We start from the raw sequence: 281,109 nt of genomic DNA on the forward strand, positions 1-281,109 counted from the left end.
ATTAAATCCATTCCATTCATGATGTTTATATTTAATGCTGTGAGAAGTTGCAACTTTATCAGCCCATTGAGCACTGAACCTCAATTTGAGTGTACCATCCATACTGTAAAACAAAATAATAACCTTCTAAATGTGTTGCTATGTACTATTAATGGCATGCTATTAAAATAACTTTGGGCACCACAGTAGATCTACTTTGGAGGTTAGAGTTTAAATTGTTTGTAAAATGTTTTATAAAAATGACTAATAATGAAATATAAATAATTATATTTTCTTTGTCCTTTTTTATACAGAAGGTACACAGGAGCCATGACGTAGATCAACTTAGATCAAGGCCATACAATGTGCATAGTATAATGGATATTATGACAATATATCCATATAAATGGATATACATATAAATGACTGACTGGCTTTTGATAGGGTGATTGCCACAGAAATATCTAGCATTTTGTCAATAATGGTCAACATATAAAAGCTTGCACATTTTTCAGTGGAGGTTTGGGGTAATATAAATATGAATTCAGGAGTATAACTTGATAGTCTGATAGGTTTAGATTGGGGAGGAGAGTATATCCAGACAGAGAACAGCATAACGAAATGCACAGACACATACTGAATCAAGAATCAAGAATTCAATAGTTCAGAATTCCTGGACATTGGCAAATAATGCGATGTAATATTAGAGTTCTGGGGTAATCTGGCTTTATAGTGATAATGGTAAGGATAATTATAAAGAGACAGCTATAAAGGCTGAAGCCTTTTAAATGTTAGGGAAGAGACAATGAAGTATGGTAAATGGAACTAGAGTGATTCACTTAGGAGTCATTGGTTTGTTTCTAATTTGACCAGATTGGACATCAGTGGAGCTGTTGCTCTTGAAAAGAAAAGAGACCTGATTCCTCCCATGACTAGCATCAAAACACAGGGACTGCAGCTATTACAAAGACAACTAGGCATCTTAGTAGGAAGGCATGAGGTGATGAGCACATAGCCTTCTTCACTTCCCTACTCTACCCTTTGCTGTCCCCATCAAAAGTGGGATTCGCGTACTCTGCATAATCCGCTGCCAAACTCCTACACTAAACATCAACTCAATCCAATTGAGCAAGAACACATCTATTTTGGATATGGTAGATTAAGAAAATGAACATGTTTTCAAGCCTGGCATACTGTTCCTAATTGCATATATTAAATGCTGATAAGTTTAGTCACAAATTGAGAATTTTTGTGTTTCATTCAGTTACATGAGCAGTGTTTCCTTTTCAGTGATACAAGAAAACATCAATTTTTTAAAAATTTAGTTAGTTAGTTAGTTATTTTTGGCTGTGTTGGGTCTTTGTTGCTGCACACGGGCTTTCTTTTTTTTCTAGTTGCGGCAAGCGGGGGCTACTCTTCCATGCAGTGCACAGGCCTCTCATTGCGGTGGCTTCTCTTGTTGCAGAGCACGGGCTCTAGGAGTGCAGGCTTCATTAGTTGTGGCACGTGGGCTCAGTAGTTGTGGCTCACGGACTCTAGAGCACAGGCTCAGTAGCTGTGGTGCACGGGCTTAGTTGCTCTGCGACATGTGGGATCTTCCCGGACCAGGGCTCAAACCCGTGTCCCCTGCATTGGCAGGCGGATTCTTAACCACTGTGCCACCAGGGAAGCCCCAAAACATCATTTCTTAATGCACTCTCTATGATGTTTAGGAACACATCCTATAGAACATCTTGTACATAAACCATAATGTTTCACTTTATTTTGCATAAGCTTGAAATCCAAAATGGCTTCCATAACCTCTTTATAGTAAGAGAATCTTTGCTCAACGAAAGAACAAAGGATTCCATAAATTCAACATTTCAGTATACAGATTAAATATTTTAAAATAAAATGTTTTATAGTAACATTAAAACCCTCTCATAGCTCTTCTATGTTTTAAAACAGATTGTAATAAACACTGCTCAGGAACTTGTGACATGTATCTAATGACTGTCTTCACAGAGAAGTTAAGAAATAGATCAGAATTAAGGAATAGATCAAACACTTGGAATAGAACAAATATAATTACTTCTCTCAAAGGCTTTTTGCTTAATATCAATTTTCTAGTAGTTGTACTTGTAAAGTTGTTTCTAAGTGCAATAATTTTGTTTTAAGATAGGAATGTATTTCAATAACATTGATTGCCACCTAACTGGACAAAGAGTAAAATATTTGCACTGAAGAATATTTTTATGTTTTGTAAAATCTAGATTTTAGATTTTTTTAAATCTTAAGGTTATAAAATATATTTTGTCTTACTGAATGTCTTCCTAGTATGTTGTGTCTTTACAGAGGAAAAGACAATATCTTGGGGCATCCAAAATATTGTAGACACTCAATGAAGGGTAAAAGCCAACACCTTAGAGGAAAAATTCTTGTTATTACCCATGAACTCTCAACATTAATAAAGGTGATCATTTTAAAAGGAGATGGGTGGAATGGGGAGAAGAAATGACTCAGTGACATAAGGATAACAACTAGTTTTTTATTCTTGTTTTGACTCCACTGTGCTTCTTTGCTATCTAGACTGTGCACTCTTTCACTGGACTCTAATGTTGTTATACATTTCCCCCCTCAAGGCCTTAACTTTGCTTTTAGGATAAGAATAAATAGGTGTTCTTGAAAGGAATGTGCAGGAAAGAGTAGTTCAACAAATGGTGCTAGATACTACCCAAGGCAATCTACAGATGCAAGGCAATCTCTATCAAAATATCAATGGCATTTTACACAGAACTAGAACAAATAATTTTAAAATTTGTATGGAAACACTAAAGACCCTGTATAGCCAAAACAATCTTGAGAAAGAACAACAGAGCTGGAGGAATGATGTTCCCTGGCTTCAGACTATACTACAAAGCTACAGTTATCAAAACAGTATGGTACTGTCACAAAAACAGACATGTAGATCAATGGAACAGAATAGAGAGCCCAGAACTAAACCCACACTATGATCAATTAATCTGTGACAAAGGAAGCAAGAATATACAATATAGATAGGGCAGTCTCTTCAATAAGTAGCACTGGGAAAACTGGACAGCTGCATGTAAAAGAATAAAGTTAGGGGGCAGAGTCAAGATGGTGGACTAAGAGGATGCAGAATTCGCATCTCTGCACAACTAGGGCACCAGACAGGCATCAGTGGGGGACCATGGACACCTAAGGGGAAGGGAGGAACCCCCAATGACCGGGTAGGATATGGGGTGTGGTGGGGAGTGAGAGGGGAGGAGAAGTGGAAGTGGGAAAGGACTGGTGCCCCTGAGGGGTGGCTGGGGGAAGGGAAGGGATCCCACTCCTGAAGGAGGAAATTGGGGGACCATCAGGAGAGCAGAGGATCAAAAGGGAGTGTGGCCAGGTTCCCCTGGCCACTTGGCCCCCAGGAGCCTGCTGAGATCCCAGGCCTGATCCTCTGCCCACTGAGGCCCCTTCCAGCCACACAGGTCCTGAGGGAGTGGGAGGGAGGGAAGGGGGAGCAAAAGTAGAGGTCAGACCTACAGGATTGGCACCCCTGAGGGGTGGCTGGGGGAGGGGAGGAGTTCCTACACCCAGAGGAACCCACCCACTGTTAGGGGTCCAGCAGCAAACAGGGAGTCCCTGGGAGGGGGCAGAGGAATGGAAAGGAATGAGGCCAGTGCTTTCCCTGTCCACTTAGGCACCAGGGAGCCTGTTGGGCTCCTGGGCCTAATCCTCTGCCCTTGGAGCTTCCCTCCTGCCATGCAGAGCCCAAACCCTGTCTCTACACCTCCATCCAGGGCCCGACCTCTACACTTAGAGACCCCATCTGAGACACCCTCCAACTGCACTGGGCCTAAACCCCACCCACACACCCTCACCCAGGGCCTTACCTCCAAACTCTGGAACTCCACACTCTGGAGGCCCCCCCTTGGACATGCTGCCTCTCCCCTTCCATGCAGATCCTAAGCAGAGGCCCCACCCCTGACTAAGTTCCACCCCTGCCTAAACTCTGCCCCCCATAGCCAAGGGTTTTTGTTTTTTGTTTTTTTCTTCTCTTAGGGTGGGGATCTGTTTTACCTTGTTGTTGTTGATTCATTTATATTTTTATTTTTTCTAATAAATCTTTTATTTTTCTAATTTTAATTCATTCTTTATACTTTGTTATTGTTCTGCTCCTTTTGGCTTGTTCCCCCCCCCTTTATTTTTCTTTTTTTCTTTTTTCTGTTGTGGTTTTGTTTTACCTTGTTGCAGTTGTTTCAATTATATTTTTATTTTTCCTAATATAATTTTTATCTTTCTAATATTATTTTTTTCTTTGTTATTGTACAGCTCCTTTTTTTCTTTTTTCTTTTTTTTTTGCCGTGCCATGCAGCTTGCAGTATCTTGGTTCCCAGGCCAGAGGTTGGGCCCGAGCTCCTGTGGTGGAAGCACTGAGTCCAAACCACTGGACTAACAGAGAACCTCGGACCCCAGGGAATATTAATTGGAGTGAAGCCTCCCAAAGGTCCTTATCTCAGCACCAAGACTCAGCTCTACCCAACTGCCTGTAAATTCTAGTGCTGGACGTCTCAAGCCAAACAACCAGTAAGACAGGAATACAGCCCCTACCCATTAAAAAAAAAAAAAAAGACAAGAAAATACGTTACAGATGAAGAAGCAAGGTAAAACCCTACAAGACCAAATAAATGAAGATGAAACAGGCAACCTACCTGAAAAAGAATTCAGAGTAATGATAGTAAAGATGATCCAAAATCTCAGAAACAGAGATTAACTGAAGATGGTGGAAGAATAAGATGAGGACATCACCTTCCTCCCCACAAATACATCAGAAATACATCTACATGTGGGACAACTCCTACAGAACACCTACTGAACGCTGGCAGAAGACCTCAGACTTCCCAAAATATATATATATATTTTTTCCTTTTTCTCTTTTTGTGAGTGTGTATGTGTATGCTTCTTTCTGTGACTTTGTCTGTATAGCTTTGCTTTTACCATTTGTCCTAGGGTTCTGTCTGTTTGGTTTTTTTTTTTTTTCTTTCTTTTTTTATTACTTTTTAATTTTTAATATTTTTTTATTTTAATAACTTTATTTTATTTTATTTCATTTTTTTCTTTCTTTCATTCTATTTTTCTCCCTTTTCTTCTGAGCCGTGTAGCTGACAGGGTCTTGGTGCTCTGGCTGGGTGTCAGCCCTGTGCCTCTGAGGTGGGAGAGCCGAGTTCAGGACATTGGTCCACCAGACACCTCGCAGCTCCACGTAATGTCAAACAGCAAAAGGTCTCCCAGAGATCTCCATCTCAACTCTAAGACCCAGCTCCACTCAACGACCAGCAAGCTACAGTGCTGGAGACCCTATGCCAAACAACTAGCAAGACAGGAACACAACCCCACCCATCAGGAGAGAGCCTGACTAAAATCATAATAAGGTCACAGGCACCCCAAAACACACCACCAGACACGGTCCTGTCCACCAGAAAGACAAGATCCATCCTCATCCACCAGAACACAGGCACCTGTCCCATCCACCAGGAAGCCTACACCACCCACTGAACCAACCTTAGCCACTGGGGGCAGACACCAAAAACAGCGGGAACTACGAACCTGCAGCCTGCAAAAAGGAGACCCCAAACACAGTAAGTTAAGCAAAGTGAGAAGACAGAGAAACACACAGCACATGAAGGAGGAAGGTAAAAACCCATTAGACCAATCAAATGAAGAGGAAATAGGCAGTCTACCTGAAAAAGAATTCGGAGTAATGATAGTAAAGATGATCCAAAATCTTGGAAGTAGAATGGAGAAAATACAAGAAACGTTTAACAAGGATTTAGAAAAACTAAAGGGCAAACAAACAGTGATGAACAACACAATAACTGAAATTAAAAATACTCTAGAAGGAATCAATAGCAGAATAACTGAGGCAGAAGAACGGATAAATGAGCTGGAAGATAAAATGGTGGAAATAACTGCTGGGGAGCAGAATAAAGAAAAAAGAATGAAAAGAATTGAGGACAGTCTCAGAGACACCTGGGACAACACTAACCACACCAGCATTCAAAGTATAGGGATCCCAGAAGATGAAGAGAAAAAGAAAGGGTCTGAGAAAATATATGAAGAGATTATAGTTGAAAACTTCCATAACATGAGAAACGAAATAGTCAATCAAATACAGGAAGTGCAGAGAGCCCCATACAGGATAAACCCAAAGAGAAACATGCTGAGACACATATTAATCAACTATCAAAAATTAAATACAAAGAAAAAATATTAAAAGCAGCAAGGGAAAACCAACAAATAACATACAAGGGAATCCCCATAAGGTTAACGGCTGATCTTTCAGCAGAAACTCTGCAAGCCAGAGGGAGTGGCAGGACATATTTAAAGTGATGAAAGGGGAAAACCTACAACCAAGATTACTCTACCCAGCAAGGATCCCATTCAGATTTGATGGAGAAATCAAAAGCTTTACAGACAGGAAAAAGCTATGAGAATTCAGCACCACCAAACCAGCTTTACAATGAAGCTAAAGGAACTTCTGTAAGCAGTAAACACAAGAGAAGAAAAAGACCCACAAACAAACCCAAATCAATTAAGAAAATGGTAATAGGAACGTACATATCGATAATCACTTTGAATGTAAATGGATTAAATGCTCCAACTAAAAGACACAGACTGGCTGAATGGATACAAAAACAAGACCCTTATATATGCTGTCTGTAGGAAACCCACTTCAGACCTAGGGACACATACAGACTGAAAGTGAGGGGATGGAAAAAGATATTCCATGCAAATGGGAATCACAAGAAAGCTGGAGTAGCAATACTCATATCATATAAAATAGACTTTAAAATAAACACTGTTATAAGAGATAAGAAAGGACACTACAAAATGATCAAGGGATCAATCCAAAAAGAAAACATGGCAATTATAAATATTTATGCACCCAACATAGGAGAACCTCAAGACGTAAGGCAAATGCCAACAGCCATAAAAGGAGAAATCGACAGTAACACAATAATAGTGGGGCACTTTCACACCTCACTTACACCAATAGACAGATCATCCAGACAGAAAATAAATAAGGAAACACAAGCTTTAAATGACACAACAGACCAGATAGACTTAATTGATATTTTTGAACATTCCACTCCAAAGTGGAAGAATACAATTTCTTCTCAAGTGCACATGGGATGTTCTCCAGAACAGATCACATCTTGGGTCACAAATCAAGCCTTGGAAAATTTAAGAAAATTGAAATCGTATGAAGCATCTTCTGCAACCACAATGCCATGAGATTAGAAATCAACTGCAGGAAAAAAAGCAGTAAAAAACACAAATACATGGAGGCTAAACAGTGCACTGCTAAATAATCAAGAGATCACTGAAGAAATCAAAGAAAAAATTTTAAAATACCTAGAAACAAATGACAATGAAAATACAATGGTCCAAAACCTAAGGGATGCAGTAAAAGCAGTTCTAAGAGGGAAGTTCATAGCAATTCAAGCTCACCTCAAGAAACAAGAAAAATCACGAATAAACAATCTAAACTTACACCTAAAGCAACCAGAAAAAGAAGAACAAAGAAAACCCAAAGTTAGTAGAAGGAAAGAAATCATAAAGTTCAGAGCAGAGGTAAATGAAACAGAAATGAAGAAAACAATAGCAAAGATCAGTAAAACGAAAAGTTGGTTCTTTGAGAAGATAAACAAAATTGATAAACTTTTAGCCAGACTCATCAACAAAAAAAGGGAGAGGACTCAAATCAATAAAATTAGAGTAAAACAGTTATACTCAAATAAAGATGTTAAAAAAATAAAATAAAAAAATAAAAAATAAATAAAATTAGAAATGAAAAAGGAGAGATTACAACTGACATTGCAGAAATACAAAAGATCATAAGAGACTACTACAAGCAACTATATGCCAATAAAATGGACAACCTCGAAGAAATGGACAAATTTTTGGAAAACTACAACTTTCCAAGACTGAACCTGGAAGAATCAGAAAATATACACAGATCAATTACAGGTAATGAAATTGAAACTGTAATTTAAAATATTCCAACAAACAAAAGTCCAGGACCAGATGGCTTCACAGGCAAATTCTATCAAACATTTAGAGAAGAGTTAACACCTATCCTTCTCAAACTCTTCCAAAAGCCTGCAGAGGGAGGAACACTCCCAAACATGTTCTACGAGGCCACTATCACCATGATACCAAAACCAGACAAAGATACTACAAAAAAAGAAAATTATAGACCAATATCACTGATGAACATTGATGCAAAAATCCTCAACAAAATACTAGCAAACAGAATCCAACAACACATTAAAAGGATCATACACCATGATCAAGTGGGATTTATTTCAGGGATGCAAGAATTCTTCAATATATGCAAAACAATCAATGTGATACATGATATTAACAAATTAAAGAATTAAAAACCATATGATCATCTTAATAGATGCAGAAAAAGCTTTTGATAAAATTCAACAACCATTTATGATAAAAAAAAACCTTGCCAGAAAGTGGGCATAGAGGGAACCTACCTGAACATAATAAAAGCCATATACGACAAACCCACAGCAAACCTCATTCTCAATGGTGAAAAACTGAAAGAATTTCCTCTAAGATCAAGAACAAGACAAGGATGTCCACTCTCACCACTATTATTCAACATAGTATTGGAAGTCCTAGCCACAGCAATCAGAGAAGAAAGAAAAGGAATACAAACTGGAAAAGAAGAAGTAAAACTCTCAGTGTTTGCCAATGACATACTATACATAGAAAATCCTAAAGATGCCACCAGAAAACTACTAGAACTAATCAATGAATTTGGTAAGGTTGCAAGATACAATATTAATGCACAGAAATCTGTTGCATTCCTGTACACCAACAACGAAAAACCAGAAAGAGAAATTAAGGAAACACTCCCATTTACCATCGCAACAAAAAGAATAAAATACCTAGGAATAAACCTACCTAAGGAGGTGAAAGACTTGTACTCAGAAAACTATAAAATAGTGATGAAAGAAATCAAAGATAACATAAACAGATGGAGAGATATACCATGCTCCTGGATTGGAAGAATCAATATTGTGAAAATGACTATACTACCCAAAGCAATCTACAGGTTCAATGCAATCCCTATCAAATTACCAAAGGCATTTTTCACAGAACTAGAACAAGAAATTTTACAATTTGTTTGGAAACACAAAAGACCCCGAATAGGCAAAGCAATCTTGAGAAAGAAAAACGGAGCTGGAGGAATCAGGCTCCCTGACTTCAGATTATACTACAAAGCTACAGTAAACAAGACAGCATGGTACTGGCACAAAAACAGAAATATAGATCAATGGGACAGGATAGAAAGCCCAGAGATAAACCCACGCACATAGGGTCACCTTACCTTTGACAAAGGAGGCAAGGATATACAATGGAGAAAAGACAGCCTCTTCAATAAGTGTTGTTGGGGAAAATGGATAGATACATGTAAAAGAATGAGATTAGAACACACCCTAACACCATACACAAAAATAAACTCAACATCGATTAAAGACCTAAATGTTAGGCCAGACACTATAAAATTCTTAGAGGAAAACATAGGCAGAACACTCTTTGACATAAATCACAGCAAGATCTTTTTTGACCCACCTCCTAGAGTAATGGAAATAAAAACAAAAATAAACAAATGGGACCTAATGAAACTTAAAAGATTTTGCACAGAAAAGGAAACCATAAACAAGACGAAAAGACAACCCTCAGAATGGGAGAAAACATTTGCAAATGAAGCAACTGACAAAGGATTAATCTCCATAATATACAAGCAGCTCATGCAGCTCAATATCACAAAAACAAACAACCCCATCCAAAAATGGGTGGAAGACCTAAATAGACATTTCTCTAACGAAGACATACAGATAGCCAACAAATACATGAAAAGATTCTCAACATCACTAATCATTAGAGAAATGCAAATCAAAAGCACAATGAGGTATCATCTCACACCAGTCAGAATGGCTATCATCAAAAAATCTAGAAACAATAAATGTTGGAGAGGGTGTGGAGAAAAGGGAACAGTCCTGCACTGTTGGTGGGAATGTAAATTGATACAGCCCCTATGGAGAATAGTATGGAGGTTCCTTAAACTAAAAATAGAACTACCGTATGAACCAGCAATCCCACTACTGGGGATATACCCTGAGAAAACCATAATTCAAAAAGACACATGCACCCCAATATTCATTGCAACACTATTTACAACAGCCAGGACATGGAAGCAACCTAAATGTCCATCAACAGATGAATGGATAAAGAAGATGTTGCACATATATACAATGGAATTTTACTTAACCATAAAAAGGAACAAAACTGAGTTATCTGTAGTGAGGTGGATGGACCTAGAGTCTGTCATACTGAGTGAAGTAAGTCAGAAAAAGAAAAACAAATGCTGTATGCTAACACATATATAGGGAATTTTTTAAAGTGGGACTGATGAACCTAGTGGCAGGGCAGGAATAAAGATGCAGATGTAGAGAACGGACTTGAGGGCACAGGGCAGGAAGGGGAAGCTGGGATGAAGTGAGAGAGTAGCATTGACATATATACACTACCAAATGTAAAATGGATGGCTAGTGGGAAGCTGCTGCATAGCACAAGGGGATCAACTCAATGCTTTGTGACGACTTAGAGGGGTAGGATAGGGAGGGTGGAAGGGAGGCTCAAGAGGGAGGGGATATCGGTATATATGTATACATACAGCTGATCCACTTTGTTGTACAGCAGAAACTAACACAACATTGTAAAGCACTTATACTCCAATAAAGATATGAGAAAATAAATTAAATAAAATTACCTATATCGAGTAAAAAAAAAAATGAAATTAGAACATTCTCTAACACCATACACAAAAATAAACTCAAAATGGATTATAGACGTAAATGTAAGACCAGAAACCATAAAACTCCTAGAGGAAAACAGGCAGAACACACTTTGACATAAATCATAGCAATAGTTTTGTCTCCTAAAGCAAAAATAAACAAATGGGACCTAATTAGACTTAAAAGCTTGTGCATAGCAAAGGAAACCATCACAAAAACAAAAAGACAATCTATTGAATGGGAGAAAATATTTGCAAATGATATGACCAATAAGGGGTTAATATCCAAAATATATAAACAGCTCATACATCTCAACATCAAAAAACAAACAACCTGATTAAAAAATAGTCAGAAAACATAAATAGACATTTTTCCAAAGAGGAAATGCAGATGGCCAACAAGCACATGAAAAGATGCTCAACGTCACTAACCATCATGGAAATGCAAATCAAAACCACAATATCACCTCACACCTGTCAGAATGGCCATCATCAAAAAGAACATAAATAACAAATGTTGGTGAGGATGTGGAGAAAAGGGAACCCTTGTACACTGTCAGTGAGAATGTACATTAGCACAGCCACTGGAGAAAACAGTATGGAGGTTTCTCAAAAAATTAAAAATAGAACTACTATATGACCCAGCAACTCCACTCCTGAGTATCTAACCAAAAAAACCCACAGAAACACTAATTTGAAAAGATATATTCACCCAAATATTCATAGCAGCATTATTTACAATTGCCAAGATATGGAAGCAACCTGAGTCTCTGTCAACAGATGAATGGATAAAGATGATGTGGTAGAGACTTCCCTTGTGGTCCAGTGGTTAAGACTCTGTGCTCCCAATATAGGGGGGCCAGGTTCGATCCCTGGTCAGGGGACTAGATTCCACATGTATACCACAACTAAGAGTTCCCATGCCACAACTAAAGATCCTGCACATGGCAATGAAGAACCTGCATGCCGCAACTAAGACCCAGTGCAGCCAAATATATTTATATGATGTGGTATAAATATATATAATTGAATACTAGTCAGCCATAAAAAAAGAATGACATTTTGCCATTTGCAGCAACGTGGATAGACTTCATACAAAGAAAGACAAACACTGTATGATATCACTTATATGAGGAATCTAAAAAATACAACAAAATAGTGAATACAACAAAAAAGAAGCAGACTCACAGATATAGAGAACAAACTAGTGGTTATCAGTGGGGAGAGGGAAGGGAGGAAGGGCAATATAGAAGTGGAGGATTAAGAGGTACAAACTATTATGTATAAAATAAGCTACAAGGATATATTGTATAACATAAGGAATATAGCCAATATTTTATAACTATAAATGGAGTATAACCTTTAAAAATTGTGAATCACTATATTATACACCCGTAACTTATATATTGGGTTGGCCAAAAGGTTCTTTCGTTTTTTTCCGTAAGATGGCTCTAGTAGCACTTAGTTGTCTTTAACTTCATTCGAAACAATTTTGTTAGATTGTATGTGACAGCTGTCATATCAGCATGCATTTTTAAAAAGACTTATCAAAATTGATGAATTTTTGTGTAGCCATTTTAATATGGAAGATGGAGGGAAAAAAAGCAACGTTTTCGGCATATTATGCTTTATTATTTCAAGAAAGTTTAAAACGCAACTGAAACGCAAAAAAAAATTTGTGCAGTGGATGAAGAAGGGGCTGTGACTGATCGAACATGTCAAAAGTGGTTTGCGAAGTTTCACGCTGGAGATTTCTTACTGGACAATGCTCCACGGTCGGTAGACCAGTTGAAGTTGACAGCAATCAAATCGAGACATTAACTGAGAACAAGCAATGTTATACCACGCGGGAGATAGCCGACCTACTCAAAATATCCAAATCAAGTGTTGAAAATCATTTGTACCAGCTTGGTTATGTTAAACGCTTTGATGTTTGGGTTCCACATAAGTTAAGCAAAAAAAAAAAAAAAAAAAAACCTTGACCGTATTTATGCATGCAATTGTCTACTTAAATGTAAAGAAAACGTTCCGTTTTTAAAACAAATTGTGATGGGCGATGAAAAGTGGATACTGTACAATAATGTGGAATAGAAGAGATCGTGGGGCAAGCGAAATGAACCACCACCAACCACACCAAAGTCCAGTCTTCATCCAAAGAAGGTGAGGTTATGTATATGGTGAGATTGAAAGGGAGTCCTCTATTATGAGCTCCTTCCCGAAAACCGAACGATTAATTTCAACAAGTACTGCTCCCAATTAGACCAGCTGAAAGCAGCACTCGACGAAAAGTGTCCAGAATTAGTCGACAGAAAACACATAATCATCCATCAGGGTAACGCCAGACCGCATGTTTCTTTGATGACCAGGCAAAAACTGTTACAGCTTGGCTGGGAAGTTCTGATTCATCCGCCGTATTCATGAGACATTATACCTTCGGGTTTCCATTTATTTTGGTCTTTACAAAATTCTCTTAATGGAAAAAATTTCAATTCCCTGGAAGACTGTAAAAGGCACCTGGAAGAGTTCTTTGCTCAAAAAGATAAAAAGTTTTGGGAAGACAGAATTATGAAGTTGCCTGAAAAATGGCAGAAGGTAGTGGAACAAAATGGTGAATATGTTGTTCAATAAAATTATTGGTGAAAATGAAAAATGTGTCTTTTATTTTTACTTAAAAACCAAAGGCACTTTTTGGCCAACCCAATAATATTGTATATCAACTATACTTCAACAAAAAAAGTGGTGCTAGAATAAATGAATATTCATATAGAAAATAAAGGAATCTCATGAGGGACAAAAATGAACCTCTACCTTTCCTCATATCATACATTAAAATTAACCTGAAACAGATCATATACATAAATGAAAATCTAAAACTGTTAAGACTTCTAGAAGAAAACTGTTGTGATCTCGGGTTGAGAAAGATTACTCAGTACACAGAAAATATTAAATAGAAAAGAAAAAATGATCAATTAAACTTCATTAACATTAAGAACTAAACACTTCTGCTCTTTGGAAGAAAAAAATTAAGAAATGGAAAGGCAAGCCAGAGACTGAGAGAAGATATTCTCAATACACATATCTAACAAAGGACTTTGCTCTCACAAAATTCAATAATACGAAACCAAACAACCTATTAAAAAATGTGAAATGACATAAACAGACAATTTACAAAAAGGATTTACAAATGTTCAATCAGCACACGAAAAGACGATTAATACCATTAGTCATCAGGGAAATACATGTTAAAACCATAATGAGGTACCACTACGTACCCAATGGAATGGCAAAATTGAACAGATTGACAAATGATGGAGATACATTGTTGGTGAGAATGTAAAATGGTACAACTGTTATGGAAAACAGATGGCAGTTAAAAATACACCTACCATACGACCCAGTAATTCCACTCCTAGGAATTTACTCAAAAGAAATTAAAATCTATATCCATAAAAAGACTTATGCATGATTGCTATTGGCAACTTTATTATGATAACTGGAAATGACCCAAATGTCCAACATGTGAAACAAACTGCAGTATATCCATAGAATGCAAAATAAGACAGCAGTAAAAAGGAGCAAATTACTGATACATGTATCAATATGGATGAACCTCAAAACATTCTGCAAAATGAAAGAAGCCAGATACAGAGGAGTATATATAGTATATAATTTCTTAAATAAATTTATTTTATTTATTTATTTTTGGCTGCATTGGGTCTTCGTTGCTATGTGTGGGCTTTCTCTAGTTGCAGCGAGCGGAGGCTACTCTTTGTGGCGGTGTGCAGGCTTCTCATTGCGGTGGTTTCTCCTGTTGCAGAGCACGGGCTCTAGGCACGCAGGCTTCAGTAGTTGTGGCTTGCGGGCTCTAGAGCGCAGGCTCAGTAGTTGTGGTGCACGGGCTTAGTTGCTCCGTGGCATGTGGGATCTTCCAGAACCAGGGCTCGAACCTGTGTCCCCTGCATTGGCAGGTGGATTCTTAACCACTGTGCCACCAGGGAAGCCCTATAGTATATAATTTATTACACCATTTATATAAAATCCTAGAACACACAAAATCAATTTACAATATGGCACTTTTTATGTTATATATATATATATACATATATTCTACCACAACAAAAATAATGAAAAAAATCTGCAGTGACAGAAGAAAACAAATGGTTTCTGGAACCTGAAGTTGACTGCAAAGGGGAATGAAAAAACTTTTTGGGGTGACGGAAATGTTCTATAGCTTCATTATGGAAGTGGTTACATGGATGCATATACTTGTCAAAATTCATCTAAAATGGGTATATTTTATTATATGTAAATCATACCTCAATAAAATTGATTTTAAAAGTAAAAACACATACACACAAAAAAAACTTTACTTACAAATGCAGGAGAAAAAAAGTCTGGGAAACAAAGTATATGAAGGCCCAGTTAAAAGCACTGAAAAAGAGTCATTTCAGTCTTTGTTTCAAAGGTCCTACTGTGATGTCAGGGCATTAATTTAATGTTGCTGTAATAAATTATCACCATCTCAGATGTTTAAAACAATAAAAACTTATTGTCTCACAGTGTTTTCTGTGTGTCAGGAGTCTGGGCTGAGTTTTTTGCTTACCTGGCATCAAGGTGTCTGCAGGGATGTGATCTCATGTGAGGTTTGGGGTCCCCTTCCAGGCTCAATCAGGTTCCTTAACAGAACTGGTTCCTTGTGGTTGGATGACTGGAGTTATTGTTTTCTTGCTGGCTCTCAGCTCTTAAAGGCTGCCCTCAGTTCCTAGACATGTGGCTCTCTCATAACTTGGACACTAATTCATCAAAGCCAGCAAAAAAATCTCTTTTAAGGGCTCACCTGATAAGTTCAGGCCCACCAAGGACAGTCTCCCTTTTGACTAACTCAAAGGGCATTAATCGCATCTGCAAAACTCTTTCATGTTTGCCATACAACATAATCTAACCACAGGACTGATATCCTATACATAGATTCTTCCACAATCAAGGGGAGGGGATTACATAAGATATGTACACCATGGGTGGGAATCTTAGAGGCCACCTGGAATTCTGCCTATAGCCCTCAACAATTCATGCCTCTCCCAAAGGAAAAAAAAAAAAAACTGTGTACTCCGTCCCAAGGTTCCCCTCTCATCACATTATAGCATCAGCTCAAAATCCAAGATCTCATCATCTAAATAATTTACATCTGAGCAAATGAGGCTCCTGGCTATAATTCATTAAGTACAGTTCCTCAAAGCACAATTCCCCTTAGTGACCTGTGAAACTAAAGAGACCAGTGCTCCCAACACTCCCATCATACAATGGTGGGACTGGCATAGGAGAACAGTTAGAGACATTCCAGTTCAACAGGGGGTAAATGGAAGGTACAAATGAGCCACTTCCATATAACAGTTCTGACATCCATCTGCACAAATGTTGGATTTTTACTGCTTAAGGTTTAAGATCTGGGAATAATCTTCCGTGGTGCTCAGATCCTCTGAGTCATCCTTGCTTTTTCTTGAACTGTAGCACATGTTTACAGGTGAGTATTTTTTTTTTTTTTTTTTGGCCACACCTCGCAGCTTGCAGGATCTTTATTTCCCCAACCAGGGATCAAACTCAGGCCCTGGCTGTGAAAGCGCCAAGTCCTAACCACTGGACCACCAGAGAATTCCCAACAGGTGAGTAATTTTATCAGCCTGCTTGCCACCAGCAGAATTTTGCTGGGTCTAATAGCCTCTACTATTTGTTAGAGTAGCACACCACTCCTGATACCAATCTCTGTCTTAGTTTTCTATTGCAACATATCACAAATGACCACAGCTTAAAACTACAGACATTTATTATCTCCCTGTTTCTGTAAATCAGAAGTCCAAGCATGACTTACCTGGGTTTTCTGCTTAGGGTCACAACCAGGCTTCAATCCAGATATTTCCTGGGGCTAAGGCCTCATCAGAAGTTTTCCCGGGGAAAGATCTGCTTCCAAGGTCATTCAGGTTGTTGGCAGATTTCAGCTCCTTGCACCTATAGGACGTGAGACCGCTGGCCCTAAAGGCGGCATCATAGCAGGTGGCTTCTTCAAGGCAAGCAGGAGAGTCTCTCTTGCTCCAGTCAGCTGAGATCCAGCCTTATATAACATAGTATAAACATAGGAATGATATCCCGTCACTTTTACATTCCATCATCTTTGCCATATTTTATTAGCTGGATGAAAGTCACAGGTTCTGCTCACATCCAAGGGGATGGGATCATACAAGGGCATGACTCAATGGGGGCCACTTTAGTCTGTGTCCACCACACGTTCCTTTGTCTTCATTACCTTCGTCAACCTGAGAAAAACTCCTCATGCCTTTCATATGAATATACCCAGAATTTGGCACAAAGCCTGACACACCGGAGTGCCAGATAATTTAAAGTGATCAAACTTTTGATCCCAGGACCCCTTTATACCCTTAAAAATATCATTGAGTATCTGAAAGAACTTTTGTTTATATGGGTTATAGCTATTGATATTTATTGAGATGTTTAAAAATTCACTTAATTCATTTAAAAGTAAAAATAACCTCATTATATGTTAATATATATTACATTTTTAAAATTATATTTTCAAATAATTGTGAGAAGAGTAACACTGTTTTACATTTTTGCAAATCTTTTTAACATCCAGCTTGATATTAAGACAGCTGTTTCTCATATCTCTTTCACATTCAATTTCACATCATGTGGCTTCTAAAAAACTCCTCTGTACACTCAAAGGGAGACTGAGAAGTAAAAAGACAAATAGTGTTATTACAAATACATTTGGACATTGTGGGCGCCCTGCAAGGATCTTGAGGACCTCCTGGAGTCCCCGGACCACATTCGGAACCATTGATTTAGAGAACTGTCATGAACCGAGGGAAGGACGGCACTTTGATACATTCGAAAAGTACTTACTGAATGCCTACTTTGTGCTCGCGTGGGTTCAAAGGGAACTCTGTCCTCAAGGTACTCACAGCAGAGCGAGAGAAGAAAGGTTAGGGACCGCTTTGGTTCACTTTTGAGCTGAGACTGAAGTGACAAAGGACGGGCCGGGTAGAGATCTGGAGAACCAGAGTTCCAGACAGAGAAAGGGGGCGCCCTCCAAAGGCGCTGAGCCCTGCCTGGCTGGAGAGCAACCAGAAGGCGAGAGGACTACATGAGGAGGGCTGGGCCGGAGGAGGCGCAGCCAGACGAGGAATTTCGAGTTTTAAGTCTACATTTCTCTCTTTCTTTTTTCAGACCGCACCACGCGGCTCGCGGGATCTTAGTTGGCCCACCAGGGATGGAACCAAGGCCACCAGTAGTGGAAGCGCGGAGTCCTAACCAGTGAACCGCCTGGGAAATCCCTGAGGCTAAATTTCCCGACAGTGTAGGGAGAGGAATGGAAGGGGGTGGGCGGGGAGGAACGGCTTAAGGAGGCGAGTCTGGAGGTGCGGAAGGTCACTCAGAAGTCAAGCACCCGCTCCTGCGCCGGGGCCAGTTCGGCTTCTCTGAGGCACGGAAACCTGCCTGGAGCCTCAAATCCGCTTAACTACACCACAGGGCCGGGAAAGCGCGCACACTACCTCGAGGAACTTTGGGTCTCGGCGCCCGCCGTAGACGTCGTACCAGAGGCGGTCCGTTGTCTTGGAGCCGGCGAGACGCCGTTAGGCCTCCCCCGCCGCGGTCACCATGTCGGTGCTGGATGCGCTTTGGGAGGACCGGGATGTCCGCTTCGACGTGTCCTCGCAGTGAGTCGCCAAGATTCCCCAGTGGCAGGGAGCCTGTAGAGGGCGCCGCGGCGCGATTTCCCCACCCGCGGGCTGAGCCTAAGATCCTCGCGAGGGTGGGAGGAGGTTGGCGCCTGCTGTCCTCACCTCAGGAGACCCCAGACTGTCCGGGGCCCAGCGGCCCTCCCAGGCGCCACAGCCAGAGCGCGTCTAGATTGTACGCAGTTTCGGTCCCTTAAGATCCCCGGTCCCGTCTTGACCCGGGGGACCTGTCGGAAGCTGAGCCCAAACACGGCAGGGACCACCTTGGGCTTGGGCGTCCAGTACATCCCCGTGAGCTTGCGGTGCCAGTTTCGTATGGTGGTAGTAACGTGGAGCAGGGACTCTGAAAACGAGGGTTCGGAAACTAGGTCTAGAATAAGGACACACATTGTGGGCCCTTAGAAAAATGACTTCACCGTTCTAAAGCTTGAGTCTCCCAGGGAAGTGAGAGTAAGCATTCTCCAAAATCCCTGACCATGCAGACTTTATTTCCGTGGTAAGCTTCGTTTCTAGTTATTCATCTAAATCACCAACAGGAAGAAGGAACCCTCTTTTGGAGCCTCTCAAACAGAAGCCCTGTTTTTGGAAATTTTCATGTTTTAAAGAGAATAGTTAGAAACCTCCTGCCGGCAGTCCAGAAAAAAAGTGCCCGTTGGGATAGTAAGTGTTGGAAAACAGTAAAGCTAAGGTTCTTGGGTTGATGGTTTGGAGCTGCTTAGCCAATTCGCATGATTCTTTATTATGAACAGAACTTTCTTAGGTGGAAAAAATGAAATATTAATTTCCCAGGCTTAGCTGTGGCTAGATATATAATACTAACATGGTCTTGGATCCTTTAAGGTGTTGTGAGGGAAGGGAATTTATAAAGTTATAAGCAACGGTTACGTATTGCACACATTCTTTGACTTTTCCTGTTATTCTTGGAGGGTTCTTAAGCAAAGATCCATTTCATGAACATTTTCAGTTGATTAAACATTTATCAGATGCTTACTACGTACTGGTGACTGTGCTGATAGCTAAAGATACAAAAATAATAGGAAATGACACCCTTCCCCCACCCCACCCCCATTCTACTGCAGGAGCTGGATGTAGACAACTAACTATAAAAAATGTGGTAAATACCATCATGGAAGAAATGAACAAAAAGCTGGAGGACCATAGAAACAGAAAAGTTCATTCTTCCTAGGGAAGGCCTCAAAGAAAAAATAATATTTGAATTGAGCCCTGATGAATGTTCAGGGCCTTGCTAGGGTATACAGGAGGAGAGTATTCCAGAAAAAAGAAAAGGAAGAAAAGAAAAAAAAATTAGATGCAGAGTCTTAGAGGTATAAATCTCATTGGCTAGAAGCAGGGTCTGGCAGGTAGAGAAAGGAGGTGCAAATAGAAAGGTAGATTAGCTAGATTGTGAAATATTCAGTTGAGGATTTTGGACTTCATCTTCTAGGTAGTGGGGTGATATGGCTTTTCAACAGTGAAGTGTATGATCATGTCTGTATTTCCAGTAGGTAATTGAGTTGGCTTTATTGAGAATGTGTTAGAAGGCTCTACCACATATTCTGCTAGGTTTTTCTTTCTTTTGGCACTCTAGATTGCATTCTATCAGTCAGCAACCTATTCTTCATTCTTTATTTCCTTTTGTCTCCTTTATCTGATTGTTTACCAAGTCCTAATGTTGCTTTGCTTTAATCTGTTCCTTCCATAACTGCATGACTCCTTTGCTTTACTCAGAAACCTCTGGGGCTTCTCCACTGTCCACAGGATAAAACCCATATCTCTCTGACTGACATTCTAGTTTATCCATAATCTGGTTCCTTCTTACCTATCCTACTATATTTTTCACTACCTCTCAACGTGTGCCTTCTTCCCCAGCCAGGCCAGTCTTCCCACTTTCTCTTATCATTTCTTATCTGGTCTTTAATCATAGATTTTCCTCTCTCTCTTTTATTTCTCCTAATCCTACCTCTCCTTTAGTTCTGACTTCTCTCCATGTCCCTGGTCACTCCAGGCCCCACTTGATCTCCAGGTTCTTTAAGTTCTTGAAAACCTTATTTTCAAATGCCTGAGCATTTGGTACTGTATTATTTATACTTTTGTCTGTTTTATATGCATATGCCTTTTCTCTCCCTCACTAGATGGTAAGCGGGTGTAGTTGTAGCTAAAAAATTAAAGCCTTTTATTTATTTTAGACAAATGAAAACAAGACCTGGAGAAGTCCTTATTGATTGTTTAGATTCAACTGAAGACACCAAAGGAAATAATGGGGATAGAGGTGAGTATATTTCTAATGTATTTTATATTTCTGGTTTAAATTACAAATGTTAAGTTATATTAGCTGGAGAATAAAATATGAAACAGCATTATCTGTCAATTATGGTTCCTGATGCCCCACCCCATACCATTGTAATAAGTCCTTCTGTAAATAAACCCCAGTTATCCTAATTTAAGTGAGCCATCTCTTTTCTATTTGACTCTGACTGATAGGTGCAGGTCTAGTCCTCTGTGATCTTGTGGGAACTTTACACTCTAGCCATGCTGGGTGACTTACTATTGGTCAAACATACCATGTAATGGTCCACAGTTTCTCTTGAGAACGCCTTCCTTTGTTTTTAGGACCTCCTATTCCATCTCACTCCAGCATTCACACAGGCTTAGTTTCTCTGTTTTTAGATATTCTAGGGGTTTTTTCAGGGAGCAAGGAGTATGACATGGCTATAGATTACTCATCAAAAGAATTCCATGGTTATAATTTGCTGTAGAAATGTGTTAAACAAAGTTAAGAAAGTTATCTTAGTTCAAGATATTTCAGAACTATCCTCATATGCTAATTGTATTACAAATTTCTAAGACACATAGTTTACCATGCACAGATTTACTTGACTTTTTTTTTTTCTTGGAGCATCTATGGGGACTACTATTTCATAGGACATACTTTGCGAAATGAAGTTTATCTAACTCGGTACATATTTCAGTGTAAGAACATCAGTTTGAGGCTAAGAATGAAAAGCATAATCCTTAAACAGACTTCAGCCTAGCTATAACTTCATATGAGGAAAAAGTTTGCTCACAGCAAAAAAAAAAAACTGGGTATATGAGTATATGGCTCATTTAAATGACAACTGCTAAGAGACTGCTGAAATGGCAGGGATTCATATATATATATATATGAGAGATCTTTGAGAAGTGTGATTTCACTGAATGGCTTAGTAATTACACTGTCCTGTACTCATACTCAGTTGGACGCATATAACCTACTGGGACCCCCAGAACAGCTTCTATTGAGGAAAAAAAAAAAACAGTACAAAGTTTTCTCCTCTGTCAGTTGAGTCAAACCAAGGTATTGGCAGTGAATACCTGTATTTTTTCTGTAACTATCAGATTTTGTTTCTCTGAGATTCTGAATCACACATTATATACCTTACCTAGAATGGATATGCACAATAAGTATTTTCAATTAATAAATGTATGAAAAACATCTGTGGGTGTTGCTGTTGGTACTGGGCCAGAAGTTTCATGTCCATCTCATTCTATACTACAAAAAAATGTGTCCTTATTTAAAGTAACTTATTTTTCTGTTTGTTTGCTTTTAGGTAGACTCTTAGTAACAAATTTAAGAATTATCTGGCACTCTTTGGCATTACCCAGAGTCAATCTTTGTAAGTATCTTTGTTAGCATTAAAGAAAAAAAAATAATTTGTCAAGTAAACTTGCACAGTGGCTCTTGACACCAAAAGAAGCTCTACTATAAAATATGTGAAAAACTTTAATTGATAAAAACTTAAGAAATCCTAGACTAACCACAGACTGCCTCATAATGCAAAAGGAATGTTTTTTTCAGTCTGTCCATTTTGTCTCTTGGACATATACAAGATTAGTGCTTTTACACTGAATGATTTTTGGTTTTGTTTTTTACTTTACTTTGAAACTTGCTGTAACCTGTTTCAAGTAATAACAAAGAAGGGAGATTAAATTCTAATAAAAGTACAACCTTTCATTGTGTTAAATTTTGTTTCATTTGTTTTTTAAAGGTATTGTAGATTTTCCAACTAGACTTCTTCTCTTGATGTTGTGGTGCTAAGATTTTTAGTAAATTTTACTGTATAGGTTTTAGAGAAGCAAACCTCCTTTATCCCCATGTTGAGAATATTTTTGTTCAAAAGAGGCAGAATTAACTTTCTAGTCCTTTTAATTATTTAACTTAAATTTGTAGATATTTCATAAAAAATTTTTAATTGTATTTTTATATATATTTAATTTTTAAACTTAAAAGTTCTGTACATTTAGTTTTTTCCCTCTATTGTATCATGTTCTTTAAATTCTTTGCTTTTAAATTTTAGCTATTGGTTACAACTGCATATTGAATATTACAACAAGGACTGCTAATTCTGTAAGTCTGAAAAATCTTATTGAAATATATATAGTGAAGAAAGAGTAGATATTTGAGGTTGACATTTGTTTTCACTATAAATGAGAAATTGCTCTAAAAATCTGAAATTTTAAATAAATTTGTCTTTACAGAAATTACGAGGCCAAACTGAAGCTCTTTATATACTAACAAAATGTAACAGTACTCGTTTTGAGTTTATATTTACAAATTTGGTTCCTGGAAGTCCTAGACTTTTTACTTCTGTGATTGCAGTACACAGGTATGGTAATACTTTATAGATTATTGAATATTTTTAAGGTAATTCTATGATATAAAGGTTTAGAGGGTAAAATTTCAACATGTGGTGTTGTCTTCCTCCAAGCTCTATTGCAAACATCCTGAAGATACATAGAACATGTTGCATTACCATTCAATAAACATTTGGAAGGTATTTATAAAACACATAAAACTGCTGAAGAGTCTATTAAATTAGCTACCAAGGTAGTTAAAAATGAAATAGAGAATTCGTTCAATGTAGGTAACCAAGTTGAATAATTCAATGAAGGAATTAAGGTTATTTTTCTAACAATAGAATGCATGATTGGGTAATTTCTCTAAAGAGAAATCTTTTGTTGTTGTTTTGATTTTTTGTTTTCTTAATTATTCTCTTTTTACTACCCCAGCTCTTTTTTTTTTTTTTAACCAGCCCTAAGTACTATGATTTTTTAAAAAGTTTGGCTAAGATGACAGGCCAAAAAAAAAAAAAAAACCACACACACAAAAATTTATACACACAGATATATATAGTATGTACATATACCATTGTTTTTTGTTTTGATTTTTTTGCGGTACGTGGGCCTCTCACTGTTGTGGCCTCTCCCGTTGCGGAGCACAGGCTCCGGACGCGCAGGCTCAGCGGCCATGGCTCACGGGCCCACCCGCTCCGCGGCATGTGGGATCCTCCCGGACCGGGGCACGAACCCACGTCCCCTGCATCGGCAGGCGGACTCTCAACCACTGCGCCACCAGGGAAGCCCCAAATTTACCATTTTTAAGTTTACAGTTTGGTAGTGTTAATATATTCACCACTACTCAATTCCAGAATATTTCCATCACTCCAGAAAAGAAACCCCCATAGTAGTCACCTCCCATTCCCTCATCCCCATGGTCCCCTGACAACCACTGATTTACTTTCTGTCTCTGGATTTGCCTATTCTGAGCATTTCATATAAATGAAATCATACAATATAGTGGCATTTTATGTCTGACTTCTTTCACTTATGTAATGTTTTCAAGCATGCTATATGTTGTAGCATATATCAGTATGTCATTCCTTTTTATAGCTGAATAAGATTCCATTGTATAGATACATATTTTGTTTATCCACTCATCTGTCTGATGGACATTTGGGTTGTTTCCACTTCTTAGCTGTTAGGAATAATGCTGCTGTGAGCATTTGTGTACAAGTTTTTGTGTGAAAACATTTTTTTAAGCTCTCTTAGGCATATACCTAATTCTTATCTTTTTATTTCAGTTTACTTAGAGAAGTAATATGAAATGGAATATGAAGAGAACAGGGAATCTACTTTTCTTTAATAGTATAAAAATGTTATGTGTTCCCTCCAAAACAATTTATAACATGAATAGTTTCCATTTTTTCCACTGGTTAAATATTGATGATTACCACCCTAAAGGAAATTAAGATTTATAGTCAAATGCTCGAATCCTGCTCTTTCATAATTTATATACTAGAAGATGAATTAATGTAAAAATCAGAAGTTTAACAATACATATTATAATTTATATAAATGATTTGTAAAGTTATTCAGGCGAAGAAAACCCTTTAGTTTTATTAAAAGGGTAAATTAGCCTGTGTTTTTGTGGAGTTAAAATTGGAATTAACCAAAAGTTAATCAGAGTTTTCTTCTGTGTTTATTATTTATCAATAGGGAGACATGGAAAGAAAACAAAGTTATAGGGATTTTATTACATACATACACACACACAGATACATACACTGTCCTAGGGTACCTTTTGGAGTTGGTACAGATTCATTCTAATTTTCTATATAAAGGTAGATGTGAGCATAATGTTTTCAGGTTTCAGTGAGAAAAGTAATTGCAGTCTTATTTATATCAAAAGAATAATGGTGCCTTTAAGTAAAACAGAGAAATGAAGGGAAGATTTTGGTAGAAAAAATAATTTCCATGTCTGTTTCTGCAAGCATTGTTCTTCAGCTTAAAGAAAAAAAATCTGCTTCCTCTCATTTGTGCCATACTATGTATACTGACTTAAAAATTAGACATCTAGGGACTTCCCTCTTAGTGCAGTGGTTAAGAATCCGCCTGCCAATGCAGGGGACACAGGTTTGATCCCGGGTCTGGGAAGATCCCACATGTCACGGAGCAACTAAGCCCGTGTGCTACAACTACTGAGCCTGCACTCTAGGGCCCGTGAGCCACAGCTACTGAGCCACATGCCATAACTACTGAAGCCCACATGCCTAGAGCCCATGCTCTGCAACAAGAGAAGCCACCGCACTGAGAAGCACGCGCACCGCAATGAAGAGTAGCCCCCGCTCACCTCAACTAGAGAAAACCCGCGTGCAACAACAAAGACCCAACACAGTCAAAAATAGATTAAATAAAATAAATTTTTAAAAAATTAGACATCTAAAATATAGGTACTGAGATAAAATGTGTAAATACTACACTGAAATGACAAATACAGTACAAAAGACTATAATCACCAAAACTTATTGAGAAGAAAAAAATTTTAATGTACCTTAGTAACTATTTGAGTATATAGCTGTGTATTTTTGTAGATAAGTAAACATAATCTAAGAAAATCACATTTTCAGTTTGGATTAGTCTTTTGTTCTTTTTTATAGAGCATATGAAACTTCTAAAATGTATCGTGATTTTAAATTGAGAAGTGCGCTAATTCAAAATAAGCAACTAAGATTACTACCACAAGAACATGTATATGATAAAATCAATGGAGTATGGAATTTATCCAGTGATCAGGTACCATGCAAAGAGCTAATGAACCTTTTGGGGCAGTGCTTTCTTTGGTAATCATTTTTCCATTTATGATTGGGTTTGTATATTTATTTAACTGTTAAAATAAGCATTAGAGCTCTTAATTAACATAGCTTGTGATATACATAATATTCTGATTTTCATATTTGTATGGTTTTATGCTCTTTTTATCAACATTTGTTATGTGTAGACTTAGAGCTGCAATGGGCCTTAAAGGTCATCTAGTCCAGTCTCTATTCACTTACAGATGAAAAACTCAGGCCCTAAAGAATTAAGTGACCTCCACATCTATCCTGTCCCACAGCCACGCTCTTCCCCCATACCACACTACCCTCCACATCATGATAACTTAGGCTGATTGAGGAGAGTCATAGGGTGGACAGTCATGGAAGCCTTTTAATCCAGTCTTTATGGAATTAAACATATAACTCATTTGGTGACTCCTACATCCATAATTGTAACTTTTCATTTCCTCTTGAAATTATGACCAGAGGAAACTTATAAGCACCTAATAGTTGGAATAAGAAACAAATCAATTTCTAGAGAATAATTTGTCTCTTACTAAGAATAGTTTCCAGCCTTTGTGGGTGTTACAACCTAGATTTGACTGATAACCAGTGTGGCAAAGCTGTAGCATTTGATTGAAGAGCTCTTGCTAAACATGGAATCATAAGCTTAAATTGTAAATAAACTTTGCACACTTGAAAAGTTCTAGTTTTAAACTATGATAAATATTCTATAGGCTATAGACAGCTCCCCATCTGAATAACTACTCCTCATAATACTCAATTCTGGTAGTTTATGCTGCTGTGAGAATCAGAATTATTCTCGTGTTTAGAAAATAAAGAGTAAGTATTCAGACATGATTGTTGATGCCTCTCTCATCACTCTCTTTTACAGGGAAATTTAGGAACCTTTTTTATTACCAATGTGAGAATCGTGTGGCATGCAAATATGAATGACAGTTTTAACGTCAGTATACCATATCTGCAAATTGTAAGTGCATGCACTTTGATGACCTTATTTTAATGTAGAACAAATAATTTCTGTTCAACAGTTAATAGGACTTTTGGGATTAGATGAGTTTTCTCTCTCCCTAGTGGCAACAGTTTAGCTGAGAGCATAATTTTTAAATGCTGATAATCAGAAAAGACCCAATTGTACTTCAATTCAAGGGAAACAGCACCATTATCAACTTGCTATTAAGAGAGAAATATACTGGATTCTAAAATATTAATAGTTATCATACAGATTAAGGTGATTTTTCTTAGATTTTATTCAAAGGGCTTTTAGCTACTAAAGTTTTTCATAACCTTTCCAGGAAGTAAGTATATAGTGGTTCTTTGGCATGGCTTCAGCTCACTGACCCACACACTTTATGGCTGTCTTGCTACTTTCTGCTCAAACTCTTTTCAAGCCAGAGCGAATTCATTAATTTTGTGAATGAACAGTTTTTATTGTATTCAGATACAGCATGTACTATAAGCTGGATTCATACTACAAGTTCAGTGAAAGGAATCAATATGGTTTTTAGTCATAATGGTTTTAGCTTAAATTAAAGCTGTTAAAATTTAGAATAAGAACTAATTACACCTGAGACCAGTTTGTTGGTGGGTAGATGAAGGTGGTTCTTTGTACTCTGCTGCTGCTTTCATGGTAAGTATGTGATTCAGTGAAACAAGTAGTAAACTCCAATAATCTGAAGAATTTCATCTTATATATTAAAAAAAACCCTACTTATTGGACCCTAGTGCAAATTAGATGGAACATGAGAATAATGAGAATCCTGTGAGGTTATCCTATGATAATCACCCTTATTATAGAATATAAGTAGTCTTAAGACTAAATAGTTTAATAATAAATATTGAGTATTAGATACAATGTATATGATATCTGGAAAATGTCTTTTTTTTTTTTTTCCTGGTACGTGAGCCTTTCACTGTCGTGGCCTCTCCCGTTGCGGAGCACAGGCTCCGGATGCACAGGCTCAGCGGCCATGGCTCACGGGCCCAGCCGCTCCGCGGCATGTGGGATCTTCCCGGACCGGGGCATGAACCCATGTTCCCTGCATCGGCAGGCGGACTCTCAACCACTGCGCCACCAGGGAAGCCCCGAAAATGTCATTTTTTAAAGAGACCTCTTAACCTATGAGAAAGATGATTATTTGCAAAATATTCCCAAGTCTATCTTTTGCTAAATTGTTTGATTCCTGAGTTACTTTAAAATATTTGATCAGGGCTTCCCTGGTGGCGCAGTGGTTGAGAGTCTACCTGCCGATGCAGGGGACACAGGTTCGTGCCCCGGCCCGGGAAGATCCCACATGCCGTGGAGTGGCTGGGCCCGTGAGCCATGGCCGCTGAGCCTGTGCATCCGGAGCCTGTGCTCCGCAACGGGAGAGGCCACAGCAGTGAGAGGCCCGCGTACCGCCAAAAATAAAAAATTGATCATTCATTTGCCAAATACTGAGCACCTACTCTGTGCTCAGTGATGAAACTCATGAACCAGTACGCAGTTTCTGCCTTTAAGGAGCTTTCAGTCTGGTGGAGGAAAGCAACACATTAAACAGAAAATCATAGGATCTGATAGGAAAAAAATTATTTCTGGCCATCTAAAGAAATATGAGAATTTATAAGCATAGCTGGAAATATGTGACAGAGTCTACATAGGTATTTGATAAATTGATGTTTGTATTGTTCGTTGCTGTTTTATATTGCATTTACATATCAACATCTATTATGCTGAATAATTACTGAGTAGTAAACAACCTTGTGACTTCTGTTCTTCAAGTAGGATACTTCTCGTTATTTAAGAATACCATTGCCAAATACAGATTCTGGAATGAATTCAGCCTGGCCCAAACAACTTGCAATCTGATATCATCACAATCTGTCACTGGGGCAGTCATGTTCTAACTTCAGCTCTGGGCCTCAGCCATTGTCCTGACTCCCTTCCTATAGATGTATATTTATATATGTATCTTCTTGCCAGTTTCTATCTTACTACTCTGTGTCATCCACGGTTACCTGGTTAGATTACCTGTTCATAAGCAGGATGCCAGTGTTCTATGGTTCTTAACCAGGACTGTGCATACTTCTGGCAGGGTGTGAAGTTGTCTAGATGGAAGCACAGATTTTCATAACAGTTACCATTTAGGCTGTCTGTCTGTCTGTCTCTCTCTTTTTCTCAACTTCCAATGCCCATCTGTCTGGAAGTATGATACACAGTCACCTACCACAGATTATTATCCTTCTTGGACTTAGGGTCTGCTGGTTATAATGTTAAATCCTCCATGGTTCTCTCTAACCCTGCCAGCAAGTACATTTTGTTTCACTTTCTACAGGTCCTGCATGTCATTATGCTTCTACCCCTCTACGCTTCTCCCAGGCCACTGGTATCACTGCTCATCCACTAGCCAAGCTTCACCCTCATGTCACACTTACCAGTTGAGTTAATTATATTTGACCTATCCTAGCCTTCTTTGATGCCCAGTGATGAATGCCCATACTTTTTTTTTTCAATAAATGCAGTGGAGGTTCTTTCAGAATTTAGTCATTTATTGTGTAAGAAACAGAAGGCACATGCAACATTTTTTAACATGTTTATTGGAGTATAATTGCTTTACATTGTTGTGTTAGTTTCTACTGTATAACAAAGTGAATCAGCTATACGTACACATATATCCCCATATCCCCTCCCTCTTGCGTCTCCCTCCCACCTTCCCTATCCCACCCTCCCTATCCCACCCCTCTAGGTGGACACAGAGCATCGAGCTGATCTCCCTGTGCTATGTGGCTGCTTCCCACTAGCTATCTATTTTACATTTGGTAGTGTATATATGTCCATGCCACTCTCTCACTTCATCCCAGCTTACCCTTCCCCCTTCCCATGTCCTCAAGTCCATTCTCTACGTCTGCATCTTTATTCCTGTCCTGCCCTTAGGTTCTTCAGAACCTTTTTTTTTTTTTTTAGATTCCATATATATGTGTTAGCATACGGTATTTGTCTTTCTCTTTCTAACTTACTTCACTCTGTATGACAGATTCTAGGTCCATCCACCTCACTAAAAATAACTCAATTTTGTTTCTTTTTATGGCTGAGTAATATTCCATTATATATAGGCACATGGGACTTTTAAAAACTAACCCAGCCTTAGGAGCCACAAAAGACACTGGCTCTCCATAACTAAAGGATTGCTGGCCTTTGGTTTAAAATATTCAGAAAAGTTGTGGACTCCCTGTTCACAGGGGACATTTAAGTCAGAATTTTGTACATATTTCAGAGATGTCATCTTTGTGTTGCCTTACAGATTTGCCACCTATTTCCAGTATGAAAATTTTCATTTACTTGATCTCTATAGGAGTGTAAGGAAAAAGGAAAGAGGAAGAGTTCTGTTCTTCGGACTATGAAAAGTAGTTACTGTGTAAAAGTTGAATAACATGTTAAAGTGTCACTACTATCAGATAATTAAAACAAGCATTTTTTTTCTTTTTCATTTTATATCTAGCGGTCAATAAAGATTAGAGATTCAAAATTTGGTTTAGCTCTTGTCATAGAAAGCTCTCAGCAGGTAAGATACTTTATATTTTTATTAATCTTTAATAGATTTTAAAAACTATGTGACAGTCTATATTTTTAGTTTTATTTTTATAGTAACCAGTTTATATCCAAGAAGAGTATTAGCTGTCACATGAGATTATATGAAGAGTTTGAGTTTGAAGTCATACAGTAATTGTCCCCATGGGAAGAATCCTGCTTATATTTCTCTTTTGGGCAGACATATTAATTATGATTACAGTCATGACATTATTTCAGTCTTTACACAACCCTATGATACAGTTACTATTTTTTCCCCATTTTATATTCAAGGAAACTGAGACTTGGAGAAGTTAGAAACCTTGCCCATGGTCTAATAACAGTAAGTGATAGGGCTAGGTTTTGATTCCAGGTCTGACTGATTCACAAGACTGTCTTTGAGCAACACAGGTCTATACAGATAAACATACCCTATTTGAGATTTCATACCATCAAACTCAGATTATACTGTATCTAATTATAAACTGCTATGCCCCACTATGCCTGGTTTTTGCATTTATTTGTTTTTATAAATTTTTTTAAAAAGCGATTTTTCTCTTCTAAATTCTAAATTTAAATACGAATGTCTACTCACTCCTTACCCCAGCATCATACAGCTAGTTGTATGATGTAAACCATACATCATATGTAGTGTTGTAAAACCAGGATTTAAACACAAAAGTGTATGCTCTCAACCATCACCATATGGGTACTGAATTTTTTAACACTTCTTCTCCAACAAACTGTCATGGGCAAGTTTCTTTCCTAATTCTTCAAGGAGATAGCCTCAGGTATGCCATTCCTTTTTTAATTTTAATATATAGTCTATTCCTTTTCAAGGTCTAGCTCAGGAAAAACTCAGTTCCCTTGGCCTTCACAATCTATGGCGTATTTTTTTAAATCTTGAAATATTAGCTTTGATACTTACAGATGAAATTATGTCATATATGGATATATTTCAAAATAATCCTGAGTGGGTGAGGGGAGGAGATTTAGGGGATGGGGAGGTTACATATGGAACAGAGTTGGCCATATGTTGTTACTTGTTGAAGCTGGATGATGGCTACATGGACATTTATTGTACTCTTCTATTTTTGTATATGCTGGAAGTTTTCATAATAAAAAATTTAATTTTAAAAAATCACCCTATATATTGTGCTCTGAAATAAGGACAGTTAGAGCTGTAGTTTATCATATACTGTAAATACTGTTCCTCAGGCTTTTCATTTTTTCATTATTTTCTCTTATAGAGTGGAGGGTATGTTCTTGGCTTTAAAATAGATCCTGTGGAAAAACTACAAGAATCAGTTAAGGAAATTAATTCACTTCACAAAGTCTATTCTGCCAGTCCTATATTTGGAGTGGCTTATGAGATGGAAGAAAAGGTAATTTGTTCAGTATGTGATATACAGAGTTTGCTCAATTGCCTTTATACAATCTATAAAATTCAGATATACACACATTGTGTACAATTTAATTTTAAACTATGTTTAAAATGATGAATATACAGGCTCTGCTCAGTGAGTATGGCCAATGCTAATTTGTGCCTACCACCTGTTTTCTCCCTGGCTGCTTCACCATTCATTCCTGCCCATCTAGGTAGCAGCCTATCCAAGATGTCCCCATATGCAAGGCTCTTCTGATGTAGAGACTTGAATCTCCCACTCTGACAGCTTTATTTTTATTTTACTTCAGCCAGCCATTAGCATTTGGTTAAACCTTACAGGCCTCAAAGACACCATCCTCTTCCCCCAGTGACCCACAATATAGCAACTCCAGGAGGCTGCTCCATTAGTATGGCCTGTGTCTGTTCCCATTCATCAGATCCTCTTCCATGTCAGTTGTCAAAAATTTTGAATATCATGCCCACATGTCTGCTCTTTGCCTTCCTCACAACTTCTGGTTTCTGCACCAATCCCACTCTCCAGGTACATCAGCTGTCTTTTGGCCTTACTCTTCTGCAGTTGGGCCCCTTGTCATCTGGTGTTTCACCATTGTCCTCACCAGACACTCCATTAGAGACTCCTCGCCGTCTGCTCTGACAGTGGTACCCTTGCCAGAGGCGCTCTGTCACACGTTCCCTTGCTGTCTGTTCTTGTGCTGGGGCCCTCACCGTACGCTCTATTGCTGGTGTCCCTGCCACCCACTCTTTCATCAGTGTCCCTGCCGATACTCAGCATGTTGAGCCATATCACATATCACATATATTATCTGTCTCTCTTCCTGCTGTTGGACTACAGCAGGTGACCAGGAAGATCAAGAAGTAGGACTGGACAGCTAAGTACAAATTCATACCCTCTGACTTCAACCTCGTTGTGCTCCATATACTTAATTTGTTTGTCTCCCTGTCAAATTCCATATATATCCCTTTCCCCTTCCAGCTGAAACTTGTCTCTGGATTGTTGACAGCATATTGTACATACACTCTAAGTATTTCATCTCCTTAACCATCATTTTCTGCTTTCTTCCCAACCTGCACTTCTTTCATCATTCTCCCTTTCACTCTACCTTCTCTGTATATTCCTCAGTAATATCACCTCCTCCTCCAGTTTCTTCAAGTTATACTTCTGTAGATGACTCCCAAATCTTTCTGATCTTGGCATACTCTCTAAGCTTACCAGGGTTCCAAATATTTCTTGAATATTTTCACATAGATGAGCATTCCAAATAACATGAATTGAATTTCTCATTTAAAAGTTTATCTTAGTAATTTAATTAATAATTTTCCAAGTCAGTAAGATACATTAGGACATGGTTGAGTATCTCAAACTTGGCATACCTAAAATCTTGTCATTTTTCTCAAAAGCAGTAGTATCTTACTGATTTATCTATTTATTTATTCACTGCTTATTTATTTTTTAACATTGTCAAAGTCAGATGTGCTCAAAACTCCGGGGTTTTCCTTTTTTATTTTTCCAATTATCTTACTTTATACATTCAGTCAGTTGTACCAGTTTCTCCCCTGTTCCTATCCCTTTCTTTCCATTCAAACTGCAGTTTTCTTTGCTACTTTTGCTTGTAGAATAATGTTGTAGAACAAGCATGGTCCTTGGAACCTGACAAACCTGACTTCAATCCCAATTTCACCATTTATTTGTGATCCTAGGCAAATTTGAGCTTCAGTTTTCACATTATAAAATGAAGGTAATCTCTCTTACAAAGTTATTGATCATGTCTGTAAAGTGGCTGGCACATTGGAGACAATATGTTAGTTCTCCTACCCATTCTGTCTCTACCTTTCATTTCTCTTCTTTTCCCCTTCTTTGGCCCTCAGTACATAATAATAACCAGCCATAGTAGCTTGCTTTGTCATCACATATAAGTCCTTACTCCAAAGCCACTTCTTCAGGGAGGTCTTTGGACTATCCATCTAAAACACCAACCCCCATCACTTTTTTATCCCTTATTCTGCTTGTTTGTTTGCTCACTTGCTTGCTTGCTTTATTTTTGGTAACACTAATCAGTCTTCTTCACTATAAATAATCTCCATGAAGTCAGGGATTTTTGTCTATTTTCTTTAATCATTATATCTCTAGCAATCAAAACTAGCACCTAATAGGCTTTTAGTGAATATTCATAGTTGTTGAATGGCTATGTTGAATGCCTACTCTTTGCTGTTCACTGCTCTAAGAACTTTATATGCCTCATCTCATTTAATCCTCCTAAAAACACTATAAAGTGTATCATCATCATTATTATTAGCCCTATCTCACAGTTAAGGAGACTGAGGCTTAGATAGGTTAATTTACTTGTACGCAGTCACACAGCTCTGAACATGGTTGAAACACCAGCTGTCCTCGGACTAGGGGATCAGGTCACTTCTTGCCAGCAGTACACTTCTACCATCAACTTTACCCCACCAATTACCTATAAGTAGTCCACATTCTCTGAGCTGGTATTAAAAATTTTCAGTAAACTTCAGTCTACCTTTCCTACCTTATCTGCACAGCCACAGTGTCTGGTTCTGTAGGCTGTGCACTGCCCAGAGAACATTGTTCACATAGACTGCAGTGGGAGTGATACTCCTTGGCATTGTTCAGTACAATATTCTGTGTAGCTCCTTCTGTCTTGTGGGACTCTCATATTTTGACCATATTGGATTATTCATCTTCTTCGGCCATATCCTGTGGTGTCTCACCTTTGCTGATACCGATCCCCTCTGTCAGGAATGCCCTTTCCCCTAATCCCACCTATGAAAATCATCCTCATCCTAAAAGCCCTAGATCACGTGCCAGCTTTTTCTTCATGAAAGTTTCTGGCATGCACAAGCCAGAAGTTGTGCTGTCTCCAAACTCTTCTATTATAATAGATATTGCAATAGATATTGTTACAGCTATTTTTTGTAGGTTGAACTATATGATATTATTAATATTTGACCATTTTTTACTAAAATGGCAATTTCATATAGTTTAACCTGATATTTAGTTATTTATAATTGTGTTTTGTCCTTCACTCCATTCCCACTAGATTAAACCTTTGGTAGTACCAGCATGGTACCTCATACACTAAAGATATTCAAATATTTGAAAAATGAATTAATAGATACCAGCACTATATTTATTCTGCTTTACCTTTAGAATATTCCATACAAATCTTAGTTCTTCTTTTTCACAAATTTCTTTTTTCACAAATTCTATTTAATGACTATTTTGAGGAAAATTTAAAACTTGCTATTATACAAAAGTTAGTTTTTTTTAAACTTAAACTATCAGATAGTATTTAACTATCAGAAAAGCAGATAAAATCCAATGAGAGTTTTTTCTTGATATTTCTAAGTATCATATTAAGTTTGTGTAAATTTGTCATTTTAAATCTTTTGATGGTATTGACTTCAGATTTAAAAGCTTGGGTTTAACTGACTCATTTTATTATTCATGTTAGTTTTAATAGAATATAAATTATGCAATGATTTTTGTAAGACATGAGTGGTTGGTAACTGTGATATCCTTTTACAGGTATTTACAATTCTCACAGCACATTTTACTAAAATTATTTATTTGATTAATATTGTCTCTTTGATACATTTTAACATCTGATTTAACTGATTTTCTTTTTCTCTTTCTTTTTCTTTTTTTAACATCTACTGATTTTCAGCCACAGTCCCTTGAAGCTCTGACAGTTGAACAAATTCAAGATGATGTAGAAATAGACTCTGATGATCACACGGATGCTTTTGTGGTGAGCACAGAGAAGAGCTACTAAATTTCTTGTGATTTTTTAAAAAATCTGAGTCATGTTTAAATAATGGTTTAAGTATGTAAAATAGTGTAGAACTTGAGACTTTTTAGAATGTCTTAAACATGAGTTGGAGAGTAGTTTTTTTTTCAGGTTAGGGATTTTTTTGTGTGTGTGAAAATACTTTTAAATTACCAAACTGGGAAATAGTTTGAGAACATACTTATTCAGAGGATTTCAGATATGTGAAAAGTTTTTTCACACTTTAAGATAACTGAATATATTAAATATAGTTAATTTAATTAATTTAAAGTCTATACTTTCCATAAGTAACCTTTATGAGATGGACCTCCCTCCTTTTCAGTTTATAGGTATATTATCTTAAAATGGATTTCTATTTGAACAGTAAACTTTCTTGTTTCCAAATTTGTATTATTTAATTAATAGCCAAAATAATAATAATACTTTCTATGTACTGTGGTCTATGAATCTGACTAGACTATCTCTCTGGGAATGAAAGTTTTTAAGCAAAGTGTGAAATAAGTATAAGATAGTTAATAATAAACTACTACTGCCTCAGTGTATGCATTTGCTGACACATTGAAGCACTGATTGCTTTGTTTTGTTTTGCCAGCATCTTCTTCTAAACCAAAAGTAGGGGTGAAATTTTATAGCAGCTTAGTCATTCTTTTTATCTCCTTTCAAGTTAACAATGCTAATTATACACCAATTACAAAGCACATTTTTAGCGCTTAAAGCTTAACTCTTGAAGACCTAAATAACGATTGACAGAAGTGAATTCTGCTACCAGCATTGTAAAGATAGGTGAGAAAACCATTAGACACACAGTAACAGAATATAAAATACAGTTAGTTACAGAATTGTTCTGTAAATTAATTACCTGTTCCTTGGCCTATTAACCTATTATACATCAAGTATGTGAAATATAATTTTCCTTGTCTTATAGGCTTATTTTGCTGATGGCAATAAGGTAAGGATATTTTAACTATAGTATATGAAAAAATTTTTCTATATTCCACTATTTAGTATTCACATACTTATGTGAAACCTATTTTTTGTTTTTTTTTCCTCTTCCTTGCCCACCTTCTCTATTCCCATCTCATCCTCTAATCTCCCAAAAAGCAACAAGATCGTGAACCTGTGTTTTCAGAAGAACTGGGGCTTGCAATAGAGAAATTGAAGGATGGATTCACCCTACAGGGACTTTGGGAAGTAATGAGTTGATCTTGAGTTGAGCTGGGTTTCTATTTAAAGATATCTCAAGATTAAAGATACTTACTAGTCACCTGCTATAAGGCATGGCATAGTTTTTACATTTACAGAAAAAGCTTTTCAGAGAGTTTTTTAATGATTAAGGAAAAACTCATTTGTCGAAGATTTTATTGCCAGTCTTTTAAAAATTATATTTGACATTGTAATCAAAATGTATCTGGTTTGTTGTAAATATGTTTATTTTGTAACTAATACTTGTAAATTATTAGTCTGTGGATATTAAAAGACTGTATCATGTTGAGTTTAATAAAGAATTTATGCAGCACCATTAAATGTTTTGAAAGTGTTATCTAGAAGCATAAGATGGGCTTCCCTGGTGGTGCAGTGGTTGAGAATCTGCCTGCCAATGCAGGGGACACGGGTTCGAGCCCTGGTCCAGGAAGATCCCATGTGCTGCAGAGCAGCTAAGTCCGTGTGCCACAACTATTGAGCCTGTGCTCCAGAGACCGTGAGCCACAACTACTGAGCCCTCAAGCCACAACGACAGAAGCCCATGCACTGCAATGAAGAGTAGCCCCCACTCACCGCAACTAGAGAAAGCCTGCATGCAGAAACGAAGACCCAACACAGCCAAAAATTTTAAAAAATAATAAATAAATTAAAAATTAAAAATAGAATTATTTAAAAAATAAGAATTTTTTAAAAAGCATAAGACTATTCTTATGGAGTAATCAAAATGCTGCTTTTTTAATTATAAAAATCTGGTTTAAATATATTTATCACATAGCTCCAAAGGTAAGCCAACTCTCATATAAATTATAAACCTTAAGCTTGTCATTTTTAGGTAACCATTTATGTAAAAACTAAAAATTTTAGCTAACTAGAGGATATCAACCCCTATGTAAAGTTTTGGGCACTATTTTGGAAAAAATTTCAATATCATTTTGGCAAGAATACATTTATTTTGTAAGGAAATAGTTTTAAATAGTTTGTAAATAGTTTATTTGTTGACTTGCTCTTTGTTTGCATTCACTGAAACTTCTTTGAAGTTTTCAAAAATATGATATTATTTTCTGATTTCTTGGTCAGGTAAGATTTGGTGACCTCTCTTGCATAAGTGTTTCTTGCCACTACTTCAGTATAAAGAAACTTTGTAAAGAACTTTCGTCAAAACATTAAAATTAGCCCTCTTTTTCTAGAGCGAAAAAAGTGTGTAAAATCATTTAAAATAAGATGCAACTGTATGTACAACCGTAGACACATAGTACAATCAAGGGCTAACCTGAGTTTAATAAAGATCAATGAACAAAAGCTATAAATTGGTTTCTTCATTTAAACAGGAAAGGATTTTTACATTTTTAAGGGATGGGGTTATAATAACCTATATTAGGGGGAAAATGTTGCTTGAAAAATGTGTACAGGTCAAAAAATGCAGCTAGGAATATTGTTTCAATAGTTTTTCAAGCAAAACACTATAAAATTGCCAATTATTAAGGAATAATCTCAAAATGTCAAAACAGTTTGCATCTGACTCATTAATCTTTTCAGATGTTAGGTGTTACGTGTAAAGAGAAATGAGTCATTTATTGTTTAAACAAGGGAGCAGCTGTTGGTTTTTTCTAGTGTGTTAAAACCTTTAGTGGCCTCTATAAATGGAAAGAGTCAATGAGCTCTTCTCTCAGCTGTTGTTTTAGCAGCTGACAGTACCATTGACTTCACCGTGATGTAAAATAAGGGAAAAAACTTTTACTGATGGATGGAAACCTTGAAGTTTAAAAATACATAATTCCCTGATCTGGGGGCATTCATTGATTCACTCAACAAATATTTATGGAGCACCCGTGAGACCCTGTGTCTATAGCATTGAGCAAAACAAACCTCCCCCAAATCCCTGTCTTTATGGAGCTTATGTTCTTTTGAGCATGTTTAAGAATACCAACCTTTGAAATTACAGTATCTTTACAGCCCCACTGAGTTTTTAAAAACATGAGAATATAATTTTGTAATAAAATATTTCATGAAGAAGTATATGATGCTATTTGTATGTAAACAGGATCAATTTTTTTTCAAGTCACGCTTTCTGCATCCCATAATTAATATGGTGTGTTCTATTATAATCAACTTAAATTATGATTCTAGTCATATACTTTTTTTGTGTGTGTGTAAAGCCTGTTTTTCAGATTATACCAGGGATGTAGCACTTTGTCCTGATTTTGCTATGTTCTATTGATTACATTGTTCTCATGGGTTACAATACATCTGTTCTATTTTTTTAATTTTTATTTAATGAAAGATCAACACAAAACCACAGAATATCTTTAGTGATCATACTGTATGTATGTAGATTTTTTCTTTCCCTAGGGCCAACTTTTAACTTTTTTTTTTCTTGTCTTACTGTTTGCCACATCAAATCCTTTGTAGAGCAAGGCAGGGTGTGAACAATTTAATTCATAATTTAATTCAATACTAATTATAGTTTTTCCACTTAAAAAATACCGATAATTTGGAATGTCTTAGAAAATAGCAGTTTCTCTGCATTTATTTTCAATCATGATGGGGGGATATTATTATTTTAAAAGTTTTTTTTCCAAAAAAAATCTATAATTATAGTACCTAAGTAGAAGTCTTTGTTTCCTACTTCTAAAAGAAGATTATCCCACTGTTTTAAGTAGAAAATAAAAATTTGTAGCAGTTACTGGAAAGGGGATCTTGCTTATGAGTATCCAAATGAACTCAGCTCATATTCTTGAACTTTGCATCATTAATTCAGATAGCCAAGTAGCTTGCCACTAGACCATTTTTAGCAGACTGACTTATTTTTATGATTCAGTTTTCTGTTTAATAAACATTTTCTTGCGGTAGCCTTTAGCATATCTTCTAACGCTTTATGTATTACAAAGCTTTCCACTTCATTTAAATCTCTTGTTTCTTAGCTGTTTCCTTAGTGATTAAAAGTTCCAGTTGTTCCTTTCAATCTGTAACAGCTGCAAGAACTCTTCTTTCCAAACTAGCTCTCCTAAATTCCCTTGTTAGAGTTGGTATCTATATTTAGCTGGTGGGATTAAATTGCAAAGGCTTCAAGCTGGGCAAAGCACACTGATCTGCCTTTTTACTGCTAGACCTGTGTGCTGTGAGGAGCTAAGGCCTTAGTGTCCCCTTCCTTACCCAGGTTACTCACAAAATGGATTCCCAGCGGGAACTTGCAGAGGAACTGCGGCTTTACCAATCCACCCTTCTTCAGGATGGTCTAAAAGATCTCCTGGATGAGAAAAAATTCATCGACTGCACACTAAAAGCAGGTGACAAAAGTCTTCCTTGCCACAGACTGATTTTGTCAGCTTGTAGTCCTTACTTCCGTGAGTATTTTTTATCTGAAATTGATGAGGCAAAAAAAAAGGAGGTAGTACTAGATAATGTGGATCCTGCTGTACTGGATTTAATCATTAAGTACCTGTACTCTGCCAGTATTGATCTCAACGACGGAAATGTGCAAGATATTTTTGCGTTGGCCAGCCGCTTTCAGATCCCCTCCGTGTTCACTGTCTGCGTTTCTTATCTTCAGAAAAGACTTGCTCCTGGTAACTGTCTAGCTATCCTAAGATTAGGACTTCTTCTTGACTGCCCGAGACTCGCCATCTCTGCCCGTGAATTTGTGTCTGATCGCTTTGTACAGATTTGCAAGGAAGAGGACTTCATACAACTGTCTCCACAGGAGCTGATCTCAGTTATTTCCAATGACGGCCTAAATGTAGAAAAGGAAGAAGCGGTATTTGAGGCAGTGATGAAATGGGTGCGAACAGACAAAGAAAACAGGGTTAAAAACCTTAGTGAAGTGTTTGACTGTATCCGTTTTCGCCTTATGACAGAAAAATATTTTAAAGATCATGTTGAGAAAGATGATATAATTAAAAGCAACCCAGAACTCCAGAAAAAAATCAAAGTTCTCAAAGATGCCTTTGCAGGCAAACTCCCAGAACCTAACAAAAACACAGAGAAGGCTGGGGCTAGTGAGGTGAATGGTGATGTTGGTGATGAAGATTTACTTCCTGGTTACCTGAACGATATTCCCAGGCATGGAATGTTTGTCAAAGACCTCATCCTCTTGGTTAATGACACAGCTGCAGTGGCTTATGATCCCACGGAAAATGAATGCTACCTTACTGCACTGGCTGAGCAGATCCCCAGAAATCATTCCAGCATCGTTACCCAGCAAAATCAGGTGTACGTGGTAGGAGGCCTCTATGTGGATGAAGAAAACAAAGATCAACCTCTGCAGTCGTACTTCTTCCAGGTAAGAAAGGATATTTTCATATATGTAGAGACATAAAGGAAAGGCTGTTAGTCACCATCTAGTTAGCTGACTTGTGAATTATTCAGGCTGCTTTTATTTTATTCTACTTGATGTGCTATTCCAGTCCCTTGAATTTTCATTACTTAGAGGACTGACAAATATTTGAATCAGTTAGCTGCTTGTTAATATTTAATAAACGTTTTGATAAAGAATGAGGTTCTAATTAATGTATACGTGATGGCTCATGATTTTCTTTATGCACTTTTACCAAAAATGTCATGTTTATAGTTGATTGTGACTGTAATCCTTTAAAGTCCAGTATTTTAGTAAAAACGATATTTAATCTTGTGTCCTCTTTCTGAAAAACAGGTTAGTGTATTTCCCAAAATCAAAGTACTTTACACATTACAAAATGTTATAATTGATCAGATTTTCTACCTTTTTCCAAGTTTCCTTGAACTGACTTGAAGTTCCTGGAGGCAGCATTTCATCTCTTATTTATGGTTACTGCCTAAAATATAGTTTTGTTGAAAATGAAAAGAACTTGTATACATATTTTACATGCTTTGGATTACCTTCTAGGAAACACTGTCTACACAAGTGTCACTAATTTGGATTAATTGTATTTAGAAATATTTATTTATGATAAATGATCAAATTTATTTGGATCAGAGTTGTACTTAGACGTATTGGCAACCTAATCTGTATTATGAAACCATAGAAGTTTCCAAGAAAACACATCCTCCTAAACTAACACTCTTTGTAGTTTGTTTGAAAGGAGTTTGTTTCATACTATCAACACATTATATTTACCAGTTTATGAAGGAATCAGTGGCTTACCCTTCATCTTTAATAATGTCAATACCAGTACTTTGTAGCTTACAGATAGTTCAGAAGAGTTTGTTTAGGTCATGGCTACTCATGGCCTGCGGTTTATGGGCACTTGAGTTGGAAAGGCCAAAGATAAGCATGTATAGAATGTCATACCACAGTCACTGAGTGCTTTCAAAGTGTGTGACATACGGTGGTGCATTTATAAAGCACACTCTTTAACCAGCTTTTTCTAATCTTGAAAAATGTAATAATACATGTTAATCACAGTTCCTAATTTTCCAAGTTCCATTAAAGAATGTTAAGTATGAAATATAAAAATAAAATAGAAGCTGTAATCGTAAGTATTTGAATGTGGGCCAGAAAATTTCCTAAGCCCTAATTTTAAATTCAGATAAATTTCAGGAAGGGTAAATTCAATTGAAAAGGCAATAATTTTATCTAGGAAGTAAAAATGACATCAAAATACAGACAGACAGATACCTGGAAATCATAGACCCAAAGAATACTTAATAGCCTTATCTTTATTCTCTTCCATCCTGTTACTGCCCTTGCTTTTATTGACACAGCCTCTCATTTCTGAAACCTGCTTGATGTTGTTCCTTTTCGCTACAAAAGGTTATACAAAGTTGAAAGGGTCGACTCCCTGTCATTTCCCATGCCTTGCTCCTTCTAAAAGGCACAAATAGTGGGACAAGATGCCAGGATAAAAACACCTGACTGTAAAAAAGGGTTATGACTCACAAGAAAATATATGTATGAGAATCTCAGGCTTTGTATTTTCTGCTTGGTCACCTCTGTTTAAAATGTATTAAGTTAGGATTCATATGACCTTTGATTGTATACTAGAATTAGATTGTGAGAATTTTTTTACCTAGTTGTAAAAGCCGGTTTTTTTCCATAGACTTAATGGTTTCGTCAAATCTTTGAACACCACATCTTAAAATAATCCAGGTCCAAACTCTAATTTTAAGGGTGAGAAAACTGAAGCCAGAGAGGTTAAATAGCTTGACAGCTCATCTGTAAAAAAGCCTGGCAGGCAGTCTACTGTCTCATGTGCTGTAGGAAGTGCCCTATCCAGGGTGGTATGGGAATGTAGACAGTATTGTGTAGTGTGGGCAGTAAACCCTCCGGTTTGGGATTATGATGGCTGCTGTTCCCATTTAAAAAGACAAACTATGAATTTGTATAGCTTGCATCAGTATCACTTAAAAGCTCTATGAGTTTGTGCAAATTATTTAACCTTTCTGTACCTCAGTTTCCTCATCTGTAAAATGGAGAAAATAAAAGTCCCTATCCTGGAGGACTAGATGAGATTACCTGTGTCAAGCATTTAGTATGAAGCCTATCACACAGTAACAACTCCATGAATGCTCATTATTACTGCTACTATACTACATACCACTTTCTTGATAAATAATTTTTTTTCAAAAAATGAAAACATTAGTGATCACAATCTGGATGTTGAAATTTGTGACTGCAAAACTAACAGTGTATGTGTGGGGATCAAACCACTCATCTCAGCTAGTTTTAATTAGTACTTTTCTTTAACCAAGGTTACTAAACCAGATAGAGATAGGCTTCCATAGGGACCCCTCCCTATACCACAGACTTTAATATCTGCATCTATCCTTGGTATCCAATTATTCTGGATTTTATTCCTTTTACTTCCACTGCATAGAAGTAGCACTAGAGAGGACAACAAATCTGTGAATGCACACCCTCAGAAAGCAGTTTTCTTGTGCTTTGGTGTCCTAAAATGCAAAGTGGAAAATCTTAAAATTACCAATAGTAAGTGCTAAAGCTGATGCCAGCCATATCAGAATCACCTATCCCAGAGCATGGGCTCTTGGAACACTGTCTTAGGCTTGCAGAATTGGCAGTAGCAAAAACAAGCAAAGTTACTTCCTAATATAAACGAGAGAGAGAGAGGAGGGTATTTTAAATGAGTCCCCCAAAAAGGCTAGGAAGTTATAGGCTATAACATCTGCCTATATCCGAAGTAATACAGTGAAGCATGGAGAACCTAAAAGTGTTGAAGGAAAGAAAAAAGATAATGCCTAGCGCCCCAGCTGTCTGTGAACTGAGCGACAGGTCCAGCTGCCCCGGGCACCAGCTTGGGAGCATGTTAAATATAGCATGCGGGGGTCACTCACGTACTGTGACCCTCTTTTTCCCCAGTGTCCTAAAAGTATTATGATTCCTTGTTCAAACCTGAACAAGGCAACATGGGAAGAAAATTTGACAAGAAATCTCACAGTTCTTACCTAATCTCCGGTGACTATTTTATTTTCTCTTTCCTTTCTTCAAGTTCTGCAGGTTTGAGTACTTTTAGCTATTTTGGTAGGCCAAGTAGCTTTTCTCATTTTTCTTGGTAATTCAAAGGTAAAGTATGATCCTTTTGGGGTTTTAGTTTTACTTGTGAGACCTTTGACTATCTCAATGAATTCTAAACAACAAAGTATAGCATATTTTTTGCTACACCTGTAACAAGCTCCACAATTCCTCATATATTCTTTCTTTCAGCTTGATAACGTAGCATCTGAGTGGGTTGGACTTCCACCTCTGCCTTCAGCCAGGTGTCTCTTCGGTCTGGGAGAAGTAGATGACAAAATCTATGTAGTTGCAGGCAAAGACCTTCAAACAGAGGCTTCGCTGGATTCAGTATTGTGCTATGATCCTGTGTAAGTTGGCATGACATTCTCGTTTCCTAAGCATTCAGGTATATGAGTGCCTATATCAAAGTCATAATTTTAGAACCTGAAATTCACTGAAAGCATATAAATTCTATCTTCTGATTTTAGGGCGGCCAAATGGAATGAAGTTAAAAAACTTCCTATCAAAGTCTATGGCCATAGTGTGATTTCACATAAGGGGATGATATATTGTCTTGGAGGAAAGACAGATGACAAGTAAGTACCCTGACATCTCCTTATGGTTTATATCCAAGTGATTTTTTAATTACAAGGGTTCCTTCCTGTTTTCACTTGAATCTACATGCTGAAATAGAACTTGGTTCTCACCCATAACATTTTGAAAGTAAAATTTCAAAATAAAATTTTGAAAAGTTATTGGAGAATATTTAAAATGATTGATGAAGGAAAACTGTATACAATTTTAAAGTTACTAAAGTGAATTTGTGTATGCCCAGCATATTGCTAAGAACAAACATAATATCTCCATCATAAGCATTCTTACAGTGGAAAAGCAGCATTTAGGAACATAATCAAGTCTTTTATTTGGCTAATTTATAATTATATTTTACTACATTAAAACCCAGTGGGCTTTTTATTCATTTAGCCGTAAGTAGATAAAAATTAAGTGTATCTCTTTAATGTAATATTTTAAATATAACTATTAAAACAAAAGTGCTTAAAAATCATGGATTTGGGAGGCTTCCCTGGTGGCGCAGTGGTTGAGAGTCCGCCTGCCGATGCAGGGGACACGGGTTCGTGCCCCGGTCCGGGAAGATCCCACATGCCACGGAGCGGCTGGGCCCGTGAGCCATGGCCGCTGAGCCTGCGTGTCCGGAGCCTGTGCTCCACAACGGGAGAGGCCACAACAGTGAGAGGCCCGCGTACCGCAAAAAAAAAAAAAAAAAAATCATGGATTTGTACTTTACATTCATCAGAGAGAATTTAGATAGTTGAGTTTGAAACTGGTGACTGGGGACTGAAAAGAGGGCAGTTCTTTCCTTAGCAATGTTTCACTTATTTACTCCTGGACATGTGATATTCAAAATATTTAACAACTGGTCACAACCAGGCACTGATCAAACAGAATAGATATACCTGATATACCCAGTAGCACCCAGTCTCTTATGAGAAAAAGAGGATGAAGTTTCATATAACTTGCTTTCTAGGTACTTCTCAAGGGATAGGTAATTAGGAAAGAGATCTTATACGCCCAAGGGAGAAGTGAGTTTAGAGTGCTCCAGAAGTCAGTCAGTTAAGCCAGTAGCCTGTCTGGTAAAATGAAGATTTTTAGCTTCAATAGTGAGAACAAATTTCCTGCCCCTGAAAACTCTGACTAATTTGGCTTGTATCATTTACCCAGTTTGTTCAAGAGATGCCCAATCCTGGAAAGGGAGTCAGAATTAAGAATTTAAGGGCAAAGCAGGAAAGGAGAGTAAAATATCGAAATGTGCTAGAATTAAAGAACTGTATATTGTGCAGTTAATAGTTAATGGCTATTACTCAATTAAAATGACATTACAGAAAATATGATTTCTAAAAGCAAAGGGTTTTTATACAGTCTGTCCATATTCAAAGATAATATATTCTGAAATTTTGATATCCTCCTTAATGCCAGATATTCCCATCAAACAAACATTTAAAGGAAAGCCGTATTACAAACACACTCAGAGCAAAATCTTGTCTAGAACATTTTTCCTGAGTAATAGAATGGAAAATCTGTATTAAGCAGTATTATGACTGGAAACATAGTGACTCCGCCAAATGATTTAAATTGTTTCCTTCAAGTAGTATTAGTAACTAGGAAATTGATGTGTCAGTAAGAAACATGCAGGTCTTGTCAGTAAGAATACATTAATCTTGAGAATATGATTAACCAAAACAACATTGCGGGCTTCCCTGTAGGTGCAGTGGTTAAGAGTCCACCTGCCAATGCAGGGGACACAGGTTCGAGCCCTGGTCCAGGAAGATCCCACATGCTGCAGAGCAACTAGGCCCATGCGCCACAACTACTGAGCCCATGTGCCACAAATACTGAAGCCTGCATGCCTGGAGCCCATGCTCCACAACAGGAGAAGCCACCACAGTGAGAAGCCCGTGCACCGCAATGAAGAGTAACTCCTGCTCGCTGCAACTAAAGAAAGCCCATGCAGCAACGAAGGCCCAATGCAGCCAAAAATAAATAAATAAGTAAAGTTCCCTTTAAAAAAAAAAAAAAAAAAAAAAACCCAGAACGTTGCTCGACAAATGCTAAAGTCAAGAACTTTGAAAAGAGTCACTACCTAAAATAAGCACTGAATTATACTAGTTATCGCCACTGCATTTGAAGAACATGATTTTGGATTGTGTTCTTATGGAGGAGTTTTAAGATAATACTTATCATTCAAAAAAGAAAGCTTCTAAAAGGACCATTTTGTTGTGTTTTATGTTTACAGAAAGTGTACAAACAGGGTGTTTACCTACAACCCCAAAAGAGGAGACTGGAAAGATCTGGCTCCAATGAAAACCCCTCGTTCCATGTTTGGAGTGGCAGTCCATAAAGGCAAAATTGTGATTGCTGGAGGCGTCACTGAAGATGGTCTTTCAGCTTCAGTTGAAGCTTTTGACCTCACCACCAATAAGTAAGCTGCCATCTCTTACTACAGAATATGAATCACTATACGTTTTAATTTCTAACTTTGGATAAAAATTAAGCTTTCCAGGGCTTCCCTGGTGGTGCAGTGGTTGAGAGTCCGCCTGCCGATGCAGGGGACACAGGTTCATGCCCCAATCCGGGAAGATCCCACATGCCGCGGAGCAGCTGGGCCCGTGAGCCATGACCGCTGAGCCTGCGTGTCCGGAGCCTGTGCTCCGCAATGGGAGAGGCCACAACAGTGAGAGGCCTGCGTACCACACACACACACACAAAATTAATCTTTCCAATTTGGACATGGGGAGAGGAGGGTAGGGAGGCAAGGATTGAAGAGGAAGTATCTTCATCTGTGTTTCTTTTGGTGTCATGGGTATGAAATGACTAACATTTTGATGCATTTTGTGTTTGTAATTTGGAATACATGACCCTCAAGTAAATGTTGGAGTGATCAATCTATTCTTACTTGTTATTAACTTGGTGAATTTAGTCATGCAAAGGTAATACTTCTGAATAATTATATATATATAAATGGATATATATCTCTCTATAAGGTTATTTGATTTGAAATATGTAGTTTCTTTAAGGACAAAAAGACCTCCACTTAGTTTGTGATATTTGTAATGCTTCAGATGTTTGATTCTTTTGTGTTCTTTATAATTTTCTTTATTTTTTTTCACTTTTAAGCTTATATTGGCTTAAAGTTAATGTAAAAGATATTTGACAGATATTCTTTATATAGAATTAGTCCTTTTCAAGTTTTTGAGCTCACACATCTAGATGAGTATATAGTTTTTATGCTCCTCGTTTAGCAATGAAGAAAAATTACAGCACTATTATTACTTTTTTTAAGGAACCATGTATGCCTGATTACAAAACAGACTTTAGTTAGTCTGAAAATTACAAGGACGTTTTATGGAATTAGATTTTTATGATCGTTAAAAATCATGTTTTTTGAAGACTATATAGTATGGGTAAAAACTCATGTTATAAGAAGTTAAAGAAGCAGCACACAAAACTGCAAATACTCTGTGTTCTTAGTTTTGTTCATATGCATAGATGGATGTTTAAATTTATATGCATTTTTTTAATGACAAAATTATAGCTAAAAAAATATTGCTTATGATTATGTCTGAAGGACATGATCATGGGTGATATTTGTTTTCTTCTATACCTTTCTGTTTCTCCAGATTTTGTACAATTTACATATATTTTTATAATTAGAGAAACAGATAATATGTTTAGAGAAAAACTATGAGATCCACCTTTATGCCAGAGTAATGGAAGAGAGCTACCAAAATGACTAACTCATTCTAGACTCTTGATACTTCCAATTAATTTGATTGATTTTATCTTTAGTGGTCCTATTTCATATAGCTATTAACATTAAAAGTTCCCTTAAATCCTTTACTTAAAAGGATGAAGTATAAACTATTTAAAAGAAAATTTCCAACCCTAGTTTGTAAACTATTCTTATCACATGCTTTATTAAAAAGGGTTTGGAGATTTCTTGAGACACTATGGAGATCTGAGTTTTTAAAAATTTGTATTAGCATTCAAATGAAATCCAACACAGTAGGGACTAGGAGCCCTAGAACTTCCCCCAAAAACTCCACTTTTTTTTTTTTTTTTTTTTTTGGCTACGCTGCACAGCATGTGGGATCTTAGTTCTCCAACCAGGGATTGAACCCGTGCCCCCTGCAGGGGAAGCACAGAGTACCGCAAGGGAAGTCCCTCAAAGCTCCACTATTTATGGCATACAGTTTGATAACCACTGCTGAAGGTGCTAACTAATGATGTATTCTTGGATTGACATACTGAGGGCTTTAAAATCTAATTTGGTTACATCTTTCAAATAAAGGAATATTTAGATATTTTCCAGTAGCAAATTTAATCTTGTAATTTTGGATGTTTATGCTACTTGAAGTTTTTAATGATAATTTCCTATAATTGTTCGGTAAATACATTTGGCATTTTTAAAAGTTTTACATTAACATTATCTTCAATAATTCCAGGTGGGAAGTAATGACTGAATTTCCCCAAGAAAGAAGTTCCATCAGTTTGGTCAGCCTGGCTGGATCCCTGTATGCCATTGGTGGTTTTGCCATGATTCAGCTGGAGTCTAAAGAATTTGCACCCACTGAAGTCAATGACATATGGAAGTAAGTTTTCTTCCCTCCAATTTTCTGAACCAAATATTAAATAAGATAAAACAATTTTGAATAGGAAGCCAGATTTTCCCAAAATGTATGCTACTTCTTGATAGTAAACTAAACACTCTTTGAACCTGTTGAACTTTTACACATTGCCATTTACTTAATCAAGTACTGCTTCTAGTTAGCTGTGAGCTTGGGAAAGAACTTATCGGGGCCTATTTCTTAAGCAGTAATTGAGAGTTGGACAACTGATCCTTTAAGCTCCCTTCCAGCTTTTTTTTTTTTTTTTTTTGGAGCAGGCTCAGCAGCCATGGCTCACGGGCCCAGCCGCTCTGCGGCATGTGGGATCTTCCCGGACCGGGGCACGAACCCGTGTCCCCTGCATCGGCAGGCGGAGTCCCAACCACTGCGCCACCAGGGAAGCCCTCCCTTCCAGCTTTAAAAGTGTAGAGCAGAGGGCTTCCCTGGTGGCGCAGTGGTTGAGACTCCGCCTGCCGATGCAGGAGACACGGGTTCGTGCCCTGGTCCGGGAAGATCCCACATGCCGCGGAGCAACTAAGCCCGTGAGCCATGGCCGCTAGGCCTGCGCGTCCAGAGCCTGTGCTCTGCAACGGGAGAGGCCACAAAAAAAAAAAGTGTAGAGCAGAGGCTTCCAAACCACTTACCTTTCTCCCAGAGAGTACTTTATTTCCTAAGAAAAGAGTCTGGAATAAACACTTAACCTCTTGAGTTTTCCATGATTCATTAACTCTATTTTGGATCTAATTTAAATATATTTCCAATTTTCTGAGGATTCAGTTATAAAAGCTTTTTAAAAAAGTGAAAAGTAGCAATCCACTTGACCTCCAAGATAGGTGCTGGGTAGGTCTCCCAAGTATAACACTTGCAGTTGTTACTCAATTGAACTATTTTACAGTTAAGCTTAAAATGAATGTATTTGAAAAGGGCTGTGTGTGTGTGTGTGTGTGTGTGTGTGTGTGTGTGTGTGTGTGTGTGTGTAAAGTCACATAGTAACATAGCTGGGACAGGGCATACAGTGTGCAGATGTCTGGTCACTATCAGATCACCACATGTGCTGTCTTCAGCCCAGGCACCATGCTTGCTGATCTAAGTTTACAGGAGGTAGACCTCAGTTGCCTGAGGTGAGCATGAGTTCATGCTGTATACTCATCCAGAAACTGCCAGACTTATGCTTTACCTGTCAGTTTAAAGGCCAGCCCCACTCCCAAGTCTGGATGCCCTTACCTGGCCTGTCACCAGATTGTCCAGAACCTTGGTACTCGAAGTATGGTCTGTGGACCAGCTGTGTTGGCATCTCCTGAGAGCTTCTTAGAAATGCAGAATCCCAAGCCCCAACGCAGACCTACTCAATCAGAATATTAATTTTAACAAGATTAGTGGGTGATTTGCTTGCACATTTAAGTTTGTAAGTACAGCTTTGGAAGAGTGATCAGTGAAGGCATAACACTGAGCCTGAGAATGAAAAGTAGGTAACATTTGTTCTATACCTGAACCAGTACATGCCTTATTCCCAGCTGGTAAACTGGAAGGCTGAAAGCCTGGCAGCTTAACCAAACAATTATTTTGTGCATCAGACATCATTTCCTTATGTTGTTGTAACAGTAACTAGCTGTGTAGAGGGCAAGAAGAAGTGGCTATAAAAGGAAGTTAACTGGCACTTCCCTAGTGGTGCAGTGGATAAGAATCCACCTGCCAATGCAGGGGACACGGGTTCGATCCCTGGTCCGGGAAAATCCCACATGCCATGGGGCAACTAAACCTGTGCGCCACAAGTACTGAAGCCCATGCACCTAGAGCCTGTGCTCTGCAACAAGAGAAGCCACCGCAATGAGAAGCCCCCGCACCGCAGCGAAGAGTAGCCCCTGCTCGCCACAACTAGAGAAAGCCTGCGCACAGCAACGAAGACCCAATGCAGCCAAAAATAAATACATAAAATAAATAAATTTATTTTAAAAATAAAGGAAGTTAACTATTACCTTTCTCCCTCCAAAAAAGAGGGGAGAAGATAAACAAACTGGAAATTTCCAGGGGAAGAGGTTAGACCTAGCAAGAGGATGAGATGGGGAAAGACTGGAAAGCAGCAGAAAAAAATATGAAATAATGGAGGGATGGGAAGGTTAGGGCTTTTGGAAAATGGGGATAGGTACCAAGAGTGAATAGGCAGTGATTCTTAACCCTGGCTGCTTTGACCTTTTTTTTGGCTGCACTGCACGGCATGTGGAATCTTAGTTCCCTGACCAGGGATTGAATCCACGCCCCCTGCATTGGGAGCGTGGTGTCTTAACCACTGGACCACCAGGGAAGTCCCCTGGCTGCTTTTAAAATATACCAGTGCCTGGGCCTTCATGCAGACCAATTAAATCAGTTTCTCCAGGCAGGGCCTGGGCATCACTAGTTCTTAAAACCTTCCAGGTGATTCTAATATGCAGCAAGCCTTGAGAAACGCTGATGTTAAGGAATGGTGCTATCAGCTGAATCCCACATGAGCCACTCTGGATCCTAATGGTGATCAAAAGCCAAGTTGCTTCAACAGAATACTGCAGGCAGCAAAGGAAAGTACAGCATCTCCTGGTAATTTTAGCAGGAGGGGTTCTGATTATGGTTTATTTTTGCGATTAAGGCAGTGCTTCTCAAAACTGCTTGCTCATTGGAATCACCTCAGGAACTTCAAAAAGCACTGATGCTGCCTCTGTTCCCCTCCATTGATTGTGACTTAATTGACCTTGGATTTGGTCTGGGCTTTGGAACTTTCAAAAGATCCCCAGATGATTCTAATGTGCAGACAAACTTGGGAACCACTGGATTTGGGAAAGGCAAGAGGAGGGGGCATTCATAATTATCTGCTTGGCTGTAAAATTTTAAATTTAGGTACTGGTATTTTCCATTTAGGTAATAAAATCTGGGGCAATAATTCTCAAACCTTGCTGCATATTAGAATCACTTTGGGAACTTTAAAAAAAATCCTCACACCAAGGCCACAGTCCATACCAATAAAGTCAATCTCTAGGGGTGGGACCCAGGCATCAACATTTTTAACGTCTCCAGGTAGTTCCAATTTGCGAGTCAAGTTTGAGAACCAATGATCTGCGGTGGTTCCCAAGGCAACATCAGCACCACCTGAGTACTTGGTAGATGTGCAAATCTTTAGTCCTCACCCTGTAGACCTACTGAACCTCTAGGGGTAGGGACCAGCAAACTGTGTTCTAACAAGCCCTCCAGGTGACTTTGATATGTGATATGTTGAAAGCCACTGACCTACAGAGAAGTGGCTACCCACTTGCCCTCAACTTCCTAGTGAATCTCTATTCACACATACAGAGATGAAAATAACAGTGTACTACATTCTAAATCTATAGACCCTCTTACTGTGATATGTAAAAAATAATTTCCTTCTCATATTTTTTCTTGAAGTCATTCCATTATGTAGGATTGACCAAGCTGAAAGTAAAAAATATAACTTGCCAGGAAGCAAATGCTTTTAGGCCTCATTTAACCTCAACCTCCTATTGCTTAAATGTGGTCACTTTTTCATTAGATCATTTAAAACTGTTCTTTATCTTTTAACTTGTTGCTCCAAATTTTATATAGATAATCAAGGTTCTTTTCCTTATTAGTGGTAAAATATTTTTTGTCTACTTTTCCCTACATAAAAATCACTCAGTGCACAGTACAGCTGTACAGCTGTTAAATTTGGACCACTGATGAAATTAAGTCAGATAGGCATCAGCTAATTTTAAAATTATTTTAAATCTCATTCACTCCTTGTAGAATGATTTGGGAGTATTTCCTATGTGCCAGGTATTGATAGCTTCTGGAGGAGGGAAGATAGTAATGTGAATAAGATATATGTACCTTTGAGCTTGTTGAGGACATAAATATAGGGGAAAAAATTTAAATAGAAGGATAATTGTTATAATGGATACCATACAAAGGACACTGTGAGAAATGAAAACAAACTGCTTGAGGAAGGTGAGAAAAGCTTCACAAAGAAGGCAGTGTTTAGGAGTTTCTCATGCAGAGATGGCATTCCAGGCATCAGGCAGAGGAAGAGCACACAGGTCTCAAAGGAACCCAAGTTGTCTGTATCTTTATAACCCTGAATACTCAGAGGGGACGACCAGTTCTTACCTAATGTCAAGTGCAAGAGTAGTACTCACACAGGACAATAAAGGGGAAAGAGAATGGCTTCTTACAGAGTGACCACTAGTGTCATGTACCATGCTGAGCACTAGTGTATGGGAACACTTGAAATTATAATCAAAGTGACTAACAGTCCCTGCTCTTCCCAGTTCTTACTCTTTGCTGACCTTGACTCATGGGGACCAGCCATCTTTCGCAGTCCAAAGATGAAAGATTAATTGCCTGTTAACCGTCATCTCTGGACGGTCTCTGATTCCCGGAGAAGGCTTAACTGCCTAAGCATCCAGATTAAATACCATGCCAGTAATGTGGGCATATGCTCAGAGAATGCGTATTTTTGGAGGAATTCAAGTGTTAGTCTACAAGTCAGATGCATCCTCCTCTGGGTAAGAGCCAGTAGGGTTTTCTCAGAGAACAACATTTGTATATTCAACACAGGGAAATCTATAGAACTATCTACTTAAAAACAACTTGCTGATTGCTTTCTTTTTCTCCATCAGGTATGAAGATGATAAAAAAGAATGGGCTGGAATGTTGAAAGAAATACGTTATGCTTCAGGAGCTAGTTGCCTAGCAACACGTTTAAATCTCTTCAAACTGTCTAAGCTATAAACAAGAAGGTGAAAAACCATAATAGATAGGGAGGTGGTCTGTTTGGATAATAGGGCTTTAATTTATTGTTTTAAAAAGGCTATATAGAGATTCATGTAGAAATTATTCACTATGTTATTGTCCAAGAGATTAGCAATGGGAATCAAAACCTTAAAGTTATTGAATCTTCAGTGTGATGATCAGAGCTTAAAACCATTTTCTAAGAAATTAAATCTTAAATTGAACAGATTATTCCTTTTGTTAATCTGTCTCAATCAATTGTAAAGAAGCTTCCTAAATCTGAGTTTACTAATCCTTTCATTTGCATTGTTGAGGTACCTTTACACTTGTTTTCTATTACAAATGAAATTGGAGAATGAAATATATACATCTGCATTTTCTAAAAATGTTTAAAATAGCAAAAACCTTTCCTCATGCTTCAAGATATAACAAGAATCCTGTGCATTAAAGATTATATGCTGTAAGAAAACTTTGGAAATGCTATTTAAGGAGTACAATAAATGGGTCTCAATTAAATTTTTAAAAATTTAAAAATAATATAGTTCCTGCCACATAGTATGCACTCAAAGAATGAACTACTTAAGTTTCTTAAAAGCTACATGTCTTTTATATTAAGAATTTTAAACAATTTCCCAACTAGATAGTAGAGAAAGTAGTCCATTGTAAAATGTCTGTTTATTTCAATAGGTATTAATTGACCTAGAAATCAATTCTACATTATTTTTTAATTGAATCAAGCCACTTAATTAAAATAAGTCCAAATATGACACACCATGATAACTAATTTTCAATAAAAACTATGATGATGATTTGCCTTCTCCAAATATCCGTTCTCTCAGGTAGTCCATTCGAGCATTCTTTGTTGACAATGCCATAGAGTTCCATTCAAAATGAGGGATCTGTAAAATAAGTAATGTAGTCTGAATGAAAGCTCAAAAGCAGCAACAAAAAACATCAGGGAAGACCTCTAAGAATACTGAGAAGAGCTATAGGAACCCTAAGACATTAGTTTACATAAGCATAGCCTTTGAACCCTATCTGGAAGATTGCCTTCTTCTTGACAACACCTGGAAGACCCTTTTCTACTTCACAGCTCCTTTCATCCTCCCATTCCTACAATACCAACAATGGACATTTTTCCCCATGTGCCTTTCTTATATTTATACACTAACCTTTTTCTCTTATAACTCCATCCATCTCAATAGTGCCTCTCTTTATTGTAAGATGAATATAAAAATCAAGAGATCTTCTAGAGACAATTTTAAAAATTATTTTTATTTATTATTCTTAAAAAAAAAAGCATGTTCTATTTCAGAGAGATTTTAATACAGCTTTTTTTAATATTAAAAAAAAGGTAATTCTACAACTTTCACCTTAAAAGGGGACACATGTAAAGCCAGTGCCTCTGGGATTTTTGTGGGGTTTTTTTTGGTGTTTTTTTTTTTTTAGCGGTATGCGGGCCTCTCACTGTTGTGGCCTCTCCCGTTGCGGAGCACAGGCTCCGAACACGCAGGCTCAGCGGCCATGGCTCACGGGCCCAGCCGCTCCGTGGCATGTGGGATCTTCTCGGACCGGGGCACGAACCCGTGTCCCCTGCATCGGCAGGCGGACTCCCAACCACTGCGCCACCAGGGAAGCCCTCTGGGTTTTTTTAAAGGCTGAATTACAGAAGTATTTCATACCTGAATTACATGATAGCCCAAAATTTCCAAGTGTCGTTTTTTCATAGCAGATTTTCCTTTTAAATGAGGGATGTTTCTACAAAATGCTCTCGAATCCAAAAATTCCAAAGCAATCCTACATAAGATGAAAATAAATATTTACTTCTGAAATTGAGAAACTGAATAATTATAAGTCTTTCAGGAACAAGGGTGCATCTTTATAAACTAAAAACTGCCAAATGAATAAATGAGTATATTGTTATTTTTCTACTTAAATTAGTAATTAATGACAAGTAATCCGATTCATTAGAATTAAACCAAATTATAGTAAGTATCTGCATGCTTTCATCTATTTGTTTCTTTGTCCAATACATATTTATTATGCACCTACCATATGTAAGGCACTGTGAGGGATACAAAAATAAAAGGACACACTTTATAGTCTAACAAAGAACATATGATACACAGTAAGTAACTGTAATGCAGTGTAGGAAGCAGCTATGTGCTATCCGAAAAGTAGAGAGGCATGGGAGGTCCAAAGAAGAAGATACTATTTATTTCCACTGAGGACAACTTGAAGGTTAGTGCTTTAGATATTGCTAGGCTTTGGACAATGAAGGATGGAGATTAAAGCAGAAAGCACAAGAAAAGCAAAGGTATGTGGGTAGCATGCATGAGATACATGAGGAGCAGATTCTACTATAAATAATCCTTGATCGCTGAGTTCATTAAATCGTGCCAAAATTAACATTTAGATAACAAAATCTGAAACTAAGAAAGGTACTTTTCAGCTCCTGGTGGCAGTCTGGATCCAGTTATTTGAGTATTTAATTCCGAGTGTATTTTTGGTAGTTTTCCCAAAGTTGTATTATGGCTTCCATAAGGAAGAGGTTTTTTCCTTTTATCCAAGATACACTCAAAATCTATAAGAAAGTACAGGAACCAACAATATGAATTAGGTAAATTCTTATAGGTAAAATTTTAAGATATATTTTAAATATTTATACATGTATATAAAGACACACACACACAAACATGAAGAATGAGGTACCTCCCTAATTATCCAACTTATTTCATTTATTTATTTATTTATTTTGGCCACACCATGCAGCATGCAGGATCTTAGTTCCCCGACCAGGGATTGAACCTGCGCCCCCTGCAGTGGAAGCTCGGAGTCTTAACCAATGGACCGCCAGGGAAGTCCCTATCCAACTCATTTTATATATATGATCTAGTCCAAGATCACCTCTCTTTGAAAATCAATGAATAAAAATCAACCAGCAAGTATTACTAAACGATTGTTTAGCATGGGGGCTATACTTAGCACTGCACTAAGCCAAATCACATTACAGTTTTATTTTAATCCCCTTAGATCTCTTGGTCACAATTGTTGGAAGCTAAACCAACTCATCTGAAAATTAGTAAAGACAAAGATTGAAGCATGTATCCTGTTTTTCCTGTATGAACTGTACATAGGGTAACTAAACAGTTGACATAGGAAAGTTCTTTTTAGACAAATTCCAAATAATAAATGCAGAATGACAGCTGTAAAATATCACTACTTTTCCACCCCTGATGAATAATGCATTTAGACAATAATTTATTTTATTTATTTATTTGCGGTACGCAGGCCTCTCACCGCTGTGGCCTCTCCCATTGCGGAGCACAGGCTCCGGACGCACAGGCCCAGCAGCCACGGCTCAGGGGCCCAGCCGCTCCGCGGCACACGGGATCCTCCCGGACCGGGGCACGAACTCGCGTCCCCTGCATCGGCAGGCGGACTCTCAACCACTGCGCCACCAGGGAAGCCCTAATTACCTATTCTTTACATATAAGGGAAACTGGGGCACTGAAGCATCTTCAAGTTAATTATCAAACATGAAATATACTTTTCTCATAAAGAAAATGAATTCTGGAGCTAGAATGCCTAGGTCATCCTGGCTTTGCCTTCTGCCAGCTATATAACCTTGGGCAAACAACAATGTCTCTGGGCCTCAGTTTCCTTATCTATAAAATAGAATAATTTGTAAAACTTACAGGGAGATAATAAGTTTATTATATATAAAACACATAATAATATCTAACACATAATTAATATGTAACATAAAAATATGTAACTATCAATTACTGTTGTTGTCATATGAAATTACATCATTGTTTGAAAGATGCACATACCAGCAAAAAACCTTAATAAATCACAGCACAGTCATTCAATGAAATATTATGCAGTCACTAAAAATAATATATAATTATATTTGTTGGCATAGAAAAATATTCACAACATGTAAACAAAGTTACAAACACTATAAAATAAGCCATTTTGGTTTTTTTAAAAAAGTCAGGACTTTTTTAAAATACATATTGCTTGCACACATGAACATGTATTGCTTGTAAAATTAGAAAGAAAACAAAAAATGTCATTAAAAATGAAAAAAAAAAAAGTCAGAAAGAGAAACATAGACACCAAAAGTAAAAAGTGTTTGTATCATGGGTGATTTTCCTCTTTTTGTTATCTTTCCTTTCTGGTTTTTCTATAAGCATGTATTATGTATCATATAAATGAGTGTTTCCTTCCAATCCTTAGTTCTTAATTATACTACTGTATTGTCTTTTTAATTATACCATATCCTTATATACAAATATTACCAATTAAATCTTATTTTTAATGATCTATATATATTTTCACATAAAAATAAGCCTCTTGACAACATGAGGTACAAATATGAGTTGGCAATGCAATGGGATTGGGATATAATAATCCTAGCTCCCCGACCAGGGATTGAAGCCAAACCCCCTTCAGTGGAAATGCACAGTCCTAACCACTGGATCACCAGGGAATTTCCTGAAAATTTCCAAGATAACGAAAAAATTCAAAAAACAGTTTTAAAATTCCAATTGATGAAATGATTCTGTTTAGTTTGGCTTTCTGAAAGTAGCTAATAACCTACCAAAGACTTACCTATTGTGTAGTAATAAGGTGTAAGAACAGAGGCTTTTACAAAATTGATTCCTCCTAGTACCTCTGCTAACATTATATAAATCTGCTGCTGTGCTCCATTCATACTGCCAAAATCTTCAGGAAAATAAAAATAATTAGTTCACTTAAAATAATCAGCTTTTGAATGAAAATCATCCAATATCTACAAACTGAAAAATAGATTAATATTTCCAACAAGAGCTTCCATGTATTATAATACCACCTGCAATATCACTAAATTCAGCACAAGTTCTTTGGCTCTCTACCAAAAGAGGTTTAGTGTCCTAAATATTAAGAAATTCTTACAACACAAATTTCATCTACAAAATGGTTTCATTAAACAAGTTATGGCACTCTTGGGAACTCTGGTGTCATGGTTAGGTTTAACAATAAAAACAGTGCACTACCTAATAACGTACTTTAGAATTAAGCTTTACTTTCTGACCCAAACAAAACTCAAACCTTTTTTATACTGCTGTTGACAGAAGCGGTCATGAAACCATGGAATCTGATATTCAGGACATTCCAGGCAGACTGCTCTATTTAATTCCATAAGACGATATTGGACCGTCATATTTAGAGATGAACATAAAACTGAAATTTAAAAAATACATTAATAGACTTTGATAGCTTGAACTTAGCAAAGACGATTCATTTTTCACATTCATTTATCCCCATAATGGTTGTAACTTTTATTCTCATATTATAAAATCATTTCATTTGCATACACATGCTTTATATTTTTAAATTATTACATTCAGTGGGATGATTAGGACAAACACCTATGTTTTTCACTAATTATGAATATTAAAACTACATTTTAGGGGCTCCCCTGGTGGCACAGTGGTTAAGAATCTGCCTGCCAATGAAGGGGACAAGGGTTCGAGCCCTGGTCCGGGAAGATCCCACATGCCGTAGAGCAACTCAGTCCATGCGCTAAAACAACTGAGCCTGCGCTCTAAAGCCCGCAAACCACAACTACTGAGCCCGAGCCCAGTGCCACAACTACTGAAGCCCGCGCACCTAGAGCCCGTGCCCCGCAACAACAGAAGCCCGCGCACTGCAATGAACAGTAGCCCTGCTCATCGCAACTAGAGAAAGCCGTGCACAGCAACGAAGAACCAAAGCAGACAAAAATAAATTAAAAAAAAAAAACTACATTTAAAAAAATACTACTAAAGAATATTCATTGACCTAATATTCCATATTTAGCAATCTATCCTAGGGAAACAAAGATGAGGGCAATGACTCATGTATAATAATCATTATTTATAGTAATGAAGAATTGGAAACAACCTACATGCTAACAAATTTTATTACTTCCTTATAATGGCAGATTCTATAGACTAAAAAATCATGACATCAAAAAATATTGAATGGCATAGAAAATTGTTCAAAATACAGTTCAATGACAAAAGCAACATGAAAGTGAACATATGTATAATTCAAATTTTGTTTTAAAATATATATAGGTATATAAACCTACACATAAGGACAGGAGACAGAAAAGAAATACTCCAAAACATTATAAGTGGTAGTTTCACTTGGTGGTAAGATTATGAATAATCTTTTATTTTCTATTTTATACTGTTCTATATTCTAAATTTTCTACAATAATCAGGAAATACTTTTATAAACAGAAAAAAACCCCAGTATTAACATTTAAATGCTTGAGTATGTAGGTAGAGCTGAAAACTTGGATATAAAATACAAGTGATAATTTATTAAATTAAAAAATATATACATACGTTCAAGTTGAGAATCTAATTTGGCTAAGAATCTGATGTTAAAAATTGCCTTCAGTAGATCTTCTGAAAAATATTCACGTGTGGCCAAAGAGTAACCAAGAAACACTAACATGAGAGGATCCAATATACCTAGAACAAAATTAAGATTAAAAAAAAATTAAAATGTACAGCTGCTTCACATATACGTAATATATACTTTATTCAGGTAAAACCAGGTTTTTAAAAAAAATAATACAAACACAACCTTGACAAAATTAATCTATACTGTCACAAGTCCAGATAGTGGTAAAGTGGTTACCTTTGGGTGGGTGAAGAATGGGAAAGAGGGCTGGGGAGAAGGGTACTATGCTAATATTCTATTTCTTGATCTGGTTACTGATTCCTTGGCTGATTCAATTTGTATAAATTCACATACTATATATATAGTAAGGATATGTACACATTTCTGTGTTATTATTATACTTCCATTAAAAGTCTTTAAAATTGCCTTGAAAATAGAAAGACTGAAAACAAAGGGTCAGTAGAGTATGTAAAAATAAGTGATCCCAGTCTCTGTTATACTGATAATATTGCTCAGAATGTGTGCAGAATCTTTCTAAGCACTTTACAAATATTAACTCATTTAAACCTCACTTCAGTGTAAAGTAGGAATGATTATTATCCCCGTTTTATAAACTGAGTGTACTGAAGCACAGAGAAGTTTAATGACTTGCCCCAAGTCACATGGTTAGCAAGTGGAGGGTGAGATTTAACTTGGAGAATCCAGCTCTGGAGTCTGAACCACGGTCCTATGCTGCTCTCTAGGGCTCTCAGACCCCCAGGCTGGGTACAGACATATATGAAGCTCAGGTCTCACCCAGTACCTCCTCCCTTACCTGTCAGCCAGCAACACGGTACGTGTCCCAGAGATAAGGCTTGAGGTTATTTACCAGATTTGCTTCATCCAAGAGATATTTCTTTTTTTCTTTTTTTAATTTTTATTGAAGTATAGTTGATTTACAATGTTGTGTTAGTTTCTGGTATATAGCCAAGTGATTCAGTTATACATATATATATATATTCTCTTTTTCATACTCCTTTCCATTATGGTTTATTACAGGACATTGAATATAGTTCCCTGTGGTATACAGTAGGAACTTGTTTATCTACTTTATATATAGTATCAATAGTTTGTATCTGCTAATCCTAAACTCCTAATTTATCCCTCCCCCACCCGCTTTCCCCTTTGGTAACCATAAATTTGTTTTCTATGTCGTGAGTCTGTTTCCATTTTGTCAATAAGTTCATTTTTATCATACTTTAGATTCCACATATAAGTGATATTATATGGTATTTGTCTTTCTCTCCCAAGAGACATTTCCGATGAGAGGGAAGGGGTCCTCTAAAATGTGCCATTAGCAGCAATGTTCTTACAAAGGACCAAAAAAGATGTTAAATCTTTTCAATGTTTTGCTGAGTTTATTTAATAAAGCAAGATCAAGTCACAAACAAGGTTAATAGCAATGATCTCTACCAGCAAAACTGATCCATCCGTCAAAACGAATGTTTATTCAAAATAAAGAAAAGTATTATTCCATTAGAATTTTGCTTATACAGGTCTCCAAGAATTTTCCAAACATTTTCCCAGTAAGTCTTAAAAAAAAAAATCAAAGCTGTACTTCTCAAACTCTCATCTCTCATATCCTTTATTTGAAGAGAAAAAAAAAGAATGTATTTTCATTTCCTTCTGATTGTTGACACACAACTGAACAACCAGGAGAGAACATTCAAAGTCTCATCTTTCTATATATAGTTGTATTACTAAAAGGGGGCATATATGAACGCCACACATGTATACACCCATACATGAATAAACACATACATATCAGTCCCATTTTGTCTATTAGAGACACACAAAAATAGACATGGTTAGACACTATCTAGCATATAGACCCCACAAAAATGTAGCAAAGTCCATGAGCATCATACTGACATAATTAATATATTTATGCTGGTCTCACACAGCCTAACTAGAGGTCTACAAGCCTAGACAAACATACCCTAATATAGAGCCTAACACCTTATGCGGGACGTGGAAGCTCCCAGTTAAGTATTTGTTGCTTGAATGACAGAATAGGAATTTCTTACTCTCCAGGCACAGCAGAAAGCTCTGTGGAAGCTGGTCTCTGGCTGTCTCTCCAACCTCTTCTACCAACTCAGTCTCCCGCATTCCACTCCTGCCACACTGAATCTGCTGTTCCCAAAAGAAACCAAACATGTTCTCACCTCAGGGCCTTTTGCACTTGCTTTTCTTTACCTTGGGATTCTCTTCCCCACCTATGGACATGAGTCACCCTCTTTTTTTTCACATCTTTACCAGAGTATAATTGCTTTACAATGTTGGTTAGTTTCTGCTGTACAACAAAGTGAATCAGCTATATGTATACATATATCCCCATATCCCCTTCCTCTTGTGTCTCCCTCCCTCCCACCCTCCCTATCCCACCCCTCTAGGTCATCACAAAGCACCAAGCTGATCTCCCTGCGTGATGCAGCAGCTTCCCACTAGCTATCTATTTTACATTTGGTAGTGTATATATGTCAATGCTGCCCTCTCACTATGTCCTAGCCTCCCCTATCCCCCCGTGCCCTGAAGTCCGTTCTCTACATCTGCGTCTTTATTCCTGCCCTGCCACTAGGTTCATCAGTACCGCTTTTAAAAATTCCACATATATGCATTAGCGTACGGTATTTGTTTTTCTCTTTCTGACTTACTTCAGTCTGTATGACAGACTCTAGGTCCATCCACCTCACTACAGATAACTCAGTTTCGTTCCTTTCTATGGCTGAGTAATATTCCATTGTATATATGTGTCACATCTTCTTTATCCATTCCTCTGTCGATGGACATTTAGGTTGCTTCCATGTCCTGGCTACTGTAAATAGTGCTGCAATGAACATTGTGATACATGACTCTTTTTGAATTATGGTTTTCTCAGAGTATATGCCCAGTAGTGGGATTGCTGGGTCATATGGTAGTTCTATGTTTAGTTTTTCAAGGAACCTCCATAGTGTTCTCCATAGTGGCTGTATCAATTTACACTCCCACCAATAGTGCAGGAGGGTTCCATTTTCTCCACACCCTCTCCAGCATTTATTGTTTCTAGATTTTTTGATGATGATTGTTTAGATTTTTTGAGACATCACCCTGACCAGTGTCTCACTTTATTCAATCCACGGTCAATGACATCTCCCTACTCCATCCAGCCCACCTCACTATCCTCCATCCTACACACTTACCCTGCTCTAGTGGTCTTAAGTACTTATCACCATTTCACCTTATGTATTTGTTTATTGTCTATGCCAGTTTCACCCCATCAGAAAGTAAAATCAACAATGGTAGAGTCTACCTGTTTTTATTCTCTCCTATATCTCCAGTGACTAAAGACTGCCTGACAATAAGTACTTGGTGAATGCTGACTGAAAAAGTAGTAACTACTGAGCCAGACATTTTACTTCTAAAACACACTATATTGACAAGTAAGACACGTGTGTCTGAGAAGAGAAGCAGCATAAAACCTTTCTCTTTAAGGCCAAACAGAAAGAAATACAATTCAGGACCAAAATAAAGAATGAAAAGAAAAAAATAATTTCCTGCTTCTGCTACCCTCACATACTGCTTCTACTAAGGCCAACAGTAGGAAGGAATATTTCTACTCCACTTTTTTCTGGTACTGAAACACTATTTAGACTTTTTAAAGAGACACATAATAATCAGCACCAGAGCAGCAACCTTTCTGACAATTAATAAACATCTACATAGGACCTTAAGAAATATTTATTTTCTATTTAAAAAATGAACAAACTTTTAAAATTGACAACAATCAAATGTGATATGTCTCCAGAAATGATACAAATATCAGGTATACAGCACCACATAAAGGCATTTTTTGCTGAAAAATGTTTAATCTGAATCTAATCAAACATCTATAAATAACTTCCAGTTTACTAGGAGCACAGGAGATGGAGGAGCAAGTTAAAAGAAAGCACTCAGGGCTTCCCTGGTAGCACAGTGGTTGAGAGTCCGCCTGCCGATGCAGGGGACATGGGTTCGTGCCCCGGTCCGGGAGGATCCCACATGCCGCAGAGCGGCTGGGCCCGTGAGCCATGGCCACCGAGCCTGTGCGTCCGGAGCCTGTGCTCCACAACGGGAGAGGCCACAGCGGTGAGAGGCCTGCGTACCACAAAAAAAAAAAAAAAAAAAAGTCTCAAAAGAAAGCACTCAGACAAATGCAGAATGTGGCACAACCCACAATAAATGGCTAATCTCTAACGCAAACAATAAATATCAAGAAAAAAAAAGATTAGGAGCAAGTGACATAACAACTCAATGTTGGTTTCTTTAAAAAATTTATCAAAGAAAATTTGGTGACAATTGGGAAATTTTTATTATGGACTGAGTAGGTAGAAGGTGGTACCTGTTCACTTTCTTAAGTGTGATACTGGTATTGTGCTTACACAGAAGAATGTCCTTATAACCTGAAGTATTTAGGGCTGACACTTCAAGTGGTTCATCGTACACACACATACACTCACACACACACACACACACACACACACACACACACACACACACAGCAAATGTGGCAAAATGTTAATCATTATTCAAAAGCTACATTGTGAGTATACAGTATACAGATGTTTGTTACATTGTTCTTTCAATTGTACTGTGTATTTGAAAATTTAGGGACGTCCCTGGTGAAACAGTGGTTAAGAATCTGCCTGACAGTGCAGGGGACACAGGTTCAAGCCCTGGTCCAGGATGATCCCACATGCTGCGAAGCAACTAAGCCCATGCACCACAACTACTGAGCCTGCGCTCTAGAGCCTATGAGCCACAACTACTGAGCCCACATGCCACAACTACTGAAGCCCACGAGTCACAACTACTGAGCCCACATACTGCAACTACTAAAGTCCCCGCACCTAGAGCCCGTGCTCCACAACAAGAGAAGCCACCGCAATGAGAAGCCCGCACACCACAACTAAGAGTAGCCCCTGCTTGCCACAACTAGAGAAAGCCCGCGCGCAGCAACAAAGACCCAACACAGCCAAAAATAAATAAATAAAAAATAAATTTATTTTAAAAAAAAGAAAACTTAGATAACAAAAAAATCTTTCTCTTAAGTCAATGCAGAGCAAAAAACAAACGACAAAAAACAAAAACCAGAGAATATTCTAGACCATAAGATACCAAAGAGATAACCTAACGGAATGAGTGAACCTTGATTGAATCCTGGGTCCAAAATAGCCACTCTAACTTTGGGAATGAGAGAGATTTAAAAATGGATTGTGTATTAGGTATTAGGGGACTATTAATATTCTTAGGTGTGGTAACAGTATTGTGGTGATTTATTTAGGAGATCATTATTCTTAGGAGGTGTATGCCTAAGCAATTAGGGATAAAGAGTCACAGTGCCTACAACTTACTTTGAAATGGCTTAGAAAAAAAACAAAAGAGCAAAAGAAACAAACAGTAAAGCAAATATGATAAAATGTGAACCACTGAATCTAACCAGTGAGTTTATAGGTGCTACTTGTTCAATTCTTTCACTTTTTTGTTTGTTTTTGTTTTTTGCGGTACGCGGGCCTCTCCCGTTGCGGAGCGCAGGCTCCGGACGCGCAGGCTCAGCGGCCATGGCTCACGGTCCTAGCCGCTCCGCGGCATGTGGGATCTTCCCGGACCAGGGCACGAACCCGCGTCCCCTGCAAAGGCAGGCGGACTATCAACCACCGCGCCACCAGGGAAGCCCCAATTCTTTCACTTTTTAATGTAAGTTTGACATTTTTCATAATAAAAAAGTTTTAAAAATGGATCCAAAATATTTTTTGAAGGTATAAAACTCATGGCTATTATCACTATACTTTAAAAAAGAAATATGTCTTAGAGTAGCAGCAATAGTATCCTCCAACCTCCTCATCAATGTAGTACCAAACAATATACCTACTTAAGTAAGAATTAAGGTGTTGAAGGCAAGTTCCAAAAAATTCATCCCTTTGAGGTGGATCATAGTTCAGGGTGCTGAATGGAAGAATAATAGCAAGGATTGCAAAAGGATGAATCTGTAAAAACAGAACAAAAAAATTATTGCTTCAACTTCAACAAAACAAAACAAAATTTAGCCTAATTATTATCTTAAGCAGAAGTCTTTATCTAACATGCCTATAGTTAAATGAACATGTCCACAGTTAAATGACACATGTATCATTCTGTTTATTAAGTTTTCTACCTTGCTATAATTTATTTAATTCCACCACTAATTTCTAGTAACTCTAAATATTAATGCAGAAAAAATAAATCAGATAAGCTACAGATTGATTTTGTTCGGTGTAAAATCCTGTTCCAGGATTCCTTAGTCATTAAAATGACGAGAAAATAGTGTCACTAATTTCCATGATATCAGCACATTTTATAGACTCATAATATAATGTAATTAAGGAAGTTTCTTAGTTTATAATAATAATCATAATTCATTTTTCTTTCCTTCCTTCTTTTTCTTTTTTATTCACTCATCCAATACTTAATAACTGGCAGGCACTACAGACTTTTATTTTCACTTATTAGAAATAATGTCTTCTAAGTAAAAGCCATATCCTGATCTATATAATAGATTTTGTAAGTGATTGTCTTCTCACATAATCCAAAAAGCAGCATTTTACGAGTTCCAGAAAGAAATCTGTAAGACACACTGACAATTCAAGAATATTGAAGTCAGTGGAGATCTTATAATTTTTCTCAGTTTTCACTTATCTCACTCTTTTGAATAGCTTTTAAATAGTAAAAGTAACTATCACAGGATTATAGAAAACAAGAAAAAGAAAACAAAAATCATTCATCTTCTTTATCCTTATACAACTATTATCATTTCAAGAATTTCCTTCTAGTCAATGAATTGTGACTGCTGATCTTAACAATATTTGTAATAAACCAAAAGAGGACAGCTGATCTCCCCAAATCTGCACTGCTGGAGGAAGGGGATTTAAGGGGAGGAACGACAAACTGCTGAACCAGAAACTAGAGCTTAATTTTTTTTTTTTGGCCACGCCCCTCGGCTTATGGGATCTTAGTTCGCTGCCCAGGGATTGAACCCAGGCCCTCAGCAGTGAAAGTGCAGAGTCCTAACCACTGGACTACCAGGGAATTCCCACTAGAGCTTAATATTTAAACTTCAAATTCCAATCAAGTTCTCAAAGTACTTATGATAAACATTTATGCTTCTAGAAGTTGACAACTATATAAAACTAATGTGTAACAAACATTTCAATTTCACCTTTTCATTCTGCTGAAGGACCACTGAGGCTATCCTATCAAGTAGTGAAGTACTGAGGTAGTTAGTTCTAGAAATAAAAGATGCAATCCCTGCAACATTTATGTAATTAATTTCATCCATCAAACGCTGTAAGGTAACAACAGTTTCTTCAAGAAGTGAATCAGCAAACCAGTCTCCTTTTAAAGATTTAACTTCTTCCCATAACAGGTTCAAACTGCTGCATTTTTGTAGTCTCTGACGACCGTAGTGATCTAATTTGTGAAGTAGTTTCAACTGTTTCCCAGGAGTATTATTCCGATACATGGGATCATACTGAATACATCTTAAAACAGATGTGGCAAAACTATTCAGGTCATTTAAGTCACACTGTGGTAAAACTGCTTCAATTTGAGATATCCTCGCTTCATCTAAGTGAGGAGAAGGAAGCATCGAAAGAGCACAAACCAGGAGGGAAATCTCACTAGGTATGACACTGACTTTCAAATAACTATAAAGAAAGAGGGAAAAATGAAAAGAACAAAATTAATACAACAGCAAAAAAACCAATACACATATAAGTATTAAAATATGAATATATAATTATTATTAAAATTAATAGGTGTGATAGGCTTAAAATGTAAGTTAATTTAAGAAGGGTTGGATAAATTCAAAGATGACAGCTTCTTTTCTTTTTTTTTTTTTCCTGTGGTACACGGGCCTCTCACTGCCGTGGCCTCTCCTGTTGCAGAGCACAGGCTCCGGACGCGCAGGCTCAGCGGCCATGGCTCACGGGCCCAGCCGCTCCGCGGCATGACAGCTTCTTAAAGGATTACTAAGGGAAGCCTTAAGATGTTCTACAGCACAGCCCCAATTTTTTATGGAAAAATAAAACCATAGTCCCTGACAAACGAAACGTCAGTGTCAGAACAATGTCTGCAGTGCTGCAGCTGGAGATGGAACTTGTACTGAATTTCTGATGTGACCTGTCAGGAGCTGGTATGACCTAGAACAGGCAAAGAGTGACCGACCACTCAGCATTAGTGATTCCCTTCTTTCTTCTGCTACATAAGAAGCCCAACTTTAAAAAAACAGAAACAGGATAACAGCGCATACAATTGACGCCATTCTTCACTCCTCCTTTCCCAAACCCCTATGGTAAAAGCCCGACCACCAGGACAGCAGTTGTTAAAACACAAATTAAAAACTGGGAGCTTTTAAAGATCTTTAGGGTTAGAAGTGTTGGAAGAGACTATCAAATATAAATTAAAACAAAACTGAGTTACTTTTAAAAATATTAAGTTAGCATATTAAAATAATGATAATATTCAATGCTAGCAGGGGTGCATTGATACAGGCTTTCTCATTCACTAATAGTACACTTAAAAAGTTGGTGCAAACTTTCTGGAAAGTAATTTAGTAGTATAACTTAAGAACTTTAAAAGTAATTATATCATTTGACATGATCAATCTCTGTCTAGTAAACTAGCCTAAGAAAATAATATAAAATGCAGGCAAAGATTTATGTTATGTTATTCATCATATTTTTTATGTGGCTAAAATTTGAAAACAGTCTACATACCCAATGATGGGGAATAGTTAAGAGAATTATGGTACAATCATACGATGGGTAATATCCAATCACTAAAAACATTTACAAATAGTTTTAAATGATGTAGGAAAATGCTGTTAAGGTTAAATGCGGGGGTTGGAGAAGGCAGAATACAAAGCTGCACGTTCATGACTCTCAACTATGTCAAAAGAAAGCATATAGATATAGATAGATATAAAATGTAAGTATATACCACAAGGAAATAAACCAGAATGTTGACCGTAGATGAAAGGGCTTACAAATGATTTTTATTTTCTTCTTTATACTTTTCTGTTTTCAAAATAATTTTTTTTTCACATCAGATGGGTCACATGTTGACATCATAACAGGTTTGAGGGAGGCACATCTCATGCAATAGTGTGAACACCCAATCATCATGCTTATGAAGTACAAAAGGATCTCAAAATGATTTTCATATAATATTTGGCCCATTGCCTGACACAAAGTAGGTACTCAATAAGTACTAAATGACTATTTTATTCTTATAACCACAATTAATATACTATTTTATATAAAGAAAAGAAAGTCCCCAAGAGCTATATCTGTTTGCAGAATTGACCCAAGGGATAGGAACTCTCAGTATTTGCCAATCTTGTGATACCTGTCTGAAAATAAACCCCCAACAGACACAAACTTGCCAACCTCCACTGATGTTTTTCCTTATGGTGGTTCCTCAAATTCCAAAACTTACATATACAATTGTGTTTACAATACTACCACAAATCCACCAGCATGGCTAAAATTAGAAAATAAAAAAATACCAAGTGTTGGTGGGGATATGGAGTAACAGGAATGCTCACATTTTGCTAGTGGTAATATAAATTGGCACAGTCACTTTAGAAAACTATTTAGAGTTCCCTGGTGGACTAGTGGTTCGGATTCCGGGCTTTCACTACCGTGGCCCGGGTTCAACCCCTAGTCGGAGAACTGTTAAAAAAAGAAAAGAAAAGAAGAAAACCAGAAAACTGTTTAGCAGGATCTACTGAAGATGAACATATGTATAACCTACAAACCAACAATCATACTCCTTGGTAAATATCCACAGAAATGCACACATATGTTCACTAAAAGATACATGTGAGGATACGTATCATAACAGGAATATATACAATAGCCAAAAAGTGGAAATAAATATCTATCAACATTAGAACAGACTAAAAAAAAAAAACTTACATTCTTACTAGAGTATACAGCAAAAACATGGGTAAACCTCATAAATAAAATATTAAACAAAAGAAGCCAGGCACTGAACAGGCAAAACTAATCTCTGCAGTAGAAGCAGGGATAGTAGCTAACCTGGGGAAGCGGGGGAAGGAGGAGGGAGTAGGGTAATGTGGAGGGGATATGTATATTTTATGTAGATTATATTTCAATATATTTTTTTAAAAAGAACATATTATTCCAGCACATGAACTCCCTGGGTTCACCAAATGGTTTCAGGAGATATTTATACAAATACTTATGTGAACTATTTTAATCAGATTGTGTTCTTTCACACAATCTACACTGAAGAGGGGGAAGGGTTAAAATTTTAAATTACAGAGTTATGTAAGGGCTCTTGCTACTCAGAATTACTAAACTTGGACTTCCCTAGTGGTGCAGTGGTTAAGAATCCTCCTGCCAATGCAGGGGACACGGGTTCAATCCCTGGTCCAGGAAGATCCCACATGCCACGGAGCAACTAAGCCCATGTGCCACAACTACCAAGCCTGTGCTGTAGAGCCCGTGAGCCACAACTACTGAAGCCCGCGTGCCTAGAGCCTGTGCTCCACAACAAAAGAAGCCACGGCAATGAGAAGTCCTATCTTATTTTTCTGGAAGCATACCTGTAGGCAAACAGTATTGTGTAATTTAATCTTGTAAAAAAGATCATGCTGACCAAGTAAATAATGTTGCTGGGCCAGTTTATGATATCTAATTCAGAACATAAAATTCTTAATAGAGGCTTTGTGAAAGTTGATGTTAAATATGGAAAGGGTGAAGACACAATAATCCTGTACTTAATCACCTTGATAAGAAGAAAGTTATTTCTTTAAGAAAACAGTGAATCTTCTTATAACATATCTAACATGCAAAATTCTCATCTGATAAAGTGCTACCTCTTATTCTTCAGTTCAAATCTTAACCATAATGGCTATCACCTTATTATAGTAAAAATCATTTTCAATTATATGTCACTCTTTTGATTACAGCATAGAGTCCCATGCCCGGTCTTTCAAAAATCACAGTAAGAAATCAAACTAGTATGGAAAAATGGAGGGGAAAAAGGTTAATCTGCTCTTAATTTCATTCATTATTCTTATCCTTAAAATAAAATTTTTTAATGGAAAACTCCATTTTAGCATAAGGCAAAGTCAATGGAAAACTCAATAACTCCTTAGTTGAAATATGAATGCTATATATATATCCATAAAAATGCAGAAATTTTTAAATTATAAAGGGAAAATCTGTATGAAAACACTTTTTCACTAACATTACCCCCAAATATTTTATTTTTAAAATTTCGAATTTAAAAACTTAATATGCCTTAAAACAGGCAACTAAGCAGACTAAAGGCCCCCAAATGTGAGCACTCCCAAATGGAGTTTTGCCTTCTTCAGCAGCTCCAATCTTTTCATGGTTATTCCATCCCAGCAGGAAAGGGGAATGGTTTGGCTTTGTGTATTCATGTCCTAGGGAACTCATCACCCTACTGACCTCATTTCCATTTCAAAATATATCAAGCACAAGCACTGGCAAAATGGGCATGGCAGGGAGACAAGTGTCTTTAACATTTTTAATAACCTACCCATTTCTGCTTTCAAAACTTCCAACAACTCTGTACATAATTAAAGAAAACAAACAGTGAAATAAAGAAATTTTTAAAAACAACAGGGAAAGACTTAAACACATTGATTTTAATCTTACCTAAGCAGCAATTCTCTGAGTTTCACAAAAAGCTCTTTACTTTGAAAATGTAGAAAAATCAATGCTTGAGTTATCCTCAATAACTCTACTGGTTTATAGTTATCCAAATGTTTATGCAGAATTGAAGCAATTCTAAAAAGAATGATAAAACATGTATTATAACCAGTTCATTTATGTACTTTTATTTAACTTTTACTGAGGAGCTGTTTCATGCCAGACATGCTCTGTGCTGGAGAAACAGCAATGAATGACACAAGGTTTTCTGTTCTTGAAGCACTGTCTCAAGATGATGATAGAAATGTAAAACTGATTTAATTTTCTTCCTTAAATCCACTGGTCCTCTAATGGAGATGCTTAAAAGCAATGGAAAATGTGAAGAGACAATAAGTTGGAAGAATTAGGGCAGAGGAATATCTTTTAAAGGAATATATATTATGATAATGAAAAGATAAATATACACAATCTGAACCACGTATTCTTGTCTCTTCTTAAATCTCAAGTTAACAAAAAAGGCAATATATGGCAGTATGATTTCAAGGTAACAACTGTAGTGTGAAACAATTCAAGTTCATATAGATGTTAACTGTTCTGCAAAAACTGTCCTTTTAAAAAGTCAGTTCTGCTCTATGCTCTCCACTTTCCTAGATTATATCCTCTGCTTGAGAATAACAACAGCAGCAAATGAAATGAAATATGCTGTAAATTATTTAAAAATCTCTATTTTGAAAAATAAATTATTTAGAAAATAAACAACTTAAATGTTAATTCCTTATTTCTTCAAAACCAAGATTACAGGAAAAAAACATAAGTTTTTTTCTCAAAAAAAAATAGCAACTTATGAATGTCAACTAAACTTAACACCATGAATTTCAGAACAGATTACTTTTTAATCAGATGTGAATTTCTGCTTTCCATCTCTTCCATTGCTCCCATCACCGCCAGGGCTTGCTGGCTAGTCAACTCCTCTGACATCAATAACATAGTTGATTTAAGTCTAGAAGCAAAGAAAAATGTTTATGTTGAAAAACTGATGATTAGCTTTTAAAATTTTTTTAAAAATAAGTTCTATGGTAAGAAATAGAAAAGATAATAAAAACAAAAACTGAATTCAATATATAATTCTAATTTTCTCCCCACATAACTGGGGATAATACAAAATACTATTAAATAAAGAAAAATACATTGTTTTCTTCAAAGTAATTAAGGCCTCAGTATAATCCTAAACTATCTCTTAAAAAATATAGCTAAAATGTTTTTAAATTAATTGGATAATTAATAATTCTAACATTGTAAACCTTGTAGCTCTTAGCTAGAGAGCTAGGGAACTAACAATTGATATTCCATCTCTACCCCAATTTTTAAAAACTGAATAAGATCTGACCAGGAAGTCAATATACCTGCATATTAACAGAAATCTTATATACTACTTACTGTAACATTATAAACTGAAAATTTACAAAGATGGTCCATTTTGAAACCATCCAAAGTAATCCAGTAATAAAAGTATATAAGTGTGTCTTTTAGAATAATTTAGAAGGCAAGCCTAAAAATGAAATCTAAAGAAAGCAAGATAAACTAATTTTCTATTCATCCTACATAGTTCCACACCATCCTTTTCATCAACCTTATCAAACATTTCAAACCCAGCTTCTTCCCATAGCTTTTCCCAACCATTTTAGTCCACATTTTTCTCTCACTTTTCTGTCTGCCCACAGCAGTTACTATCTATATCACTAATTTTAGTAGTTACTCATAAACTATGTTGAAGTGTCATGCTATTTACATATTTCAATTATGTATTTCTGTCCTCTCAAGTGGAATAAAAATTCCTTGAAGGCAGGGGCTCAATTAAATTCAACTTTTGTACTGCCTTGGCATAAAAGATTTTAACAGTACATGGTGACAAAAAAAGAGAAAGATTCCAATAAAAGGGGTTTTTTTGTTTGTTTTTTAAGGTACGCGGGCCTCTCACTGTTGTGGCCACTCCCGTTGCGGAGTACAGGCTCTGGACGCGCATGCTCAGCGGCCATGGCTCAGGGGCCCAGCCGCTGCGCAGCATGTGGGATCCTCCCAGACCGGGGCACGAAACCGTGTCCCCTGCATTGGCAGGCAGACTCTCAACCACTGCGCCACCAGGGAAGCCCCCAATAAAAGTTTTTTAATAATTATCTTGTTTCCATGTTGATACAGTCTCTTAAAATGTACCCTTAAATTTCTTCATATAATTCAAAGAACTCTTAAAAATAAAACTCTCCATGAAGTCTTTGCTAACAGAAATGAGGCAGATACCTCTATTATGTAACTCCTGGAACCCCTGCTTAACTGAATCTACGAATCACACTTATTTGTTTGCTCATATCTAGTAATCATGTATTAATTTAATATTTGCTCATCTTTATAGCCCAAATATTTCTATCTACATCAAATCTGGCAAAACAGACATAGAGAATGGACTTGAGGACACGGGGAGGAGGAAGGATAAGCTAAAACAAAGTGAGAGAGTGGCATGGACATATATACACTACCAAATGTAAAATAGATAGCTAGTGGGAAGCAGCTGCATAGCACAGGGAGATCAGCTTGGTGCTTTGTGTCCACCTAGAGGAGTGGGATAGGAAGGGTGGGAGGGAGATGCAAGAGGGAGGAGATATGGGGATATATGTATATGCACAGTTTATTCACTTTGTTATACAGCAGAAACTAATACACCATTGTAAAGCAATTATACTCCAATAAAGATGTTTAAAAAAATCTGGCAAAACTGTAAATTCTTAAAAGATAGGAATCAGACCAAAATCACTGGCACAGACCAAACCTGACACTGGGAACATATACCAATGTGCATAATAAATGCTTTTGATGATGAAAGTGAAGACACCAAAGCATAAAATGGTCCATCATTAGGACTACTATAATTCTGAATATTCCACACTCTGTACCGGGGGTGGGGGAGTCTTATCTCTGTGTAAAGCCAGTCACCTGGCCTAAGAAGGGAGAATAATAGCACTTAAATGATGTTCTCCCACATCCATTGCTGAGTTGGCCACCAGGGGATTATTGGCCCCCATTCAAAGCAGTAGGAGACTAAGAGTTTGAGATGTAAATTAGAATAATCAGAGAAAGAATCAAGGAGCAGAGCACAAGAGATAATTCTCCCTTCTACAGTTGAGTGGAATGATTTTTCTGACTTCCAGAACTGCAAGATCTAAGCTTGAAGGCTCTATATATTCTCAACAAGAAAAGTAAAGTATTTTTAGCTGAACTTACTGTTTCTCTTCTTCAGGTCCTGCCACAGGTCCCAATGTTACAAACAATTTTACAAAGCTAGCTGGGTGGTCAAACAGAGGAATCATTTCTGTTAGCCTCTTCTTAGTCATTAAAATAAATTCAAAATTATGAAACTGTAGAGAGTGGTATAGACTAAGTATTTTACTGATGGAGTCCAAATCAAGGTGGTTCACATTGCTCAAAAACACTTTATTGCACCTTTCCAATAGTGGGTAATAACTATATTTAATATTTCGAAGAAACTGCACTATTCTTCTTGCAATGTTGACCTGGGAAGAATCTATGGTGTCAAAAAGTTGCTCTGTTTTGTTCACTAATTGTTCTTGAAAACGCTGTGATATTAAAGAAGATATGCTGACCATTAAAACAGACAAGCACCTGAAAAAGGAAGAAGATGCAAAGATTTTTACATTATCTAAGAAAAATGAGCAATTCTAAGACTAAATGCTTAGAAACGGAAAGGAACTGATAAAAAATATTATAGGTTTTATACAACAAAATTTTTCTTTTAAATACTAATGGGACTTGAACTCTGATCTCCCAGTAATCAAACCCCTTTAGACAAAAAAGAATTGAAATAATTTTTAGTGTGTATAATATCTCATTCTATAGATAAATGCTTTGAAGGAAAATATTTTAGTGAAATTTACTCAGAAATCACTCTGGGCCAACAGCCCACTGAATGCAACATGGAAAGTCTCATTCTATATTTTTGGAAGTAGATTTCGCTTTGTTACTCCTTTCTCTGTGTATCTGTAATTTACCAGTAAAAATCTTGGCAAAATATTTCTCACTAATGAATGATTTCATATTTTTTAATGTTTCAGGCTACATTAATATTAATATATAACAGTAGGACAATATTGAACGTGAATATTTCTTCACTCAATAAACACTCTTAAAAAACATAAATCAATCTTCTAGGCACTGTGGAAGACACCAAAATTACAAAGGTGAGGTCTCTGCTTTCAAAAGACAGTTCTTACATGATACAAAAATCAAAAAACTCTAAATATAAGAATATACCTAATAATGAATAAAGAATGCAAAATGTAAGATATATAACAAATACATGGGGATAATAATTATAAAACAATCTACAAAAATGACATGAAAATATAAAACTATCTCAACCATTAGGATAGGGGGACTGTTTGCATTTTTTTGTTTCAAAATTTCTTCAATCTTTTCAATAAAACAAATCATTTTTTAAAAACCCAGTTGTACAATACTTGGGCTTCTCTAATCATAATGTTTAATGTTAGTACCAATTAACATTAATTAGTAAACTAGCATTGCTATTTAGTTTAATCATGAACCCTTTGAATACGATTTTTTTAAATTGTATATATATTTGTAATTGCAGTTTGGAGTGGGGAAATGTCCAAAGATTTCATTAGATTCTCAAATGGGTCTATAATTTTTTAAAGTTAAAAAAATTTACTTTACAGTGATTTTTATTGTCTCTTTTATAAGCTGCTTTCATGTATATGTGAAAATATATATAATGTAAAATTTACCATTTTAAACATTTTTAAGTGTACAGTTCAGTTGTATTAAGTACATTCACACTGTTGTACAACCAACACCACCATCCGTCTGCAGGACTTTTTCATCTTCTCAAACTAAAACTCCTTACCGATTAAACAGTAATTCCCCATTCTCCCCTCCCCCAACCCCTGGCAACAACCATTCTTTGTTCCTATGAATCTGACTACTCTAGGTACTTCATATAAAGTGAAATCATACAATACTTGTACTTTTGTGTATAGCTTATTTCACTTAGCATAATGTCTTCAGGGTTCATCCGTGTTGTAACATATATCAGAATTTCCTTCCTTTTTAAGGCTGAATGATATTCCATTGTGGGTATATACCAAATTTTGTTTGCCCAATCATTTGTTGATGGACATTAAGGTTGTTTCCACCCTTTGGCTATTGTGACTAATGCTGCTATGAACACTGGTGTATGCTATAGACTGAACTATGGTTCCCCCCCCCACTCCAAATTTATATGTTAAAGCCCTAGCTGGCAATATGACTATATTTAGAGGTAGGGCCTTCCAGGAGGTAATTAAGGTTAAATGAGGTCGTAAGGATAGCAGGCAAACATGTGAGCTTGCAAGTAAGGAAAATTCACAAATCTCGACAACATTGTGTTATACTTTACATATTTCATCTCTAATTCCCACAGCAACATTGCACAGTAGATACTACTATACCTGTTGTATAGATGAGGACAGTGAACTTCCAAGAGATTATAAAGTCACATAGTTAGGAACTAGCAAGTCTAAGTGTGTGTGCATTCAAAGCCCAGAATCTTTCCACCATGACACAAAGCCCCTAAATAGATTTACCTTAAGTCCTGTATGGTTTCCAAGTTCCTATTTACAATATCAGCTATTTTTCCCATTAATGGACTAAAACATAAATGTTGATCTGCCAGGCAAGAGGAAAATTTTGACAGCACATTAATATCAAACCTATTAAAGTAAATATACAAAGGGGATCATTACTATTTATTTTCACTTAAAACATAATACAGTTATAAAATAAAAAGCAATAAAAAATACTAATATATTACTACTATAAAATGAATTTTTCTAAAATGTTGATTATTTATTATTATAAAAGTAACCCAGGCTAAGAGTTAAAAGCCAAATTCTACTTGAAGATTTTAAAAAGGGAAAAAAAAAACACTTGAAATTGTTTGAATCATTTACTTATTAATTTTTTGAGGACAGAACAATTTCAACTCAAGGTTGTATATTAACAAATAAAACAACCTCTACTACAATCATGCTTGAAAAACTTCAGAATTTCCCTATAGTAAAAACGACCCGATTTCTTCAACAAGTAAATGGCAAGACAAAAGAGGAGGAAGGAGAATTGTTACAGATTTTTAAAGACTTTGAACTCACTAAAAGACAAGCATAAGGAATTGAACAGCAGCACAATATGTAACAGCAAAAAACTAAATGCTAAATAGCAATAATCTCAATGTCCATCAAGAGTACAGTGAATAAATTGCACATATTCCTAGAATACTATACAGCAATAAAAAAAGAACAAATAGTGCAATATCATGGAAGAATCTTTAAAATATATTGAGTGAAATAAACTAGGTATAAGAGTTCTTACTATATGATTTCTCGCTCTTTTTCTTTTTTTTTTTTTGGCCACACTGCACGGCTTGTAGGATCTTAGTTCTGCAACCAGGGATTGAACCCAGGCCATGGCAGTTGAGAGTGCCGAGTCCTAACCACTGGACCACCAGGGAATTCCCAGGATTTCATTTTTATAAAAGCAAAACTAATTTATGGTGGTAGAAGCCAAGAGAGTGGTCACTCTTAGGGCGGGAAGGTAGGGAGTGATTGGAAGAGAGCATGAAAGAAACTTCTGGGAAACTAGTGATATTCTGTCTTGATCTTCATTCTATTACACAGAGTATAAGTGTATTTTCAGTATGTGAAAATTCATCAAGATGTATACTTATGATTGGTATAATTTTAAATGATATCCTTTAATAAAATGAGTACTTACAAAAAAAGGCAGAGAAAAACTCGACTAAATGTAATCAGTAAACCTTGTTTGGATACTTATTTAAACAAACTGCCTTATAAAAAGACCTTCACAGAGCAATCAAGGAAATTTGAACTCAGTTATTAGGGAATTTAAGGAATAATTATTCATTTTCATAGGTATAAAAATGGCATGGTGATTTTATATATATATATATATATATATATTTTTTTTTTTTTTTTTTTTTTTTTTTTTTTTTTCGCTATGCGGGCCTCTCACTGCTGTGGCTTCTCCCGTTGCAGAGCACAAGCTCCGGACGCGCAGGCTCAGCGGCCACGGCCCACGGGCCTAGCCGCTCCGCGGCATGTGGGATCTTCCCGGACCGGGGCATGAACCCGTGTCCACTGCATCAGCAGGCGGACTCTCAACCACTGCGCCACCAGGGAAGCCCTATATATTTTTTTTAAAGAGTGCTTTTTGTCTATCAGAAATATATACTAAGGTATTACTGATGAAATGATACCACAATTTAAACTATACTGAAGGGTAGGGAAGAAACTGGAGGTGATCTAGACAAAACGAGACTGCTATATGTTGGTAATCGTTGACACTGGATGATGCATACATAGGAGTTCATTATACTAATTTCTCTACTTTTGTAAATGTTTAAAATCTTCCATAATAAAGAGGGTTTTTAATTTGAATCTCAAATGCATGCTAATTACTCTTGCTATGATCCACCATATAGTGTTAATTCATAATAATCTATCCTATTTGAATCATTACAAATTATATTTATATAACAAATTCATAGATATTATAGCAAAATCATGTAATTAAGTTACTGCAGTAACAAAAATTTAACATCATAGGCTACCATGACTATAAAAAAATCAGAAATTAACACTTATTCTATGACTCTACTAGAAATTCTACACATGGAATACAAATTTGGGTTTAAAAAATTTTTATTACTTAGTATTATAAAAAAATAAAAGTATTGCTACAAATTAAAAAAACATCATATAGAACAAAGTCATTATCACTTGAGCTATTGTGAAATTAAGAAAAATTAAAAAGAAATGTCTGATTCACTGGGAAGTATAATTGTATATTTGTAATTTATTTGTTTCAGTAGTAGATAGTAAAACCAAAAAGAAAAAAGCACCTATTCTACAACTGATTTGTTCAAGATGCGTAATACACATACCATTTAATGCTGCTTTGAAGAAAAATGTTTTGAGCTATTATCAACAATGACCAAATTTAACCCCCAAAGACCCAGTAGAGTCGGCCCTCCGTATCCAAGGGTTCCAAATCCACGGATTCAAGCAACAGCGAATCGAAAATATTCAGTTAAAAAACAAATTCCAGAAAGCCCCAAAGAGCACAACTTGAACATGCAGCATGCTGAGCAACTATTTACATAGCATTTCCATTGCATTAGGTATTATAATTAATCAAGAGATGATTTAAAGTAGATGGGAGGATGTCTGTAGGTTTTATGCCAATACTATATCATTTTACAAAAGGGTCTTGAGCATCCATGGATTTTGGTATCTGAGGGGATGCTAGAACCAATTGTCCTTGGATACTGCGGGAGGACTGTAGTTTGAATTGCTCATGAAAGGACTAAGATTATTCTCCTTAGCCTCAACAAAAAGATAGTTACAGGTAGAGAGATGCAAAAATGGAGAGAGAAAACGGACAGGTTTAGATAATAAGATTAACTAAAATCACCATTCAGTAAATGAATGTGGAATTTCTAAGCCCAGAGATCTGGTGGGTACCTTGTTTAATTTAATCCAGCTCACACAACAAAGGCCTACAGAGCTTTGTATGACTACAATTATAAGAATTTACCATTGTTTATGCTTTAAACTTATGCTGCTACAAAGGAGGAGCTGCAAAGTTTATGCTGCTCCTCTCATCTAAATACAAATAAACAGCTATTGTTTCTTATTTTAGTCAATGCTTTCTCTTCTGCCCTAGGTTACTATTTGGTTTAGAGGGAGCATTGTTCTGTGGTTTTCCTGCTGCCTCCTTCCCAACCTTGATTTTCCCTTTCCTCACTAACATTTGCTTTATTCCACTAATAATGGACCTTCGCTATCCAGAACTCCTAGGTTTAAAAATTCAAAGTTTTCATAAATAGCCAAAATGAGCTCTGCTACTATCTCAGCTGTTTTATAAATGGAGAGCTTCTCATATATTCTTATAAAACATAAATAGTATAGTATAGGATACCATAGGCTTCTCTGTACTCATGATACTCTGAACAAATTTCACATTTTTCTAGATAATTATTTTTTTATTTCTTTTTTTGCTTTCTTTTTCTTTTTTTTCTCTCTCTCTTTTTTTTTTTTTTTTAACAAACCCTTGTGTTGAGGGCTGACTTTCAATAGATCACAGCAGGGAGCTGCTCTGCTACTATGAAACCCCCCACCCAGAAGTAGGTCGTCTACCAATGGTTTAGCACCAGGTTCCCCATGAATGTGGGGTGTGGGACGGGGGAGGGGGCAGCCGTATTTCTGGTCATGCCCCGTTCTAGATGATTATTGATTATGGCAATATGCTAAAGATACAGCTGTGTATAGAGTAGGAAAGAGATCTGAATTGATACTATTCACAGTAGTGGACCTGAAAGCTTCTAAGACACTGTTAGCTTCTAAGACTCTGTTCATTGCCTCTTCATAAAGATGGAGTGATAGACAAGTACCTATAGATGCTGCTAAACAGCTATATAGCTTTCCTTTCTCCTGAACTGGTATCTTCTTTCTCCTTTTATGACTCCTGAACATCTAGGGTTTTTACTGACAGCCTATCACTCAGAATGTTTTTCTTTCTGAAGCAGAACTCTTTCAGAAAAGAAAATTCAGAAAGTCTAGTCCAAGAATAGCAGTGACTCTATTTATATTTTGATTAATTATATGTTTAAAGCACACTGCATTCCACACCCTTAAACAGGGAATATTTGAAATACTTTTCTTTCTCTCTTAAGGAAAAAACACATTCCCCATTCTTTTCCTACAAGATTTCACCATGCTAAAAAAACACACTTTACACAATCAAAAACCCCTCGAAGTAAATTGAATTTAAATACATTTTTTTCAATGAAGCTTGATAGTTAGGCAGCAGCTCCCCATTCTTTCCCTATAAGATTTTACTGTGCTAACCCTGAAAAGGATAACCCTGATCGTAGTTGAAAAACCCGGAGTACTTGCCTTTCCAGTCTTCTCCATGCTTCTGTAACTAGTGCTTCAACTAGCGGGTCATGTGCCTCAAAACCAAACCTCAATAAAATCAAGAGAAAATAAATTTCCACAAAGAAACATTTTAAAATTATTAAAAACATACATGCAATAGGATTATAATGCAAAAGTAAGCCTCAAGTTATTATATTCTTAAACAATCAGTCCTTATTTCTGGTCTGGCCTCATTTCAGTATTCTGATTTCTTGGTACAATCTAATAAACCCCTATACTTTATCCCATGCCCTTCTCATCCTTTTATCTGTACATTTCAATGACCTCCACTGAACAATAAAAATGTTCAATGATATATTTTATGTTAAAAGTACACCTAACATATACTACTTTGCTCTGACCGCAAAAAATATTTCCATAGGAGAAAGTTTGTAAAATAAAGGAAAACTTTAAGTGGGTAATAAAAATCATTTATAACTCTGCTACTCATAAGTACCCACCATCATTAACTTGGAGCATTTCTTTCCAGTTATTTTTCTACATACTTAAAGATATATACATATTTCTTTTACATTTTTATATCCTGCCTTTTTCAGTAAGTTAATGTTATATCATGGACATTTGCCCGTATCATTACATATTCTTCAAAACATAATTTTTAGTGGTTGTATACTATTAATTATGTGAATAAATTATCATTTAAACATTCACCAACTTACTAGGATCTTAGTTTTTCAATATTATAAACAATGTTGGGATGAATAACCATGTACAAGAATTTTCTTTTTTAAATTTATTTATTTTTGGCTGCTTTGGGTCTTCATTGCTACGTGCAGGCTTTCTCTAGTTGTGGAGAGCGGGGGCTACTCTTTGTTGCGGTGTGCGGGCTTCTCATTGCGGTGGCTTCTCTTGTTGTGGAGCACAGGCTCTAGGCACGTGGGCTTCAGTTGTTATGGCTCACCTACCGGCTCTAGAGCACAGGATCAGTAGTTGTGGCGCACAGGCTTAGTTGCTCTGCAGCATGTGGGATCTCCCGGACCAGGGATGGAACCTGTGTTCCCTGCATTGGCAGGTAGATTCTTATCCACTGCGCCACCAGGGAAACCCAAGAATCTGTACATGTATCTCAGATTACTTTCTTAGGATAAATCTTAGAAGCAAAATTATTGGGTCCAAGGACATTTTTATAGTTCTGGATATGTATTATACCACCAGAAGCATATAGCAGTTCCTTCACTAACAATGCAAAGCACATACCTTCACTAACAATGGATATTTTCTATATATAATTAAGCAATATATATTATCTGTTGTACATATAAAAATCTCTTTTTAACCGATTTCAACATCTTTATAATGTTAAGGCGAGGTTATTTTGTCTCCTAAAAGTCAAAGACTTTCAGGTTGAGTCATGAAACAAAAATCAAACTACATGCTATTTTAAAAACTTGAAAACAAAATTATATTTTACTCTTAAAATCCTTTCCTTACTAAAATATGACTTAGGAGGGATACACAGAAATGCAGTTTGGGGGCAAATCACCATGAAGCAGCATTTCTCCATCTGTGCAGTGTTCTTGTGAGGTGTTCAACACAATGTTTTGTGGATATGTAAGTTTGGAAAATACCCCTGCTGAAACGTTCACAATATACATTAGCATATGTATATTGAAGAGTCCTGCAGGCTCTGAAGGCTCTGAAGAGTCCTGCAATAAAGATCTGTTTAATTTCGTCTGATTCAGCATTTTCCAAACTAATATGACCACTGAGAAAACAAAACTGATTATCTTACACATCCCACCATGTACCTCAGAGAAAAAACTTTGCAAATCTGAGAAAGACAACCAAAGGGATGTCACTCTTTTTTAGTCTAACACCACCCCCCAAAATAAGTAAAACCTTAAGCCCCTTTCTCGTATACGCTGACATCCTAATAAAACAACTGTATCTCGGCTTTGTACAGTGCTGACATGTATAGCTACTTAAATGGCCCTTGCACTTTGGATAATTTCACCAATGAGACTAATAAACAGATTAATTTTAACTTTTGTGTCCTTTTTTCCTTTATATAGCTGCTGAATTCTTCATTTAGGGCATCCAGCTCTTCTGAAGGTTGGATTCCCTTGTGAATGATGTAAAATTTCTTTTCTTTTTAAATTTTTTCCCAACCTTATTGACATGATTAGCAAAAATTGTATATATTTAGGTTGTACAGCATAATGTTTTGATATGTATATACACTGTGAAATGATTACCATAATCAAAGAATATCCTCTACATATCTTTAAAATGTTAGATGATTGGGGCAATTCCCTGGTGGCTCAGTGGTTAAGAATCCACCTGCCAATGCAGGGGACACGGGTTCGATCCCTGGTCCGGGAAGATCCCACATGCCACGGAGCAACTAAACCCGTGTGCCATAACCACTGAGCCCACCGCGCTGCAACTACTGAAGCCTGCTCACGTAGAGCCTGTGCTCCGCAGCAAGAGAAGCCACTGCAATAAGAAGCCCGCGCACCACAACGAAGAGTAGCCCCGCTCGCCACAACTAGAGAAAGCCTGCGCGCAGCAATGAAGACCCGATGCAGCCAAAAATAAATAAATAAAATAAAAATAAAATTTAAAAATATTAGCTTATCAGGAAAACTAAAGGGAAAAAACATTTTTTCCTATTAAAGAGATTTTTAGAAAATTAAATATAAAAATAAACTATAATCATTTCTATAAAATCTAAAAGTACATTACTTACTGTTGTATGATGTACAACACATTCACCAAGGTATTGTCATTCATGAATTCCATTTTAGTTGTAGTTAAATTATGAAGAGTAAGAAATTGGGGATGGTCTCTGATACATTCCACATTTTTTAACAAGCTGATCTTCTGCTTTTGAAACTGCCAAAGCATACTGAGTGCACATGCCACTTGCTTTTCTGAAAGTATGGCTTTGTTTTTTTCAATAAGATCAAATATTTGCTCTTCATCTGTACACTTATTCATCTGACTAAGTAATGGTTCGAAACTAAAGGGTCGAAACTGAAACACTTTCCAGGAAAATGGACAAATAGCTCTTAGGCGAAGCATATTGTAAACAATCACTCTAGGAAAAAAACCTATCTTTTCATTTACATCACAAATTTTCTTAGGTAAAGAAAACCATTTGCAACTAGCAGTCAGGTGCAATATGCTGGTATAAAAATAACTGTTTTTCCTTCATGTAGCTTGCTTCCATTATGATGACTCCAAATCCCATTCCAATATGCAATTTCTGTAAAGAAATCAGTTTAACACAGTTATATTATAACTATCAAATTCCAAAATTCTAATTAAAATAACAAGCTTTTCCTCCATTAACTACACACTTTGCTCTTAGCCTGAACCTGAGAGCAGGATTTAATCCAAAACTAAATATCCAGGAAAAGGGGTTTCCTTCCACACTCTATTTTATTTATTTATTTAATTTTAGTATTTATTTTTGGCTGCATTGAGTCTTAGCTGCTGTGTGTGGGCTTTCTCTGGTTGCGGTGAGCGGGGGTTACTCTTTGTTGAGGTGCACAGGCTTCTCATTGCAGTAGCTTCTCCTGTTGCCGAGCACGGGCTGTAGGCTCGTGGGCTTCAGTAGTTGTGGCTCACGGGCTCTAGAGCACAGGCTCAGTAGTTGCGGCACATGGGCTTAGTTGCTCCGCGGCATGTGGGATCTTCCTGGACCAGGGCTCGATCCTGTGTCCCCTGCATTGGCAGGCGGATTCTTAACCACTGTGCCACCAGGGAAGCCCCCCGCACTCCATTTTAAAAATGTTAAATCTGACACTTAACATGAAGTTTTCAAATTTGACTATAAAAGCAGAAGGGGAAAAAAAAAAATCCCAAACCAAAAAGAAGCATCTTTTGGGCTTCCCTGGTGGCGCAGTGGTTGAGAGTCCGCCTGCGGATTCAGGGGACATGGGTTCGTGCCCCGGTCTGGGAGGATCCCACATGCCGCGGAGCGGCTGGGCCCGTGAGCCATGGCCGCTGAGCCTGCGCGTCCGGAGCCTGTGCTCCGCGGCGGGAGAGGCCACGACAGTGAGAGGCCCGCGTACCACACACACAAAAAAAATAATAAAAAAATAAATTAAAAAAAAAAAAAAAAAAAAAAAAAGAAGCATCTTTTTAAATAAAAGAACAAAACTGCAATAAACATATTGCCTTTACAGTGTCTACGAAGAGTAGCCATTGATTCAGAGCCATAATAAAAAATGTTTTTTTCAGAGGGTTAATTTCTGGTATATTTGCTTTCAAGATAATTTCTTGCTCCTTTCTCCTTGTACACTAAAAGAACTCAAACAGTTTAATCACTATTGACTTTAACTGGGTTTTAAGCAATAAATGAGATGATTAAAGCCCAATCAAGACATATGAAGAAATCAAGTAATGTAGTTGCGTAGTGATGCACCTGGAGAACCAAAGACAATAAAGAAAAAGAATAATTTGTTTTTAAAATATATTATAAATGTCTATATTTCTAGTTGAGAAACAATGGTTAGAAAAGCTGGGACTAAAATCCTATTATCTAACACTGCTGCAACATTTTACAAAAGACTTTTAAAATATGTTATCCCATTAAATTCTCTCAATTAACCTGCCAGGTAGATGCTATCATTTGCATTTTACAGAGAAAAGCTAGGTTCAAAAAGGTTTAAAAAAACTACTCTAGGGCTTCCCTGGTGGCGCAGTGGTTGAGAATCCGCCTGCCGATGCAGGGGACACGGGTTCGTGCCCCGGTCCGGGAAGATCCCACATGCGGCGGAGCGGCTGGGCCCGTGAGCCATGGCCGCTAGGCCTGTGCGTCCGGAGCCTGTGCTCCGCAACGGGAGAGGCCACAACAGTGAGAGGCCCGCGTACCGCAAAAAAAAAAAAAAACTACTCTAGTACTAATGAAGCTGGGACAACCACCCAGTTCTTTCAACTTGAACATCCTCAGTACATCAACAATCCAACAATAAAAGTATGCCTCAGAATCCTATGGCTACGCCAAACTGTCTGTACCCAAGAGAAAACGATGAGACAATATCGACTACTTTGTGGCAATCTGTACAGCATCCCGACCCAAGCCGACTTGGGTCACACACATACACAAAAAACTCTGCACAAAGCAAAGCGTCTCCTGCCTATCCACATCTGAAAGTGGAAGCTCACTGGTTACAATACCAAGGCGTCAAGTGCCCAGCTAAGTGACCTTGGGGAAGTGACAACCAAAGGAGGGGCCTTGGGACTATAAATGAGAGATAGGTTACCGCCGTGAACAGGTATTGCGCAGGATACACAACGACACCCTTTGCAAATGGCAGGCATCCTTCGCGCTTAGCACACAGTGGCGCTGAACGAATGAATTTAGTCTCCTAGTCCTGGCTGGGAGAGGGATCAGCACTGCCCTAGTCCTCCGCGCTCCGGGAAATCCAATACCCGGAAGAAAGCCTCCGTTTCTCAGCCGAACCCAGGGTGCCCGGCCCGAGAATGTGCTGTGAGCAAAAAGAAAACCTATCGCCGCCACCCGGCCTGGACCTGCGGGCAAGTTTTTCCCTCAACGCCAGGGAACTTTTCTGAAGGATCGCTGTTAAGCCTGGTTACGAGGGCTCAGAACTCCAGGCTATTCCACGTCTCCCAGCAAGGGACGCAACAGGCTCGGTTGTGTCGCTCACGCCTCCCTCATATCCCAGAGTTTTTAGCCTTTCCTCTAAAGGTATCACCTTACCTCTGTTAGTGTCCGTCCCCAAACCATGAAAAGAGGCCGGGCGAACACAGCGTGCACTGCCAAAGGCACGCACTACACGCCCAAGGGCACGTCGCGGCGAGGTCGGCGGAATAGACGTCGCTTACGCATTTGGTGGGAATTCTGGGTATTGTAGTTCCTCATTGAGACACTCGGGCCACACTCTTGAAATTATAGGTCCTTAGGGCACGTGGTTCTCAACTGTATGAGGTTTTCTCCCAGTCCGTGAAGACCGATATTTTTATAATATACAATAGAAATGAATACTTAGAAAAGTGAAATTTGAAAACTTAAACATGGAAAAGACAAGTCCAGATTTTTATTTATGTTCAACACGTATGGAATAACTATCGAATGCTATAAAAGCACCAAACTTCTCTCAGTTTCTGCACTTGCGTAGTGGTAGGCAGGTACCAGTCCCAGACCACAAAAACTTTAAGAGCTTTATTGAGAAATTATTTACACACCATACGATTCACCCATTTATGGTGTATAATTCAGTGGCTTTTCTTAATTCAGAGTTGTGGAACATCACAATCAATTTTAGAATATTTTTATAACTCCAAAAAGAAACCCTGTAACCATTTAGCAGTCACTCCCCCCACACCCCTAACACCCTAGGCAACCACTAATCGCAGAGCACTCTTGGAGTAGCACTGATTTGGATTGTTGGGAACTAGATCAACTGATAATAAATATGAAAACTGAGGTCGATCTGAATGCACAGGATAGAAGGGGTTTCAGAACAAATGTGAGAAAAAGCATAGGGATGAGACTCAGCATGACCTGTGTCAGTGCCCTTCAGTCAAAGACCACCAGGAATACACCTAGAGTTAAAGTTGGAAGTACTGGTTGGTTGCAATGCAGCAGAACACACCCTAAGGGGTGTCAAATGAAGACGGTGTTAGAAAGAACTTACTATAGTATTTGGCTTTGTGTTAAGTGATTCAGAAGTTTAAGAGGGACTTTTCTCTGCATTAGCTGCTGTGAGAATTTCACTGAGTATCTTAATAAACTTTATCTAGAAGGCAGAAAGAATGAAGTCAGGTTGAAGCTGTAATTGGTAAAGAAGCAGCCCTCACTCATATTAGCCAAGATAGGTGGATGTTTGGTCATTTTTTGTGGTTTGGACAATATTCTTTTTTTAAAAATAAATTTATTTACTTATTTATGTTTGGCTGCGTTGGGTCTTTGCTGCTGCGCGCAGGCTTTCTCTAGTTGCGGCGAGTGGCGGCTACTCATTGCAGTGTGTGGGCGCTACTCATTGCAGTGTGTGGGCTTCTCCTTGCGGTGGCTTCTTTTGTGTGCGGAGCACAGGCTCTAGGCACACAGGCTTCAGTAGCTGTGGCTCATGGGCTCTAGAGCGCAGGCTCAGTAGTTGTGGCAAACGGGCTTAGCTGCTCCGTGGCATGTGGGATCTTCTTGGACCATGGCTCAAACCCGTGTCCCCTGCATTGGCAGGCAGATTCTTAACCACTGCACCACCAGGGAAGTCCCTGTTTGGACAATATTATTGGTTTTGTCTGAGTTCAGGTATAATTACGGAATGGTCTTGTTTTGGTTTTGACCCATCTGTCAGAGAGTAACCTTGTTTCATGCTGGTATTCTGTGCAATTGTTAATGTTCAACAAAATACCAAGGCTGAGCTATGAGCACCAGATCAGCTCCTGGCAACAGTAAGGCCTAAACGATAGTGACAGGACAGTTTCTTCACTTGTTAGGGGCTGTTTGTCTCCTTCTCACCCGTTTGTGGAATTATTAGGAGACGAGTCTAAGGAACAAACAGATGCCAACAGCTTGCCTTCCTCTAGAAACACTGTCCATGTGAGAAAAGAAAATCCTTTTTGTTTAGTCACTGTTACCGACTTTTTTCTTTACTTGTAACCTAGGACATTCATAAAATACATAGTTATATACAAATCACACCTGAGAACAAAACTAAGGTAATAATTTAAATACACAGCTATAAAATTTCATTTTAGCTAACGATTTAAGTCACGAAGAAGCATCTTTTACAAGGGCTGACAAGTGGTTAACAAAGGGTGGCTCTAACTTTCCTCTTAGCAAATGTCAATGCCCTTCAGCCAAAACCCACCAGGAACCTGCAGTTGATGGCCTTCTTGTTACAGCTCAGGAAAATGAACACTGTAAGAAACCATTTGGCAGCTCAATAAAAGAGTGTTAGAAAGAACCTCTTACAGGATTTGGGCTTTGGTGGGTATTTTCGGGGATGACCTAAGGAAGATGAGGTTTGCTCTATCTTGGGTGCTGTCAAGAAACAGGGCAATTCTATGATTGGGCACCTTAATAAATTTTAACTATAGAGAAGGCTGACCGAAGCAGGGATAAAGCTGAAATTGGTTAAGAAGTAGCATTCATTCATTTAGCAAGAGGGGAATCTTTGGTATTTTGTGTTGCACAGTGAATTTGTCTGATCTTGATGTTCTTTGAGATTCTTTATTCCCACAGGAGGCCAATATGCTTTAAACTGTGCCAGATTAGTCTGAAATAACATTGAGGCTTAGCTATGAACATCAGATCAGTTTCCCAACATCAGGAACTGTTTTTCTTTTTTTCTCACAAGTTAATGAATGCTTTTTCTCCTGGAGTAATTCTGCCAGTAAAAAAATGTTTTTGTTGGATATAACACCAAAATTATTGGCACCAAGAGAAAAAAATAGGTTAACTGGACTTTATCAAACTAAAAACACTAGTATGCATCAAAGGACACTATCAACAGAGTGAAAAGGCAACCCACAGAATGGGAGAAAATATTGCAAATGATGTATCTGCAGGGTTTTTTTTGTTTGTTTGTTTGTTTTTTTGTGGTACGTGGGCCTCTCACTGTTGTGGCCTTTCCCGTCGCGGAGCACAGGCTCCGGACGTGCAGGCTCAGCGGCCATGGCTCATGGGCCCAGCCGCTCCGCGGCATGAGGGATCCTCCCAGACCGGGGCACGAACCCGTGTCCCCTGCATCAGCAGGCAGATTCTCAACCACTGCGCCACCAGGAAAGCCCTATTTTACAATTTTTAAAAAAGGATTCAATAGAAAAATGGCCAACCTCACTGGTAATCAGGAAATTACAAAATACAGTGATACCATTCTATTACCCATTAAATTGGCAAAAACTGGAAAGACTGAAAACAACTTCCGTGGGAGAAAGTAGCCACTTTCATACAACCTTGAAGTGCTACAACCTTTCAGGATACTAATCAGCCCTACATGGCACAATTAAAAGTGTATGTATCGGGCTTCCCTGGTGGCACAGTGGTTGAGAGTCCGCCTGCCAATGCAGGGGACACGGGTTCGTGCCCCGGTCCGGGAAGATCCCACATGCCGCGGAGCGGCTGGGTCTGTGATCCATGGCCGTTGAGCCCGCACGTCCGGAGCCTGTACCCCACAACGGGAGAGGCCACAACAGTGAGAGGCCCGCGTACCATTAAAAAAAAAAAAAAAAAAAAAAGTGTATGTATTATGTGACCCAATAATCTCACCTCTGGCTATCTTTCCTACAGATTTATAAGCCTCAATATATAAGAATATACATAAAAGGATGTTTATTACAGTATTGTTTATATTAACCAAAACTTGAAACAACTGAAATGTCCAATAGGAGAATGACTAGATAAATTATAGTATGTCCATACTATGGAATGCTGTATAGATATCAAAGATGTTCATGATATATTTTTATGCAAATGAAAGCATAATATGTAATATATGTGATGTGATCTCATTTTTGTCAAAGAGAGGGAGGAAGGATACTAAATAAGGATTTTTAATGTTAGAATAGGAATAGAGAAGAGTATCATTGGATACCTCAAGGAAATGTAACTGGAAAGGGTTAGGGGCAATTATTAAATTTTAAACCTCTATAGAATGTTCAAATTTATACACTTGTTTATATTACTGTGAAATATGTGTGACAATAAACATGCACATTTAAAAAGTTAAACATAGGGCTTCCCTGGTGGCGCAGTGGTTGAGAATTCGCCTGCCGATGCAGGGGACACGGGTTCGTGCCCCGGTCCGGGAAGATCCCACATGCTGCGGAGCGGCTGGGCCCGTGAGCCATGGCCGCTGAGCCTGTGCATCCGGAGTCTGTGCTCCGCAATGGGAGAGGCCACAACAGTGAGAGGCCCGCATACCACAAAATAAATAAAAAATAAAAAGTTAAACATAATATTGGCAATATAATAGAAAATTAGAACAAACAATAATTTACTTATCTATGGGTAGAAGCAAAAATTTTCATTGTTCTAAAGTTAAGGTAGGTTAATTGTAGTAGTCCAGCCCACCTACTTCCCCTCTTTTGGTATCAGACTCCATACTTCACACTACAAAGACGGAAATGACCCAGGCTAGACCAAATCTAGTACTGCTTCAGGCCCTTGGCCTATTAGATGGGTAACGATGTCTGCTGTAATGAATAAAGCCAAATATCAATGGCTTAATCTACAGAATTTTATTTCTCAATCACATCACATTACAACCAGTGGGTATCCCTGGTCAGTGAAGGACTTTTCTCCACACAGAGATTCAGGAAACTAGGCTTCTTCAATAATCTCCCAAGCCTTTAAAATACTCTGGATCCAGCTGATGGAAACAGGAAGAGATGACATGGAAAAGGCACAGCACTTCATAAACATCTTGGTCTGGATGTAATGCACATCATTTTCATGCACTTTCCACTGATGAGAAGTATTTGCATATGCTTACTCAGATACAAGAAAACGTAGTTCTTAGCAGGACAGACATTTCCCCATGGCACCCCTCACTTTGTAAGGGGAGGCACAAACATTTCCCAGTGACACCCCTCACTTTGTAAGGGGAGGCACAAATTTTGGGGCTGTCACTGCAATGCTAGTCAAAGACTTCTCTGGCATTTTATAATTGGAGCTGGCAGAGACTCCGTTTATCAAGATGTGACATAGCCTCTTGAAGGAGTCAGTCAAGAGAATGAAGTGAAAAAACAGGTAAGTAGAATTAGACAAGAGAGAAGTTCCGTGACACTCCATCTATTTTTTTCTTCTCTGTATTGGTTATACATTGCTGTATAAAATACATGCCCAAACTTAATGAATTAAAATAACATTTATTATCCCACAGCTTCTGTGGATCAGAAATTCAGAAGTAACTTAGTGAAACAGTTCTGGCTCACAATTTCTCATGTAATTGAAGTCAGATGTCAACAAGGACTGGAGTTATTTGAAGGCTTGACTGAGGCCAGAGAATTGCTTTTAAATGGCTCACTCACATGGCTGTTGGCAGGAGGCCTCAATTCCTCTATGGTTTTTTCCAGGAAGCCTGTTTCTTACCACACGTGCCTCTCCATAGTCTGCTTGAGTGTCTTAAAGACATGGCAGCTGATTTCCCCTAGAGTGACTGATCCAAGAGACACAGCAAGGAGGAAATCAAAATGCTTTTATGACCTAGTCTCCAAAAATCAAAAACTATCACTTTGCCCTAGTCGTTGGAAGAAAGTCACACTAAAGAACTTATGGACATGTTTTTAAAGCTACCACAGTCTCCAACAGTTTTGTTTCATGAAGCAATACATTCCCAATTTTACCTAAACTTCAAGCTGGGCATCTCTTATTTGCAAATGAGAGCTCTCACTAATACTGGAATCAAAAGGCACATACAACGAAAGTATTGTACAACCACTTCAGAAAACTCATTGGCAGTATCTACCAAAGCTGATTCTATCCACACCCCAAGATCCAACAATTCCATTCCTAGGTATATTTCCAACGTACATGCAAAATATATGTGCTCCAATATACCAGAATCAAGAATGTTCATAAAAACTTTATTCATAATATCTAAAACTCAAAAACACAAATATTCATCTAAAGTAGAATGGATAAATTATTCAATACCCATTGTAATCGTCAATTTTATGTGTCAACTTGACTGGGCCAAGGGCTACCCAGATTAAACTTTTTTTTTTTTTTTTTTTTGCGGCACGGGGGCTCCCCACTGTTGTGGCCTCTCCCGTCGTGGAGCACAGGCTCTGGACGCTAAGGCTCAGCGGCCATGGCTCCTCCGCGGCACATGGGATCTTCCCGGACTGGGGCATGAACCCGTGTCCCCTGCATCAGCAGGCGGACTCTCAACCACTGCACCACCAGGGAAGCCCTAAACATTATTTTTAGGTGTCTGTGAGGGTGTTTCTGGATGAGATTAGCATTTGAACTGGTGGACTCAGTAAAGTAGACTGCCCTCCCCAATGTGGGTGGGCATTATCCAGTCCATGGAGGACCTTAATAGAACAAGAAGGCACAGGAAGGAGGAATTCACCCCTTCTGCTTCCTGCCTGGCTGCTTAAGCTGGGATATTGGTCTTCCGCCCTTGGACTGAGATTTTCACCATCAGCTCCCCTGGATCTGGAACTTGGACTGGAATTATACCACCGGCTTTCCATGGTCTCTAGCTTGCAGACAGCAGATTGTGAGACTTTTCAGCCCTCATAATCACGTGAGCCAATTCTTCATAATAATTCTCTTCCTATTTATATCCTATTCTTTCTGTTTCTTTGGAGAACCCCAACTAATACACACATATAATGGAGTACTATACGGACATTAGAAAGAACAAACTATTGTTGCACGCAGCAATATTGATAATCTCACAAACACAACGTTGAGCAAAAAAGCCAGCCACAAATGAATATATATGCATAATTTCATTTATATAAGTTTCTAAAACAGACAAAACTAATATATGCTGATGGAGCTCCAAACAAATTATCTTTGAAAGGGGTGGGGTGATAGCATTATGGGGTGGGGGTATGAAGGGTGCTTCCGGGATGCTGATATTGCTCTATGTCTTAATCTAGTGGAGGTTACACCTGTATGTTCACTTTGTAATAATGTATGAAGCTATACCTATGGTTTATGAATATATATTAAACTTTAATTTTAAAATCCTACCCTTAAAAAAGGCATACAGGGCTTCCCTGGTAGCGCAGTGGTTGAGAGTCCGCCTGCCAATGCAGGGGACACGGGCTCGTGCCCCGGTCCGGGAAGATCCCACATGCCGCGGAGCGGCTGGGCCCGTGACCCATGGCCGCTGAGCCTGCGCGTCCGGAGCCAGTGCTCCGCAATGGGAGAGGCCACAACAGTGAGAGGCCCGCGTATCACCAAAAAAAAAAAAAAAAAGGCATACAAAGTAAGTTAAGGTCTAACTGAAGTCACCCCTTGAAACCCCGTTTTGATGATTACAAAATTTTTTTCTTTAAATCCGTTAATAAAAGTGACTAACTAATAGTCCACCTACAAGTGCTAGGGTCTAAATGTATTTCAAAACACTAGCAACATCACAGCAAATCTTGTGTCTGCTCATAGTACAAAATGGTCACATAAACTAATTATGCAAATAACTATCTTTTTTAAAAAATATATTTATTTATTTTATTTATTTTATTTTTGGCTGTGTTGGGTCTTCATTGCTGCGCACGGGCTTTCTCTAGTTGCGGCGAGCAGGGGCTACTCTCCGTTGTGGTGCACAGGCTTCTCATTGCAGTGGTTTCTCTTGTTGTGGAGCACGGGCTCTAGGCGTGTGGGCTTCAGTAGTTGTGGCACTCGGGCTCAGTAGTTGTGGCACACGGGCTTAGCTGCTCCGTGGCATGTGGGATCTTCCCAGACCAGGGCCCGAACCGATGTCCCCTGCATTGGCAGGCGGATTCTTTTTTTTTTTTTTTTTTTTTTTTTTTTTGCGGTATGCGGGCCTCTCACTGTTGTGGCCTCTCCCGTTGCGGAGCACAGGCTCCGGACGCGCAGGCCTAGCGGCCATGGCTCACGGGCGTAGTTGCTCTGCGGCATGTGGGATCTTCCCGGACCAGGGCACGAACCCGTGTCTCCTGCATCGGCAGGCGGATTCTTAACCACTATGCCACCAGAGAAGTCCCTCAAATAATTATGTTTTAATGGGATATGTGGCCCAGACTTAATTTTCTATTAAAGTAACTTTTCTTTTTATTTCTGGACACATGTCAATATTACATTTCTCAGTACCTTATAATTGGGTTTGGCCCTGTCTTATTTCTGGACACATGTTAATATTACATTTCTCAGTACCTTGTAATTGGGTTTGGCCCTGCGATTAGTTTTTGTTGATGGAATTAGAGGCAAAGTGGTATGTATTACTTCCTGGTTTAGGCCTTAAGACATAACCTCTTTCCTTCCTGCTGCCTGAAACCGGCAATACACTCTAATCATGCAATGTCAAGGCCCTGGAGCATATTGGAATTATATATAAGGAACTCAAGGTCCTGACTGACTATATGGAGTAAAGCTGCCCTCTCACCTCAGATCTGCTATGTAAGAGAGAAATAAATCCTTTGTTCTTTAAGCCATCATATTGTTGTAAATAATACTTCCTTTTACTTTCAACATCTTCCTTTTTGGAACAATAAATCCATGTCAAATCTATTTGGGAAAGTTTTGGATTTCACAGACCAATGAAATTTCAACATGTTTGAAAAGCATGCTAATTTTTTATTTGTCCAAGTAAGGACACCTAGAGAAAGAAAACAACTACCACATTCTATAACCATCTGAGAAAAGGTGACATGCTTAATTAAAATGAACAAAACAACTTTTTTGGCCGTGCCACACAGCTTATGGGATTTTAGTTCCCCGATCAGGGATTGAACCTGGGGCCCCAGCAGTGAGAGCGCTGAGTCCTAACCATTGGACCGCCAGGGAATTCCCCCCAAAACAACTCTTCTTAAGAAAAGAGCAGTGAAAACTTTGTCATAGTTCAGCACCATCCACCAGTCCTTGAATGGACATTTGTAATGCTGCTTCAAAACTTCTTTCAATAATCTTCTAAAATCTGACCATTTATAATGTATACTATATCTAAGTACTTATTAATATTTTACTGTTAAATAATTCTTCAGTCACTTCATATGAAAGTCTATCCCTCTAGGAAGACAGTATATCCTAGAACAAGATTAGTAATGTCACCATTGTACACCTCAAAATGTTAACTATGGTATAATCTGTAATATATCCTCAAAGATGTCTCTGACTGAATGGATGAGAAAGAGGGAGAATACACCAATGTCACAGCAATGTCATACATTACCTCTATCAGTAAGTAGAAATCTAAAAAATAAATATGTATATCATCGCTAAATAAAAATATATTCTTAAGGAAGCTGAACAAACAAAAGTCAAACAAACCAACGCTTAAAAATCTATCTTGGGCTTCCCTGGTGGCGCAGTGGTTGAGAGTCCGGCTGCCGATGCAGGGGACACGGGTTCGTGCCCCGGTCCGGGAAGGTCCCACATGCCGCGGAGCGGATAGGCCCGTGAGCCATGGCTGCTGAGCCTGCGCGTCTGGAGCCTGTGCTCCACAACGGGAGAGGCCACAACAGTGAGAGCCCCGGGTACCGCCAAAAAAAAAAAAAAAAAAAAAAAATCTATCTTATAGAGTGCTCAGTATAAATCGGATTTTTAAAGGTATTGCAGAATTGCCCTCCTCACTGCAAAGTGTAAATTCATACAACCTCTGAACTGTTCAAAGAGGAGTATGCTGCTGCTCCCCTGCAATGAAGGCAATGGCTTAAAAGTGGCAGGGATTGTCCTCTCAGTTTTACAGCTAATAAAATTGGTGAAGATGCTTAAGAGTACCACATGCCCAACTGTTGTTGATAATTACTAATTTACCTCAGGTAAATGAGTGAAAAATTTAAATGATTGTAACTTAACGTTCTTTTCATACAGTAATAAAATCTAAGTCCTCTTAGCTGTTTCCTTTAAAACTCACTCACCCCATATCTCCACAATGATCGCCGCCAACTCCCCTGAATTGCAGGGGGAATTAATTCTAAAAATCTAGGGATTCTTAGTCTGTTAAAACAATTAAATAACAATATATGTCCCCAAATAGTGTTCTCCCCTGGAGAACTGGATTTGCAGTCAAAGTCTTGCTCTGGTATTTAGGAACGGTGTGTCTGGGAGGGAGGCTCGTATCTTCCCTGAGCCTCAATTTTTTTACCTGTGAAACAAGCATAATAATCTGTATCATGGGGCTGCTGTGAGAATATTTAAAAACGACAACAAAGAGCGTCAATGCCCTTTATAATTTCCTCCTTTTCTCAAATAGCACTTTGTTCATCTCTGTTTTTTAGAACTTGTGTCATAGCGTTAACTGGAAGCTGACCTGGAAGCTCCTTGAAGGTAGGGTCTCCTTCCCAGTACCCTGGCAGAGGATCAATAAATGTTTATTAAGTGAAGCACTTCATTTCACGAACGACATGCCGCTTACAGACGCTCTCAATCAACTCACAAAACAAGCATTAAGTTACCTATAAACTAGGCATTTAACAGACACCAAAATCCTAGAACTCCAGGGAGGGTGAGGTGATGCGAGCGAGGGATCACCAGAAGATGCGGTCCGCCGTGCCGTGACGTGCTTCCGGCGCGACGCTTTCCTTCCACGCCGGGACTGGGGGGAGGGAGGCGGTCATTGGCCTTAGCGCCTTTTCTGGCGGCGGTAGATTTGAAGCGATTTAAAGGACTGGACCCCGGGAAGAGGAAAGTGTACTGGTGCAAGTAGGTGGCGCGGGGTCCGTGTTCTTTCGGTGGCGTTCTTTGCAGCAGTGCCCGGGTACGAGAGCGGGAAGGGCCCGAGGAGAGGGGCGGAGCCGACGCGATAGGCCCAGACCGACTTAAGCGTCTTCCCCTCGAGGTATCGGGGCTGCCAGGTGCCAGGGGCGGCCCCCAAGGACCGTGGCGCTAGCCTTGCAGCTCTTGCGGTTGTAGAGGCCTTCTAACCGTGCCTCGCGAGCCTGGGAAACGGCCTTCCCCCTGCCCGCCCCCGCCCTCTCCACTCGGGCGCACACCTCCCTCCCTGACGCATTTTGCCGCACAAGCTGTAATATGGCGGCAGCGATGGTGGCCTGAACTCTAGGGAGCCGGGGTGATTTTGATGCTTCAAAATCGTAAGACTAAGCACGAATGCGGGGTAGGTGGGAGGATAGGTGGGGAAGTGGGACGCGTTACCTGCCGTCCTGTCAGATTAGGGTTGGAGAGTGGCAGGCGAGAAGCCTGGATCTCAGGGTTTAAGATTAGGCTGAAGACAGGCTTTCCCCCTACTCCGACCTTTTCCTCTCAACAGCCGGTTATCGTGCGTGAAGTGACACAGGCCACTTAGTTCTCCTGAAACTCAAATCCAGGCTCTTCCCTTCTCATCCCAGAGCTGACTCCAAGTTCTCCCACGGTTCCGAGGAGCTGTGAGCAGCGCAGGCCTTTTAGGAGGAGATAATTACTGTTTAGGAGGAGGGTGATGGCTTCGGAGCTCCATATGCCTTGGGGGAAGTGTTCGAATTTGGCTCGTCTTTAGTCTTTTAAGGTGTTGAATCGAGGTCTGCGGGAATGGAAAACTCTCAGTCGTTTTGGAAATGTTACAAAAGCACCATTTTGTGCATTGATTTTAATTTCTTCTCGCAACAGTACTTTATGCAGGACCAAGTTTTTGCAATGGTGATCAGAAATACGACCAAGGAACAATTAAGTGTTCTGGAAATTAGGGGGTACGTTAATTTTCAGTAGCTTAAAACCAGATAGAAAAGTATATGAGTGAGTCTATGGATTACTGTTTGGCAAAGAATGGCCAGTTAATTCCCCGGTTTGTATAGACGATGGAGAGGGGTGTGTGTAAACATTTTCTGAAATCGAGGTATAAAATCCAGAAAAGGCACAGATATCTAGAATGGCTGTTTCTCTCATTCATATTTTTTATGCATCCGAAAATTTACCTGTTTTATCTTCCGCTCCTTTTTTTGTTTAACCATTTGAGATAGGATTATTTCTATGAGAAATTACATACTTCTGTTTTAAACAGAGCCCATTTTACATTAACGTTTTCTAATCTATGATTCAGGATTGTTGGTGTCCTGAGATCCTAATGGGTCTTGTCTTGTAGTAGGATTCTGTGCTTTTCTCGTTTTGTTTTTTAACTTCGTTTACCTTTTTAAGGTTTTTGTCTTTGCAGGCTCTTGTCACGGTTGCCTTCCCCTGTTGTCAGGGGTGTACAGGTATGCAAACTTCCTAGGTCAGAAACTTTGGATTTGTTTCTGGCCCAGCCATCTTTCTGAACCTCAGTTTTTTTCATCTATAAAATGATACTTGATTTCAGACTATCGTCAGCTGTGGGCTTCAAAAATAAATATTCAGGTTTGCTAAAATTCTGTGTAAAAGAACTCTGTGGTTCTCGAATGAGTGAAGTGAAGAGTATACATTACATTTATTGTGACTTGTTAAAGGCCTTTGATTTTTGGTGCTTGTTATTGTGGTCTTGCAGTATCGGTGGCCTCTAAGTAAAGTCTTTGCCCTTTGGTATTTTGCATATTTTTTCCTGTCAGGCAGCATCCATTCTCTATGCAAAGGGAAATTGGTAGCATTCATAATAGGATGAACTAGTTTTATTAGTTATCAGGACACCATCTACAATTAATTCTTCAAATGTTGCTCTTTTAAGAAATACATGTTAATGTTTTCCCTTGTTTTATTTGTAGGATATTTCAACAATTATAATGTATTTATTTTATGTATCCTGATGTGCTAAGGTGTGTTACTTGTTCTATGTAGTTGGAATCCATAGATAATTAATTCAAGTGATTTGAAGAGTTTGTTGCAAATCTCTCTGCTACATAGTGGTATTGTTCTTTTTTTTTTTTCTTTAATATTAGCACCAATTTTCAGTTTTCATTTGATTAAGTGTCCATAGTTTTGACCTGGTTTAATGCATAAATGGTCTCCATAAGAACTCAGTATATTTTTATTTCCGTAAGGCAAATCTTGCATCTTGAAATTTACTACAGGCAGTATTATAAATACTCAGAGAAAACTACTGTAACTGGGACTGTATACTTTTAGTGCCAGACAGGAAATCTTTTGCACTTTGTTTTAGTTTGAGTAGTGGCTTAAAATGATTACCAGCTTGTTCTTGAAATTTAAATACATCATACTTATAAATATAGATATCAATTTTTGGTATTAAAATGGTTATTTTTAAAACATGAATGATTCCTCAACTTACTGATTTTTAACTTGCATGAAGCCTGGTGGTTTATATATTAAGCTGCTGTTAATTGTGCATAAAGTTTAGCTTAAGGTTTATTCATAATTAAATCATTGCATTGTGGTCATGGTGAAAAGTAAAATTATGTAAGCCATTATCTGGAATATTTGTGAATAAGCTACTTTTCTACATTGAAGCTGTAGTCTAAACCAGAAAACTCTTGCTTTTTTTTCCGCTTGTGACTTTGAGCCAGTCACTTCAGCTCTCTAATCCTCTTGTTCTCAGTGTATAAAATCAGAAGATTGGACCAGATTATCTATTTTCTTCAAACTTCAAAAGTGTGTAATTTTTTATTTAGGAGTTACTGGATTGAATAACATATTGCTAGGATGGTGTGATTCTATCACTGAAGACAGTGGGATAAATTTATCATTATAAGAGTTTAGATAATTGCAGGTACAATATTAATATTAGCAGAGATTTCCCAGTTAGTATATGCTTTTTTTTTATATGTAGTACTAACATAGTTGTACTACATTTTAATGTCTCTCAGATTGTATATGCAAAAAGTTATTTAACACCGATCTTGGAAACATAACAGCTTTTCTCTTTTTAAGTTTTCTGAAGGATTTAAGAATTTAGTAAGTGCCTATACACTGTTAATTATGTTTTTACCAGGGCAGAGGTTTGTGACTGTCAGAGACACTAAGGGAAGGGGAACTGTACAGAAAATCATAGTTGCCTTTTTCTGACACCTCAGAACGTTAACTTGTTTGTACTTAATTCGCTAGCAATCTGGCATTCGTAAATGTATTTATGTTTTTTTAAGCAGTCCATTTTTAATTCTCATTTGATCTCTGTGAATTACATTAAGGTAGGGTAAAAAATGAATGTAAAATGCGAATGTTAGATTGCCATCTTTGAAAGTAATCTTCAAGATCTGCTATAGTTTTAGCTAAACTTAATGTGATTGCACTTTGAGGTGGAAGTCTTATATGAAAATTGTTACCTTTTTATTAAAGTTAAGCAGATGAGAACTTCCCATCTTTGTTTCTTGGTTTTTTTTTTTTTTGCTGTACGTGGGCCTCTCCCGTTGCGGAGCACAGGCTCCGGACGCGCAGGCTCAGCGGCCATGGCTCATGGGCCCAGCCGCTCCGCGGCACGTGAGATCCTCGTGGACCCGGGCACGAACCCGTGTCCCCCGCATCTGCAGGCGGACTCTCAACCACTGCGCCACCGGGGAAGCCCTGTTTCTTGGTTTTGAACTGAAGATGTTCTCTGTTATAGTGGATTCTGTTTAATGGAAAAAAAAAAAAAGAAAATAGACAATAGAAAGCAGCCCTAGAAGGCAGATCTAGAAAACAACCTCTATTTCAACTATGGAATAGGCCGAGAAGATTTACTAACTACAGATACGTATTAGCCATACCCCAGGTGAGAAACAGTACATATGGGAGAAAAGGCACTTTGGTAATGTAGTCCTGGGCCAGGCATTGTGCTTGGTGTTGAAGTTATAAAGGATCTGAGTTCAAGGAGTTTACAGACAAGTTTATGATAATGAAAATAAAATTCAACGAACGAGAATCATTTAAACTTTAGAGAGTCAGGGTGAAATTCCCAGAGTGTACTTTGGCTATGTTGAATCTTTAAGGACACTTAGGAATTAGCCAAGGGAATCAGAAATGTCAAAGACCCACTTGTCATCTTAATAGTTTAAAGTATTTACTGTCTCCTTTTTCAAGACCAAATGCTGTGCTGACTCCCTCATACTGTGTGAAACTTCCAAGTAATTCTTTGAATGTAATAAAGTCACTGCATTATTTATTGCCTAATTACAAATACCATGTTCTTTACTATATATTTTACTAATTAGTTGCCTGTGTCCTTCTCCCGCCCCCCCCCCATCCTTCATGTTACTTTAGGGTGAATATGGAAATTATTTTATGTATGAAACTACGATATTAAACTTTTTACTTATGAATTTGTTAACGTCTCTCTGATATTTTTATGAAATATATTTGTTGCAGAAGTTTATACATCCTAGCATTTAATATTTTGAAATTTTGTTACATTATATATTGTTGACATACAAAAATGTGATAGTGTTGATAACATTTAAAACAACATATTGTAATTCTATCTGGTTAGAAGAAAGTGGAACAATATACATAAAATGTTAAAAGTCAGGATTTTATGCATTTTTGTGTACTCTGACTTTTTTCAGTGAGCTTATTAACTTTACTGATTATCTTTAAAAGTATTTTCATTATAAATAAAGTAGATGAAATTAAGTATGAAATACTCAGATGTCTGATAGAGTCAGGCAGATGAGGTGAATGCAAGAGGTCAAGTAGATGATAAATGGTAACAGCTAACATGCAATAGTGGAAACTAGGTCAAACTGGAACATATATACCTCATCTAAAGGGGCACACTATGCTGATTGCTGTACAGGAGTGGGGCATGTTGCTACGTATGGTGATTTTTTTTTTTAAGAAAAATTTATATCTGCATTTTATAAAATAGCTGCAGCTCATTTAGATTAAACAACTTTGCAGTGAACAGTTCACCTGCAGACTACTGCTCTGAAAGCTGTCTTTATGTACTATCCTTAGGAAATTCATGACTTATTTTATTGAAAATTGCATAGACTTGAAAATTGCATAGGCTTGACTTTTTCCCCTGAATTGTATTTTTGGTATCTCTCAGTATTTTCTCTTTACTCATTCTTGAAAAAAAGAAAGAAAGACAGAAAAATTGACTAGATATTTGTCTTGTGTTTGATTTTAGATATTGTAATACCAGGAAATAATAAAGAGGAAATACTGTGTCCTGTTTCTGATTAGATAAAATTTGATTTCAGTAATGTTAGAGACATAGCATTGAGCCATCTTTTGTGTCACCATTGCTCTTCATCAGCTACTAATGTTAGAACATTTACATACTCGAGATATTTGTACAGTGCTTTAAATAATAATATGCTGTCTTTCATCTTTCTTAAACTTAAGTCATATGTGATTTGTTATTTCAAGCAACCATTTAAATCTATTTCTATGAAAAGTACAGTATCCCCACATGGTATAACCTAAATGTATATTATAACCACTCACAGACATGTACGTTATAATCTTAGAAAATTATATGTACATTTTCTATTCTATTATGAATTTTTAATTTATAACAGTAGTTATGTTTGTTAAAGAAAGTAGTACATTGAGGCAAAAACACTCTCCAGTCTTAAAACCAAACACCATAGTGATTATTTCCTTTCAATCTTTTTTTTTTTTTTTTTTGGCTGCATTGAGTCTTCCTTGCTGTGCACGGGCTTTTCTCTAGTTGCAGTGAGTGGGGGCTACCGTTTGATGGTGCCGCGCAGGCTTCTCATTGAGGTGGCTTCTCTTGTTGCGGAGCACAGGCTCTGGGTGTGCGTGCTTCAGTAGTTGTGGCTCATGGCCTCTAGAGCTCAGGCTCAGTAGTTGTGGTTCACGGGCTTAGTTGTTCCGTAGCATGTGGGATCTTCCCGGGCCAGAGCTCAAACCCGTGTCCCCTGCATTGGCAGGTGGATTCTGAACCACTGCATCACCAGGGAAGTCCTCCTTTCAATCTTTTTTTTTTCTTTTTGTAAATCTTTGAATTTCAGGGTTAAGAGTAGTTTATGTGATTATAATAATATTGCATATACTGTTTTATATCTTGATTATTTTTAACAAATTATGAGCATTTTCCAAATTATTAATCTTTGTAAGCATTGCTTCAATAACTATGATATTTTATTCAACTAGAGACCATAATGTAACCATTTGTCATAATATTGAATAGATTACTTCTGATAGTATATTACTGAAAGGAGCACTAAGATGGCCAGCTTTATACATGAAGGCTTTCTAAATTTAAGATAGTTCCTTACAGTAGATTCCTAGCAATTGGATTTTTTAAGGTATAAACCAGTTTAAGGTATAAAAACTTAAGAGGTTCACATATGTTTCCAGAGGAGTTACTTACTGTATTGGGAATTATTCTTTTAAAATATCTTTGCTATTTTAATAGGCAGAAAATTATCTCATTTTATTAGTATTTCTTTAAAAATATTTTTCCTGCTTATAAAATTAGTACCTGTTTGTTGAAGAAAATTTGGAAAACAGAAATGCATAAAAATTACTTTTAAATTAATGGCCCAGGTATTATCAATGTTAATATTTTGGTGTAAATCCTTTTTTTTTTTTAAGATGTATTTGACATATAACTTTATATTTGTTTCAGATGTACAACATGATCACTTATTAAATGTATACATTGCAAAATGATCACCACAGTAAGTCTAGTTAACATTCATCATCTCACATACTTACAAAATTTTTTTTCTTGGGATGAGAAGATTGTCTATTTAGCAACTTTCAAATATGCAGCACAATATTATTAGCTATGCTGTACATTACATTCCCAGTACTTTATATGTTCAGGGTTTGGGGTTTTTTTTTAAGATTCCATGTGTAAGTGAGATTGTACAGTATTTGTCTTTCTCTGTCTGACATATTTCACTTAACATAATGCCCCCAAGGCCCATCCATGTTGTCACAAGTGGGAGGATTTTTTTCTTTTTTGTGACTGAATAATATTCCCTCTGTGTATGTGTTTGTAAAACATTTGGAGTTTGTTTTCAAGAACATAGTAAATAGGAAATCAACTGTAACTGTAAACAATTCAATATGTTTTGGGCAGTGCTATCTATACTAATTTTGTAAGAATAAAAATCTACCTGGGATATTGTGGCTAAACAGATAACTTTAGAAGTTATTTAAGGAAATAAATAAATCACTAAACTTCCTCTTCTCTTCTACCCTCAAAAGTAGAGAATTTAAGAAGGCCTGTAAAAGTTTTTCAGAAGATAAAAGATAATCAGGTACTAAGTAGTAATTTAATATTTTTCTTTAAGATAGGATAGTTTACTCAGATTTATGGATTCAGTGTATTCTCAACTTCAAATGTGCATGAGTAAATAAAAACTTAATGCAACAAACTTGGCAAGATTTTAAAATTACTAAGTTTTGTTTTGTTTTATTATTCTCAGGAAGTCTTTGTCTGTAGTCTCCTGGAGGATTGAAAGGCATCTTTTTTGCTTTATATCATGTGAAACAAATTTTTAGTATATATATTTTATCTTTTAGAAGTAAAAAATGGAGGAAGTTGTGAGAAAATGGTATTTCCCCCCCTTTCCATGCAATAAAGAATAAATACATAGAATTTGTATTTTTCAAATTGTTGGTAATTTGAGCAAAGTCTTCCATGCTTTTATTGTTGAGTATTCTGACTTGTGGTTTGTGGTATGTGTAAAATTGATAGGAATGGTGGTAGTTATATGAACCTATATGTGTGATAAAATTGTGTAGAACTAAATAAATACACACACAAATGAGTACAGGTAGAACTGGGGAAATGTGAAGTGTATAAGCATTGTTATGCTTTTATGCTACAGTTGTGCTATTATACCATAGTTTTGTAAAAAGTTACCATTGGGGAAACATGTATCTATATATTATTTCCTATAACTGGATCTGAAATTGTCTCAATAAAAATTTCACTGGATTTAAAATATCATTCACTGCTTACTGAGCTAGCTACCAGCTTAGATACTATAATTTTCAGAAACACATAAACATTTCAGTTAGTCTCTGTTCTAAACAGATGAAACTGTCATTTTTATAGTGCACCATTTTGGATGCTATTTACACTAAGTGCCTTTGTTTCTTCTGCTTTTCACCTTACCCTGTCATTCTCCACCAAGTATTACAATTCAAACATTCTAAGTTCTTAAAATAAATGCCTATCAAAAGAATGTCTTAACTAATAGCTATCTGCTATGTAGATAAAACTTACATACAGTATCTCACTGATATTTTTTGTGTCTACACTAGCGTATCAGTAAAGGCTATTGTTTATGATCAAAAAATAGCTTTATATGTAAAATGTAATGTATTTTTACTCAGAATGTAAATCTGCCATATATTACTATTGTTAAAGTATCCCACTTTCTTCCTTGGGGAATTATTTTTGGCATTTTTGGGGAATTTAAATGTTTTTCTTTTAAAAACTCCACCATTTTAATCAAAATTTATTTTGTTTTCTAGGTGCAAAAAGATTGGATCAGTTTGTCCTTGATTTTTCTCTATTTAAAGGTAATCTGCCTGCTTAGTTCACTAACCATATAGACTTAATACAATTTTCTGTTTGAGGTGGCAATCTATATTTGGTTGTTAAAATAGAAATTGTGTTATATAATGGCTAGACCTATGTCTTTTCTGATTGTCTCACAAGATGCAATCTAATCTCTCAAAGAAAAGAATAATTCATGTGATTTATGTCATGGAAATAAATATTAAAATAAATTCAGACTACATTTTTCATTTATGCTCCACAGAGTTTTGTTTTGTTTTCAGAAATGTATGAAAAATCTTTGCTGTTTTCGTCTGTTTGCCTGAAACTGTATTTTACTCATAGATTGAAGTATTGAAGCCATGGGAATAAAGGTTCAGCGTCCTCGATGTTTTTTTGACATCGCCATTAATAATCAACCTGGTAAGGAAATTAATGTCCCTATTTAACATTTATATATAAGTACTTAATATTTTAAGTTAGTAAAGAAGTTTAAACCAGCTACCTTCTTTTTCAGCTGGAAGAGTTGTCTTTGAATTATTTTCTGATGTGTGCCCCAAAACATGCGAGAACTTTCGTTGTCTTTGTACAGGTTTGTTGACGTTTTCACTTGCCCTGATAGTAGTCCCATTTAACTTCAGTTTGCTTTGATTTTTTATTTAACATGTTTTAGAGTTTTTCATGCATATTATTTCCTTCTCAGCATGCTGACTATGCAACATTTACTAGACATGAAAGTAATTCTTATACATATTAATTGTAATGGGATTGTATCTGAGATTGATTTCTACACAATAGAAAAGCATGGGTGCTTTTTAAATGAATTTTTTAAAAAATTCCTGAGGGAAGTTAAAATTCTGTAGTTTAAGGAAGTCTGTATAGGTCAAGAGAGATGTATTTTACTGGGCAAAAGCTTTCATCATTAATTTTTTTTAACTTTTAAATGTTATATTTATTTTACTTAAATTTTTCTTCTAGTTTTATTGATGTAAGTGACATATACTGCTGTATAAGTTTAAGGTGTACAGCATAATGATTTGATTTACTTGCATCATAAAGTGATTATCACAAAAAGTTTAGTGAACATCCATAATCTCATATAGATACAAAATTAAAGAAGTAGTGAAAAATTTTTTTCTTGTGATTTCATCATTAATTCTGCTTTAATACTACTTCCTTAATTTCTTTTCTACTTAACAGCCTACTAATTTTTCTTCTTTGTAGGTGAAAAGGGGACAGGGAAATCAACTCAGAAGCCATTACATTATAAAAGTTGTCTCTTTCACAGAGTTGTCAAAGATTTTATGGTTCAAGGTGGTGACTTCAGTGAAGGTAAGACTTTGATTCCCATGAAGAAAATCATATGTTTATATTCTTTGTTAAATACATGGATCTCAAAGTTAGACAAATCTCTAGAAGTACTAGTCCAGTTTTCTTCTCAGTTTTTCTTCTCTTTCTTTGATCTTTGGTCAAACAGTTAGAAGAACTGGGAATTCCCTGGTGGTACAGTGGTTGGGACACGGAGCTTTCACTGCCGAGGGCCTGGGTTCAATCCCTGGTTGGGGAAATGAGATCCTGCTGCTGTGGAAAAAAAAAAAAAAAAAATTAGAAGTACTCATAGAAATAGATAAAAAGGAGGAAACACATAGGAAAAAATTTCATGTTTGATACATGAATTAATTTCAGAAATTTGCTTCTGGTTAAAAAACAAAACACTATTCATCTCTTAGTAGCCTATCAGTGTTCATGTTTGATTTTTGTCACAGCCAGTAATCCTTTACTACAGTATAGTTTTTACCTCTATTATTGTAAAAACATTGAAACTGTATTTTTAAAGACACTTTGAGAAGCTACTAGTAATTTCTGTTAAAAGACCTACATAATCATTAGAATCTGAACATTCTTTCTTCTACAGATCTTAATAAGCTTTGTTACACTCATACTCTTGTATCATAGAGGAGAGAAAGTAATTTGGGATCTTGTCAGTATTGACTTTAAGTTAAGGTCTTATAATTTGCTGTGAACGTTTGAGTATTGTTGATTCCAAGTCATTCAGGTAACTACTTTGTAAGAAGCATTGTGTTTAGGTAGGACCTTCGAGGAGATTACTGACTTATCAGTTCTAAGAGTCCATGTTTTTTCATTCTTAGGAAATGGACGAGGAGGGGAATCCATTTATGGAGGATTTTTTGAAGGTAAAAATGTTTATGTTTAAATTGTTTTTAATGTTTTCTAGTATTCATTTGATTTTTCTCTATTGAATCAATAAGATTATTGATATACTAATATCCAACTACCTTCAACTAAACGAAGTTAATTTTCTTGTGAAAAATTTTATGTGATAGACTATAAAGGTAGGATTTTTTTGTGATTAGTACATTCATACATTATATTACTTGAAGGGTTTCAGTGATCTGTAATAAACTTTTAGAATTGTAGTGCTAGAATAGGAACTTCCATAGCTTGATCTTAATCTTTATTAAAAGAGATTCAGCTATATTTCTTAGTGACAATATCAACATGTTTGTGCATCCATTTTTCTATGAAGATTTTTTTTTTTAATCTTTGATATTCTGAATTTGGCTGTAATGTTTTTCCCAAATTTAAGTTTTCTGACTGGAATTTTTTATTAATGTGAAGATCATTTGAAAGACTATAAACATGTGATTGTGGAATTAATTTCATATTTCCCATCTTTCCCTTTTGGGAGTCAGTGAAATTTTGTTTCACGTTCCACCTGCTTTTTTCCAATTCTAATCCAAGATTCGAAGGCAATCTGCTCTTTCTACCATGGCAGAGATTAAGTTTAATGAGTTCCTCTCTGTGCTAAGAATAATATTGAAAGGGGGTTGATAAAGTATTTGGATTTTATAGCAAGGGATTGATAATTAGAAATATTTTAATCTGAAAAGATGGAGGAAATTGGTTAATATTAAATTTCTCTTCCTTTAACCTTTTATCTAAATTTTGTCTGACACTAAAGAGCACATGATATGAACACAAGATATGAAGAGGAATGAAAATTAATTTTGGGGGGGGAGTTATACCTATAACTGAAAACTTTGCTTCTCTGTAGATGAGAGTTTTGCTGTTAAACACAACAAAGAATTTCTCTTGTCAATGGCCAACAGAGGGAAGGATACAAATGGCTCACAGTTCTTCATGTAAGAATTTATGATCTGATGATTTAAAATATCACTTTTTCAGTGTGTCGTTTCTGTGTGCCTGCTACTGATCACTAATAAATAGGAGAGGGACGTATGACGGAGAGAATTTTTGAAGGAGGAAGAACAAAGAATTGTTGAAAGGGGAGTTGAACTGTACTGCTAAAGTTTTCAAAAGATGAAGACTTTTGTCAAGAGGACTCAGGAGCGAGCTTGAGGGGTGGCATTCCCCCTGGCCAAATTAGGACAAGTTGAGCATTGATTATTTTGAAAATAAATAATGATGGTATCATATTATCAAATAAAATGGAAATCCAGGAGTCCATTCAGATATAAATAATAAATGAATAAATAACAAGGGAGAAAGAAAAACTGTCCTTAGTAGAATGCAACTAATAAATGTAAAAGGAATTATAGCGTTAGAAATGTCCCTGTTTTGCAGTCATCTCAGTAACATTGATTCAGGAAAGAATTACCTATGGATGGTAAATTTATAGGGTAAATTTAACAAGGAACAGGATGTTTGCATTGAGTACCTCTTTGTAAATTACTTAATTATAAAGAGTAAAATACAGTTGTTCCTCATTTTTCAAAGATTCTGTCTTTGTGAATTTGCCTACTCACTAAATTTATTTGTAACCCAAAGTCAATAGTGCTGATGTTTTCCAATTCTGACTACAAAAAAATTGTTACCAGGGCTCTTGTCAGCAATTCATACTTTATCATGTCCCATGGGTAAAGATTTGCTCTCCTCTTCAATAACTGTAAACTCTTCTGGTCTCAGAAGAACTTAATCTGTTAGCATCACGTGGATTATTCTTGTGTTTTCTATTCTACATTTGTAACTCCCTTCTTCAACAGTGAGAAATCTCCCTCCGAGTGTGTTCACAATTTCTACTCATTTGTTGAATCCTATATTTAAAAATTGCCATCCTATACCACTGTGAAGAGTAACCTACTAACTAGAGTTCACTATTTATTTATAGCAATTTTTGTTTTTACAGTGAGGGTATATAGATAAATTATCATGTTTTAAAATGACTTGGGTTAGTACTTTTTAGTGTAAATTTTGTGTGGTTTTGTGACTCAAGATATGTTAAATTCATTTCCAGTTATATTTCATTTGTTCTCCCTCTCAGGTTGATTTATTTCTTGCCTTTTTTTAAAGCTTTTAAAACATTAACATGATTCCAAGAGTCAAAGCCAAGATAATACTTCTGAAGTATCACTCCCACCTAACTCTTCATTCCCATTCCCCCATTTTTTTACCCTTTTTTTTCCCACCACCTATCCATATTAGTAACCAACCTCATTAGTTTCTGGTTTATTTTTCTGTATATCTTTTTACAAACATAAGCACAGATATATATTTTTTTCTTATTTTCCCTTTCTTCTTACACAATAGATAGTATACTGTATATGTTCTTTTCTTTTCACTTAATGATACAACCTAGAAATCACTCCATATCAGTTCATAGAGATCTTTCTCATTTTTTTCTTCCCCACAGATGCATAGTAGTCTGTTGTGTGTATATACTGCAGTTTATTCAGCCAATTGCCTATATACAGGTGTTTCTGATTTTTTTAATGAAAACAACTTATATCACATTTGTTGTAGGAAAATTAGAACACACAGATTAAAAGAAGAAAAACAATCCCATCCCCAGAGCATCTTTACATGCAATAAAAATACAGGTAGATAGTTGCATATAGTCTGTAATCAACTTTCGGATGTAATATAAATTTCTTTGTACATCACTAAATATGAATTAACATGTTAATCCATTGTTTGAATGTACTGTGGTTTTATTTATTTAATCTTAGTTTTGAACATTTGGTTTGCTTCTTGTTTTCAGACTGCTATAGTGAACGTTGTTGTGCCTATTGTTTGACGCATTTTTTAATTCTTTTATGTAAGTTGCTAGAAGTTTACTTAGTGAAATGTTTACACATTTTTAAGGCTACCCATATATTTTGCTACGTTGACTTCCAAAAGGAAGTGTGTAGTTTACTCTAGAGCAACAGTATGTAAGTGCCAGTTTCACCAGATCCTCAGCAACACTGAATGTTATCATTTATTTTCACTTTTTAAAATAAAATCCCTCCTGTGCTTACCAAACCCATATGTTAAATTCAAATAACCCTTCATGTATATTCTCAGACTCTTCCAATTGTTGGTTTCTCCTGACCTCTTTCCACTTCTAGATAACTATTCTTTACTACTTCTGTGTTCTGTTGTTTTTTTTGCTTTTTTTTTTTTTTTTTTTTTTTTTTTTTTTTTTTTTTTTTGTGGTACGCGGGCCTCTCACTGCCGTGGCCTCTCCCGTTGCGGGGCACAGGCTCCGGACGCGCAGGCTCAGCGGCCATGGCTCACGGGCCGAGCCGCTCCGCGGCATGTGGGATCTTCCCGGACCAGGGCACGAACCCGTATCCCCTGCATCGGCAGGCGGATTCTCAACCACTGCGCCACCAGGGAAGCCCTTCTGTTGTTTTTTTAAACGAAAAAACTTCAGTTTTTAATCTTTTTAAAAATGTTTTATTTTATTGTTTTATATTAATTATATAAAATTTGTCATTTTAACCATTTCTTAACTGCATAACTCACTGGTATTAATTATATTCACAATGCTCTGCAACTACCACCGCTATTTCCAAAACTATTTCATCATTCCAGAGAGTAGCCACTTTCCCTTTCCCTCAGCCCCTGGCAACCTTTATTCTACTTTCTGTCTCTATGAATTTGCCTATTCTATATATGTAAGTGGAATCATACAATATTTGTCCTTTTGTGTCTAACTTATTTCACTTAGCATGTTTTCAAGGTTCATCCATGTTTTATAGCATGTATCAGAACTTCATTCCTTTTTATGATTGAATATCATTCTGTTATATATACATACCACATTTTGTTTATCCATATTCATTTGTTAGTGGGCATTTGGGTTGTTTTCACTTTTCGGCTATTGTGAATAATGCTGCAGTGAACACTGGCATATGTATTTGTTTCCCTGTTTTCAGTTCTTTCAGATAGATACCTAGGAATAGAATTTCTGGATCATATGGTAGTTCTGTGGTTAGCTCTTTGAGGAACCACCAAACTTTTCCACTTTCATGTTTCCACCAGCATTATACAAAGAGTTCTAGTTTTTCCATTCTCATCAACACTTTTTCACCAATCTGAGAGTGACCATGAAAGCAATGCAAGTATTGGTTTAGGGGTTACAAATAAATTCTACTGAGCAAGCCAGTGGACAAATATGTAATCTGTAAAGTGAGGATTGACTGTATCTTGATGCAAATTATATACACTAAATGTAACACAAATACATATATAGTGTACACGTAGGTTTTTATATTTCTAGGTGGTTTTAGCAAGTTCAGGTGATCATAGCTGTTACAGTGAGAAAACAATAACAGGTTATTTTTAAAATAAGGTGAACTTTTAAAAATACATGTATGTGTTAGAATTTTTTTTTTAGTGTGTGTGTTTTAATCAAAAGTTAGTTTAAATTGTGTTCCTTCTTCCAAATTTCTAATGCCTTTATTGATAAGATTTTTAAAGTAACAAATCGTGTACAATGCCCATATTCAGTCTGTTGTACCAGTGTGTCTTCATAGCTACTCAGATAGCAGCTTCCTTAGCTACAAAGCTTTAAGGTTGATGTGGAGAAAAGAAGGATTTTTAAAAATTACTTTTTGCTAATTTTAGGTTTTGTTCAAATTTTAATGCAGTTATCTTTCTTCAATGTGAAGTTTACTTTACGTTAGGGATAACAAACTCAAATACCCATAGGTCTTAGGCAAATAATATAAGGGAGTAAAGGCTTCTGGGACAAGAAGCTTAATGATAAATCTCTGTATTAGAGAAGGCAGGGATACTCAGCCTGACCAGTTATTGCCACATGCCAGGTGCCATGTCTTTCCATGTTTTCAAAAAGGTCTGGAATCGGGATTTTTATATAGAAGTATCCAAATTTTTAAGTGTTGGCAGCTAATTAAAAAATTTATAAACACTACATGGACCATTTCTGTTCAGGTCCAACAGAACATGTATGAGGACATCAGAATATGACCTGGGCTTTAACTGTTGAAAATGTTAAGATTGAAAAACACTGTTGTTAAACCCATAAACTGGTGAAATGGTTTGATAAATTATGGTATGCCCAGACAGTAGAACACTGTACAACTATGGATATTCAGTAAGAACCCAGTTACGTGCAAGAAACATGGGTGGATAGAAATAACACCAAAATGTCAACTTTAATTTCATGTAAGTTTTCAACAGTGTATAGGTATTTCAGAACAAGTTTTTGAAAATGCATTGTCGAAAGCATCTTGCATTTGATTCTATTTAAGGTTAAGGTAAATAAGATTCTGTTATGTTAAGACCGCATATATATGATTTCTTTGTTTGCTACTTTGTTTCCAATGCAGTTATTTTCTTTTCCTTTTTAGAGTTGCTAACTTTGTTTTTCTCTGACTTTGTTTTTATTCTTCTATCTGATGACTTCCAAAAGAACAACAAAACCAACTCCTCATTTAGATGGGTAAAGATTATTTTAATTTATTTTACAACCTACTTTAAATTAATATTAAAATAAGAAGCTTTTATTTAGTCATCTTTACTTGACTCTTCAGGCATCATGTTGTTTTTGGGCAAGTGATTTCTGGTCAAGAAGTTGTGAGAGAGATAGAAAACCAGAAAACAGATGCAGCTAGCAAACCATTTGCTGAGGTGCGGATACTCAGTTGTGGAGAGCTAATTCCCAAATCTAAAGGTAAAAACAAGTATATATTTCTCTTTCTTAAAATCTGTTTATTTATTTGGCTGTGTTGCATCTTCGTTGCTGCACGTGGGCTTTCTCTAGTTGCGGCTAGCAGGGGCTACTCTTCGATGGGGTGTGCGGGCTTCTCATTGCGGTGGCTCCTCTTGTTGTGGAATGGGCTCTAGGTGCACGGGCTTCAGTAGTTGTGGCTCATGGGCTATAGAGCGCTGGCTCAGTAGTTGTGGTGCACAGGCTTAGTTGCTCTGCGGCATGTGGGATCTTCCCGGACCAGGGCTTGAACCCGTGTCCCCAGCATTGGCAGGCAGATTCTTAAGCACTGTGCCACCAGGGAAGTCCCTAAAAGCAAGTATATATTTCTGATAACTCTTATGCACACAAAACAAACACACTCTAATTAGTTGGCACGATCTTTACACTAAAGTGAATATAAATATGAAGTTTTTGTGTTTTTAAATGTATTTTTGTGTTTTTCAGATGTGTTTTATCTTACTTCATACTTTGTTCATTTATCATGGAACTGCTTAACTTTCCTTGAATTATTTGCAATAATTCACCCATCTGCTTCCACTTTATTTGGGGGGCTTTTTAAAAAGTGTAGTTGTCTAAATAGCATGGTAAATAAATATTCTTCTAGGGAAAGAGACAGTGTGGGGAGGATGACAGTTGAAGAGATTAACATAGACTAATAAACTTTACGGGAATAAATTATTTCCCCTTCATGCACTGCTTAGATTCAGAAGCATCTGGCATGTTTGAGAAACTTACTTAGACAATAACACTTGAAGTTAACACGACTGGTAGTTTGATATATTATCTGAAATGGTAGAACTTGGTTTTTTAAGTATTTTAAGTCTTTATATTATATAAAAATATGTAACTGCTATTGTTTATTACAGATATTGAGCCTGACACTCTAAAAGTAATGGGGTGAGATTACCTTCAAATCTGTAGAAAGCAATAAAATATTGAATTGACCTAATCTTCCTATTAATCATCCAGGGAATAATAAATAATCTCAGTACTTAGTTTTTCATGGATAACAAGAGAGTCTCTGTAATCTTTTCTGATCCTCACAAGAACTGTATAATATCAATATTATTTTCCTCATTTTACAGATATAGTCAAGGAGATTAGTATTTACCACATCAGGGAACTAGACCTCAAGCCCAAGTTTGCTGGCTCCAGATCTAGAGCTTTTTCTGTTACATGTTGCCAACTCATTAAAGTCTTTAATATTCCTTTCAGAATTGCCCTAAGTAGAACATTCTGTTCTCAAATTTTAGGTATACTGATGTGCTCTGTAATATGCACGTTTTATTTTGCTTTTCTTTAGTTCCCTAATCAGGGATTGAACCAGGGCCCACAGCAGTGAAAGTGCTGAGTCCTAACCACTGGACCTCCAGGGAATTCCCTGGAGAAGGCTTATTTTTAGTTTTATTTCTCTGCATTCCACTTTGATTCTAATGATTTCACTTTCTTCTCTGTTGTGTCAAATATATACCTTGTAAACCAAGGTAAATATTGCTGCAGCTCATACTGGGACTGTTTAATTAACTTCTTGTGTTCAAGAGTCTGGATATGTATCCTTATTTTAAAACAGCAGTTATAATGTATCCTTTGTGTTCATGATGATTCAGAAAGAATGAAGTGTCTTGAGTGTCTTACCTTTTTTTGAAAAAATAGAAACTAAAAAGCAATCTAATTAATCTTTGCATATTTTAGACCCTGAATCTTCTGCTATTTAATTCTTCAAAGTGTTGTCAATACAATCAGAATATTTTGGATTAAGGCATTATTTCTTCCCACATCATCTAGAAAGTATTCATCTTTTATTCTGTACTTAACTGTTTTTTGGTTTTTTTCTTGTGTTTTGTAGTCTTCAAGGATCTTGTGTTAGGATCTATTCTCTGCTTATAAAAGTTAAGGATGCTGTGTGGTTTACATATTACAAGAGATAATTTAAAAGCTTACATCTTAAACCATAAATGTTATCATAGACTCTAATAAATATGGTGTAAAGATTCTTTTGGTACTAAATGGTCAGTGTTCGAATATTTGCTGAAAGGATGAGAAGGTGAATGAATGTCAGTCTTTGTATATTATTATGTTTTGTTTTGTTTTATGTTTTTGCGGTACGCGGGCCTCTCACTGCTGTGGCCTCTCCCGTTGCGGAGCACAGGCTCCAGACGCGTAGGCTCAGCGGCCATGGCTCACGGGCCCAGCCGCTCCGCGGCATGTGGGATCCTCCCAGACCGGGGCACAAACCCATGTCCCCTGCATCGGCAGGCGGACTCTCAACCACTGCACCACCAGGGAAGCCCTTTTCACTTGAAGCAATAAATGCTAATTTTGCCCATGCCATTGTGGCCAGAAAGTTGTGCTGAAAGTTGATGTAGTGTTCTAGTGTGTGTTCCTCAGACTCATGCTAAGGAAGTATATCTTGCCGTTATCAGTTTCATCAGTTAGGAAAGATTTGGCCCTTTGTTACTGTCTGCACAGGAGTTACTGAAAGGCCAGGTTTGTTTTGAGTCGTACCTTCCATGCCTGCTCTGTTATGGATCACACTGTGGAAAGAGGAAAAGATCTTTATGTTTGAGGTCACACAGTTTGGCACCTGTTACACTACAGTCCTTCAATTACCATTCAGAACATTGGTCAGAATGGATTTTGTCATGCATCAATAAAATCTTTTTTTGTTTTAGGCAGAGCTGTGTCTTCCACGCAATTTATAAGTTTGATGGCCTTCTTACAATCTTAAATTGGACATAGTCAAAAAGCTTTGTGTAACACAGTGGTGTTCATCATCATCATCATCATATTTAAAACCTTGTTTGAGAGATACACACCCCACTTTAAAAATAAATAAATACCGAATCTTCTTTTTTTCTTTTTCTAACTTCCTGAAAGAAAACAAAAAGACTTCTGAAGAAATCTGACTATCTGGGCCCACCTGTAAGTGGTCTTGGTGAGTCTGGGCAGTCATCCTGGGCCTTTCCTTTGCTGTTGTGAGATTGGAAATTCTACTATTTGTGGCTATTTGAATGTGCCTGAGAAGGTTCAGAGTCAAGGGGAAGATCCTTCCAACAGATGCAGAGGAGGAACATAAGAGGCTAATCAAAACTGCATCCCTGTAGAGGCTATCAAGGGGCAGAGTGTAAGATAGAACACAGACCACTACCCTGATGAAGGTACTTCCTGGCTTTTCAAGACTTACCATGATCTCAGATCATGCTGGTCTCTTCAGAGTTCCCTGAAGTTGTTAAAGAGAGGTCTGTCCACCTTTGCCATGCAGCATGAGTTGGGGCTGATGATACATTACAGAGTACATAGAAACACAAGTGCTGAGTTATGGCAGCATGGCAATAAATAAATAGTTATATGAGTAGAAATATTGCATATATGTGGTAGAAAACAGATTACCTGGCAGTACAGAAAGAAGAGCACAATAGAGGAAGCAGCTGGTGAATCTTGTACTCAGGAGACAGTAGAAAAGATCAGACACTCATTTGTATGGTGACAGGATCCCATTTCAGTGTCTTTATCCTGGAATTAAGAGCCATGGGTGATAGCACTTTTAATGGAGAATAGTGGGATGTTAAATTTTGAAACTGTTTAGAGGGGAGACCCAGTATTTTTGAAATGAAAAGAGGTTCATTTGAGGTATAGTTCTCTTCTTTATTTCAAACCTTATTTTGGTGATGGCCTTGAGATTTCCTTCAATATAAAGGTTTCATGTGAAATTCATTGGTATAAAATTTATACCTCTCAAAAAACTAGTAAAGCAGTATTTTCTTACTATATGTTTTTACAAGTAAAATGTTCTGGAAGTTTGTTTATTCACCTTAACAACATACTAGTAAAGTCAGTACCCAGTAGTATTACACCACGTCCTACCTCCCCTCCCAACAAAGGTTAGTGAACAGGGTTGGGAATTTCTTTTACATAGTGATTGATATGCAAACTGCATAATATAAATAATCTAAAATAAACCAGAAGTGTGGCCCAAGAGTTAAAAAGTGTTGCTCTCTTATCTTACGGATGGTTTGATACTTCATATAAATGATACTTTGAAATAGATTTTAAGTGGTTAGACAGGAAGTAGGGTTTTTTGGAGAACGGGGTTACAACGGTTGTTGTCAGACTTGGGAGTTTTAAAATTTCTTCAGTTTTAAAATTTAATACAATGATTTTGTTCATAATTTAGAAAGCATAAAAGGATAGTCAGTGAAAAGTCTTTTTCCCATTTCTGCCCATCAGTTCCCATTCTCAAATTTTCTATACCATTCTACATGTATGTGAATGTTGATAATATAAGATAAATTCCTAGAAATAGAATTAACAGATTATAGAGGTCATGCATTTGTAATGTTGGTAGGCACTGCCACTAGAATATAGGAAAGTTAATTTCCCTATGCCCTTTGCAGACCCACATAATATCAAACTCTTTAATCTTTGCCAGCCTAATTATAGGGTTGGTGGTTGTTGTTGTTTTTAAAGCTGATTTAAATAAGCATTTCTCTAAGGTATTTGATGTTATGATCTCCTTAGGAGCCATTTATATTTGTTTTTATATGAGTTGATTGTTAATTGCTTTGCCTCATATTTTTACTCAACTCCAAGCCTCCTTGTATTTCCTTTTGTTTGGAGAAATTAGCCATTTTTATAAGGGTAGGTCTGTTGGTAACTATCTTAGTTTTCTGAAAATGTCTTTATTTCCCTTATGGATATTTTCACTAGATGTAGAATTCTGGGTTGGCAGTTCTTTCAACACATAAAAAAAGTGTTAGACCACTTCCTCTGGCCTCTATGGTTTCAAGTGAGAAGTCTGTTGTCATTCAAATTACCCTGTAGGTAATGAGGGAATTTTCTGCCATTATTATTTAAATTTTTTTTAATTTCAGATTTTTCTCCTGGGATTCCAATAACACAAATGTTAGATCTTTTGTTTATTGTTCTACAGGTCTCTGAGGCTCTGTTCATTTTTTGTTTGTTTTTTTTAAAATTTTCTCTGATGTTCTGGTTGGGTAATTTCTATTGGTCTGTCTCTGGTTCGCTAACAATTTCCCTGTCATCCCCACTCTGATATTGAGCACATTTTATTTCAGTTATTGTATTATTGTATTTTTCAGTTCTAAAATTCCTTTTGATACTTAATATCTTCTTTTCTCCTGAGATTTTTAAACTTTTTTTCATTTGTTTAAAGAACATTAATAATTGCTTGTGGAAGCATTTTTAAGATGGCTTTTTAAAAATCCTTGTTAATTCCAACATGTGAGTCTTCTGGGTGTTGGCATCTTTTGATTGTTTCTTTTTACTTAAGTTGTGATTTTCCTTGAAAATGGTTCTTGAAATTATTGGTGTTTTTTTTTTTTAAAATTTTGTCCTGGAAATTTGGGGTATTGTATGTTATGAGACTCTGGATTCTGTTTATGTTTTCTATTTTTAGTAGGCAGTCATCTTATATAGGTTTAGCATGTAGGTCCTGGCCTCCTTTTGTAGATTGTGGTTTCAATGATAATTCAATTTCCAGAGCCCTTGCAGTACTATTCTGGTTTCATTTGTATGCTACTGAAAAACTGGATGCTATTCAACACTGTAGTTTAATTCTCAAACCTTTTGCCATATTAGTTCTGGTCAGTTTAACATGGGGGTCTCCTCCCCAGGACTTCATCTATAAATTTAAAGAATCTTTTTCTCTAGCTTCCTTCTCTGAAATCTGTGCCACCTGCTGGTGCAGTGAGGGGAGCTGAAGCCCAGGCTTCCCACTTTGTCTCTACTGACATCACTCTGGCAAGGAAGGGGAACACTGCTTGAAAGGGAGGGTACCGGAAATCCAAATTCTCTACTTTGTCTCTGCTGATAGAGCCAAGAGGGAGTTGGTGAACCTTTTTAAAAAATTTTCCCCCTTAGTATTTGCTTAGAGTAAAGCAGGCATTGGTGACAAATTTTTTGTCCTGCTAAACCATCTTTTTTCTATTTCTCTGTCTGGAGAGAGCAGGCCTTTCTTGGGGCTTTTAAAACCCTGTGTCCATTGGCATTTCTGAGTTGCAGACTTCTCCAGCGTGATATCTAGAGTATATGGGAGACAGATTGAAAATCACCATGTCACCTTCAAATCCAGAGATCCCTGGCCACTCTGCCTTCTTTCTACCTTTCAGAGTCTTCTTATGTTTGTTTCTTTTTGTATTATGTCTAGGATTTCTGCTTATACTTAGCAGGAGGATAGGAGGAGGTGAATCTATTCCATCTTCACAATTTCTCCATTCCTTTCTTCATAATTTTAAAGTGTTGTAAAAAAATCTTCCCTTTTATATCCAGAATCTACTCATCCTTAAATTACACCTATAAAGAAGTTTGTTCAGTGCTTACTAGCACTTTGTAAGCACTCTACAGATACTACTCCACACTACTTTTTCCTGCCCCTATTTCAAACCCTAACATAGTCAGTTCTGCTATACTGCTTGTTTTGAAAGCATGCATTTATTCCATTCAGTTGATACATTAGAAGACAATTGGAACATAACATCAGTTTTACCTTTGCCTATGCATGCTCTTGTCTACAAGAAATACTGAGTGCAGAAAACCGTACACAGTTGAACAGCTTTACTGGAATACACAAAAGTTACACATACACAGGGGAGTTCCCTGGTGGCCTGGTGTTAGGATTTGGCACTTTTACTGCCCCATGGCCCGGGTTCATTCCCTAGTCGGGGAACTGAGATCCTGCAAGCTGTACGACACGGCCAAAAAAAAAAAATTTACACATACACACCTCACACATCTACTAAGCTACCTCAGTTCATCACTTGTGTTATGAGCCACGCCTAAGTACAGTTTGTACTAAAACTTTCCATCTAATTTCATATCACCCCCCTTGCACTAACTTTACAGTAACTCACAAGCTGTAGCCCTACTGACATTCACTTCCACAAGCAAACCCATGATTTTCTCAAAGTGCTGTATTTATTGTCATATTTATGTATTTCTAAACTATTTAACATGTGTGAAAGCTCTGTTGCTATTTTTATTAGTTTTCCTATCTTTTTAAAAAATGTGTCACTGATGAATTTTTTGAGTTTTGTGCCCCATACCCCATTTTTCCTATAAGTCATGTGGTTTTTATTGTACAGTTTTTCATGGCACAGTGATTTATAGAAATGCATATGTTGGGGGACTTCCCTGGCACTCCAGTGGTTAAGACTCACACTTCCAGTGCAAGGGGCGCAGGTTCAACCCCTGGGGAACTAAGATCCCACATGCCATGCAGCTGGGCCAAAAAATTTTAAAAGAAAAAAGAAAGAAAAGAAAAATTCATATGCTGTCTTAACAGCAGAACTGACTGTGCTTCTCCAAACCCTTTCTACTTTACTCTTGTCCTTATTGACCATATTCACTAATAAATCCATATACAATTTATAGTCAGAGTTTCTAGAAAATTTATTACAACTCAATGTACGTTTTCAGATGCTGTTTGCTATTAAATTCACACTTGTTGGTCTTATTTTCCAAACAGACAGTAAACTCTGTGAGGGCAGAAGTTTGCTATGGAACTTCCCCATTTATACTCTACAATTCTTTCTTCCCGTGTCCTGGCATCATGTTAAATATATATCTATGTACTATTCACTTAAACATACTTGTTGATCTGAGAAGTATAAAATTTCATTCAGATTCTTGATGTGCCTAAATCATATTTTTAACTTTAGGTTAACACAAATTTTGAAACTCAAGCTACATTCTGTTAGAACTGATATTGATATTGTCATGTCTCTATTTTTTCCTTCTTACTCTTCTGTTTCTAACTGCTCTTTCTCAGTCATTTTATCTTTTTTTCTGAGCACATTCATAGGAAAAGGGGACGTAAATTAAATTTCACTCAGTAATGTTGAGAAACATGAAAAGAGGGAGCCTTTCAACCTTAGAGCTTTCTAGGTTCTATTCCAAGGCATCCTTCCTAAAAACACAGTTTATTTTCCTTTTATATTTCATATCATCTAATACTTGAGCAGATTATATTACCCTAAAAATAGTTATAAATCTTTTTTATGTCTTCTTTATTGTTGTGATATTTTGCTTCACTCAAATGCTTACATGAAAAGTGAAGTGAAAACTAAATAATGGTTACTTGAAATATATTTAATACATTTGGTGGGGACAATGGGCTTGCTTTTTTTTTCTTTTTTTTTTTGGTAAGGTTAGATTATTTATTTGAGATTTTTCTTGTTTCTTGAGGTAGGATTGTATTGCTATAAACTTCCCTCTTAGAACTGCTTTTGCTGCATCACATAGGCTTTGGATCATCATGTTCTCGTCATTTGTCTCTAGATATTTTTGATTTCCACTTTGATTTAAGTGATCTCTTGGTTATTTAGTAACATATTGTTTAGCCTCCACATGTTTGTGTTTTTTACATTTTTTTCCCTGTAATTTATATCTAATCTCATAGAGTTGTGGTCAGAAAAGATGCTTGATATAATTTCAGTTTTCTTAAATTTACTGAGGCTTGATTTGTGACCCAAGATATGATCTGTCCTGTAGAATGTTCCGTGCACACTTGAGAAGAAAATGTAATCTGCTGTTTTTGGATGAAATGTCCTATAAATATCAATTAAATCTATCTGGTCTATTGTGTCATTTAAACCTTTTGCTTCCTGATTAATTTTCTGTCTGGATGATCTGTCCATTGGTATAAGTGAGGTGTTAAAGTCCCCCACTATTGTGTCACTCTCAATTTTCTCTTTTATAGCTGTTAGCATTTGCCTTATGGATGGAGGTGCTCCTGTGTTGGTGTATATATATTTATAATTATTGTATCTTCTTCTTGGATTGATTCCTTGATCATTTTGTAGTGTCCTTCTTTGTCTCTTACAATGTTATTTTAAGTTCTGTTTTATCTGTTATGAGTATTACTACTCCAGCTTTCTTCTGATTTCCATTTGCGTAGAATATCGTTTTCCATCCCCTCACTTTCAGTCTTTATGTGTCCCTGGGTCTGAAGTGGGTCTCTCTTTTTTTTCCTGTGTTGTACAATATATCCTTGTATCTTATTTATTATTATTATTTTTATACAGTACGTTCTTATTAGTCATCAGTTTTATACACATCAGTGTATACATGTCAATCCCAATCGCCCAATTCATCACACCACCACCACCACCACCCCGCGGGTTTCCCCCCTTGCTGTCCATACGTTTGTTCTCTACATCTGTGTCTCAATTTCTGCCCCACAAACTGGTTCATCTGTACCATTTTTCTAGGTTCCACATATATGCGTTAATATACGATTTTTGTTTTTCTCTTTCTGACTTACTTCACTCTGTATGACAGTCTCTAGATCCATCCACGTCTCAACAAATGACCCAATCTCGTTCCTTTTTATGGCTGAGTAATATTCCATTGTATATATGTACCACATCTTTATCCAGTCGTCTTTCGATGGGCATTTAGATTGTTTCCATGACCTGGCTATTGTAAATAGTGCTGCAATGAACATTGGGGTGCATGTGTCTTTTTGAGTTGAGGTTTTCTCTAAGTATATTCCCAGTAGTGGGATTGCTGGATCATAAGGTAATTCTATTTTTAATTTTTTAAGGAACCTCCATACTGTTCTCCATAGTGGTTGTTTCAGTTTACATTCCCACCAACAGTGCGAGAGAGTTCCCTTTCTCCACACCCTCTCCAGCATTTGTTGTTTGTAGATTTTCATATGAAGCCCATTCTAACTGGTGTGAGGTGATACTTCATTGTAGTTTTGGTTTGCATTTCTCTAATAATTAGTGATGTTGAGCATTTTTTCATGTGTTTCTAGGCCATCTGTATGTCTTCTTTGGAGAAATGTCTATTTAGTTCTTCTGCCCATTTTTGGACTGGGTTGTTTGTTTTTTTAATATTGAGCTACATGAGGGCTTCCCTGGTGGCACAGTGGTTGAGAGTCCGCCTGCCGATGCAGGGGATATGGGTTTGTGCCCCGGTTCGGGAAGATCCCACGTGCCGCGGAGCGGCTGGGCCCGTGAGCCATGGGCGCTGAGCCTGCGCATCCGGAGCCTGTGCTCCGCAACGGGAGAGGCCACAACAGTGAGAGGCCCGCATACTGCAAAAAATAATAATAATAATTAATTAATTAATATTGAGCTACATGAGCTGTTTATGTATTTTAGAGATTAATCCTTTGTCCGTTGATTTGTTTGCAATTTTCTCCCATTCTGAGGGTTGTCTTTTCCTCTTGTTTATGGTTTCCTTTGCTGTGTAAAAGCTTTTAAATTTCATTAGGTCCCATTTGTTTACTTTTGTTTTTATTTCCATTACTCTAGGAGGTGGATCAAAAAAGATCTTGCTGTGATTTGTGTCAAAGAGTGTTCTTCCTATGTTTTTCTGGAAGAGTTTTAGAGTGTCTGGTCTTAACATTTAGATCTTTAATCCATTTGGAGCTTATTTTTGTGTATGGTGTTAGGGAGTGTTCTAATTTCATTCTTTTACATGTAGCTCTCCAGTTTTCCCAGCACCACTTATTGAAGAGACTATCTTTTCTCCATTGTATATCCTTACCTCCTTTGTCATAGGTTAGTTGACCGTAGGTGCGTGGGTTTATCTGTGGGCTTTCCATCTTGTTCCATTTATCTATGTTTCTGTTTTTGTGCCAGTACCATATTGTCTTGATGACTGTAGCTTTGTAGTATAGTATAGTATAGTCCGAAGTCAGGGAGCCTGATTCCTCCAGCTCCGTTTTTTTTCCCTCAAGACTGCTTTGGCTATTCGGGGTCTTTTGTGTCTCCATACAAATTTTTAGATTTTTTGTTCTAGTTCTGTAAAAAATGCCATTGGTAATTTGATAGGGATTGCATTTAATCTGTAGATTGCTTTGGGTAATATAGTCATTTTCACAATATTGCTTCTTCCAATCCAAGAATATGGTATATCTCTCCATCTGTTGGTATCATCTTTGATTTCTTTCATCAGTGTCTTATAGTTTTCTGCATACAGGTCTTTTGTCTCCCTAGGTAGGTTTATTCCTAGGTATTTTATTCTTTTTGTTGCTGTGGTAAATGGGAGTGTTTCCTTAATTTCTCTTTCAGATTTATCATCATTAGTGTATAGGAATATAAGAGATTTCTGTGCATTAATTTTGTATCCTGCAGCTTTACCAAATTCATTGATTAGCTCTAGTAGTTTTCTGGTGGTATCTTTAGGATTCTCTATGTATAGTATCATGTCATCTGCAAACAGTGACGGTTTTACTTTTTCTTTTCCAATTTGTATTCTTTCTATTTCTTTTTCGTCTCTAATTGCCGAGGCTACGACTTCCAAAACTATGTTGAATAATAGCAGTGAGAGTGGACATCCTTGTCTTGTTCCTGATCTTAGAGGAAATGCTTTCAGTTTTTCACCATTGAGAATGATGTTGGCTGTGGGTTTGTCATATATGGCCTTTATTATGTTGAGGTAGGTTCCCTCTATGCCCACTTTCTGGAGTGTTTTTATTATAAATGGGTGTTGAATTTTGTGAAAAGCTTTTTCTGCATCTATTGAGATGATCATATGGTTTTTATTCTTCAATTTGTTAATATGGTGTATAACATTGATTGATTTGTGTATATTGAAGAATCCTTGCATCCCTGGGAGAGATCCCACTTGATCATGGTGTATGATCCTTTTAATGTGCTGTTGGATTCTGTTTGCTAGGATTTTGTTGAGGATTTTTGCATCTGTATTCATCAGTGATATTGGTCTGTGATTTTCTTTTTTTGTACTATCTTTGTCTGGTTTTGGTATCAGGGTGATGGTGGCCTCATAGAATGAGTTTGGAAGTGTTCTGTCCTCTGCAATTTTTTGGAAGAGTTTGAGAAGGATGGGTGTTAGCTCTTCTGTAAATGTTTGATAGAATTTGCCTGTGAAGCCATCTGGTCCTGAACTTTGGTTTGTTGGAAGATTTTTAATCACAGTTTCAATTTCATTACTTGTGATTGGTCTGTTCATATTTTCTATTTCTTCCTGGTTCAGTCTTGGAAGGTTATACCTTTCTAAGAATTTGTCCATTTATTCCAGGTTGTCCATTTTATTGCCATAGAGTTGCTTGTAGTAGTCTCTTAGGATGCTTCGTATTTCTCTGGTGTCTGTTGTAACTTCTCCTTTTTCATTTCTAATTTTGCTGGTTTGAATCCTCTCCCTCTTTTTCTTGATGAGTCTGGCTAATGGTTTATCAATTTTGTTTATCTTCTCAAAGAACCAGCTTTTAGTTTTATTGATCTTTGCTATTGTTTTGTTTCTATTTCATTCATTTGTGCTCTGATCTTTATGATTTCTTTCTTTCTGCTAACTTTGAGTTTTGTTTGTTCTTCTCTAGTTCTTTAGGTGTAAGGTTAGATTGTTTACTTGAGATTTTTCTTGTTTCTTGAGGTAGGCTTGTATAGCTATAAACTGTCCTCTTAGAACTGCTTTTGCTGCATCCCATAGGTTTTGGATCATTGTCATTTGTCTCTAGGTGGGTTTTTTTTGCGGTACACGGGCCTCTTACTCTTGTGGCATCTCCTGTTGCAGAGCACAGGCTCTGAGAGCCGCAGGCTCAGCAGCCATGGCTCACGGGCCCAGCCGCTCCGTGGCATGTGGGATCCTCCTGGACCGGGGCGTGAACCCATGTCCCCTGCCTCGGCAGGCGGACTCTCAACCACTGCGCCACCAGGGAAGCCCTCTAGGTGTTTTCTCATTTCCTCTTTGATTTATTCCGTGATCTCTTGGTTATTTAGTAACATAGTGTTTAGTCTCCACATGTTTGTGTTTTTTTCCCCTGTAATTCATTTCTAATCTCATAGAGTTGTGGTCAGAAAAGATGCTTGATATGATTTCAGTTTTCTTAAATTTACTGAGGCTTGATTTTGACCCAAGATGTGATCTATCCTGTAGAATGTTACATGCACACTTGAGAAGAAAGCGTAATCTGCTGTTTTTGGATGGAATGTCCTGTAAATATCAATTAAATCTATCTGGTCTATTGTGTCATTTAAAGCTTGTGTTTCCTTATTAATTTTCTGTCTGGATGATCTGTCCATTGGTGTAAGTGAGGTGTTAAAGTCCCCCACTATTATTGTGTCACTGTCGATTTCCTCTTTTACAGCTGTTAGTGGGTGCTTTATAGCAGTTGCCTTATATATTGAGGTGCTCCTATGTTGGGTGCATATATATTTATAATTGTTATAGCTTCTTCTTGGATTGATCTCTTGATCATTATGTAGTGTCCTTTCTTGTCTCTTGTAACATTTTTTATTTTAGAGAGTCTATTTTATCTGATACGAGTATTGCTACTCCAGCTTTCTTTTGATTTCCATTTGCATGGAATATCTTTTTCCATCTGCTCACTTTCAGTCTGTATGTGTCCGTAGGTCTGAAGTGGGTCTCTTGTAGACAGCATATATATGGGTCATTTTTTTTGTATCCATTCAGCAAGCCTGTGTCTTTTGGTTGGAGCATTTAATCCATTCACATTTAAGGTGATTATCAATATGTATGTTCCTGTTACCATTGTCTTAATTGTTATGGCTTTGTTTTCATAGGTCCTTTTTTTCTCTTGTGTTTTCCACTTAAGTTCCTTAGCATTTGTTGTAGAGCTGGTTTGGTGGTGGTGAATTCTCTTAGCTTTTGCTTGTCTGTAAAGCTTCTGATTTCTCCATCGAATCTGAATGAGATCCTTACCAGGTAGAGTAATCTTTGTTGTAGGTTCTTCCCTTTCATCACTTTAAGTATATCATGCCACTCCCTTCTGGCTTGTAGAGTTTCTGCTGAGAAATCAGCTGTTAACCTTATGGGAGTTCCCTTGTATGTTATTTGGCGTTTTTCCCTTGCTGCTTTCAATAATTTTTCTGTGTGTTTAATTTTTGCCAATTTGATTACTGTGTGTCTAGTCATGTTTCTCCTTGGGTTTATTCTGTATGGGACTCACTGCACTTCCTGGACTTGGGTGGCTATTTCCTTTCCCACGTTAGGGAAGTTATCGACTGTAATCTCCTCAAATATTTTCTCTGGTCCTTTCTCTCTCTCTTCTCCTTCTGGGACCCCTATAATGCGATTGTTGGTGTGTTTAATGTTGTCCCAGCGATCTCTTAGGCTGTCTTCATTTCTTTTCATTCTTTTTTCTTTATTCAGTTCCATGGCAGTGAATTCCACCATTCTGTCTTCTAGGTCACTTATCCATTCTTCTGCCTCAGTTATTCTGCTATTGATTCTTTCCAGTGTATTTTTCATTTCAATTATTGTATTGTTCATCTCTGTTTGTTTGTTCTTTAATTCTTCTAGGTCTTTAATTCTTCTAGGTCTTTCTTAAACATTTCTTGCATCTTCTCCATCTTCTCCCATTGTTTTTCCAATGTCCCAGATCATCTTCACTATCATTATTTTGAATTCTTTTTCTGGAAGTTTGCCTATCTCCATTTAGTTGTTTTTCTGGGGTTTTATCTTGTTCTTTCATCTGGTACATGGTCCTCTGCCTTTTCATTTTGTCTGTTTTTCTGTGAATGTGGTTTTCGTTCCACAGGCTGCAGACCTCTGTAGTTCTTGCTTCTCGGGCTTGCCTTTTCATGAAACCAACTTCAGTGTATTTCTCAGGAAAGAATCACAATGCAAAATAAATATAAATTGAAGCTGGTGAATAAAGCTTTGTTAATCATGGGGAAGAGCATTACTATGTTTTGTCAAGTAATTTTAACAGCTGTATTCTGTGCTTATGGGGAATATTTTAATTTTGTCTCCATATTATATGGCCTCAGATATTTGTATTTAGAGTTACTCATATTCATTATGAATTTATTTTCTTCCTTAGGTTTCTTTAAGTTTGATTCTCCCCGCCCCCCCACCCTCACCCCTCAGGCTTTTAGTGTATGCAAGTAGGTTTTTCAGTTTGCGTACCCATACTGCCTCACCATCAACAGTGGTCTTGGGATCAGATTAACAGTTGGACTCATGAGATAAGATAGGCTTCACTCAGCACTAAGCTTATTTATCATTAAGAAAGGATTCAGGACAGGAAGCAGCACAGCTTGAACAGCAACATCATAGTAGAGATGTCATGAGTTCTAGGCAGAGCTTGCATATATCCCAGGCATCTCAGCTTAATAGGTTCGTGGTCCTGAGGAGCATGACTGGGTGAGGAAGACTACCTAGTAAGTTCATTAAAGCTATTACCTCTTGAGTTCCTTCAGCTTTTATACCTTGTTCCCATTCTCCAGTGCAGCAGCATCTCATCAGTATCAGAGAAACAATCTTAACAATGAACCACAGACCCTTGGGCAAGTACACAGTAACTCCAGCCAGATTCTCATTTATCTCTGTAACTCAGTACACTCCTATAAATTCTGAGTTAAGAGTTTCAAGAGGGACTTCCCTGGTGGTACGGTGGTTAGGAATCCTCCTGCCAATGCAGGGGAGGGACACTGTCTCGATCCCTGTTCCAGGAAGATCCCACATGCCATGGAGCTTAGAACTAAGCCCATGCACCACAGCTACTGAGCCCATGTGCCACAACTGCTGAAGCCTGCATGCCTAGAGCCTGTGCTCCGCAACAAGAGAAGCCACCACAATGAGAAGCCTGTGCACCACAATGAAGAGTTAACCCCCACTCACCACAACTAGAGAAGGCCTCAGTGCAGCCATAAATAAATAAATAAGTTTCAAAAATAATTTGGCCAAGTGCCAAATCCTCAGGTGTTCTGAAGTTAACAGAAAGGTTACAAACCAGCTGTTAACCCTTTCAATCAAGGTCTGTAAACAGAAAGCCAACAGTCAGTCCAAAGATATTTTCTTTGTCCTCTTTGATTTTTTTTAAATTATGGAAAACACTAACATATACAAAGGTGATTGAAATTGTATAACAAATCACCCATGTTCATTACCCGTCTTCACCAATTAATTTATGGCTAATCTCATGTTACCTATCCTTGGACAGTTCTCCATTTCCTGTTTGAAGCAAATTCTAGGCATAACATTTTATTGATAAATATTTCACTATCTCTAAAAGGTTACTCTTCTGAAAAAAATAACCATACCATAATCATGTGCAGACATATATACATATAGGTTCCTAAATGTCAGAAATCCTTACAGTGTTCAAATTTCTAATTGTTTAGTTAATGTTAATTTTTTGATGTTTAAATTTGAATCCAAATCAGGTTCAAACATTGGTTTGGTGTTGTAAATTTTTTTTGTTTTTAATAGATTATCCCACCATTTCTTTTTATGTTTCTTGAGATTTATTTGTTGAACAAGCTAGGTCATTTGTCCTGTAGTGTTTCTTTCCCATTATTGCACATGCTGAATTTTATGGATTGCATCCTTGTGTTATGTAATGTGTTCCTTCTGTGCTTCTATTTCATATAACTTTGTAGTTAGATCTAGAAAATTGATCAGATGTAGTTTTGATTTTTTTAAATTCTATTTGATGGGAGCAAGAGTCACTTAGGACAGGTTGTCTCTGTGCTCTGCAGTGGCCATTGGTGGGCAGTTCTTGCTTAGGAGTTGTAAATTGGTGATATTCTAACTCTGTAATTCCTTATTCATTTATTCTCGGAGCACTTGATAAAGAGCATCTTCTTTTCATCTACTATTTGGTTAGCCAGTGGAACAGTTCATATACCATAAGAAGGATAAATGCTTTATATTTTATTTACCTATATCATTATGAACTGATGGATTCTAATATATTTTGTGTTCCACTGTATTGTAGTTATCCATATATCAATATTGTCCCAGCTTTAGCCTGAATTCACTTACTTCTTTTTTAATTAAGGCATAATGGACTTAAAATATCCTATTGATTTCAGGTATACAACAGTGATTTGATATTTTTATACATTACAAAATGATCACCATAATTAGTTACTCTCTGTCACCATACAGAGATATTATAGTATTATTGACTGTATTCCCTGTGCTCTACACTACATCCCCATGACTTATTTTATAACTGAAAGTTTGTACCTCTTAATCCCATAAACCTATTTCCCCATCCCCTTAAGAATCGCCTTCTCCTCTGGCAACCACTTGTTTCTTCACTGTATCTGTGAGTCTGTTTCTGTTTTGTTATGTTTGTTCATTTGTTTTGTTTTTTAGATTCCACATATAATTGAAATCACACAGTATTTGCCTTTTTCTGTCTGACTTATTTTAGTTAGCATAATACCCTCTAGATCCATCCATGTTGTCACAAGGGGTAGGAGGTCCTTCCTTTTTTATGGCTAAGTAATATTCCATTGTGTGTGTGTGTGTGTGTGTGTGTGTGTGTGTGCGCGCACGCGCGTGCGCACGCGCATGCGAGCTACATCTTTATCCATTCACGTATCGATGGACACTTAGGTTGCTTCCATGTCTTGGCTATTGTAAATCATGCTGCAGTGAAGGTTGAGTTGCATATATCTTTCAGAATTAATGTTTTCATTTTCTTTGGATAAATACCCAGAAATAGAATTGCTGGGTCATACGGCACTGCTATTTTAACTTCTTGAGCATCCTTCAATGCTACTTCCCATACTGGCTATACTAATTTACATTCCCACAAACAGCGCGCAAGGGGTCCCTTTTCTCCACATCCTCACCAACGCTTGTTATGTGTTGTCTTTTTGATAATAGCCATTCTGTCAGGTGTGAGGTGCTATCTCATTGTTTTGATTTGCATTTCTCTGATGATTAGTGATGTTGAGCATCTTTTCATGTGCCTGTTGGCATCTGTATGTCTCCTTTGGGAAAATGTCTATTCAGGTCCTCTGCCCATTTTTTAATTGGATTGTTGAATTCACTTCTTTAAGTCCACCATGGTTTGAATTAGAATACTGTTAGGTGGGTGAAGCTCTGTCCAATCTGTCATATCTTTCTCCATTTCCTGGTTAACCTCACTTATTTGTGTTAGTTTCCTCATCCTTAAAGCATTTGAGTTTTGGGACCCCTTTTAAAATTAAACTTCTTTAACCCAAAATAAAATTTAAATTTGAAATTACTTTTTGTAGAGACCCCAAAACATAGTTATTAATCATTTGCAAATGACTACCACTACCCCCTGTTGTAAGTCTGCTGTTCAACCAAAGCTAAATTTCTTAATCATTAGAGGAATACTCAGGCATTGAATAAGCCCATGCCAGTGGAATTGTGTTTCTTGTCTTTCCACATTCATGCATAGTATTTTTTCTATTACTTCTCTCCTACAGTTGTACTTCCAATATTGATAATAGAAAAAGTTGAAAACTACAAAAAGATTAGAATCTGGGATTCTTGAATGTTATTTCTGTGCCTTTAAAAAAATATGTTATTCATATGATTCCTAAAATTAACTTAGTTTAATGTTTTAGATTTACCTATTATTTTTCCAGAATTCTTTAGATATAAATATAACTCTGACCCATGAATCTGGAGATCTGGATTCTAATCTTGAGTCTTAACTTCTTTCCTGTACTCCTCAGGTCAAATAGCTGGATGAGCTAAGTGTTAAATACTGGACTTTGAGAATCTGCAAAAAAATCTAAACTTCCACTTACAAAGTTTGTCTAAAAAGTGTTCACCAAACCATTTTCCTTTTTATTAAAGCTAGGAAAGAAGAAAAGAAAAGGCATAAATTATCCTCCTCCTCCTCGTCATCATCCAGTGACTCAGATAGTTCAAGCGATTCTCAGTCCTCTTCTGATTCTTCTGATTCTGAAAGTGCTTCTGAAGAGAAATCAAAAAAAAGAAAGAAGAAACATAGGAAAAATTCTCGTAAACACAAGAAAGAAAAGAAGAAGCGAAAGAAAAGCAAGAAAAGGTCTTAATTTACTTTTACAGTACTGACTTTGTATTCTAATTCTCTTCTGTTTATATATAAATCTATTGGGATTTTGGATCAATTATATGGAACGTGAAAATAGTTAGAAATGTTTCATAGCATGAAGTATAAGACCATTTTGATATTCTACAGTCTATAGATTAAATTTGGGTACATTCATTTTAATGTCAACAAAACCATTCAGTTCATTTTGTCTGAACTCAATGGGTTATATAGGTTTGTATTTTATGGGAGGAATATAAGATTAGTGAAAATTATAAGAAACCAATGATTGTTTTCTTTATTTTCTGTAGCAGTCTCTTGTTTTTTGTTCTTTATTTTTTTTCTTTTCTGTTTTGTCTGAAATAATCTGTGGTTGTACTAAAACTCATCTTTCTAAGCCTGTTGCCTGCAGTTTCTTTACCTATATTTTCAAGTATTTTAAATTTATCAGAGGGCATTGCACATGAAGTATCATATTTTGGTTCCATTTTATTGGAAAATATTTTTTGAGAATGTGATAACAAACAGTTGGTTTTGGTTTTTGGTTGGTTTGTCAGTGGAATGAGTATTTTCCCCATGTAATTGCATCTTTGGTCAGAGATGGGGGACAGAATGATGTATATATTGTACATATTACAAAGGAAAGAAATACCAACAATTGGAAAATCGGGGTAGGTACATAATAACCAAGTGGAATTTGTTTTGTGTGTTTCTATTAAAGCGCATCTAGTGAAAGTGAGGCTGAAAATCTTGAAGCACAACCCCAGTCTACTGTTCGTCCAGAAGAAATCCCTCCAATACCTGAAAATAGATTCCTAATGAGAAAAAGTCCTCCTAAAGCTGATGAAAAAGAAAGGAAGAACAGGGAGAGAGAGAGAGAGTGGTATGTGAATATATTTATTTTATAAACTGCCCTACATTCTCTACTACAGAAGCTTTCTTTTTTAAAAAACCATTTTTGCTTATTTTAGATAAGATTTAATTGGTGACCTTCTCCCAAGATTGGAATTTCTTAATAGGATAATGTTATTAGCAAAGCTCCTTTTTGCTAACCACATAGCTGAAAAGATAAATTTACTTAATTCAGACAGATTTTTGAATAAAAGTTACATTAATTAAAAAAAAACAAGCACTGCAAATGGCAAAATGATATGTTAAGTGGCATTCCAAACAAATTCCATTTAAAACAAGTGTTTTTACTCTGTTATTTGTATACATTAAACTTTTAAGCAAGTAAGAACCTTTATTTTTCAGTTTGTCTGATGGGGGAAAATGCTCTTTTCCTTGCCTGGTTTACAATATTGTGGTATTGAAAATTGACAGCATATTCAAGTACTTTGAAAATTTTTCTACATAAGTTCACATTATTAGTATTAAAAGTTGTTGGTTCTTTATGAATCATTTTAATAATTATGTCCAAAGATAGAAAAAAAGATGGGTATCTATCTTGTATTTATAATTGGAAATAACATATTTAAAAGTGATAAAATTCTGAGCATTCCCCCTATACTTTCACAATATAGTAAAAATATAAAAATAAGTCTTGGTTACTTGAATTGGGATAATTTTGATGGATTGGACTGAGTTTACTCAGTTAATACTCAGTTAATAGGAAATTGTGTTTCTAAGGAAGTAAACATTAAGGAGAAGGTATTTGAACTACTTTAGAATGCATTTTTCAAATATAACATACACAGATATTGTTAGTGCTAATTAAATATTAACTCATTATTATTTGAAAATAAATAGTTTCCCTTTCTGGTATAAAGCATGATATTAAACATTTTGCTAATTCAGACCATCTTATCTCTGTTTAATTCACATTAATTACACTTCTCTATAGTTTATTACCAGTGAACAACTGCTTATAGGATAGTAAGACACTTTAGAATCAGATAGCTTTAAAATTGTTCTCTCAACAGTATGTAGCCTACTCTGAGTTCCTTAACACTATCAAGTTGACTTCATCTTAGTGATGATTATATAACAGTGTTTCTCAACAGGACACAGTTGGCATTTGGGAACAGGATATTTCTTCATCTTCACACATTACAAGATGTTAGCATTCCTGACTTGTCACTCAGTACCAATGGCACCCTGTAGTCACTGGCAGTTGTAAAAACGCTCCCATACTTTTCCAGTTACCTACTAGGGGATTGATAACATTCCTGGTTGAGAACCACTGATTATATATGTAAGACTTTAAATTTATTAGTTTAGATCAGTAAAGCTATGTTCTCCAGATTTATTTTTATAAAATAATGTTTTTAAATTTTCCCTTTGCTTTCTTCTAGTAATCTACTTAACTCCCAGCCTGCTTCATACCAGAGGAGACTTTTAGTTACTAGGTCTGGCAGGAAAATTAAAGGAAGAGGACCAAGGGTAGGTGATTCTTTTCCCAGAAGTCCTAATAGTATTGCATTTATCTTAAATAATCCTAGAGTGTTTCTTAAGTATTGTTTTATATATAAGTAGTTAAAATTTAGAGTAGATATGGATATTGAATTATATGTTCTCTTTTTATAGTAACTTCTTTTGTGTTGGTTCTTCCACATTGAAAATCCATGGGATGTTAATGGATTTTACATGTACATGGTATAAAATGAGATTGAGGTCTTTCTTGTACCCCTTTGTTACTTCCTGACTGCTGTGTCCCTATGCTTGTTAACAATTAACCCTATTCTTATATTTCATACTCCTTCTCTTCACTGGATTCTCCTCATCAGAATTTAAATATCTTCTTGTTTTTTCAAAACTTTTAACCAACATGGCTATACTTAGTATATTATTTCTTCACTTCCTACTCATTCCTCACCCATTTCAGTTTGTCTTCTGCCATTCTGCTGAAAACAGCACTTGCTTTATGGTCAGTTCCATGTCACAGAATTCATTGGATCTTTTCAGTCTTTGTCTTATTTTAATCTCCCTCCTGTAATACTCTTTCCCCTTTGCTTCCATCATCTTTTCTTCCTGCCTCTGGCCAGTCTATCTTAAATTTCCAATGCTAGTTCATGCTTTTCTATCTGATCTTTAAATATTGTAATACCTCAGGGTTCTAACTCTTCTCACTCTGCATATGCTTCTTGGGCAATATCATCACTCTCATAACTTCACTGGGTACCTGTATGCTGATAACTGTCAGTTTTTCATCTGCCTTTCTGGCACCAAAGGTTTATTTGATGACCATTTAGGTGCCTGTTGGGCGCTTTAAACTCATCATATACAATGGTAAGCATAAACACTTCTTCAGGCCTGACCCTCCTTTAGATTTCTGGTCTCAGTGACAGACACTGCCACCTGTGCAAGTACTTAAACCTGAAGCCCAAGAATCATTTTGTTTCTCCCCTTTCTTTCCTACCTTATATAACTTATCCATCACCAAATCCTGTCAGTTCAACCTCAACCTCCCAAATACTCTGAAATCTATCTGCTTCTCTCAAGCTCCACTCCTACCATCTTAGTTCAGTTCACCATTGTATATTTTCTGAACTATAAATGGCTTCCTAACTATTCTCATGGCAGTTCTCAAACTGTTTTGTCTTCGGACCTCTTTACACTCTTAAAAATGATTGAGGATTCAAAAGAGCTTTTGCTGATGTGGGATATAGCTATCGATATTTACTGTTTTAGAACTTAAACCGAAGAAATATTTAAAACAAGAACATATAAACATACATTTCATTAGCAATGAAAGCAAAGATATCAAACCACATTATGCCTCATTGATTTCCTTCCTGAAAATAGGGAAATTTAGTTATTTTAGAAGGCATGGAAATATCAGACATTTTTTTGAACCTAGAAATATGTGCACTTTAGCAATTGTTATAATGCTTTTATATTTTTATATATAAATTTTTTTCCCTCTTTTTTTAAAGCGTTATCGAACTCCTTCTAGATCCAGATCAAGGGATCGTTTCAGACGTAGTGAAACTCCTCCACATTGGAGGCAGGAGATGCAGAGAGCTCAAAGAATGAGGGTATCAAGTGGTGAAAGATGGATCAAAGGGGATAAGTAAGATTTAACTCTTATTTCAAATGTAGTAACAAGTATTTTTTTAACTATTTAAAATTATTGCATTTAAAGCCATTTCAGTTGTTTCTGAATGTCTTAAGGAAAATAGAATATCATTTCAGCAATAATGGACACCATTGTTTACCTAATAAAGTTTCCCCAAAACTTTTTTTCTTCATTTTTTAGGAGTGAGTTAAATGAAATAAAAGAAAATCAAAGAAGCCCAGTTAGAGTAAAAGAGAAAAAAATAACTGATCATAGGCATGTTTCTGAGAGTCCAAACAGAAAAAGTGAAAAGGAAAAGAAAGTTAAAGACCATAAATCTAACAGCAAAGAGAGAGACATCAGAAGAAATACAGAAAAAGATGATAAATATAAAAACAAGGTAAAGAAAAGGGCCAAATCGAAAAGTAGGAGTAAGAGCAAAGAGAAATCCAAGAGTAAGGAAAGAGATACAAAGCATAATAGACATGAAGAAAAGAGGATGAGGTCAAGGAGTAAAGAAAGGGATCATGAGAATGTTAAAGAAAAAGAAAAGTCTGATTCTAAAGGAAAAGATCAGGAAAGGAGTAGAAGTAAAGAGAAGTCTAAACAGTTAGAATCCAAAAGCAATGAGCATGATCATAATAAAAGTAAGGACAAGGACAGACGTGCACAGTCTAGGAGTAGAGAACGCGATGTAACTAAAGGCAAACACAGTTACAATAGTAGAACAAGGGAACGAAGCAGAAGTAGGGACAGGAGCAGAAGAGTGCGGTCTAGAAGCCATGACCGAGATCGCAGCAGAAGCAAGGAGTATCATAGATACAGAGAACAGGAGTACAGGAGAAGAGGAAGGTCACGCAGCCGAGAGAGAAGAGCAACGCCAGGAAGATCAAGAAGTAAAGATAGGAGGAGAAGGAGGAGAGATTCACGGAGTTCAGAGAGAGAAGAAAGTCAAAGCAGAAACAAAGAAAAATACAGAAACCAAGAAAGTAAAAGTTCACACAGGAAAGAGAATTCTGAGGGTGAGAAGAGAATGTACTCTAAAAATCGTGATCATAGTAGCTCAAATAGTAACAGGGAAAAAAAGGCTGATAGAGATCAAAGTCCGTTCTCAAAAATGAAACAAAGTAATCAGGACAGTGAATTAAAGTTCTCCACTTTGAAAAATAAGGAGGATGAGAAGACCAGATCCTCAGTGGAAAAAGAAAACCAAAAATCAAAGGGTCAAGAAAATGACCACACACATGATAAAAATAAAAAATTTGATCATGAATCAAGCCCTGGAACAGATGAAGACAAAAGTGGATGAGTGAGTTATATAAACTTATTTCCATTCTGTCTCAAATTTTAAGTTTTAGAGACTTGCTGATGAATCCCCTTTATGTTGTTTTCTTTTCATTGTTTTGGGTTTATGTTTGTCCTTTTTTTTTTTTTTTCCAATGTGGACTTTATTGAGTCGATCTTTTGATAATCTGCAACCTGGATAATTTGTACTGCAAAAGTTTTAATAAACTTGAAATGAGAAAAACACTTTGGTGTAATACTGTGTGCTGTGTTTAACTATTTCATGTATGCATTTTTGTGTTGCAACAATCAGCCAGTAGCAAACATGCTATTCTACACCCTAATTTGTTTTGTGATCGGCCAGTTGGAAACAAACATAACTGATTGTTGGAATACATTGTTACAAAAGCTTGTGTTTCTCATGATTAAAGTAACCTTAGAAGCCACTAGGTAGAAGAAATCTTGTGTAGATTTTTCTATTGCATTTATAACAGAGGCTTGTAGCAGCAGCTTTTAATTACACAGAAGTGGGACCCTAATAACTTGAGATATTAAGTCATTACTTTTGATTTTATAGTAATTTGTGCTTTAAAATAGATAGTTATTTATATTGCACTTCATGTTACTCTATATAGTTCTACCGGTAGCTTGTTTCATATTAATATTTTTCCTCTTTAGTTTTGTTTTACTTCACTGTCTGTAAATATAGTTGAGTATTTTTTTTCAGTTGATGTACTGATTGGGCTTGGCTTGCTGTTACACAGCATCTAACAAGAACTGTACCTTGAAGATCAGGTTGTAATTCTCAATTCTGTGTTGCTGTTGGTCTGAAGAGATGAAACTTGCTTTGGGGGAATGTTTTATTATTATTATTATTACCATTACCCTTCTCTAAAATGAAAAAACTAGTTTTCTCACTAAAACATACCACTTGTGCAGGTCTTTATGTTAGATTCTAAAAATTGTTAGTATTGACACATTAACTTAGATTTCTCTTTTTGGCCACTGACCTATATAGAGTTGAGTATTAATGTTGCATGTTTTTTTTTTTTTTTTTTTTAACTTGAACTGACTTCTCTAACTCTCATAACTGTGAGTTTCAACTGGCAAGAAAATGCATCTTTTTAATCTATGTATCACAGTAGGCTGTAGCATGTTTATGACTCTGGTTTCTTCTATTCAGGGGGCTTTATACCATACTGTTAATCATTATTTTAACTTGGCATGTATAACATTGCCACGTAGAGTAGAAAGTTGCAAAATTTGATAGCTTACAGTGTGAAACACTAAAGATATCCAAAGTCCGTTTAGAATTTTGTGTGTGGTATATTGCTATTTTAGTGATGTGTGGCCTTTTATTCTGTAATTTCTCTTCTAAATAAAATATTGAACATCCAGTAAACACAAAACCTGCCTCATTTGAAAAGAAATTTCAGAATTCCAATTAGTAGCTGCCTCTCAAGTGCTTTTGTACTTTAATATTTGTCAGTAGTGTCAAATAGCTACTCTGTTACCAAGGTAGCTCCTTCATAAACCCAGTAGCTACGTAATGTTATTTGTACTGAGCAAAGCAATGCTTATTAGCATAATACTTCCCATTATTGATTAATACAGTAATGATACATTTGGCATTGTGGTAGCCATTTATATAACAAATAGGGTAATGATTGTTTGCAATATCTTGAAACAAATATCCGTAGCAGAGTCTTACCAAATTTTTTTCCTGATGGTAAAAGTAATAGATGTTTATGATAATCCAGGGTGGTTGATTCCTTAGAGACTTTGACCACAAACCTTAGAGATAATTGAGTCTTGAGTCCCCAAGCTGTATAATGTTATATATTTTAAATTAGTTATTGTTTGTCTTAAATTCAGTAAACTGCATTTAAAAAGTCTTTGTTATAAACTATTTGAGCTTCAAGAAAGGTGCTGTTTAAGAAAGGATTTCTAATAATTATATTTAAAAAAAAAAACATGCTAAGTAAAAATACTTCTATGTTGTCTGATCCCAGACCTTTATCCACTAAGATTATAGACAAGTAACCATAGGGGAAAAAAATAGTAGTTTCTTTAAGTAGTATTCTGTTTTGGTCATCAAAGAAGCAATTCCATGCTAAACATTATTTATAAGCCTTTAAAAAAAAACTTTGTTAGCTGTTTTTACAATAGAACAGATATGTGAAGGAGTTGAAGTGAGAGATGACAATCAGCTAGATTTTATTTTCAGATTATAAATAACATTTAGAAAATGATCAAGCAGCATTAATTGTACCTCATCTGCCTTTGCATCTGAATAGTACACCAATCAAATGATCCTTTCATTACAGTTTTAATAGTTGTGCAACCTTTAGTTTTTACTTTGAACAGCTCTGTTTTCCTAAAAGTCAACTATTTAATTCTTTACTGCCAAATTGATAATAGTTACGTTTGAGCTTACAGTTTACCTCAAAGTATGTTTGATTTAATATCTTCTTAAAGGTATTTAAATTAGTTTGTTTATTGCTTGATTGGCAATATATGAGAAATTTTTTCATGATTATTTCATGTGAATTCTTTTTCTGGGTAAACCATCTGCCACAGAAATTGACACTGCAGAGAGATTAATGTTAAAGAGCTTGTAGAGAAGCTACTAGGTTGCTTTAAAACATTTTAAAATTACTCTGTAGGTAGTGAGGTCATAGAGCATTGTAGTTTCTAAGTTTCTTAATCAGATCCCTCACAGAAGTTTCAAATAATTTGTCTTATAAATCCATCTTTGCACAAGTGTAATATTGATTCATACTGGCTTTGCCTAATGGCCTTTGATTCTGTACTCAGTGGAATATATGAAACTGAAAAGTAAAAATTTCTTAATATTGGGGATGGGAACATACTGGGCTTCTCATGTTTTCAGTAGTAGTAATTACTGACAGTTCTAAAATTTGTTTTCAGGTTAGTGTGTGGAACAAATTAGTATGGTTTTAGTAGTTGATTTTGCTTTTACTCTGGGTGACAGTTTTTTTCATCACACTTTGAACCTTTATGGAATTTGAAAAATTCCATCAGCAAGGTTGGAGAAGGGAGTTGTTGAGGGGTTTTGTTTGTTTTTATGTACTGGAGGGGGGAGTGGTGGGATTGATTTGTGTGTCTGCCCCGCCACCCTTTTCAAGCAAATTCCTATGTTTACCAAAAGCACATGCTGTATATTTTGTTCCCCCTTTGTGTGTTTATAGTATTTTGAAGGATAAATGAATTGGGTATTTGTATGTGGGGATATTAAAAGTTATGGCTGCTCTCTTTACAGAAGGGAAAAACAAATGAAGTTAATGCACTTCTTTTCCTAGCTCAGAAGTCACTGTGATGTATATTTTTTTAATGAAATTTAGGAATAAAGCTGTTGTTGCAATTGTATAATTAGTTTTTAATGCTGCTTCTCATCATTAGTCTAGTAACTGTTAAACTGTTTTCTGCAAAATGCATTTTACAGAATTTAAACTCTGAAACCATCAACTTTTATAGTTAAATATTGTATAAAATAAACTATACTATCATAAACAGTTTGTTTTTGTATTTTTTAAATCATTGTATTATCTTATTTGGCCTTTATTTTTATTAAAAGCTAAATAATGAATATAAATTAATTAAAATAATACTTTTATTTTTACCCATGGGGATACAGAAATTGTATTAGGAAAAAACTGAGCAAAGAGTTTAACAATGCTGAACTTCTTTTAAGAATTTAGCCAGCAGTGACAATTTCCAGGTTTAGGAATAAGTTCTAGTGTAATTGTTTAATCATAGTGCTTCACATTGCAAGGTGTCTTTTGCCTCAGCAGACTTTTAAGGTTATACATGGAATTTGCATTACTGTCAACTGGAATGCTACTATTTGCTTTTTAATTCCTCCAAATTTCTCAGCAGCAGGAACACTGTATTATATTCTGTGCCTGCCAGCTTTAATATAACACCATTGTAAAGCCATATAAATGTTAATTGAGTTTGTAAAACAGATTGTCTAGTTTTTGGTTTCTTGTTTATTTTTGGTTTTATTTAAATTAGACATATTTAGGGAAAATGAACCTAGTTAACTTGAGAGTTAGTCACTGAGAATATATATGCCTAAGTAAAAACATTCTGACCATTCAGTGGTTTATATGTGTTAGCAGGTGAATATTATTAAACTCTCAAATTCTGGACTGTTTTTAAATGTTTTATTAAGCCAGGAGAATATGTAAAATGTGAGTGCTTCATATGGACTGTGCAAATTTGTTATTAAAATACTTTTAGTTTCAATGTGCTTTTTCTATTTTCATTGCTTTCTAGGTTTCTTTCCTAAACATGTTTCCTAACCTAGTACTGTGTTTCTTTTTTAAGTGCGGATTCATAATTTTTACGCCTCCCTCACCCCACTAAGTCCTCTCAATACCCAAAATGTCCTAGTTCCAGTTTACATCTTTGCCACAAATTTTAGCTATGGTTTCTTTTATCAAATTAGCAGATCAGAGCAGTTGTGTAGTAATAGGTGCAGGTTGTACAATATTATGAATATACTTAATGCCACTGAATATTCTTTTTTTTTTTTTTTTCTTTTTTGTGGTACTCGGGCCTCTCACTGCTGTGGCTTCTCCCGTTGCGGAGCACAGACTCTGGACGCCCAGGCCCAGTGGCCATGGCTCACGGGCCTAGCCACTCCGTGGCATGTGGGATCTTCCCGGACCGGGGCACGAACCCGTGTCCCCTGCATCGGCAGGCGGATTCTCAACCACTGCGCCACCAGGGAAGCCCTGAATATTCTTAAATGGCTAAAATTATACGTTTGGTTGTGTATGTGTTTTATCAAAATAAAAAATGGAATCTGACTTAATCTTGAGTGGGGAAGAATCAATTAGATCAGACGTAATTGTACTTAGATGAAAAGCAGCTTTATTAACAAATTATAAGCATATAATTCACTTGAATTTTGTAGCTCTTGTAGCTCATAATATTAGCTATGACTTAGTATTCTTAAAAATTAACTTTTTTCTACCATGTAAAACCTAGCCTTCCCTTAGACTTTTGAAAATTATTATATTTTGTTCCCAGAGAGGTATAAAAAGGGAGCTGGACTCCAGTGCTATCATTTGCCTGATAGCTGGGTCTTAATACACCTCTCTCCACAAAAACTGGTCCACGACCACCTCCAGGTCCTTCCTGTACAGCTTTTACAAGAGGATAAATATATTTGTTTGTTGATTCAGACTCAGATTCAATTACTTCTCTGGCGTAATCCTGAAATTCCTTCTCCTTTTCAGCCACAATAGCTTCAGTAAGTCTGCAGTACTCTAATTCTCCTTGTTTTGCTTTCAGTGCATTAAATTTATTTTTGGCCTATTTGGGAAGGAAAGAAAAAAATTACTTTGTATTAGTAAAAAGAAAATCAATTTTCTAAATATATGTAGCATTTGAAGTTGTAGATAGAGCTTTCTAAACTCATTGATATTTGACAAGTCCTGACTTAACAACTATATACTATAATTTATTTCAGGAATTCTCCCATGCTTCTCACAATAGTATCATGTTCAAAGTAGTGGCTCAGTATTATGTGATGGTACATCTTCAAACAATGCAGCATGAAATTAAGATTAAAAATCAAATAACCAAGTTTAAAATCCTGTTTCTACCATTTAGAAGATGTGTACTTTGACAAGTGTAGAAGACATATCAATCGCTGTCCCCATCCATCCACTGTCCTGAAGGAATGCACCCAAACCCACTGTCCCAGATCAGCCAGATACATATACCATGTGACTCAGCCACCTAAGATTAAGTGAGCAGTGAATATCTGAATTAAGTGGTTAAACAAGTTACATTCTCTTTCCCAAGAATTTGAAGTTGGAACAAGTGACATTTATCAGTGTTGGAGCTAGGTAGAATAAGTAAGCAATCTACCTACCAAAAGCCAGTTTACTAACATTTCATAATTTTTTTCTTTTAACTTTATAATTTACAAAACCATTGTTCCTTTAACTGCTTATATGAGGTGACTAATGGGTTTTTAAAGATTTCTATAAAGTTTTGGTTGACACCTTTTCATTGTGTCTTCTCAGAAGCATTTTAAGAAATGCTGAGTTGATCAAAAATTAAGATTTTTGTCTACTTATGAATATAGTATTCATGAAAGTGTATTTCAAACTCAGTAACGAACACTTCAGCATAAAATAGTAGCTTAAACTGGATAGATCTACCAGGAATTGAAATTTGTGAGGAAATAAAACAACCATATGAATACAGAGTACCAAATTTTTGTTAGTGCTACGTTTCAAAACAGGCTTTCATGCTATTTGTTGAATAGGGGATAGGATACTAGGAGTTTGAAAAAATAGAAAATGACATTCAATAACATTAGGAAAAAATGAGAAGAGACTAAGAACCATCATCAATGGTAAAATGCTGTAATTTGGGATCTTAACAAGGAGTAGTTGGGATATACTGTATTGGTTTGGTAGCAGTTTTGTAGAAAGATTTTGAGGGAACAGGGAGAAATATTTGAAGTACAGAAAAGAAATGAGAATGGAAGGAAAGGTAACCATAATGGAATATATGACTGGTACCTTAAACTTTATATACATTAAGCATAAATACAGATTTGTAAAGAAACTTAAAATACTGGTTTAAAATCCTAAAAATTATAACACATGGGGGTAAAGTAACAAATACCGTTGGAGGATGCTAGAGAGCTAATTATTTTGAAAACTCGAAAATACAGTTAAAAGAATCAAATATCCTGTCTTTTTAAAATGTACTTCACAGGAACTGGTGATCATGAAAATTTCTTTGAAAACTTCAGCAAATCGATGAGAAGGAAGCAGAAAATACTAACATTTTTCCACCTGATGAATTAAATCTAGGTAACAGTCATTAAAGGCTGTTTGTATCACAGAAGGTGAGACAACAGTCATTACATGCCTTCTAATGGAAATACACAACACCAGTTATGAGGAGTTTTCACCAAAAAAATTGAACCTGACTCTGACCTAAACTAGATTTTACATGAAATGTGAGGAACAATACTACCCTGCAGGGATCCAATCAGCAAAATGCAGACTATAATAATTCTAAAAGATAAGAAACCCTGTTCCTTCAACAAATAAATTGCAAGATAAACATAATGGAGACAAGGAGGGAGAACCTAAGACAAAAACAGGATGGAGGTGGAGGAGGAGTTATAGGTTAAAAGAAACTTGAAAGACATATCAATCAACCAAATAGAATATATGGACCCTGTTTCATCCTCAAACAAAAACTCTAAAAAATATTCATGAGACAATTGGGAAATTTAAATGCTGAATGTTAATTGTTTTATATTTTTGTTAATTGTTTTAGATGTTGTAACAGAATTGTGATTATGTTAACTTCTAAAGAGTCCCTGAATTTTAGAGATACTGAAATATACATTGATAAAATGATATGATATCTGGAATTTGCTTCAAAATAATATGGCAGATCCTACTTCTGATAATAGCCACATGAGGCTGGCCAATTATTCTCCACAGAAAACAAGTTTGTTATTAAAATTTATTAAAATCAACCATTTCAGAGCACTGGTAAGTGACCATGTACAGGCAACTACTTGAGAAGTGTTTTTTTATGAAAAACTGCTACTAAATCAGAAGGGTAAGAACCGCAAGTTTCTGGCATTCTTTGGAGGGCACTGGTACTGGTATCCCTCCAGCTCAGGAGGTGAAAACTTGCAATTTAACTGGACAATGATATCAGATTCTATTTGGGTTGAGTGGCAAAACAGCTAGAAATTGAAGGGGGAGATTCTGGAATGAGACAGAGAAGAGTTGAAATGATAAACTCTACAGACATCCCTGACTAATTGATAAAACACATTCACACAGGATACCTCAGGAGGCTGGCAAAAAAAAGCCTCGGACAAATTATGAATTTAGTGTTCTGTGGACTACCACCCTCAACCTGCCCACAGCTTGCATAGCAGGGGTAGGAGTAAAAACATAACTGGCTGAAGGTGTCTGAACATAAACTCTACCCGTATTATTGGATGACTGTCAACACCGGTACAGTGAGGAACCCTAGGAGTTGAGGCTTTAAAAATAAAAGTGAGCGAAGACATCAGAGGCTACCTTCTGCGGTGAAAACAGATTTCATAGCTTGCGTCCAGGGAAAGCCATTGCAAGCAACAACTCTCAGAACAAAACAATCTATAACATATTCTATAAAATGTCAAGTTTTCAACCAAAAATTACTAGACCTGCAAAGAAACAGAAACGTGTTACATTATTCTCAGGAAACAGAAACTAACTGAATGAAACTGCGTATTGACTTTAGCAATTATATTTCAAAGCAGTTATTATGAATATATCCAGTGAATTAAAGGAAATATGCTTAGAATGAGTGAACTGGGAATCTAATCAGAGAAATAGAAACAATATAAAAACCAAATGAAAACTGTAGAGTTGAAAGTTCAATAATTGAAAAATTCACTGTATGAGCTCAACATCAGAATCAGTGAATCTGAAGGTAGGTCAATAGAAACTGTCCCATCTGAGGAACAAAGAAAAATATTGACTAAAAATGATCAGAATTGTCAAGAGGTTTCTGGTATAATATCAGATATCTCTGTGTATGTGCAAATTGGGTCCCTGAAGAAAAACGGATAAAGAAGCAGGAAAAATATTTGAAGAAATAACAGAAAACTCCCTACATTTGGTGATATTAACTAGCACATCCAAGAGGCACCACAAATCCCAAATAGAAAAAACTCAAGGAAAATACATCATAGTCAATCTGCAGGAAGCCAAAAATGAAGGAAAAAACTTCATTTTTAAGAAAAATGACACATCACATATAGGGGACAAACAATATGATTGACAGCAGCTTTCTAGTCATAAACAGTGAAGGCCAGAAGACACTGGAACAAACATTTCAAAAGGCTGAAAAAAATGATATCCAATGAAAAGGCAAGATAAAGACATCTCCAGAAAAACATAAACCGAAAGAATTTATTGCTAGCCCACCTGTGCTATAAAATGTGCTAAAGGAAGTCTTCAGACTGAATGGAAATGGCCAATAAGCATATGAAAAGATACTCAACATCACTAATCATAAGGGAAATGCAAATGAAAACCACAATGAGATACCATTTCAAATCCATTACGATAAGCAACAACAAACACAGAAAATGTTGAGAATTTGGAGAAACTGGAACCCTTGAACATTGCTGGTCAGAGTGTTAAATAGTACAGTTGCTGTAGAAGACACTATGGTGGTTCTGAAAAAAATTAAACAATTACCATATGATCTAGCAATTCCACTTGTGGGTATATAAGCAAAAGAATTGAAAACAGGGACTCAAACAGATATTGTATACCAATGTGCAGAAGCATTATTTGCAGTAGCCAAAAAATGGGAACAACCCAAATATCTATTGGTGGATGTATGGATAAACAAAATGTGGTATATATGTACAGTGGAATATTATTCAGCATTAATAAGGAATGAAACTCTGACACATGCAGCAACATGAATGAACCCTGAAGACATAAGCTCAGTGAAAGAAGACAGAAAAGGACAAATATTGTATGATTCCACTAATATGTGTTACCTGGAATAAGCAAATTCACAGAGACGAAAAGTAGAACACTGGTTACCAGGAACTGGGAGGAAGGGGAACAGAGAGTTACTGTTTAATGGGTACAGAGTTTCAGAGTAGGATGATGAAAAAGTTACGAAGATGGACAGTGTTGACAGTTGCACCTCAGTGTGAATGCGCTTAATGTCCTTGGACTGTATGATTAAAAATAGAATCAGCAGTCCCCAACCTTTTTGGCACCAGGGACCGGTTTCGTGAAAGACAATTTTTCCACGGATGGGAGGGGGAGTTATGGTTCAGGCAGTAATGTGAGCCATGATTCAGGTGGTAATGCAAACAATGGGGAGTGATGGGGAGTGGCAAATGAAGCTTTGCTCACTTGCGCACTGCTCACCTCCTGCTATGCGGCCCAGTTCTTAACATGCCGCAGACCACTACCAGTCTGCAGCCCAGGGGTTGGGGACCCCTGGTTAGAATGGTAAGTTTTATGTTATGTATATTTCATCACATTAAAAAAAGTTAAAACTCGACAATTAGAAAGAAACCCAGGGTTTCCCTGGTGGTGCAGTGGTTAAGAATCTGCCTGCCAATGCAGGGGACACAGGTTTGAGCCTGGTCCAGGAAGATCTCACATGCCACGGAGCAACTAAGCCCATGTGCCACAACTACTGAGCCTGCGCTTTAGAGCCCACAGCCACAACTACTGAGCCTGTGTGCCACAACTACTGAAGCCTACATGCCTAGAGCCCGTGCTCTGCAACAAGAGAAGCCACTACAATGAGAAGCCCATGCACAGCAACAAAGCATAGCCCCCACTTGCCACAACTAGAGAAAGCCCGTGTGCAGCAACGAAGAGCCAATGCAGCCAAAAGTAAAATAAAATAAATTTAAAAAGAAAAAAGAAAGCAACCCAACTAAAAAATTGGCAAAAGATTTAAATAAACACTTCACAAGGCACACAAATGACTAAAAAGTACATGAAAAGATGTTCAATATCTTTAGTCATTAGGGAAACGCAAAATAACACCGTGAGATGACACTATACTAGAATAGTTAAAAATTAAAGGATGGCAATAACAAGTGTTAGCAAGAATGTGGAGCAACTTGTCCTTGCACTCATTGCTGGTAGGAATGGAAAATGGTACAGCTATTCTGGAAAACAGTTTTTTAGACACAAATGATTGGATGTCAGGTCCTCCATACATGTTCTAAAATCTCTGGGACCCCCACTCACCTCAAATATGAAACCTATGTGATCCCAATCAACATATTCTCTGGGTCATGGTTTTAAAGAGGGGGAAAAAGTAAAGGAAGCATCATGGCCTGCCATTTGCATTTGTATTTTCTTTCATATTTATCGAAACACAGAAACTAAAGAAGGATAAATAGTTGTGCAAAAGACATAAAACTAGTGTGAGAACTTCAATACCCATAAAAACAACTCTTCACAGTTTTAATACACTTTATTGTGTCATAACCATAATGACCATCTGATCTTACTCGATAAAGAAAACTGCTTTGGGAAACAAAACTATCATGAACTCTATATTACATATTTATTGCTAAAAGAAGTATAAACATTTAGGAATAATTACCATTTGCTGAATATGGGCATCTTGAACTTCTCGACGTTCTTTATCAGTTTTCCGTTTTTTCTCCTTTTCATGCTCCCAGAAAATCTGGTCCGCTTTCAGGATAGCTAGCAATTGTTCTTTAGCCTCTATTTTTCTTTGTCTTTCTTCTTCCTCTTTATTTTTTATCTATAAAAGGCAAAGGAAAAAATTAAAACCATTTGTAGCAACCAACAGCCTTCAATAAGGCAAAAAGTTAGAAAGCTCAAAGCAGAAAGTCAGCCAGGAGCAATGCAAGGGCAGAAAATTGGACACACATGGACTGATTCCCACGTGGCCAGTTTACTTTGATTTTGTTCTATTTCCTTAATGTCAAGAAACACAATAAAAATGTAAGTAGAATGATACTGTTTTTAAAAACATACAGGAACAGGAAAGCAAGACCATCTCAGGGTAGGGAAATATTTGTAAGGTAAAAAATTAATTGCTACACTGTTTATAAAGTATCCAATTTATATCTTATGAGTCAGTCATGTAGGTGATAAATTCTGAAGGATTAAGGTATACAGAAATGCAATGGGGTAATTTTTTACTTGATTTGTCTTAAAAACATTCAAACGAAAGATATATTGAATAACTTTTTGCACTTCAGATGGTTCTGAAACAGAAGAGATTATTATTACTTTGCATCTATAAAGATCTTATTTGTAATTGTCTACCATGTCATCTTCTGTTAGAAAGTAAACATGGTCTGATTTCAAGACTATCGGAAGATAATTTATACATTGTTTTTCAGATCTGCTAGTTTTTGTCACGGAGGCAGAGGGAGTGTTATTAGGAGGGAGTAAGGAGAACCTACAGTGTAAAGGGCTCAAATTTGTTTTTTGATTTTTTTTTTTGTCATCATTGAATTGCTTACCACAAGAGCTCTATGTTCTGCAATTGCTTTTAATTCTGCTTTGTTTTTTTCATACTTTTCTCTTTCTCTTTTTTCCCATTCAGCCTCAGCTTCTGCAATATCTCTAGCAATAATCAAATCTTCATTGTCAAATTTCTCTTTCATTAGTTTACTCAGGAAGTTATTTATTCTTTCTCTCCGTTCCTCCATTAGCCTATAACAAAATAACCATCACTTGTCAAGTCTTCATGAATGGATTTTTTATGGAGCCAATATACTTTATTTAGAGAGTCAGATATTTTATAGTCTTTTACAAGACTGAAAGGGAGCCCCATCACTCCTTTCATATATTAAGTGGAAATTATTTTTAATACTTCATTTTATACTTTATTTTTAGAATAAAGTCTATTCTAAAAATCCAAAGGGAATAATGCATATAGTATGATCTTGTGTATGTGTGTGTATAGGAAATAAAGTATAAAATTCTCCACATGAAAAATATTTTAAAATACTTTATTAGACTATCCTACTTGCTCTAATATTGAAGGCATAGATTATAAAAATAAGTCAAAGGCCTTTCTTTAAATGTAACCTCAAAAACAGAAAAAGCTATCAAAATCCTGAACAAATTCATCCTTACTATGCCCTGTCTGCAATTTATTCATAGCACTTTATTGAGTTCATCTGTTTATATGAAGATAAATAACTCTCCTTTTACACTGTGAGATTTCCAAGGTCAGAGACAGGGTAAGTCCTCTCTCTAGTTCAGGGCCAAGCATGGTGCCTGGCCCATCATCAACAATAACTACATACTTGTTAAAGGAATGGGGGCATTTTCGTTAAGGAAATTGGGTCAAATATACTTTTAAATTTAGTTGTGACATATTCACTGATTATTGAGTGAATTTGCAAAGCAACATGGGAGAAACAATGAGAAAGGACACAGCACATGCCCCAGGGGAATGACAATCTAAAGTGGAGAAAAGACAATTATGTAAATAACTATGCAGGCAAAAGTGATAAATGCCATGAGAAAGCTAGAAAATGATGTGGGCAAATGAGAAAAAAGGAAGGCTTCATGGAAAAGGTGACATTTCATCTAGGCTTTCAAAAACAATATTTTAAACACTTTGATTACCTACTATGTGCCACGGACTATTCCAGGTACTGGGACATAACAGTAAACAAAAACATTAAAAATCTCTACTTTCATGGAGCTTTTGCAATAGTTGGAGTAGAGAGACAGCAAACAAAATAAATAATTAAAATAGTGCTGTATCATGCAACAAAGAAAAAGAAAGCAGTTAAAGTGATAAGCAATGTGGGGTGTGGGCTTGTAATTTTAAATAACATAGGGATGGCCTGAATGAGAAGGCAATATTTGAGTAATGATCTGAAAGAGTTAAAGGAGGTGAGCATTCCCCAAAGAAGGTACAGGAGAAGTCCAGTGTGAGTGACAAAGTGGGAAAGAAGGAGAGAACAGTAAGAGATGAGTTGAGAGAGGAGGCTGGGGTTGGCTGGGAATTAGGATGGATGTAGAGCCTTATGGGCCATAGTCAAGACTCTTAAGTGTGATATAAAGCCATCAGAGGGTTTTGCACAAGTGAAAAGCATGGTCTAGACAGAAACACGATGTACTGTAAGTCTCTTACCTCACCTCACCCCAAACTGCTCACTAAGGTAAGCAATGACCTCTAAATCTGATGGGTGCTTCATTTTAAAAATCTCATTTAATCCCTCTAGTGATCTAACACTGATGACTGCTCTCTTCTTACTGAGTCTCCACCACCCCCTCCCTTGCTGTTTCTCTGCTTTTCCTCCATTCTCTGGGAACTATTCCTTGGTCTTCATATTATCTTCATTCTCCATTTGACCTTTAACTATGGATTTCCCTAGGAACTATGTCACCTTCATTTCTTATCTACTCCCCCAGGTGAGCTCACCTGTATCCACAGTTCCAATTCCCACCTGTACATCAATGGCTCATGAAGCCATCTCCAACTCATACCCCTCTCCTAAAGCAGAGATTTTCAGTATTTCCAATCACATACCACACAGATGTCTTCTGTGTGGAACCCCAACTCACATGCTCCAAGCTGAAATCACCATGTCACTAAACGCCCTGACATAAATAATGAGACCTTTTTCCTAAAGACTACTCTCATATCACAACTTCTGATTTAAAATAAAATAATTTCAGACAGTACTTTATTAATCACAAAAATTATTTTAGAAACTGACCTGTGTGTTTCAGCTTCTTTTTCTTTCCCCATTTGTGTAAGACGCTTTTTTGCTTTGATAAATTTTCTAATCTTTTCATCTTCTTCCTCTTGCTGCTGCCGTTCTACAGCTTTGATGGTATTTTTATCATTCAAATGTTCCTTGGAGGAAAAAATTGTGTATTATCCTATCACAAAGAAATCTTTCAACATATAGATATCTAATATGATATCAAATGTCAAATGGTCACAGCTTCTAATACAATTATTTCTCTCTTGGAAGTTTATCCCAAGGAGATAAGCAGAGCTGGACACTACGTTTTATGTACCTACCATGCACTTCACCTCAAAGTTATTTATAATAGTGAAAATTGGAAACAACCTCTAAATAGTCAATAATGGAGAAATGGTTAAATAAATTACACTCTCAAAGACATGGGAAGATACAAATAACATAGTAAGTAGGAGAAAAAAGCAGAATATAAAACACTACCATGGAGTATTTTAGTTTTGCAAATATATATAAATACAAGTTTATAATAAATGTATAACTGGAAGAAATGTATCAAATGTTAACAGTAGTTATCTCTAGGGTATGAGCTAATAGGTGACTTTCACATCTTAATTTTTTGTATTTCTTTTCAAATATCTCATTTCTTTACAAATATGAATTTAAAATAATTATAATCAGATAAAATATAGTAAATATGTATACATTCATTTAATGTTTGAATAGTTAATATAGTCATATGCTACACAAATTTACAATATTTTAAAAACACACAGTGTAAAGCATCCTTCCTACCACATCCACCATCTGCCTATTCCTAATTCCACCCACCAGACTCAATTACTGTGAAACTACTTTCTTGTCCAGGCTTTCTTTTTGTTCATATACAAAAAATTATACAGATGTATATTCTAATTTTAAAATGTTTAATAGGTCAGTTTTTTAACAAAGAATAAAAATCTGTTCATATCAGCATATTTTTTAAAATTAGAGCATCACTTCAAAAAGTCCAGTATAAATCAGAGGGGTTCTAGGATTCTACAATCTGACCTGCATTAACCATCATAAAAATAGGTGTATTTGAACATAACAGCCTGGATACATAGATGTATCAGTGCTTTCTGTTACTATAAGTAGAAATCAATTCAAGGTAAAAGTTATTAGGTATAATATTTAATATTCCACCATATTTATAACTCAGGGTCTACTATGTACCTACTACTCTTAAGTACTCTTTTATGGGATATTACTTTTGAAAGCTGTAATCTGGTTAGGAGATATATTAGTTGACATGAAAAGGTAATGAAAATATCAAACTCTTAAAAGTGTTTTGAATTATTTCTTAAAAACTTTATTTTACTGTTTTTTTCTAAGTTTATTGTAAATGTTCATACAGATTTTTTATAATAAGAAAAGCCCAGAGTTAACACAAAGTTAATCCTGATTTTTAAAAATTGAAAGCCTTGGGCTTCCCTGGTGGCGCAGTGGTTGAGAGTCCGCCTGCCGATGCAGGGGACACAGGTTCGTGCCCCGGTCCGGGAAGATCCCACATGCCGCGGAGCGGCTAGGCCCGTGAGCCATGGCCGCTGAGCCTGTGCATCCGGAGCCTGTGCTCCGCAACGGGAGAGGCCACGACAGTGAGAGGCCAGCGTACCGCAAAAAAAAAAAAAAAAAAAAATTGAAAGCCTCAGCTCAAGGTCACATGGCTAGTAAGTAGCAGAGTTAGCATACAAAACAAGGTCTGTCCTATTCCAAAGTGACTTGGAAAGATAAAAATATTATATCCATGAACCAAGAATAAGATTTTATGCAAAAGGAATAATAATATTACAAGTAAAACTCTTAGAAATTAAAATTTTGATAGATGAAATTAAAAATTCAATAGAAGATTTAGAAGACAAAGTTGAGAATAACTCTCAAAGCGAAACAAAAACCCAAAATGGCAGGAACAATTAATTGCCTACCCAAAAGTCTTTCTTCTCTTCTGCATTAGTAGCAGGACAGATTTTGTTCAGAGTGGCAATATGCTCACCTAGAAGACTATATTTCCAAGCTTTCTTTTCAGCTAGGTGTCACTAAATTACAACCAATGAGACTTAATGGAAATTGTTAAGTGGGAGTTCTGAAAAAGTTCCTTAAAAGGAGGACAGATGGTTAGGAAATCCTTTTTTGTCCTTCATCATTTCTCCTTCTTGCTGCCTGGAATGTGGCCAGGAGCTCCAGCAGCTATTCAAGGCCATGAGGCAATCCTGAGGACAGAAGCCACCTATGTTCCAAGAATAGCAAAGCAAAAAAAGAGAAGCTGTCTTATTCCCCCTTGATTCTGGAGGTACCATATCAGCCTTGGCATGACCACCTCTGCACTTCAGATAAAGGTACAGTTGCAATTTATTTTGTAACTTTTTACATACTTTATTTTGGGTTTTCTGTTATACGCTTTTGAGTCTTACCCTAACTAATAATATGAGAAAATATATTTTTTTTAATTAGAGCATCACTTCAGAAAGTCCAATATAAATCAGAGGGGTTCTAGAATGGAAGAAACAAAATAGAAAGAGACAAAATTATACAAGAAATAAAATAAGAAAACTTGATGCATTTATGGGTTGAAGCATCAACTGAGTGCTCAGCAAAATGAAAAAGACCTAAACAAGGTATGTCCCTGTTAAATTTTAGAGCTGCAGAGATAAAGACCCTCAGAGCTTTCAGAGAAAGAGAGACAAGGGAAGTAAAAACAAAACACACCAGACCACATACATAGAATGAAGACCATAATACTTTTCCATAGCAATACTGAAAGCTAGATGATTATGAAAACATAAATACAAAACTCTGAATTCTGAACCCAGAATTCTACATCCAAACTATAAAGCAAGCATTACTTTTTTAAAATAAATTTATTTATTTAGTTAGTTAGTTATTTTTGGCTGCATTGGGTCTTTGTTGCTGCATGCAGGCTTTCCTCTAGTTGCAGCAAGCAGGGGCTACTCTTTGTTGTGGTGCACGGGCTTCTCACTGCAGTGGCTTCTCTTGTTGCAGAGCACAGGCTCTAGGTGCATGGGCTTCAGTAGTTGTGGCACAAAGGCTCAGTAGTTGTGGCTCTTGGGTTCAGTAGTTGTGGCTTGCAGGCTCAGTAGTTGTGGCTCATGGGCTCTAGAGTGCAGGCTCAGTAGTTGTGGCGCACAGGCTTAGCTGCACCATGGCATGTGGGATCTTTCCAGACCAGGGCTCGAACCTGTGTCCCCAGCATTGGCAGGCGGATTCTTAACCACTGTGCCACCAGGGAAGCCCAAAGCAAGCGTTACTTTAGATGATAACCTTTCTAGATAAGAATTCAAAATTTTTAACTCCTCTATACCCTTTCTTCAGAAGCTACTCAAAGATGTATTTCAGGGGACTTCCCTGGTGGTGCAGGGGATAAGACTCTGTGCTCCCAATGCAGGGGGCCCAGGTTCGATCCCTGGTCAGAAAACTAGATCCCACATGCATGCCACAACTAAGGAGCCCGCCTGCCACAACAAAGGAGCCCACATGCTGCAGCTAAGGAGCCCACCTGCCTCAACTAAGACCCAGTACAACCAAATAAATAAATATTTTTTTAAAAAGATGTATTTCAGCAAGATGAAGGAATAAACCAAGAAAGAGGAAGGAGTAAGATTCAGGAAATAGGAGCTGAGACCCAGGAAAGTGGCACAGGGAAGCTCCAGAATGACAGGAGCAGCAGGCCTAGAGAGCAAACAGTCCAGAAGGAAGAGAAGGACAGAGGACTCTGGATGGGGGAGCTCCAAGAAAACCATAGATAATTTAATATTACTTAGTTGAACATTTGAAAACTAATATAATTAACCATTTGGCAGAATGTACTGAACATATGGAAAAAATTGAGGTATACAGCTTTAAAGCAAATGCAAACAATGAGAATTATTTTAACCACAGAAAAATATTTATGGAAGCAAAAACTTAGAATCATAGTATATTTCTTAGCTCTTCAGAGAACAATATTTATAAAATCATAATAATGATTAAACTAAAATTATGCCATGATGATTTGGGGAGGGGAAGAGGAGGATGGGAAGGGGACAGTATTAGAAAAGAGCTAAATCCTCAACTACCAGGGCAGAGAGACAGAAAATGTTTAAAATTGATAAATCAAGATACATATCTTTAAAGCTGAATATATTTTTAAAAATATATAGATTATTTTTAAATTTATTTACTTATTTATTTATTTTTGGCTGCGCTGGGTCTTCTCTGCTGCGTGCAGGCTTTCTCTAGTTGCAGTGAGTGGGGGCTACTCTTCATTGTGGTGTGTGGGTTTCTCATTGCAGTGGCTTCTCTTGTTTGGGAGCACAGGCTCTAGGCGCAGGCTTCAGTAGTTGTGGCACACGGACTCAGTAGTTGTGTCTCACGGGCTCTAGAGAGCAGGCTCAGCAGTTGTGGCACACGGGCTTAGTTGCTCCGCGGCATGTGGGATCTTCCCAGACCAGGGCTGGAACCCGTGTCCCCTGCATTGGCAGGCGGATTATTAACCACTACGCCACAAGGGAAGTCCCTAAAATATATAGATTATTTAGAATATAATTTTCCAAGAAGCAGAAGGAGTGAAGCAATGACTGCTACTCTTCTTTTAAGCATTTTGGTGATGTTTGATGTTTTAACTCTGTGTATATGTTACTTAAGAATAAAAAATAACTTTAAAGAAATGAATATAAAAAATTAAAAAATAAATTGCAACTACCATAAAATAATTATTACCATTTATTCAGCACATATTAATAGTGCATGAGATACCAAACACATATCACCCCATTCATTGCTCATAACAACTCTCATTTTTAGGATAACAAAATTCATTTTTAAAAAGTCTCATTCTCTTAATTCTTGTTCATGAATGAGAGCATATCCAAAGAAATAACAGCAAATATAGCTTCCCCCAAAGTATACTTAAAAACCCAACTTAATAGCAAATTTGTTTTCTATACCACTATTATTTATAAACATATTAAAAATTTGGCATTGGACTTTGTACATTTTTTGAAGAGATGCATTTTTGAAGTATTTTCAACTTACAAAAAATAGTCTCCTGCTTTCATTGATCTCTTCTTTTTTCTTTCCTCTTTTTTTTTTCATTTCTATTTCATATAATGAATTCTGTCGCTTTATTTCCTCAGCATCCTTTTCTTCCTCTTTTCTCCTTCTCTCTTCTTCCTCTTCATGTTCCTTTATTCTGAAGAAAAAAACATAATTAAAACTGAGAGTGACGCAGAAAAATAGAATATATTTTAAAGAAATGAATTAGATTCTTACCTGGGATGATTTGAAGCTGTAAAGGAGAACTTGTGGATTTCTTTTGGGACAAAAACAGATAGGTAAAGAGCAGTGATTAAAACCAAATCCAGGGGGCTTTCCTGGTGGCGCAGTAGTTGAGAGTCTGCCTGCTGATGCAGGGGACACGGGTTTGTGCCCTGGTCCAGGAAAAACCCACATGCCGCAGAGCGGCTGGGCCTGTGAGCCATGGCCGCTGAGCCTGCGCGTCCGGAGACTGTGCTCCACAACGGGAGAGGCCACAACAGTGAGAGGCCCGCGTACCGCAAACAAACAAACAAACAAACAAACAAATCTAGGGACTCCCCTGGTGGTCCAGTGGGTAAGATTCTGCACTCCCAATGCAGGAGGCCTGGGTTCTGGGAACTAGAGGCCACATGCATGCCGCAACTAAGAGGTCCTCATGCCACAACTAAAGATCCCGCATGCCACAACTAAGACCTGGCACAGCATAAATAAATAAATATTTTTTTTAAAAAAAGGACAAAGGAACCAATTGCAATGTATGAACCTTACTTGGAATCTGATTCAAACAAATAAATTGTAGAAAAAAAGTTTTAAAAATACAAAAACAAATCCAATCTTGGTTAACCCAGGATTGCCAATATCTTCCTTTCTTCAAAATTTGTTTTATTCCTCACCAAAATTAAGTCCTACAGTAGATTCAAATGTTCCTTTCCTTTAGAAGGAACCAGTTAAATGAATGACAGACACTATGCTGAAATGGTGACATTATTTTACAGAAAAGTCCCTAATCCCTACTGCTTTTCAATTTCAGCACTAGAAGATGCTATCTAAGCTACGGATCTGGCCTCTCAGGAGATGGGGTTTGATGGAAGAAGGGCGACAACTTCCTTACCCAGCTGGCCACTTTGGTTGTTATCCTTTCTCTAGCCAACATTGACTAACTACTGATGCCTTCTGAGTGGTTAGCCATTAAATGCTGATTGTCTCACAGGGCTTTTGCGTGAGTTCTTCCGAGATCCCTGAGCAGTGTCCTCACTGCAGAGCTCTGATCTGCATTTAGCTCCAGCTCTACCTCTACAACCCACACACCCCCAACCCACCACCATCACAACCAGGAGCATCCACCATCAGTAGCTTATTGCAGACTCTCCGTGCCCACATCTGGCAGTCAATTCTCAGCATACTGGCAAAACAGCTCAAGCCCCGCCCGCCCACCTGCCCCGGTATCTTTGTCTATGTGCCCACGCATCCCGGTCAGCCAATCAACACGTGTGCAGGCTGCTCCACTGGTGCTCTCTATTAGTTGTCTCCAGTTCTTTTTCTTCCTGAACAGGTGGGTACAGAGTGGGTAAATAACCCACTTAAATAGACAAAAAGACTGAGGAGTAAACCTTTCTTTCATATGCACTCAATCATAACATTTTTTTCTTGGTTTCAGGGAGGGGGAAAATTCCCTTCCCTGTGCCACGGAGGACTTTACAGTTAAGTGAGCCAGTAAGTTCACTTTGGTATTATTAAGCCAATTCAGAACAGGTAAGTAAGCATCCACTTAGAGTCACAGTCACTCTCTTTAGGAGGAGCTAAGAAAAAAGTCACTGTTGGCCACAGCTAAATCAACTTTATTATTGCCCTAAAAATACTAGGTTTTCAAATTTTTATTTATTTGTTTAGTTTGTTAGAACTATTTAATAGTATATCAATCTCTTTAGAAGAAAATTCACGTCAATAATCAAGATTTAAAGGACATTATAAAAAGAGATGTATCTAATTTTTAGAAAGTTTTTGAAGTTTTAAAATTGCTACTTTAAGGGAAAACAAGATATAAAACATTTGCAATTTTAACATTCCTTAGAAAATCTGGAAATCACTAACATTACACCTATACATGTATTGGACAATTCATTGTTTCAGCCAAAAAATAATTTACCTATTCTGAGAGTGAATAAGAAAAAAAAGTCTCTAGTGTCAGTGAAGAGATAATATTGACAGGGATTTATATAACTATTAAATAAAGACTGTCAATAAAGACTTTTACCTTAGTTTGGGTAGACTACTCAACTATCTGCCATAGGTTTAGCTTAATGCAAAGTCAACATTTTGAAAGAAATCCGAGATCATCTAGTTCAGGGAAGAAATACATAACATTTATATCTTTACTTCCAACACCCATGACCATAGCAGACATCAATAATCAATGCAAAACAAAAATCAATGCAAAAATCTTGGTCCTGCTCAGCCCAATGAACTGGCAGCCTCTGCCAAACCATCAGAGCAGAATTTGTCATGAAACCTCTTTGCTACCCCTGATTTACATTCTGAAGCTCCCAAATCTGTATTGATCTAGCCCAGATCTGACTTAACTTTATATAGATGTTACATAGAACTCCTATAAAAGTGGAAGGGACCCCTACCCAAAATGTGGTTCAGATGACCCTCCACACACCAAGAGAATCTGAGAGACAGTATTATCACATAAGGGACACCCAACAGAGCTGTGTAGGCATAAGTAGGTCTGGATTGACTTGGGCAAAGCAGAGGAAGTGAGTTTGGGTCTTTATTGTGACTAAGGGGTGAAACTGGGGAAAAGCTCCTGTGCACAGGAGATTTAAATTTCCTACTGGCAACAAAGGAAGAGGTAAGCCCAGGGGCCTTCTTATTAGCCTGTCCAGATGTGAGGCCAAAGGGGAAGGGAGGGTGGGGCCTAACAAAAAGTCAGCAGCCCAACATCAAAAATGAGGTCTCTGGGGCTTCCCTGGTGGCAAAGTGGTTGGGAATCTGCCTGCCAACGCAGGGGACAGGAGTTCGAGCCCTGGTCTGGGAAGATCCCACATGCCACGGAGCAACTAAGCCCGTGCTCCACAACTACTGAGCCTGCGCTCTAGAGCCTGCGAGCCACAACTACTGAGCCCACATGCCTAGAGCCCGTGCTCCGCAGCAAGAGGAGCCACTACAATGAGAAGCCCGCGCACCACAACAAACAGTAGCCCCCGCTCACCGCAACTAGAGAAAGCCCGTGAGCAGCAACGAAGACCCAACACAGCCAAAAATATAATAAATACATTTATTTTTTAAAAGATGAGGTCTCTATTACAATAGACATGCTTGATTCTTGAAGAGACAACCCAAGAGGCATCACCACCTGACTTTTATTATATAGGTACATTCACTATGTCTAAAAGCAAATTCATCCTCCTCCTTTTCTAAACTGATCCTTTTGGTCTCTTGTCCTTATCGTGGTGAACAGTACCAACTTCTTTTCTGTTGCCTATTCTAGAGACTTAAGAATCACACTTAACTCTTCTGTAATCTTGAGACCTCTCATTCATTTATTTAACAACTATTTATTGAATTTCTACTACAATCATGAAACAGACAAACGTGGTTCCTGACCTCAAGAAGCTTATATTCCAGTGGGAAGACAGGCAGTAACAAACAAACAAAAGCAAGTAAATAGAAAAATAATATAATTACAAATCCAGGTAAGTCTTGTAAAGAAAATAACAGAACAAGGGACTTCCCTGGTGGTCCAGTGGTAAAGAATCATCCTCCTTCCAATGCAGGGGATGCGGGTTCGATCCCTGGTAGGGAAACTAAGATCCCACATGCCGCAGGGCAACTAAGCCCGCACGCCACAACTACTGAGCTCATGCGCCTCAACAAGAGAGCCCGCATGGTGCAAACTACAAAGCCCACCTGCTCTGGAACCCGTGCGGCACAACTAGAGAGAGAAAACCTGCACACCTCAACTAGGGAGAAACCCGCGTGCTGCAACGAAGAGCCCATGAGCCGCAACAAAAGATCCTGTGAGCCACAACTAAGACCTGATGCAGCCCCCCAAAAATAAAGAAAATAAATAAATAAAAATTTTAAAAATATATATATATATATATATAAAATAACAGGACAAGAAAAAGAATAACAATTTAATTATTTATTTTACATAACAGAGAGAGCTGTTTGGACAGAGCTGTTCCCTAAGACAAAGAAGACCTCTTTGAGCTGGTGAGAAGCCCACAGATGAAGAACAGGAAGTTAAAGTTCCAGACAGAAGAAAAAGCATGTGCAAAGGCCATGTGGCAAGCAATGATCTGACAGGAGCCTGAGGCCTGGAAGATCAGGGTAATGGAGGTATAATAACTAAGGAGAAAGAGTGGTGGGAAAGGAGTTTGAGAAGTAGATGAGGCCCTTTGACACAAGGCCTTGCCAGAGATAGTCGAGTTTCCATTTTATCTTAAATGAATGGAAAGTCACTGAAATGTTTTAGGTAGGAGAATAATAAGATCAATTTTCATTTTAATAAAATCTCTCTGGATGATGAAAAGAGAAGGGATTAGGAAGAGAGAATAGGAGGCCAGTTAAGAGGTTGATGCAATAATCCATGGGATATGAGGGTGGCTTGGACTAAGATGACAGCAATTAAATTCAAGATTTGTTTTGGAGAAAAAAATCAACATGAATTGCGGACAGATTTGACTTGGGAAATAAAGGAAAATAAAGATGGATTCCTAGGTTTCTGGTCTGAACAACTGACTGGTAAGGATGCCACTAGGAAGTCCACTGTGGGTGTGGAGAATCAATAATTCTGTGTTAGACATTTTAAATCTGAGGTACGTAAGAGATATCCAAATGGAGATGTCTTTAAGGTGGTGAGATATGTGAAACTGGGACTTAAGGGAGAGTCTGGACTAGAGTGACAAATTTGGAAGTTACAAGATTTAGGATGGCTTTTAATCAGTAGGAATAAATAAGATCACTTAAGCCCTCTTCTCTTATCCAGGAGAAAGTGAAGCAAGTTGTCCTATGATGATTTTTCCTTTTCTTGGGAAGCTGATGAGATTAACAGTAACTGAGTTGTTCTTAAGCATGGTCTATGGGCCTCTTCCTAGAGAAAGGCTTACCTATCAATAGGAGGAAATAGAATTATTCCTTGTCTATACTCTTAAGTGTCTTTTCAATAATTATGTTTAAGGCTGTTGGTCAAAATCCCTCTTTGGGGGGATTTTGGTGTCACTAGAGTCCCTTATTTGCCCTGTCCTAATCATGCCCACTGTGAGTCACTGGCAGACTCTTATACTGCTCAAACACCACCAATCTCCAGGCCTGCAGCCTAGAGATTGTTTAAGAAGCGTGTGAAAAATCTCACTTTCAGATACAGGGCCTGCAGCTGTACAGGGTGTTTTAGTCATCTATTGCTGAGTAACTAATTACCCGTAAATTTAGTGGCTTAAAACAATAAACATTTATTATCTCATACCATTTCTGAGATTCAGGAAACTGAGAGTGGCCTAGCTGGGTTGTCCTCAAGAGATTACAGTCAAGATGTTGGAGCTGTAATCATCTGAAGGCTTGACAGAGTCTCGAGAACCAATTTTCACATATCCATTGGCAGGAGGCCTCAGCTCCTTGCCACACGGACCTCTCCACAGAGCTTCATGAGTATCTTACAACATGGCACTTAGCTTCCCCAGAATGAGCAATCCAAGAGAGATGCCAAGGAGAAAGCCACAATGCCTTTTATATCCTAATCTCAGGAGGTCACACACCATTACTTCTACCTCATTTTATTCTTTGGAAATGAGTTACTATGTGTGGCCCACATTCAAGAGGGAAAGGAATTAGGCTCTACCTTCTGAAGGGAGGAATATCAAATCTGTGTGGATATATTTTAAATCACCACCACATGACACCTGGGTAGCACTTGGTAATACAATTAGTAGAGCATGCAAACGAGTCTTGCCTCTTGGAACCTGCAATTCCCATTTCTTAGGGATTAAAAGAATTAAAATTTGGTCTCTGCTCAAAGAGGAGAGTCATCCCAAATTTGGGGAGAACTTAAGACACATGGCCTACAAGGCACATCATAATCTGGCCCTTGCCTGTCTCTCCAATCTCATCTTTAACATTGCCCTCTTAGTCCTCTATATTACAGCTATCTTGTAGTTATTCAAACCCACCATATTCTGTCTCACCTGTGGGCCTTCACCCATGTTATTTCCTCTGCTTAAAATACTTTTACATCCCTTCCTCTTTGCATGGCTTATTCCTACTCGTTCTTCAGAATTAAGTACAGGAGCTGATCTCTTCTGAAAAGCATTCTCTAGACTGAATCAGTTGTCCATTTTATATTCTTCCACACACTCTGTATATATATTTCTCAAAATATTTACTATCATAGTCTAATTATTTGTTCCGTATCTATACCCTCCTCCCAAGATTGTAAACTTCTTAAGGAAAAAGGACTATTGTATTCATCTTTGTATTCTCAGTGACTAGAATAGTGGATGGCAAACATTGTTCAATAAATGTCTGTAACAATGAATGATGATTGAATGAATAAATAAATAGCCTCTCTTGAAATTTTGCTCCGGAATAAACTCTTATTATTCAAGAAAAGGGGGAAAAAATCCTCTTCTCCTCCTCCATTTTCTACCATATAGTCCTCTGTTTCCACTCAGGTTAATACCAGTGCTATGATTCCAATTTTACTTTTGTCTTAAAGAGGCTTTTTATTGGCTCATCACCATTCCTAACAATATTTTAAAGTAACATGCATTCTGAGTTGTATATAACTGACACATGCATCAACATTCAACAGAATACAACATGGTGATAATTTTGTAATTGAACTTTTTGTTTGTTTTGTTTTTTTACTTTTTGGCCACACCACGTGGCATTCAGGATTTTAGTTCCCCGACCAGGGGTCAAACCCGTGCTCCCTACAGAGGAAGCTCAGAGTCTTAACCGCTGGACCATCAGGGAAGTCCCTGAATGTTTCTTTTTTCTGTTTTTTTTTTTTTTAGATTTTAATGGCAGCTTTATTGAGATATAATTTTCACACCATAAAATTCACCCCTTAAAGTGTACAATTCAGTTGTTTTTAGAACCTTTATAGATATTTTCAACCATCACCACTATCTAAATTTGAGAATCTTTTCATCATCCCCAAAAAAGACCCTGTATTACTCACCATTGTGCCCTCTTCCAGATGCTAACAACCACTACTCTACTTTCTATGAATGTTTCTTAATAAATTTAAGATGTAGGACTTCTGGAACCAAACTGGCAAACCAAGCTGACATGTCACATATCCTTCCCCTCCTAATTCCCCACAGTGCAACCAATGGAATGGGGAAAATTCTATACCACTACTAGAAACTAAAGCAAGGTCTTACCCACATACCTGAATTTTCAAGAAATTTTAGGGAAAAATATGGCAGTTGAGAATGCAATAAGTAATACTTGGCCACCATTCGCAAAGACAGAGCCCACTGTGAAGAGTAAGTAAAGGAATTTATGCTGACCTCAGAGCCTAATGGAAAATCTCCTAGACTATACTGAAGATAATCCAAAGAAACAACTAAAACAAATCCTAAACCTGCCTGAACCTCCACCCTATTGCCAAAGACCACATGAAAGGGGATCCTGTGGCCCAAACACAGCCCACATACAAAGGCTATAAACGGGAGTCTGTCCTGTAGGTTTTAGCACTGGCCAGGTAGCTTGCTGACTATCAGGCTGCTACCTGTAATTACACCTGAGCTGCAACAGCCAATATAAGAAGAGAGATTTCTCAAGGGTGAATCACTGGTCAAATATCTACCTTCCTCTCTGCCAACAGCTCTGTCACTAACTTGCACTAACCCTTGGATCTCTACACCACCAAAGAAAAAACTTACAATAAATCCAACATTTCCCTTCTCTTTTTACTAAGGGTTAAAAGAAATGAAGAATACATAATTTGGCAACACATGTATCCTGAGAGTTGATGTCTATGTCACTTAGACATTTGTGATTTTGACAAATAAATATATATACAAAAACCAAAACCTTTTTTTTTTTTTTTTTTGCGGTACGCGGGTCTCTCACTGTTGTGGCCTCTCCCGTTGCAGAGCACAGGCTCTGGACGCGCAGGGTCAGCGGCCATGGCCCACGGGCCCAGCCACTCCGCGGCATGTGGGATCTTCCCGGACCAGGGCACGAACCCGTGTCCCCTGCATCGGCAGGCAGACTCTCAACCACTGCGCCACCAGGGAAGTCCCCCTTTTTTTTTCATAGTAATGAAAAAAGACAGATTTGAGCACATAAAAATAAATTTTTTCTAAATACTGAAAACCATTCAGAAAAGGTGACACAAATCTGCGATACGTCATATATAAAAACCACTTATTAATCACTTTTTAATTTATCAATGATAAACATACACTTCAGTATGAAACAACTTACACAGAGGAACAAAGGAGTAACCAATTCATGATAACAAAACCCCAAACAAATGAACATTTACACATGAGAAAATGCACTGCCTTACTAGAAACTAAGAGAAATGTAAATTAAAAGATACAAATTTTTGCACATTAAATCACAAAAAAATACTACACAGAATTGGTTATAATATAAAGAAAAGTGTATCAGATATCATTAATGAATGCATACTTAAAACCTTCTCAAAGGGCAATTTGGCAGTACCTCTCCAAATGTAAATCCAAGTCCATTTCAAGAAATCTATCCTACATAAACATATCTTTGCACAAAAGACATATGCTCAAGGTTGTTCACTGCAGCATTGTTAGAAATGGAGCAGGGGAGTGGAATCCCAATTTCCCTCAGTAATAATGTAGGTAAATAAATCATGGTACATGTTTAGTATACAATATGATTATTTTAAAAGATGTGACAGATCCATATTTTCTGGCATAAAAAACGTTCAAGGTATACTGTTGAATGAAAAAACAAAGTCACAGAAAAATAAATAACATCCATGTTAAAAAATATATACACACTTAAATATGTCCTGAATATAAGTATCAGTAACTACAATAAAACATCCTGAAGTGATAGCTATAAAACTTTTAGGGACTTCCCTGGGGGCGCAGTGGTTAAGAATCCGTCTGCCAATGCAGGGGACACAGGTTCGAGCCCTGGTCCGGGAAGATCACACATGATGCAGACCAACTAAGCGCGTGCGCCACAACTACTGAGCCTGCGCTCTAGAGCCCATGAGCCACACAAGTACTTAAGCCCGTGCGCCTAGGGCCCGTGCTCTGCAACAAGAGAAGCCGTTGCAGTGAGAAGCCCGCGCACTGCAACGAAGAGTAGCCCTCGCGTGCGGCAACTAGAGAAAGCCCATGTGCTACAAAGACCCAACGCGACCAGAAAAAACAGAAAACTTTTAATAATAGCTATTTTTGAAGAGTTAAATGGGACTTAAAGGGACAAACATTGAATAGAGTGGAAATAAAGAAGAGCTTCTAAATTTTACTCCAAATTTTGCTGTATTGCTTGAATTTTAAACAATAAGCATATATTCATATATTATTTGTAACATTTAAAAAAAATTTTGAAGAGGAGATGAACGTACACTCAAATGTTAACAGTGCCTAATCTGGATTGCAGCGTTTCTGGTGATTTTTCATTTATATTTTATTTTTTTAAATTATATTTTAAATTCTATAATGATCATGAATTGATGATGTAATGTTTAATTATGAAAATATTTTTTTTCTTTAAAAATGGTAAAACTGTCCACCAGAGTATAATTTAATTTTTGGATACATTTATATAATGTATATACATTTAAACTACAGTATGAAGAAACTGGTCTCACAGTGGAGAAACATGGTAGCTGATGGACAAGGAAGAGACTTTTCACTAAATCCCCTCTGTGCCTTTTCCTATTTGCATGTGTCAGTTACTTAGAAAAGTAAAATAACACACAAATACACCCCCCCATATATACACTACTTTTAAAAAAAGATCAGGTTTGATTTCTATTTACCAGCATGGCAAGAATTCATTACATACTGGTAAGTGAAAAAAATATTTGAAAAAATAATACTGTGGATCCAATTTTATTTTATAAAATGTGAGTATACATGCTCAGAAAAAAACGTCTGTATCAGTGGATGAATGACTGCCACGGGCTGAGGGCAGCGGATAGAATTTCATGCAAAGGGGCATGAGAGAACTTTCTGGGGTGATCAAGTGTTCTGTATCTTGATTTGGGGGTGGTTATACAGCAATATGCTTTTTATTTTTTAATATATTTATTGGAGTATAATTGCTTTACAATGTTGTGTTAGTTTCTATTGTACAACAAAGTGAATCAGCTATAGCAATATGCTTTTTAAAAGGAGAATTTTATTAAATGTAAATTATACCTCAATGAATGTGACCCTCTCCAACGCTAACACCAAAAAGAAGTCTGTATGGCTACATACCAAAGCAATAACAAATTATTGTGTTGGATTAGGTTATTGTTCAAAATGACTCTCTCACTCCCACTTCCATGGGAGTCCACTCCTCTGTCCCACTGATGTCAGCATGGTTACGTGACTTGCTTTAGACTCACGGTGGGCCAACTGTATGTCCTTGCCCTTTGACTTTGAGTTTAGCCATGTACTTGCAAGCCTGGGCTCAATCTCGTGCATCTGTCAATATCATGAGAAAAATTTTCCCCAGGTGCTTGCTGTCCCTTCATCCTGGACCTCACAATGAGGCCCACATGGAGCAGGATCAGAGCCTTTCTCACAGTAACAATCAAACCCAGCCAGTCCTACAGTTTGAAGACAAGCTACCCAGCCAAGCCCAAATAACCCTCAGGTACATGAGAAATAAATGGTTACTGCTGAATGCCACTAGATTGTGTGGTTGTTTGTTATGCAACATTATTATAACAATGGTAACCAATATATGATCTCTGGGTAAGGTGGTAATAGTGATTTTAACCTCTTTCTTTTTATTTTTTCTACTTACTAGGTATATTAGCATCTATTACTTTTATAATCAGAAAAAAAAAGCTATATCCATTATGAGAAAAAGAAGAAAGTACAAAAAAGGTAATTTATGTATACATACTGTTTTAAATGATCTTTGCCAAGAGCCACTCTATCTCTACGTTGTTTCTCTGCTTTTTCTTGTTCTTCTTTAAAAGCTTTTTCAACGTTGAGTTTCACTTGTTCCTCCCATTTTTTATCTGATTTTATTTTACTCTTTTGGAATTCAATCTGTGCATCACGTTCTTTCAAAACTCTACTAAGAAGAAGTCCTGACTACAAAAAAAAATTGTAATATTTTAAGAAAATAAAGTCTAATTATGTATAGATATGTTAAATATAAATATATATATAAATACAAGAAAACTCAAGTAGTACATGAAAGTTTTTCACTCTTTCTGTCTGGTAAAATTGATATTGCTTTGCATATTCAATGGCCTTTTTCCTTTCTCCTTGTTTGTGTATTGCTTCTTCCACATCAAGAATTTGTCTTTCTGCCTTTATTTCTTTATCACGTTTCTTTTTGGCTTCAAGTTTCTGTTCTTTCATCCCCTACATAAAGACAAAAGCAGTAGTCTGTTTTCTTTTTTCAACTTAACTTTACAAAATTAAACATATGATATGATAATTTGAGCTTTCCTTATGAGTCTTTATTGTATTTGCATATATCACTAACAAATATGAGGTTACACTTATGAGCTAATCTTTAATTGAATTTTTTAGGTAGTTAACACATTTACATGGTTCAAAATCCATAGTATTAAAAAAGTATATGGGGACTTCCCTGGAGGTCCAGTGGTTAAGACTCCATGCTGCCAATGCAGGGGGCACAGGTTCAATCCCTGGTCAGGGAACTAGGATCCCACATGCGCATGGTGCAGCCAAAAAAACCAAAATATGTATATATATTATATATATAATATATACAATATATATACACATATATTATATATATATATATATATATATATATATATATAAAACAAAAGTATGTACTGGAACTCTCCCTCCAATCCTAACTTCCATCTGCAGTCTCTAAGATAACCACTATTAGTTTCTTGCATTTACTTCCATAGTTCCTTTCTATATTTAAGTACCATATATATATATATATATATTTATATATATATATATATAACTACTTGTGTTCCTTTAAAAAATCAACAATGGCATATTTTACATGTTCTTCTACACCCCTGAGGAGGTAGCCAATGTCCCATGTCAGAAGAAGTCTTGGGCTTCCTTGGTGGCGCAGTGGTTGGGAGTCCGCCTGCCGATGCAGGGGACACGGGTTCGTGCCCCGGTCTGGGAAGATCCCACATGCCGCGGAGCGACTAGGCCCGTGAGCCATGGCCGCTGAGCCTGCACGTCCGGAGCCTGTGCTCCGCAACGGGAGAGGCCACAACAGTGAGAGGCCCGCGTACCGCAAAAAAAAAAAAAATAATCTAACATCCATTCCTGTACAATAAGGCAAAAAGAAAAAAAAGAAAGAACTAAAAGGCACCCAGATTGGAAAGAAGGAAGTAAAATTTGTAAAACTGACTTTACCTTTTTTTTGGCTGTGCTCTGTGGCATGAGAGATCTTAGTTCCCTGACCAGGGATGGAACCCGTGCCCCCTGCAGTGGAAGCACAGAGTCTCAACCACTGAACCACCAGAGAAGTCCCTGTCTTTACTTTCTGACATCATGATTGTCTATGTAGAAAATCTGATGGAATCTATAAAAAAGCTACTAGAACTAATAAGTGAGGTTAGCTGTGTTACAAGATATAAGATCAACATAGAAAAAATTAACTGTATTTCTATAGCTAACAATGAATAACAAATTGAAATTGTTAAAAAATCATTTATAATACATAGTAATTACTTAGGGATAAATATGAAAAAAGATGAATAAGACCTATACCCTAAAAACTATAAAATATTGCTGACATAAATTAAATAAGACCTACACAAATGGAAGAAAAACACTGTGTTCATGGGTCAGAAGACTCAATACTGTCAAAATGTAAATTCTCTCCAAACTGATCTAGAAATTCAACACAATCCCAAACAAAATCCCAGCTGGCTTTTTCGTCGAAATTGACAAGCTGAATCTAAAATTCATGTATAAGTGTAAAGGACCTAGAATAGCCAGAACAACTTTGAAAAAGAACCAACTTAGAGGACTAATATTATCTGATTTCAAGACTTATTATTAAAACTACAATTCTCAGATCAGTGTGTTATTGAAATAAAGATAGATGAATAGATCAATGGAACAGCAGCGTCCAGAAACTCCCCCTGCACATATATGGACAACCAGATTTTCAACAAATGTGCAAAGGCAATTCAGTGGGGGAAAGAACAGTCTTTTCAACAAACTGTGCTGAAACAATTGGATATTCATATGTAAAAAAATAAACATCAATCCATACCTCACTTCTAAATATAGACTCTCTCTCTCTCTCTCTCTCTCTCTCTCTCTCTCTCTATATATATATATATATATATATATATATATATGTATATATATATTTATAAAAGACCTAAAACTTTAAACTTAAACACAGAAGAAAATCTTTGTGATCTTGAGTTAGGTAAGTCATTAAAAGGATGATCCATACAAGAAAAATTGATAAACTGGACTTCATTAAAATTAAAAACTCTGCTCTTAGAAAGACACTGTAATGGAATATAAAGCAAGTCATGAACTGGGAGAAAATATTTTCAAATCAAATATCTAATAAAGGACTTGTATTCAGAATATATTTTAAAAGTTGTCTAAACTCAGTAAGAAGACAAACCCATCAAAAGATTTGAACAGACATTTCACCAAAGAAGATATGCAGATAGAAAATGAGTTCATGAAAAGATGTTCAACATCATTGTAATTAGAGAAATTAAAATTATAATGAGATACTACTTCACACCTATTAGAAAGTCTATAGTTAAAAAGACTGAACATAGCAATTTGGCAAATATGTGGAGGAAACACATATTAGAACTATGTGTTCTAATATGAATTAGAACTATCATACACCCCTGGAGGGAATGTAAAATTACGACAACTTTGGGAAACAGCTTGGAAGTTAAATGTTACAAAATTAAATGTACAGCTATCATATGATTCTACACCAAGATATTTACCCAAAAGAAATGAAAGCATATGTCCATACATAGACTTATATACAAATGTTCATAAGCAGCTTTATTTATAATAGCCAAACATTGGAAACAGCTCAAACTATCAACAACTGAGCAGAAAAAAATTGTGATATATCCATATAATGGAATACCACTCAGCAATAAAAATGAATGAATAATTGATACAAAAACATGAAAGAATTTCAAAATAATTGTGCTGAGTGAAATTTATAATAGACAACAGATCAGTGGTTGTCTGGAGACACCGGAGGGGGCATGGGCAGGTGTGAGAGCGAGTAAAATGGGGTATGAGGAAACTTTTTTGTGGTGATGATATATTCATTATCTTAATTATAATAACGGTTTCAGGGCTATATAAATATGTCAAATCTTAATTGTACACTTTAAATATGTCCAGGTTATTGTATGTCACTTACACCTAAATAAAGCTGTTGAAAATGTGTTTCAATACATTTTAATGATATTTTCTATGTTAAAAATATTTAAAAAGAGCAATAAGAAACAAGAGTAAGTCTTCAGTGCACATGTACTCCTGGGTGGTTAATACTTACTGCATATGTATTAGTCCAGTGTTTTACCACTTCTTGGGATCGGAAATGCATTTCTTTCTTTGCCTTTCTTTCTGCACGAAGGTGTGCTGCTTCTCTTGTCAAACTGTTAAGGCTATCTCGAATCCTTTCCCACTCATTGTGTGGAATTATGGTGACCTGCCGGAGATCTACTTTGCTAGGCAGAAGAGGTGGATAGAGGACTTGATCTTCTTCACAGTTCTTTACTTCTAATAAATTTTTTTAAATGAGTATTAAAAACTTTCAAGAAAAGTTTGATATTTTTTCTCACACATTTCTATATTGGCATGATATCTGGAAGTTGTTTCAAAGAATAATTTTATTCTTGTTATCTTAAGAACAGCTGGGAATAAGTGGAAAGTATACAAGACCTTGAAATCAGAAGACATAGATTTGAGTCCTTGCTTAGTCAATTCCTTACTGTGTAAACTTGGGCAAGTCATTTAACTTCTTGGAGTCTCAGTATCAACATCTTTAAAGTTGAGTTCAATAATACCTACCCCAACAGGTTGTTATAAAAGCATTTTCAAAGTTAATCAAGCAGCAGTTTATAAGTGGATAACTTTGGGGAATGTTCATCTTTTGGGGTTGTAGACATTGTGCTTGTCTACTCTATACAGCCCCTTCCTAACTGAGTAGCAGCAATGTAATTTGGAGAACTGACTACAGTCTCAGTCCCGGGGTGGGCCTCATTAATTTAAGAATACTTGCACCTCCCTTGACAATAATTATTCCTGTAATAAGAAAATAAATAGGAGAAGAGTTTTGAGACTTAGAAAAGTTCTTGCTTGTACTTCTGGGAGAGACATCTGAGAGTGACTCTCAGGCTAGATACAAATGAGGAAGCATGAAGGCCAGACAAGCAATCATCCTATGACCACAAGAGGAAGCAGCCTTAGGATGAAGCTGTTAACTGTGAAACACAAAGAAGAAACAAAGGAAGACCCTGGGGCAATGAGGATTTCATTATGCTGCTAGATTAATCAGACCCAAAGGCTGGAGTTCCTGTTATATGAGCAAATAAATTTCCTTATTTTTAAATATGATTGAGCTGGGTATTCTGTGAAATGAATTCACAAGCATCCTAAATGACACAATGGGGCTCATAACAGCTCTTCTCTAAAAAAATGTTCCTACCCTTTTAATCAACTGAAGTTCTTACTTATAAACACCTAAACTCACTCTAGCTAGTTTAAGAAGAAAAGGAATTCATTAAGGGATATTAGATAGCCTACTGAATCTCTCAGAGAGCCAGAGAGTTACCCTTCGAAGATATACATACAAATATCACACAGACCACATTGTGAGGTTCCAGTGAAGATTCACAGCAACTGGCATTGGGTTAGGCACCTCAACTTGCCCCACTTATAACTTGCTCCACTGGACACTATATATGTGAACCTTCACAAGTACTCTGGAATTGGTACACTTTTGCTGCCACTCTCCCCTGAAAATGGATTCAACATGCTGTTTCTTTCCTCATACGCTCTCTTCAGAATGTAAATCTAGCACACATACAATTGACCAGCTGAGTCTTGGTCTTACGCCTTCACCCTAGCTGCAAGGGAGGCAGAAAAAAATGCCTTCTGCTTTAAGGAGGTAGGACTTGTAAGGAGAAGAATTTACCAAAATAGGAAATACATTTGAATAATGGTGGGTGGTCACAGGCCTAACAAAGGCAATAAAGCACAGTGGGTAAGAGTGTGGACTCTGGAGACAGACAATCTGGACCTTTTCTGAACACACCACATTTGAACTCTGTGAATCTAGACAAAATTATTTAACCCTCTAAATCTAACTCCTTAATTGCAAAATGGAAATACTAATAGTACCTACTTCATTTTATATAACTGGTGTGAGAATTAGATGAAGTAATATATGTAAAGAATTTAGAAGAGTGCCTGGCACACAATATGTTCTCAATAAATATTAATTATTATTATTTTTACTGCTTTTATTAGAAGAATGAAACAGAAGTAGAAAAGCAGAGCCAAGAAATCATGTGGCTCCAGAAAGATACTGAGAGAAAAGCTGCTAGGACAATTAGAATCTTCTTGGGGTTTGAATTAAAGTTGATGGGAGTGAGAATTTGGTTGTTAACTTAAAATGTGAGTTTAGAACCACAGGTACCATCTTGCCTACCACATACCAAGTCTCCAAATGCAGAATAAAGACAAGCAAAGCTGAGAAGTAGAATAGTGTCCTGGATCGAGTTATACCTAAATTCACAGGTATGTGAGCCAAAATAGTCCCCTTTTAACTACAGTGAATTAGATCAGTCACTTGTAACCAAAGAGTCCTGACCAATATATCCTTATAGCCTTGTAACACATTTCCTTTGCTTCACCTAAACTGGCTCAACTTGGTTTGTGTTACTTACAATTAGAAGCTACATAAACAAAGGTCATTAAATTAAGCCACCTGCCTTTTGATTAGCATATTGTTAGGCATATTAATATGCTTTTCTTGGACGTCCCTGGTGGCGCAGTGGTTAAGAACCTGCCTACCAATGCAGGGGACACGGGTTCGAGCCCTGGTCTGGGAAGATCCCACATGACTCAGAGCAGCTGAGCCTGTGTACCACAACTACTGAGCCTGCACTCTAGAGACCATAAGCCACAACTACTGAGGTCCCTGCACCTACAGCCTGTGCTCCGCAACAAGAAAAGCCACTGCAATGAGAAGCCCACGCACCGCAATGAAGAGTGGCCCCAGCTCACCACAACTAGACAAAGCCCACATGCAGCAACAAAGACCCAACACAGCCAAAAATAAATTAACAAATTTATGGAAAAAAAATATGCTTTTCTTTCTCTGACCCAAGAGTCATTCTAATTCTTTAAGATGTGAAATAAAATGGAGACAGTTTAATTTTCCAAAATACTAAAGGGGCTGGGTAGACCAAATAGCCCATACTGGCAGGAGCTGCTCCTTACAAAGTATACAGTGGTGAGCAAGCTTTGGCAGCAATGACAGGAAAACAAGATGCCAAAAAGCTGTGTAGTGAACAATGTGATCCCTCATGACACCTCAATCTTCTGTAGAGTAACTACATTCATGAGATATTTTATTCAAGAACTTTTCATGAACTCTGATACAGGAGGAGAACCAAGAGAGCAACCACAAAAGCAGCAGAAAAAATAGGACAATCGATGGAAAGTTTGGAAAAGGCTTTTTACTATCTCAGGTAACAAAAGTTGGGCCAAGTTCCCTCATATCTTTTTTTTTTATAAATATGTTTATTTTTTATTTTTATTTTTGGCTGCGTTGGGTCTTTGTTGCTGCACATGGGCTTTCTCTAGCTATGGCGAGCAGGGTCTACTCTTTGTTGCAGTGTGCGGGCTTCTCATTGTGGTGGCTTCTCTTGTTGCGGAGCACGGGCTCTAGGCATGCGGGCTTCAGTAGTTGTGGCCAGCGGGCTCAGTAGTTGTGGCGCACGGGCTTAGTTGCTCCACGGCATGTGGGGTCTTCCAGACCAGGGCTCAAGCCCATATCCCCTGCATTGGCAGGTGGATTCTTAACCACTGCACCACCAGGGAAGCCCCAGTTCCCTCATATCTTTGAGGATCAGGAGAGCCCTGTTTGACCTCCGAGCTACGAATGATTTCACATATCCATGCTTTAATCCACTGGGTTGATGCAGAGTTCAGTTCTCAGAGGGCAGTCTTCTTTCCATGATTCCTACCTCACAGTGACTTTCACACAATGCTAGTAATGGCTGTTGGAGAAGTGAAGCAATTAAAACTTTTAAAAATTGCCACTGATTGTTTTAACAAACGTAACTGGTGAGCTCTGAATCAGGTCAAATAAAGACAAGTCTTGCGAGTGGGACTTTCCAAGGAACTGCCAGACAGGTCAAATAATAAGTTTCCAAGGAACTGCCAGACAGCTCAAATAAGTTATCTGGGAAATGGGCTTTGGAAGGGGTTCAACGCTATTTTGCTCCTTCCACAGGCTGCTAAGCCACTGGATTTCACTGTGATTGCAGTGGTTTTCTAGACTACCATAGGGCAGGGAAAAAGAAGGGGACTAGAACAAGTTAAAATGCAAAAAAACTCATTGTTCTTACCAAGATTCAGTTATTTTTCTTGATAAACATTCCCCAATTGTTGCAAGCTTTTGGTTTCCTGAGTTCTCAAAAATTGATTTTGACAATTTTTGCTGTTGTTCTTTTTGATTTAATGCAGCACTTTATATATAAGAAAGTGAATATGTGAGCGTAATTTTGTTTTTTCAATACATGCCACATGGGTACTGTCACTCTCCTACATGTCATGACCCTCTGCTGCTACTTCTTAAGCCCTCCACAGCATAAATACACACTAGTGTCCACTGGTGGGAGACTGGCTGGCTCTCACTCAGCATTTGGCACAAGGGACTCTATTGCTACAGAAGCTCAGGCGATGACATGAATATAGTCCAAGTTCCCAAGGTTCTGTCACCGTGAGAACATTAATTAGGAATTTACAATCTTAAGAAACTAAAATCACTGGAATTAATAAAGAGTTCTTTAAATGTCCCACTAGGCTACTTCTATTACAAAATCAAATTATTATAAAAGGTCATGTGAATTACAATACCTTAAGTAGCATTATTTTCACACTCTATCAAAGTATACGCCTTAGGATGAGACCTTACCTTCATTTTACAGTTGAAGAAATTGAGATTTTCCTTCAGACACTTTCCTAAGAGTACTCAGTAGGTTCACAGCAGAGCCAAAACTCTAATTAGGTCACTGATATTTCCAAAATACATTCCGATTCACTCAATGAATAACAAAGCTTAAGTGCGAGAAAATTCAGCAAACACCAGACTCTTGGAGCTAGCTGCAACGGCACAGCTTGAGTAGCGGGCCAGCTGGTCAACTGGGAGTCTCTGACTTCTTTTTCTCTACCCTTATTTCTGTATGCTCTCCCCACCTACCCATTCATCCAAGGGCAAAACTGTCTAATTTACACAGAGCCCGACGATGCCCACAGTGCTGTTTTTGACTTGGCGGACCCCGTTTCAGAAGGAAAGGCACGCTCGCCTCTCACTCCATACCTGGAGACCAGAAACAATCCCTGTGCTGGGATGGACCAGTTTAGCTCACCTGTGCTTTCCTTTGCCCGTCCACAGCGCCTTCCGAGACGCACCAGCATACCTGAGGTACCCATGGCGCTCTCAGACTTGGAAAGGCGATTCCGACGCGGAAGTTCCCGCGGACTCCAGGCAAGTTTTAGCCAAACCGCACAGTTGCTTAGCAACGCCGCCGGAAGTGACGACAGTCGTCGCCGAGGAACGAAGAACGCGCAGCTGTGGGCTGTGGTGCTGGAGAAGGGAGGCTGCGCCTGCGCGGGAAGTCAAGGCCGTGCGTGCGAATGGGGCGGTCCTCCCCTGCAGGCGTCCGGAGTGGGCCGGAGGACAGATTCCTCGTAAGCGGCGCCGAGGCTAGAACGGCTGCGGGTCTCTGGCTTGGGTCAGTGACGAGCCCTGGGACCCGGCTGGCCCCGGCCTGGTGCTCCCATCGGCATCCAACGTGCGCCTCTCGGGGAACGACACCCGACTAGGTCCCTGCCCCTGGTTTCGGGATATACCCGGCAGGTGTGCGGGAGAGCGAGGCCTGGGCTTGGCGTGTGTGACCCACAGACCTCGCGGGGGGGGGAAGGTGAACGGCAAAGCCCTTTTCCCTCAACTATAGAAACTCAGGGATTAATTGACAGAAAATCTGTTTTTAAGTATTTTGGTTTCTAACGCATGATCTGGACTAGATGGGCCTTAGTTGTTGTTTTTTTTTTTTAATCGCAATGTTTAAACTTGGATTATAACATTCACGTTAGGGCCTTTAAGATATCTTTAATTGCTCGGTAAATACAGTATGATAAATTGAATGTATTTAGAGGACCAATCAGACCTCTAAGGACACAAAACCCTGTTAAGAGTGAATATGGGCTACGTTTCAAAAGATCCTTTTCTAACACGGCGAGGTACAAATGATTACATTACAGGGTAGTTGACTATGACACATACACATTAGGCATCAAACTGAAGTTGCTCAATATGAAAGGAGGTAAGATTTTTAATCACTGAAGTTCTTACACATAGTTGTACTGTTTTTCTTCAGGTTTTCTATCAGATGATCCATCGTAATAATGCTGGTAAGTATGAAAGGATTAATAAAATATTTATTGGCAGAAATATAGTTTTTGCGCATACAACATTGGTGTTTTTTTGGAATCATATTTTTTAAAATGTCAAGAACTGAGAAGAGTCAGAGATTTTACCCTACTTGCATGCTAACAACTTAGGCTGCCACCGTTTTGTAGAAGATGCAGACCCCTAGAACAGTGATGAATTACAGCAGTAGCAGCAGCCAGAATATCACTAATTTTGCCCCAGTTGCCACAGGATGATGCAAAGCGTGCCAGAAGTCACCTGCACATGGACTATTGCATTACAGGACAGGAACCCTGAGCTTAGGGCATCCAGATCTTTATTATAATGGACAATAAACATGCCTTTCAAGACTGTTCACTATACATACTTTTTTAAAAATAAATTTATTTATTTTTTTACTTATTTATTTTTGGCTGCGTTGGGTCTTCGTTGCTGCGCGCAGGCTTTCTCTAGTTGCAGTGAGCCAGGCTACTCTTCTTTGTGGGGCGTGGGCTTCTCATTGTGGTGGCTTCTCTTGTGGAGCACGGGCTCTAGGTGTGCGGGCTTCAGTAGTTGTGGCTCACGGGCTCTAGAGCGCAGACTCAGTAGTTGTGGCGCATGGGCTTAGCTGCTCCACAGCATGTGGGGTCTTCTTAGGACCAGGTCTCAAACCAGTGTCCCCTGCATTGGCAGGAGGATTCTTAACCACTGCGCCACCAGGGAAGCCCTTACATACATTTTTGAAGCAATAGTCCAGAGCAAAGGGCAGTGAGTACCTTGCATGTAAGATATGCAGAGCCACTAGAGACCCATGGAGATTACCTCCTAACAAAAATTCTGTGGAATTTTAACTAAATTGGTTACCAAAATGATTGAATCTTATAATATTTGGTGTCAGTAATTTGCCAATTTGGCATAGTGTTCAGGTATCATTTGACTTACCCTCTATGGCCACCACTCATTATTTTTTCTTTGTTGTGAAATTAAGAAGGTAGCATATGCACTTTGATCTGAAACATGAGCTTAAGTCATTCCGGGGAAAATATTTTATTACAAAATCGGTGTAGAAAAAGAATGCACTGCAATTGATGCTACCACTGTATACAGACATTTCTTTTTTAAAAACAAAAATGAGATTATACTGTAAATACTGTTTTGTGACTTGTTGGTTTAATTTGAACATCTTACCTTTTACTCACTAAATAAATGGTCTGTTATATGGCTATCATGTACATATCTTATTTAAGCAATCCCCTATTCTTGGATGTCTATGTAGTTTCTAGTTTTCATTATTGTAAGAAAGCACATAGGCTATTGTTAGACCCTGGAAACATTGCAGACATACAAAATATATACTTTTCATGCTTCCAGAGAGAACAGTTAATAACTGCTTCTGGTATTTTAACAAACTGATTTCAAAATAGATTCACTTTCACTAAATCTTTCTACACATCCTTAATTTTTGGAGACATTTTTATTTCAAGTATAGCACTAAATCTTTGAAAGTTTATTGGCAACAGAATGTGGGTTTTGTCTATTATTTAACAAGTAAAAAGAAAAACTGGAATCTGGAATTCTTAACATAATCAGCCTAACACCTGTGATTTTATCCACTGGATAAGAGCTTATATTCACATAACATTCCCTGTTTTGTATTTAAGGTTTTTGTTTAAACAAAATTTTATTCCTCCCATTGCTATAGGTGCTTTTCTGATGTAAGAGAAAACATACTAGAAAATGTAAATTTTTAAATATCTTAAATACTTTTATTAATTTTAGGAGTTAAGAAGTCTCCATTCCTTTGCTTGGAACCAGAAGACTTTTTCCCCTGCATATAGAGTAGGAGTAATGTTGGTTAGAAACTGCCTGATGTTTAAAACTGAAGATTGTCATGACTGTTTAACCTAAGCTCCATGCTGAAGTAAGATTAATTGTCTTGGAAATACTAAATTGGGTAAGTATTTTAAATAAAGGTTTATGTTGAGTGGTGGGAAAAAACTAATGGAAAAAGATCTGAAATTAAGAAAAGTACACTTGTAGATAGAAATTAATAGTTAACAGTGGAACTAAGTTAACAGTTGGAACTTTGTTAACTTCAGGCTTATGATACATCTTATTTGGAGGTTAATAGTGCAGGAATTTTAGTAACTTGTGGCTGATTAAGTCTAGGCTTGAAACACTTTTCAACCAACAATGAGTTACATTTGAAAATAATTTTTTAAATTATGTATAAATTCAGAATGCCTAAAAAGCATTTTAATTTAAAATGTGCTTAGGTGCATTACCAATGTGATTGTCAACTGTGCTTTATTGCTATTTATTACATTGTTTCTATGGGAAAGTGATTTCTGCACTTAAATATCTGGAAGCCAATCAGGGACACCTGGATTAGACATCTAGAGATTCATGGATCCAGGGTATCAGAATACTCTATATACCATCTAAATTCATACAACAGGAGATACGTCCTCTAGGTTAGTTATTCTCCAGATATTCTAAATTGAGAGGCAAAAAATACTTACTCTTATATGAGTCGTGAGCTCATTCTCAGTTTCACCTACTGGATATCTATCATTATAAACCAAAGAATACATGTAGATAAATGCCATGTTTTCTTTTTTCTTTTTTTTTTTTTTGGCTGCGTCAAATGGGGCTTATGTGCAGCACTCGGGATCTTCATAGTGGCACGTGGGCTCCTGGTTGTGGTGCACAGGCTCCAGAGCGCTTGGGCTCTATAGTTTGAGGCACATGCGTTCTCTAGTTGTGGCCCCTGTGCTCAGCAGTTGCAGTGCGTGGGCTTAGTTGCCCCGCAGCATGTGGGATCTTAGTTCCCTGACCAGGGATCACACCTGCATCCCCTGCATTGGAAGGTGGATTCTTAACCACTGGACCACCAGAGAAGTCCCCCATGTTTTCTATTTTTAATTGATCTCTTCTTTTTCTTATTGGTGGGGTTCTTCACTTTTCATTTTAGGATTTCTTGCTAAAACTTCAGAATGGTTGTAAAGTAGATCATAGATGGTTAGTGTGTACTTCGAGATTAATGAATGTTTTCATGTTATTAAACATCTTTTCGTCAAAATGACCTACTTAATATTTTATTTTTAAACTGATTAGTAGTCGTTATTCCATTTCTTAGGCACTAGAGTGTATTACTAAAGCATGAACTTTGGAGTCAGGCAGACCTGAGTCCAAATTCTAGCTCTGCCATTTAACTAATACTTAACCAACTTAATTAATACTTAAGCTCCAGTTATATATTTTTAAGATGAGGATAATAATAATTCCTACTAAATGGGTTTATGACAGATGATGATATTGTAAGGTTCTTAGTCCAGTATCTGGTATAGAGTGATATCTATAAAAATATCAGTTACTCTTTAAAATAATTTTTTTTTGTTTACAGACACTAATTGTAGCTTTTCCTGGGAAGTCTGTATAATTATCTTTTTTATGTGATAATTTTCATTTATACCATCTGTTGATTCATTCCTTTTCTCTTGAGATTTAAGTTAATGATCTTCATTATCTATTAATGAAAAGAGACATGAGTAATTGTCATATCAAAAGCAGTGTGATTATTCACATATATCCAGATTATTTGGTACTCCAGAGCTAAACTATGTAGAGAAAATATAAATAAATGTGAAAATTGTTAACAAAAGTTACTTCTAGTGTAACTGACCTCTAGTTCAAGTAATTTGTTTAGACTTTCTTTTTTTTTTTTGGTTAGACTTTCAAGTACAACACATCAAGCAACCATTTGGTTATAACACTGATGATGATTTCAAGCTAAAAACCTTTTTTAAAAAATTATTTAAATTTTGCAAGATTTCACATTATGTTAAATTTGGTCAGAGTTTTAGTTCACAGAGAATATATATTGTACATGACCTATTATTTAAAATGAGGCTCATTGTAAACATTTTAAACTAATAAGTTTGTGATTGATAATTTAAAGACAATAAGAATGACTAGCCTACATTTTTTTCTGTCTTATTTTATAACTTTTCTGAATTAAAGTGTAAGGGAATAATTGTTTCATTACTTCTCTCATTGGATTGCTCTCTAGTTTAATTCTGAGTGCTCAAAGAATCACCCCCCAGGAACACAATAATACCCTGAGTATCCTTTTTATATATTCTGTTTTCCATTAATTTTTTTTTAAATTTTATTTATTTATTTATGGCTGTGTTGGGTCTTCGTTTCTGTGCGAGGGCTTTCTCCAGTTGTGGCAAGTGGGGGCCACTCTTCATCGCTGTGCGCAGGCCTCTCACTATTGCGGCCTCTCTTGTTGCAGAGCACGGGCTCCAGACGCGCAGGCTCAGTAATTGTGGCTCACGGGCCCAGTTGCTCCGTGGCATGTGGGATCTTCCCAGACCAGGGCTCGAACCCATGTCCCCTGCATTGGCAGGCGGATTCTCAACCACTGCGCCACCAGGGAAGCCCTGTTTTCCATTAATTTAACATACTCAAATATGAACTTTGCTTCTTAGGAAAAAGTGCTTAAATGGTAGTCTTAGAATGCTTAGTCATTTTAACTTGTTTATATTCATCCTTTGTTTCAGTAGATTAAGAGTAATTTTGTTAAATAGATACTATAGCTAGATATGTAGAACCAAGTATGTTTGGGGAATAATATTTCTTCTTTTGCAGGGTAACCCAAATCTGTTTCTGGAACCATGAAACTTTTGTTGGTTTTTGACTTTGACAATACAATCATAGATGATAATAGCGACACCTGGATTGTACAATGTGCTCCAGAGAAAAAGCTTCCTATTGAACTACAAGATTCTTATGAAAAAGGATTTTGGACAGAATTTATGGGCAGAGTCTTTAAGTATTTGGGAGATAAAGGTGTAAGAGAAGATGAAATGAAAAGAGCAATGATATCAATGCCTTTCACTCCAGGGATGGTGGAACTTTTAAACTTTATAAGAAAGAACAAGGCTAAATTTGACTGCATCATTATTTCAGATTCAAATTCAGTCTTCATAGATTGGGTTTTAGAAGCTACCAATTTTCATGACGTGTTTGATAAAGTCTTTACAAATCCAGCAGCTTTTGATAGCGATGGTCATCTCACTGTGGAAAATTATCATGCTCATTCTTGCACTAGGTGCCCCCCAAATCTTTGCAAAAATGTAGTTTTGGTAGAATTTGTAGGTAAACAGTTACAACGAGGAGTGAATTATACACGAATTGTTTATATAGGTGATGGCGGAAACGATGTCTGCCCAGTAACCTTTTTAAAGAAGAATGATGTTGCCATGCCACGGAAAGGATATACTTTACAGAAAACTCTTTCTAGGATGTCTCAAAATCTTGAGCCTGTGGAGTCTTCTGTTGTATCTTGGTCTTCAGGTGTTGAAATAATTTCTCATTTAAAATTTCTAATAAAGGAGTAATATGCCAATAATTGAAATGTGTATCAGTTAAGATTAAATACAGCAGCATAAAACTAAAACCCCAAATAACAGTGGCTTTAAAAAAAGAAAAAAGTTTTCCCTCTCACTTAAAAGAATTTCGGAGTTAAGTATCTCAAAGTTTCTGTGTTGCTCTACCAACCTCAGCACTTGACTTCCAACTTATGATCCAAGATTGCTGTTCAAGCTCCTTCCCTCACATCAACTTTCTGACCAGCAAGGACAGTGAGAGAGAAGGTTGCACCCTCAGTTAAAGTTCACTGGCCAATACTTAGTCACAATGCTCCTTCCTAACTGCAAGGAAGGATGAAAAATATAGCTTTTATTTCAGATGGTCATACGCCTGTGAAAAATGGAAAAAAGTAGAGTACAAAATTGAGGTAAGTGCAACTAGTGGACTCTACCAAAGATGGTTAATAGGTAGATTATATTTTTAAATTTATTCCCAGAGAGAATAGTCTTATATTTTACTTTCTTTGGTATTTATTTCCAAAGTATGTCTAGCAGTTACAGATCTTCAAAATAAGCCTAATACTTAGTTCACATAAGAATACACTACTTCTGAATCAGTTAATTTTACTTTTATCTTTTTTTTTTTTCTTTTATCTTTTTTTTATTTTCTTTTTCTTGAATCAGTTAATTTTAGAGATGGGTATGCAGTATCTATTGCCCAAGTGTTCATTAATTTCACACTTTCCTTTTGAAATGAAATACAAATTAATGTTCTTCAAGTATTTTAAATTTATATCATTATTACAGACTGTAACTCCAGAATGCTGATTTAATCAGTATGTTATTTCTGTTTGGCAATGAAATATTGCGTGATACAATATATAGTTTGTAGGAATACTCAACATTTAAGAAACTTTCGTATAGGGATATTAGCAAAATATTAACTGACCTAGAAAGTTGTACAGTACTGTGTTAATTTCTAGGCTCACATGTTTTAGGCATAAATATCCCTTATGTAATAATGGTAGGATTTTCTTTTCCATATAGAAAGCTCCAGAAATAAAAATGTTCAATGTAATTTTATGGGAAAAAAATTTGTACTCTTATTTTTTTCCAGGTTGAAAAAGTAAACTTTGTTTTGCTTTAAATTAATAGGTTAGATTATGTTGAAACACTTACTCTTTTTTTTATTTTTGAATTTTATTTTATTTATGAAACACTCTTATAGATTGTGATTTCTCTACAAGTTGAGGCCAGTAATAAATTATAAATTATGCAAGTAAAAAATAATAATAAGACTTTCATTTTTAGTAGTTGTAGATCAAGGAATTTGGACCAGATCTTCTACAGAGTACATCGGGAAAAGCTGATAGCTGAACAAAATTTTTAAAATATCTGCTTAAAGACATGAGAGAGCTGACAATAATTGTCAACTAAGGAAGCACAGAAACTTAGGTAGGTGAGCTGCTTTTCCCTGAAAGGGTTGGCCAGTTCTGTAAGTGGTATCTGACATACTGAGTGGCTATCTTGACAGTCTTAATGGGACCCTCACAGGTGAAGAGGTATTGGAGTATGAGGCCTGCAGTGATAAACCCTTCCCCTTACTTTGAATAAGGATCCCAAAAGGCTGCCCATCATGAGTAACGGTGATTCAGAAGTAAACAGGCCTTCAAAGGGCTGGCAGCTCACCTTTGAATACTCTCAATCCCTGAAATTGGACTGAAGTTATCTAAGATTTTTAGAACTCCCAGGTGCTTGACTAAAGCAAATCTGAACTCTCTTAGAGGAAGTTAATATCCTTAGTATGGTGGGCAGACTCTAAGGTAACCCCCTATGATCCCTATAAGCTCATATTCTGTGTGTGGGTGGGGGAGGGTATGTGTGGAGAAGGTGATCTAGGACTTGCTTCTAATTAATGCAGTACCACAAAGATGATGGGATGTATCATTTATGTGTATATGATTATATTACATCAGATCCTTATGCCTATCTTGTTAGGGAACTCTCTCCCTTGCTAATTTTAAAGAAGCAAGCTGCCATGTTGTGAACTGGCCTTCAGAGAGGGCCACATGGCAAGCAACTGAGGGTGGTCTCTAGCCAAAAGCAAGAAGTAGGTCCTTGGTCCAACAGTCTGCAGGGAACTGAATACTGCAACCATGTGAATTTGGAAGTGGATCCTTTCATAGTGGAACCTCAGCTGAGATCACAGCTCAGGCTGACACCTTGATTTAGCCTTGTAAGACCCTGAAACAGAGGCCCTTTGAGCTGTGTTTGGACTCTTAACCCACGGAACCTATGAGATAATAAATGTGTGTTGTTTGAAGATGCTAAGTTTGTGGTAAAACTGTTAGCATCAATAGAAAATTAATGCAATAGGCCTCAAAATCTAAACAGTTTTGTAAGTACATTGTAAAGCACATAGTAAAAAGTAGCTACACCAAGAGATATAAATGAACACCAGCAGAAGTTTTTATTTAAATAGATCTGCATGACCTCCAAGTATTGGAGGTCTAAACTTATGAGAATTTTGGCAAAGAACTGAAAATTACATAAACAATATGGAAATACTAGAACTGAAAAATAACATGACTGAAATTAGAATCTTAATGGATGGATTTGACAATAAAACAGGCATAGCTGAAGAGAGAGTTAGTGAATAAACACAAGTTAGAAGAAAATATCCAGAATAATGCAGAGAGAGACAAAACAATGAAAATACAGAAGAGAAATTAAGACATAGAAGATATAGCAAGATCTAACATAGGAAATTGGTATCCCAGAACGAGAGGAGAAAGAAAATGAAACAAGCAATATTTTAAGAGATAGTGAGAACGTTACAAAGTTGCCGAAATACATCAAACCACAGATTCAAGAGCCCTCATGAACCCCAAACGGCAAAATAAAATGAAAACCACATGAAATCACATTCTTCTAAAACTGCCAATAACCAATGAGGGAAAAAGCATCAGATAGCTAGAGGAAAAAAAAAAAAAAAGATGACATTGAAAGGAGCAACAATGTAACAGCTGATAGTATTTTTTTCTTAAATGTTTGATAGAATTCAAGGATGCCATCTAAGCCTGGAGTTTTCTTTGCTGGAAGGTTTTAACTACTAGTTTGATTTCTTTTGTAGATTATAGGTAAAGGTTGTATAGTTTTCTTGAGTAAGCTTTGGTAGTTTGTGACTGTATTTGTTATCTCTTGCTGCATAGTAAGTTACCTGAGAATTTAACAGCTTAAAACTAAGCATTCATTATCTCACAATTTCTGTGGCTCAGGAATTCAGGAGCCCTTAACTGGATTGTTCTGGCTCAGGATCTCTAATAGGGCAAGATGTCAGCTAGGTCTCTAGTCATAGAAAAGCTTGACTAGAGCTGAAGGATCTGCTTTGCAAGGTAGCTGACTCACATGGCTTTTGGCAGGAGACCTCAGTTCCTCACTGATTGTTATCAGGAATCTCAATTTACTGCTGATTGCTGGCAGGAGGCCTCAATTTCCAACCACATGGGCATCTCTAGAGAGTTGCTTGAATGTCCTGAAGACATGGTTTCCTGCCAAGTGACCAATCCAAGAGAGAGGGCAAAGAGGAGACCATGATGCCTTAGTGACCTAGTCTCAGAAATCAAACATCATCCATTCCACTATATTCTATTTGTATTCTAAAACAATACAGGGACTTCCCTGGCGGTCCAGTGGTTAAGACTTTGCCTTCCAATGCAGAGGGTACAGGTTCGATCCCCGGCTGGGGAGCTAAGATCCCACATGGCTCACAGCCAGAAAACCAAAACATAAAACAAGCGATATTATAACAAATTCAATAAAGACTTTAAAAATAGTCCTCATCGGGCTTCCCTGGTGGTGCAGTGGTTGAGAGTCTGCCTGCCGATGCAGGGGACGTGGGTTCATGCCCCGTTCCGGGAAGATCCCACATGCCACGGAGCGGCTAGGCCCGTGAGCCATGGCTGCTGAGCCTGAGCGTCCAGAGCCTGTGCTCCGCAACGGGAGAGGCCACAACAGTGAGAGGCCCATGTACCGAAAAAAAAAAAAAAAAAATCATCCCCATCAAAAAAAAAAAAAAAAAAAACTTAAAAAAAAAAAAACAGTACAAAGGCCCACACTCAAAGGGAGGGGAGTTAGGCTCTACCTTTCAGTGGAGGTACTTTTAAACCACCACGGTGTTGGACATACTTTTAAACAACCATGGTGTCTCTCAAGGACTCTGTCCATTTCATGTAAGTTGTGAAATTTATGGGCATAAAGTTTTTCATAATACTCCTGTATTAATACTTTAGTTTGCAGTCAACACATGGATATCTACTGTCTAGATTTTACCATTAGCATTTTACTCTGGGGACTTCCCTCGTGGTCCAGTGGTTAAGAATCTGCCTTCCAATGCAGGGGACACAGGTTTGATACCTGGTCAGGCAAGTAAGATCCCTCATGCTGCGGCACAACTAAGCCTGCATGCTCTACAGCCGATACTCTCCAACTACCGAGCCCAACCAAGCACTCTGGAGCCCACATGCCACAACTAAGACCCAACGCAACCAAATAGACAAATAAATAAATATTTTTTTAAAACCCAAAGAAATGGGCTTCCCTGGTGGCACAGTGGTTGAGAGTCCGCCTGCCGATGCAGGGCACACGGGTTCGTGCCCCGGTCCGGGAGGATCCCACATGCCGTAGAGCGGCTGGGCCCGTGAGCCATGGCCGCTGAGCCTGTGCGTCCGGAGCCTGTGGTCCACAACGGGAGAGGCCACAACAGTGAGAGGCCCGCATACCGCAAAAAAAAAAAAACCAACAACAAACCCAAAGAACATTTTACTCTGCTTGTTTTATCACATACCTGTCCATTCTTCTATCTATCCATCTTTTTTTTTCTTTTGCCTTTTTAACATAAGCATTGTTTGTCCCCTTTCCTTCTTTGTTCCCCAATGTATAAAACCATGTGCTTCTCTGCCTCTGATTGGAACTCAGTTATCCTCAAGCTCTATGTGAACTCTGGGAATTATTTGATTTATAGTTCTTGGGATCATTCTTTGCCCAGATTTCTATAGTGTTTCACCCTATGCATGTGTGTCTTTATATTCCACCATAGACTCATGGGGACAACCCCTCTTACAGATTTCTGAAACTCTTTCTCCATTTAGCTCTGTCCTCTCTGGTACTCTGTCCTACAAAAAGACAATTGTGCCTCCCCAAACTTCTCTCCATCTCCTCAACTCAGTGAGACTACCATGGTCCGCTTGGGATTCTCCCTCCCTGCACCTCAGGCTGGAAAATGTCTCCAGGCAGAAATGCAGGCAATTATAGGGCTCACCTCATCTGTTTCCCTTCTCTCAGGGTTCCTGCACTGCCTGTTGTCCAGTGCCTGAAAAGTGCTATTTCATATATTTTGTCCAGTTTTCTTATTGTTTACAGTGGAATGGTTAGTTAGTCCAGTCCCAGTTCCTCCAGGAACAGAAACTGTAGTATCTCATTTTTCATTCCTAATGTAACATGGTGATTAAAAGCTCTGCTCTAGATTAAGAGACCTGAATTTGAATTCTAGCCCTGGATTGGGTAAATTACTAGCCTCTCAACACCTCAAGTTTCTTTTTTTTTCAATTTTTATTTGTTTATTTATTTATTTGGCTGCACCAGGTCTTAGTTGTGGCACTTGGGATCTTCGCTGCGGGATCTTTAGTTGCGACATGCAACCACTGCAATACAGGCACCAACCAATCAGAACAGTAGCACCAAACAAGAATGGATTCTGGCCACAGACATAACAGTTCCTGTGTCTGAATAGCAGCCCTGTACTTGTCATATATGCCAGCACTTCACACACATACGATGCACTCAATGTTAGCTCACTGCAGTCCAACTTTTAGTCTGTTCTGTTTCCTCTTTTTAAATGTCTAGACATGTCCTTTGCTCATTTATCTATAGGGTCTTGTGTTCTGCTTATCTGTTTTCCTGAGTACTTCATATCTGGAACATACAAACATGTTGGCATTAAATTGTGTTAATCTTTTCTAAATCTTATGTTTTATTATTTCTAGATAATCTGTCTTAATCTTTATTTTAAAATATAAACATATCTAAATTTAATATGTGCCTTATTGTCTCATTAGATTATGTTACAGTTAATGAAACAAATATATTGATGCACACTAACTAGGCTTTTTACAATAAAATGTAAGATTCTTGTTCTCTTAAAATTTTTCCTTTGAAAACAAAAGAATCTCTGTGTTCCCCTCATAGCTAAGCAAATTCTTTGTGACCAGTTTTACTATGCTGAACGGTGAACTTATAAAATAGAGCTGCTAGGGCTTCCCTGGTGGCACAGTGGTTGAGAGTCCGCCTGCCGATGCAGGGAACACGGGTTCGTGCCCCGGTCCGGGAAGATCCCACATGCCGCGGAGCAGCTGGGCCCGTGAGCCATGGCTGCTGAGCCTGCGCGTCCGGAACCTGTGCTCCGCAACGGGAGAGGCCGCAACAGTGAGAGGTCCGCATACCGCAAAAAAAAAAAAAAAAAATAGAGCTGCTAGAGTTAAAAATGGGAACTGAAGAAGGCTATTGGATAGAGAGGTAGAGGAACCTTCTATTCTTCACACAAGACTCCAGGATAACCATGGTAGGCAGAATTCTAAAATAGTCCCTTGAGATTTCCCACACCCTTGTGTACATGCCAAGCATAATCCCCAGTACTGTGAATTGGATGTATTTTGTTACCATGATTAGGTTATGTTTTATGGCACAATTGACTTTAAAATAGATTGTCCGGTGGACCTGACCTAAACACACGAGCCCTTTAAAAGCAGAGAGTTTTCCTGGCTGGTAGCGGAAAAGGAAGTCAATGATTCAAAGCCCAAGAAAGATTCAACATGCCATGGTTGGTTTAAAGATGGAAGAAGGCATATAGTAAGGAATGCTGACAGCCTCTGGAGCTGAGAACAGCCCCTGGCTGACAGCCAGCAAAGAAACAGGGACCACAATCCTACAATTAACTGCAAGGAAACGAATTCTACCACCAACCATTAGAGTCTGGAAGAGGACTGTGAACCCCAGATGAGAAACACAGCCCAGGCTGGCACCTTGATTTCAGCCTGGTGAGACCCTGAGCAGAGAACCCACTCACACCATGCCCAGATTTCTGACCTACAGATATTTGTGACAATGCTTTTGTGTTGTTTTAAACTGCTAAATTTGTAGTAGCTTGTTACATAGCAATAAAAAACTAATACAAAAGCTAATCTCAAGGAATTGCCTAATTTTCATACACATACCTATTTTGTAATTATGTTTGGCAATTCATACTCTAAAGTAATGAATAGCTTTTTTTTTTTTTTTTTTTTTTGATACGCGGGCCTCTCACTGTCGTGGCCTCTCCCGTTGTGGACCACAGGCTCAGCGGCCATGGCTCACGGGCCCAGCCGCTCCACGGCATGTGGGATCTTCCCGGACCAGGGCACGAACCCGTGACCCCTGCATTGGCAGGCGGACTCTCAACCACCGCGCCACCAGGGAAGCCCCAATGAATAGCTTTTTATTCTTCTGACTAGACACTGAACATCGTGATGTATGAAGAGATGCTTATGAAAATGTCTCTGCCTTTGAGAGTTTCAAAGATGACTTAATTTTTTCTCTTAATCCATTTTCTAATTTTTTATAATATGACTGTACGTTTTTAAAAAGAAAAACAAATTTAAAGAAATCAAGACCTCCTGAGAGATAGAGGCACCCTACAACCATCTACCAGTGAATGGGCCAGAGCTGAGCTGCTCAGACAGGACTGACTATGCATAATTTGAGAGACCCAGAACATAGTGAAAATGAGGCACCTCTTGTTCAAAGATTATTAAGAATTTCAAGACAGCAAAGCATTAAACCAAGAGTGGGGCATTCTGATTGCATAGGTCACACATGAAACCAGATCTGTGCCCAGGCCTTCTCCAGCAACTTCCAGATAAAAGCTTTACCAAGAACTGCTTACAGTCCAGAGGCCCCAGTGCTTCTTCACTGCTTGGGTAACATTTCCAAACTGCTCATAATGTCACCATACACCAAATCCTTTCAGAATTTTCTCCAAGGGTGTTTGTATATATGTATGTGTGTGTCTGTCTGTGTATATATGCATATAGGTGTATATGTATATATATGTGCTCTTTGACATAAATGGTCTTAGAATTGTTATATTGCTTTTGCCACTTAAAACTATAAGTATTTACCTGTATTAATAAAATTGTTTAAGATTAAAATCTTAAATCTAAATTCACATTTTTTGCAATTTAAATGGAATGAAGAGGTAAAAAATTGATAGAATTGTAAAGAGGAAGGAAGGGAGGGAGGGAGAGAGGAAAGATCTCTGTCCTTTAAGGAACTCCTATAGTAAAATAAGAGGACAGTACTGAAGTGTGACATGGTTACTATATTAGGAAGGGATAAGCATTACTACATACATAATTTAAGTATAAACTCATTTTATCTTAAAATATCTTTCAAAATAGGAATATTGGGCTTCCCTGGTGGCACAGTGGTTGAGAGTCCGCCTGCCGATGTAGGGGACACGGGTTCGTGCCCTGGTCCGGGAGGATCCCACATGCCGCGGAGCAGCTAGGCCCGTGAGCCATGGTCACTGAGCCTGTGCGTCCGGAGCCTGTGCTCTGCAACGGGAGAGGCCACAATGGTGAGAGGCCCGCGTACCACAAAAAAAAAAAAAAAAAAAAGGAATATTTCTCCAATTTTTTTATATAAGAAAACAAGCTTGGTGAGGTCACAGAACTAAGTAATAAAAGAATTCTTCAAAACTAGGTGATGTTGAGTCAAGAGACCTGAATTCTAGTCCCAGCTCTAACTGCTAAGTTGCTCTGTGACTGGTGAATTATTTTGCTTCTCTGGAATTCATTTTATTTTCTGTAAAATGACTAGACTGAGTGAGTTTTATCCCTAACTACCTTCCAGTTCTAAAATTCTGTAATTCTAAAATCATTATGAATTTAAGTGCTTTCTAGGTTTGGCTACAAAGAGCTTTTATTTATTTTTTTTATTTTTATTTTTTTTCGGTACACACGGGCCTCTCACTGTTGTGGCCTCTCCCGTTGCGGAGCACAGGCTCCGGACCCGCAGGCTCAGCGGCCATGGCCCACGGGCCCAGCCGCTCCGCGGCATGTGGGATCCCCCTGGACCGGGGCACGAACCCGTGTCACCTGCATTGGCAGGCGGACTCTCAACCACTGCGCCACCAGGGAAGCCCAGAGCTTTTAAAATCTATCCTCTATGTAAAGTTAAGTCATCCTATTTTTAAGGCCTTTAGAAGGAGGTTTTCATTTTACCACAAAACCATTTTGGGGTCAGCCTTTTAATTTTTAACATATTAATAGATCACAGGATTGAACTCTTCATGTTGCTTAGTCTTCTTGTCTTTGAGCTAAATAACTATGATTTCTTTATCTGATCCTCAGAAAGCAGTTGTTTTCATACCTCTCCTCTGACCTACTGACAGTCCTCTGTAAGATTGTGCCTGAACTGGACACAGTACTATATTCAAGGATCAAGACACTGATTATCTATCTCATTTTGCTCATATATGCATTGTCTTTCTTCTCTCTTCCTTTTTTCCTCAATGTATATTAGAACAGTGCTTCTCTGTGGATCATATTAAAATGCAAATTGTTTTCAATCAGTCTGGGGTGGGACTTGAGATTCGCTTTGCTAACACACTCGAAGATGAAATACTTCAAATACTTAGATGCCTCTTGATTGCCTAACCTGCTGAATTTAGCACCATTTCCTGTAAGGACAGTAAAAGCCAGAAAGCAATCTTGACTGGCTTATAGGTCAAGTCTGGGTGCCATAGAAATAATCTGAAAGTCAATTCAACCCCTAAAACTGAGTCCAACCTGGCCCTCTAAATGAGCAGCCAAAACGTGATGATGTGCAGGCTTACCTGCCACAGAATAGCCTAACCCAGCTCCTATGCACTTGATCACCAAAGAGGAATTACTGGACACAGAAATTAACTGCTAGAGCGGGGCGTGGTATAGGCTTTCTTGACTTTGGCACTATAGACTTTTAGGCTGGATAATTTCTTGCTGGGGGCTGGGGGAGGAATGTGTGTTTCCTGTGCATTGTAGGATAGCAGCATTCCTGACCTCTACTCACTAGATGCCATTAGCAATCCTCCCTGGCAAGTTGTGACAACCAAAAACATCTCTAGACTTTGCCAATAATCCCTGTTTGAGCGCTACTAAATGCCTAAAAGTCCATATGTTTTATTTGTAGATCAAGTGAAGAGATATTGTACGTACAGAATACCACTACTCTTAAAAGCCATAGATCCAAAATATTTTCCCCCAGGTAATAATTTCCTTATCACCAAGTCCACAGCCTTGTCACATCATAGCAATCACCACCTGAGTGTTTAATAAATATTGTTGATGCCTAACTCAATCACTTCCTTCCTATGTTAGATATATATTAGACTTCTTTCCCTACCCAGGTATTATATGTACTGTGGCACAAATCTATTAGTTTAAATCTGCTTTCGTAGTGCAAGTGTAGTCTTTTACAGAACAAGTTATAATTACATCTTTATTCTACTTTTTAAAAAAATGTTATATCTGATATGCCTACATATTCACTGAGTTTTATAGCATTTGAATTTTTTAGCTCCTGTTAATACTAGTCCTGAAGGAGAGTTAGAGAAGATTTTCATTTATGGTCTCATAAGCAGCTTCCAAGGGACAGCTGATATATCAATAGGGCAACTGAAGGCAGGCACCAGACTGAGAAGAGTAGTTCTGTTGTTTTCTTTTTTAATAGATCTTTATTGGAGTATAATTGCTTCACAATACTGTGTTAGTCTCTGTTGTACAACAAAGTGAATCAGCTATATGCATACCTATATCCCCATATCCCCTCCCTCTTGCGTCTCCCTCCCACCCTCCCTATCCCAGCCCTCTAGGTCATCTCAAAGCACTGAGCTGATCTCCCTGTGCTATGCTGCTGCTTCCCACTAGCTATCTGTTTTACATTTGGTAGTGTATATATGTTGATGCTACTCTCACTTCGCCCCAGCTTACCCCACCCCCGCCAGTGTCCTCAAGTCCATTCTCTATTTCTACATCTTTATTTCTGCCTTGCCGCTAGGTTCATCAGTACCATTTTTTTTTTTTTAGATCCCATATATATGTGTTAGCATATGGTATTTGTTTTTCTCTTTCTGACTGACCTCACTCTGTATGACAGACTCTAGGTCCATCCACCTCACTACAAATAACTCAATTTCATTTCTTTTTATGGCTGAGTAATATTCCATTGTATATATGTGCCACATCTTCTTTATCCATTCATCTGTTGATGGACACTTAGATTGCTTCCATGTCCTGGCTATTGTAAATAGAGCACAGTGAACATTGTGGTACATGACTCTTTTTGAATTATGGTTTTCTCAGGGTATATGCCCAGTAGTGGGATTGCTGGGTCATATGATAGTTCTATTTTTAGTTTTTTAAGGAAACTCCGTACTGTTCTCCATAGTGGTTGTATCAATTTACATTCCCACAGTAGTTCTATTAATAGTGTGATAATGGGACTAGAATTTATAGCCACTTTCTACCCTATTATGAGATATGCTTTCTTTTTTTTTTTCCCAGAAGATTAGAGGGAGAGTCCTTTACTGACCTAATAACCTCACAGTACATCTTTAGATGAGAACAGTTGTAGGGAATATATAAATAATAATTAATTGCCTTAACTCTTTTACCCTATACTCTATCATTTTGTACTCCCCGATGGGTTTCTTTTTTCAGATGGACAATGTGATAGTTCTGTTGTAGAGAGATTTTTTGATGTGCTCTATAAGGGCTTATGGAATAATATATTCTGGGCCAAAAACTAAATGTATCTTACTTATGTCATACAAACTGATGTCTGTGTGATGATAGTTCATATGGAAACAAAATATTAATGTAAATGTTTCCTAACAGAAATTCTTAGAAACTCCCATTGTTTATGGAAGATGTTACTTAGTAAAAAATTAGTTTGTCTTTTATATTCAAAAATAAATTTTCAGTTGTATGTCTTTTTTTTTTTTTTTTTTTTTTTTTTGTGGTATGCGGGCCTCACTGTTGTGGCCTCTCCCGTTGCGGAGCACAGGCTCCGGACGCGCAGGCTCAGCGGCCATGGCTCACTGCGCCCAGCCGCTCTGCGGCACGTGGGATCTTCCCAGACCGGGGCACGAACCCGTGTCCCGTGCATCGGCAGGCGGATTCTCAACCACTGCGCCACCAGGGAAGCCCAGTTGTATGTCTAAACAACTAGTAAAAAATATTTGCAATTAAACTATCATTTGCCGCATAGGATTTTATAATCAGTGCAAACTGGAAAACTTGCTCCTTCACATTTTTTTCTACCACTTTACAGTCATATTCAGGATTTTGTTACATATCAGAATCTCAACTGTTCTCACAGCTTGGTCCATGCAATATTTTGTTATCCTCAGTTAAATATGAGAGTATGTTCTTTCAGGGATTTATTAACAATTTAGCCTTTTTCAGGTTTAAATCCAGAAAAAATATCCTATTGCACAATTTGGGGGGATAAAAATACTAGAGTAAACAAATATTTTGAGGGTCTACTATGTGCAAGAAGACAAATCCAAACAAAACAAAAACTTGTGGAAGTATAAGTGTAGGACTATGTCTTCCAAACAATGATGTCCTTCAAAGTATTTACAATTTGATTGAAGAGGTGGGACATATACATATGTAATTTATAATTCCCACGTAAGATTCATAAAGCATATTAGTAATCAGCATAAACAAAAAGTACTTAAGTCAAGGAAGGACTAGATGACCATATAGTATTGTACTGTGTACTCAGTCAGTTGATTAATTGTCATATAAGAGAAGCTTTATGAAAGAGGTAGACTGCCATCTATACCTTAAGAGATGGAAAGGATTTGGAAAAATGGAAAGGACTTGATAGAGCTTCCCAGATGAAGGGAATAATGTGAGCCAAGATGGGGGTGAGCACAGCATATTCTTGAGATAGTGATGATGTGGCTGGCCTGATGAAGTTAAAGGTTTAAACTGGGGAGTAGTGGAATCAAGCTTTGTAAGTAGGATTTGGCCAATTTATGGACAGGTTTGAAAGCTAATCAATGGAATTTGAATTTCTTCCAGGTACCTCTTAGGAGCAAGTAAAGGTAAGTGATGTCAAGAAAATGCTGTTTGGGGCTTCCCTGGTGGCGCAGTGGTTGAGAATCTGCCTGCCGATGCAGGGGACATGGGTTCGTGCCCCGGTCCGGGAAGATCCCACATGCCGTGGAGTGGCTGGGCCCTTGAGCCATGGCCACTGGGCCTGCGCGTCTGGAGCCTATGCTTCGCAACGGGAGAGGCCACAACACTGAGAGGCCCGCGTAGCACAAAAAAAAAAAAAAAAAAAATGCTGTTTGGGGAGGATGAAAGGTAGTGTACAGCTTGGGAGGAACAGGGAGAGACTGACACAGAGAAATCTTGCAGTAAGCCAAGTGAGAAGTGATAAAGACCCAATAAGTGTGCTGTGAGAGAGAACGAAAAGGTAGGGATAGATAAACCGGATGCTTTGAATTTGAAAATGGAAAGAAAGCACAAAACTTTTAGATCATGTGGTACAGGAGGGCAGTGTCTGCAGATTAAGTCATTTATATAATTTCTTAGAGAACTATGAGCACTGAGCAAGTTTTTAAAGAAAATTCTGAAAGTCTTACTTTAAAAAAAAAAATTTATTTATTTTTGTCTGTGTTGGGTTTTCGTTGCTGCACACGGGCTTTCTCCAGTTGTGGTGTGTGGGCTTCTCATTGCAGTGGCTTCTCTTGTTGTGGAGCAGGGGCTCTAGGCACGTGGGCTCAGTAGTTGTGGTGCATGGGTTTAGTTGCTCCGTGGCATGGGGGATCTTCCGGGACCAGGGATCGAACCTGTGTCCCCTGCATTGGCAGGCGGATTCTTAACCACTGGGCCACCAGGGAAGCTCCTGAAAGTCTTACTTTTAATCTACTCATAGTTTCACTGATATAAAAAAAAAAATTTATTGAGTACCTGTTATGTGGCAGACACTCTTCTAGGAATACCAGAATGAACTGCGGATATACCATGATCAAAACACAAAATCACTGTTTTCATGGAGTTTACATTCTAGTGGGAGAAATCTCACAATGAACTGGAAAAATATGCAAAATATATGATGTTATAGATGGTAATAAGGATTATGTATTAAAGCAGGGAAGGGGAATTGGGAATAACAGGTAGGGTACGGAGATAAATTTAAATAAGTTGGTAAAAGAAGGCCTTGTTGGGAAGTTGATATTGAGCAAAAACCCAGTGGAGGTGAGCAATCGGGTCAAGTGGCAGTATGGGGAAAAGAGCAGTGCAGGCAAAAGGAATAGCCAGCAGTAAGGCCCCGAGGCGGTGCCATTCCTGGTGAGGGCAGAAGCAGGGCTGGGGGTGGGGTGTGGAGGCCACTGTGAGCACTTTGGCTTTTACTGAGTGAGACAGGGAGTCATTGGAGAATTTTTTTTTATTTTTATTTTTTTTTGCGGTACGCGGGCCTCTCACTGTTGTGGCCTCTCCCGTTGTGGACCACAGGCTCCGGACGCGCAGGCTCAGCGGCCGTGCCTCACGGGCCCAGCCGCTCCACGGCATGTGGAATCCTCCTGGATCAGGGCACGAACCCGTGTCCCCTGCATCGGCAGGAGGACTCTCAACCACTGCGCCACCAGGGAAGCCCGTTGGAGAATTTTAATCTCTGACTTAGGTAAGAGTATCAGTCTGTCTTGGTTGATTTGAGCCAATGCTCTTACTTTTGTTCTTTTTCTAGCCAGAAGAATTGGGTTTCTTCTTCTTTTTTTTTTTTTTGTAATGGAAAAAGGTCCTAGTTTATTATCTTCTGCCTTGTATTACTTTTATCTGGAATTTAGCTTTAACTCTGGCACCCAAAAACATATTCTCAGTAAACGGCTATCTTTTAAACGACCCTCCCCCAAAGAGTAGTAAGCTAGTTCCTATTTTGAGAATAAACCAGTGGTCTTTCATATGTTTTTTGAACAAGTACCCCAAGAGTAACATACATACTCACTTCCACATTTTCAGATTGATATTGAAAACTTTTCATTATAAGTTTAAACATTTGCCAAGGTTGTAATTTCTAGAGTATTGTAAATAATGACTTTTTAGTAGGCTTTAAAATAACTCATTAAAATCTATTTAGTAAAAGCTAACTATAGTAATTTGAAACCTGCCATCATTCATTTTAAAATGCATAAACAAATTGTTCTTTAACAGTGGGAAATTTTTATCTGATTCTTTTTTTTCTTGAACTCATATTTCCATTCTACTTCTCCCAGAGAGTGTTGTCCTACTGAAAATACAGGCAGTCCTCGCATAAAAATGTGCAAAATTACCATGCAAAATAATCTTAATAATCAGTAGGAACAATTGTGATTGTCCTGTGACCTTTAAATTTTTTGTCAGAACATTAAAAACTGTCTTACTGCCAGTTATAAATGTATAGGAAAATGAAAAACAGTAAGACCAATATTTACTTAGTACACTGCAATTAGAAACATTGGAAATGAAAGTATTTTATTTTTCTGTAAAAAACTTATTAGGAGTAAACAGTTTTCACTGTCTTCTTTTTGTCCTGTAACTTATAATACAGAGTGATCATCTTTCTATGACTTAGTGAATTGTCATACTTCTAAGTTTGGATCAGCTTCCAACATTTTATCCTTTGCATTTAAAAAAAATAAATTTATTTATTTATTCATTTATTTTTGTCTGCGTTGGGTCTTCGCTGCTGCATGCGGGCTTTCTCTAGTTGCGGTGAACGGAGGCTACTCTTCGTTGCAGTGCGAGGGCTTCATTGTCGTGGCTCCTCTTGTTGCGGAGCACGGGCTGTAGGCACGCGGGCTTCAGTAGCTGTGGATAGCGGTCTCTGGAGTGCAGGCTCAGTAGTTGTGGCGCATGGGCTTTGTTGCTCCACGGCATGTGGGATCTTCCCACACCAGGGCTCGAACCCGTGTCCCCTGCATTGGCAGGAGGATTCTTAACCGCTGCGCCACCAGGGAAGTCCTCCAAGAGTTCTTTTAAAATGAAAATTTTTTGCCAGTATTACTTCTACTAGGACACCATTATCCGCTTTGTCAACAACCACTGTCCTCTTTAAGTCACAAAATTCACGTGCACCAAGGTCAGCTGGTTGCAGATCTAGAGTCTCTTCATTGGTGGCACTGTCAACATTCCCATGCTCAGTCATTTCTTCTAGAACTTCATTCTGTTCAACTCAAATTCCATTTTTGGCATTATCACTTTTAATTCTTTGCTACATTTTCATTTTTGTTGGCCAATGCCCTCTCTCAGTCATCTATTTTTGTAAAATACTATGTAGATTTATCACTGGCAGACAGGAGGTAAGACAACCGCAAGCTTTGTTGTCTGAATGTGAACTGAATAACAGATGCACAGTGACCAATCACCAAGGACTTTGAAAGAAGAGACATGATGGGTCACTGTCCTTGATGCTCATCTGTTATTTATGTAGTGGTTTGTGGACTGAAGAGCTAGAGGGTGAAACTTCTATTTTATGCAATTATTCACAGTTAATATACCATAGTAATTGAAATCTGAACTCTGATTGAAGGATTGGTGTTATTTAACAAAATGGTGGTAACTGAAATTCATGCATATTGGAAACATTCAAAGAAAGGATTGTCCATGTATTTTTATACTTGAAAATCTTTTATTAGTCACCTATTAAGCTCCTCTGCAACAAAAATGTACATAAATTAGAATTTTAACTGTTTTATGTCCTTGATTCTTAAGTAGCAAAATATTCTGAGCTGATTAACATTATAATTATTACTATAATTGACCAAAACCATAAATATGTTTAAATCAAAAGTAAAAATTTATCAAAAATTATTTCAATCTGATGAATTGGGCTATTTTCCTTTCATTGAGACCATATGTCTTTGGCTGAATATTGGCTTCTGCTGGCATGAGACAGAATTTAGGATCAGTAATATTCCTGTTTTTCATTTCTATAGATATAATCCCTGAGAATATGTGTTCACATAGACAACTAGATGGGAATGAGAGGAATTTTATTATAGCAGTGCAACTCATTTTGTGGATTCTTTCCAAGTTATTTGTCAAAAATGCTCTTTGACTTTTGTTGAAAACAAGGAATTGGAAACATTCTGACTTGTGAAAGCACTTGTTACCCAGTCATTAGAATGTTTTCTTTATTTTCTTGGAAGCATACCAAAAAGGCTTTGCCAAGACATAGCAACTCCAAGGCAGCCACATCTACCTACCTGTGCTGGTTGTATACTGTACAACTCCTGAGACAGTGTTCACATGGCACTCTACTTGAATGGAATGAGCTGGAATTATGCAGTGCACAACTTACACAGCTGTATGTGGTGGCCTTATAAATTATACCTATTTTTCTTTTTACTTAACACCAACTTGTTCTATCCAGTACATTAAATGAAGTACACAAAATTTTCTTTATATACTGGCACATTTACATATATTGATAATGATTATCACAATTAGCATACCGAACATTTAATGACATAGCAAAACTTAGTGGAAAGATGTATTAATAAGGTAAAAACAACAAATAAAATTGTTATTTTTAGAAACCAAGTCTTTTGAAAAGCTCAGTATGATGTCAAAAGGACTCCAACTCCATGCCAAGCTCATTATCTGCCAAGAGTCTTTTAATGTCTCATCTCCACGGTGGCTCTTAATTTCCCTAAAACTTGGATTCACAGATGGCACACTTGTTTCCTTGAACAGTGTCATTAATTTATTTAACTTATGAATGCTAATTATATGTTTCTGAGTGCATCGAATCTATTAGCATTTGCAGTGGTCTTTTTGATAAAGCATGTGGTAAAGAGGAACTGCCCCTGCCCATACCCTTCAGGACCTGCTCTTCTCTTGGCAGGTTGAAGCAGTCTAAAACATACTGATATGCACTTTTTTGGGTCTTTTTTTTTTTTTTTTTTTAGATATAATTGACATATAGCCTATATACACTTTTAAGCAATAATTCACAACAGGGAACATCAGGTAATGGAAGCAAAAGTATGAATTGGGCTCTGCAGCAATCTGAAATAACAGAACAAATGACAATATAGTGAATTCTGTTATTCAAGAATCATTTATTACATGCTGTTATGATTCTAGAAGCCCCTCCTCTGAGTTAGGTAGAGCCTATATTTACTATACATCAAACTTAGCACCATAGCCACAAACAGCCATTGCCACACTTCAATGACAACCATGGAAAGAATGCCCCATCTTCAGTCAATCGCAATTGTGTCCTTGAATGACAACACCAACAATAACATCACTATCCATGAAGGACAAAGTGTCTGTAATTACAGTTAACTACAAAGTTCATAATTTTTGAAGCAATGTTAATATTAATTTCCAAATTGAGGTTGTAATGGAGAATTAAGTGTAAATATCCTTTCATTATACTAGTTAACAAATATTTATATACCACATCCTAAGTGCTTTCACTGTCATAATTTTATCTTTCCAATATCCTTATGTTAGTTGAGAAAGTACTGATATTTTATGTTTTACAAGTCAGAAAACTCAGGATCAGAGAAGTTTTAGTTAAGCTACATGATAGATAAGTGACAGAGAAGAATCTTAACCCTGAAACAAAATCTCATATACTTTTCTTCTCTACTAAACTGTTTACCAGATGTTGAGATAGTAAACCTTTCATTTTTCTTCCATTTTGGGTCCAACACACGTTCTTTTTCTTCTTTTTTTTTTTTTTTTTAAATTATTTATTTATTTAGGCTGCACCGGGTCTTAGTAGTGGCACTCCAGGATCTTCGTTGTGGCATGCATGCAGGATCTAGTTTCCCAACCAGGCATCGAACCCCGCCCCCCTGCATCGAGAGCGTGGCATCTTACACACTGGACCACCAAGGAAGTCCCCAACAGTATGTTCTTCTAATTGTGCAAAAGAATCACCTGATGCCCTTGATTAGAATGCAGATTCTAGTATACCACATAATTCAGCTGAGGTGGTCTGACATGCGGAACTAAAATAAAATCACCCAAATGAGAATGGAGGCCATTTATTCAGATCTTGCTATAGCAAGAGAGTCAGGACCATCATTTGCCTTTGACAGAAGCTCAAAGGCAGATAGGGGAGCGGGAAAGCTTTATAAAAGTGGAAAAAAGGGGAAGGTCTCAGGTATACGTCGGAGGCTGTTGGCCTGGGAAAGTTGGAGTACAGCTACTAGAATCAGAGAGTATTTGATGTGATTGGTATGGGAAGAATTTGGCTTTCTCTGACTGGTCCCAAGTTGAAAGTAGAGGTAAAAATAGGGAAGTTGGCAGTCATTGACCACCTCCTTACTGTTCTGGTCCAATTGCTGCAGAAGTTGTGGTTTGGCTTCCTGGACTTCTCATTGGTTCAGGGTTCTTTTGTCATATACAGTCTGGCCATTGTCTGTTTGTATATTGTCTCGCAGACCATATTCTGAGAAACACTCTGGGCCTCTGGTGTTCCTTTCATCCTGGTCTCCTTCCTCCCTTAAGCTGGCTAGACTATAAACTCCGTGCGAGCTATGGACCATCTTTCACCACGCTATTACCAGTGCCTAGGCACTCAATAAAATCTTGCAAATTAATGAATGATAAATGAAAATATTTGATATTGCCTTTTGTAGGAACAAGAACACGAACTTTGTGGTGTAGCATATGTACCTCTTTACGTGATTGGACTGCCTGCCACCAGGAAGAAAGACTGGAGGCTGCTCCTTCCAGCTACTCTGTTCTAAATACTGTAACCTGAATCCTTGGCCCTGGCTGCTCTCAGTTTTTCTCAAAGCTCCAAGTTAACCCACAGTGTACACATCAGACCCAGGGGCTTCCCCAGCACTCCTCCAGAGTGCTCTGCTGGGGGCGGGATGGAGTTCGTGGGAAAGCGGCAACTACTTCTAGCATTTTGAAGGCAACCTGAACCCCAGACATTTAAGTTTGATGCATTCTCTCCAACCCCGACCCCCAATTCCACTCCACCATTAGGGCCTGGGCTGGGGAGAGCTACTGAAAGAGGGAAAAGGGGGGCCCCCAGCCCCTATATATGGTCCTAATTCAGGACTTTAGAGCGTTTGTCCAGAGAGAAAACGCTCAGCAGTGTCTGTGCGTGGGGTGGGGATGGGGGACAGGTCCCGGGAGAAGGGCAAAAACTAGCGGCGCGGGTGGTCTCCTCGGGGAAGCCGTCCCACCTGCTGCCTGGGAGCCCGCCGGGGAGGGGCCGCAGCCACGTGCCCGCGCGCCCACCCCGCCCCTGCCCGCAGCGCGGCCCCGCCAGCCGGGAGTTCCCGCGAGCTGCCCCGCGCCCCAGGCGCGTGGGGGGCCGTTCGGTTGGAGGCAGGGAGCAGCCGGGGCACCAAAATAGGAGCCGCTTGTGGGCTGGAGCTGCACTAGCAGGCAGCCTCCGCCGCGCCTCTTCCAAAGATGGTCAGAGGGTCCGGAGGCGCCCCCGCCCCCGCTCGCCGCTAGCCCGCTGGCCCACACCGCGACCCGGAGCCGCCGCCGGAGGTGAGTGCGGGGCAAGGCCAGCCGGCGGGGAGCGAGCGAGGCCGGGCGCGGGGGAGCGAGGCTAGCCCGCGGCAGACTCGCGGAGACAATGGCCGCGCAGGCGGCGGGCCGGGCCGAGCGCGGGGCCGTCCGTGGCGCCCTCCCCACACCTGTGCGGCGTCCCGGGGTGGAGGGACGCTGGCGCCCGGCCCGGCGGCGGCGCGCGGCGCCCTCGAGGCGAGTCCCCGTGCCAGGCCCTCGGGCGGGGCAGTCTCCGGGCGGAAACGCGGGCCGGGGGCCGGGTGCGCGGCGCGCGGAAAGCCCTGCGGCAGCCGGGGAGGGGGCACGCGAATGGAGGGGCCGCCGTCCGGCCGTTTTCCTTTCCGTCCTTCCTTGAGCAGAAAGGCACAGGATTTCCCTTTTCCGAGATTTCTTCTGTCCAGTTATATTTCGATCATCGCTTTCCTGGCATCTCGATTCGACTTGAAAGGGAGACGGAACTCGGGGAAAAGGTTGAATTGGGGCCGAACCGAGACGGCCGAGGTCCAGCCTCGAGTGGGGTGACCTCTTGGACACTTGGTTTGCCAAGTGAGGGCTCTCTCTAGGACCGGCAGCTCGGGGCAGATTTCGGAGACTGGGTGAATGGGGTAGCAAATCAATATTTCTTCTCGAAAGGACCCCTGAGCAATCCGGGGGCCTCATATCAGACTCCGAGCTACCCTGCATTGAAATTGACCATCATATAAATTATGAAATAGTCCACATTTTGCATTTGTGACAGAGTGCTGAACTTAGTCTAGTTTTGTATATTCGATGCTAATCAATCATTATAATGACATTATAATGTCATTATAATGACAGCATTGATTATGAGGTAATGCGCACAATTGAAAACACGTTTATTGTTTCATGTTCATTGCAGCCATGGCTCTAAAAGGACAAGAAGATTATATTTACCTTTTCAAGGATTCGACGCATCCAGTGGATTTTCTGGATGCATTCAAAACATTTTACTTGGATGGATTATTTACTGATATTACCCTTCAGTGTCCTTCAGGCATAATCTTCCATTGTCACCGAGCTGTTTTAGCTGCTTGCAGCAATTATTTTAAAGCAATGTTCACAGCTGACATGAAAGAAAAATTTAAAAATAAAATAAAAATCTCTGGCATACAACATGATATCTTGGAAGGCCTTGTAAATTATGCATACACGTCCCAAATTGAGATAACTAAAAGAAATGTTCAAAGCCTGCTTGAAGCAGCAGATCTGCTACAATTCCTTTCGGTAAAGAAAGCATGTGAGCAGTTTTTGGTAAGGCACTTGGATATTGATAATTGTATTGGAATGCACTCCTTTGCAGAATTTCACGTGTGTCCAGAACTAGAGAAGGAATCTCGAAGAATTCTATGCTCAAGGTTTAAGGAAGTATGGCAACAAGAAGAATTTCTGGAAATCAGCCTTGAAAAGTTTCTCTTTATCTTGTCCAGAAAGAATCTCAGTGTTTGGAAAGAAGAAGCTGTCATAGAGCCAGTTATCAAGTGGACTGCTCATGATGTAGAAAATCGAATTGAATGCCTGTATAATCTACTAAGCTATATCAACATAGATATAGATCCAGTGTATTTAAAAGCAGCTTTGGGCCTTCAAAGAAGCTGCCTGTTAACTGAAAATAAGATCCGATCTCTAATATACAATGCTTTGAATCCCATGCATAAAGAGATTTCTCAGAGGTCCACAGCCACAATGTATATCATTGGAGGCTATTACTGGCATCCTTTATCAGAGGTGCATGTATGGGATCCTTTGACAAATGTTTGGATCCAGGGAGCAGAAATACCAGATTACACTAGGGAGAGCTATGGTGTTACATGTTTGGGACCCAATATTTATGTAACCGGGGGTTACAGAACGGATAACATAGAAGCTCTTGACACAGTGTGGATCTATAACAGTGAAAGTGATGAATGGACAGAAGGTTTGCCAATGCTCAATGCCAGGTATTACCACTGTGCAGTCACCTTGGGTGGCTGTGTCTATGCTTTAGGTGGTTACAGAAAAGGGGCTCCAGCAGAAGAGGCCGAGTTCTATGATCCATTAAAAGAGAAATGGATTCCTATTGCAAACATGATTAAAGGTAAGTGCAGATTGTGTTTATTCTGTATTTTTTAGGTGTTTGAGGTTAGGCCAAGGGTCTCTCACTTCTCTCACAGATAACATTAAAAAGAATTTATCACTTTGGAATGCTACCTAGGAACTATAGTGGCTTATACAAATAATGTTACACAGAATGTTCCAAGTGAAAATATAGTATAGCAGCCCCCAACTTGACCGAGAGTTATGTGATCAGAGTATGCTACCCAGGCTAGAAAAGAAATATTATTTATATAAGAAAACAGTATAGTTCATTCTTCTTATTCTGCAGCCTGTTTTGAATCTACATCTTGCTTTGAGTCTTAAGAATTTATATTTAAATCAAAGGCTAAATGAAGAGAGAAAGCTGGGTAGTTTTATTCATGTTTAATTTTCTTTTTTTTTTGCTTGCTGTTGATATTGAACTTTTTTTATTCTGCTTGTAAATATTCAGCTTTTTTTCCCCCTCTCATCATCTGTCTTTCTTTTCTTTTTTTTTTTTGCGGTATGCGGGCCTCTCACTGTTGTGGCCTCTCCCGTTGCGGAGCACAGGCTCTGGACGCGCAGGCTCAGCGGCCATGGCTCACGTGCCCAGCCGCTCTGCGGCATGTGGGATCTTCCCGGACCGGGACACGAACCCGTGTCCTTTGCATCGGCAGGCGGACTCCCAACCACTGCGCCACCAGGGAAGTCCTGATCATCTGTCTTTTAAAAGGTCTTTCATTAAAACCTTGAAAGGTTTGGTCCCTATAGGGTGTAACAAATTACATTCTCTCAAAAACTGGGGACAAATACCCTCTGCTCTTTGGGATTCCAGTCTTGTCTTAGAGGGTAAAGGAGAGGGGCAGGTCCCCTACCTCCCGCACGTGGCCCACACAGTGGCTATTGGATCTCAGCATCTGTCTGATAAACACTGTATTTTCTGCTGTGTTTGGTACCAGATTAGCCTTGTCTTTCTCTCCCACTGTAAAAGAAAGTTAAGCTAGAATCTCACTTATTTCGTTACATTTATTCATTGGTGCTGGGGAGTTCCACACAAACTGGTACATTGTTACCAAATCTGAGTCATTTTATTCCAGATGTTTCTTCCCAGGCCTTTCTGTTTCTTTTTTAATGCTAGTGAGGGTGTGGGAATCTGACCTGGTCTGGGAATCTGACCCGGTGTGATTCTTGGATGAGAACAGGAAGCCTGAGAGGCAGAATGGCCTTGTGACCAGACATGCTGCTTCTGAAGCCAAACTGCCTGAATCCAAATCCTGACTTTCACCTCACTTGCTGGTGAGCTTGGGCAAATGGTTTAATCTCCCTGTGCCCCAGTTTTGCCATCTGTACCATGGGGGTCACAATATTACATAGCTTAGTTCTGAAAGGACTAATTGAGTTTATTCATGTGAAGTGCTTAGAACCGTGCCTGGCACAGAGTAAGCACTCTGTGTTAGGCATTATAGTCATGAACATCTTATAGAAGAACATGTCAGCTTTGACAGGGCAGAAATATCTTTCATATTCAATTACAACCGCCCTCCTGCACGTCCGAAGGTTGCGAAGTAGTTGGCAGGATGGGAGAAGGTGGCTTAATGCCTGCTGCGATAGCTGCTCTGGTTTTTGACTCTGCCTGAGCTTGACCCCCCAATTTACTAATTCCCCCAGTCCTCTCCCCAGGGTGGCTCTTAATGTCCTGACTCCTTTCCTACAAAAGAAACAAGGAAAGTTCAGATATTTTAGCAGCTGTTGTAAGCCTGGATATATTTCTGCCTCTGTTTCTTAATGATAAGATCACAATTTCAGTGGTTCTGCAGTTTAGAGTATATTTCTTTGAGGACTGAAATGTATTACTTTACTGAAATGTTGTTAAATCATGGGTGAAACAGTGCTTCCTGAAAAGAAAATGCTGCAATGGTGTATCCACTGTAAAGAAGGCCACACGTGTTCTTGCCTTAGCCTTGAGTGGAATGGAAGACTGTCATATGCTGAAGTCTTCCCCTACCCCCCAGCTGGGTCTGAAATTCCAGAGTTTTATACTTTTAACTTAAGTTTTGATTCCTGATTATATCTGACCGTCCCAGGGAAGGGTAACACTTTTGTCAGTTATGTGCACTTTTTGCTAGTACTGGTTCTGATGGGTGGACTCATGCTGAGCTTTAAGTTTCCCATTTGTCTCTAGAAAGGATAACACTATGTTCCCAGTCTGTTTTATTTTGTAAGCATAAAGTGAACTAGCAGCTTTCCCTGGTAATGAGCACCTAAATTGGGCAGAGTCAAATTTCAAATTCATTTCCTTTTTTAGTTTAACGGTATACAGAGAAGAATAAACACTCAGCTGTTTAGAAAGTCCTAACTTTTTTTCCCCTCATCATAACTGCCCTGCTTATAAACTCACTTTTGTTTTGGAGTAGAAATGCACAGGGAGATTGAACTGCACCGGCCCATCTAATAGGCTAAGTAAAAAGTTGGTTGAAAGACTTAAACTGACATTTTCAACTAAAACGAGCCTTCTCATCTTTCTTTCTCATGTCTTCTTCCCCTGCTGAATCCATTTCTTCCTTATATTTTCTGTGGCATCAGTGTTTCCCAGCTTTCCGATCTCAGGACCTCAGAATGAGTCTTGTTTGTCTTGGACGCAGTCATCAAGGCCCATCTGTTCTGCCAGTGTCTCTTACCTTGGTATCCTTCCCTCCGACTCAAGGCCTAGTCTAAAATCAGGCCCTAAGTACTTCGCATCTGGGCCAATACCTAGCTCTTTCTGACTCTTGCCCTACTACTCCTGTAATCCCTCCCTTCCTCTGTTTAAAAACCTTAAAAGTCCTGATAAATTAAGTCCATGTTTCTTAGTTGGGCATCAGGATCCTTTGTCGTGTGGCTTCAGTTTACCACGTCAGCTTTAATTCCCACACGACAGCCCCAGGTGTGCCACCTGCCCTGCCCAAGTGCTGGGAATCAAACTCGCCTACGTGACATTGTCCAATAAGCACTCACCTTTCCCTCTGCCTAGGATGGCTTCCTCTCACCTGTGCCTACCAAAGCCTACCTGCCGAGGCCCAGGTCAAATTCTGCCACTGCCTGCCATGATTCCCTTAGTCAAAGCAGTGTCTCCTTGCTCTGAAGGTTCATAGGAGTTCTCTACCCTGTGTTCTAATTATTTGTGTAAATGTCTCACCCCTTTTAAAAAAGGGTGCAGGGAGCCTTTTTTTTTTTTTTATTCTTCTATCCTTCATAGCATCTAGCACAATGCCTTGCATCTACTGTCAATAATAATAAAAGCAATAATAATCTTAGTCCAATATTCATTGCAAAACCGAATGAAAGAGCAATCTGAAGATGTGATTTTAATTAACACACAGGCGTGGGAAATGCTACTGCCTGTGTCTTACATGAAGTTATCTACGTCATTGGCGGCCACTGTGGATACAGAGGAAGCTGCACCTATGACAAGGTCCAGAGCTACAATTCAGATATCAATGAATGGAGCCTCATCACCTCCAGTCCACATCCAGGTAACAAATTACTGTCTCAAATCGTACATGTTGTGATGCATCTTATCAGCATAAGATATGGCTAAAAATGGGCTGGAAGTAGAAAGTGCTAAATTTGTAGTAGGCTACACATGGGTATAATTTTTTTTTTTTTTTTTTTTTTTTTTTGCGGTATGCGGGCCTCTCACTGTTGTGGCCTCTCCCATTGCGGAGCACAGGCTCCAGACGCGCAGGCCTAGCGGCCATGGCTCACGGGCTTAGTTGCTCCAGGGCATGTGGGATCTTCCCGGACCAGGGCACGAACCCGTGTCTCCTGCATCGGCAGGCGGATTCTCAACCACTGCGCCACCAGGGAAGCCCCACATGGGTATAATTAAAGGCTCAAAATATTCACATGTTCATCTAACAATAACCACAATTATCTTATTCCAACTAGATGACATCTACAGATACTTTCCCTGATGTCTTTACATGACACATATTTTAAGCCTGTGTGGTTAAATGAATTAGTTTCTTCATAAATTTTTTTTACTGAGATTCTTTTTTTGTGTTTCCTATTCCTTAGTTATATGCTTTCTTTCTTTTACTACATGCATTATATAAAACACAATTTTTATTGACAGTTAAAAACCACTAGTCTGTGAAATAGTTGGGAAGGATACCTGTTGATTCAGTTCAGCAAGAAATGATTTTTTTTTTAGAAGCATGTTCTTTCTGGGTTTCAATAGCTGTTAAGCACTTACTCCTGTGATGTGCAGGGCCCTGTGTTGGCCTTAACAGTTGTCTACCCACAAAGAATGGCCTGCCTTCTGTGGTGTCCTTTGTTCTTTGACTTGTCTCTTTGGGTAGAGCTCAGGGGCATGGATAAACCTGTTACAGTTACCTGGTTAAGGTTAAGCCATCTGATTAAGGTTTTTTTCATTAGGAAAGATTCATATCACCATATCACCATACTACTTTGAATCATTTTCCATATAGCATCCGGCTTCTGTGTGAGTCACTGGAGAGCATAGTTGGAATTCACGAGCTTGAACCATCTGAGAATAATAATGATAGCTAACCTTCTTGAGCACTTTCCATAGGTCAGGTACTGACTGAGTGCTTTGCATGTAATATTACCCTAAATTCTAACTACAATTCTGTGAGTAAGTATTGTTTACCCCTGTTTTACATATTTGTAAAGGCTTAGAAAGGATAAGTAGCTTTGCCAAGGTCACACAGTTTGGAAATTGTGGATCAGGATTCAAAGTCAGGCAGTTTGATTGCACTGACCTGTGCTGTAACCGATAAGCAATCTGCTTCTCCATAAGGGAACAGGCTCTCCTACTTTTGACCAATGCAGCTAGTTCCATCATACATCATATATGTCATCTCATGGTTCAGGGGGAGCACACCTGAATCTGGTGCTGTGTCTCCATATACCACAGGACTTACACAAGGAGGGACTTCAGCCATACGCTGTGCTGGCTCTGAAGACATCTTGGAGGTAGACTTTCGTCTCCTACTAGTTCAGATGTTTTATCCCAGACTCCCCACAACTTTCTGTGATAACTAATGAAATTATAATAGAAAATAATAATAACTGTCATACTGAGTACAGGCATACCTTGTTTTATTGTGCTTCACTTTATTGTACTTTGCAGATATTGCATTTTTTACAAATTGAAGGTTTGTGGCAGCCCTGCCTTGAGAATTCTATTGGTGCCATTTTTCCACCAGCATTTGCTCACTTTGTGTCTTGTCACCTTTTGGTTATTCTCGCAGTGTTTCAAACCTTTTCATTATTATTACATTTGTTATTGTAATCTGTGATCAGTGATCTTTGATGTTCTATTGTAATTGAATTGGCATTTTTTAGCAATAAAATATTTTGAAATTAAGGAATAGTCATTGTTTTTTTAGACATAAAAATATGCTATTGCACACTTAATAGACTACAGTATAGTATAAACATAACTTTTATATGCCCTGGAAAACCAAAAAATTTGCGTGATGCTTTACTATGATATTCACTTTATTACTGTGCTCTGGAACCCAACCTGCGATACCGTCAAGGTATGCCTGTAATAGCTAACATTTATTCAATAAGTACCAGGCACTAACTATTCCAATACTTTTATCTGTATTAATCCTTTGAAACCTCACAGCAATCCTGTGAGCTAGGTACTGCTACTATTTTATAGGTCACTGAGGCACACAGAGGGTGAATATATTGCCCACGGTCAGCTAGCTAGGGCTTGTTGTGAGATTCAAATCCAGGCAGTCTGGCTGGGAACTCATGCTCTTAGCAACTACACTGTTACTTCATTTGATCCTCATGTTAACCTTATGAGTTAGATACTTCTCTGACTTATCTTTACAAAGAAAATCCAATATATGAAAAGTCAGATTAACAAATCAGAGGGCAGTTGTTTACATTACAAACTTAATTTATATTTCATAAAGAGATTCCTTTAAAAATAGATGTCTTGAGGGACTTCTCTGGTGGCGCAGTGGTTAAGAATCCGCCTGCCAATGCAGGGGACACGGGTTCGATCCCTGGTCCAGGGAGATCCCACATGCCGCGGAGCAACTAAGCCCGTGTGCCACAATTACTGAGCCTGTGCTCAATAGCCCACAAGCCACAACTACTGAAGCCCGTGCACTTAGAGCCCGTGCTCTGCAACAAGAGAAGCCCGCACTCACTGCAACTAGAGAAAGCCCGTGCACAGCAATGAAGACCCAACGCGGCCAAAAATAAAACAAGTAAATTAATTAATTTTAAAATAAATATAGAAATAAAGGTCTCATAACATACTTAAATTGGGTATAGCTTGTTAACTGCTTGAAAGAGAGTTTAAAAGGTAGTGAGACTTAAGCCAAAGTATGTAAAGCCATGGCAAATCAAAAAATCAATCAAATGAATATTAGAATTCCATATGGAGCATTTTGATTCACATTAGACATTTTCCTGATATAACGTGAGAAACGAAGTTATCAAATTAGCACCCTACGTGGTATCTTCTATTTGGCTCTCACAGTGTTCAAAATATTTTTTAACTGGTTTGTTACCAATATTTTTAATTCAGGAGATTTCAAATAAAAATCATGATTTCTGGCCTTTAGAAAAATTGCAAGATCTGGCAACCTTGGATCATATTCCTTCCTGGCAGCAATTATTGGTGCCAAGTAGTGGCTGTTCCCTTTAGATGAGGCTTATATGCTCCGTTTCACCACAATCTTTTCCATTCTCATCACATCATAGACTTGGGAGGCCCGTGCTGCTGTTTTTCTTACCCCTAGCCCGGTTCATTCAGCTAGTCTGTTATCTCCTTGGCCCTGGAAGGCATTTGGACCTACATCCTCTGAATTATAGCAAGTTATGCCTCTTATGCATTTTAGGAGCACCTCCTGAAGAATGTAAAATGTCAGTCTTGAGTCTACCTTACAGATATGTAGCTTAGACCACAAAGAAATGACTACTGTTATTTTTAAAAGGTAATCTAAATGTTATCTTTTTTCTTAATGCTTTTAAGGGTGGTTGCTTTGTATAGTTGAAAAACAGGGGACTATAATCCCATTAATGGAGACCTTACCTTGGGAAAGATACCATTCTAATGACAGTTATTATGTAAGACACAAAGATGATTAATTTTACTGCCCCAGGAACTCAGTATCTAGTAGTAAATACACATAACAGGAATACAAGACAGTCTTACAAATAAGTGCTACTGAAATTGAGGGTAGAGAGAGCTTCAGTCTAATTAAGGGGACTCTGACAATCTTAGAAGGCTTCCAGGCATAGGCTGTTATGATTTGGGCCTTAAGGAATAGCTACAGTTTAGGAAGGTAGTTTTTGAGGAAGAGCATTCTGGCAGAAAGTTAGCCAGTGAAGGAAGGCTGAAGGGAAATTTCCAGGTTCATTCCAGTTCCTGGGAGTAAAATTATATTAATGAGATGCAAGAGAGTAGGATGAGAGACTGGATGGGAGAGTTCAGTTGAAGAGCATGTCATGGAGGTCTTTGAATGGCAGCCTGGAGAATTTTAAAAATAGAGAGCTTAAAGTTTTCATAGCAAGAGAATGATGCGTGATCAGTTCTAGCTTCAAGAAAAGAACTCCTTTGAGAGTAGACTGGGAGAAAGAGGGCAGGGAGATCTGCTACAGCTATTGTAATAAACCAGGTGAGAAATACTGAAAGCCTGAAGTGGTAGGAATAGAAAACAGGCAGGTGCGAGGAGTGTTACAGATTCACCATTGATTGAATGGTTAGTGATCGCTCCGTTGGGTGATTGGACATTGGCAATGAGGACGAGAAAGGAATTGACAGTCATTCCAGGCTCTCTGGCTGATTGACTAGGAGCATTGAAGTAGCAGCCAGTGGGAGGGGAGAAGAGGAGAGATGATGAACTCAGTTTTGTAGTGAAATGTCAAGGACCAGTTAGATAACTCAGAAGAACTGTCCAGCAAGCGATGGGAAGTGTGGTTCTGCAGCTCAGGAGGAAGAATGCAGCTAAATACAGAGATCTGTGAGTTGTTTGCTTAGAGATTATGACTATGTGTGGAGGTGAATGAGATGCCTTGGGAGGTTGGGACCAACAACACAGTAGTGAGCAGAATCTTGGGAAACAGCATTAGTTAAAGGATGAGCTGAGGAAGAAGAGTGCATGAAGAACCCAGTTGAAGCAGTAAGTGATAGAGAGGGAAAATCCGTGGAGAGCTGTGTCCAGTGGGAATAACGTTCTCTCCTGGCTCTGCTGTTTATTTACTTGTGTAATCTTGGGCAGAAGCTTAAGCTCTTGGGTCTTACTTTCCAGCAAAATAAGGAAGTTAGATTAGATAAGCTTTACAGGTCTTTTCAGTGAGAAAAAAAATCTTAGGTAAAAAAAAGTATTTCAATGGATATTGAATATCTGAAAATACTGTGGTTGTTTCTGAATCCCTGCATGGCTTTGTTCCTATCACTCATGTAACACTGAATACGGACTGCCATGTATTTATAGTGCATATTTGTGTGTAAACTCTTTTGAGCCATGACAGATGGTGCTATTCCTCACACTTGGTTTGAAATTGTTCATTCATTTATTTGTCCAACAGATATTTGCTGAGTGCTTCCTGCTTGCTATGTACAGTGCTAGGAGCTCAACAAACAAAACACAATCCCTTAGCATCAGTAGCTTCATAGAGTGACCAACAAGAAAAAAGGCAGTTATAGCTGCCTTTTATATGCATCAACTATATGCATATATATATGCATATAGTTGATATGCATCAACTATAACAATATAGTTTATATGCATCAACTATAACAGAACATTACATTGCATTTGGGTAACAGGGGAAAAACTACCAGGAATTTATTTATTTGTTTGTTTGTTTGTTTGTTTGTTTATGGCTGCATTGGTTCTTCATTGCTGCATACAGGCTTTCTCTAGTTGCGGTGAGCAGGGGCTGCTCTTCATTGCAGTGCGCGGGCTTGTCGTTGCAGTGGCGTCTCTTTCTGTGGAGCACGGGCTGTAGGCATGCGGGCTCAGTAGTTGTGGCACACGGGCTCAGTAGTTGTGGCTTGCGGGCTTAGTTGCTCCACAGCATGTGGTATATTGCTGGACCAGGGATGGAACCCGTGTCCCCTGCATTGGCAGGAGGATTCTTAACCACTGTGCCACCAGAGAAGCCCACTTTATTTATTTTTATACTTTAAAAAAATTGAGATATAGTTTATATACAATATTATATAAGTTTTAGGTGTACAACATAGTGATTTATAATTTTTAAATTTTTTTATAGTTAAAATTTTTTATACTCTATAGTTATTATAAAGTATTGGCTATATTCCCTGTGTTGTACAATATATCCTTGTAGCCTATTCATTTTATACATAATAGTTTGTACTTCTTAATCCCCTACCCTTATCTTGCCCCTCCCCACTTCCCTCTCCCCACTGGTAACCACTAGTTTGTTCTCTATATCTGTGAGTCTTTTTCTTTTTTGTTATATTAACTAGCTTGTTTAATTTTTTAGATTCCACATATAAGTGATACCATGCAGTATTTGTCTTTCTCTGTCTGACTTATTTCACTTAGCATAATACCCTCCAAATCCATCCATGTTGTTGCAAATGGCAACATTTCTTTCTTCTTTATGGCTGAGTAGTATTCCATTGTGTGTGTGTGTGTGTGTGTGTGTGTGTGTGTGTGTGTGTGTGTGTGTTTGTATTATATATATATAATCACATCTTTTTTATCTGTTCATCTGGGGTTTTTTTGCTTTATCATTTTTTAAAAAATTATTTATTTATTGGAGTATAGTTGATTTACAATGTTGTGTTAGTTTCAGGTGTATAGCAAAGTGATTCAGTTATACATATACATATATCCACTCTTTTTTAGATTCTTTTCCCATATAGGCCATTACAGAGTATTGAGTAGAGTTCCCTGTGCTATATAGTAGGTCTTATTAGTTATCTGTTTTACACATAGTAGTGTGTATATGTTAATCCCAATATCCCAATTTATCCCTCCCCCTCTTATCCCCTGGTAACCATAAGTTTGTTTTTTACTCTGTAACTCTATTTCTGTTTTGTAGATAAGTTCATTTGTACCCTTTTTTAAGATTCCATATATAAGCAATATCATATAATATTCATCATTCTCTGACTTAGACTTCACTCAGTATGACAATCTCTAGGTCCATCCATGTTGCTGCAAATGAATTATTTTGTTCTTTTTTATGGCTAATATTCCATTGTATATACATACCATATATTCTTTATCCATTCCTCTGTTGATGGACATTTAGGTTGCTTCCATGTCCTGGCTATTGTAACTAGTGCTGCAATGTACAATTGGGGTGCATGTGTCTTTTTGAATTATGGTTTTCTCTGGGTATATGTCCAGTAGTGGGATTGCTGGGTCATATGGTAGTTCTATTTTTAGTTTTCTAAGGAACCTCCATACTGTTCTCCATAGTGGCTGTATCAATTTACATTCCCACCAATAGTGCATGAGGGTTCTCTTTTCTCCACACCCTCTCCAGCATTTATTGTTTCTAGATTTTTTGATGATGGCCATTCTGACCAGTGTGAGGTGATACCTCATTGTAGTTTTGATTTGCATTTCACTGATAATTAGTGATTTTGAGCCTCTTTTCATGTATTTGTTGGTGATTTATATGTCTTCTTTAGAAAAATGTCTATTTAGGTCTTCTGCCCATTTTTTGATTGGGTTGTTTGTTTTTTTTGATATTGAGCTGCATGAGCTGTTTGTATATTTTGGAGATTGATCCTTTGTCAGTTGCTTCATTTGCAAATATCTTCTCCGATTCTGAGGGTTGTCTTTTAGTCTTGTTTATGGTTTCCTTTGCTGTGCAAATCTTTTAAGTTTAATTATGTCCCATTTGTTTATTTTTGTGTTTTATTCTCATTACTCTAAGTGGTGGATCGAAAAAGATCTTGCTGCTGTTTATGTCAAAGAGTGTTCTGCCTGTCTTTTCCTCTAAGAGTTTTATAGTATCCGGCCTTACATTTAGGTCTTTAATCCATTTTTTTTTTTTTTTGCGGTACACGGGCCTCTCACTGTTGTGGCCTCTCCCATTGCGGAGCACAGGCTCCGGATGTGCAGGCTCAGTGGCCATGGCTCATGGGCCTAGCCGCTCCACGGCATGTGGGATCTTCCTGGACCGGGACATGAACCTGTGTCCTTTCATCCATTTTGAGTTTATTTTTGTATATGGTGTGAGGCAATGTTCTAATTTCATTCTTTTCCATGTAGCTGTCTAGGTTTCCCAGCACCACTTGTTGAAGAGACTGTCTTTTCTCCATTGTATATTTTTCCTCCTTTGTCATAGATTAATTGATCATGAGGATACAGCATTAATATACAGAAATCTGTTGGATTTCTATATGCTAACAATGAACTATCAGAAAGAAATTAAAGAAATAATCTCATTTACCATTGCATCAAAAAGAATAAAATACCTGGGACTAAACCTTCCTAAGGAGGTAAAGACCTGTGCTCGGTAAACTGTAAGACACTGATGAAAGAAAGTGAAGATGCTACAAACAGTTGGAAAGACATACAGTGTTCATGGATTGGAAGAATTAATATTGTTAAAATGACCACACTACCCTAATGCAATCTACAGATTCAGTGCAATCCCTATCAAAATACCAAGGGTAGGGCTTCCCTGGTGGTGCAGTGGTTAAGAGTCTGCCTGCCAATGCAGGAGACACGGGTTCGAGCCCTGGTCAGGGAAGATCCCACGTGTTGCGGAGCAGCTAAGCCTGTGTGTCACAACTACTGAGCCTGCACTCTAGAGCCTGCAAGCCACAACTACTGAGCCCATGTGCCGCAACTACTGAAGTGCCCTAAAGCCTGTGCTCTGCAACAAGAGAAGCACCACAAGACGAAGCCTGTGCACCACAACGAAGAGTAGCCCCCGCTCACCACAACTAGAGAAAGCCCGTGCTCAGCAACAAAGACCCAACACAGCCAAAAATTTAAATAATTAATTAATTAAAAAGTACCAAGGGTATTTTTCACAGAACTAGAAAAAATAATTTTAAAATTTGTTTGGAACCACAGAAGACCCTGAATAGCCAAAACAGTCTTGAAAAAGAAGAACAGAGCTGGAGGAATCGCTGACTTTAGACTATACTACACAACTACTGTAATCAAAACAGTATGGTACTGGCACAAAAACAGACACGTAGATCAATGGAACAGAATAGAGAGCCCAGGAGTCACTTTATTTTAAATATTTTTATTGGTGTAGAAAGATTGAGATACTTCTCTTAACATAAGAGTTGCAAATTGAGGATTTTTTGTGAGATTTGAATAAGTTAAGGAAAGCTTAATAAGCTCGTTGTTGAATCATTTTTACCAACTGATAAAAGTTTTGAATCATCATTAATTTTCACAATACCCATTTGACAGAATGACTCATAATTTATATAAACAAACAATGTGTCACAAGTACTCAGAAACAACTAAATCCTATAAAAATTCTGCATGTGTATAACTGAAAGGTAATAAATGGGTTTTCAGAGGTAGGAGAATTCTTTTTTTCTTGGATGTCAGAAACCAGAGACAACAGTATGGGGACTCAAAGCAGAAATACCAGTCTTCTCAGACTTTTCCTTAGGCTTTGAAACCTAAATAGTAAGAACTTTACTGATAAGAATTTGTCTTCCCTACTTAAAGGGGAAATCACATTTCTGATTGTACATTCTTTCTTTCTAAAGAAGGCCTTATAAGCTTTTCTTCCACGAAGTAATGGGAGCCCATATTTGGGCACAGAGGGTACAAGGTACAATTCATTCATTGATTCAACAAACTTTTATTGAGTCCTTACAAGATGCCAGACACTTGCCATTCTTCAGTTGGGAGTGGAGTAGTGGGCAGGACACAGTTCCTGCACTGTCAGAAGGAAGAGAGAGACTGTAAACAGGAACCACATCAGATCATGAGAAGAGCTACAGAGAGAATTAAAATAGGGTGATGTGGTAGAGATGACTGACCAGCTCCTTCAGGTTGAATGATCTGGGAAGGCCCTCTGAGGAGGTGAGAGTAAGATGAGACCTGAAAAAAAAAAAAAAAGATGAGACCTGAATGATATGGAGAAGGCAGCTGTGCAAGGACCTGGGAAAAGAAGGTGTTCCAGACAGATGGAACAGCTCAGCAATGGCAAAAGCTAAATCTTCATTTATTCGCCATAGTATTAGTGCCACTGACAACTCCTGCTCTTTCTTCAGGTCTGCAGCTAGAAGTGTTCAAGTGTAATCTAATGGTTGATACTTCCAGAGAAAGAACTCACAGGCTGGGAGTGATATTAGAACTGAGGGCGTGGAAGAAACAGGGCTGGGACTAGGGTTAGGCAAGTGAGACCCTTGAGGCACAGAACTGAAGGAGTTGCTCAGAAGTGGAAGAGTCTCCTCCTGTTTTGTGCTCTGGGCACCTCACTTGCCTTACCCTAGTCACAGCCCTGGGAAGAAGGGAGAGGAGGTGAAGTTGCCAAAGATCCTGGTGCCTTGAAGAGCCAGCAGGTTTGGATGTGGAGGGGGAGATAAAATGGAAAAAATTAAAATGTCCTGGAAAGCTGACCCCCAAGAGGTGGACTCCCAGCCCCGGGACACAGACCTCACATGACAGCCCTCGGCCTTTGAGCACCTTCCACGGCTTCTTAAGGTCACAGACTGTAGTTCCCCACTAAACTGGCTTGTATTTCTCTAACTTCTTGTGTCTTTAACTTGACCAGCAGTGTGAGAGAGGCAAGCGCCTGTGGCAGCAGATACTGTACAGGGTTAGCTGCTACGACCCGAAGGACCCTACACCAGTTACCTGCGACGTCTTCATGGCAGAGGGACTCTGCTGCTACCACCTTTTACACATAGGCGTAGAGAAAAAGGTGCTTGTGCTGGGAAGTTCCCGGAAGGGTGGTGGTTGGAGGATGAGTTCCTCCCGGCATCCTGCAAAGCCAGTTTAGGGATAACCTGAAAGACAGTGGCAGGAATAGGTAATCTGAGTCTGGTGATTGGGAGTGGATGTTAAGGCTCCGTGTTGTTGTAGTGTGTGCTGGAATCAAAATGTCACAACTACTCTATTTTTGTATGCTACATTGTAAAGCATTATTATATCACCACCCTAAGGTATCTCTTTTGCTTGTTATCCTAATAGAAATATGCTTTTTTCTTTTTAATAGAATATGGATTGTGTTCAGTTCCATTTGAAAATAAGCTCTATCTAGTTGGTGGACAAACTACAATCACAGAATGCTATGACCCTGAACAGAATGAATGGAGAGAGATCGCTCCCATGATGGAAAGGAGGATGGAGTGTGGTGCCGTCATCATGAATGGATGTATTTATGTCACTGGGGGGTATTCCTACTCAAAGGGGACATATCTTCAGAGCATTGAGAAATATGATCCAGATCTTAATAAGTGGGAAATCGTGGGTAATCTTCCAAGTGCCATGCGGTCCCACGGGTGTGTTTGTGTGTATAATGTTTGATTAAGTCCATAGAAATGACCAAGTAATCACTGTTTCAGGGTGTAGTGGAAAAGAACGTAGGGTTTGGCGTGTCTTACTTGTTATTGTGGCCTGGCACACGTTAGGTAAATTCTCATGCCTAACCCCCACTCTACACCCCAACCCTGCGATTAGTGGTCAAGAAACATCTTATGTATATTTACCATTGAATCAGTGGGGTTACTACCTTTAATCTCTGCTCATCACAGGTGATCTGGAACACTGGACACTTGGTAAAAGGTGAAACGTCTTTGCAGTGAATTTTTTTCTCCTGGTAGCATCAACACTGGGTGTAGGTCAAAATCATTCTGTGGAGTGAAATATTTCTTATGACAGTGTAATAGTGTACATTAATGTAATGTAATAGTGTACATTAAGGTTCCATTTAGCTAACAAGGAATTTGAAATATAAAGAGGGAATATTCTCTACCTCTACAAAATCAATACTTAAAAATGTTTTTTTTTAACTTTAGAATTATTTAGAATGGACTTAAGTCTAGTGTTTTTCCTTTGTAGTGTGTATTATTTATAGTTATGATTCTTTATTTACTGACTACCAGAGATATACAAGATGTTGTGCAAAAGATTATTACTATTCAGAGTTTACAAACTAAATTTAAAAGAATGGAAAATCTGAAAAATTGCAGAGGAAAGAGTTGAATATTTGTTGATCCTAAGAGCTATTTTTAATTTTCAGCTTTGATGTAAATTGCTAGTTTAGGTGTCTTTAAGCATATCAGAAAATCCTCTTTATTCCTAAGTATAGGTACTTGTCTGCATGTGAAATTGAAATTTAGAGCCAGAAAGCATGTAGAACATTGTGATATAGTAGAAAATACATCGATGAGAAGAAATTTGAATTCATTTTCCACTAACTAGATTTTGTGACTTGGAATGAGTCACATAACCTCAATTAGAACTTCCCTTCGCAGGTACACTGGCTCTTTGGGTGATAGATGTGCCTAGATATGGATCCCCACAGCTCTTGTGGAGTAGCCAGAGGTGGCCTGGGTAGCTGAAGCTTCAGGGCCAGAAACATCTTTGTCCATTTTCTCCAGTGTGCCTACCATATCACTTTCCATGTGTGCCATAACTTGAGAAAAGTTAGGAAGCGTAGCTTAAGTTAACTCATCTAAACTTTTAGTAATCTGTTAGATCATCTACCCACACTCTTCATTTTTTAAGAGACAATAATTATTTTTAACTTTAAGTAAAAAACACTTTAAGTGTAAAACAACCTAATTTTTCTGAGTTATTTTTAAATTTTATAAAGAACCTGTTTAATACATTCGTTTAAGAAGGCATTTTAAACAGATACAGCCTTTTGGGAACACAATATGGCACTACATAGAAAGCCATAAAAATGACCATATCTTTTCCTCATAAATTCTACTCCTTGATTTGTAACCTAAAGAATAACATACAAACCAAACAAACAAACAAAAAGGTAAATGCATGAGGTTGTTTATGTCTGCATTATTTACAATAGCGAAAAATTGGAAATAATCTAAATGGCAAAGAGTGGGCTAATAAAAAGAGTGAAGCCTTATACTGCCATTAAAAAAATTGTTTGGAAGACTGTAGAAACATGGGCATGTCTGTGATATGGTAAGTAAAATAAGCACAATATAAAATAGAATGAACACTATCATTGTGTCTGTAAAATCTTTATGCATGTGGAAAGTAATATGCAGAAGTGAAATTCACTGTGTTAGTATAGGGGGATATGGAATGATTTTTAAATTATTTAAATGTTTTCATTTAATATTACTTTGTATTTTCAATAAAAATAAATAAATGACTGCATACGTGGTAAAGCTGCTTGAATTTGGGCCAGTTGAATTGAAGGACAATTGAGTTTCTGAATTAGTGAAACAACTGAATTACAGAGTATTTCAATCTGTACTTGAATTACAGAATATTTTATTGCTCTTAAGAACATTTGCATTTAATGCTGAACCAGTAATATGTTATCCAGTAGGGCTTTAGAGATCTCTTTTATGAATGGATGAGAACAATTGCAATCACTTTTGCCTCCTTTCAGCTTATCTAGGTCCTATAAAAGTCCAGCCTCTGGAAATTCTTTCCTGACTGTTTCAGCCACAGTAAAACATCCATTGTCACATTTAAATAATTTAATATTTACATGTGCATGTTATGTCTCTTGGCTAATTTTGAGATCATGGATCCCATCTTATTCTTAAGGATCTTGAAAATAGTTTGTGATCTCAGGCATTTAATTTCCAGCTCCTATTTTCTGTAAAATTCTTTTTTTGTTCTTGATATATGCACACAAGAAAGAATTAAGAAAGGTAAACATTTCGGTCAGAATTATTCCAAGTACCAAATCACTGTTGTATGAATGAAAAATATTTTAATATAATTAAATGCAGGCCATTGCTTTGGGAGGGCAAACACTATTTTACAAAATAATTAAAGTTGTGGAGACGATTTTAAGTATGACTTAATTAAGAGGACTCCAAGTATCCAAATTTTGAAAGTTGCTGTTTCTCACAAGTCTTATTTTTAGTTTTTAGCTACAACTGAAATAGGATCAATATCTAGGGTACTTGCTTAAAGGCACATTAGCCTTTATTTTCATATGCATAGAAAAAATTTTTAGGTCTCTTAATCTATAAGTTCCTCATCCATCTTTTCTTTTTTTAACTCCTTGCTATTTAATTGTTGAAGAAGCTAGATCATTCATTCTGCTTTCCCAGAGTTGAGATTTTACTGATTGTGTTCCTATTGTGTAGTTTAGCATGTTCCTCTGTCCCCTGTGTTTCCTATAAGTTGGTAGTTAGATCCAGAAGCTTAATCAGATTCAGGTTTGGTTTTTTATTGGGGGGGGGTGTGTCAAAATTACTTCACAGGTGGTGGTGTGTTCATTCATCAGAAGACATAATTGTCTCTTTCTGATGTTGGCAGCCATAGATGCTCAATACCCAGATCCTTAATTCATTAGGGATAGCAAAATGGTGATTTCCAATGCTCTCTCTTCTTGGTGTATTTGTTGAAATACTTCTATAAAGAAAAACCTTCCTTCACTTACTAATTGTTTACCCAGAGGTATAGTTTTTATAGGAAAGGTAGAAGAAGTCCTTGATTCCTGACTTTATGTACCAGTTTGCAAAATGAATAGTTGTTAGCATCCTTCAAAAGTGATTTATTAGATTTATTGTGTTTTATTTTTTTTTAACATTTATTTATTTATTTTTGGCTGCGTTGGGTCTTCGCTGCATGGGCTTTCTCTAGTTGGGGCGAGCGGGGACTGTTCTTCCTTGCGGTGCGCGGGCTTCTCACTGCAGTGGCTTCTCTTGTTGCGGAGCACGGGCTCTAGGTGCACGGGCTTCAATAGTTGTGGCTCATGGGCTCAGCAGTTGTGGCTCGCGGGCTGTAGAGCGCAGGCTCAGTGGTTGTGGCACACGGGCCTAGTTGCTCCGAGACATGGGATCTTCCCGGACCAGGGCTCGAACCCATGTCCCCTGCCTTGGCAGGCAGATTCTTAACCACTGCGCCACCAGGGAAGTCCCTATTGTTTCTTTTAAATTGTTTTGAACTCATGGATTTAAATGTACTTGGCGTCTTTCAGTCCATTGCAGTTACTCTTACTGATGCTCCGTTTATCATCTTGAGCCAGTGAAAGGCTCTGCAGAGTGCTTCCCAGAGTTGTTCCCTTTTGGCACAGCTGCAGTAGTTTTTGATAGCTTCTTTGCTGTCTGGTATGACCGGATACTCCTGGCTCATCTTGTGCATTTCCCGCCTCAAACCTGGAATCAGCCATTTCTCCAAGCAGCCCTGATTTCTTTTAGGGAAAAATGGTATTTCAAGACCATAGTCTGGATGCTAGGAATGCTTACTGCTACTAGATCGTTTCTTGTTTCTAGGCATAAAATTAAAATACATAACAATAAAAATACTAAAGACAGAAGAGGGATAATTAGAGTTAATTTTTTCTAAGGTCCTAGCATCGTCAGGAAATGGTAGAAGCACCACAGGGTATTCACCTAATCTCTTCTATCCCAATATCTGTAGCCCCTTTTCCCACAGAAAGCATTCTGGTTCTCAGAGTTACCTGGGAAAATAAAATTAAGAGATCACTTTGTAACTCATTTGTTTTATTCCATATCTCTCCATTTTTCTCTCTTTTCCTCTCTCTCCCTCTCTGTCTGTCTGTCTGTCTCGCTATCTCCCTTCAACACACACACACACACACACCATTCTCAGAATAACAATACCAACAAGCAGTTTGGGTATGAATTTTCAATAATTTTGGACTTCTTCAAAATTCCAAATAGAAAGTAGATGGGAAGGTGAGGTTGAAACTGGCTAACTACCACCTGAGACTTTACATCAGACAGAAGGAAAGAATGGTAAGGAATCCCAGCCAGGAACTCTAAACATACATAAAAAGTAAAGTTATAGAGCATTTTGTTCTTCATAATGTTTGAAATACCATCCTTGTTAAGAGTTCCTGCTTTTCCATCCTCCAGTTTCTAGCAAAAGGCATTTGTTTTTGGAGGCTCAACCAAGATCTTATAGGAAGACTTTTTCAGATAACATTTCCCCCTTGTTGGCCTAATAGCAGGTCCAATGAACACAAAAGACACATACAGTTATTTTCCAGTGTTGTTAAGTAGGAATGGAAACCCAAAGTTATTGGTTTAACAATGTATTCATGGTCTTTTTTTTTTTTAAATAAATTTATTTATTTATTTTTGGCTGTGTTGGGTCTTCGTTGCTGCACGCGGGCTTCCTCTAGTTGCGGTGAGCGGGGGCTACTCTTTGTTGCGGTGCACAGGCTTCTCATTGCAGTGGCTTCTCTCATTGTGGAGCACGGGCTCTAGGTGCGCGGGCTTCAGTAGTTGCAGCACGTGGGCTCAGTAGTTGTGGCTCACGGGCTCTAGAGCACAGGCTCAGTAGTTGTGGCACACCAGCTTAGTTGCTCCACGGCATGTGGGATCTTCCCGGGCCAGGGATTGAACCCGTGTCCCCTGCATTGGCAGGCGGATTCTCAACCACTGTGCCACCGGGGAAGCCCCTTCATGGTCTTTTTTATCTTTGCTTTTTTTTTGCGGTACGCGGGCCTCTCACTGTTGTGGCCTCTCCCGTTACGGAGCACAGGCTCCTGACGCGCAGGCTCAGTGGCCATGGCTCACGGGCCCAGCCGCTCCGCAGCATGTGGGATCTTCCCGGACCGGGGCGCAAACCCTTGTCCCCTGCATCGGCAGGCAGACTCTCAACCACTGCGCCACCAGGGAAGCCCAATCTTTGCTTTTAAAAGAAGTTAGGAAGTCAATGTGATGGAGTCCATAACCTTTGTCTCTTAATCAAGAAGACAGTTCTCTAAAAAGGTTTGGGGCAGGAATTGCCCACAGTTCAGAAGCCCCATTGGGTCCATGCATTCCCTCAGCCCCACCAAAATCACAGCACACACTTGGTTAATGAAATTGTTAGAAAGTTTAAACCAAAATCGTGCCCAATATAAATTATCATTATCCTCTTGGCTGGACACAAGTTCAGTCTTCCAGTGTGTTTTGTGGCTTTGTATTTCCTATTTGTGTTTTTCATCTGTGCACCTGTAATATTTTGAAAAGTAGTTCTAACTGGGCTTCTTTCCATAATGACATCCGCCTTCTGTGAACCTGTGTTTTTACTCCATAAGTTATAAATAAAGATGTTCTTGGCCATTGCAGTGAATGAGCTGAAGCTTTGAAATCTTTTTTCAATGAGGAAACTCAAAGTTTTACGAGAAAACAACTGCGAAAAGGTAACAAAACATCTGTGGAAGTAGCACAGCATCCCGTCTCATAAATCTATGATCAGAAACTCTCATCAGGCTCCTTCCCTTTTCTTTCCCCTTTCCTTTCTGTAAAAACTAAACATTTAGAATAATTTAAGTTAAGTTCCACTAAGTTCTCCAGTGTCCTGCTCTCAACTTGTAGAGCAGCTTTAGTTGTGGTCTTGGAGGATAGTTTGCACTCATTTCTGTTTGAGAAATGCCTTTGCTGATGAGCAGATAAATCCCTGCTGACTACAGAAACAATACATTCTACAAGACACTGTGATCATGTCATTCCTCTGTGCAGTTCCTTGTGATGTCTCTCCATCTTATTTAAAGTCCAAGTCCTTCCAATAGTATGCATGTGTGCTGTTGTAGTCGGACACAAAAATGGATAGCCACATGCTCAGGTAAAAGCTCAGAGTCTTGTTAAAAACAGGAAGAGGAGTTGACAGATACTGGGACCATTAACAGTCTCTGTCAGATACTAAAATGCTATAAAGCCACTAAAATTAAAAATCTGGTGTGTTATATTTCAAAATAAAGAAGCAAGGTTATAAACCTGAGGTACTGAGACGTGAACAGAAAAACAGATCATCAGAAAACCTTTATCTTATATTACATTTTCATATGTGTCTGGGTCTATATTCATGCTCACATGGACGGATTTTTTCTTTTTTTTTTTTTTTTTTTTTTTTTTGTGTGTGTGTGTGTGTGTGTGGTATGCGGGCCTCTCACTGTTGTGGCCTCTCCCATTGTGGAGCACAGGCTCCGGACGCACAGGCTCAGCGGCCATGGCTCACGGGCCCAGCAGCTCCGCGGCATGTGGGATCTTCCCGGACCGGGGCACGAACCCGTGTCCCCTGCATCGGCAGGCGGATTCTCAACCACTGCGCCACCAGGGAAGCCCCGGATTTTTTTTTTATTGGAGTATAGTTGATTTACAATGTTATGTTAGTTTCCGGTGTATGGAAGTTTAAATTGGTACATTTATCAGGGCAACTGGGAAAAATGTATCAAAATTATAAGTGCAAATATTTCTTTTACCTTTTTTAATTGAAATATAATTAATTTACAATGTGTTAGTTTCAAATGTACAGCAAATTGATTCAGTTTTATGTTCTTTTTCAGATTCTTTTCCATTATAAGTTATTACAACATATTGCGTATAGTTCCCTGTGCTATACAGTAGGTCCTTATTGTTTACCTATTTTATATGTAGTAGTGTGTATCTGTTAATCCCAAACTCCTAATTTATCCCCCCCCACTGCTATCCCCTTTAGTAACCATAAGTTTGTGTTCCATGTCTATGAGTCTATTTCTGTTTTATAAATAAGTTCATTTGCATCATTTTTAAAGATTCCACATATAAGTGATATCATGCTATTTGTCTTTGTCTGACTTACTTCACTTAATATGATTGTCTCTAGGTCCATCCATGTTACGGCAAATGGCATTATTTCATTCTTTTTTATGGCTGAGTAATACTTCATTGTATATATACCACGTCTTCTTTATCTAGTCATCTGCTAATGGACATTTAGGTTGCTTCCATGTCTTGGCTATTGTAAGTAGTGCTGCTATGAACATTGGGGTGCATGTATCTTTTCGAATTCGTGTTTCCTCTAGATATATGTGCAGGAGTCATGGGCATATATTAAAAATCTGGTGTGCTATATTTCAAAGTAAAGAAGCAAGGTTAAAAACCTGAGGATCAGACTGTTGGATCATATGGTAACTCTTTAGTTTTTAAAGGAACCTCCATACTGTTCTCCATAGTGGCTGTACCAGTTCACATTCTCACCAACAGTGTAGGAGGATTCCTTTTTCTCCACACCCTCGCCAGCATTTATTATTTGTAGACTTTTAAATCATGGCCATTCTAACTGGCGTGAGGTGATACCTCATTGTAGTTTTGATTTTCATTTCTCTAATAATTAGCAATATTGAGCATTTTTTCATATGCCTGTTGGCCATTTGTATGTCTTCTTCGGAGAACTGTCCATTTAGGTCTTCTGCCAATTTTTTGACTGGGTTGTTTGTTTGTTTGATATTAAGCTGTATGAGCTGTTTGTATATTTTGGAAATTAATCCCTTGTCAGTAGCATCGTTTGCAAATATTTTCTCTCAGTCCATAGGTTGTGTTTTCGTTTTGTTTATGGTTTCCTTTGCTGTGCAAAAGCTTTCAGGTTTAATAAGGTCCCGTTTGTTTACTTTTGCTTTTATTTCCATTGCTTTTAGGAGACAGATCCAAAAAATATTGCCACGATTTATGTCAAAGAGTGTTCTGCCTGTGTTTTCCTCTAGAAGTTTTATAGCGTCTGGTCTTACATTTAGTTCTTTAATCCATTTTGAGTTTATTTTTGTGTATGGTGTGAGAAAATGTTCTAATTTCATTCTTTTCCATGTAGCTGTCTAGGTTTCCCAGCACCACTTATTGAAGAGACTGTCTTTTCTCCTTTTGTATATTCTTGCCTGCTTAGTTGTAGATTAATTGCCCATAAGTGTGTGGGTTTCTTTCTGGGCTTTCTATCCTGTTCAATTGATCTATAAATGCAAGTCCTTTTGAATCAGAAGAGTCCTTTGTTAGGGTGGGAACACTTCTTCCCCTCTCCTGATGTAGCCTTCTACGTGGAAGTAGCTCTACTAGTTTAACACCCCCCCCCTGCTTGCTTCTCCCTAGGGAAGGAGGGATGACTTTCCTTTCTTTGTTCATTTTTTCCTTCCAGTTTTATTGAGATATAAGTGACATACAGCACGTTGTAAGACTAAGGTGTACAGCATGATTTGACTTACATACATCATGGAATGATTATCACAGTAAGTTTAGTGACTATCCATCATCATACAGATAAAAATTTAAAGCAATAGAAACTTTTTTCTTTGTGATGAGAACTCTTAGGATTTACTCTATTAACAACCTACATATATAACATACAACGTTAATTATATTTATAATGTTGTACATTACATTCCTAGTACTTATACTTATTTATCTTATAACTGGGGCTTCCCTGGTGGCGCAGTGGTTGAGAGTCCGCCTGCCGATGCAGGGGACGCGGGTTCGTGCCCTGGTCTGGGAAGATCCCACGTGCCGCGGAGCGGCTGGGCCCGTGAGCCATGGCCGCTGAGCCTGCGCGTCCGGAGACTGTGCTCCGCAATGGGAGAGGCCACAACAGTGAGAGGCCCGCATACCGCAAAAATAATAATAATAATAATTTATCTCATAACTGGGAGTTTGTACCTTTTGACTGCCTTCATCTAATTCCCCCTTCCTCTGCCCCTCGTCTAGTAATTACAAATTTGATCTCTTTTTCTATGAGCTTGTTTCTTTTTGAAGTATAATTGACCTACAACACTGTTACTTCCTGTTATACAACAGTGATTCCATATTTCTGTACGTTTCAAAATAATCATCACGTTAAGTCTAGTTATGATATGTCACCATACAAAGATATTAGATCTATTGACTATATTCCCCACACTGTACGTTTCATACCTGTGACTCATTTATTTTGCAACTGAAAGTTTGTCCCTCTTAATCTCGCTCACCTATTTCTTTCCTCCCCCCACTTTCCCATCCTCTGGCGACCACCTATTTGTTCTCTATACAGTAAGTCCCCTATATATGAGCCTTTAAGTTGAGAACTTTCAAAGATGCGAAGGGGCGTTCACATGTCCAGTCACGTAAGTTAATTCACTTACGTGTCTGGCGTGCATCCTCTCCAAGTGGTTGTGCTTTTGTGTACTTTACTGTACAGTACTATATAGAGTACAGTAGTACAGGATCTTTATTTCAAGCCCAGGATGTCTGGAAGCAAGCGTAAAAGCAGCGGTGATGTAGCTGGTACCGCTAACAAGCGCCAAGTGCCAAGAAAGGACGGAGAGAGACAAGAGGAAGAAGAAGTAACTGAAGAATTGAAGAGATTCACGACATAGGAAATGGCAAAGGGATTTTCTTTATTTGAGGAGGCACTGTTAGTTTTTGAGGCACAGGACCTGAACATAGGCCGGTACCTGAAGGTTGCAGCAGCCGTTCAGAATGCAATCCAGTGCTACCATGTCATCTGTGACAAGAAAAAAAGAGCTACTACCCAGACAGCACTGGATCGTTTTTTCAAGAGGGTAGATAGAATTGAATCCAGCAAGGAAGTGGAACCTGTGCCATCAACGTCAGGCGTGAGTGAAATTGCAGCTTGCCCTCCGTCTATTGCTGATGATCCTTCAGCTCTACCATCCCCCATCTCCTCTCCCTCCTGCAGTCAGTAACTCTTCTTGCCTGTTCAACTCGATGCCAGCCCCGTATGCCATCTGTTGTTCTGTACTACTGTACTTTTCAAGGTACTGTACTGCGAGATTAAAAATGTTTTCTTTATTTTTAATTAATTAATTTATTTATTTTTTTGGTAGTACGCGGGCCTCTCACTGTGTGGCCCCTCCCGTAGCGGAGCACAGGCTCTGGACACACAGGCTCAGCGGCCATGGCTCACGGGCCCAGCCGCTCCGCGGCATGTGGGGTCTTCCCGGACCAGGGCACGAACCTGTGTCCTCTGCATCGGCAGGCGGATTCTCAACCACTGCGCCACCAGGGAAGCCCTTTCTTTATTTTTTGTGTTTATTTTTTATGTTTATTTGTGTTAAAATTATTATAAACCTATTACAGCACAGTACTATAGCCAATTGCGTTAGTTGGCTCCCTAGTCTGGCTTTGTTGGACTTACGAGCAAACTGGACTTACAAACGTGCTCTCAGAATGGAAATTGTTCATATGGAGGTGACTTACTATATCTACAACGATTTTTGTTTTGTTATGTTTATTCATTTGTTTCTTAGATTCCACATATAAGTGAAACCATACAGTATTTGTCTTTCTCTGACTTATCTCACTCAGCATAATGCCCTCTATGTCCATCCATGTTGCTGCAGATGGCAAGATTTCATCCTTTTTATGGCTGAGTAATATTCCATTATTTTAATATGCACCACATCTTCTTTATCCACTCATCTATTGATGGGCATTTAGGTTGCTTCCATATCTTGGCTATTGTAAATAATGCTGCTATGAACATAGGGGTGCTTATGTCTTTTCTAATTAGTGTTTTCATTTTCTTCAGATAACTACCCAGGAGTAGAATTGCTAAGTCATATGGTAGTTCTGTTTTTAATTTTTTGAGGAATCTCCATACTGTTTTCCCTAGTGGCTGCACCGAAGATGACTTTTCTAATTATTACATTTGTAAAGAATAAACTGGGAAGGCTCCACTCAGCCCCTTCTCTTCCCAACACTTGCACTGAGAGGCCTATAGTTGACCAACATTGCCTATGATTAAATGGAGAGAGATTTAGAATTAGGAAGCCCTCTTACATGCAGATGTAAGTCACATTCTTCAGCATCAGCTTTTATCAGTGATATAAGTCATACTTTTGATCAACTATCTGCCTAATTCTTTTGTCTTATTTCCCAATTGGCTCAGAAGCTGGGTGAGGATGAGAAGTGTTATTTATTGCTCTAAGAGCTAAGGACGCATCTAGGAGTTTATCCTACAGATGTATTTACATATGTGTGAAATGACATGTGTACAGTTATTCATTGCAGGATTGTTTGGAACAGGAAAAGATTGAGAACAATCTAAATGTCCCTGTAGAATTATTTAAATAAATTAAGACACACTGCATAATGGAGTATTATACAGCCATAATACTTGAGCAAGCTCCAATATAAAGTAAAAAAAAAAAAAAAAAAGCTACAAAACAAAAACAAGGTACAGAACTATAGTATAATATGTTATTAATTGTGTACGAAAAGGAAAAATACACAGATGTTTACTAGTGCATTCATAGAATACTTCAGGAAGGATATACAAGAAACTGGTGACTTTATTTACTTACTTTCCCTCAGGTGAAAGGGACTCAGTAGCAAGGTGCATTTTATATTTGTTGCTTCTTAAAGTCACAGAAATAATGGGTGAGTGCAAATTCAAAGCAGAAATCATATGTCACAAAGTAGTATTAAGTACCTATACATCTTTAAAATCTTATTTGTTTAGAAGATGGGTTTAAATCAATCAATCATCCAGCCAATCAGAATGCAGTTGTACTTATTTAGTCATGTAAACTGAGGCAATTGTTACAATTTGACTTTTTTAAAAAACTTAATTTACCTTTGAATAAATCAACATGTAATTGAGAACCTAAATGAAATTTTCAAGTAAATAGAATAAAAACATAGGTACATGAAGAGTTGTCCTATCTGGCAAGTTTCATTATGAAAAGTGATTTATCTGTTTATTTTCATCTATTGAGGAACTACTTATCGAGAGCCTCCTCTGTGCCAAGCCTTGCTCTAAACTCTGGGAAGATAGAGGCAAGCAAGACACTGTCCCTGTTCTTAGTAGAGCTCCCCTAACAGGGCACACAGACAATAAACAAGTAAGCAAGCAGATAATTTTTAAAAAGCCATGTGCTAAAAGAAAATAAAGCAGAGCTAAGAGGACAGAGTGACTAAAGTGGGAGAAGGAGAAGTATTATTTTTCCCAAGGTAATTTGTGGGTGGTGGATAAAATTTATTGAAAACATATATCATGCCCCTCTGTTCCAAGGACTGTGTTTGGACACTGGTCATAAAGCAGTAAACAGAAGACACTGTTGCTGCTCTCAGAAAGCTTACGACATTCTCCTGAGGTGGACTGACAATAAGTAATCAAGCCAATATGTAAAATGCAGAGTCAGATTTACCACGATGCCCCAGGGAAGGCTGGAAATTGCTGCGGGTTGTAGAGTGTTCTAGGTGTGCTCCTGGTCCAACCCTATTTGCCTTGTGCTCATTTTGTTGTTTTGTGACATGAGACTCCAAAGACCAATGAAGCAACATATATGAGAAGGAGAAGGGAATTCGCTGGTGGTCCAGTGGTTGGGACTTTGCGCTTCCACTGCAGGGGGCCTGGGTTGAATCCCTGCTCAGGGAACTAAGATCCCGCAGGCCGTGCAGCACAGCCAAAAATAAATAAATAAATTATAAAATTTAGAAGGACAAAAGGCTTGGGGTGCCCATGGTGTTGGAACCTTTGCTGGGGTGGGGGGAAAGATGAGATAAATATTAGTGAGGAAGTGGAGTAAAGTGAACCCTTGTGCACTGCTGATAAGATTGTAAATTGGTACGACCACCATAGAATACAGTAGTAATTTTTTTTAGATTTCTCAAAAAATTAAAAATGAGATCTAGCAATCGCACTTCTGGGAATATATCAGAAGGAAACAAAAACACTATGTCAAAGAGATACCTGCACCCCCATGTTCATAGCAGCATTATTTACAATAGCCAAGACATGCAAGGAATATTAACTGTCCATTGATGTATGAATGGATAAAGAAATTATATATATAAAAGTGTATATATAAAAGATGGAATATTATTCAGCTGTAAAAAAACAAACAGGGCTTCCCTGGTGGCGCAATGGTTGAGAGTCCGCCTGCCGATGCAGGGTTCGTGCCCCTGTCCAGGAGGATCCCACATGCCGCAGAGCGCCTGGGCCCGTGAGCCATGGCCGCTGAGCCAGCGCATCCGGAGCCTGTGCTCCAAAACGGGAGAGGCCACAACAGTGACAGGCCTGCATACCGCAAAAAACAAACAAACAAACCAGGAAATCCTGCCATTTGCAACAACATGGATGGACCTTGAGGGCATTATGCTAAGTGAAACAAGTCAGACAGAGAAAGACAGATACTGTATGATCTCATTTATATGTAAAAAATTTTTTTTCATAGAAAAGGAGATCAGATTTGTGGTTACCATTGGCAGGGAGTGATGGGAGGAGGAATTGGATGAAGGTGGTTAAAAGGTACAAACTTCTGGTTACAAAATAAGCACTAAGGATGTAATGTACAACATGATGACTATAGTTGACACTGATGTATGATAAATAAGAAAGTTAAGAGAGTAAATACAAAGAGTTCTCATCACAAGGAAAAAAACTTTTTTTTGTTTTTCTTTTATTCTGTATCTATATGAGATGATGGATGTTAATTGAACATATTGTGGTAATCGTTTCATGATATATGTAAGTCAAATCATTATGCTGTACACCTTAAATTTACAGTGCTGTATGTCAATTATATCTCAATAAAACTGGAAAAAAAAGATAGTGGTGATAAATGTTATGAAAAAATTAAGTCAGGATGAAGAGATGGAGTGGTATAATTGTGAGAGAGGTACTATTTATATAGGGTGGTCAGCAAAGGCCTCTCTGATAAGATGACATTTGTGCTCAGGCATGAAAGAAGTATTAGGACTTTGGAAACAGCAAGTGCAAAGGCCCTGAGGCATGTAAACTGTGAGATCTTCTGTATACTTATTATGTAAAAGGATTTTTCATAGGCTTAGTTACTTCTTTTAGAATATTTTACATCTCCCCAAACCAGGAACAATTATATTAATAAGTACATGCACACATTAAGCAGTAAATCCATAAGAAATACAAAGGGTGAATTTTCATGAAAACAAGTTCATTTTCTTCAGATGAATCTGAAAGTTAAGATTGTACAAAGCTTCGGGACTTCCCTGGTGGTCCAGTGGTTAAAACTCCAAGCTCCCAATGCAGGGGGCCCAGGTTTAATCTCTGGACAGGGAACTAGATCCCACATGTCACAACTAAAGATCCCGCACGTGGCAACAAAGATCCCTCGTGCTGCAACTAAGAGCAGTGCAGCCAAATAAATAAATAAATATTTTTAAAAAATGTACAAAGCTGGGAATTCCCTGGTGGTACAGTGGTTAGGACTCTGCTCTTCCACTGCAGGACTCACAGTTTCGATCCCTGGTCAGGAAACGGAGATCCCGCAAGCTGTGTGTGGCGGCCAAAAAATAAATTAATTAATTAATTAATTTTAAAAAAGATTGTACAAAGCCTATACTGGCCGACTCACGTGTCTGCACTTGATCTCCCACAATGAACTCCTGAAATCCTAAATGCTGAAGTTCTCACTATTTTTATCTGTGGTCCTTTCTAGCTGTCTGACTCTCAGAACCAGAACAAACCTCTGAATCTTCCTGCGCGTCTCCCAAAGTTTGTTTTATCCAGAGACAAAGGAGGAAGAATCCTTCAAGTTGGTAACTCTTAGTTCTGTTTTTAGAGTAAACATATCCATTTAATCAAAACAGACCGTGTACTTGCACTGAGTATTATTTTAAGGGAAACAGCAGAGGTCAGAGGGATAGGGGAAAACCAAAAGAGATCAAAGGGTTATTAAACAACCTGGAATTAATGATAATAAGCTTTTAAAAAAGTTTCAAAGCAGTGTATCCTGTTTTTATCCTGTCCACCCTCAGTACAGAAATGGTCATGAGAGAAAAGCTTGATGAATTTAACAATACTCCGAGCTTTCCTGAGGCAGGAGGCAGAGCCTGTTTTATTTACTGTTGTATCTTCAGGCCCAAACACATGGTAGGCACACCATGTATATTTGTGGAATTAATAATTAATGTTAAACTAAGCAATAGCAACCATAATTCTTTTACACTGCCTGATGATACTTGGGTTCAATTTAATATAAGGGTTTCTCATTGTTTTTCAAAAGGCCTGCTCACGAAAAACTCAAGAGGATGAAATGGAGAACTCCCAGGCCCTGCCTTGTACTCAGAGAAAATGGGAGACTGCCTGACTGTGGACATCACAAGAATCTCAAGGCCCAGAACCTGACGGGCCTGACTGGCATGGCTCGCTGAGTCTCAGAATAATCACCTTCTATGGTAGCCTAAGTTGTTCCTAAGGCTTTGACTTGAGGATAGCCCACCCTACAGAATTGCTAAGAAAGGCAAACTTGGGGTGCACTCTGAAAGATTGAAGGGAGGCTATGGGGAGCCACATTCACCCTCCAGCATGTATATCCTGTTTATATCCTTTGCTCTGCTTGTTAGCTTATCCAGAACAAAACCAAGGTAATATCAACTTGAGTGGAGGCCAAGTATTTATTCTCTCCATTCCCTGAACCCAGACCAGATTCCATGGTCCAGTTTTCAGCTTACATTATATCATCCAGCTCTGTTTTTACAGTAAACGTATTTAATAAAAGATGATAATTTATGCACAGTGAGTATTATTTTAAGAGAAGCTAGAGGAATAGGCTCATGCCCTGAAAGAGCTCACTTTCCAGTGAGGGAGACAAAAAGTATAATAACCTTTACCATTGAAAGCCATGTTGAAGCTATGGGGGCTGAGACCTATGATGAATCATGGGTCATTCACTCCATTGAATGTAATAGTGTGTAAACCTACCTTCTCAAATTACTTATTTTTAATAGAATTTTAAAGCGTAATATAAGATTATTCAGTACGGAATTATTTAATCTATCTAAACTAGACCTCTATGAGTATACCACAATACCACACACTTCTACCTCTGATTCCAATATTTCTTTGGGGTCGGGGCAGAAGGCCACTGTACTTAACCTTGCCCTGGTGCCTGCAGTGGCTCATTGGTCACCTTGTACAGGTGGGTTCTCTCTCTTTCCCAGGCAGCAACCTAAGCTGTCCCCGTGGCCTGGATATGGTATGAGAGGTCTCACGGAGATGAGAAGGAGAGTGGGGAGATAGTGTGCACCCCTCCCGTGGGAACACGCGTCATCAAGCTAGGATAGCTCAGGGGTTTATACCGAGTGAACCCTAACGTGTTTGTCCCAGCATATGACATAGTGTCCTTTAATAGATGAGGAAGCACTTACGTGTTGGTTCTGATAAGGTACAAAGGATCGAACTTGGACTTCGAATCTTAATTCATATACAGAAACAGGAAGAAGTGCCCCAATTGGGGAAGTGTGGGGCACTGTGGCAGCCTAGAAGAACTAACGTCTGGACTAAGACCTGAAAATGACTACCTTGACTTGTTCTCCCAGCCAGCCAGCAATCCCCTTGTACCCCACCTCCCTCTTTTCTACAGTCACTGGAAGCCCAAGCCTCCCTGCTCACCTCCTCTGTATGGTCACGCTCATTCTGCTCAGCACAGCCCCCAATCTGACCAAACTCCCCACCCTTCCAGGCCCTCCGAAACCTTTCTACGTGCCTTCTAGAACCCTGGAGTTCCAGATGTGTGGTAAACGCTCTGCCCCCTAACCTTAACCTCCCTCATCGATGCTGCTTCTGACTCCTTGACCTTACTGTGCATGACCTGTTGATCTCCTGAGGACACTGGCTCCTCCATAGCCTTTTCAAGTGAAGTAAGTATTTCTCTCATATCCTATATAATCCCAGGCTTGAATGAAGGATGCTTGTTTTTTCTCTTTGCTTCCCATTTCACTCGAACTATTCTTCCTCTTTCTTCAAAAGTTCCAGCTCCTGGGCTTCCCTGGTGGCGCAGTGGTTGAGAGTCCGCCTGCCAATGCAGGGGACACGGGTTCGTGCCCCTGTCCGGGAAGATCCCACATGCCACGGAGCGGCTAGGCCCGTGAGCCATGGCCGCTGAGCCTGCGCGTCTGGAGCCTGTGCTCCGCAATGGGAGAGGCCACAACAGTGAGAGGCCCGCATACTACAAAAAAAAAAAAAAAAAAAAAAAAAGTTCCAGCTCCTTGTTTCTACAATCGAATGATCTCCTATCTCCCAGTCACTCCCCATCATTCACTGAAGACTTGACACCTGCTCATTGTCTCCCTCTTCATCCCTACTCGTCTTTTTATTTTATTTTATTTTTTGGCTGTGCCGCGCAGCTTGTAGGATCTTAGTTCCCAGACCAGGAATCAAACCCTCGCCCTTGGCAGTAAAAGTTCCGAGTCATAACCACTGGGCCATGAGAGTAGGGAATTCCCTACTCTTATCATTTTTATCCAAATAGTTTCCTATCCAACACCCTGGGTTCTCCAGTCCACTGACCCCACTACTTCTTTTTTTTAAACTGCCCATTATGTTTGTCCTGTCTTCTTCCTCCCCTTGTCTGTCTTTGATTCCTTGATCCATCATTATGAAAAGCAGCTCTAGCTCTTATTCACTTACCTGCCCTGTTGGGTATAACTCCAGATATTCTCTGGGCCTGCAGCAGAGTAGCTGAACACTGAACCAGTGCCTTAAATTTATGACCACAGAGTTGAAACGAGCACTCAGTATCTGCTCCAAGATCCCAAAAGGTTTTCCTAGTAAAGTCAGTATTTCACTGTCTGAGTCAACTATATTATATTTTCTTTTTTTTTCTTTTTAATCCTAAAAATTTCAACCCTCCCTTACTATCAGATAATGACCTACCATATGCTTTACTGAAAAAACTTAGCAACTAAAGAGGGACTCTATTCCTCTAACCACCAACTCTTCCAGTATCTTTCCCAATATTTTCTGTCTTCCCACTTGGTACAAGACAAGCACCATTGCTCTATCGAAGGCCAGTCCCTTCATATTCTGGATCCTGTCTTTTCTTGCTTTCTCGAGGACATCACTCTTATAATTGTTCTCTCAAGGATCACCAATTTCTCCCTCTATTATTATGATAGACTCTATAGATCTCCTCCTAGCGGCCCTTATCTTTGTTCCCCTTCATAGCAAATCTTCTTAAAATAATTGTCAGTACTTCTCTGTTTCCAAATCCTCACCTGCCATTCACTGTTACAACCCACTCCAGGACTTCCATACCTATCACATCACTGAAACTGTTATCAAGTCACCTATGACTTTAATGTTGCCAAATTCCATAAACACTTCTTTTTCCTCATTTTACTGGAGGTCTTGTGAAAACTGATCTAAGCTGGTTTAACCTTTCTCAATTATTAGGTTCTTTTGTAGATATCAGTAGCCTCTAGTAGGTAAATGAGGGCTGCAGTTCTCTCCTCATTCTGAGCTAGGTACTTTACAGAGGGAATTCTACCAAACTGCTATTTAGCATCCCCTATAACCATAAAATCTTGAACTTTTATTTCTCCCAATTAAAAAAAAATTTGCCCCAAAACATTGACTCCAATTATTCATTCTGAGGTTCTGGCCATTGCTGCCCCCAATTCCCTGATTTGCCCCCTGACTATTTCCAGTGTTGCCTTACTTTTCACTGCAGGTTACTAAAACCTTGGATTTCTATCTTTTTGGCTGTTCTAAAAATTTTGGGTTTCCCAGAAGAGTTACCACTTGAAATCTATTGTCTATTAATGAGGATAATTTTTGGCAGTTTTTCAAAAAGTCAATTAATTGTTGGATAGTGTGTGAGAAATTGTCTGCTGCCCTCACTACTCTGCTGGCTGAGTGGTTCATGTCTACCTAGTGGAAGTTATCAGTTGGGTAGGGTCCCGGGGCCAGTTACCTTCTCAGATGATGCCACTGAGTGCCATCTTCAGCACTGTAGGACCTGCTTTGGGGAACCTAATCTCAAAACTTGCGGCCCTAATTGGTTACTCTTAAAGAATATTAAGAAACCAACTCATTATTCTGAAAATTGTTGAAGAGAAGAAAAACATCAAGCGTATATCCTGCCTTTCCTGTATGAGCTGTACATCAAGGAAACTAAAACATGAACGTGGTAATCTTTTTTAATAGAATAATTCCAGCTAATTATGTACAGTTCAGTGGTATTAAATACATTCACACTGTTGTGAAACCATCACCACCATCCATCCCCATAACTCTTTTCATGTGGTGAAACTGAAATTCTACACCCATTAAACAATAACTCCCTATTCTCCCCTGCCTCCAGCCCCTGGCCACCACATTTACACTTTCTGTTTTTATAATATAGGTGGAATCACATAGTATTTGTATTTTTGTGACTGGTTTGTTTCACTTAGCATAATGTCCTCAGGGTTCGTCCATGCTGTAGCATATTGCAGAATCTCCTTCCCTTTTAATTAAAAAATTTTTTTATTTTATTATTTTTTTTGGCTGCGTGGGGTCTTAGTTGCGGCACGTGGGATCTTTGTTGCAGCATGAAGGATCTTTCATTGCAGCGCTTGGGTTCACTGCAGCACGTGGGCTTCTCTCTAGTTGTGGTGCATGAGTTTTCTCGTCTCTAGTTGTGGAGTGCAGGCTCCAGAGCACGTGTGCTCTGTAATTTGCAGCACGTGGACTCTAGTTGAGGCGTGCAGGCTCAGCAGTTGTGGTGCATGGGCTTAGCTGCCCCGTGGCATGTGAGATCTTAGTTCCTTGACCAGGGATTGCACCCACGTCCCCTGCATTGCAGGACGGATTCTTTACCATTGGACTACCAGGGAAGTCCCTCCTTCCTTTTCAATGTGAATTCCATTGTATGTATTGAAATCCATCCCGTTGCCTGTATATTACACATTTTGCTTATCCATTCATCAGTGAGTGGAAACTTGGGTTGCTTCCTTGTTTTAACTATTGTGAATAATGCTGCTATTAACATGAATGTACTATCTGGATTTTTTAAGTGGCTATTTCATGTCTTGACTTTTTTAAAAAGTTAGATAAATTTGGATAGCCATTCTAGAACCAGTCATTGTAACAATCTTCTCAATAAATGATGCTAGAGCTATTAACTTTCTATCCATATAGAAAAAAAGGAACTTGGTCATGTACCTTATACTATATTTCAAAATTAACTTGAGATGAATCACAGAACTAAATGTGAAAATAATACAAAAAATTTCTAAAAGAAGTCAGGGGAGAATATTGTCATGACTTTGAAGTAAGCAATAATTTCTTAACTATAAAAAGCAATAATCATCCAAAGACACCAAGAGGAGAGTGAAAAAGCAAGCCACAGCCTAGGGGAGGATATTCACAATACATATATCTGACATAGGATTTGTATCTAGATTATGTAAAGAACTCCTAAAAATCAATTTTTTAAATGGGCAAAACATTTGATAGGCCCTTCACAAAGAAGGATGTCCAAATGGAAAGTAAGCATATAAAAAGTGCTCAATATCAGAAATCATCAAGGAAATGCAAATTAAAGGCACAGTGAGATACCACCACACCATCATTAGAATGGTCAAAATTAAAAAGAGTGTAAGGGGAATTCCCTGGTGTAATTCCCTGGACTCTTGAGATTTCATTGCCAAGGGCCCGGGTTCAATCCCTGGTCGGGGAATTAAGATCCTGTGTGCTGTGCGGTACAGCCAAAAAAGTAAAGTAAAATAAAAAGAATGATAGGATGTTGTCTAGGGTGTTTAGCAGTTACATTGCTGGTGCAAGTGAAAAATGATCTGACCACTTTAGAAAGCTATTTGGCAGTTCATAGTAAAGCTAAACACATGTCTGCCCTGTGACTCAGTAATTTCACTCTTAACTATACACCTCCCAGAAATGAGTGTATTTCATTTCATTCACACAGAATGTATCTACCCAAAGACATGCACAAGAGTGTTCAGAGAAGCCTATTCACAACAGCCAAATGTCCATCAACAGAAGAATAGGTAAGTCAATTGTGGTACAAACATATACGACATATATATTTACTACATGATTCCAGTTACATGACTTCCTAGAACAGGCAAAGCTAATCTATCCTGGTTACTTTTAAGCAGGCTATTGACTGGAAGAGGGAACTTTCTGGAGTCCTGAAAGTGTTCTCTATCTCAGTCTGGGTGTTGGTTACAAAGTGGTGGTCATTTGTGAAACTTCATTAAGCCATACACTTAAAATTCATGAACTTCACTGTTTGTATGTTATAATTCAATTTTTAAAGTTTTTTTTTTTTTAAAGTTTACCCCCCAAAGACTCCTTCTTTTCCCTTTATGTGTCACAAATAATTTTATTTTAGACAAAGTCTTAGTACAGAACCCGTGCTGTTTTATGAATTTCCACATGTTGTCGCCTATAAAAGGTCTGCTTATAATTTACTTATATACCAACCTGTTCACTGGGTCAAATGTGGCAAATTGACCCGAGAAAATTTGGTTACTCACAATTATTAGATAATTGGGGGGAATATTAGAGGCCTCCAGTTGTGATACATAAGATTGGGCTCTAGGTTTCCCCCCAAGAAAGTGATCTGTTACAATGAAGGCAGGTCTCAGACAAGATTCTGTCATACATTTGAATATCTATTAGCAGAAAGACAAAAAACCGGTCCTACAACCCATTCCCAAAGCTCAGGGAGACAATGAATTTCTGGCTTTTAGGCACTCTGACATTCATCTTACACACACACACACACAAATAGAAAAGTCTAGCACAAGCCAAGCAACCTCAGAGTAGTGCACTCAGCCTGGAGCTTTGATTTATTTGAGTATTCTGCCACTTAGTGACAGATCTGTTGCCTAACTGTGACCAAAAAGGCAATATTGCCTTTATTTTTTTATTTTATTTTTTTAAAATCTCGTTTAATGGTAAGTCCATTCTAGGAGGCCATCAGGGCTGGTATGACACTCTAGGCTGTCAGGGACTTGGCTCCCTTCTATTGCTGCTTTGCCATACCTATGGTGTTGCCTTCATTTTCTTGGTCCAATTTTGCTCATGACCACATCCACACCTAGCTAGTGGGAAAAGAACAAACTCATTCTCTTTAAGAACGACCTAGAAATTGCACACATCACTTTTCCATCTCATTGACCAGACATGGTCTTGTTTAGCTGAAAGGGAGGCTGGAAAAAAAATGCAGTTTTAATCTCTGATTGGCCATGCGTTTGGTTAAAAATCAGGGGTGATTTTTTTTTTTTTTTTTTTGCGGTACGCGGGCCTCTCACTGTTGTGGCCTCTCCCGTTGTGGAGCACAGGCTCCGGACGCGCAGGCTCAGCGGCCATGGCTCATGGGCCCAGCCGCTCTGCGGCATGTGGGATCCGGGGCACGAACCCATGTCCCCTGCATCAGCAGGTGGACCCTAAAACACTGCGCCACCAGGGAAGCCCAGGGGTGATATTATTATAGAGGAAGGGGAGAGCCAATACTGGGGGATAAGTAACAGTCTCTGCCATAATGACAAAATTGGTCAGGCTGCAACCCTTCTCAGAAGAATTTACTCAGTTGATTATTTCTTCCTTGAAACATCCTCCCCTTTTAGCTCCTATGGCACCATATTTTCCTAGTACCTCTCAGGCTGTGCTTATTCTAGCTCCTGTACATGCTTCTCTTCCTTTATCCAGTATCCAAAAAGTTGGAATGCTAGAGGGTTCAGTCTTGGTCCCTCTTATCTTCACTGTCTGTACTCTCTCTAGGAGAGCTCATCTAATGCCATGGCTTTAAATGTCTTCTATATGCTAATAACTCCAAAATTTGTATCTCCAACCCTGACTTCTCCCCTAAGTTCCAAACTCATTTACAAACTGTCCACTTGACATCTCTACCTGGATGGCTAACAAGTATTTCAAACTAAATGTCTAACTAAGCTAGAATAATGCCATTATCCTAGACTAATTGTTTTCAATATTGGAGGAAGGGCAGGGGAAAAGCAATAACCATCTCTTAGTATTTAGAAATGTAAGGGGATTTTTCACTGCCACAATGGCTAGGGGTGCTACTTATATTTCTTCTAAAACTTTTTTTCTTTTTTTTACTCAGCATCATGTTTGTGAATTTCATCAGTGTTCATGCAGTTTTGGTTTATTTGTTTTCATCATTGTATAGTTTATTATTTCATTGTTTAATTACACCACAATTTAGTTACCCATTCTTTTTTGATGGACATTTAATGGATTTCCAATTCTTTGCATTTATATACTATGCTGCTATGAATATTCTTGAACATGTCTTCTTATGCACAGATGTAAAAATTTCCCTAGAATATACTTTTAGGAGTAGACTTTGGGGCCACCAGCTATGCATATCGTAAACTTTAGCAGATATTACCAAGTTGCTCTCTAAAATAGTTGTACTAAATCTACACTCAAAGAGAAGGTCTTTTAGTATATTATCCTACAAAGTTATGTTATTAAAGAGATGGACATCAGCATGAGAGTCTTCTTGATGCTTCATCTGAAAAAAAAACCTTCCTGGTATGCAGCCAGGAATCCATTTTCCCTAAAGGGTGGTGGCTGCCTGGAGCTTGGCTCCTAGAAGAGAAACAGAGACAGAGATAGAGACAGGGACAGAGGAAGAAAAGAAAGAGAAAGTAAAGGATCAGGGACCTGACAGGAACACTAAATGTTTTGCAGTAAGTGGTTTCTGGTAACAGATGGTATCTGCAGTTCTACCCAGACATTGTGTGGGCATAAAAGGAGCAGGGTCATTTGTATAGGTGTCACTGTCTCTAGGCAGAGTCTGGGTCTTTTCATTCCCACTGCCAAGCTCCACACCAGGACATTAGTAGGCATGTAGTAAATAGTATGCTGAACAGCTGAGTGGGCATAGGCTGACATGCATATGATTTGCCCTGTTAAATACCTATATTCTCACTGACTTGATCAAAAAGTGAATTAAGGTTTTATTTTGTCTGGTACAAAGTAGAGACTAGATAAATATTTGTTGAGTGGATAAAAGAGAACATGATTCACTTGAATTTAAACTACCTCAGCATAACTCTATTAATTTTTTCTCATTGGCTTGATGTAATGTCTGGATTGAAACTATAACTGAATTTTTTTCCAAATAAATTCATTTGATCTGTTTTGGGACTGCCAAAAAACTCTGAAATCACTTAACAGACTATTTCACCAATACCATTTTAAATTTTCAAGAAAACTCAGGAGAAAATAAAAGATTGCCTCACCACAAGAAAAAACTCCTTTAAGTGACTAAAACTATTGTGCAAAAAGTATACTAATAGAAAAGGGCTCTTGGGAATTCCCTGGCGGTCCAGTGGTTAGGACTCCGCACTTTCACTGCTGTTGGCCCGGGATTCAATCCCTGGTGGGGAAACTAAGATTAAAAAAAAAAAAAAGAATAAGGCTCTAGCAGACCAACAGGCTTCTGCACTAGATGGCCTTTCAGTTTTTTAAAATGACGTTATTTGTTTTAAATTAATATATACTGCTCCTCCTCCTATATGCCACGCACAGTTCCCAGCAAGGTACATATGTTGTATTACATTTAATGCTCACGACAACTGTACGAGGTATAAGATATTTAGCATTGGCCCCATTTTATATGTGAGGGATAGAGAAGTTGAGTAACTTGCCCAAGATCACACAGCTTGTAAACTGGAGAGCCGTTATTTGAATGCAGGCAGTCTGGTTTCAGAATTCCAGCTCTTTTTTTTTTTTTTTTTTGGCGGGGCTGCGCATCGTGCGGGATCTTACCTGGACCAGGGATCCAACCGCGTGCCCCCTGCAGTGGGAACGCAGTCTTAACCACTAGACCGCCAGGGAAGTCCTCAGAGTTCCAGCTCTTAAACGCTCTACTGTATTGTTTTCTCAACTCTAAGATTCCATGAATTTTTCATTTAAAAAAAATTTTACTTGTCATTTTTTTAAGGGGGAACTATTACGGATAATTAAAACAATTTTTTTAAAAGTATAATCTGAAAAAAAAGTCAACCACTTCATGTGAATGGACAGCCTAAGGAAGGGCTGGAAATACAAGTTCTGTCCAGAAATACTTAAAAATAAGTATTTAACCTAATACCCTCCAAGGTCCCGCTGGCCATTTTAACCCAAACTCCTCGAACTGAGGGGAGGACTTCTTCGGCCTTGGGAGCCCGCGGCCGCAGCGCATGCTCAGAGCGCGGAGCCGGCTCGGGCCCGCCCGAAGCCCCGCCCACCCTGCCGCAAGGATTGCCGGGACAGCCCCCATGTTCTTTAGGCGCGTTGGGCGAGCCGGCGGCGCAGGGGAGAGGAGAGGTTGCTGTCGCTGCTAGTGACCCTGTGGCGCGTCTCTGTGGGACCGGGAACTTAAAGGTGAGCAACTCCAGGTGGCGAAAAAGAAGAAGGTACAAAAGGGTCTGCTTTGCGTGGTGCGCGACGATCTGTTCCCTTTCCTTGCTGCCTCACGCTGGTTGCGTGCGCTCCTCGCCTTCCTTGCGTTCGGGGCGAGCGCCTCGTGGGCCGCAGCCGGAGGCGACGCGCTGGGCTGGGGAGTGAGGGTCGCGGGCAGCCGCGAGGTGGGGAGCCGGCCTCTGCGTTCCTTGCAGGAGCTAGGGTTCCCCCGCACGTGGTTGGGGCCCAGGCGACCGAGTGGTTGCTTTGGGACGGGCTGTGGCGGGTTCTTTGGACCCTGGCTGCCCGCATCCCCACTGCGTCTTTAAGGTTTCGTACCACTTTCCAGTGTCGCCGAAAGCGGATGTTTCGGTCCGACTGTAAGTTTCTGGAGAGGTCGACGTGGATTAAACGCCGAAGGGTTCCTTGGATCGTGTGGGACAGATTGGAGGCCGGGGAATTGGGGCCGCAGGTGTTCGTTCCCCTGTCGTCACTCTCTTGGGTTTTAATGGTCCTCATTCACTCACATCAAGGCTTCTGAGCGACATTGGAAAGTTAGGGTAATATTTCACTTCTAGTTGTATTACATTCTGAGAAAGTATCTCATGAAACGAAGTTCCAAAATTGGGTAGGCCAAAGAAGTCTTACAGGGACTAAATAGGTCTTTTATCTCACCCTTTGTTTTATAGGGGGCACTAGATCACAGTAACAACTTAGGAATTACGACCGACAACCAATGCGTAAGATTGGCCAAATTTTGTAGTGAGATGTTGCACCATAGAGCTTCCAGTGTGCATCCAGGTTGTATTGCATAGCAGTTACAAACTGAAAAGCCATGCCTCCAATAAATGTATCAGTCATAGTTCATCGCTAGAGTTAATTAATGGCAGATATCCTTGATGAATTCTTTTAAATATACTGTTGTACACGGTGTTTGGATGGTTTTAATGGAGCACTAGAAGCAAGTAATTTGAAGTCAGGAGACTTTGTTATCCCTAGCAAACCAACTTCACAGCTTCATTTTTTCCTACAGTGCTATTGTCAGGGATGTGAAACAGGAAACTGGCTGTAAGGTTAACCAATGTATTAGTAAATTAGTAGGCATACGCCCAGTTTAATGTTGTTTTAGTGTCCTCAGGTTCTCAAATGATCATTTTCATATGTTCCTTATCCATTAGCATTTATTTAATCTAACCCTGACTGTATGTAGTGTTTGAATTTTTTTTTACCTTAAAGTTTTGATACATAATCTTGTTGGTAACAAGTTTTTGGTAAGTCAGATACGACTAATTTTAAACGAAATTCGGCCCGCACCAAACAAGACTGAGATCCACAGTAATATACTGATAGATGATGATCTACTTAAACCTGGTAATGATTGGTTAAGTGGTTGAATGGAGTTTTTTCCCTCAAAGCTTTCTAGATCAGATAAATGAAGATAACCACTCACTTTGTTATAGAAGATGGAACAGTGATTTACTGGAAGGGGTGTGGATTATCCATAGTTTTTCATCACTAATTTCAAAGTTTTCTTTTGTTGAAATTTGAGAATTGACTAGAGAAATTGAACCCATGAAATTAAAAATTACTGATTTTTAGGATAACAGTGGGATATTGATAATTTTAAAACATTCTTTTAATGGTCTTGAGTTTTACGTAAGAAGTAAATAACTTTTTTATGCCAATTTGGGAAATTTTACAGATAGCCAGAATGGCAGAAAATGGTGATAATGAAAAAATGGCTGCTCTGGAGGCCAAAATCTGTCATCAAATCGAGGTATGATTCCTGTGGTATTACACTGCAAAACCAGGCTCTTTAAGAGGAAATTTAGGGCCTCAAAACAAATAAAGATAGACCATTTAATTTCAGTATATTGACCTGTTGAACTTTTGGTTTGTCTTTGATTCTTGGAGTTAGATAAATATACAGTAGTATACAGTTTTATATTGGTGGAGCCTGTTTCTGAAACTCAAGAACAAAGACATTTCAAAAGGTAACACTATAGTGTTAGTTAACTTTTTTTGTGCTTTAGTTTCCTAGTCTGTAAAGTGAGGATAATAGTGTACCCTCCTCATAAGGTGGTTGTGAGGATTACATTAGTTCACAAAATGTAAAACATTGGAATAGTGCCTAGCACATAGTAAAATAATTTTTAAAATCCTTTGTAAAATACCTTCCCTGTTAAATAGCACTTTATTCTTGCAGGTCCTAGTAGTTTTTCCTAACCAATTAGGTGTTCTCAGCCATTGTAACTTTTTAAAGTTGTTTTTTTGTTTGTTTTTTGGGTTTTTCTATTTTTGGTGGTTTTTTTTTTTGATGTGACCATTTTTAAAGTCTTTATTGAATTTGTTACAATATTTTGTTTTATGTTTTGGTTTTTTGGCCATGAGGCATGTGGGATCTTAGCTGGAACCTGCAGCCCCTACATTGAAAGAGGAAGTCTTAACCACTGGACTACCAGGGAAGTCCCAGCCATTGTAACTTTTAAGAGTATCTGTTTTCTCTTAACATTTTTTTTGAATTTAGGTATTGTATTTAAGTTGGTGCTTTACAGTATCAGTAATGGCTACATGGGAAATTATCTCTTAATTTATGTTTTATATTCTTACTGAGGAACTTCAGATCGTACTGTTTGGTGTTTTTTGCATCTCAGAACTTTTTTAAAGTTGCACTTCTCTGTTATTTTAAATTTCCTGTGTTACAGCTTTTTTAAAATTAATTTCTTTATAATTGTGAAGAAAACTGTATATAGAAAAAGTTAATGTCCCACAACCTGCCACCTCACAAATCTCACCCTCTTGAGGTAATCAAGGTTAAAAGCCTAATGAATACCTTTTCACAAATTGCTCAGTGCTCACAGTAACATAATTTTTTCCCTTTCCCCCCCACCAAATACAGGATGCATTATGGGGGAGTAGTTTTGTATCATCAGTAATTTAAACCATCCCCTATTTGATATGTAGGACATTTCCAATTTTTTAGCTGTAGTAGTTCTATGATGAATATCTTTATATATAAAATGTTACTAAACATGCTCACTGATTTCTCTAAGATAAAATTCCTAGAGGGAGATGTACTGCCTCAAGGGTTATACACGTTTTTTAGAACTTCTCATTTTTGATACTTACTGCCAGTTAACATCTCTACCTGCATGACCATTTCTCTGTGTTCAGGCCAATACTGGGTATTCTTGTCTTTAGAGTTTTGGCTAAATGCTTTTCATTGCTTTAAATTGCATTTATTTGGTTAATAGTGAGCTTGAGCTTTTTAATGTTTATAGTACATTTTTATTTTTAGTAGTTTTTAAAAAAATGTCCTTTACTGGGACTTCCCTGGCAGACAAGTGGTTAAGACTCCATGCTTCCAATGCAGGGGGCGCAGGTTCCATCCCTGGTTGGGGAACTAAGATCCTGCATGTAGTGTGATGCGGCCAAAACAAAAGTGTCCTTTACTCATTTTTCTATTAGGGTTTTCAGAGGTTTTTTTCTTTGTTGATTTATAAGAAGTATTAATAAATTTTTGTGTTTGTCTTTTACTTTTTATGCTACTTCTGGCATTCCAAGTAGTCACACCTGAGTCTTTTCATGTATACTTTTTTCTTTGTTTTTATACTAAGGAAGAGTGCCTCTGTGCTTAAATTAGGTAAACACTCACCTAATTTTTTTAAACATCTTTATTAGAGTATAATTGCTTTACAATGGTGTGTTAGTTTCTGCTGTATAACAAAGTGAATCAGCTGTACATTTACATATATCCCCATATCTCCTCCCTCTTGCGTCTCCCTCCCTCCCACCCTCCCTATCCCACCCCTCTAGGTGGTCACAAACCACCGAGCTGATCTCCCTGTGCTATGCGGCTGCTTCCCACTAGCTATCTGTTTTACATTTGGTAGTGTATATATGTCCATGCCACTCTCTCTTCGTCCCAGCTTACCTAATTTTTTAACTTTTAAATTTTTCTAATTTTTTAAAAAATTAGTGATTAATCAGATTATTCTAGTTTCTTGAATTTAACTATCTATTCTTTCCACACCGACTTGAAATAAGAGGCTTTTCATATACCAAATCCTTAAATATGTTTTTGTTTTAAGGCTTTCTAATCTATTGTCACATCTGCTAATTATATTGTTTCAATAATTATTTTTAGTTTTATCTTTCTGTTAATATGTATTATTAATATTATAGTGTATTTAAGAGAAAATGTTTATTGCCAGTTGTTGGTTTTTAGTTTTTTTGTGTGTGCGTGGTACGCGGGCCTCTCACTGTTGTGGCCTCTCCCGTTGCGGAGCACAGACTCCGGACGCACAGGCTCAGCGGCCATGGCTCACGGGCCCAGCCGCTCCGCAGCATGTGGGATCTTCCTGGACTGGGGCACGAACCCGTGTCCCCTGCATCGGCAGGCGGACTCTCAACCACTGCGCCACCAGGGAAGCCCTTTATTTTTAAAAAAAATTTATTTATTTATTTTGGCTGTGCCAGGTCTTAGTTGTGGCATGGGGACTTCTTAGTTGGCATGCCTGTGGGATCTAGTTTCCCGACCAGGGGTCGAACCTGGGCCCCCTGCATGGGGAGCGCAGAGTCTTACCCACTGATCACTAGGGAAGTCCCACCAGTTAAGTTTTGACATGTATTTTTAAAGACTAGAACTTGGTGATGTAATGGTAGTTTTTAAAACTCAATATTATACAGTGCTCTGCAATGTACTGTAATTATCTTGCAGTATTATTTTGGTGACTTCAATTTGCCACGCGACAAATTTTTAAAGGAACAGATCAAACTGGATGAAGGCTGGGTACCTTTGGAGATAATGATAAAATTTAATAGGTAAAAACCTTTTTAAAATTATAAGATTTTCTGCTAACAGCAAGTGCTACTACTAAGTTTTACAATGCTTTTATATATATTTTTTTGCAGGCTAAACCGTCTAACAACAGACTTTAATGTAATAGTAGAAGCGCTGAGCAAATCAAAGGTGGAACTCATGGAAATAAGTGAAGATAAAACTAAAATTAGAAGATCTCCAAGCAAACCCCTCCCTGAAGTGACTGATGAGTATAAAAATGATGTAAAAAACAGATCTGTTTATATTGTAAGTGGGCCTTTAATGCATTTAATTATATCTTAAACTTATTTAGAAAGCACATAGGGTGGATAAGAATAAGGGCTCAGGAATCATAGCTTCATCACTTAGTGTATATCATTGGGCAATATTCTTAGCCTCTGTAAGCCTTATCTTCATAAATGGGGATAATATTTTTTTACCTTATAGAACTGTTGTGAGAATTAAATGAAAAAACCCATATAACATTGGACAAAATCTTTGACATAAATATTGTAAGTACCCAGCACACATCAACTGTTCTTACTTATCAACAGCTAAACTTGTTAGCTGTTTTCTTTAGCACATTAATTTTTAAGTAGATTTTTTTATTCTGCAAAAATTCAGACATACAGAAGTAGATTGAATATATAATGTACCATTATCCAACTTCAGTTACTAACGTGATTAATCTTGTTTTATCTTTGGCCTATCTGGATTATTTTGAAGTGAGTCCCAGATAAACGAGTCACTTCTATTGCCCTGGTCAACAATGGCTCTTAACCAGAGCTATTAAACATTTAAGAGACAGAGAAAGAGAGAGATATATATGTTCGCTTCATTTCAAGACACAATAAATCAGAATTTCTGATAAATCGTTTACTTGAGTTGTCATTTGTACATTTCTTCCTACTCTTCACAGAAAGGCTTCCCAGTTGATGCAACCCTTGATGACATAAAAGAATGGTTGGAAGATAAAGGTCAGGTACTAAATATTCAGATGAGAAGAACATTGCACAAAGCATTTAAGGTATGGTTGTGTGATGTAACAGACTTTTGCTAGTAGAAAACTATTTGGGATGTAACTTTAAAAAAAAACCCCAACTTTTCTTCTACTTTTAATAGGGATCAATATTTGCTGTATTTGATACCATTGAATCTGCTAAGAAGTTTGTCGAGACCCCTGGCCAGAAGTACAAAGACACAGACCTGCTAATACTTTTCAAGTAAGTCAACTTGCTGGTGTGTTTGGTTTTTTTTTTTTTTTTGCCACTTAGTTGTCTGGAATTGACACACTGGGGTAAGGAGTATAGAATAACATTCCCTACAGTAAGACCAGTATTTTTAGTATCCTTAAGGCATCCTTTGAGAAATGCTTGAAGTTTGCTCACTGGAACTACTAGTCCTTTGAGACTGTAAGGAAGTGTTAGGACCTTTTCACGTAATTAATAAGGGAGGTTAGGGCTTCCCTGGTGGTGCAGTGGTTGAAAGTCTGCCTGCCGATGCAGGGGACATGGGTTCGTGCCCTGGTCCAGGAACATCCCACGTGCTGCGGAGCGGCTAGGCTCATGAGCCATGGCTGCTGAGCCTGCGTGTCCGGAGCCTATGCTCCGCAACGGGAGAGGCCACAACAGTGAGAGGCCCGCCTAACACTAAAAAACTATGAAGTAAAGTAGTTGTGTAACTTTTGGTATACTTTCTTTTTTCTATACATGAAAAATGAAAATCAGCATGAGATTCTTAGTGAATATAGGGTTTCTTTTTTGTGGTGATGAAAATGTTCTGAAATTCATTAGTAGTGATGATTATTATACAATTCTTAATATACTAAAAGTCATTGAATTATATGCTTTAAAAGAATGAATTTTATGGCATGTGAATTATTTCTTAGTAAAGCTGTTATTTTAAAAAAGAGTAACTTCCTTAATGTAGTTTGAATTTATAGGTAATTTTGTTGATAGAGAATGTAACATTCATTCCTGTGCGATGTCTTAAATCATTCAATATAATTTGCAGTCCTCTTTGTTCTCATGAACTTATTAGCCTTTATATTTTGTGTCATTCAGGGAAGATTACTTTGCCAAAAAAAATGAAGAAAGAAAGCAGAATAAAATAGAAGCTAAATTACGAGCTAAACAGTAAGTATGTTGAGCTAATCGTAACATTTTAGTTCCTTAAAGCTTTGACAGGTAAAGTTATTGGTTCTGGGAAGTGAGGCTGATGATGAGCTCTGAAATGAGTACAGTAGGCCTTTCTCTTGCTAAGGAAACATTGAGGTCTTAAGCTGCCTTGATAATGTTGGGGCCACCTTGTGTTGCACTCTAGCATCACAGTCAGAAAGCCTAAGGACTGGCTTTGGTTATTAAGTAGTTTAGTCATCATGCTTAAGGTTAACTTTATCAGGGTTTAATTTTCTCATACATGAAGTAAATGGAAACGTTCTAATGATATTTTTACTTGTAGAGAGCAAGAAGAAAAACAAAAGTTAGCAGAAAATGCTGAAATGGTACGTATATATTACTAAGAAATCTGTAATTCAAATTTAGGAGAGTAAAAAGCCTGGGGACTTTTTAAAGAACATATGTAAGAAGTCTACAGTTGTCATAGTACTGAAATACTAGCCAAATATTGCCTAAAATTATTACTTATCCAGCACAGTAAGGTTTATATAATAACTAATTATTATTTGCTGGAGAAGTTAAATAAGTTAAAATCAGAAGCCATTGTAGAACAAAGGATGGTAAAGGAAAATGCACCAACTACTTAAACTATTTAAACTTATACTACTTCAAAATAGCATTTTAGTTTCTAGATTATTCCTTGTATATATATATATATATATATAGAGAGAGAGAGAGAGAGAGAAGTATATGCCATTTCTGGTTTGTGGTTGCTTTTAAGAAACTTATCACCTTATATATTTTTATAGAAATCTCTAGAAGAAAAGATTGGCTGCTTGCTGAAATTCTCGGGGGACTTAGATGATCAGACATGTAGAGAAGATTTGCATATCCTTTTCTCAAATCATGGTGAAATAAAATGGATAGACTTTGTCAGAGGAGCCAAAGAGGTTTGGAAATACTCATATGCTTTTTACCACTCAGTTTAAAAATTCATAGAAACTTATCTTTTAGAAGATGACATTAGTAGAAGAAAGCAATTTTTTGTTAGTATGTTTATGAAAATAGTTTCTACTTGTTCATTTACTTTGTTTTATTATTGCTGTAACTGGATGTCTGATATTTTCTGAATTGTGCTATAAATAACTATTGGAATTAGTGACTTCAAGTTTTTTAAATAACTTCCTGATGTTCAGTAAAATTCCCTGGCCTTTGTTTTCTGTCTTTGGTGTAGGGAATAATTCTGTTTAAAGAAAAAGCTAAGGAAGCACTGGATAAAGCAAAAGACGCAAATAATGGTAACCTACAATTAAGGAACAAAGAGGTCACCTGGGAAGTACTAGAAGGAGATGTGGAAAAAGAAGCATTGAAAAAAATAATAGAAGATCAACAAGAATCCCTAAACAAATGGAAGTCAAAAGGTCATTAATTCTGATTTTCTTTGACTATTTAACTCATTTGCTTGGGTAAAAATTTTAATTGGTATTAAAAGACATTGACAAGAGGTTTAAAGCATTATGGATTTCTCAATTTTGTCTCTACAGGTCGCAGATTTAAAGGAAAAGGAAAGGGAAATAAAGCTGCCCAGATTGGGTCTGCTAAAGGAAAAGTACAGTTTCAGGGCAAGAAAACTAAATTTGATAGTGATGATGAACATGATGAAAATGGTGCATCTAGTAAGTTTTTTTTAAGTTCTTTGGTACTTTGATGAGAAATTATTTGTGGGAGAGAACAGCAATGTGGTTTTACAACTTCTGTGTAAGTGATGTTCTCAGATTGTGATTGACCCTGGTTATGCTGTTTTACATGTGGAAAACAAAGATGTTTGGAAGTTAAGTTTAGAGAGCAGGTCCGTACTAAAGGAAAAGCTTTTTCTCATTGGTGTAGGAAAGTTGTTGCTAAGCTGTTTAAACAATTATTTTTTATAGTTATGCTCAATATTAAAATAGAGTAATGCTTACATGAACTTAACGAAAATTAATTGTCATTGTGTAGGACCAGTAAAAAGAGCAAGAGAAGAAACAGACGAAGAACCTGCATCAAAACAACAGAAAACAGAAAATGGTGCTGGAGACCAGTAATTTAGTAAACATTTTTTATTCATTTTAATTAGATTTTAAGCTGCTTTTGTCTTTGGAGGCTTTTAAAAAGAAAACCGAATTAGGTCCACTTCAATGTCCACCTGTAAGAAAGGAAAATTTTTTTTTTGTTTAACTTGTCTTTTTTTGTTGTTATTGTTATCAAAGTGAGTATTTTTTTATGTATAATTCTGTTTGTGTTCTTTCAGATTATTCAAATATCAAAAGAAACATTCTTCCACTAAATTGCCTTTGTAATATGAGAATGTATTAGTACAAAGTAATAAAATGCATACTGCATAAAAATAAAATTAGTTTATTTTTTATTTTTGTGCCCAAAGTATTTGAGAATTTATCTTAAACCAGCATATTGGCTCTTGTGGTTATAGGCCCATCCTAGAGTTAAGTATTTATCTTCTAGGCTGGCTTTCTGTATTCACTCAAGCCACTTGATAACATTAGAAATAATTACTTACTGTGAAGTTTTTCAGTACTGAATGTAGATAAACCAGAATCAAGAGACTTACTGATTTTCTTTTATGAAACTTGTATGATGCCGGCAGGTCATATCGTAGCTCTACAAAACAAAAGCCACCTAAGGGTAAAAATTATACTTCCAAACGTTTACCGCCCTTGACTTTAAAAAAAAAAAAAGGAAGTACTAGATGCTGATAAGCCATACATTTTAGAGCTGTCACTTAATTTATCCAGCACTGATTTGATATATCCCCACAATAAGCCATGGCAGACTGAGGCTGGCATTTGTTTTGGTCATTTATATAAAAATTTGAGATTATGGGGAAGAGTATAGAAGGTTAACAAGTGGACAAAAAAGTACATCCTATGAAAATATGATAGTATCTTCCTATTTTTAATTTCCTAAATCTATAGCTACCAATTGCATAACAACCATGCTTATTTTGAAAATTTCCAGTTTGGATTTTAGTAATGGTAGTAAGTAGCTAATTGTTTTCCTACTGAGCTCTCAAATGAAAAACCACTTTTCATATTCTTTTCTTCTAAAGGATAATGTAGGTTCTCAAAACTTAGCACTGATCAACTTTAGAGGGATGGCAGTAAGTCTACCTACCTATGCTTCATATTTTGCAACAAATTCTAACTCTCTAAATCACAGCTTTCAACTTTTAATGTGCAATCAAATCACCTTCAAATCAAATCAAATCCTGTTCAAATGCAGATTATAATTCAGTAGGTCTGGGTGTAGCCTGAAATTCTTCAAGTCTGACAAGCTCCCAAGGGATGTCAGTGCTGATGGTCCACATTTGAGGACCACACTTGGAGTAAGTAGCAAGGCTCTGGCTTGGTGTGCTACTACTGGAACTGTTCTAAGGTCTGCATGTTGCATATTATAATACCTTAAACTAGGTAAGGAATGACAATACTGAATATACTAGGAAGACAGACTTTTACACATTACTAATTATTATGAAGGCAATAGATCTAGTTATGTGGTTAACACTATTAGTACTAATCCAGTCAGTTTACTATTGTGTAAAAAAATTTCCCCCTTGTACTCTTATTTCAGGCTTTTCAGAATTACTTGGATTATAGTTAGCTTCTAGTTACATGCTTTTCCCATTTTGATGTTTGTGAATATTATCCAGTTTACTAATAAAAATGTATCAAACATGATTTAAATGGTGTGGATGATTATATTCTATTCCCCACTAAAAAAATTAAAAGCTTCATGTTACTTGACTCCAGAGACAATTAGAAAGTTGAAATAGAAGGGTAATGCAGGCATAATCTGGTGGTATTTTCCAGGAATGAATTTCAAACTAAGGCCTGACAGACTCTAAGCCCAAGCTCTTAAGTCACTGTGATGATTATAACGTTCTGTCTGAGCCTGGAAAGAACAAATACTGGGTGCCATTAAAAGTTTTCAGTAAAATGCATAAATTGGGACAGTCTTGGGCAAACACTGATACCCTGCCTTTACTCCGTTTCTAGCCCACTACCAACCACACACATTTTGCCACACTAAAATACATGTTCTACAATATCTTTTCTCAGCACATGTAAAAATTCTGGTTAGGCTAATGCCTGTTGGCCTTCTTAGATAATTAGGATTGAGATTTGTTTATGAGAAACGTAATTGTCTTACCTGCAATAATATCTATCTTGATTTTCCATTCTGCAGCTTTCTTTTGAATATGCTGAACATAAAATAATATGTTAATGTGAGCTGATCTTTAAAGAGTTTTTTAAAAATAGCTTTTTACTAATATTTGATTGTAAGTTTTCAAGCTTTTAAAATTTCATTAGAATTTAGACCCTTAAAATTTTTTCAACTGGATGAATAATATTTTGAAAATACGAAACCAAGCCATTTAATAATCTGAGCCAAATTACATAATTAAATTCAGGTAATAAAGCTATTATTTCAGAAGTGCATCAAAGTAAATAATGTACTCATGGTTTCTGCAGCATTATTTCATCAATATATACAGGTTGGGTTTCCCTGGTGGCGCAGTGGTTGAGAGTCCGCCTGCCGATGCAGGGGACACGGGTTCGTGCCCAGGTCTGGGAAGATCCCACGTGCCGCAGAGCGGCTAGGCCCGTGAGCCATGGCTGCTGAGCCTGGGCGTCTGGAGCCTGTGCTCCGCAATGGGAGAGGCCACAACAGTGAGAGGCCCGTGTACCGCAAAAAAATATATATATATACAGGTATCCTAGAAACCATTCAGCAGAGATCTATGTCCGTGAGCAATTCAGTGGCATTATGGTACAGAGGTTAAGGACATGGTTTCTGGAACCAGACAGCCTGCATTTGAACTGAAGCTCTATTAGCTATGTCACCCTGAGCAAATTAACACATTTTTTGTGTGCCTCAGTTCCCTCATCCGTTAAATGAGGATGATAATGATATCTCATCAGATTGTTGCAGAATGTGAAAAGTGCTTTGAACTGTGGTGGCATACAGAGCAAGTACTGAATGTTAGCTATTTATAGGTCTAAGAATTTTGAACCACTTCATAAAATTTTTGATTACTAATTTGTTATAAAACTTGCTTTATGAATTAGAATATATACACAACACTCCAACATTAATAAAAATGGAAAAAAAGTTGCCCATAATCCCCTAAGTAAATTTTATGCATAATTGAACTACTGTAGTAGAGATAGCACTATTTGGTATAAGCATTTTGTTCATGTTGGTAGTGTTCACAGTACTCAAACTGATTGATAAAATACTCAATTATTCCTGTGTTTGAGGTTCAAATATTTCTATTATAAACAATACTGACAATATGTTTGTGCTTGTAGTCTGCTCTTGAATTTAATAAATAATCCCAGTTCTGGGCATATTTTTTCCCCTACTTTGAGATCTAAAATTTCTGTATAAGGATACAGACTTTAATACAAATAATATTATAATTTAATGGAATCCTAGGATCCTTGGTAAATTTTTTAGAAATAAAGTATGATGACATTTCTTTGCTATCTGAGCCCTAAGATTAGTGAAAGAGGTTTTAGATGTTAGATTATACAATGGAATGTGGTTGGTTCTGGCAGAGATGTCAAAAGAATAAATGGGGTAAGCTTGGGATAAACACTGAAAGAACAGTGCCTGGCCTACCTACTTTGCTTTAGCTATAAGCCAAGAACTAAATTCTCACAATGCGTAATGAAAGAAGATATGGCAACAGCTGTAAGAGTCATCCAGATTATTAACATATCTGCCAAGATACACTTGTATTTTACCTAAGTATTTCTATCAAAAAATTCTATCAAATGCACCTGTATTATGAATAGAGGGCCAAGCACTTTTAAAAGACAACGGTCTATAGTTAAGGGGTCTGAGGTAAGCTTCAATAACAATGTTACTAGTTATATAGAATACTTAAAACAAGCAAAATTATAAAGCTTAGAGCAGATATATCTACAGCATAAACTAAGGACTGTCAGTATTAGAAGTTCATTCATTATCATACCTCCTTCACAGTATGCACAATACACACCAGGTTAATTTCTCAAATTATTTAGTTGCTGTGCTAATGGAAATACTTCCACACTGCCAAAATAAAAATGGATTTAAGTAAATATTTGCTTAAAATTCTATTAAGCGGATCAAGACAATGCTGATACTGCTGCCTCCTGGTGGTGGAACATGGCAATACCAAACAGTGAAGATGGGAGTTCCTTGGTAATGTGACTACAGGAATTCATTCAATTAATTACACTTTGCTGCTTAACTGCACTTTTTATTGGCATATTTTACTTGGTTTGCATGAACTGTATATCAGTAATATAAAATTTATGTTATGTCAAACTGCAGAAGAGTTCATAGCAGACCTGACTGTTTATCCTTAGAAAGGTCTACATGTTAAGTTTGGCCTTTGGCTAGAGTATGGGAACTTAGATTTTGGGAGTTTCCACTCCCCATCCCTTAATAATAGTGGCTCACTGTGCTTAAAATGTTTATGCTGAGTACCTGTTTTGTTACTGGGAGTCTGGAATTTGGGTATGTGCCAGGAAGGGGGTGCCTATGTGATGAGTACCCAATAAAATCCCTTGGCACCAAGATTCCAATGACCTTCCCTGGGTGACAACATTTCACATCCCTTGTCACAAAACTTCTTTGCTGGAAGAATTAAGTGCATCCTGTGTGACTTCACTGGGAGAGAACTCTGGAAGCTTGCACTTGGTTTCTCCTGGACTGTGACCAATGCACCTTTCCCTTTGCTAATTTTGCTCTGTATCCTTTAGCTGTAATAAATCCCAGTCAAGAGTATGACGATATGCTCAGTCCTATGAGACTTCCTTGTGAATCATCAAACCTGAAAATGATCTTGGGGACCTCCTCAACACAGGCTTTTTAGATACCAATAATTCCTGGTGTTTGTTTTCACTTACTGAATGGGGATTTATTTACCAGTAAAGTCATGTTGTGTTCTGCTGCTTACCTGCAGGTACCACTACTAATTGTATAACAGTATACAGGCATACCTTGGAGATATTACAGGTTTGGTTCCAGACCACCACAATAAAGTGAATATCACAAGAGTGAGTCACCTGAATTTTTTTGTTTCCCATTGCATATAAACGTTCTGTTTACACTATACTGTAGTCTATTAAGTGTGCAATACTTTATTGCTAAACAATGCCAAAACAATAGTCATATCAAAGATCACGGATCACCATAACAAATATAATTAAAAAGTTAGGAATACTGCAAGAATTACCAAAACATGACACAGAGACACAGAGTGAGCAAATGCTATTGGAAAGGTGGTGCTGACAGGCTTGATGCAGGGTGGCCACAAACCTTCAATTTGTAAAAAATGCATTACCTACATAGCGCAATAAAGCAAATGGCAATAAAACAAGGTATGCCTGTATATATTTTTAGCTATGTAATTTTATATATTTTTAAAGGTTATTAGATTACCATATATTCATAATTTGTTCCCAACTGAATTCCTGTACACTGCATTTATACAAATAAAATATTTCTCCTACGAAACTACTTTAAAATCCTTAATACGTGTCTGATTTAAAATAATAACAGCTAACATGACATTTGCCAGACACTATTTAAGTGCTTTATAAATATTAACTCATTTAATCCTCACACCAACCCTGCAAAGTATAAGGTGCTCTTAGTTCCTCATGCCGTAAGAATATAGGTGAGTACAGGGTAGGTGATGAAAATGAACTCAAGTACCTTGACCAAGATAAGACAGCTGGGAAGCAGCAGAGCTCAGATTTGAATCTAGGTAGGTTGGCTCTATAGTCTGTGTTCTTGATCACTGTGTTAAACTGACACTAAAAAAAGGTACCGCCCCACCAATTTTCTGGAATACATCCTACACAGCCTTATGTGTTATGTGCTGACAGTGAAGAACAATGGAAGAAGTGGGTTCTGAACTCAGATCAGTTTAGCCTCCCAGGCTCAGTGTTCTGAAAAACCAGGCCGCCCTTGCCTCCCTTATGCACACCAGGCCACACCAGGACACTGGGATGTACCAACCAGGGCTTACGCAGGCAAACCAGGACATACTGGAACCACTGTTACACCTACTCCTCTATTCCTGAATTATGTAATCACTCTCCTGTTAACAGCTCCTGCCTGAACAAACCTTTGACAAAATAAAGCTAATCACAAATGGTAGCTAGTTAAAGGGAAAATTTATTTTCTAAGTGCCAGATGTTTTAAAAGTTCAGGAGAATTAGATACCCTGGTATTCAGTATTCACAGTAAATCCTTAAAATACTGTCATGAATTTAAAAATAAATGACACAGAATGTTATGATGATTTGAACTTACTTCTCTAGTTGAGGATTTGTGTAAAGAATATACTGCTGTTCTTGCCATTTCCAAAGCAGTCTTTAGAAAGTCCATATCTGTCCCTGTTAAGAGTAGAAAAAGCTCCTATTTACATTATATACCTGTTATCAAAATAGAAGATTAAAGGAATACTAGGTATTTAGAAACATTTTTTTCCAAACTCCAAAACAGCCATTTCAAATTCTTTCTGTAACAAGACAGGGTACAAATAACCAAGACATCTAAATATCTTTTAAGGTTGATGGAATAAAACCAGAATTATACTTTCTCGTTTAAATGAGGCTAAAGTAAAAATTTTAATATTATATTCCAAATTAACAACTTTCAAAGAAGGCAGAAGCGGGGCTTCCCTGGTGGCGCAGTGGATAAGAATCCGCCTGCCAATGCAAGGGACACGGGCCGAGGAGCAACTAGGCCCGTGCGCCACACCTACTGAAGCCTGTGCGCCTACAGCCCGCACACGTGACAAAGAGTAGCCCCCGCTCACTGCAACTAGGGAAAGCCCGTGCACAGCAACGTAGACCCAACACAGCCAAAAATAAATAAATAAATTCTTATAAAAAAAGAGGGGGCTTCCCTGGTGGTGCAGTGGTTGAAAGTCTGCCTGCCGATGAAGGGGACACGGGTTCATGCCCCGGTCTGGGAAGATCCCACATGCTGTGGAGCACCTAGGCCCGCGTACCATAAAAAAAAAAAAGAGGGCAGAAGCGAACAAGTAAAGTAGTAATCAGAATGGTGGGGGCAGATGGAGGGAGGACTTTTTAAACTATGCGTGTCTTTTCCTCTTCTTACCCTCCTTGCCCCCAAAATACATAAAATAAATAGCCACAGTGAGTCACTGTTACTGATGGACACATGTTGAAACCTTCAAATGTTGAGACATTAAAAAGAGGTTCTAAAAATATAAAAGCCTTTATAGGATTCACACTCATTCATAAGGGTTAGGTAAATCATTCTAGAAAGCAGGTGAAGAATAAGTAATAAGTGGATAAATTTGTTCACTTAGCACAAACTTATGAAAACAAAGATTGAAAAATTCAATTCCCTAGCCACGCATCAAACAAACTGAAATTCAAACTGTAATAACTATACAGGTAAGAGATTGGTTTATTTAATGAACAGTGATAAAATCACTTAACCCCAACAATCAATGAGAAAATGGTTTTTAAAACTTGCTTTACTACAAAGACACCACTACACATGATTCTTATTACTAACCTTTATTATTTTTGGTCCCAAAGGGAGGATTCATAATTACTGTATCAAATGACTTGGACATTCTGTTAGATAATGAGCACACATCACATTGAACCATGTCAACATTTGTTAACTCAAACTCTTCTACATTCCTATTAAATATTTCCAATGCATCTTCATCTATGTCAAATCCAACACACAACCTATAAATATAAAACACAAAGTGACTACTACTTAAAGCTCCCCAGTCAAAACAACAACAAAACCAAAACCATGTACCTTTTTAACCCAGCTGACCAAGTGACAGTGAGTGTTGTCTTTTAACAGCATGATTTCCCAAACTGTCAGGGGTTGGAAACTCAGGTTCATATAAAAGAGGGGCATATGACTTCTGCTGTTATGTTTTTTGTTGTTTTTTTTTTTTAGTTTGTTTTGATGTTCTGCCCATTCTAAATGTACTCAGTATTAGATTCTTGCTCCTCTCATCTCACACTATAGAGTCCCATAAATATAAATCAGTTGATTTTGTTTACTCTTCTTATTAAAACCATCCCATACCCAAATAGTATGTACTGGATCACATACCCTGCTCCCAGCATTGCAGTTCCGATGCTAAGCACTCCACAGCCACATCCTAGATCTGCAACCACTTTATTTTCAATGTCATCATATGTGTTATGAATTGTATAGAGCATACATGCTGAATGATCAAAAAAAAACATATTAAGGAATAAGTAGGCAAGTTGATAAACAAAATCCAATTTGTGCAAATGACTCTTTGTAAAACAATTTCTTATCTTGCATTATTTAGACGTCCCCTAAATCGTGTTCCAGATTATTAAAAAATAGTAAGGTATAATAACTTGGTATGTAGTAAGGATAATAACAGAGACCAGTGGTTCCCCCAAACTAGTCTCTGCTGACAATGCCAAGAATGACAAAACTCTGAGGTAAAATGAGAAAAATAAGGTCAAAATGTTTTATTTTTCCTCAACCTGTTCAAAACATTGCCATACACATATATATATTAACAGTTTTTCTTTGATGTTGAAATATCACTTTTATGAAAGGATGGTAAGATAGGTAAATAGGTTTAAAAAATATCTTTCCTTGTCAAAATATAGACCTGGAAACCCTATATCAGTTTCCAAAATTGTTGTGAAATTTTACTGATCTTTGACATCTGTAAGTCTGGGAACCACGAATACTGAACAAGCATTAACATTAAAATAGAACTTTTTTTGCAGCAAGTTTGTCACCATAACACAGGTACTTTAAGTTCAAGCTAGAATGGGAAAGAAGAGACTGACATCCACAATATAGCCTTTAGACGCGTATATTCACACACATATATTCATGATCTACAGACACATGTAACTACTAATGAGACCTGATAAGATAACTATTGAGGAGCAGAACAGAAGCTGCTGAGATAAGAAAGGGATCTTTCAAATACACGAAGGTTGGGGCTATACTGAAGGTTAAGCATGAGTAACTTCACTGATATCTCCCTGTGGATATCTGAACCCACCAAGGGCTGCTGGCCATCACTGATGCCCCAGGATCCAGAGGTTTTATCAAAAACACAATTACAGGGATGTGTCAGGCTGTGCTGTTCTGATTATTGCTGCAGGTATTAGTGACTTTGAAGCTAGTATCTCAAAGAATTAGCACAACCATGTGTATGTTACACGCTGGCTTTGAAACAACTGATGGTTATTTGGAAAAAAAAGAGGATTCCACTAAGAAACCCTGCAGCCAGAAGACATTAAAGAAATCATTATCTAAATTGAGATAACTGGTCTTACCTCAGACACAATTTTGTGCAATTTTTGGTTGGAATTATGACAATATGTTGGGAGCTAAGTGCAGGTATACTTTTTCCTTGACTTTCTTTGGCAGCTTAGAAACAAACTATGTTGAAGTTAGGGGGACTCCTTGCAGATGTTCCCAACAAATTAATTTTTCTAAGACTCCCTCAGTGACTTTGGTAATATGCTTATTAAATATAAATGGTTTTTCCTGTGTTCTTTTACTTCCAGTATCAATCTCTCACATCAAGCAACACTGCTGATTCTCCGATCATTTGTTAAAATCGAAATGCATCCTCATCTTTAATATAGCACCTATTATGCATTTGTTAAAACTCAGTCCTTCCACTACCAACTCTAGTATTCATTTCTAGGACAGAGTGTAGCGCGTAGGAATCCTCGTACACCGGGAAATGGATCCTTATTTAGCAAGTATTTACTGAGCTCCTGAGTGGTACCAGGAACTCTTCTAGGCTCTGGGAATTGTGTGAACAAGACCAGCACATTTTTGCCCTCAAGGAGTTAATAGTGTAATAAGATTAACAAACACATTAAAAAGTGTCTGACAGTGTTGAGGGGTATGCAGAAAAACAAACAGTAAAACGACAGAGTGTCTCGTGCGTGGGATGTTTTCAGGTGCAATGTCAAGGAAGTCCTGTCTAACGCAACGTGAAATCTTAAGAGCAGAATTCCTCTAGACTTTCGCTGTATCTAAATAACTGTTCTATTTTCACAATGGAGTGGGTAGACAGGACTAACCTGAGAGACATGGGCATGGTCAGCAGCCGCCCTACCTGCAATGTGCGGCCTGGTTGGATACTGTTCTAGAAGGAGCTTGGGCTTTTCGAATCCATCCACTTGTTGCAGGCGACTCTCCAGTTCCTTAAGCCTTACTTTCTTCATGTTTTAAAAAGTGTGCGTCCGCAGAGCTTAACGGCACTGGATCTGCAGAGAAGCCTACTTCACCTAGATCTCCCCGCCAACTCCGATCCCCCGCCCCTTTTTCAGGGCCGCGGGCTGAGGGCCAGGCTGGGAACGCAGGGCGCGAAAGGTACACCCGGCTCAGGCGGTTCTCGCTCTCCTCCCCGCGCCAGCGGTGGGCAGAGTCCTCGGCCAGCCTTCGGTCCGCCTCCAGGGTACCCCGCGCCGAGACTGGACTGGAGTCGCCGAGCGATCCCCACACCGCGTCTCCGCACTTCCAGAAGCTGCTCTCGCCTTGGCCGGGACCGGAAGCGACGTCACGCACGCGCACGCGCACACTCGTCCGCCATCCAGCGGCCCCACGCCGAGCTGCAACCGCGGCCGTGCGCACGGGTTCCGGTGGCAACCGAGCGCTTCCTTCGCCTCCACAGCGGTGCAGTCGGCGCCCTCAAGGAAAGCCCAGTCTTCTCGACCCGCAGGGGCCGGCCCCCGCCACCTGTCGTGTGGACGTTACCGTCTAGTTTTTCCTTGAGTACCGTCAGGTCCTTGAAGGAAGTGGGGAGAAAGAGGGTGAAGGTGAGGGTGAAAGTCACGGTCGATGTGTTTTAATGCCCACTGTGGTCCTTTCTGCCTCCTGTCTCCCAAGCTCCCTCTCAAAGAGTAGCAACCTCCACTCACCTTTGATTTCTTTGCCATTCGCATGCCCTGCTTTGCTTCCCTCTTTTTAGGTCAACTGTGTCACTTACCTCAGCGCTTACAGCATGGTGATGTCCGAGAAACCCAAGCAAGAGAGAGTTCAGATTAAGGAATGGGAAATGGTGTCAAATGCTGGAAAGAAGGCTTTCATAGAGTAGGGGCAGAAGCTGAGTTGTCGCGGATGGAGAACTAAATGGACGTTAAGGAATTAGAAAGAGTAAATGGGAACAATTCTTATGAAAAGTGGCTAAGAGGAGTGAGAATGGCTGATGCTTACTAAGGTTGGGAGAAGTTTTTTATTTATCTATCTTTTAACTGATAGAAGGATTTGTGAACATACCTAAATTTAGACAGAATAGAGGTAGTTGAAAGACAGGGGTTCAAAACGTAAGAAAGAGGATATTGGATGGAGTTAGGATCCTGAGAAGGAATGATCCAGTGCTTAAGTGAAAGGATTGCCCTTAATTTGGGGAATGGACCCTTGTTTTCATTATCAAAGGAAGGGGAAAAAAAGGAGTGGATGAGGCTTCCTTGGTGGCGCAGTGGTTGAGAGTCCGCCTGCCAATGCAGGCGACACGGGTTCGTGCCCCGGTCCGGGAAGATCCCACATGCCACGGAGCGGCTAGGCCCGTGAGCCACGGCCGCTGAGCCTGCGCGTCCAGAGCCTGTGCTCCACAACGGGAGAGGCCACAACAGTGACAGGCCAGCGTACCACACACACACAAAAAAAGTAGTGGATGGATGAGGATGAAGTAGAGTGGTGTCTGAGGCTGCTACGTCCTATGAAAAACAATTCAAAGTTATTTGTTATGAGGATTAAATGAGTTAATACATGTAAAGTTCTTAGCACATAAAGTTAGTACATAAAGTTCTTTGTCACATAACAAATGCCCAGTAAATGTTTGGTGGTGGTGGTATCTGTTGAGAGGGAGGAGCTAGAGTGAGCAATTTAAACTAAATGGATGATCCAGACTAGCCGAGTATATGGAAGGACAGTTGACCCATCTGAGGCAAAGGCATTTTTTTTTAATTTTTAAAAATTAAATTAAAAATTTTATTTTGAGGTAATTGTGGATTCATACATAATCGTAAAAAACAGCGCAGAGATCCTGTGTATCTTTTACCCTGTTTCCCCTAACAATAACATTTTGCAAAACTGTAGTACAGTATCACAACCAGTATATTGACAAATACAGTCAAGACAACATTTCCATCACCTTGAAGATCATTCATGTTGCACTTTTGTAACCACACCCACTTCACTCCAGCCCCCCCACTCCCTGTTTAACTCCTAGCAACTACTAATCTGTTCTCCATTTTTAGGATCTTGTCATTTCAAGAATTTTATATAAATGGAAGTATACAGTATGTAAACTTTTGGGACTGGCTTTTTGTTTTTACTCAACATAATTTTCTGGAGATCCAAGTTGTGTGTATCAATAGTTTGTTCCTTTTTACTGCTATGGTATGGTACCAGTTTATTTAAATTTTCACCCATTGAAGAATATCTGGGTTGCCTCACCTTTTTGTCTATTACAAATAAAGTTGCTATGGAAACTTCTGTAAAATTTTTGTATGAACATAAGTTTTCATTTCTCTGGGATAAATGCCTAGGAGTGCAATTGCTCAGTGCAACTGCCCTATGGTAATTGCATGTTTAGTTTTTTAAGAAACTGTCAAACTGTTTTCCAGAGTGGCTATAACATTTTACATTCCCACCGGTAATATATGAATGATCCAGTTTCTCTGCATCTTAGCCAGCATTTGGTGTTACTACTATTTTTAATTTTAGCTATTCAGATAGACATGTGGTGCTATCTCATTGTGGTTTTAATTTCCACTTCCTTAATGGCTAATAATGTTGAACATTTTTTTCATGTACTTTGCTATCTGTATATCCGTTTTGGTGAAATGTCTGTTCATTTCTTTTGCTCATTTTCTAATTGAATTGTTTGGTGTGTTTTTGTTTTGTTTTGTTTTTGTTTTTTAATGTTATGTTTTGGGATTTCTTTATATATTCTAGATACTAGACCTTTGTCAGATATGTGGTTTCCAAGTATTTCTCTCAGTTTGCAGCTTGTCTTTTATCCTCTTAGAATCTTTTGGAAAACAAAAGTTTTAAATTTTGGTGAGGTACAATTTATCAAGTTTTCTTTTCATATATAGTGATTTTTTAGAAAATTAATTAACTAATTAATTTTTGGCTGCGTTGGGTCTTCGTTGCTGCGTGCGGGCTTTCTCTAGTTGCGATGAGCAAGGGCTACTCTTCATTGCGGTGCGTGGGCTTCTTATTGCAGTGGCTTCTCTTGTTGCAGAGCATGGGCTCTAGGCACGTGGGCTTCAGTAGTTGTGGTTCACAGGCTCTAGAGCGCAGGCTCGGTAGTTGTGGGCTTAGTTGCTCCGCAGCATGTGGGATCTTTCCGGACCAGGGAATCGAACCCATGTCCCCTGCATTGGCAGGCAGATTCTTAACCACTGGGCCACCAGAGAAGTCCCTTAAATATATTGCTTTTGATGTCAAGCCTAAGAACTCTTTGTCTAATCTTAGAACTAAAAAAGATTTACGCCTATGTTTTCTTTTTCTTGGTAAAGGTTTTATAGTTTTCCTTTTTTTTTTTTTTTTTTTATGGTTGGCCTCTCACTGTTGTGGCCTCTCCTGTTGCGGAGCACAAGCTCCGGACGCGCAGGCTCAGCGGCTGTGGCTCACGGGCCCAGCCGCTCCGTGGTATGTGGGATCTTCCCAGACCGGGGCACAAACCCGTGTCCCCTGCATCGGCAGGCGGACTCTCAACCACTGTGCCACCAGGGAAGCCCCCTTATTTTTCTTTTTATAAAGTATTTTAGCTATTCTAATTCCTTTGCCTTTCCATATAGATTTTATTTTATTTTTTAATAGTTAATTAACTAATTAATTAATTATTTGGTTGTGCCAGGTCTTAGTTGTGGCTCACGGGCTCCTTAGTTCCAGCTTGCTGGCTCCGTAGTTGTGGCTCCAGGGCTCCTTAGTTGCGCACGCAGTCTCCTCAGCTCTGGCATGTGAACTCTTGGTTGTGGCATGCATGTGGGATCTAGTTCCCCGACCAGGTATTGAACCCAGACCCCCTGCACTGGGACTGTGGAATCCCAACCACTGCACCACCAGGTAAGTCCCTCCATATAGATTTTAGAGTAATATTGTCTATATTACAGAAAATGTTCTTGGTATTTTAATAGAAATTAGGTTAAATCTGCATTTCAGTTTGTGAAGAATTGATGTTAACAACATTGAATCTTCCAGTCCATGAACACAGTCTTTTTACATTTATTTAAGCCTTTGATTTATTTCATCACTGTTTTGTAGTTTTTTGCGTATGTGTTTTACATATTCTGTTAGACCTACACCTAAGTATTTAATTTTTTTTTTGCACAAGTGTATGTGTTATTGCATCTAAAATTTTGTTTTCCGTGTGTTCATTGCTGATATATAGAAATATTGGGTTGGCCAAAGAGTTCAGTTTTTTCTATAAGATGGCTCTAGTATCTCTTAGTTGTCTTTAACTTCATTCGAAGTTTTGTTTTCGAATTTTGTTAGATTGTATTGTGACAGCTGTCATATCAGCATGCATTTTTTAAAAAACATCAAAATTGGTGAATTTTTGCGTAGCCATTTTAATATTGAAGATGGAAGAAAAAGTGCAACATTTTCGGCATATTATGCTTTAATTCAAGGGGGGTAAAAACGCAACTGAAACGCAAAAAAAGATTTGTGCAGTGTATGGAGAAGGTGCTGTGACTGAATGTGTCAAAAGTGGTTTGTCAAGTTTCATGCTGGAGATTTCTCACTGGATGATGCTACACGGTTGGGTAGACTAGTTGAAGTTGATAGCGATCAAATCGAGACATTAATTGAGAACAGTCAATGTTATACCACACAGGAGATAGCCGACATACTCAAAATATCCAAATCAAGAGTTGAAAATCATTTGCACTAGCTTGGTTATGTTAATCGCTTTGATGTTTGGTTTCCACATAAGTTAAGCAAAAAAAAACCTTCCTGACCGTATTTCCGTATGCGAGTCTCCACTTAAACGTAATGAAAATGTTACATTTTAGAAACAAATTGTGATGGGTGATGAAAAGTAGATACTGTACAATAATGTGGAACAGAAGAGATCATGAGGCAAGCAAAATGATCCACCACCGACCACACCAAAGGCCGGTCTTCATCCAAAGAAGGTGAAGTTGTATATATGGTGGGATTGGAAGGGAGTCCTCTATTATGAGCTCCTTCCGGAAAACCAAATGAGTAATTCCAACAAGTACTGCTCCCAGTTAGACCAGCTGGAAGCAGCGCTAGATGAAAAACATCCAGAATTAGTCAACAGAAAACGCATAATCTTCCATCAGGATAACGCAAGACTGCATGTTTGTTTGATGACCAGGCAAAAACTATTACAGCTTGGCTGGGAAGTTCTCGTTCATCTGCCGTTTTCTTTAATTTTCTTTCTTTTTTTTTTTTCCTTTATTTTTTCTTTCTTTTTTTCTTTTTTTTTTCTTTTTTTAATTTCTGAGATATACATTTTAAAGTAATAACTAGAATTATGACTTATAACATTATACCAGAACATAAGATTTTTAGAACTTTCATGTAATGTCTGAAACATTTATATTAACATATTTCCATACAAGTAACCCAAAGAAAGTTTAGTATTAATTGTCTTTTGTTTGTTTGTTTTTTATACTGCAGATTCTTATTAGTCATCAATTTTATACACATCAGTGTATACATGTCAATCCCAATCCCCCAATTCAGCATACCACCATCCCCACCCCACTGCAGTTTTCCCCCCTTGGTGTCTATATGCTTGTTCTCTACATCTGTGTCTCAATTTCTGCCCTGCAAACCAGTTCATCTGTACCATTTTTCTAGGTTCCACATACATGCGTTAATATACGATATTTGTTTTTCTCTCTCTGACTTACTTCACTCTGTATGACAGTATATCCATCCATGTCTCAACAAATGACTCAGTTTCGTTCCTTTTTATGGCTGAGTAATATTCCATTGTATATATGTACCACAACTTCTTTATCCATTCTTCTGTTGATGGGCATTTAGGTTGCTTTCATGACCTGACTATTGTAAATAGTGCTGCAATGAACGTTGGGGTGCATGTGTCTTTTTGAATTATGGTTTTCTCAGGGTATATGCCCAGTAGTGGGATTGCTGGATCATATGGTAATTCTATTTTTAGTTTTTTAAGGAACCTCCATGCTGTTCTCCATAGTGGCTGTATCAATTTACATTCCCATCAACAGTGCAAGAGGGTTCCCTTTTCTCCACACCCTGTCCAGCATTTGTTGTTTGTAGATTTTCTGGTGATGCCCATTCTAACTGGTGTGAGATACCTCATTGTAGTTTTGATTTGCGTTTCTCTAATAATTAGTGATGTTGAGCAGCTTTTCATGTGCTTCTTGGCCATCTGTATGTCTTCTTTGGAGAAATGTCTATTTAGGTCTTCTGCCCATTTTTGGATTGGGTTGTTTGTTTTTTTGTTATTGAGCTGCATGAGCTGCTTGTATATTTTGGAGATTAATCCTTTGTCAGTTGCTTCATTTGCAAATATTTTGTCCCATTCTGAAGGTTGTCTTTTCCTCTTATTTATGGTTTCCTTTGCTGTGCAAAAGCTTTTAAGTTTCATTAGGTCCCATTTGTTTACTTTTGTTTTTATTTCCATTACTCTAGGAGGTGGATCAAAAAAGATCTTGCTGTGATTTATGTCAAAGAGTGTTCTTCCTATGTTTTCCTCTAAGAGTTTTATAGTGTCTGGTCTTACATTTAGGTCTTGAATCCATTTTGAGTTTATTTTTGTGTATGGTGTTAAGGAGTGTTCTAATTTCATTCTTTTACATGTAGCTGTCCAGTTTTCTCAGCACCACTTTTAAAAAAAAATAAATTTATTTTATTTATTTTTATTTTTGGCTGAGTTTGGTCTTTGTTGCGGTGCGCGGGCTTCTCATTGCAGTGGCTTCTCTTATTGTGGAGCACGGCGCGCGGGCTTCGGTAGTTGTGGTGCACGGTCTTAGTTGCTCCATGGCATGTGGGATCTGCCTGGGCCAGGGCTCGAACCTGTGTCCCCTGCATTGGCAGGCAGATTCCCAAGCACTGTGCCATCAGGGAAGCCCCCCAGCACCACTTATTGGAGAGACTGTCTTTTCTCCATTGTATATCCTTACCTCCTTTGTCATAGATTAGTTGACCATAGGTGCGTGGGTTTACCTCTGGGCTTTCTATCTTGTTTCATTGATCTATGTTTCTGTTTTTGTGCCAGTACCATATTGTCTTGATGGCTGTAGCTTTGTAGTATAGACTGAAGTCAGGGAGTCTGATTCCTCCAGCTCCGTTTTTTTCCCTCAAGACTGCTTTGGCTATTCGGGGTCTTTTATGTCTCCATACAAATTTTAAGATGATTTGTTCTAGTTCCGTAAAAAATGCCATTGGTAATTTGATAGGAATTGCATTTAATCTGTAGATTGCTTTGGGTAGTATAGTCATTTTCACAATATTGCTTCTTCCAATCCAAGAATATGGTATATCTCTCCATCTGTTTGTATCATCTTTAATTTCTTTCATCAGTGTCTTATAGTTCTCTGCATACAGGTCTTTTGTCTCCCTAGGTAGGTTTATTCCTAGGTATTTTATTCTTTTTGTTGCAGTGGTAAATGGGAGTGTTTCCTTAATTTCTCTTTCATATTTTTCATCATTTGTATATAGGAATGCAAGAGATTTCTGTGCATTAATTTTGTATCCTGCAACTTTACCAAATGAATTGATTAGCTCTAGTAGTTTTCTGGTGGCATTTTTAGGATTCTCTATGTATAGTATCATGTCATCTGCAAACAGTGACAGTTTTACTTCTTCTTTTCCAATTTGTATTCCTTTTATTTCTTTTCCTTCTCTGATTGCCATGGCTAGGACTTCCAAAACTATGTTGAATAATAGTGGTGTGAGTGGAAATCCTTGTCTTGTTCCTGATCTTAGAGGAAATGCTTTCAGTTTTTCACCATTGAGAATGATGTTGGCTGTGGGTTTGTCGTATATGGCCTTTATTATGTTGAGGTAGGTTCCCTCTATGCCCACTTTCTGGAGAGTTTTTATCATAAATCGGTAAAAATAGTGGTTAGATGCCACGAAGTAAATGGCAATGCCTTAACTGTATGCGTGTTGTTAGACCCGAAGGCCTCTTCCATCCTTGTCAAGGGGAGTGCTAACCTTCTCTCCTTTCATACAACACCATCCACCATTTTCACGAGACATTGCACCTTCAGATTTCCATTTATTTCGGTCTTTACAAAGTTCTCTTAACGGAAAAAATTTCAGTTCCCTGGCAGATTGTAAAAGGCACCTGGAACAGTTCTTTGCTCAAAGATATAAAAAATTCTGGGAAGATGGAGTTATGAAGTTTCCTGAAAAATGACAGAAGGTAGTGGAACAAAACAGTGAATACATTTTTCAGTAAAGTTCTTGGTGAAAATGAAAAGTGTGGTTTTTATTTTTACTTAAAAACCAAAGGAAATTTTTGGCCAACCCAATATAATAGATTTTTATGTTTATCTTGTATCCTGCAATCTTACTATACTCACTTGTTCTGGGAACTTTTTGTTTTGTTTTGTTTTGCTTTTGGTAGATTCCTTGTAATTTTCTATGTAGAAAATCATGTCATCTCCAACTAGGGACAAATTTCTTTCTTCCTTTCTCATCTACATGCCTTATATTTCCTTTGCTTGCCTTACTGCACTGACTAGCACTTCTAGTGTTATGTTGAATATGAGTGGTGAGAGTGGACATCTTTGCCTTGCTTCCAGTTTGGGGGGGAGAGCATTCATTCTTTCACCACTGAGTATAGCGTTAGCTGTAGGTTTTTTGTAGATGTATATCATCAAGCTGAGGAAGTTCTCCTCTATTCCTTGTTTTCTGAGAGTTTTGATCATGAATAGGTATTGCATTTTCTGAAAGGCTTTTCTACATCAATTGATACAATCATGTGATTTTTTTTCATCTTTAGCCTTTAATATGGTGGATTACATTGATTGATTTTCAAGTATTGAACCAGCCTTGCATTCCTGGATGAAATCCTACTTGGTCAGGATGTAAAATTCTTTTTATACATTGTTGAATTCTATTTGCTAATATTTTATTAAAGATATTTGCATCTATATTTATGGTTACTATTTGTAATTTTCATATTTTGTACTGGCTTTGGTTTCAGTAGCAGGGTAATACTAGCTTCATAAAGTGAATGGAATATGTTCTATTACTTTTTCTGGAAGAGATTGCATAGAATTAGTGTTAATTCTTCTTTAACTGTTTGGTAAAATTCTCAAGTGAAACTATCTGGGCCTGGAAATGAGGGGGTGTTAACTTATAGATTTAATTTCCTTATTAGCTATAGCGTTATTCAAATTGTCTATTTCGTATTAGGTTGTAATTTCTGTTTTTCAAGGAATTGGTTCATTTTATCTAAATTGTGAAATCTATGTTGGTAAAGTTGTTTATTAATATTTCCTTTTATCCTTCATGAGCTATAGTGATATCCCATGTTATATTCCTTATTATTGTCAAATGGGGATGGAAGTGTAGGCTCCCTGTGTGGTCTCCACTAAACATGGGATTGGAAGGAGCAGGGGATGGTGACCTTGGCACAACCTGAGTAAGGTGGAAGTCTAGGCTCCCCACTTGGCTCCTATTAGTGGGGATGTGGCTGGGACCACAGTGTTTTCTGTGGTGTTTGGCTGGAATAGAGTGATTATTGTCTGAAAGTTTTCCTTCTTGATAGACTGCCCCTTTCCCTTTTTGTCTGCATCTATTGATGTTTATGAATTGCTGGATTCTTCAGCTCCAAGTCTCTGGACTATATGAGGCAAAAAGAAAACTCAGGGAACTTACCCACTGTGTTCTTCCTTTGATCTTAGGGCCCTAGCCAGTCTGTCTTTTTCTCTCCCCTTTCAGAGTTTTTGCATGTTTGTTTTATATATAATGTCCAGGGTTTTCAGTTGTACTCAGGGGTGAATAAAGAAAAGTACATCTATTCTCTCTTCCTGGAAGCAGAAATATTATAGGCCATATATGTGTATTTTTAATTGAGGTAAAATTTGTCACTTGAAAGTATAAAATTCAGTGATTTTTTAAGTAGATTTACAAGGTTGTATTACCAACAGCACTAATTCTAGAACATTTTCATCATTCCAGAAAGAAGCACCACACCCATTAGCAATACTCCCTATTCCTCCTCTTCCCCTAGCACCTGGCAATCACTAATCTGCTTTCTGTTTCTATGAATTTGCCTATTTCAAACATTTCGTGCAGATAAAGTCATATGCATCCTTTTGTTTCTGGCTTCATCATTTAGCATGTCTTCAAGGTCCATCCATGTTGTAGCATGTATCCGGATTTTGCTCCTTTTTATGTCTGCATAATATTTCATTGTATGGATATACCACTTTTGTGTATCCATTCATCAGTTGATAGACATTTAGTTTGTTTTGACATTTTGGCTATTATGAATTACACTGCTATGAACATTAATGCACAAGTTTTGGCGTGAATATGTCTTCAGTTCTCTAGACTGATCTGGGAGTGGAATTGCTGGGTCATATGTTAATTTTATGTTTAACTTTTTGAGGAACACCGAACTTTTCCACAGTGGCTACACTGCATTAACTTCCTACAAGTAATGTATGAGGATTCCAATTTTTTCTGTATTGTCAACAACACATGTTTTCTATTTGTTAAATTATAGCCATCTTAGCAGGTGTGAAGTGGTATTTGCATTTTCCTGATGACTGGTGATATTGAGCTTTTTTTCATATCTTTCTTGGCAATTTGTGTATCTTTTTCCAATAACTGACTATCCAAATCCTTTGCCCATTTAAAAATTGTATTATTAGTGTTTTTATTGTTGAGTTGTAAGAGTTCTTTGCATATTCTGGATACTAGATCCTTATCCGATAGATGGTTTGCAAATATTTTCTCACACTCTGTGGGTTGTGTTTTCCCTTTCCCTTAACATGCAAAAGTTTAAAATTTTGATGATATCGAATCTATTTTTATGTGTTATTTCTAAGAAACTGTTGCCCAATTCAAGGTATGAAAATTTACACCTATGTGTTCTAAGAGCTTTATAGTTCTGGCTCTTTCATTTAGGTCTTTGATCTTGAGTAGATTTTTTAATATAGTATGATGTAGAGATACACATTTATTCTTTTGTATGTGGATATCCAGTTAACTAAACACAGCTTATTGAAAAGACTATGTTGTCTCCCATTGAGTGGTCTTGGCATCCTTGTAGAAATCAATTGAACATAGATGTATGAGTTTATTTCTAGACTTCCACTTCTATTTCATGATCTATATGTGTCTCCTTATGTCAATACCACATTGTCTTTATTACTATAGCTTTGTAGTGAGTTCTGAAATGGGAAATATAAGTCCTTCATCTTTGTTCTGCCTTTTCAAGTTTGTCTCAACTCTCTGGGTCGCTTGCATTTCCATATGCATATTAAGACCAATTGGTAAATTTCTGCCAAATAAACCCCCCAAAACAAAACAGTTGGGACTTTGATAGGAGTTGCAATGAATCTGTAGATCAGTTTGGGGGTATTACCATCTTAATAATATTAAATCTTCCAATCTATAAACATGGGATGCCTTTTAATCTTTAAGACTTTCTTTAATTTCTTTTGACAATATTTTATAGTTTTAAGTGTATGTCTTGCACTTTTTTGTTAAATTCATTACTAAGTACTTTATTCTTTTTGATGCTATTGTAAATTGAATTGTTTTCTTAATTTTATTTTCAGATCATTCATTGCTAGTGTGTAGAAATACAACTGATTTTTGTTATTGGTCCTGCAACTTTTCTGAACTCATTAGCTCTAATTGTGTATATGTGTATTTCTTAGTATTTTCTATATATAATGCCCTGTCATCTGCAAATAGAAATAGTTTTACTTCTTTATTTTCAATCTTGATTTTTCCCCCCCTTGTCTAATTACTCTGGGTGGAACCTCTAATACAATATTAATAACAGTGGTGAAAGTAGGCTTTCTTGATCTTAGAGGGAAAACTTTCAGTCTTTCACTATTAAGCATGGTGTTAGGTGTGGGTTTTTCACAGATGCTCTTTTATCAGGTTGAAGAAATTTCTTCAAAGGCAATAACTCTAATGCACCATTCTGCAAAGTTATATATTTTTTCTCCTGAAATATTGAGGCAGGGGCAAGGGAGGCCTTAAAGTTGAACAGATTCAGGATAGTAGTTTTGACAATAGAAGCATGAGGGGTGAGAGTGTGGGTGGAACTGGCAGGACAGTGTTTGTGGTGATGGACCAGGGAGTATGTGGCTAGATGGAGAAAAAAGGGACAAGGAAGGGGATGAAATTGAGGGAGACAGTAGTAGAGGGGTAAGGACTTAATCATGTTAATAATAGTTTTTTTTTTTTTTTTGCAGTACGCGGGCCTCTCACTGCTGTGGCCTCTCCCGTCGCGGAGCACAGGCTCCGGACGCGCAGGCCCAGCGGCCACGGCTCACGAGCCCAGCCGCTCCGCGGCACGTGGGATCTCCCCGGACCGGGGCACGAACCCGCGTCCCCTGCATCGGCAGGCGGACTCTCAACCACTGCGCCACCAGGGAAGCCCAATAATAGTTTTAATGGAAGAAAAGGAGTAAGAGATCTAGAATAATAGAGGTTGAGTTCAAATAAGGGAATATTGAGGTTTAATATTTGTGTATAGCACATGGGGCTGGAGGATGGAACAGTGATTGACTGGAAACAGCATGAGGGCTCTTTTTTATTTTTATTTTTATTTTATTTTATTTTTGGCTGCGTTGGGTCTTTGCTGCTGCGCGCAGGCTTTCTTTAGTTGCAGCAAGCAGGGGCTACTCTTCGTTGCGGTGCGTGTGCTTGTCATTGTAGTGGCTTCTCTTTTTGCAGAGCATGGGCTCTAGGCATGTGGGCTCAGTAGTTGTGGCTTGTGGGCTCTAGAGCACAGGCTCAATAGTTGTGGCTCATGGGCTTTGTTGCTCCACTGCATGTGGGATCTTCCTGGACCAGGGCTTTGACCCATGTCTCCTGCTTTGGCAGGCGGATTCTTAACCACTGAGTCATGAGGGAAGCCCAAGGGATCTTTTTTAAGATGATGAAAATGTTCTAAAACTGGATTTTGGTGATGTTTGCACATCTCTTTAAATTTACTTAAAATAATTTGAATGTTTAAAAAAAGTCACTAAAATGTGGGTATAAAATACATTAGTATGTGAATCAGTTCTAAGAAATGACAAAGCTGAGGGTGAGTCAATGAGAATGGGTGGCTGCAGGGGAGTAGAGGGAGAAGATCAATGTCCAGTATATTATCTGCACAGACATTGAACTCTCCATAGTGGTGACAAGAACTTGAGATGTAGAAGAAAGCTGCTTTTCTATTGCTGACTCTTTAAGAAAGTATAGGAGCAAGATTGATTTGTACAGGACATTGATAAAGAGGATTAAAGAGTAATTTAAATGGATACCGCAAGACTTAACAAGCAAATACTTTCCCCACATCAATAGGAGACCCTTTCGCTTAAAATTTATTTGATGGAATAGTAAAATTTGCCATTGGTTCTATGTAATAGACACTTTTCTAATGGTAATTGGGAGCTACATAGATGTGTAACTCCTTCCACTAGACAGTTAATAATTTACTCGAGGAAACCAAAGATAAATCTTTGAAAAGTTTAGCGGCAACTATTACCATCTATTAGAGTGGCTAAAATAAAATAGGAGGAAAAAGAAAACTCACAATACCAAGTGCTGGAGAAAATACAGAACACCTGGAATTCTCACACATTGCTTATAGGAATGCAAAATGACTTCCTTGGAAAATAGTTTGGCAGTTTCTTATAAAGTTAAACATACACTTATCATAGCTCAGAATTTCACTTGTGGGTATTTACCTCAGAGAAATGAAGACACATGTTCACGTAGACACCTGTATATAGATGTTTATAACAGCTTAATTCAAAATTGGAAAAAAAAAATGAACCCAAATGTTCACCGACTGGTAAATGGATAAATTTTCAAAAATATTTATTTATTTATTTGGCTGCATTGGGTCTTAGTTGCAGCACGTGGGATCTAGTTCCCTGACCAGGGATTGAACCTGGGCCCCCTGCATTGGGAGTGCAGAGTCTTCGCCACTGAACCACCAGGGAAATCCCTGAATGGACAATTTGTAGTACATCCATACATACCATAGAATGCTACTCATCAGTTAAGAAAATTACTGATAAATGCAACAATGTGGGTGAATTTCAAAAGGGAATGAACGAAGCAAAAATGATACAAATGAACCTACTTACAAAACAGAAACA

General features: G+C 37.8%; 9 protein-coding genes, 1 long non-coding RNA gene and 3 other non-coding genes across 39 annotated transcripts; 7 read left to right on the forward strand and 6 right to left on the reverse strand.

The window, feature by feature from the left end:
* The first annotated feature begins 18,089 nt into the window (after positions 1-18,089).
* Positions 18,090-38,306, forward strand: BBS5 (Bardet-Biedl syndrome 5). The gene is made up of 13 exons (XM_059053555.2): positions 18,090-18,221; positions 18,395-18,582; positions 20,790-20,872; positions 22,191-22,256; positions 22,938-22,987; positions 23,119-23,246; positions 25,857-25,992; positions 26,908-27,003; positions 30,512-30,574; positions 31,830-31,964; positions 35,674-35,757; positions 36,722-36,745; positions 36,898-38,306. The coding sequence occupies exons 2-13, from the start codon at positions 18,524-18,526 to the stop codon at positions 36,997-36,999; spliced, it is 1,026 nt and encodes a 341-aa protein (XP_058909538.1). The 5' UTR covers positions 18,090-18,221; positions 18,395-18,523; the 3' UTR covers positions 37,000-38,306.
* A 361-nt stretch (positions 38,307-38,667) lies between these two features.
* Positions 38,668-54,591, forward strand: KLHL41 (kelch like family member 41). Its single transcript, XM_059053522.2, has 6 exons — positions 38,668-41,278; positions 44,636-44,793; positions 44,914-45,021; positions 47,238-47,423; positions 49,447-49,593; positions 54,249-54,591. Exons 1-6 carry the CDS (start codon positions 40,169-40,171, stop codon positions 54,358-54,360), a joined length of 1,821 nt encoding a protein of 606 aa, XP_058909505.1. The 5' UTR covers positions 38,668-40,168; the 3' UTR covers positions 54,361-54,591.
* Positions 54,592-55,016: 425 nt separating this feature from the next.
* On the reverse strand, positions 55,017-88,402 carry FASTKD1 (FAST kinase domains 1). Of its 3 annotated transcripts, none has more exons than XM_059053512.2 (15): positions 88,299-88,388; positions 85,317-85,835; positions 82,586-82,654; positions 78,197-78,322; positions 75,819-76,217; positions 73,435-73,545; positions 72,552-72,683; positions 68,057-68,543; positions 66,734-66,848; positions 60,747-60,875; positions 59,461-59,592; positions 58,981-59,094; positions 56,806-56,944; positions 56,043-56,157; positions 55,017-55,259 (listed from the first exon to the last, which is right to left on the reverse strand). In XM_059053512.2, the coding sequence occupies exons 2-15, from the start codon at positions 85,649-85,651 to the stop codon at positions 55,158-55,160; spliced, it is 2,505 nt and encodes an 834-aa protein (XP_058909495.1). In that variant the 5' UTR covers positions 85,652-85,835; positions 88,299-88,388; the 3' UTR covers positions 55,017-55,157. The 3 variants fall into 3 exon arrangements, with proteins under 3 accessions (XP_058909495.1, XP_058909498.1, XP_058909497.1); XM_059053515.2 differs by having other exon boundaries at positions 78,197-78,278; positions 88,299-88,376; XM_059053514.2 differs by lacking the exons at positions 58,981-59,094; positions 59,461-59,592 and having other exon boundaries at positions 88,299-88,402.
* On the reverse strand, positions 69,941-70,043 carry LOC131751740 (small nucleolar RNA U13). Its single transcript, XR_009334301.1, has one exon. It is a non-coding gene; the product is annotated as a small nucleolar RNA U13 (small nucleolar RNA).
* A 10,338-nt stretch (positions 88,403-98,740) lies between the features above and the next one.
* Positions 98,741-143,040, forward strand: PPIG (peptidylprolyl isomerase G). Of its 12 annotated transcripts, none has more exons than XM_067026258.1 (17): positions 98,770-98,885; positions 99,786-99,865; positions 105,616-105,667; positions 106,203-106,255; positions 107,481-107,528; positions 107,851-107,928; positions 108,023-108,097; positions 108,730-108,837; positions 109,656-109,700; positions 110,582-110,669; positions 115,187-115,216; positions 115,308-115,447; positions 134,012-134,225; positions 134,950-135,111; positions 136,523-136,610; positions 138,104-138,240; positions 138,427-143,040. In XM_067026258.1, exons 6-17 carry the CDS (start codon positions 107,868-107,870, stop codon positions 139,532-139,534), a joined length of 2,256 nt encoding a protein of 751 aa, XP_066882359.1. In that variant the 5' UTR covers positions 98,770-98,885; positions 99,786-99,865; positions 105,616-105,667; positions 106,203-106,255; positions 107,481-107,528; positions 107,851-107,867; the 3' UTR covers positions 139,535-143,040. The 12 variants fall into 12 exon arrangements, with proteins under 12 accessions (XP_066882355.1, XP_058909501.1, XP_066882357.1 ...); XM_067026261.1 differs by lacking the exon at positions 98,770-98,885 and adding an exon at positions 99,189-99,274; XM_067026257.1 differs by lacking the exons at positions 98,770-98,885; positions 99,786-99,865 and adding exons at positions 99,211-99,274; positions 100,850-100,900.
* Positions 143,041-144,396: 1,356 nt separating this feature from the next.
* CFAP210 (cilia and flagella associated protein 210) lies at positions 144,397-178,751 on the reverse strand. 2 transcript variants are annotated; one of them, XM_067027529.1, is made up of 10 exons: positions 178,653-178,740; positions 173,543-173,769; positions 170,224-170,397; positions 169,928-170,121; positions 158,852-159,008; positions 153,794-153,933; positions 151,574-151,766; positions 150,679-150,843; positions 149,096-149,147; positions 148,744-148,762 (listed from the first exon to the last, which is right to left on the reverse strand). In XM_067027529.1, exons 1-10 carry the CDS (start codon positions 178,714-178,716, stop codon positions 148,752-148,754), a joined length of 1,377 nt encoding a protein of 458 aa, XP_066883630.1. In that variant the 5' UTR covers positions 178,717-178,740; the 3' UTR covers positions 148,744-148,751. The 2 variants fall into 2 exon arrangements, with proteins under 2 accessions (XP_058909522.1, XP_066883630.1); XM_059053539.2 differs by lacking the exons at positions 148,744-148,762; positions 149,096-149,147 and adding an exon at positions 144,397-144,855 and having other exon boundaries at positions 178,653-178,751.
* An 84-nt stretch (positions 178,752-178,835) lies between these two features.
* Positions 178,836-185,114, forward strand: PHOSPHO2 (phosphatase, orphan 2). 4 transcript variants are annotated; one of them, XM_067027530.1, is made up of 4 exons: positions 178,836-179,143; positions 179,664-179,697; positions 181,475-181,649; positions 184,352-185,114. In XM_067027530.1, the coding sequence occupies exon 4, from the start codon at positions 184,378-184,380 to the stop codon at positions 185,101-185,103; it is 726 nt and encodes a 241-aa protein (XP_066883631.1). In that variant the 5' UTR covers positions 178,836-179,143; positions 179,664-179,697; positions 181,475-181,649; positions 184,352-184,377; the 3' UTR covers positions 185,104-185,114. The 4 variants fall into 4 exon arrangements, with proteins under 4 accessions (XP_066883631.1, XP_066883633.1, XP_058909542.1 ...); XM_067027532.1 differs by having other exon boundaries at positions 178,844-179,109; XM_059053559.2 differs by having other exon boundaries at positions 178,844-179,018.
* Positions 185,115-199,686: 14,572 nt separating this feature from the next.
* Positions 199,687-204,766, forward strand: LOC136793710 (uncharacterized). The gene is made up of 2 exons (XR_010839327.1): positions 199,687-199,851; positions 203,924-204,766. It is a non-coding gene; the product is annotated as an uncharacterized lncRNA (long non-coding RNA).
* Positions 204,767-205,427: 661 nt separating this feature from the next.
* On the forward strand, positions 205,428-243,327 carry KLHL23 (kelch like family member 23). 6 transcript variants are annotated; one of them, XR_010839128.1, is made up of 7 exons: positions 205,473-205,682; positions 206,584-207,798; positions 211,136-211,288; positions 212,695-212,753; positions 237,060-237,155; positions 237,627-237,798; positions 243,309-243,327. XR_010839128.1 is itself a non-coding variant. In XM_067026266.1 (6 exons), exons 2-6 carry the CDS (start codon positions 206,586-206,588, stop codon positions 237,653-237,655), a joined length of 1,554 nt encoding a protein of 517 aa, XP_066882367.1. In that variant the 5' UTR covers positions 205,473-205,682; positions 206,584-206,585; the 3' UTR covers positions 237,656-238,227. The 6 variants fall into 6 exon arrangements, 4 of the variants coding, with proteins under 4 accessions (XP_066882365.1, XP_066882367.1, XP_066882366.1 ...); XM_067026266.1 differs by lacking the exon at positions 243,309-243,327 and having other exon boundaries at positions 237,060-237,159; positions 237,627-238,227; XM_067026265.1 differs by lacking the exon at positions 243,309-243,327 and having other exon boundaries at positions 237,627-238,226.
* Positions 243,328-247,623: 4,296 nt separating this feature from the next.
* SSB (small RNA binding exonuclease protection factor La) lies at positions 247,624-258,435 on the forward strand. 2 transcript variants are annotated; one of them, XM_059053552.2, is made up of 12 exons: positions 247,624-247,747; positions 249,468-249,542; positions 252,486-252,589; positions 252,680-252,854; positions 253,507-253,614; positions 253,710-253,810; positions 254,651-254,722; positions 255,048-255,090; positions 255,514-255,654; positions 255,939-256,125; positions 256,249-256,380; positions 256,700-258,435. In XM_059053552.2, the coding sequence occupies exons 2-12, from the start codon at positions 249,477-249,479 to the stop codon at positions 256,783-256,785; spliced, it is 1,215 nt and encodes a 404-aa protein (XP_058909535.1). In that variant the 5' UTR covers positions 247,624-247,747; positions 249,468-249,476; the 3' UTR covers positions 256,786-258,435. The 2 variants fall into 2 exon arrangements, with proteins under 2 accessions (XP_058909535.1, XP_058909536.1); XM_059053553.2 differs by lacking the exon at positions 252,486-252,589.
* Positions 256,786-267,847, reverse strand: METTL5 (methyltransferase 5, N6-adenosine). 4 transcript variants are annotated; one of them, XM_059053561.2, is made up of 8 exons: positions 267,771-267,847; positions 266,898-267,569; positions 264,878-264,992; positions 264,314-264,495; positions 263,075-263,157; positions 258,908-258,959; positions 257,310-257,359; positions 256,786-256,886 (listed from the first exon to the last, which is right to left on the reverse strand). In XM_059053561.2, the coding sequence occupies exons 2-8, from the start codon at positions 267,004-267,006 to the stop codon at positions 256,848-256,850; spliced, it is 630 nt and encodes a 209-aa protein (XP_058909544.1). In that variant the 5' UTR covers positions 267,007-267,569; positions 267,771-267,847; the 3' UTR covers positions 256,786-256,847. The 4 variants fall into 4 exon arrangements, with proteins under 4 accessions (XP_058909544.1, XP_058909543.1, XP_066882371.1 ...); XM_059053560.2 differs by having other exon boundaries at positions 256,786-257,359; XM_067026270.1 differs by lacking the exon at positions 267,771-267,847 and having other exon boundaries at positions 266,863-267,340.
* Positions 267,848-274,868: 7,021 nt separating this feature from the next.
* LOC131751734 (U6atac minor spliceosomal RNA) lies at positions 274,869-274,994 on the reverse strand. The gene has a single exon (XR_009334295.1). It is a non-coding gene; the product is annotated as a U6atac minor spliceosomal RNA (small nuclear RNA).
* A 5,883-nt stretch (positions 274,995-280,877) lies between these two features.
* Positions 280,878-280,950, reverse strand: TRNAG-CCC (transfer RNA glycine (anticodon CCC)). Its single transcript has one exon. It is a non-coding gene; the product is annotated as a tRNA-Gly (tRNA).
* Between the last annotated feature and the right edge of the window lie 159 nt (positions 280,951-281,109).

The sequence above is a fragment of the Kogia breviceps genome, chromosome 2, assembly GCF_026419965.1.
Source record: "Kogia breviceps isolate mKogBre1 chromosome 2, mKogBre1 haplotype 1, whole genome shotgun sequence".
NCBI lineage: Eukaryota > Metazoa > Chordata > Mammalia > Artiodactyla > Physeteridae > Kogia > Kogia breviceps.

Bases quoted from the DNA above. Each gene is read 5' to 3' on its own strand.
- PPIG (XM_067026254.1), top strand. From the start codon at position 107,868: ATGGGAATAAAGGTTCAGCGTCCTCGATGTTTTTTTGACATCGCCATT. The intron at 107,929-108,022 runs GTAAGGAAATTA...CTTCTTTTTCAG, and splicing joins CGCCATTAATAATCAACCTG to CTGGAAGAGTTGTCTTTGAA. The intron at 115,448-134,011 runs GTAAAAACAAGT...TTTTTATTAAAG, and splicing joins GCTAATTCCCAAATCTAAAG to CTAGGAAAGAAGAAAAGAAA.
- SSB (XM_059053552.2), top strand. From the start codon at position 249,477: ATGGCAGAAAATGGTGATAATGAAAAAATGGCTGCTCTGGAGGCCAAA. The intron at 252,855-253,506 runs GTAAGTGGGCCT...TACTCTTCACAG, and splicing joins AAAACAGATCTGTTTATATT to AAAGGCTTCCCAGTTGATGC. The intron at 255,091-255,513 runs GTACGTATATAT...ATATTTTTATAG, and splicing joins TAGCAGAAAATGCTGAAATG to AAATCTCTAGAAGAAAAGAT.
- METTL5 (XM_059053560.2), bottom strand. From the start codon at position 267,006: ATGAAGAAAGTAAGGCTTAAGGAACTGGAGAGTCGCCTGCAACAAGTG. The intron at 264,496-264,877 runs GTATGTGATCCA...TTATATTTATAG, and splicing joins ACTGCAATGCTGGGAGCAGG to GTTGTGTGTTGGATTTGACA. The intron at 263,158-264,313 runs GTTAGTAATAAG...TACTCTTAACAG, and splicing joins TGGGACCAAAAATAATAAAG to GGACAGATATGGACTTTCTA.
- BBS5 (XM_059053555.2), top strand. From the start codon at position 18,524: ATGTCGGTGCTGGATGCGCTTTGGGAGGACCGGGATGTCCGCTTCGAC. The intron at 18,583-20,789 runs GTGAGTCGCCAA...TATTTATTTTAG, and splicing joins CGCTTCGACGTGTCCTCGCA to ACAAATGAAAACAAGACCTG. The intron at 27,004-30,511 runs GTAAGTGCATGC...TTTTATATCTAG, and splicing joins GTATACCATATCTGCAAATT to CGGTCAATAAAGATTAGAGA.
- KLHL23 (XM_067026264.1), top strand. From the start codon at position 206,586: ATGGCTCTAAAAGGACAAGAAGATTATATTTACCTTTTCAAGGATTCG. The intron at 207,799-211,135 runs GTAAGTGCAGAT...ATTAACACACAG, and splicing joins TATTGCAAACATGATTAAAG to GCGTGGGAAATGCTACTGCC. The intron at 211,289-221,942 runs GTAACAAATTAC...TCTTTTTAATAG, and splicing joins CACCTCCAGTCCACATCCAG to AATATGGATTGTGTTCAGTT.
- FASTKD1 (XM_059053512.2), bottom strand. From the start codon at position 85,651: ATGCTTCGCCTAAGAGCTATTTGTCCATTTTCCTGGAAAGTGTTTCAG. The intron at 82,655-85,316 runs GTAAGTAATGTA...GATTTTATTGAG, and splicing joins GTGTTGTACATCATACAACA to GTTTGGTTTTGAGGCACATG. The intron at 68,544-72,551 runs GTAAGATTAAAA...CTTTCTTTATAG, and splicing joins CTCAGAGAATTGCTGCTTAG to TTATTTGAAAGTCAGTGTCA.
- CFAP210 (XM_059053539.2), bottom strand. From the start codon at position 178,716: ATGGGTACCTCAGGTATGCTGGTGCGTCTCGGAAGGCGCTGTGGACGG. The intron at 173,770-178,652 runs GTGAGCTAAACT...AAAATTTATTAG, and splicing joins ACGGGCAAAGGAAAGCACAG to AAGTAAAGAACTGTGAAGAA. The intron at 159,009-169,927 runs GTATGTATACAT...TTTTTTCTTCAG, and splicing joins GGCAAAGATCATTTAAAACA to AATAAAGGAACATGAAGAGG.
- KLHL41 (XM_059053522.2), top strand. From the start codon at position 40,169: ATGGATTCCCAGCGGGAACTTGCAGAGGAACTGCGGCTTTACCAATCC. The intron at 41,279-44,635 runs GTAAGAAAGGAT...TCTTTCTTTCAG, and splicing joins TGCAGTCGTACTTCTTCCAG to CTTGATAACGTAGCATCTGA. The intron at 49,594-54,248 runs GTAAGTTTTCTT...TTTCTCCATCAG, and splicing joins GAAGTCAATGACATATGGAA to GTATGAAGATGATAAAAAAG.
- PHOSPHO2 (XM_067027530.1), top strand. From the start codon at position 184,378: ATGAAACTTTTGTTGGTTTTTGACTTTGACAATACAATCATAGATGAT.